Raw genomic sequence first — 288,358 nt, 5'->3', positions numbered from 1 at the left:
CTCCCCTTGATAGTTTAGGTTTGTTGTGAGTTTCAAATCACATTCTTTTGTTAATAAATCCCTTCTTTGCAGCAGCACAGTCCAGCTATCTATTCCCACACTATACACAGTCCCTTCTTTAATTCTACCATTTAGTAACAGCCTGATTGGGGTGTGATGGGTGAGCAGGGTGAGGGATTGAATACTGAAACACAGCAAAATGTTTTACTGTCCAGAAAGTGGCCAATAGATGGCACTCAGAGGATGAGAACGCTTTCTCTGGTCCTGTCATAACTTTGAAAATATAAGGCACCAGTCATAACAGTTTGTTTCTTGCATAATGACTGTACTCTAGACTAGCATCAGTTTCTAAAATAAAAACAAACTACTGCAGATGCTGAAAATCTGAAATAAAAACAAGAAATGCTGGACATACTCAGCAGGTCTGGCAGCATCTGTGGAGAGAGAAGCAGAGTTAACGTTTCAGGTCAGTGACCCTTCATCAGAACTGACAAATATTAGAAATGTAAAAGGTTTTAAGCAAATAAAGCATGGGTGGGGCAAGAGATAACAAAAGAGGTGTTGATAGGACAGAGTCACAGGCAATAACTGACCAGAAGGTCATGGAGCAAAGGCAAATGGTATGTTAATGGTGTGGTGAAAGACATAGCATTAGTACAGAGAGGGTGTTAATTGATTGTAAAATGAACAGCCCTGGCTCCAAGCCCAAACATTAAAAAAAAGTGGATGTGCACAGTAGAAACAAACTAAAATAAAATAAACAAATAAAAAAGATAAAAGAAAAAAATAACTAAAAATATAAAGGGGCCCATCATACTCTGAAATTATTGAACTCAGTGTTCAGTCTGGCATTGGCTGTAGCGTGCCTAATCGGTAAATGAGGTGCTGTTCCTCGAGTGTTCCAGCGAACATCAACGCAAGCTCGAGGAACGTTAACTCTGCTTCTCTCTCCACAGATGCTGCCAGACCTGCTGAGTATTTCCTGCATTTCTTGTTTTTATTTCATATTAGCATCAGTTGCTGCCAACTCCAGGTAAGACCCTTTGTCAGGATCAATTACTCCTAAGGCAGGGGCAGTCTGTAGTTCTTTCTTTAGTTTTACAAATGCTTCTTCACATTCATCATCCCACCCTCACTTAATGTCCTTTTACAAAAGTCTCAGAAGGCGGGCTACAGTTGTAGCATATCCCTCTATGAATTCCCTCCAGTACCCTGTCAACCTCCAAAATGACCTGAGTGCAGTTAGTGATCCTGGATGGGTAGCTCTTGGATTGTTTTCCTTTTTGCCTCATGTATTGCTCGCTCCCCAGGCCGAATTGTGATCCCAGGAATTACATTTCCTTCTGACCTATTTGTGCCTTTTTGGGTTTAGCCTTATGAACAGCTCCACAAGTATCCCCATTAATTCCTTTAGTAATTTCTCATGCTCTTCGTCATTCTCTGAAAATAACAGCAGATCATCAATGTACCATATCAATTGACCAAGATAGCTGAAGGTCTTTAAACACTCTCTCATACTCTGGTGAAAAATGGAGGGACTGTTGTGAAATCCCTGTGGTAGGCATGTCCAGGTGTACTGTTGGCCCTTAAAAGTGAAGGCAAACTTGTACCGATCCTCTGGATGGAGGGGGATGGACCAGAATTCATTTGAAATATCCAACATGGTGAAGACCATTGATCTTGGTATGTTGCCACTTAAATCCCCTACTGCAGCCACAGTGGGTGCACAGGCAGTGATGTTTTTGTTAAGGACTCTATTGTCAATGGTCATTCACAATGATCCATCTCATTACCTAACAACACAACAACAACTTCTATTTATATAGTGCCTTTAACATAATAAAACATCCCAAGATGCTTCACGGAAGCATTATAAAGCAAAGTATGACACCGAGCCACAAAAGGAGATATTAGGTCAGATGATCAAAAGCTTGGACAAGAGGTAGGTTTTACTGTCTTAAAGGAGAAAAGCGCGGTAGCAAGGCAGAGAGGTGCGGGGGGGGGTGTATTCCAGAGCTCGGGGCCTAGGCAACTGAAGGCGTGACCATCAATGGCGGAGTGATTAAAATCAGAGATGCACAAGAGACCAGAATTAGAAAAGTGCAGATATCTCAGAGGGTTGTGGGGCTGGAGGAGATTACAGAGATAGGGAGTGGTGAGGCCATGAAGGGATTTAAAAACAAGGATGAGAATTTTAAAATCAAGGTGTTGCTTGATTGGGACCCAATGTAGGTCAGCTAGCACAGGGTTGATAGGTGATTGGTGTGAGTTAAGACATGGGCAGCAGAGTTTTGGATGACTCAAGTTTACAGATGGTAGAATATTGCTGAAAACAGAGACATTTTGTCAAAGCTTTTTGTCTTGCACTCATCAGGACAATTCTTGCGAAAAGCTTCAACAAAATGTCTCTGTTTTCAGCAATACTCAAGTTCTGTACTGCCAAATGACTCGATGGTAGAATGTGGGAGACCAGTCAGGAGTGCGTCATGAAGGCACGAATGAGGGTTTCAACAGCAGATGAGTTGAGACGGGGCAAAGTCGGGTGATGTTACAGAGGTGTAGCTAGGCGGTCTTAGTGATCGCACAAATATGAGGTCAGAAGCTCATCTCGGGGTCAGATGTGACACCAAGATTTCAAACAGACTGGCTTAATCTCAGACTGTTGCCAGGGAGAGGAATGAAGTCGGTAGCTAGGGAACGGAGTTTGGAGTGGCGACTGAAGTTCAATCTTCCCAATATTTAATTGGAGGAAACTTCTGTTCATCCAGGACTAGATGTCAAATAAGCAGTCTGATAATTTAGCAACAGTGGAGGAGTCGGGGGAGGTAGGTGGTGAGGTGTTTTGTCATTGTACATGTGAAAACTAATGCTGTGCTTTCAGATGATATTGTCGAGGGGAGCATGTAGATGAGAAATAGGAGAGGGTCAGTGGTGCAGGAGCAAAAAGAGAAGCCATTGCAAGTGATTCTCTGGCTGCGATTAGATAGATAAGGATGAAACCAGTTGAGAGCAGGCGCATTTCATTAAAAGGTTTGAGAGAAATATAAGATACAGAAAGAAAAACCATGCATTTCTCTCATTCATTTCCATTCATTCATCAATCTGAAAGCCTATTAAAATTGTCTTTTCTGGGTGCCAGTACTGCTTTAACTTCCCCTTTGTGTCATCCCATTGAGTTTCCTCATTGCCATGATTGCCTCGGATTTTGTTCCTGTTGAGATAATGATTTTTCCAGGAGATTTAATAGTGGGCGGGTCTATCCTGAACTCTCTTTCAGTCCTTTGCTGAGTCATGCAAAGGCTTTTGGCTTCAGGGGATGGGTGGTTCCCTTTTCCTCTAACTATGGGAGAGGATTCTTTGTTAATCTCCCCTTTGTTCTCTGGAACACTCCTACCTGCAGGTATGTGTGCAGACTTGACTGCTGTCTACTGTGGCACTTCGACTAGCTGAGGCATGACCCAAACGGTTTCTGTGCCCTCTAGAGGTCTCTCTTTGTCTCTGCAGGTTCCTGTAAATGTGGTTAGCAACTCTGGTGGGGTGCTTCTAGTGTCTGTATTTGCTTAGGAGGACGTAGGGTCTAACTTTTCAAATTTTTCGGGGTTGGCTGACCAGACAGTAGGGGTTTTCATCTGGGATGCCTCCCGGATTTCCTTTAACCTGCCCTGTTGGTCACTTTTTCCCCTTCTCTTTCTAAACTTTTGCCAACCGTGCGCCTGCCTGCCCCCTTTTGTTCTTGGTGGGGGTCCCTTACAGTTCACCAGCCCTCGGCTAGAGGGTTCTCCGAATACCGGTACAGGACTTAGGGGTGCAGGCTTCACTGTATGTTGTGGTTTCACCTCAACCAGGCACATGTGGGAACTCCTGCAGTATGCCACCACATCTTTGTGGAGGTTTGGCCAGTCAAACTGCTGTCTTATGCATGCTTTGCTCATACATATACCGGCATATATCGCCACTGTAGTCTTGTGGGCCCTTCTTAATATTTCTCTCCGGTACCTCTGTGGCACCACTAACTGGTGAACTACTGCCCACTCCTTGCTCTCAGGTCTGTGAGGAGAACTCCATTTCCCATCAGTACCTCATTCTTTAAATAATATCAATCAGGGACTCCCTCTGCTTCACTTTCAGACTGGGTAGCCTGTGCTAACTCTCGCAATACTGGGTCGGCTCGCTGAGCTCAGCTAGGGAAAATCCATTTGATACATTCCCTGGCCTCCTAACTTTCCAAAAAAAGTCTCAGACAGGCAGACCTCATGCTCATCTACCTGCAATGCCAATGCAGTCTCCTCTGGCGGAGCTGGTTTGATCATGGCTTGATCCATTACACATTCAGTGACTCTGCAGAGGACTGTCTGCTGCCACTGCCCTGTCTCTCTGACATCCAACGGTCTGTCTTTCACTACCGGAGTGGTGGGAGGTGGTGGGGGAGCGTGGCGACCACCTTCAACCCCACCAGATCATTACTTAGGAGCAGGTCAACCCATCCACAGGCAAACTAGGGACAACCCCTACAGTCACTGGTCCCAAAACTAGGTCGCACTCCAGGTGCACCCCGTGTACAGGTACAGGCATACACTGCCCTCCAATACCATTCACCATCATTTTGGTGTTCACTGCACTCTCTGGGGGAAAGGTCAGGCCTTTTTCCAATAAAAGGGATCTAGTGGCCCCTGTGTCCCTGACAATCACTATGGGCATGCTTGCCCCACTCGAGGGGTATGCGGTTACTTTCCCTTCAGACATAAAACCCTGATAACCTTCAGGAATCCTATTAACTTTTCCTGCACTTGCCGTAGTAAGCTTCCTGGGTTGCACTCTTACTGCAGTTAAAGCCACAGCTTGTTCTGTGCTTTCCATCAGGGTCCCGTCTTCACTGAGCGAGTGTTCCCTGATTAACCCTACCAGATTTCCCTTTAGTTTCCAGCAGTCAGCTTTTAAATGTCCTGCTTTATTACAATGGAAGCACACAGGTCTCCAGGTTTCACTCTTGCTCACAGCACCTTCCTTTTTGGCTGGAGGAGGGTCCCTTGTGTCTCCTGCTTTCCTTTCTCTCCCAGGACTGCCTGGGCAGAGATCACCTTCCCACCTTTTGTCCTTTTTGGATTTGTGGGGGTGATTAGGAAAGGTTCTCCCCAGGAAACCAACTTATAAATTAAAGCAAACTCATCAGCCAGAACGGCCGCTTGCCAGGCTCCCTGAACCTGCTGCTCCTCTACATGGGTCTTTATTAAGAATGGGAGTGATTTTTTAAATTCCTCCAACAGAATTACTTCTCTGAGAGTCTCGCAGCTGAGTTGTATTTTAAGAGCCCTCAGCCATTGGTCAATAGCCAGCTGCTTACTTTTTTCAAACTCCAGATAAGTTTGATTAGCTTGCTTTTTGAGGGTTCAAAACTTTTGGTGATAGGCTTTGGGTACTAATTCATTTGCCCCGAGGATAGCATTATTGATCAGTTCATAATTTGATGATTTTTCATCTGGCAACAAGGAATAAACCTCATGGGCTTTTCCAGTTAGCTTGCGTTATATTAAAAGAGACCAGGTCTCTGCTGGCCACTTTAGCTGCCTTGCTATCTTCTCAAAAGACACAAAAACGCTTCCACCTCTTCCTCATTGAATTTTGGATTTAGCTGGGTGATTCTTAGCAATTTTATACCCAGCCCTGAATTATGCTCCTCCATATTGGCCATGCTTTCACTGGGGTTACTCTGTCAACCCCTAGTTAATTCAAGCTGCTTGAGCTCTCTTTTTTCAGATTCTTTCTGGAATATTCTTTCTCTCTCTGTCACCTGCTTCTCTCTTTCTTTCTCCTGCCTTTCGGTTTCTTCACCTTCCTCTGGAAGGCTCTCTCTTTCTCTTCCTGTTCCTTCTGGAAGGCTCGTTCTTTCTCCCTCACCTGCCTCTCTCTCTCTCTCTCTCTCTCTCTCTCTCTCTCTCCCTCTCCCTCTCTCTCTTCCCTGTCTTCTAATTCAAGTTTCCTTTGTTCCAATTGTATCTTTGCTAGCAGTACCCTGTCTGGGTCTACTTCTGACACTGCTTCTTCAGCTTCAAGGGAAAAATGGTTGGCCACTAGCCTTAGGAGTTCAGACTTCTTAGCTTTGCCACGGACAGTGATCCCACATTGCTCAGCCATTTTCCTCAACTCCTCATAGACAGTGCTATTATTTTATCCCAAGTTACTTTATCCTGGCTTGGAGAGCTACTTGCTTCAGTTGCAGACATGTTAATATTCAATCACACACAGTCACAAGAAAACCTGTATTAATCTTGCTCTTTTTTTGATTAGGAACAATTTGGCTTCTCACTTCCAATTTCTCTCGTTTGTCTGTGGGTAAAATCCAGGACAGTAGCCCCCAAATTTCTGTTATGAGCAGGTGAGAAAGGGGTTTAGGATTCCCTATCAGCCTTCTCCTGGTCTTACCGTAACAGGACTTAATTTTAAACACACCGTGTTTTGGGCTCCCCCTTGGTGAATCCTTGTTCAGCATTTTCCAATTATAAGACAAAGAAATGAGCACAAACAGGCTTTCTTAAGTTTAAAGAAGAAAAGTGAAATTTATTAAAACTTAAACTCTAATACGGTTAACGCCTATGGATACGCAATACGCACATACAAATAGAGACAGAAAAGAGCAGAAGAAAAATAAAGCAGAGTGATTTGAGACAATCTCTGAAGAGGGTTTGTTACTGTGCTTCGAGCTCGCTGTCGATTCCTTGATTGTAGGTAGTCTTGCTTTTCGTTGGGGCCCAGTATTTTTCTTAAACCTTGTTCACTGTAGGAGACTTTTCTCTCTTGGGGTTCATGTGGCTTCAATGCATCTTCAGTTCCGTGAGAAAGAGATGAGAGCAGACAGGAGAGAAATGTTCTCAGTCCAGGCGTCAAGAGCGTTCTGAGTTTTAAAACTCTGTGGCAAGTTTAAATTCAAAAACCCCAACAGCCAGTTAGTCATGTGACTAAACTGGTCTGACCACGTCTGTTTGTGTATTCGGCCATCTTAGCAGTTAACCTGGAATGCTAGCTTCTCCACCTTCAATGTCTGATAATCAAAAGTCCATTGTGGATTAAATTGGAGTAGGAAGTGGCTCCTTTGTCCTTTCTAAGTATTGTCTGTTACTGTGCAAATGTCTTTCCAATCAAGGGTCTGATGGTTCTTTTTAAAAACAAGCTCTTTCTTTACTCCAGCAACAATTTAAAATTTAATATCCATGTGGCGAAACATATGTGCCTCATTCTTGGCAGGTGGGGGCCTGCATGACACCACACCACAGACAGTTGTGCATGTCTACAAATATGTTGTGTGCCAGCATCCAATTGAATCCCAGTTCCCCCATTCTGGGTTGATCCCAACACATTAAAATACATGTCCACTTAGTTTGTAGGGGTCCTACCTTAAAACATAGGGGTTTAGATACCACCGCAGCCACTGACTTGCCTGAAAATCCTTTAAGTGTTTAAGGTTTTCCACTAGACCATGGAGACTTTAGCGGTGTTTTGTATTACTGTGTCAGAAGCTCCTGTGTTAATTAGATAATTGCCTTTCCTTCCCACTAATATAATATCTATACATGGTCTATCGCACATCATACCTGGGAGGGCACAGATCCTCGGACTGGGTGTAGCGCCATTAGACTTGTTCATTGAGTGGTTCCTCACCTTCCCACTACTTTCCTGTTGTGGCTTTTGTTCCTTCACAATGTTGACTATGCATTTCATTAAGTGCCTATAGCTCTTTTCTTGGGTTTCCTACATTCTTTAGCAAAATGGCCTCTTTTGCCACAATTATAACAATCCCTTTCATCTATTCCTACAGCCTAAGGGATTTGCCTTCTTGCTGCCATCTCTTAGGGCTTTCCTCTTTCATTTTATACACCTTCCCTTTAGGCTAATTCTCTTCACCCATCTTCTTTTCTCATCCTGACAAGATTCAAATAATCATGTCATTTCCCATAGCACCTTGTCCTCAGTGCTCTTGTCACTGGGATCAGTTCTCCATAGTAGCTCTTATATAGGACAGACTATGGTTGATTAGGGTCATTAACCAATGATGTAATGCCTTTCCAGATAGTTTTTCTCTCTTGATCTCCCCCCACCCCCAAAATTTCATTGTACACTGTCCAGAGTCAATTGGCAAATTGCCTAAGCCATTCTTTCAGGCCTTGGGTGGTCGATTCTACCTTCTGAAAGGGGTTTCCTACTACGTCCTCCATTAATTTTCGTAATTCATCCACCAACTCCTCCCAATCTGAGTTTCCATTTCTGTGGTCTTTAGGGAGTTCCACTAAAATGGTTTTAATGTAAATAATAACAGCTTTTTCTTTATTTCCTCATCACACTTAGCCAGAAAGGCATGTTACTCCAGTATTATTGGATGGTTTTCTATTTCACCTTTCCTGCCTCGTTTGGTTATGTCTTTTGCTAAACTTTTAAGGTCAATTAATGAGTATTCTTGGTGATATTGTCTTTCTACCTCTAGGTCGTCATTGCTTCATCTAGGTTTGTATTTAGCAGTGTAGAGGGGACACATTTTGCCCTCCCCTTTCTTTGGGATGTCTGCTGGGAGTCTCCAATCTTCCCCAAGTGGTCCAGAGTCTAATTCATCTTCCTCATCACTTATATAGTCTGGTGCCATTGCACACATTACTCCTTTTTGAGCTGACAGTTTCTTCTCTAACTTCTTAATTCTTTTCTCACATTCCGAATGGTTCTCTTTCCCCTTTCTCTCTAGAACTGATTGGTGTGCTACCCTTATTGTTGCTTTCATGACCTCATTCTGTTTTTCACCTTTGTCCACTATCTCTTTCTGTTTACATGCCTCCTCTTCCCACTTGTCACTTAACTTCTGCTTTCCCAATACCAGAATTTTTTTAGGTATTGAATCTCAGTGAGCTGGTGCTCTCTTTCACTTTCCCATTTTTCTCTTTCTTCACTTAGTTCTGTTAACAATTGGTTGACCACAGCCTCCCGGTCACTAGCTTTTGTATTCTTTTCCTGAATTTCTTTTCTTAACCTGGTCTTTTCACTTTCATAATTTTTAAACCATCTCTGGTATGCCGTAAGCAAAACAGCTTTTAGCATGCCAGGGTGGCAGGTTGTACCATGCATCCACTGTTCTGTCTCACACATCAGGCTATCTCCATTTGGGATTATTTGAACCCATCCCTCATTTAAAGGTAACTTTTCTACTGTATACTTAGTTACTATTTCAGCCACGGTTTTCCCTTCTAAATTTGAGTATCATTTCATTCTTAACGCAAAGTCACCCAGGGACAACAAATGTAAGACTTTCTATGTTTTCTGAAACACTCTATTTATTGTTTGTTTTGTGCCACAAATTGCAAGAGAAAAAATTAATGACTTAAAGGTTGTTATGCTTAATGGAGTTAGTTTATTTTGTACCCACAATTACAGATTTGAAACAGGCACTGATTTAAAATGATTACAAGAAAATTAAAATGGTTGCAGATTTAACAGGCTGGGAAAGAAGAGGAGGAACATGATTATAAAAAAATGTTTTATTATTCTCACTCCCAGAAAATGAATGAATGCTTCACTGATATCTAGCATTAGAATGCTTAAATATGTTACTTTACTCCCAGCTAGTAAATGCTTCACCAATATCTAGGTCATACAATTAACCGAAGTGGCCAGCTCCTGTCAATTGCAGATTCTTCTTTCGATGATCAGCCGGGCTCTCTCCTTGAGATCTCCTTCCGATAATTCCGCTGGGGTGTCCTTCCCTCAACTGCAGTAAAGATCTTCAATGTGTTCAACCTTTTATACCATTTTCAGGGGATGGGTTAGTTTACTATATTAACAGGCCGTACTGCCCTATGAAGCTTCTTTAAAAAACACAATACCTAATTATATTCTGAGCCCTTTGTTTAAACCATGATTTGAATCCATCCAGAAAGCTGTCCATCTTTCTTCCACTTTCTCCAGTAATCTTCCATTTTGTGAAGCCCTTGCAGTCAATTTTCTAGAAAAAGATGTTTGTGTGCTGTTGGAACACTGTGCTTCACCTTAGGTCCAAGGCCTAGTCTTCATAAACTAAAGCACTAGTGTCTTTTGCTTGCCTGTATTATCTCTGTTGCTTTTCTTGACAGAATTTGTTTTCATCTGTCAGCTTAGCAAGCGCATTGAGTTTATTTTAGAAAGACTGCACAGAGCTTTTGTTTTCAGCTCATTTTGTTGCAGGCCATGACAGCTCAGCTGGTGTTTCCAGTTGAATCGGTACCAGTTCTCACCAGTTAGCAACTGGGAAATTAAATTCTGTTCACTGCTGGTATGTTCCAGTTGAACTGTCAGTTGAACTGCTGGTATTTACCAGTTGAATTGCTGATTTTTACCAGTTGAATAGGTGGCATTTACCAGTTGGACTGGTCCCAGCAGGCCAGTTGAATATCACAGTCAGAAGCTTGAAATGTTGATATAACCCACTATGTGAATACTACTATCCATTAAGTTCATTCAGTGTACAGCAATCAGTGTACATTATGGTGTTCATTCACTGTAGTATGGACATGATATATATCAAATCTAGCAGAATTTGAATTCTCCGTTTGTCCAGACAAAACACTCAGAATAATAATTGTTTGAGTAAAGCTGAACAATTTTATTGTGAAAGCACAAATGACACAGAAATAGTAATTTCCACAAACTGAAACTTATTAACCTTGTGGCTTCTTATTTTGTTCCTGAATCTTCTCACTTATAGTTGAACCTCGCAAGCTCTTTTGAGACAGCCTCTTCTCTAAGCCCCTTCATGTGTGGGTGATGGTTGAAACAAGCTGCAAAGAGAAAAGAGTGAAAAAATTAAGCAATGATTCATTGAGTCCTTTAACCTCAAAAGGGGCATCCATGACATATTTAAAACATAGATCAGAAACATGGAACATCTAATGCAGAAATTTGCAATTTAAAAAGTGCTTGTGAGTTGTTACCTTTGACAGCACTGAACTTCCTTGGTGAGAAGGGGGTTACACTTGGGGAGATGTATCAACGCCATTTATGAACCGTGGGCACACTCTCCCACAGATGTAGTTGTCTCTCAGCACAGTGGACCCCCCACACGGCAACAGCCAGGGACCTAACAAACAATGAATTGGTCCACTGTCCAGTAATAGACGTCCAGTGGCGCTCAGAGATTTCGATTCCCCACCCAAAAATTGTACCTGTAAGGAAAATCAGGGACATATCAATATCCTGCGTGTAAGTTTTGAAGATACTACAGACTATACATTGCTGTACAGACTCGACATGAATACAGATGATACTATGGTTCAGACTCACTGGGCTGAATTTTACCAGCCCCTCGATGCCGTGGGTCACGGTGAGAGAGGCTGGTAAAATTCTACGGGGAGAGGCCCGCCTCGACCCACGATGTTGAGAAGGATCCGCCGCAAATTACCGGCGGCAGGGGGACCTCAGTGCAGCCACCACCCCCCCGCCCCCCCCCCGCCTGGCGGTGGGCCTTTCGTCTGCATATTTAAAGCAACCAAAATTATATGCAAATAAACTTACCTGCAGGCGACAGCCGTCCCATGCCGATTTTACCGTCGCCAAACAAAGCTTGCGCGCCTTCGGAATGCCATACGGAATTCCAAGACGGGAACCTGATGAGGAGGGGGGGTAATAACATTTTCAGTGCAGGAGGGGTGGAGGAGCGGGAAAAACATTTTTTATTGGCTGTGGGGATGGTGGGAAGGGCTTGAAAGGCAAATAGTGCCAAGTTTGGGGTTCAAAGTTCAGTACAGTCAGTAATGGTTTTTCAGGAGGAAGAGGGAAATAAATTTATTTTGTGACCATTGTGGGGGAGGAGGGGGTCGAAGTAGCGCTTTCATTAACATTTAAATTGCTGGTCCCTTTAAAATTATAAATCAGCTGTCAGGGTTTGAAGCCCTTTAAAAATGGCACCAGCACCTGCGCGGTGGTGCCATTGTTGCCAGGGATGCGGAGGCTGCCCCCTCTTAGTGCAGTGCACTTATAAAATCCAGCCCACTGACTTCCAAAAGGCAAGTTTAACATACCAATCACCATCTATGATCCATCACTTTGAAAGGTTCCTTTGCATAAACTGACAATGATTTTCCATGATGGACTTCAGCTGCTTGACTTGGGCATCCTGAGTTCATGCAGACTTCTCCTTCTGGGGGAGAATTTAGATATTAAGAAGCTTTTCACAGTATTGGTGATATGACCGGATTTACAAGTTCTTTGCAATCAGGCACTTAATGGTCCATGCAGGCCTGTGAGAATAAAGTTTCCCTCGGGAACATGGCCAATATGACCAAGCTTTTTGCTGTGAATTTGTTTTAAAAATGGTTCTTTTTGTCCTACAGCACCTCTCTGTGCAGTGTCATCTCCCTCCACCTCCAATTCTTCCTCCTTTCTTAGCTCCTGCTCCTGCCCCTGATGAGCTGTCTCCTACTAGGGTGGCACCATTCTCAAGGTCCACATCTCTTTGGAGGGAAATGTTATGAAGAGCAGAACGTGCCACCACACTGACTGAGAATATTGCAGGAGATTATTGGAGGGCACCACCCAACCGGTCCAGGCACTGGAATCGCATCTTCAGAAGCCTGATGGCCTGCTCAATTGTTGTCCTGCTGAGCAGGTGGCATTGGTTATATCACCTCTGCCTCTTGTCTGGGGCTCCCATTGAGGGCTCAGTAGCCGTCCCTTCAAGAAATTTCCCTTGTCCCCTAGGATCCCTCCATGCACTTTCGGAGTCAGAGCGAAGATTTGAGGTAGCCAGGACTGGCGGAAGATGAAGAAGTCACCGCAGTGGCCAGGAAAGTGAGGCAATGCATGGAGGAAGCTCTTGTTGTGGTCGCAGACTGGTTGGATGTTGAGGGAGAGGGAGCCCTTCCTATTCATGGATCTCACTGGCTGGTTGCTGGGTGCTTGATGGCCACATGGGTGCAATTGATGATGGCCTGCACCTGGGGTATCCAGCAAGGCTGTGTCTGTCGTTAAATGAATGTGCTGTCCAGCTCTGGCAAAGAGGGCGTCAGTGATCAGTGAGATGCAGTGGTGTACAGCCATTTTTGAGATTCCACTAAGGTCCGCAGCTGATCCTTGGAAAGAGCCAGAAGCAAAGAAGTTCAAGGCACAGTGAATTTGACAGCTACTGGCAGGAAATGGCGACCAGTGCTGCGCAGTGCGAGGTCTTTGGCGACGAGGGCACAGATGTCTGAGACCATCTGCCTGGAGAGTCACAGTCTCCTGCGGCACTGGTTCATGGTCATCTCCATGGTAGCTCCATCTTCTGCAGTCGCTGCTGTGTTGAGGATTTTGCCTCCATTGCCTTCATGCCCTTCTTTCTTCTCCCATGTCCTACTGATGCCTGGGGCTCTGTCTTCCTTCGCAGGGTGTTGCCCCTCATCGCCATGGGGCCCAAAATCTGACAGTCATGCTCCCATTGCTAGCTGGAACCTTCCTTCTGGGCAGATGGTTGTCCAATTGTTCTTGGCAGCCTTTCCCCCTGCATTTCTGCCCCCACGATGCCAATGGTGCTGTCCCTGTTCAAAGCCCAGGCACTGATTGCCTATTCTCCCTGCCATCTGCGCAGTGCCAAGGGCACCCCCTTACCAAGTGCCCAGTCCCCATTTGCCCCATTTAACCTCTTATGGGGCTGGAGCCATGCCTTGGGGCAGCCATTGCTGGCTCCCCACTTTGCACCTGCCTGCCTGCAGCTGATCATTTTCTTAAAGTGAGGATAACCTGTCCGGCACTTTGAAAGTCGATAGTTCAAACCCTTGCAAGCTCTAAATGAGTTTCTAAACTGTGTTAATTGGCTTTAATTCGAGGGAGAGCAGTATTCTTATCCATCCCTTCCCCGGCACTGGTGATGATTGCATTTTCCAGCCCCCCCTCCCCCACCCGTCTCCATTCTGGCCTTCATGGGCCCCGAAAATTTTGCCCTGTATTTTTGATTCCAAAGTCCAAATTGTTAATGCAAATTGTAAACAGCAGTGGTCCTGGCACTGATTCTTGTGTAACACTACTACCCATCCTTGCCACTGTGAATAGGTACCCTTACTCCCATTTTCTGCTTTCTGCCTTGAAGCCAGCCGGCAATCCATTCTACCACTCGTCCCCTAACTCCGCATTTACTTCAAGTACTGCGTGCAGTTTTGGCCGCCACATAATAAAAAGGATATAGAGGCACTGGAGAGGATGCAGAGAAGATTTAAAAGAATGATACCAGAAATACAGAAATACACATCAGGAAAGGATGAACAGCTCGGGTCCTTTTCTCTTGAACAAAGAAGGCTGAGTGGTGACCAATAGAGGTTTTTAAAACTATGAAAGGAAAACAGAGAGAATAGGTTGAATTTTACTAGCACTCTGGAGACAGTCTGGAATGTGGGAGGGCTCGTAGAATGTGAGGGAAGGCGTCCGGAGAGAAAGCCTGACGTCTTCCCACTGCCACAGGATTTTCCCAAAAGTGGGAACAGCAGCGACACAGCCGCCTGCTGACTGGAGATGGGCAGCCAAATAATTCAATTAAGTGGCTAATTAACAGCCACTTTCTACCCATACCAGCATTTTGCTGGCATCAGGACGGGCCCCTGCTGCATGGGGAGACTGCCAGGCATATCAAGGCGGCCTCCCAGCGGCTTCCCAGGGTGTGGGGGGGGTGTGGCCTTCCGTTCTAGGCACTCCATGGCCCATGGAGGAGCCCTTCAGCGGCAATGGCTGCCCTTGCAGCTCCAATGCTGCCACTGGAGGTTTCACCCTTCCGATCACCGGGGCCTGCCTGCCTGGCCCTGGCACATTAAGAAAAATTCTTACCCGCCCCTTGAGGGCACTTCAAAATGGAGGCACCCTCTCCTCCCTGCAGCTTCAGCAGCGGCCACCACTATCGGTGGCACTGCCGAGCAGTTGGCCCTCTGATTGGGCCAGCAGTTCTGAGAGGCAGGTTTCCATCCTTAACTGGATGGCAATCCTGATGGTGGTCTCTTAATTTGCCGCTGCCAGTAAAATCAGCCCTGTGGTCCTGCCATCCACCCGCGAGATCTCGGGACCTGCTTTTGGTCCCGGCAGCAGGAATTACTTGATTCCCATAGAATTCCAGCCAATATTTCCACTTGTGGGGAAGAGCATAACTAGAGGCCATCAATATAAGATAGTCACCAAGAAATCCAATAGGGAATTCAGAAGAAAATTCTTTATCAAAAGATTGGTGAGAATATGGAACTCACTACCACAGGGAATGATTGAAGCGAATAGTATAGATGCATTTAAGGGGAGGCTAGACAAGCATGTGAGGGAGAAGGGAATAGAGGGTTATGCTGATAGGTTTAGATGAGGAGTGATGGGAGGAGGCTCGAGTGGATCATAAACACCAGCATGGACTGATTGGGCTGAATGACCTGTGTCTGCCATATATCCAATGTAATGCTACGTAATAAGTAATTGGATGACTCTCTAAAAGTGCAAGTGTGGGTAGATAAAGCCATAAAAATCCAATAGAAGTTTGGATTTTATAATTAGCAGCATAGGCTACTATAGTAAACAAGTAATAATGAATTTATACAAAGCATTGGTTAGGATGTGGTTAGGGTACTGTGCATAGTTCATATTAAAGCCAACAAAAATGTACAGTGTAAGTTCACTAGGCCATTCGACTCTTCGCAGAATTATTTTAAGTTGAATGTTTTCAGTTTTTTTTATAATATCCTCTAAACTTTAATGCTGAACCATGAGTTTTGATTTGTGCATGTTTTCTAGACCTAGCATAGCCAAAATTTTCCAATATGCTGCCATGGGTGGTTGGTGTCTTCCCTCAAAACATATTTGTGGTATATATGGCATTATCTATTTTCCCCTTCTTGTTCTGATTTACTTTGAAAAATGCCCCTTGGTGCAATTCTGTGTTGACATAAAAAGCAAACATAATTTTGTAACAGTTGAAGTCTCTAGAAATTGATGTACATTAAAAAGATCTTATCTTAGAAATCATGGCGGGATAGTCCCAGAAGTGGAGGATGTCGGGGAGTTTTCCAGCTGGCCAGACTTCTCCTGCGACATTGCCAGGTGTAGTATAAGGGTTTGAAAGGGGTAATGTTTGAGACAGTGTGAGGAATATCTCTCACCATGATGATGTAAGAGATCACATGTGAGAGAGACTTGAGGGGGAAGCAGCATGCATTCAGAGGAGTCACACAGACTTATGTAAAGCTGTATATAGTTAAAATGTGATAAATGAGTTAATGTTAAAAACACTTGAAGACTCAGTAATCTCTCCTAGCTAGATTAACCAAATATACAAACGGTGGTAGACTAACCAAACTTACAACACCAGGATGAAGCAATCAAGAGCTGGCAGGTGGGGGAGGTGGCCAATTAAGGATGTCGGGTGATCCTTCCACACTGCCAGTCCAATCAGAGGGTCAGCAGTACTGCAGCCTTGGCAGCTCTCTATTTTGAGGCGGCCTTGCAGGGGTGGCAGAGAGTTTTTTTTGCTGGGGCCAAGCAGGCATGCCCCAGCGGTCGGAGGAGAAACCCCTCGAGCAGCAGAGTCGGGGCCCTGTGGGTGGCCTTTGCCACTAGCGGCCCCCTCCTTGGGGCATGAAGCCTCTGATTCCAATGGCCACCCCCCCCCAGGAAGCTGCTCGTTGGGGGGAGTGGGGGTTGGGGGGGAACTGCCTCCATGTAGCTGATGGCCTTCCCATGTGGAGGGGAGCTGCTCCAACACCAGAAAAATGCTGGTGGCCGGAAAATGGCCTTTAATTGGGCTTTAATTCAAATCGGCCGCGCGCCTCCAGTCGTCCAGCAGCCAAGCTGCTGCCCGTTGCCTCGGGGCTGGTAAAATCCTGGCCTAAGTGTTCAATTTTTCTGTGTAGAATTGCTATGATTTCTTCAGATGTCCGATCAGAAAGCCTGAGTCAAAATTTTGATTTTTTTTGTTTTCTGAAAGGGGATGAAATAGATTAGAATGGGTCAAAGTTTCAAACTATTCATTTAGTTTTAGCTTATGTCTGTTCTAATATCCAGCAGAGGGGGTGAGATCGATGCTGCTGTGAACACTCAGCTATTCATTGATTAGTATGCATCCCCCTGAAGGATCATAAGGTGCAACAGATTTGCTATTATTGAAAGCACAAATCTTCAGTGCTATTGACCTCTGCAGCACAAATTAAGTCAGCTGGTTTTATGTGGAGTAGAGACACTGATTGATATTATGAAACACAGCTGCAGCTAGTCGCTGTATGGGAGAAAGGAAATGAGGAAGAGAGGTTGAGAAAGAGGGAGCTAGGGAATATTTAAAGGTTGTGCTTTTTGTTTCCGACAATTTATTTTCTTGGCTCTTAATCATTGAAAGGTTGAAGAATTTGGCACACAAACAAATGTATTAAAACAATATTGGAAAGTTAACATAGTAAATAGCTGAGCCATACAGACCACGAAGGTTCCAACAATCCCTTTGAGTTTCAATTTTTCAGTCTCTGCACCATGAACTAGTGGAAAAGAAAGTCAGCCAAGTTATTCCAAATTTGCATTTTTGAACAAGTTGCATGGATTGCTCTTTGATAACGAATTACAGTTGATCCTCTTTATAAATCCTTTGGATATCATCCCGTTTGCTATGGAATGGTATTTTTAATTTATTTCTCTACTCACAAAACAGCAATTAAAAAGATTGGAAACAATGGGCTGGATACTAATTTGGAGGTGGGGAGAGATATAATGACAGGACTTGATTACCACATTTTGTCTCCATTTCCCAGCAGCAGCCAGCCAGATTGAGAGGCTGGCTGGCTATAGGGTAGGTAGGCCTTTGTCATCGGCTGTAGCAGGGTAGTGGAGAGGAGTGAAGGAGGGAGGGTTTGGGGATGTCAGTGAGAAAGATCGTAGTCCAGACCCAAAGAAGATCGGGGAGGCCACAGTGGGAGGGAGAGTTCTGATGCAGGGAAGATTGGAAAGGCTGGGGAGTGGGGTGAGGAAGATTGGAGTCTGGAGCCAGTGAATATTGGGAGGCTCGAGCAGGGATGCTCTGGGTCCAGAGCCAGGCAACATCAGAGGCTGGAGAAGGTGGTGATTGGGATCCGGAGTCAGATCGGAGGCCAGAGAAGAGGGTAATTAGAGGCCACAAGAAAGATTGGAGCTAGAGGCAAAATTGGGGGCTAGAGCAGGAGAAGATGGAAAGCTTGGGGGAGGAGATTAGAAGGGGTAGGATGTACTGGGGGAAGAGAAGGGGGAGAGGAGTTATCCAATCGCAGGGGGTTGATGTAGCATGTATACTGGATCCAGCAAGTAAGTCAAAAGGCAGCTGCGCTGCCTCCCTTTAGCCACTAAATTTCCTGAGGCATGGACAACTCGGGTGACCAAGGTTAAATTTAAAATGGTGATTAAATAAGAGGCATGCAGCTTCATTATCATATTTACATTGCCAACTGGCCTCCTGTGAATGGGTTAGTTGCTCCCTTCCTCTGTTACTAGTTGAAGTGGGCAGGTTGGGGTTGATATTTGGATTTTTAACCTCCCAGCTGCTTAATAATTCCCCTCCATTGTACAGCTAAGGCCTTTTTAAGCTCTGGGTTCATTATAATCTGTAATTTAATTCATAATGGCATGAAAACATTAATTATGACTGCACAATTTCAGTCATATATTTGAAGAGACAAACAAAAATAAAGGATTTGTGTTACAACCAGGTGAGAAGGTGTCTAGGGGTCTTTTGCTGTCTTTACCTGGTCTTATTGTAACAGGGTTTAATTTTAAACACACTGTGTTTTGAGCTCCTTTTTTATGAATCCTTGTTCACAGTTTCAATTATAAGGCAAAAAAATGAGCATAAGCAGGTTTTCTTTGGCTTAAAACAGAAAGATGAAATTTATTAAACCTTAAACTTAAACTCTAATACGGTTAATGCCTACGGATATATGACGCGCCCACGCTAGCATGTACACGTGATACACACATGCAAATAGGGACAGAAAAGAGCAGAAGAAAAGATAAGTAGAACAGTTTGAGGCAATATGTTGTTCCTGTTTCTTGAGCTCGTTGTAGTCCTTGATTGAAGATATGATCTTGTGTTTCGTTGGGGCCCAGCATTCTTTGTAAACCTTGTTCCCATAGGAGATTTTTCCTCTCTCTGAGTTTACGTGTCTTCAATGGTTTCAGTTCCCTGAGAGATGAGCAGGCAGGAGAGGAGAGGTCTTCTCAAACCAGGAGCCAGGAGCTTTCTCTGTTCCAATTCCTTTGGAAGTTCAAATTCTCTGCAACAGCCAGTTAGTCATGTGACTAAAACTGGTCTGACCACTTCTGTGTATTGGGGAAGCAACTGCTGGGTCCCCATTGTTTCAACATTGTCTGGTACTATGCAAATGTCCTTCCAGTCAGGGCTTGCAATTTTAAGCTTTTGTTCATGTGGCAAAATAATGTGTGCCTCAGTCTTGGCAGTTGGGGGTTTGCCTAACAATTTGACAGTGATAGTTGATCACTTCTTAAATCCACCTTCATAGTTTCTTGTTTCGATTCCCAAGTCTGAAGAAGACTTCTAAGGGTTCGAGAAGGTCAGAACAATTAATCCCTTAATTTGGGGAAAGGGTCTGTCATTCATGAGGACAGGCTGAACTCAGATTATTCTCAATATAAAAGGATGAAAAGAAAAAATTGTCATTGTTTTTATTTCAGTTTTAGGCAACATAATAGGGTGCAACTGCAAACATCTGTATTAGGGACAGAATCATAGAAATGTAGAATGGTTATAGAACAGAAGGAGGCCATTTGGCCCATTGTATCCATGCCTGCTCTCTGCAAGAGCAACTCAGCTAGTCCCACTCCCCCACCCTTGCCCTGTCGCCCTGCAAATTTTTTCTCTTCAGGTGCTTATCCAATTCCCTTTTGAAGGCCCCGATTGTATCTGCCTTCACCGTGCTCTCAGGCAATGCATTCTAGATCCTAACCATTTGCTGCATAAATTTTTTTTTTCCTCATATCACTTAGTTCTTTTGCTGATTCCTTTAAATTAGTGTTCTCTGGTTCTCATTCCTTAAGCCAATGGGAATAGTTTCTCTATCTAATCTGTCTAGGCCTCTCATAATTTTGAATACCTCTATCAAATCTCTTTGTCTTCTCTTCTCTAAGGAGAACAACCCCAGCTTCTCCAATTTATCCACGAAACTGAACTCCTTCATCTCTGGAACCATTCTTGTAAACCTTTTCTACACCCTCTCTATAGCCTTCACATTCTTCCTAAAATGCGGTGCCCAGAATTGGGAATAATACTCCAGTTGAGGTCGAACCAGAGTTTTATAAAGGTTCATCATAACTTCCGTGCTTTTGTGGTCTATGCTTCTATTATGCCTCTATATCCCAGTGGAACAAAACTCCCATGAGTAACTAGGAGGGGTTTCTGAGCCCAATGACTGTGAACTGTGCAAACAGCTTGTGTACAGTATGGGTATGCAGGAATATACCCAAGGACTGGGACTAGCAAGTGGTGTGGTAAGCAATATCCAACTTTAAAATGGGTATAAAGACTTCTTTGATTAACGTGCGTAGCGTTAAATCCACTATGCGATGTGTTTCAACCTTGGGTTACCTCGCCAAGGTCAAAGCCGACCTATTGTTTCTGTAGGAATGTGGAATCCCGCACCTCAGCACTTACAGGCAATGGTCATGATTGTGGTCCCACGGGCCATCGATCTGGTTGGGGGGAATGATTCCCGTTCCTCTGGCCTGGGTATTCTGCTGTGGGGAGGCAACTTCACTATCTCCAAAGTTAAATAGGTGGTGGGCGGTCGCCTCCTCCAGGGAGATGTAATGTACAACAATGCTCCGCTCCGGTTAATCAATGTGTATGCCCCGGATCAATGCAGCGAGTGATGGACCGTCCTCCAGCAGTTCCCACTGCTGTTGGTGATATCCAGGCCAGTTATTCTTGGCGGTGACTTCAACTGCATCATTGTTGCAGCTGGAAGATCCGACAGTGACGACAGCAAACTGGACGCTATGTTCAAATTCCTAATGGAAACAGTAAAAGATGCCAAGCTGCATGACGTCTTCAGCAAACCTCCAGATGGAGCACAGCGTAGATATACCTGGTCAAGACCGGACGGGTCTGCCCGTTCCAAGATTGACTTCTTGTTTGTGTCCCATGCTTTCACGGTCAGGTCCACCGGCATCAAGCTGGTGTTCTTCTCTGACCACTGTCTCTTACTGGCCGACTGTCATTTATAGGATGACCAGCGGGTTGGCAGGGGGACACGGAAGCTGAATGTTACGCTGCTAACCTTAGAGAACATTGAGGAACTCAAAAGGGATTACAAAGGTTGGAGAACTGTGAAACCCGTCTTTGAGTCTCCTGTGCACATGTGGGAAACGATCAAGGCGAGCATCAAGAGGTTCTTTATCCTCAAAAGTCTTTAGAGGGCAAGACAGAGACAGAGGGAAATGTCCGGACTCCAGAAAAGAATGCAAAATCTGCTCTAGCTGCAGTCGATAGGGATCGAGGGCCACGGAGGCCTCCAAGATCATCTTCCGGTTCAGAGTCCCCTCTGTTGAGCAGGATGAGATGTGCTCGCCTTTCTTCTTCCCAAATGTACACAGAGAGAGCTCTGTGATCAGCAGCCTGAAGGAAGAGGATGGCTCGGTAACATCTTCGCACTCTGACATACTACGGATTAGCAAATCCTTTTATGCTGGGCTGTACGATGTGAAGCCCATGAACAGCACGGCCTCCAGTCCTTCCAGTCATCTATCATGGAGGTCTTAGATGACAGCATGCGGGAGAGTCTGGACAAATTGCTAACTCTGGATGAACTGACAAAGGCCTGCCTCATCAGATTGGACCAGGATATCGCACACATACATGATGGATGTGCTCTCCAAAAGCAAGCTGTGTGTAGAGCCCCAATACGCAAACACCAAGTGTCACTACCTGCTCAGGTTCTATCTGTCCCCAGTGTTGTGAAGGATGGGTCTGGCCACATTGCCACAGAATGCTCCATCCAGTTGGACCTTGCCGTATCACCTATCCTTCGTGAAAAGGTTTGTGCAGAAAAACACCTTTGACCACCAATCCATCAGGCAGTGGTCTGCACGGAATGTCCTCAAGGCCCTACGGGAAAAGGAAATGGTGAATCTTGTCGGACGGTTCCCCGAGCAGACTGCCAAAGTCACTTGGCAGAATGTCTCATCACCAGAACTTTCAAACAAGCACCAAGACATAGCTTGGCTGGTGGTGAGAAGGGCCCTCCCCGTCAGATCCTTCCTGCATGCCCAGAATCTCTCCACCTGCGCACGCTGCCCCCGAGGTGGCTGTGGTGGGGAAGAGACTGTTGCCCACCTCCTACTGGAATGTGCCTTTGCAAAGCAGGTGTTGAAAGAGAGGTGTGGTTTTTGTCGAGGTTCATCCCAAGCAGCTCTATAACACAGGAGTCTGTGCTCTACGGAGTGTTCCCAGGGACGCACACCGAGATGAACATCAACTGCTGCTGGAGGACCATCAATTCAGTGAAAAACACTCTTTGGTCTGCCCGAAACTTGCTGGTCTTCCAGTGCAAAGAGTTGTCCACGACCGAGTGTTGCAGACTGGCACATTCCAAGGTCCAGGACTGCGTGCTGAGGGACGCACTAAAGCTTGGGGCAGCCGCTGAAAAGGCTCAATGGGGAAAGAACACTGTGTAAGGTCCTCCGACCATAGTGAACTGAGGGGCTGGACCCATGAGAAACCTCTCGAGCTGTATACACCAAATATGGGTTTGCTGTAAAATGTACATGACATGGAAAATGGAATGGAAGGGTTGTGAGGCAATTCACTCCTGTATTGAAGGAAACTGATTTCCTTTGCACTTTCTGGAATGTCAATTTGATGCTGTTTTGAACTGTTTTGTAATGTATTTTTTACAGATTTTTATGAATAAAGTATATTTTTGGAAAAAAGTAGTCTATGCCTCTATTTATACAGCCCAGGATCCCATTTGCCTTTTTAACCACTTTCTCAACTTGCCCTACCACCTTCAACGATTTGTGCGCATTTTCCTCCAGGTGTCTCTGTTCCTGCACCCCCTTGTGTCTGCCCATTCCATCAGCCTGTTTATGCCCTCTTAATGTCCATCTCTATCTTTCTTACAGGTCATAATACTTTCAAGTTTTGTGTCATCTGCAAATTTTGAAATTGTGCCCACACACCAAAGTCTAGGTCATGGTCCAACCAAGGCTGGAGGAGTGCACTGTCTTTCTCAAGTTCCACTTCTCCACGGTCACAACATATATTTAAATGTTTTACCCAGTTACCGAAATGGCCAATTATATGCTTTATCTATTTTAGTTTCAGAATAAAATCCACCAACCAGGTCTCTTCAATAAATAACAAAATTATTAATTTATTATAAAATAAGACTTATTCAATAAAGATGCAAAGCTTATTAACACACAGGTTGAAAAATGAAAGTTCCTTTCTAAATTTACCCAACACACATACACACACACACACACATAGGTTAAAGAAAAAAATGAAGCAATTTTCTCTGCAGAGATCTCTTTACAAATAAACGAAAAAAATACTTTGACCAAATACTTGCTAATTCTTGAAGGAAAAGGATAAGATATGGTATGTTCCCAAATGGCCCTTTTTACTGGCATCCAAATATGCGTAGACAGCTGTCACTGAGATCTTTTTGGGGCAATTCTTTTCAGGTGACGTCGAAGATTAGTCTGGCAGGCTTTCCAGGAGAATCACTGCATCAGGGGTCTCAGCTATCACACTGGATTCTCAGGGTTTCTCAAAGAGGTAGAAAAAGGATGAGCTGGTGGCTTCTCTCTGAGCTGGCTTACCCCCAACTGAATCAAAACAATATCCAAAAATGAAACCAACTCTTGACCGGCATAAATCTTGACATTTCACTCCTATGTAAACAACTCCCTTTGTCACCAAGGCTCCTGCTGTTAACCAAGCTTAAGACACGTGACTTCCATAAGTGCTTGTTTTTAAACAAAATCTCAAGTCCTTCCAGTGACCTTTAAAAAAAAAGCAAAGTCCAGCATCTATGGAATCTCTTCAGTCTTTCAAATGAATCTATTTCCACAATTTTTAAACATGAGTCTTTAAAAGATATTAAAAAATAAATGATTTTCATAACAGTCATTAATATAGATCAAGAAAAGCGGTGGTTCTAACACCGACCCCTGGGGAATCCCCATTATATACCTTCCCACTCTGAAAAGAAAAGTTCACCGCTACTCTGTTTCCTATCACTCAGCCAACTTTGTATCCATGCGGCACTGTTCCTTTTATTCCATGGGCTTCAACTTTGCTGGCAAGTCTATTATCTGGCACTTGATAAAATGCCTTTTGGAAGTCCATATACACCACATCAACTGCATTATCCTCATCAACCATCTCTGTTACCTCATCTAAAAGCTCAATCAAGTTACTTGAATATGGTTGGCCCTCAACAAATCCATGCTTTCTTTCCCTAATTAGTGCACACTTGACCAAGTGACTGTTAATTTAGCCCTGGATTATTATCTCTAAAAGCTTTCCCACGACCGAGGTTAAACTGATTGGCCTGCAGTTGTTGGATTTATCCTTACACCCTTTTTGAATTGGGGTGTAACATTTGTAATTCTCCATTCCTCTGGCACCACACTCTTATCTAAGGAGGTTTGGAATATGATGGCAAGTACCTCTATAATTTCCTTATTTCCCTCAGCATTCATGGAGGCATTATTGTCTGGTCCTGGTGACTTATCAACTTTAAGGACAGCCGGCCTTTCTAATATCTCCTCTTCAACAATTTTTAGGCCATCCTATGTCTCAACTGCCTCCTCTTTCATTATGATTTGGGCAGTATCTTCTTTCTTGGTAAAAACAGATGCAAAGTACTCATTTAGCCATGCCCTTTGCCTCCATGCACAGATCCTCTTTATGGTCCATAATTGGCCCCACCCTCCTCTTTCTCACTTTTTATTATTTATATGCTTATAGAAGACAAGTAAAATTTTTGTGCGATTTAATGCTTATAAATCTGGTCTAGTTGCTTACTGAAAGCAAAAAAAAAACTTGGAGAAAATGCACGAGGGTGCCAGTGAGTAAGCCAGAGATTTTTGATAATTTTTTTGATTCGTTCATGGGATGTGGGCATTGCCAGCTAGGCCAGCATTTATTGCCCATCCTAATTGCCCTTGAGAAGGTGGTGGTGAGCTGCCTTCTTGAACCGCTGCAGTCCATGTAGGGTAGGTACACCAATAGTATTGTTAGGAAGGGAGTTCCAGGATTTTGACTCAACAACAGTGAAGGAACAGCGTTGTCGTTCCAAGTCAGGATGGTGTGTGGCGTGGAGGGGAACATGCAGGTGATGGTATTCCCATGCATCTGCTGCCCTTGTCCTTCTAGGTGATAGAGGTCGTGGGTTTGGAAGGTGCTGTCCAAGGAGCCTTAGTGCGTTGCTGCAATGCATCTTATAGATGGTACACACTGCTGCCACTGTGCTTCAGTGGTGGAGGGAGTGAATGTTTGTGAATGGGATGCCAATCAAGCAGGCTGCTTTGTCCTGAATGGTGTCGAGCTTCTTGAGTGTTGTTGGAGTTGCACCCATCCAGGCAAGAGGAGAGTATTCCATCACACTCCTGACTTGTGCCTTGTAGATAGTGGACAGGCTTTGGGGAGTCAGGAGGTGAGTTACTTGCCACAGGATTCCTAGCCTCTGACCTGCTCTTGTAGCCATGGTATTTATATGGCTACTCCACTTCAGTTTCTGGTCAATGGTAGCCCCCAGGATGTTGATGGTGGGGGATTCAGTGATCATAATGCCATTGAATGTCAAGGGGAGATGGTTAGATTCTCTCTTGTTGAAGATGGTCATTGCCTGGCACTTGTGTGGCGCGAATGTTACTTGCCACTTTAGCCTAAGCCTGGATATTGTTCAGGTCTTGCTGCATTTCTGCACAGACTGCTTCAGTATCTGAGGAGTCACGAATGGTGCTGAACATTGTACAATCATCAGTGAACATCCCCACTTCTGACCTTATGATTGAGGGAAGGTCATTGATGAAGCAGCTGAAGATGGTTGGTCCTTGGACACTACCCTGAGGAACTCCTGCAGCGATGGCCTGGAGCTGAAATGATTGACCTCCAACAACCACAACCATATTCCTTTGCGCTAGATATGACTCCAACCAGTGGAGAGTTTTCCCCTGATTCCCATTGACTCCAGTTTTGCTTGGCCTTCTTAATGCCATGCTTGGTCAAATGCTGTCTTGATGTCAAGAGCAGTCACTCTCACCTCACCTCTTGAGTTCAGCTCTTTTGCCCACGTTTGAACCAAGGCTGTAATGAGGTCAGGAACTGAGTGACCCTGACGGAACCCAAATTGAGCATCACTGGGCAGGTTATTGCTGAGCAAGTGCTGCTTGATAGTACTGTCGATGACACCTTCCATCACTTTACTGATGATTGAGAGTAGACTGGTGGGGCAGTAATTGGCTGGGTTGGACTCGTCCTGCTTTTTGTGTACAGGACATACCTGGGCAATTTTCCACATTTCCGGGTAGATGCCAGTGTTGGAACTGGAACAGCTTGGCTAGGGGCGCAGCAAGCTCTGGAGCACAGGTCTTCAGTACTCTTGCCGGAAAATTGTCAGGGCCCATAGCCTTTGCAGTATCCAGTGCCTTCAGTCTTTTCTTGATATCACGTGGAGTGAATTGAATTGGCTGAAGACTGGCATCTGTGAGGTAGATCAGCTGCTTGGCACTTCTGGCTGAAGATTGTTGCAAATGTTTCAGCCTTATCTTTTGCACTGATGTGATGGGCTCCCCCATCATTGAGGCTGGGTATATATGTGGAGCCACCTCCTCCAGTTAGTTGTTGAATTGTCCACTGCCATTCACGACTGGATACGGCAGGACTGCAGAGCTTAGATCTGATCCGTTGGTTGTGGGATTGCTTATCTCTGTCTAACGCATGCTGCTTACGCTGTTTGTCTTGCAAGTAGTCCTGGATTGTAGCTTCACCAGGTTGACACCTCATTTTCAGATATTCCTGGCATGCCCTCCTGCACTCTTGATTGAACCAGGGTTGGTCCCCCGGCTTGATGGTAATGGTGGAGTGGGGGATATGCCGGGCCATGAGGTTACAGGTTGTGGCTGAGTACAGTTCTACTGTTGCTGATGGCCCACCGCACCTCATGGATGCCCAGTTTTGCATTGCTAGATCTGTTCGAAATCTATCCCACTTAGCATGGTGGTAGTTCCACATAACACAATGGAGTGTATCCTCAATGTGAAGATGGGACTTTGTCTCCACAAAGTCTGTACGGTGGTCACTCCTACCAATACTGTCATGGACTGATGCATCTGCGGCAGGCAGATTGGTGAGGATGAGATCAAGTATATTTTTCCCTCTTGTTGGTTCCCTCACTAGCTGCCAGAGATGCAGTCTAGCAGCTATGTCCTTTAGGACTCGGCCAGCTCGGTCAGTAGTGGTGCTACCAAGCCACTCTTGGTGATGGACATTGAAGTCTCCCACCCAGAGTACATTAAGCACCCTTGCCACCCTCAGTGCTTCCTCCAAGTGCTGTTCAACATGGAGGAATACTGATTCATCAGCTGAGGGAGGGCGGTCGGTGGTAATCAGCAGGAGGTTTCCTTGCCCATATTTGACCTGATGCCATGAGACTTCATGGGGTCTGGCGTCGATGTTGAGGACTCCCAGGGCAACTTCCTCATGACTGTATTCCACTGTGGAACCACCTCTGCTGGGTCTGTCCTGCCGGTGAGACAGGACATACCCAGAGATGGTGAGGCCAATGTTTGGAACATTGTCTGTAAGGTATGATTCAGTGAGTATGACTATGTCAAGCTGTTGTTTGACTAGTCTGTGGGACAGTTCTCCCCCAGATGTTAGTAAGGAAGACTTTGCAGGGTTGACAGGGCTGGGTTTGCCATTTTCGTTTCTGGTGCCTAGGTGGCCCATCTGGTTTCTTTCTTTGTTGACTTGGTAGCGGTTAGATACAACTGAGTGGCTTGCTAGGCCATTTCAGAGGGCATTTAAGAGTCAACCACATTGCTGTGGGTCTGGAGTCACACGTAGGCCAGACCAGGTAAGGACAGTAAATTTCCTTCCCTAAAGGACATTAGTGAACCAGATGGGTTTTTAGAACAAACGACAATGGTTTCATGGCCGTCATTCGACTAGCTTTTAATTCCAGATTTTATTAATTGAATTCAAATTCCACCTTCTGCCTTGATGGATTCGAACCCATGTCCCCAGAGCAATACCCTGGGTCTCTGGGTTACTAGTCCAGTGACAATACCACTCCGCCACCTCCTCCCAGATTTGGTAATTTGGTATTTGCTTCGACAATTATGGGTCAGGAAATGTCTAATTGTGCAAATTCTTCTGAGAGTGGAGAAGGGATTCATTCGGATGAATCATGGATCATGCAGAAACATATTAAAGGGGTGATCGGAGGCAAAGAAGAGACATAAGAAAAAGCATAGTTGTAGAGGCAAAGCATAATTGTAACAAATTATTCCAGTGCTTCTGCATTAAGAGGGCAGTGAGAGAAAATGTGAGATAAAAGTTTGCCAAAACACTCAAAAGAGAGGACAATTAAAAGATATATAGATATATAGAAGTATATATAGAATTATTACTTCCTCCAATTATTCATAGGGAGGGCATGGCCCCCATGTTGTCCGCAAACAGGAAAAACCTCAGAAAAATTAATGACTGATACGAATGAAATCCTGAACAAGTGATAATAGTATTTCTCTACAGAGTATTGAGACTAGAGAGGAGATTATTGAAGCAGACCCACAACTCCTTTGAACTAAAATATAACTGTGTGTGAAGTAACTTCAATTAATTTGACTCAGGGTTAACAATTTATCTTTGTACCATTGGTATATACTTGGAAAATAGTATGAGCTGCTTACTGTACACTCCTGGCTTTTCTGATAGGCAGAAAAACACCATAAAGTTCAGACTATAACTACTAGTTGAGCTTATTAAAGGATACATTTATACAGATACTAACTGGAGGAGGCACAATGTGCTGGCCAGAGAGCTATCTTGAGGGCTGCTGCATAAAGGGAATCAGACAGAGCCCAAGGCATCCAGTGACATGAAAAGGTTGAGGATGATGGTATATTTCTGCTTTATACTCCTTCTAAACTCTCACCCTCATCCTGTGATCTGGCATGATGAGCAAGTTGCAGATGGTGTGACCTTGATCTCTTGCTTCCCACCCCACTTCCCTCACCCCAACTTTCCCCTTCTGATTTTTTGATTTCAGAGACCCAAGAACTGCCATTTTCCCAACCACAGCAGCCCAAAGAGGAGGGCACGGCGGAACAGCACAACACAAAAGAAGAGGCTCCGACTTTTGATCTGACACTTGCAACCACCAGCTCAGATACTGGCAATGCACATACCTTGGAGGCTGGTATAAAGTTGGGATCAGCATGTGGTGAGTCACCAGGCATGAGTGAGTTGCAGCCAGGCCATGAATAAAGGATGGTTCATTTGCCAGCTCACTAGCAGGCGAAGTTGCAGACGGGGTCTGTATTTTATTATCCCGTTGCCGAGAGCGATAAGATTGCGAATGCCTGGTAGGATTGTGGCGAATTAGATACAAATTTATGCAAAACAGTATATAACAGATTTAAATTGTGATCCCGTCGCGTTTTGACGGTGGTGCCACCACGGAGCTTCACTGCCTCCGAGAAAATTGGAAACTGGCATTCGGTGCCAGGTTCTATGGAGGACCACACTGCGCCGATTCTCTGGCACCCCCCCACCCCCCCACCCCCCCGGCCAAAAAACCTGCCTTTTAACAGAGCATAAAATCCAGCCTGAGTTCTGCTATAGGGGATTGGATGAGAACCTCGAAAGAGCGGCATACACGAGATCGCTGAATGGGCACACACAATGAAATGTTAGGTGCATTGATTGGCTGGCTAGACGGTTTCCTGTCACTGTCAAGGAACATGGAGAAGTCTGGCTCCAAGGTGGCAGAGGGCTTTGCGCAGAGCCTTCCCTCTCAGCAGTCTCTGCTCCATCTCATTTTCTTGCTGCAGACCCAGAGGCACTGCAATTGCAGTCCCCATACCTGTTGCAGCCTTTGTGTGGACAGGTCACTAAATCTCTGCTTTCACTGTGAGATTGCAGCAATATTGTGGCAAATTCAGGTATCCCCCACATAGTCTCAAAAAACGCTACAGAGTACTTCCAGAAACTTTGCAATGGCAGAAGTTATTCAGAATTATCTTGCCTGCAATTTTGGTGTCTGGCCCTTTAATTAACGCTAGTTCTGGGCCCCTCTTGCAGCTGAACGTTTGGTCTTTGGAGAGTGACAAGCAAATTCATCCGATGGACCTGTGTGGTTCAAATTTGGAACTTGGGCATCATGTGAACCAGTGATGTCATGATAGCACCATGTCAGCTGCTTCCACTTCACTTTGGATGCCCGTGCAACACCTTTCTCCAAATGGTGCATCACATGGGCCACGCCGGAAGCGGCTGGTGGTGCAGTGTCATAGAGTCATAGAGTTAGACAGCACAGAAACAGGCCCTTTGGCCCATTGTGTCCATGCTGGCCATCAAGCATCTATCTATTCTAATCCCATTTTTCAGCACTTGGCCAGTAGCCTTGTATGGTATGGTGTTTCAAGTGCTCATCTAAATACTTCTTAAATGTTGTGAGGGTTCCTGCCTCTACCACCCATTCAGGCAGTGCTTACCAGATTCCAACCACCCTCTGGTGAAACAATTTTTCCTCAAATCCCCTCTAAATCTCCTGCCCCTTACCTGAAATCTATGCCCCCTGGTTGACCCCCTCCGCTGTGGGAAAAAGTTTCTTCCATCTACCCTATCTATGCCACTCATAATTTTGTATACCTCAATCAGGTCCCCCCTCAGCCTTCTCTGCTCTGAGGAAAAGAACCCTCGCCTATCCAGTCTCTCTTCATAGCTGAAATGCTCCAGCCCACCAGGCAATATCCTGGTGAATCGCCTCTGCATCCTCTCCAGTGCAATCACATCCTTCCTATAATGTGGCAACCAGAACTGTACACAATATTCCAGCTGTGGCCTAACCAGTGTTTTATGCAGCTCCATCATAACCTCCCTGCTCTCATATTCTGTGCCTCGACTAATAAAGGCAAGTATCCCATATGCCTTCCTAACCACCTTATCTATCTGTGCTGCTGCCTTCAGTGATCTATGGACAAGTACACCAAGGTCCCTCTGACCCTCTGTACTTCCTAAGATCCTACCATCCATTGTATATTCCCTTGCCTTGTTAGTCCTTCCAAAATGCATCACCTCACACTTCTCAAGATTAAATTCCATTTGCCACTGCTCCACCCATCTTTACAAGCCACCTATATCATCCTGTACTCTAAAGCTTTCCTCCTCACTATTTACGACACCACCAATTCTCATGTCATCTGCGAACTTACTGATCGTACCTCCTATATTCACGTCTAAATCATTCATGTACACTACAAACAGCAAGGGTCCCAGCACCGATCCCTGCAGTACACCACTGGTCACAGGCTTACAATCGCAAAAACAACCCTCAACCATCACCCTCTGCCACTAAGCCAATTTTGGATCCAATTTGCCAAATTGCCCTGGATCCCATGGGCTCTTACCTTCCTGACCAATCTCCCATGCAGGACCTTATCAAAAACCTTACTGAAGTCCATGTAGACTACATCAACTGCTTTCACACCTAGTCACCTCCTTGAAAAATTCAATCAAATTTGTTAGACCCAAATTTGTGTGCACCTCAGGAGGGTGTTTGGCTTCTGCAGTGCCATCTCCAACAGTGCTACGGATCCAGATTTCATGGGTTTTTGCTGGGTGCTCCGGTTTCCTCCCACAGCCAAAGACTTGCAGGTGGTAGGTAAATTGGCCATTGTAAATTGCCCCTAGTGTAGGTAGGTGGTAGGGAATATGGGATTACTGTCGGGTTCGTATAAATGGGTGGTTGTTGGTCGGCACAGACTCGGTGGGCCGAAGGGCCTGTTTCAGTGCTGTATATTTCTGAACATCTGAACTTTTAGCAACCCAGCAATCAGTCAGACCAGAGAAATGTACTCACATAAAAACCTCATCAGAAAACTTAGTTTAAAGAAATTTGAACAAGGATTCTGAGTATTTACAAGACTTATTATTTTGTTTTAGAATAGTTTAAATGATCAGAAGAAACAAAGTACAGCGTGAATATCTTCCTAATTTAGTTTGCTGCTGTGTCTATTACTTTCTTGTGATAAACTTGTATGTTATTTTAACCTGGACTATATAATCTGCCAGTGTCTAGTTTACTTCTATTATCAGAGAGGTGGGTATGCTTGCTGTACATCCTTCAAAAGCAGAGTTCGAGAAAAGGGTAATTGTTAGTTTAGAAAAAGGCAAACCCATTCATTCTACCTACAAGGTTTATGTTTCAGATCATAGGAGGCAGAGGCCTGGCCATAGAAATTGCTTTTTTGCTTTGAGCACAGAATGTTGGGAGAGGATCTAAATGGTAACAATCACTTTTATTATTATTTATGAGGTTCATTTTATGTAAATATGCAACCCATAACTGATAGGAAACCACATAGTCAAGGAAAAGGTGTTGGCAGAAATGAATTTAGAAACAATTCCTATTTATTAATTAGCTAATGGTGTTATGGCTAGAACTCTGATATTTTAAGTAATTTTGCAATTATCAGGTTTCTATGATAATTTTAGAGGGTAAAAAGTGAAAGATTGTTTCCATTGGTTAGTGAATTGTTGACAAGGGCCATAGATTTTAAAGTATATGGGGAAAAAGGAGGAATTATAGTAAATGGCACCAGTTAAAGAATGAGGACTGGCACAAGGATGTTAGGCTGAATGACTCCTTCTGTGCTTTAATTTCTATGATTCAATTATCAACCTAATCAAGGGCCAGCATTACTTGATTGGCTGCATCCACTAAGATGTCAATGACCCTTCTGCAGACCCTGCCACACTCACCAAAGGACCAGTCTTCCCAGATTAGAGTAGGTCTGCCGCATCTGCTTTAAGGGCACACTGCGTTTATCACATATTACAAGGCACATGGAAGAACAGTAACAGTCAACTTTGGCATGAAAATTGACTGCATCCCTTGTTGGCATGCTGCAACGCTGATCTTTTTGTTAATACTGTGGAATTGCACAGAGGAAACCCTTGTTGTAAGCAATTCATGCAGCATACGAACATATTTTACACCCTTGTTCAAAAAAGGGTGTAAAGATAAGCCCAGCAACTACAGGCCAGTCAGTTTATCTTGGGTTGTGGGAAAACTTCTAGAAAAATAACTTGGGACAAAATCAATAGTCACATGGACAAATGCGAGTTAATTAAGAAAAGCCAGCATGGATTTCTTAAGGGAAAATCATATTTAACTAACTTGCTGGAGTTTTTTGTGGAGGTAACAGAAAAGGTTGATGAGGGCAATGCTGCTGATGTAGTGTTGTCATGCAGGCCACCATCTGCCAAGAATAAGGCATATTAATTTTGTCATATGAACATTGATTTTAAAATTGCTGGGACGAAGAGAAGGTCTGTTATAAGGGCTGCCAGACACTTAGCTGAAAAACATTTGCATACCAACAGACAGTACTTGTGGAGACAAAAGGACCATTCCCTGACACATTCTACCACAATGGATTTTGATCACCAGACATTGAAGGTGTAAGGAAGAGCATTCCAGAGACTGCTAAGGTATTACAATCCACAAAAGCCAGGACTGGTTAAACCAGCTGGTCACATGACTAACTGACTGATCCAGAGTTCTTGAACTAGCCACAGAGTTTTTGAACTCAGAAAGACTGTTTGCTCCTGGAGTGAGAAGACCTCTCCTGTCTGCTCCCATCTCTTTCTCACAAGCCTCTGGACCCACTGAGGACACATGAACATCAAGAGAGAAAAGTCTCCTACATCGAACAAGGTTTAAGAAGAACACTGGGCCTCAACAAAAAGCAAGACCTACCTATAATCAAGGACTTTACCGTGAGCTCGAAGAACAACAACCAAAACCATCTTCAGATATTGCCTCAAACTTTTCCACTTTATTTCTTCTGCTCTTTTCTGTCTATATCTGCATGTGTGTATCACGTATCCATATGCCTTAACTGAATTAGAGTTTAAGTTTAATAAAGTTCAACCTTTTTTCTTTAAACCTAAGAAAACCTATTTGGCTAGTTTCTTTGCCTTATAATTGGGAGTTAGTGAACAAGGATTCACTAAAGGGAAGCAAAAAAAAAGGTGTGTTTCAAATGAACCCCTGTTATGGTGAGACCAGGTGAAGGCTGAGAGTGAACCCTAGACCCCTTTCTCATCTCGTCATAACAGAAATTTGGGGGCTATCGTCCTGGATTTTACCCACAGACAAACGAGAGAAATTGGAAGTGGGAAGCCAAATTGTTCCCAATCAAAAAAGAGCAAGATTTCAATACAGGCTTTCTTGTGGTTGTGTGTGCTTGAATACTAATATGTCTGCAACTGAAGCTAGTAACTCCCCAAGCTGGGGTGAAATAACTTGGGATACATTAAAAGCACTGTCTATGGAGGAGCTGAGAAAAATGGCTGAGCAGTGTGGGATAACTGTCCGTACCAAGGCTAGAAAGTCTCAACTCCACAGACTACTAGCTAACCATTTTTCCCTTGAATCTGAAGAAGTAGAAACAGGGTTGGAAGCAGACTCCAACAGGGTATTGTTAGCAAAGATACAATTGGAACAGAGAAAACTTGAATTTGAGGGAAGGGAAAAAAAGAGGGAGAGGCTGGAAAGGGAGAAAGAAAGAGTCTTCCAGAAGGAACGTGAGGACAAAGAGAGGGAGGAGAGAGAAACAGAAAGAACCTTGCAGAAGGAATGCAAAGAGAGAGAGCTGAAGCGACTTGAGTTAACTAGAGGGCGACTGAATAACCCCAGTGAAAGCATGGCCAATATGGAGGAGTGTAATTCAGGCTGGGTACAGAATTTGTTAAAACTATCTCAACTAAACCCAAAATTCAATGAGGAAGATGTGGAAGTGTTTTTTGTGTCCTTTGAAAAACTGGCAAGGCAGCTAAAATGGCCATCTGAGATTTGGCCTCTTTTATTACAAGGCAAGCTAACCGGAAAAGCCCATGAGGTTTATTTCCTGTTGCCAGATGAGAGTTTATCAAATTATGAACTGACAAAAAATGCTATCCTCGGGGCATAGGAATTAGTACCTGAAGCCTATTGCCAAAAGTTTAGAACCCTCAAGAAGCAAACTAATCAAACTTATCTGGAGTTTGAAAGAAGCAAGTAGCTGGCTTTTGACCAGTGACTGAGGGCTCTTAAAGTACAGCTCAGCTATGAGAATCTCAGAGAAGTAATTCTGTCAGAGGAATTGAAACACTCTCTCCCACTCTCCGTAAAGACCCATGTATAGGAGCAGCAGGTTCAGACAGCCAGGCAAGTGGCTGTTCTGCCCGATAAGTTTCCTTTCATTTATAAGTCGGTGTCCCAGGGAGAACCTTTCCTAGTCACCTCCACAAATCCGAAAAGGACAAAGGGTGGGAAGGTGATGGGAGACCAAGCAGTCCTGGGAGAGAAAGAACAGGAGACACAGGGGACCTTCTTCTGGCCAAAAGGGAAGGTGCTGTGAGCAGGAGTGAGACCTGGAGACCTGTGTGCTTCCATTGTAATAAGGTAGGTCATTTAAAAGTTGACTGCTGAAAAATAAAGGGAAAACCTGGAGGGTTAATCAGGGCACAACCACTCAGTGAAGAAGGAATCCTGAAGGAGAGCACAACAGAGCAAGCTGTAGCTTTAACTGTAGTGTGAGTGCAATCCAGGAAATTTACGACTGCAAGTGCAGGAAAAGTTAATAGGATTCCTGAAGGTTATCAGAGTTTTGTGTCTGAAGGAAAAGTAACCCCATACCCCTCAAGTGGGACAAGCAAGCCCATAGAAATTCTCTGGGGCACTGGGGCCACCAGATCCCTTTTACTGGGAAAAGGCCTGACTTTTCCCCCAGAGAGTGCAGTGAATACCAGAATGGTGGTGAATGGTAATGGAGGGCAGTGTATGCCCGTACCTGTACACCGGGTGCACCTGGAGTGTGAGCTAGTTTTGAGACTGGTGACCATAGGGATTGTCCCTTGTTTGCCTGTGGATTGGGTTGACCTGCTCCTAGGTAATGAACTGGTGGGGGTGAAGGTGATAGCTCCCCCCAGTAGTGAAAGACAGACCGCAGGAGGCCAGTGAGATAGGGCAGTGGCAGGAGACAGTCCCCCTGCAGTTTCCATGAATGTGTAATGAATCAGGCCATGATCAAAACAGTTCCCCCAGAGGACAATGAATTGGCACTGCAGGCAGATGGCCATGAGGTCCATTTGTCCGAGACTTTCTTTGGAAAGTTAGAAAACCCAGGGAAGGAATCAAATGAATTTTCCCTAGCTGAGGCTCAGTGAACTGACCCAGTATTATGGAGTTAGCACAGGATGCCCAGTCTGAAAGTGATGCAGAGGGAGTCCCTGATTGCTACTATTTAAAGAATGAGGTACTGATGAAGAAATGGAGTTCTTCTCACAGACCTGAGAGCAAGGGGTGGACGGTAGTTCACCAGTTAGTGGTGCGCAGAGATACTGGAGAGAACTATTAGAAAGGCCCACGAGACTACAGTGGTTGTACCTGCTGGTATATGAAAGACCAAAGCCTGCAGAAGACAGCAGTTTCACTGGCCAAACTCCACAAAGATGTGGTGGAGTACTGCAGGAGATGCCACATGTGCTAGGTTGAGGGGAAATCCCAACTTACAGTGAAACCTTCACCCCTAAGTCCTGTACCGGTGTTAGGAGGACCCTCCAGCAGAGGGATGGGGAACTGTAAGGGATGCCTGCCAAGAACAAAAGTGAGCCGGCAGGCACGACTGACAAAAGTTTAGAAAGGGAAGGGGAAAAAGTGACCAAGAAGGCAGGTTAATGGAAGTCCGAGAGGAATACTGGATGAAAACCCCCACTGCTCGGTCAGCCAACCCTGAAAAATGTAAAAAGTTAGACCCTACATCCTCCTATGTAAATGCAGACACTAGAAGCACCCCACCAGAGTTGCTAACAGCATTTACAGGAACCTGCAGAGACAAAGAAAGACCTGTAGGGGACACAGAAACCTAGTCGAAATGCCACAGGGGAGTGCAGTAGAGTCTGCACAAATATCTGCAGGCAGGAGTGTCCTAAAGGACAAACGGGAGATTAGCGAAGAATCCTCCCCCACAGTCAGAAAAAAAGAGAAACGCCCATCACCTGAAGTCAAAGGCCTTTGCATGACTCAGCAAAGCACTGAAAGAGTTCAGGATAGGCCCGCCCTACTCCTGGAAGAAAAAATTCCAACTCAGGGCTAATTAAACCTAACCATCTCAAAGACACACCTGGAAATGGGCAAACTGAAGAAAAACCTCCCCAAAGAACCACATGTTTATTGGGAAGCCAAAAAAGGACAGTTTAAAGCAACACTGCTACCAAGAAAAGACAGGCTGTAATAAGTCTTAGGATTTATGAATGAATGTGAATGACTGAGAGAGAGAGATGCATTCTTTTTCCTGTATCTTATATTTTCTCTCTCAACCCTTTTTAATGAAATGCGCTTTTCTCAAATCGCATTTCATTCCACAAGGTGTGGAGGTATCATGCAGGCCCTCACCTGCCAAGAATGAGGCACATTACTTTTGTCATATGAACACTGATTTTAAACTTGCTGGGAAGAAGAGAAAGCCTGTGACAAGGGCTGCCAGACACTTAGCTGAAAAACAATTGCATACTAACAGACAGTACTTGTGGAGACAAAAGGACTATTCCCTGACACATTCGACCACAATGGATTTTGATCACCAGACACTGAAAGTGTAAGGAAGAGCATTCCAGAGATTGCTAAGGTGATACAATCCACACAAGCCAGGACTGGTTAAACCAGCTGGTCACATGACTAACTGGCTGATCCAGGGTTTTTGAACTCAGAAAGACTGTTTGATCCTGGAGTGAGAAGACCTCTCCTGTCTGCTCCCATCTCTTTGTCACAAACCTCTGGACCCACTGAGGACACTTGAACTTCAAGAGGGAAAAGTCTCCTACATTGAACAAGGTTTAAGAAGAACACTGGGCCCCAACAAAAAGCAAGACCTACCTACAATCAAGGACTTTACAGTGAGCTCGAAGAACAGTAACCAAAACCATCTTCAGATATTGTCTCAAACTTTTCCATTTTATTTCTTCTGCTCTTTTCAGTCTATTTGCATGTGTGTATCACGTATGCATGCTAGCATGGGCGCATCGCGTATCTGTAGGCGTTAACCGAATTAGAGTTTAAGTTTAATCAAGTTCAACCTTTTTTCTTCAAACCTAAGAGAACCTCTTTGCCTTATAATTGGAAGTTAGTGAACAAGGATTCACTTAAGGGGAGCTAAAAAAAACGGTGTGTTTAAAATTAACCCCTGTTACAGTAAGACCAGGTGAAGGCTGAGAGGGAACCCTAGACCCCTTTCTCACCTGGTCGTAACAGGTGTACATGGACTTTCAAAAGGCGTTTGATACAGTGCCACACAACAGACTTGTGAGCAAACTTGTAGCTCATGGAATAAAAGGGACAGTAGCAAAATGGATATGAAATTGACTGAGTGACAAGAAACAAAGAGTGGTGGTTAATGGCTGTTTTTCGGGCTGGAGGAAGGTTTGTAGGGAGTTCCCCAGGGTTTAGTGTTGGGGCCCTTGCTTTTCCTGATATAGATGTTAATGACCTAGACCTTGGTGTACAGGGCACAATTTCAAAGTTTGCAGGTGATACGAAACTTGGCAGCATTGTGCACTGTGAGGAGGATAGTGTAGAACTTCAAAAGGGCATAGACAAGTTGATGGAATGGGCAGACAGGTGGCAGATGAAGGTCAATGCAGAGAAATGTGAAGTGATTCATTTTGGTACGGAGAACATGCAGCGACAATATAAAATAAAGGGTACAATTCTAAAGGGGGTGCAGGAGCAGTGGGACCTAGGTGTACATATGTATGAGTCATTGAAGATGGCAGTACAGGTTGAGAGAGCAGTTAATAAAGCATACAGTATCCTGGGCTATATTAATAGCGGCATAGAGTACAAGAGCAAGGAAGTTATGTTGAACTTGTATAAGACACTAGTTCCGCCTCAGCTGGAATACTGCGTCAAGTTCTGGGCGCCGCACTTTAGGAAAGACGTGAGGGCATTTGAGAGAGTACAGAGAAGATTCACGAGAATGGTTCCAGGAATGAGGAATTTCAGTTATGAAGATAGATTGGAGAAGTTAGGACTGTTTTCCTTGGAGAACAGAAGGCTGAGAGTTGATATGATAGAGGCATTCAAAATCACGAGGGGTCTGGACAGAGTAGATAGAGAGAAACTGTTCCCACTCGTGAAAGGATCGAGAACGAGAGGGCACAGATTTAATGGATTTGGTAAGAGGTGCACAAGTGACATGAGGAAAAACTTTTTCATGTAGCAAGTGATTAAGGTCTGGAATGTGCTGCCTGAGTATGTGGTGGAGGTAGCTTCAATTGAAGCATTCAAAAGGGAATTAGACAGTTTTAGGAAAAGGAAGAATGTGCACGGTTACAGGGAGAAGGCAGGGAGTGGAATTGAGGGGATTGTGCTTTCAGAGAGCCAGTGCGGACACAATGGGCTGAATGGCCTCCTGCACTGTAACGATCCTGTGATTCTGTGAACTAGGAGCAGGAGTAGGCTAGTTGGCCCCTCGGGACTGTTCCACCATTCTCTAAGATCATGGCAGATCTGTTTGTGGACACTTTCCTGCCTCCCCAGATACCCTTTGACTCCCTTGCTTGTCACGAATCTGTCTACCTCCGTCTTAAAAAACATTCAATGAGCCTGCCTCCACCGCTCTCCGGGGAAGAGAGTTCCACAGACTTACAACCCTCTGAGAGAAAGAATTTCTCCTCATCCCTGTCTTAAACAGAAGAGCCTTTATTTTTAAACTGCCCCATAGTTTTAATCTCTTCCACAAGGGGAAACATTCTTTCAACATCCACCCTGTCAAGTGCCCTCAGGATCTTATATGTTTCATGATGATTGCTGAATCCCCACTATCAACATCCTGGGGATTACCATTGACTAGAAACTGAAGAGGAGTAGCCATATAAATACCTTGGCTACAAGAGCAGGTCAGAGGCTAGGAATCCTGTGGCGAGTAATTCATCTCCTGACTCCCCAAAGCCTGTCCACCATCTACAAGGCACAAGTCAGGAGTGTGATGGAATACTCTCCACTTGCCTGGACGGGTGCAGTTCCAACAACACTCAAGAAGCTTGACACCATCCAGGACAAAGCAGCCCGCTTGATTGGCACCGCATCCACAAACATTCATTCCCTCCACCACCGAAGCACAGTGGCAGCAGTGTGTACCATCTACAAGATGCACTGCAGAAATGCACCAAGGCTCCTTGGACAGCATCTTCCAAACCCGCGACCTCTACCACCTAGAAGAACAAGGGTAGCAGATGCAAGTTCCCCTCCAAGCCACATACCATCCTGATTTGGAACTATATCACCGTCCCTTCACTGTCGCTGAGTCTAAATCCTGGAACTTTCTACCTAACAGCACTGTGGGTGTACCTACCCCACATGGACTACAGCGGTTCAAGAAGGCATCTCACCACCATCTGCTCATGGGCAATTAGGGATGGGCAATAAATGCTGCCCTGGCCAGTGATGCCCACATCGCCGTAAACAAATAGAAAAGATCACCTCTCATCCTTCTAAACTCCAATAAATACAGACCCAACCTGTCCAACCTTTCCTCATAAGATAACCCTCTCATCCAGGGATTAGTTGCGTGAACCTTCTCTGAACTGCTTCCAATGCAATTATATCCTTTCTTCAGTAAGGAGAACAAACCTGCACACAATACTCTAGATGTGGTCTCACCAATTTCCTGTACAACTGTAGAAAAACATCTCTACTTTTATATTCCATTCCCCTTGCAATAAACAACAACATTGTATTTGCCTTCTTAATCACTTGCTGTACCTGCATACTAACATTTTGTGTTTCGTGTACCAGGGCATCCAGATCCCTCTGCAATCTCTCTCCATTTAAATAATTTGTTGATTTTCTATTTTCCTGGCCAAGATGAAGAAGTTTACACTTTCCCACATTATACTCCATCTGCCCACCTCAATCTCAACAGCGATCAAACTAGGGATCATGTGTTGGCAGCTGCATCACTTGCAGTGACTCATTGCTGCATTTATGGCTCCTTTTCTCTTTGTTTTTGCCTGCCACTTCTTAATTCCAAGCCTCTTCAGGTAAAATAAAACTTGCTTGCAGATTGAGGTGCCTTTTGCATTCTCTAAAGGCTTTCAGAATTTTCTGTCCCTGTAGTGGCATGCTATTTAATTAGTCGCACATCTTTAAATATCACTTTTATGCAATTTTCTTCTCCTAGCACTAGTTCACTCTCCGAACTATTTGAACCTGCTCCAGATGCTGTGAATAAGTATGCATATATAGCTGCACTAAGGTGTTCAGTGCTATTAAAACTTGACCTTTCAAACAGGGTGCATCAACTCCTAACCATTTAGAACTGACTTATTCATGCAGAAGAAAGTAAGCCCCATTAACTTTATTATTTCACACCTTTAGAATAGAATAACGATCTGATAATGATCTTCAGCCAAAGATCAGCAACGTACTCTGATTGGCATCTGTTCTGGGACCTCAGCTTTTCATCATATTTATTAATGACTTGGAAGAAAGAGTAGAAAGTTGTATATCCGAATTTGCATTAAGTTAGGAGGAATATTAAGTAGTGCAGATGGGAGCAGAAAGTTTCAAAGGGACATAGACAATGTGCACAAAACTATGGCAAATAGAGTTTGATGTGAGCAGTGATAAGGTCATGCACTAATGACTCCAATTTGTTTTCCCCCTTTTTTACACTAACTCACTCTCTGCAAAGGCTTCAAACGGACTCTCTGATTTCAAAAGGACAGGCTGTTAAATATCTTAGAAACAGTATGGTGAACTGAAAATTTAAATAATTGGTCAAAAAAAATTCCCAAATGCATATTTGAACAACTCAAATGGAATGCTTATACTTGAATTGAATGGCTTAGCCCCCTCCCTTTGTTTTCACTTCAGACAAACCATCAAATTGTTGCAAACTGTCATGTCAAAATGGAGTGGAACATTCCTTTGTAAGCAGAATTGTTTTTAACCCCATACATACCATAACAATTGAAGAAGTTTATATCAAGCTAAATCTGAGATAAAATGGTTGGATAATCATGTGCAGTGCACATCTGGATTTCTGAGACTATCCATTGGACTTGCAATGCCAGAAATTCATTCTAATAATAAAGTCTTCTTTCTTGTCTTTAACAAACAGAGTTAAGATGCAGTCTTTAATTAGTTTTATGGATTTTATTCAACATTTAGTGGATTTATATCCCATTACATCATAAGAAAAACTGTAATTTACTTAAGTGGTCACATAATAATATTGTTGTTTGGTCTCAGTCTGTAGTTGTTTTTAAAATATTAGTTGCATCCCCTACTTCCACAGATTTCCACCTGAATCAACTCCCAACAGCTTTCTTTCTGGGCTACATTCACCATTTCTTATTGTCAAAATTTCCCTGGCTAGTAATGGTAAGTATTATTTGTAATGTTATCCTCACTCTTCATTCATTCTAACCCCTCTGAACACTTTAACCTTTGTATTATAAAATATGTCCTGAGATTTAAACAATGTCCTTGATAACATAATATGAACACTTTTCATTCCACATATAACACAAGAACACAAGAAATAGGAGCAGAAGTAGACTATATGGCCCATTGAGCCTGCTCCGCCATTCAATACGATCATGGCTGATCTTGGGCTTCAATTTCCTGCCTGCTCCCCAAATCCCTTGATTCCCTGCGAAACCAAAAATCTATCTATCCCAGCCTTAAATATATTCAATGATGAAGCATTCACAACCCTCTGGGGTAGAGAATTCCAAAGATTCACAACCCTTTGAGTGAAGTAATTTCTCCTCATCTCAGTCCTAAATGATTGACCCCTTATCCTAAGATTGTGTCCCCGTGTTCTAGACTCCTTGACCAGTGGGAACAATCTCTCAGCTTCTACTCTATCTAGCCAACTTAGAAGTTCAACATTTTTTGTTCCTCATTATCATTAATTCTGTTATTCCACAAATTTTAGTTTGTTGATACTGTATTGACCTTCATTAATAGTTAGGTGTGTAACTTTTAAAAGCTTTTATTTGGCTATCCTTTTCTGTCCAGATTTATTTTCAGTATGGTTTTGTGGTTTGTTGATTTGTCTCCAAATTTACTTCTGGCTTCACCAATTTTGAGGACTTCTTCTCCAAGTCATTCTAATTACCTTTCATTACAGCCTTCCCTTTGATGTTGGCTTGCTGCTCTGTATTAATGTACTCCTTTTTTTTTCTCCCATCCAAAGCAATTTTGCAACCTAGTTTAAGTATTTATTGTTAAAAGTTACCATATTTTAACCCCATGGCTCCAAACATATTCATTCTAGTATCTTGTTTTCATCCACAATGTAGTCCCAGTTGCATTTTATTTGGAGTGTTGAGCTAATCTTGGTGAGACATGCCAGTGTTGATGTAAAGGAACACTTATATCATCCACTGCCAACATTGAGCATTCCTGGTCAGTTATAACTCAGGCACAGGATAGACGCAGAGTAAAGCTCCCTTTACTGTGCACAGTGTACATTTTGCCACTATCACATGTTGAATTATGACACGTTTTGATCTGTTTTATTTCAAGGGCCTGTTTCCAGTAGAAATTAGGTTGAAACTGTCAAATTAATTTCACTTGGGACCATTATAGTCAATGAAGAGACAAGAGGTGGCATCTCAGCAGCTTGCACTGGATTCCAACCTAGGACTCAGAGATGAAACAACAGTAAACAACCTACTATACTAGCCATCTACACTATTTTCACGAAGATGTGCTAGGTCGAATGATTTCTTTTTAATCCACTGGCTGGAAACCTGAATATTAAACTAGTGGAGAAGAACCACTCAACCCTTGCAAGCTTCAACCTCTGCCTTCTGACCATAAACATATTCCCTTCTGCTGACTGTAGTGTTCAGTGGTTTAATTGATCTGGGTTTGATTGTGTTAGTCTGTCCACCAATCAATGCTCATTGTGCTTAACGACTTAAGCCTGTCAGGGGAACTACTGAGAGTAGAGTAACTGCTGAAAATAACAGACAGAGACTCTCCCTCGAAGGAATTCAGCATCATTGCTGTCTCCTGGAGAATCGGCATCCACATCTTCAAACTGGAAGCCAGAGAACCACCGAATCAGCGTCCAGATCTTCGAATCGGATGCCTCAGGACCACCAATGGAAAGCTGCCCGATCGCTGAATTCAGCCTGAATCCAGCCGAGTAATCAACCTCCACAGACTGCATACTCCTTTTATTTCTCTGGACTCTAATTCGACCAATCTATCCTTCCCCACTCTGTAACCTATTTGTGTGTGTGTGTGTGTTAAAGTTGGAGTGTATTTTATTATTTCTACTTAGATCGGTTTAAGTACAATAAAGTTAACCTCTTTCTTTGTTAAACTCAAGAAAACCTGTCCGATTGGCTCTTTGTTATGATCACAAGGCGTAAACAAGTAAATTCTCACTGAATTGCTAAGTATGTCCACTTAAAAAAAAATCTATTGTGGTCAAACAAGAAGAGAGAAAAGCGGGAAGCCCTTCAACCCTTTCTCACCTGATTGTAACAGAAATTTGGGGGGGCGGGGGGGGGGGAGGGGACTACGTTCCCAATCAAACCCAAACACAAATGAGAAATTGGAAGCAGGAAACCAAATTGATCCCTAGCAATAATTTTTTTTAAACTTTAATACAGGTTTTCTTGTGGTTTTCAGTGTAGAGTACTACAATGTCCACATTTGAGGCCAATAACTTCCCCAAACAGAGTGAAGTGACTTGGGACAATTTAAAAGTCCTATCTGTTGAAGTGTTAAGGAGTATATCTAGGCATTTAGAGATAAATATCTGTCCAAAAGCTAGGAAGCCCAAAAGCCTGAAGGTTGTGGCCAACCATTTGAAATTAAAACTGAAGAACTGGGGACAGGCATAGAATTTAAAACAGACAGTAGTAATAGTCAAGATATAGATGGAACTGTGGAGACTAGAACTAGAATTCCAAGAAAAAGAAAAGGAAAGAGAAATAGAACTCCAGGAATGGAAGGATGTAACAGAATTCCAGGAAAGAGAGAAATAAAAATCTTTCCAGAAGGAGAAGCTGGATAAAGAGATAAGGCAGCTCGAATTGAATAGGGGAAGACCTAACGTACCCACTGAAGGCACCATTAGTGAGGGAGCTACCTTGCGCTCAGGCCCAAGTGCTGAGCTCTTAATGTTCTCCCAGCTGATACCAAAGTTCAATGAAGGGGCTGTGGAAGCATCCATTTGAAAAACTTGCAAAACAGTTGAAGTGGCCAACAGACCGCTAGACCCGGCTACTGCAAAACAAATTAACAGGAAAAGTCCATGACGTTTACTCCCTATTGTCCAATGAGAGTTAATAAAACTATGAAATAACCAAAAATGCTATCCTGAGTGCATATGAGCTGGTACCAGAGGCGTACCACCAAAAATTCCAAATTCCTATTGAGGGCATCTAATAAGGCTGCTCACAGTGTTTAAAGAGATCTGAAGGAACAAACCAGGGTGCACAACCCTAGTCCTACACAATGTGGATTTAGACCCCTCCCATAAAGCAAATCCCTATCACCTAGGTCCTGGGAAACTTTGGAAGGAAATTCAGTACATGCTGGAGTACAAGCTGATTGAGCCCAGTCAGAGCAGCTGGAGTTCCCCAGTTGTGCTCATGCCCAAGCCTGATGGCTCAATATGGCTCTGCATCGATCATGGGAAGATTAATGCAGTGACCACCAGAGCTGCATCCTACCCAATTCCCTGCCTGGAAGACTGTATCAATAGAGTAGGGAATGCCACCTACATAATAAAATTAGACTTGTTAAGAGGATACTGGCCACACTAAAGAGATCTTGGGTTTTGTCACCCCAGATGTCTTACTCCAGTGCTGGGTGATGCCATTTGAATTAAGAAATGCCCCAGCCACCTTCCAAAGGCTGATGAACCAGGTAGTGGCTGGCCTATACAACTGTGGAGTGTACCTGGATGATCTGTTAGTATACAGTGACACCAGTTAGAAACCCTCTTCCAAAGGGTTGACCTAGTGGTAAATCTTGCAAAGAGTGGATTTGTTAAAGCTCTGGTAACCTACCTAGGGGATATTGAGAATCAAGGGCAGGTGCTGCCTTGCCAACAATAGGACCCATTACCAACCGAGGGTTCGTAGATACTCGGAAAATTATGGCCATCTACCCTGGTGGAGATATGAGTATCCTTTAAATTGCCTTCTCTGCATTGATAGCACCCCCTGCACTAAAAGAGAGTACGACTGCCCCTTGTTGGCAAATCCAGGCTACTCTCGGAATACTGTTGGCAGCAACTGGTGCTTCTCAAATAATCAAATGTGTCACTATTGTGTGATGATACATGGGAAAACGTATGAGGGAGTGTTGGTCGGATTGTGAGACATTCATTTCTTAAATCTAAAAAAATGAACTAATACTGCAGATTCAGTGTAAACTCAAAAAAGAAACAGGATTAAACTGGAAATGTGTTACATCCCGAAGCCAAACAACTACTTTGAAATGCTGTGAATATTCCTACGTAAAGAAGCAGAAACCATTTTATGCACAAAAAAATCCCACAAACAGCGATGTTTTAATGACAAGCTTATTTGTTTTTAGCGTTATTGGTAAGGAAGGAATGTTGGCTACGACTGCCTGTCCTCCAGATGATACCAAAAGCTTTTAAATGCCCATCTGAATCGTTGAACGTGGCAAGCGGAGCATGTTCCCAGCAATGTAACACAGGCACGAATTGTAAACACATTGCTACGAGTGACAAAGACATTGTCAGTTACTTGATCTATTATTACAAAAGAATCACACACTATGCCAGTTGACTTTCCGATAAATATTTCTAAATAAAGTATCAAACTGATGAAACGAAGTGAAAAAAGATAAAATGAGTCAGCACAAAGTTGAAGCGATAACTGGTCGATTAATAGGCTTTTGTGCACTGCCAAATTAATTGTCAGTTATTAGAAAACCCAATGCCATGCAACTCATGTGATGAAATTATTCTATTTTTGTCTACCGTTAAAAAAAATCCCCAATTCAATATTCGAACAATCTGGCTTTGCCTGATGCTGAAATCTATACGCGCGTTTCAGGGGCAATCTTTGACAATGAGTGTTTGGTAGTGGAAAGGTATTTGTAGCCATTGACTTCCGTTCTCGTTTGACAGGACGATGTGAATGTGTAGGAAATGTGGTGTTCCTCTCTAGTCGGCACTACCAGAATGCTTCAACCTAAGATGCACACACTTGATGAACTGAAGAATCGGTCATGCAAGGAGACGTTTGTGGAAAGCGCTGTTTGATCCGTATATGCGTACGAGCAAGGTTGGTCCGCAGAGTGTTGCATTGCAGAAGAAACTGAGTGAAATCTACAGAACGGAACCGCTCGAAGTGGGTGAGGAGCAATGCAGTGATTAGTCTGCAACTATGAACTTCCACGACACTGTAGTACTATAGTAATAAAGCACGATATTGAGAGCTAAAAAGCGGCTCTCTGGCACATTATCAGGCTGATCGCAGTCTGAACATACGATTTGAAACACTTAAGAACGTATCATTTTAGCAACATGTATGGGTCACAAGCAAATGAAAACGTACGAGGTATCCGATGTATGACAAAGTCACTGTTTTTATACCGTTATATGAAGCTTTTACATTTTAAGAGTTATTTATTTGAATGTATTAATTTTTAAGCACTGAATTGTCCTATAAGTTTTTGCATGAAAACTCAATTTCAGTTCATCCAACGGCCTTGATGTGATTATGAAGGAAAACTGGAAAAAAATCTCAAAAGAAAGGAGGTTTTAGATTAATTTTGCTTATCAAGTCCTCCATAATTTGCAGATTATTATTTCAATATCATGTCAATTATAATAAAGCAGTAATTTGAGTGTCAATAATGCATTGTGTAATTAATCACCACCTATGTTACACAGAGAAAGCTTAACTTAGGCGCACTTTGTTTACGTAGACGGTTTTTAGTGTCTGTGATAGACTAATTGTTGAAAAAAGTGCTGATAAAATTGCAGATGCCTCTATAATTGCTTACACTTTTCATGTGCAACCCTTTTAAAAATATCAGTTTGATAGTTTAAATTACGGATGAGACAAAACATTTTAACATTGCTCTGTGTTGAGAAGATGGAATGAATGCTCTACTATGCAGGCTTATATAAAAACCCACTGTTCGTTATAGAGGGGAGTGATTATGCTTTCTAGTCCTGCTGAAAAAGGAACAGACTACCGCATGCCATTAGGCATATTGTAAACTGTACTAAACCAGGTCACTGTAATGCTGCTTGAAACTTGAGATGTTAGCTCAGATTCAGGCACAGAAAGGACTGTTCTGGAAAAGGTGTATAATTGGAAGTTTCTTTAGCAAGCAACATTGTGCAGTGCCATTTGTAGCCAAGTACTGCTGTAGTTTGTGAACACGGTAAAATTTAAAATATTTAAAAATGCTTTATACTTAATGAAAGTGTATAGTTTGATTTTTTTTAATTGATGTAAGCCTTCTTGATTCTCAAGTAAATGTTGAGGTAAGACGTTGAGGTAAGATTCTTTACCATGAGTGCAAGCAATAGTAATTTATGTTATTTTGAGTTTGAATCAATGTGTACAGATAAAAACGTTTTGTGCCTTTATTTGCTTTCATTGTTTTCGCATTCATTTCAACTACTGAGGAATAAAGACTAATATACTTCTGAACAAAAATAAAGTTTGTGCTCTGGTGCATCGTCACCTGTTGCTATTCCTTCTATATCATCACAGACTTTATCTTTTTTTCTGTTAGATATTACAAGTGGATAAGGAAAGATGTACAGCACGTTCAGTCCCAAGGAGCCTGGGCCAAGCCTGTCTGATGTGCACCAATATAGTCAATGGTTGGCAAGCAGGCATGAAGCTAGTTTATTACCAATGAAAGAAGACTTGGCTCTATGGTTAACAAATTTACTAGGTAAGGTTACAATTTTAATGCTTGGTACCTGATTCAATTTATTGAAAATGAGACCTTTTCAAGCTTGTTCAGGGGCTTTGGAAGTAGTTTAGCTGTTGATAAGAGCCCTTCTGCAAAAGTATCTGCTTTCGTCAGCTAGAATGTAAACAAACGAAAATACTGGATAGGAAAAGACCTGATGGTTCATCTAGCTTGTCTCAAAACAGGAATACAGGAATCTTGGTGTTGGTTGTATCTTTCCACCCTTCCATTTTTTCAATGCATAGCTATGTGCTTAATTCTAAGTGTACAGATATAAAATAATTAATTAGGATTTTCAATTTTTTTTTTGCAACGCTATTTTGGTGGCAACCTGAGCCTTTAAAGATAAGCTCAGAACCTTGTAGTTTAGAAGTCTGTTAAAGCAGATTACACATCTCATTCATTTATTTATGGAGTGATTTCTGCACATCTATACATCTTGCATATTATCAGTAAAGTCGCCAAGTATTTTTGTCTTGAAACATTGAGATCCATTGTGCACCCTAAGTCCTTGACTACTTGTGAGAAGTGCCATGGGAGATCTACTAGTTTTATTAGTATTTACAGTATAGTTAGTATTGCAAGTTGCAAAAGTTTAAGGCAATGTTGTTTCATCTTGGGAAGAAGGAATCATGTACCAGCCTTTGTTATCCTGAGATCATAAGAACTAGGAGCAGGAGTAGGCCGTCCGGCCCCTCGAGCCTGCTCCGCCATTCAATAAGATCATGGCTGATCTTTTTGTGGACTCAGATCCACTTACCTGTGCTCTCACCGTATCCCTTAATTCCTTTATTGTTCAAAAAGATATCTACCTTAGCTTTAAAAACGTTTACTGAAGTAGCGTCAACTACTTCACTGGGCAAGGAATTCCATAGATTAACAACCCTCTGGGTGAAGAAGTTCCTTCTCAATTCAGTCCTAAATCTGCTCCCTCTAATCTTGAGGCTATGCCCTCTTGTCCTAGCTTCACCTGCCAGTGGAAACATCCTCTCTACTTGTATCTTATCTATTCCCTTCATAATTTTATATGTTTCTATAAGATCCCCCCTCATTCTTCTGAATTCCAATGAATATAATCCCAATCTACTCAGTCTCTCCTCATAAGCCAACCCCCTCAACTCCGGAATTAACCTAGTGAACCTCCTCTGCACCCTCTCCAGTGCCAGTACATCCTTTCTCAAGTAAGGAGACCAAAACTGCACACAGTACTCCAGGTGCGGCCTCACCAGTACCTTATACAGCTGCAACATAACCTCTCTGCTTTTAAACTCAATCCCTTTAGCAATGAAGGACAAAATTCCATTTGCCTTCCTAATTACTTGCTGTACCTGCAGACCAACCTTCTGCGATTCATGCACAAGGACACCCAGGTCCCTCTGCATAGCAGCATGCTGCAACTTTTTACCATTCAAGAAATAATCCTTTTTACTGTTACTCCTACCGAAATGAATGACTTCACATTTATTAACATTGTATTCCATCTGCCAGACCTTTGCCCACTCACTCAATGTATCTATGTTCCTCTGCAAAGTTTCACAGTTATCTGCACACTTTGCTCTGCCACTCATCTTAGTGTCATCTGCAAACTTTGACACCCTACACGTGGTCCCCAACTCCAAATCATCTATATAAATTGTAAATAATTGCGGTCCCAACACCGATCCCTGAGGCACACCACTAGTGACTGATTGCCAGCCAGAATAGCACTCATTTATCCCCACTCTCTGCTTCCTGTTAGTCAACCAATCCTCTATCCATGCTAATACTTTACCCCTAACGCCATGCATCCTTATCTTATGCAGCAGCCTCTTGTGCGGCACCTTGTCGAAGGCCTTTTGGAAATCTAGGTACACCACATCCACTGGGTCCCCCTTGTCCACCTTGCTCATAATGTCATCATAGAATTCCAAAAGATTTGTCAAGCATGACCTGCCCTTCATGAACCCATGCTGCGTCTGCCCAATGGGACAATTTCTATCGAGATGCCCTGCTATTTCTTCCTTGATAATAGACTCAAGCATCTTCCCCACTACAGAGGTTAAGCTAACCGGTCTATAATTCCCCATCTTTTGTCTACCTCCCTTTTTAAACAGTGGCGTCACATCTGCTGTTTTCCAATCTGCTGGGACTACCCTAGAGTCCAGCGAATTTTGGAAAATTACCGCCAGTGCACCTGCTATTTCTCCCGCCATCTCTTTTAGTACCCTGGGATGCATTCCATCAGGGCCAGGAGACTTATCAATCCTTAGCTCCATTAGCTTGCCCAACACTACCTCTTCCGTAATAATGATTGTTTCCAGGTCCTCACCTACGTTCGTCTCTTTGTCAATTACTGGCATGTTATTAGTGTCCTCCACTGTGAAGACCGATACAAAATACCTGTTCAATGCCTCGGCCATTTCATCATATCCCATAACTAAATTCCCCTTCTCATACTCTAAAGGACCAACGTTTACTTTAGCCACTCTTTTTTGTTTTATATATTTATAGAAACATTTGCTATCTGTCTTTATATTCTGTGCTAGCTTTTTCTCATGTTCTATCTTACTTTTCTTTATCGCTCTTTTTGTGGCTTTCTGTTGATCTTTAAAGTTTTCCCAATCTTCTAGTTTCATGCTGTTTTTGGCCACTTTGCATGCCTTCTCTTTCAATTTGATAGCCTCCCTTATTTCCTTAGACACCCATGGCAGATTACCCCTTTTCTTCCAGTCCTTCCTTTTCACTGGAATATACTTTTGCTGAGCACTTTGAAAAATTGCTTTGAAAGTCCTCCACTGCTCGTCAACTGTCCCACCATAAAATCTTTGTTTCCAGTCTACTTTAGCCAAGTCCTCCCTCATTCTATTGTAGTCCCCCTTGTTCAAGCGCAGGACCCTGGTATTGGATTTTATCTTCACACTCTCCATCTGTATTCTAAATTCAACCATACTGTGATCACTCCTTCCAAGAGGATCCCTAACTATGAGGTCATTAATTATTCCTGTCTCATTACACAGGACTAGATCGAGGATAGCTTGCTCCCTCGTCGGTTCCATTACATACTGTTCAAGAAAACTATCACGGATACACTCAACGAACTCCTCCTCAAGGCTACCCTGACTGAGCTGGTTCGACCAATCTACATGTAGATTAAAATCCCCCATGATAATTGCCGTACCATTTTTACAGGCATTAGTTATTTCTTTGTTTATTGCCCGCCCCAATGTGATGTTATTATTTGGTGGCCTATAGACTACGCCTATCAATGACTTTTTCTTCTTAGAGTTTCTAATTTCCACCCAAATGGATTCAACCTCATTCTTCATAGAACCTATATCATCTCTCAGCACCGCCCTGATGTCGTCCTTGAATATCAGAGCTACACCACCTCCCTTACCTTCCTGTCTGTCCTTCCGAATAGTCTGGTACCCCTGGATATTTAACTCTCAGTCGTGACCAACCTGTAACCATGTCTCCGTAATGGCTACCAAATCATATTCATTCATGATGATTTGTGTCGTTAACTCATCAACCTTGTTACGAATGCTACGAGCATTCAGGTAAAGTGCCTTTATGCTAGCTTTCTTACCCTCATGATTTCCAACATCTCTAATAATAACTCCTGAGTTATCCTTCCTTTCTGCTTCTTTCATAGTCTGCCCCAAACAGGTCCTCCATCCTAGCCTTGCCTATGTTGTTAGTCCCAATGTGGACCACAACAACTGGATCCTCCCCCTCCCGCTCCAATATCCTTTCAAGCCGGTCAGAGATGTCCTGCACCCTGGCACCGGGCAGGCAACACACCATGCGGGACTCCCGATCTGGCTTGCAAAGGATATTATCTATCCCCCTAATTATAGAATCCCCTATAACTACCACTTGTCTTTTTGGTCCCCCTCTTGAATGGCCTTCTGCACCATGTGCCGTGGTTTATCATTGGCTTGATTAATTTACTTACATTGATCAGGCACTTCTGTTAAGGATCCAATCATTGAAGGACGTATTAGCCTAATGAGTGGAAAAGACTATAGGGCAGATTTTTCTCTTCACCATGCCTGGGAAATTGGCATTCCCCATGAAAAGTGAAGATGAAAAAGGAGTGAAGACTTGTTACATGAGGTGTATGCCTGCCAGGCTGCCCAGGATTTCATGGGCTTATTCATAAATTGACCTGCACCTGTAGTAGGTTCAGGCCCAGCATTGGTACAATAATATGAGAAGGGTGCTTTTGGCCTCCCCTCTCATTTTGCTGTGGATCCACTCAATGGGCATCACAGGATAGGGGCTGCCTGAAGACATAGGCTGCCCAGCAGATTGCAGAATCCTGGAGTAGGCTGAAGATTGTGCAGTCAAATACTAAAATATTTGCTGGCCTTGCATTTAAGGCTTCTGGTTACTGATCCCAGCAGCAGCAAAAAGGCTTTGCTAATGGCAATCTGAAATGCAGCTGCAAGTTTCTCAGGTCTGTAATGTGCTTATGTTTCTTCCCTGATTTGTAGACACACGGTCCAGATACGGGGCAGTCCTGTGCCTGGAGTATGCCTGGGCCATGCAAGTGGCCTGAAGGCAGGAAAACCATGAGCAGCTTTTACCTCAGTAGGCACTCATAGAAAAAAATGTGCTCCTATAAATATTTCAGTAAAAGGGCTATTGATTTTGATGGGAGTGTTACCTGGTGACAGAAATTATATCTTGTACCAGATGCCAGACATCTGGCAGAAAAGCATACAAAAAGGGATGGATTGATCAATAGCTGGGCTAAGGACCGTCATATTTCTGCAATGAAAGGCCGATATAATGCCCCTCAGATGCAGGCAAAGCTTCTTCTCATCATTTGTCTCCAATTCTTCCTGATCCTTAAGCTCCATGAAGCCAAGTACAATTTCCAGAGCAATGCCCCTACACCTTAGGGTTCTTGAAAGGAATGCTACAGTCCAAGCCTCCTCGGCAAGCTTATCACTTGTGAGTAGTCTATTCAAATAAGGAATAGGAGCTTCTGTTGGAAAATTTGTTGTGGCTGACCCTCCTGAGCTGTCACTGCAGGTAAGCCTGTGCCATTTGCCAGTTCAAGCACATTTTTCAGAAAGTTGGGCATTAATACCTTTGCAGCCTTTTCTGCATAGGTAATTTAATTGAATCCAGCATAAGTATTAAAATCATCTGTGAAATTCCTGAGGAAAAAAATAATTACAGTGTAAGTACGAAACATGAAATAAAACCAGAAATGTTAGTAAATACACAGCAGATCAGCCAGTATTTTTAATGAGAAAAGACAGATTAAGAATTTTTCGGTATGCAGTTTTCATCAGAAAGGTTCCAATGAAGGATACATACACAAAATGTTATAACCTGTCTTTTCTCTTCAGAGATGCTTTGTATCTCTAGCATTTTCTGCTGTATTTCAGGTATCCATAATTGGCAAATGACCTTTTTCTTTTACTGCAGGAAACACTTTGGCCTGAAATTCCTTCTGTGTTTTGCCCACTCTCCACTATAAATCTGGTGGGAGACTTATAACTTCATGAAAAATGGTGGAGATCCAGTTGGGCTAGGTCTCGGAACTTTTGTTTTGGTAGGCGTGATTTCCTGGTTGCCTTGTAAGGTTTAGAACCTCCACCTGCACCTTAAAAGACAAATGTCAGCTGGACAAACAGTCAGGATAATGGACTAGGAATTCCTGCTCCTCTGGCTCCAATGGGACTCAGTGTATCAATGGAGGCTGATGTGCCAAGTGAGTGGCAGTGTACTGACCTGTACCGTGACAAGAGTCCTGAACACCAGCATAATTTTAAAAATATTGTAGATCTGCCCCCTCGCTCAGGGACTGACAAAATAATGGTCAGGGCTTGGGGTGGCGGTTGTGACGGGGGGATGTCTAAGCAATTCCCCTTCCCCAACCATGGCAGGTGGGTACAAAGTTTCCAACTGACATAAGAACATAAGAAGTAGTAGCTGGAGAAGGCTATTTCAAGCCTGCTGTGCCACTCAACAAGATCATGGCTGATCTTCTTCCTCAACTCCACCTTCCTACACTATCCTCATATTCATTAATTCCCTTGGTACCCAAAAATCTATCAACCAATATACTCAACGATTGAGTATCCAAAGCTTCTGTGATACAGAATTACAAAGATTCACAACCCTTTGAAGAAATTTTTCCTCATCTCAGTCCTAAATAGCTGACTCCTTATTCTGAAACTGTAACCCCGTGTTCTAGATTCCCTAGCCAGGGAAAACATTTTATCAGCATCTGCCCTATCAAGCCCCTTAAGAATTTTATATTTTTCAATTAGATTACCTCTCATTCTTCTAAACTCCAGAAAATATAGGCCTAGTCTACACAATCTCTTCTCATAGGACAATCCCCTCATCCCAGGAACCAGTCCAGTGAACCTTTGTTGCACTCTCTCTAGGGCAAGTATGTCTTTCCTTACTTATGAGAAGATGAATGCCAAAGATGCACCTAAAGTGGCATTTGCACCTGCCTGAATGTCTAACTGAGCTGCCCTTCCGTTGGCCTAGAAAACTCTGGCTGTATTAATGTTGGAGGGCACCATCAGGCGTGATCCTAGCCAGGTTGAAGACTGGAGGAATTATGGGCATATGTTTTCATGATCATGGGAACCTCACACATGAAGTGGACTGGCCAGAGTTGACTAAGATAAGCTTTAATATTACGTTTTTGGATTTGATTATATTTAGTGGTAAGATAAATTTTACAAAAATGTTCTATACTTGAAGATTTTACCCTGGTTATTTATATGCTTTTGTATCAGATTAAATAAGTTTGGGAAAGTTGATGACATTAGGAATAACCCATGGAAGATGCAGAATTGCTCTGGTCACTATATATGGCGACATTGTAAATGTATTCAAAAAGAAAATGTTTACCTTCTCGTTCAACATAACAATCAGCAATTGTTCCCATTGATTATTTAGAAAGAGCAGGGTGGGTCATATTTTCTCATATTCATACAAAAACATTTAGGGGTTCAAAATCATAGATTTAGAGAATTCAGAGAGCTGGCACAGATGGTCTCCTTATGATCTTTTAAGTGTGGTGACTGGCTGCTGCATGTCAGTGCAAAAAGTATGGGATTCAGACAGCCCTGCAACATCTTGTGATTCATGAAATGGCTCTGGTTCTGTCATTTCTGTTGCTACAGTATCTGATTGGTCCTGCCTATTTCCTAGTACATCTACTGCCATTTGAGTGGGGGTGTAGATGGGGGATCATCTTGAGAGATGACAGCTTCAGTCATGCCTTCCCCAGCTGTGATATTTCTGGATATTTCCTCAGCATGTGTTTGGGAACAAACATCTGGGTAGCAAAGATGTTAGGGGAGCCCTGCATCATGATGTTCTCTCTCTGGTCTACGAGTATAAGAGACCCTGTTGCATTTTGGGGTATAAAGTTTCTATAGTAGCTGTAGCAGGTGGTCATGAAACTACAGGATTGTTTTTAAAAATCAATCTGGTTCACTAATGTCCTTTAGGAAAAGAAATCTGCTGCCCTTACCCTTGCATGTGCCTCCAGACTCACAACAATGTGGTTGACACTTAACTCTGAAATGACCCAGCAAACCACTCAGTTGTATTGCAAGGGCAATTAGGGATGAACAAATAAATGTTGATAGAGACACCCATGAATGAATAAAACAACAAGATCCTCTTGCGTGTTGGGGTTGTGACGACTGAGGTTGGAGGAGTGCACTGTTAATTCAGTCCCACTTCTCCACAGGTCACAACATATCACATCGTTTGATGTCATTAGGAAACTTTCTAATATTATACTTCTTTATAATAATTTGGATGAAGGAATAGAGAGTTACACTATTACATTCCATTTATCTTTGTGAGGAACTAAAAGATTTCTTTGAATTCCTTGCATTGTCAATCACAAACTGCATTTATATTGTCCTTGTACCTTATATATTCTCTTGTTAATTTCAGCTGTTTTTTGTATAACTTCCAGTTTTCACTACTGTTTGAATCCTATTGTTTTTAACATAATAATTCTCAGTCTATAACCAATTTTGCTTAAGTCCCTGGCAGTCTAGTGCTGACATATAGTCAGACTTTTGATTTAATGATGAATATGTGCCCAAATGCCTTATAATTTAGTGGAAATCAAGAACTTACTAAATGTTAACTTTCTATTTAGACTTGGAGATCCTGAATCTGGAATCCATATTTTTTGTAAATATTTTATTATGCTGTGTATTATGCTCAGCAAGGTGAAGGATATTTGCACCAGCACTTGGTACATTTTCCAATTACCAACATTGACCACTTGCAGGTCATATATTGCTTCAACTACATTTCCCACACTAGGCATCCTGTAGTCTCTCCCACTATGATTGCCAATTCAGTGCCAAATTAGGAGCAGTTTGTGATCAAGGCCTATCAACACTCAGAAGTGGGTTTAAATTTTTCAGGCTCATTTTGCAAAGGAGCCTCATAACCAGCAGGGATAGGAGACTTTTATGCCAGGTTTTCAATGCAACTAATAATGCAGATATAATAGCCTTTCACTGTTCCATTTCATATGCATTACAGTGCTTATTATCACAGAAACCATATAAAATGCTTTGACATGCCCCTCATTTAAAACCTTAAAACATATAATCCCAAAAAACTGTTAGAGAGAATTTACTGGATATTGTAAATACATATATTTGTATTTGGACACATTTTTGTAACCAAACCTTTTATGTGTAAAGAGGAAATGTCTTTGCATCCAAGATCTACACACTCCACAACATCCACAGAATGAAAACATTAAAGCCTTGTGTTTAACCAGTCATCTCGGAAATTGGAAATGGATGACAATTCATTGAATATCTGAGGAAACTGAATACAGCTGAGAGTGAAAGCCTTTCACTTAAGGGGAGGAGGGGTCTCTTAACTTGGGTAACAGCTGTACTAAGACAAAAAAAAACTTTATTGTCCCAATTATTTTACTCTTTATACTAAGACTTAGCATAAATCAATTTAAGTAATATTAAGTAATGCTATGAATTAAATTCTATTTATTAGTACTTGAATGCATATCCAGTTGTTTGTTTTAAATTGAACTGGCTATTGTTTTGTCATATTTGATGGTAGCATGCATTTTTGTAAAGAATGATATTACCTTTTGCAGGAATGAAATGCAGGCAGCTGAAAGTTGACACTTTATAAATTTTTCATTGGCTGCAGATGGGATAGGCAGCAAGCCAGCTCAAGACTGTTCAGTTAAACACAGATAAATAAATAGAACTTTAGTACATTATAAAGAAACTAAAAGTAATATATTTAAAGATAGAAGACGAGTCTTGAAATTATTTATAAATTATAGAACAAACAAAGGGAGTTAAATAGTAATAGATAATCTCCATTTAATATGAGTGACACTTTAATAGGTCTAAATGTTAAAATTTATTACCTCCATTTCTCAGCAGTGTTTGTACTGGCATTCATCCTGAAAGAGAATCCAAAAATGTGCAATGAGGAATGCACTAATTCAGGATGAGAATTTTTATTCTTGCTGTGTAGTCTCAAGGTAGATTTTTCACAACTATAGGAAATCAATTAAGTTTTGATTTTCAGCAAAGTTCAAAAACATAAAGCCACATCATCTGGTTTTCTTTTTTTTTTCCGAAGGAAACTTCATCCCATTAAAGTCAGAAAACTATCTTTAAAACCAATTGCTGATACTCCTGTGAGTTTATATTTTTAAGCCGTTTAAGAAGTATCATTCTAAATATATAAGGTAATTCCTTCTGGATGGAAAATGAAACACTGCTGGGGTGTTCTTGATTTCTGCAAGAACATAGAGACAATAAAGCTTTGTAAAAGGCAAGTGAAGTCATTTTCTGTCTCAATGTAATTACTGCACTAAATTTAAATAATAGCAAAAAATAGAATCATAGAATCTTACAGTATGGAAGAAGGTCATTTGGCCCATCATGTCTGTGCCAGCTGACAAATAGCCATCCGGCCTAATCCCACTTTCCAGCTCTTGGTCCAAAGTCTTGTAGATTATAGCACGTCAAGTGCATATCCAAGTACTTTTTATGAGGGTTTTTGCCTCTACTGCCCTTTCAAGCAATGAGTTCCAGATCCCCACCAGCCTCTGGGTGAAAACATTTCCCTTTGAATCTCCTCTAAACCTCCTACTTTTTTACCCTAAATCTATACCTCCTGGTTATAGACCCCTCGACCAAGTGGAATAGGGCCTTCCTATCCACTCTATTTAGACCCCTCATAATTGTATAGGCTTCAATTAGGTCTCCCCTTAGCCTCCTCTGAAGAAAACAACCCTAGCCTATCCAATCTTTCCTTATAGCTAAAATTCTCCAGTCCAGGCAACATCCTCGTAAATCACATCTGTACCCTCTCTAGTGCAATCACATCTTCCCTATAATATGGTGACCAGAACTGCATGCAGTACTCCAGTTGTAGCTAAACTAGTGTTTTATACAGCTCCAGCATAACCTCACAGCTCTTATATTCTATGCCTCAGCTAATATAATGGTGCAGGGGGCGGCACAGTGGCACAGTGGTTAGCACCGCAGCCTCACAGCTCCAGGGACCCGGGTTCAATTCTGGGTACTGCCTGTGCGGAGTTTGCAAGTTCTCCCTGTGACCGCATGGGTTTTCGCCGAGTGCTCCGGTTTCCTCCCACAGCCAAAGACTTGCAGGTTGGTAGGTAAATTGGCCATTGTAAATTGCCCCTAGTGTAGGTAGGTGGTAGGGAATATGGCATTAGTGCAGGGTTAGTATAAATGGGTGGTTGTTGGTCGGCACAGACTTGGTGGGCCGAAGGGCCTGTTTCAGTGCTGTATCTCTAAATAAAAAAAGTAAATAAAAATAAATAAAAAATATACGTAAGTATCCCATATGCCTTCTTCAGCACCAAACTAAACCAAATAAACTGAATATAGCTTAAGTATTATATAAGCAACACATTTATTGACTCTGTGCGGCATTAGGTATGAGCATCTGAATGACAGAATAAATGCAATGGTTATTTTTCTTTGCATTGTGTAAAGAATATTTCTGCTCACTCATATGCAATGAACTGAAAATCTAGCATTTTGTTTGAATTCTTTCATGGGATGTGAGCATCGCTGTCAAGGCCAGCATTTATTGTCCATCCCTAATTAACCTTGAGAAGGTAGTAGTGAGCCACCTTCTTGAACCAATGCAGATCATGTGATGTAGATACACCCACAGTGCTGTTAGGGAGCGGTTTCATGATTTTGACCCAGCGACAGCTAAGAAACGTTGATATAGTTCCAAGTCAGGATGGTGTGTGGCTTGGAGGGGAACTTGCAGGTATGGTGTTTACATCTGTCTTGTTGACCCTCGAACTAGGGTGTTAACTGACGTGGCGACAAAAGACACCTACACGAGATACTTCGTATAAACACTTTTATTGATACTTAAATCACTTACTAAGCTACTCGTTATTTCACTTGTTAAACTACTTTTTACTTGTTCCAATAAATCACAAGACTCATGGCTTGGACTTAAATATTACCTGTTACGAGGCAAGGTGATCAGTCTCCCTCCCGATGGGTTCTCTTCACTGAATCCTGGACTCAGGGTTCCCTTCTACGATGGTTGTTCCTGCAGATCTTTGCTGTGGAGGCTCCTAGCCTCCCCTTTTTATTCAGTTGCTCCCAGCATCGACAATGTCCTTAGTCACGTACACCCATGATTTGGAGTCATCCGTTTGCTTAGCTACTAGTTGCAAGACGAAATACATCTGCTGGCCTTATTCTTCTTATCTATCCTTGTCTAGCAACCTTCGCAACTGCAGCAGTCTCACACATCATATCACATACTGCCTATTCAGCAGGCTGGGTTCGTTAAACTGCAACTGCAGCTGTTTCACAGTCCTTGTTCTTGTGTAAAGCTGGCTATTTTTCCCTTCATGCTTTGCAGATGCTTAGCTGTTAGCCATCTGGCTACAGTTCCACCTTTTATCTATTAAGCATTAGCGAATAGGATCATAAAGAAGCCCTGATCATACCCCACCTCGCGACAGCAGATATTCAAGTCCATGCCGTGTTACATTTAGTTATATCTATCATTCATTCGCGTTTTTGCACATACCAGTCCATTTCCAACTTTCCTTCCATTTCAACTTTCCAACGTTTAAACATAATCATAGTATACATTTGATATATCAAAATCACAATCATACCAATAATCACAATGTGCGAAACAATTCTTATCCACGGATGTATCGGTATGTGGGTATCCCAATTCAAAATATTGTCCCACCAGTTGGTTACTCTAATCGTTTCAATCTTTCATTTATGTATGGCTACCAACTCCATCTTTCCTACTCTGGTTGGTATTTGTGGTTTGAAACAGAACGTACTGTTGCTCACTGCACAAGCCCGGTTATGTCCATACTGGTACTCCTTCACCGTGGTGGTTAAGCAATATCTCCCCTTTCCCATATAGGCCACATGGGTTAGTCCTGACAATGTTTTCCTAGTTTCCATGGTGCAATTCACAGTGACATTAAATCCACATTTTGACTCTGCTGTTTTATATATAGGATGAGGACATATGACCATCTGGTTTTCCAGACTACACTTAGACAAGGTTGTCCCAATTATCTCCTTTTCAATTTCCACAACATAGGATAATATATCATAGTATTTTATGTAATCTTTTCTGCTTATCACCCTATATTTTCTACTTCGTATAATTGTATCCCTAACTTATCTCTTGGAATTACAAGTATTCCCAATACTACTCCAATACTGATAGATCTCGTATTTACACACTCCTGACCTTTCCATACCTTAACAGGTTTTCTGAGTTGGCACCTGGTAATTTTATCATTTGTGTGACTAGCTAAGTACTCCAGCTGGGTGTCATTTATCTAACCTGGCACCTGTGCCGCACCAATTTGCCTTAAATTTTCCCTCGTTTGTTCTAACATCCACAAACTGTATGCACTACAAACACATTCATTGTTGTAGTAGTACCTCGTACAACTCTTGAGTCCTCTCAGGGCACCAGTCAGGTAGCTGGATATCTGAGATATTCAATATTGCCTGTACCAACTCATGTTGTATATTATCATATACAATTTTATTAGTTTTTATTTTCGCACGTCCATTTTCTGGTCCTGCAGTTAAGGCAGGGCAAGGGAGATCAGTCACTTGTGGCTGCTGGGTTGTAGCCTTACTCATTGGTAATTCGGATGTGGGGGTAACCGTGGGGGTTGGTGCTTCTTGTCTGTTTAATCTCACGACTTGGAATAGGAACTGCCCTTTTTTTTTATTTTCCCCAACACAATAAAGCCAATAGCCCTATCATTGTGTGGTTTCATACATATTGATCAGTTTCTACAGTCTTCATCATCGCACTGCCATACAGGGAATTCGGGGCCCTCTGGTGATCCCTTTTGGGCATTTGACACATACCCACTGTCCGATAGTAACGTTTACAAGATCCACCGCTCATCCCCATGTCCTCCCCTGTAGAGGTCACAGGTTTGGAAGGTGCTGCCATAGGATCCTTGATGAGTTCCTGCGGTGCATCTTGTAGATGTTACACACTGCTGCCGCTGCGCTGGTGGAGGAGGGAGTGAATGTTTAAAGTGATGGTCGGGTGCTGATCAAGCAGGCTGCTTGTCTTGGATGGTGTCGAGCTTCTGGAGTGTTGGAGCTGCACTCATCCAAGCAAGTGAAGAGTATTCCATCACACTCCTGATTTGTACCTTGTAGATGGTGGATAGGCTTTGGGGATTCAGGAGATGAATTACTTGTCGCAGAATTCCCAGCATCTGACCTTCTCTTGTAGTCACAGTATTTATGTAGCTGGTACAGCTAAGCTTCTGGCAATGGTAACCTCCAGTATGTTGATGTTGAGGTTTCAGCAATGGTAATGCTGTTGAATGTCAAGGGGAGATGGTTAGATTCTCTCTTGTTGGAGATGGTCATTGCCTGGCGCTTGTGTGGCGTAAATGTTACTTGCCACTTTTTAGCCCAAGCCTGAATGTTGTCCAAGTCTTGCTGCATGTGGTCACGGACTACTTCAGTATCGGAGGAGTTGCGAGTGGTACTGAGCACTGCAATCATCAGCGACCATCCCCACTTTTGACCTTATGTTGGAGGGAAGGTCATTGATGAAGCAGCTGAAGGTACTTCAGCTGAGGACCCTACCCTGAGGAACTCCTGCAGCAATGTCCTGGGGCTGAAATTATTGGTCTCCAACAACCACAACCATCTTCCTTTGTGCTAGGTATGACCCCAACCAGTGGAGTGCTTTCCCCCTGATTCCCATTGACTTCAATTTTGCCAGAGCTTCTTGATGCCATACTCAGTACAGTGCTGCCTTGATATCAAGGGTAGTCACTGTCACCTCACTTCTAGAATTCAGTTCTCTTCAACATGTTTGGACCAATGCTGTAATGAGGTCAGGAGCTGAGTGGCCCGGATGGAACCCAAACTGAGCATCGGAGAGCAAGTTGTTGCTGAGTAAGTGCTGCTTGATAGCACTATCAATGAACCTTCCATCACTTTGCTGATGATTGAGAGTAGACTGATGAAGCGGTAGTTGGCCAGATTGGATATGTCCTGATTTTTGTGGACAGGACATAACTGGGCAATTTTCCACATTGTCGGGTAGATGCCTGTGTTGTAACTGTACTGGAGTAGCTTGGTTAAGGACTTGGCTAGTTCTAGAGCTCAAGTCTTCAGTATCACAGCTGGGATGTTGCCAGGGCCAATAGCCTTTGCAGTATCCAGTGCCCTCAGCCATTTCTTGATATCACATGGAGTGAATCGAAAGGCTGAAGACTGGCATCTATGATGGTGGGGCCCTTAGGAGAAGGCCGCGATGGAACATCTACTCTGCACTTTTGGCTGAAGATTGTTGCAAAAGCTTCAGCCTTTTGCACTGACATGCTGCGCTCCCCCGTCATTGACGGTGGGGATGTTTTTGGAGCCCCATCCTCTGGTTAGTTATTTAATTGTTGACCCCTATTCACGATTGGATGTGGCAGGACTGCAGAGCTTTGATCTGGTCTGTTGGTTGTGGGATTGCTTTGCTCTGTTTATGGCATGCTACTTCCACTGTGTTGTAGCTTCACCAGGTTTGAAACTCATTTTTAGGTATGCCTTGTTCTGCTCCTGGCATACTCTCTGACATGCCTCATTGAACCAGGGTTGGTCTCCTGGCTTGATGGTAATGGTGGAGTGAGCGATATGCCAGGCCATGAGGTTGCAGATTGTAGTTGAGTATGATTCTGCTGCTGCTGATGGCCCATAGCACTGTGATGTCAAGAGCAGTCAGTGTCTTCTCACCTATAGTTCACGTCTTGTGTTCATGTTTGGATGAAGTCTTTACTGAGGCCTTGAGCCAAGTGGTCCTGCAGGTACCCAAACTGATAATTGGTAAGTAGGTTATTGGCAAGCACCATTTGATAGCTTTGTGGACAACTTCCATGATTTTGCTGATGATTTGAAGTTGGTTGATAGGACAGTAATTAGCAGGTTGAATTTGTCCTGCTTTTTGTAGACTGGACATAATCTTGACAATTTTGAGGTAGATGCCAGGGTTTGCAGCTGTACTAGAGGAGCTTGACTAAAGTTATGGGTAGTCCTTGAGCACAGGTGTTCAACAGTACAACCAGAACATCGGGGCCTGTAGCCCTTCCTGTGTCCAGAGCATTCAGCCATTCTTGCTGCATCTGGAGTAAACAAATTTTCTGAAGACTAGCATCTTTGATGGTAAAAACATCAGGAAGAAAGACCAAGAAGGATCATCCACTCATCACTTATGACTGATGATGTTTTCAAACACTTCAGCCTTGTTTTTTGCACTCACATGCTGGGCTACGCCATCATTGAAGAAGGGGTTGTTCATGAAATACTCTTCACCAGTTCCTTTCTCTGTTATTCACCACCATTCATGACTGGATATAGCAGGTCTGCAGAGCTTTGACCTGATCCTTTGGTTATGGGATTTCTTAGCGCCATCTATAGTATGCTGCTTTTGCTGTTTAATATGCATTTAATCTTGCATTGTGGCTTTACTAGATTGGGTGCTTGGGCTAGGTTTGCCTTCTTTGTGCTCTTATTTGTTGCCAAGGTTGCAACAGGGTGTTCTTTCTGATATTTTTCTGTTATTCTTTATCGTAGTTCAATACAACTGCATAGCTTGCTAATATACTAACATTACTGAAAAGCCACGTAGTATTTCAAACCAAGTGTTCTGTATCCCTTTTGACAGAAAACAAACACCCACAATATTTTAATTATGTAGAAACCTTTTGCTGAATGCCTGCTCCATGTGTCAGTGTCTTGTGATAATATCATAAAATCTCATGTCCTCATTTTAGTCTGAAAGGGCAGCATTGAAGCATTGAACTCTCACAATGTATTTTTATCCTCTCCCCCAAGTAAACTAAAAATTAGAATAACAGCTTGCAATTATACAGAGCTACTAACATCGGAAAGACATATCAGAGTGCCTTATAGATCTGAGCATGAAATGGAGACCAAGCCAAAAGGAAAAGAATTGTTATAAATATTGTTACAGCACAGGGTCTAAAGAGCAGAAGAAATAAATGTTCAGAAAACTTGCGAAGGCTGGTAGGGGGGAGGCAAGGCAGAGAATTTGGGAGGGTATTCTAGAGGTACAGTGGCTGAACGAACAAGTGATAGAGCAGCGACCACTGAACCAAGACTGACGCCTTAAGAAAGAGCTAGGCGAATTAGGGGATAGGCTAAGATGGGTTGGAGATGATAGCCATACTATTACAACAGCAATTTAGGAGAAGACAATGATGGAATGTGAAACTGGGGACAGTAACCTTAATAGGGTTGTGCGGGGGGGGTGGGGTGGGGGGAATAATTGTAATCAGTAAGCCAAGACTCAGGAAGGCCTACAATGTTGAATGCTCCTTTGCATTGAGATCATGAATGGTAAGGGAATTATTAACTCAAATAAACTATTTGGAAAAGTAACATGAAGGGAGATCACCTATGGTGATAAAGATGATAAGAAAAAGAAATTGATTATGATTATGCAAAAAATACACAAAAATTTGAAATAACCAACAAATAACAAACGTAACCAACATTGTGGATTAAAATAAAATCTTGTGTCATTACGGGGTGGACGTTGTGATAAGGGGTGCAATTTGATAATGTGAATGTCAGCTTCTCCTTTAAAATTTGCATAAGTGGATATTGATTTTCAGTTGGTTATTTTAGAAGTATACGTTTCTTTCAGGAATTTTTGTAGCCTATTTTATTTCCTACATAGATGAATATCGTAGAATATTGCAAAAGGTAGAAAACTCAACAAAACAGTTATGCAAAACTAAAAATATGTTGGTGATATTTAAATTTGAAGGAATGCAAGAACACAAGAAATAGGAGCAGAAGTAGACCATATGGCCCATTGGGCTTGCTCCACAATTCAATTCGATCATGGTTAATCTTGGGCTTCAATTCCACTTTCATGCCTGCTCCCCATATCCCTTGGTTCCCTCTAAGACCAAAAATCTATCTATCCCAGCCTTAAATGTATTCAACGATGGAGCATTCACAACCCTCTGGGGTGTAGAATTCCAAAGATTCACAATCCTTTGAGTGTAGTAATTTCTCCTCATCTCAGTCCTGAAAGATCGGCCCCTTTTCCTGAGACTGTGCCCCGTGTTCTAGATTCCCCAACCAGCGGAAATAATCTTTCAGCGTCTACTCTTTCAAGCCCTTTCAGAATCTTGTATGTCTCAATTAGATCACCTCTCATTCTTCTAAACTCCAGAGAATGTAGGTCCAATTTACTCAGCTTCTCATCATAGAACAACCCCCTCATCCCAGGGACCAATTTAGTAAATCTTCATTGCACCGCCTGCAGTGCAAGTATATCCTTAAACGAGGAGACTAAAACTGCACACAGTATTCCAGGTATTGTCTCACCAAAGCCCTGTACAATTTTAGTAAGACTTCTTTATTCCAGTACTCCAATCCCCTTGCAAGAAAGGCCAACATGCCATTTGCCTTCCTAATAGCCTACTGCACCTGCATGCTACCTTTGTGCATTCTTTGTACGAGTTGTTACATCCAGGTGAGAAGGGTCTAGGGTTTCCCTCTCAGCCTATGCCTGGTTTAACCGTAACAGGATTTAATTTTTAAAAAACACCATGTTTTAGGTCCCCCTTAGTGAATCCTTGTTCACCGCTTTCCAATTGTAAGGCAAAGAAATAAATTCAGACAGGTTTTCTTAGATTTTAAACAAGAAAGGTAGAAGTTTATTCTAATCCAGTTACCGACTATGAATATGCGATGCGACCACGCAAGTGTGCATACACGACAAACACACATGCAGATAGAGACATAAAAGTAGACAGGAATAAAGGAGAAAAGTTTGAGGCAATAGATGGGTTTCTATTTTACTGTCCTTTGAGTTTGCTGTGAAGTCTTTGATTGCCGGTCAGACTTGCAATTCATTGGGGCCCAGTACACACTTCAACTTGTTTTGAAGTCGGAGTCTTTTCCCTGTTGAGGTTTACATGTCTTCCGTGGGCCCGGTGGCTTGGGAGAAAGCAAGAGAGAGAGAGAGAGAGAGGCTTCCTTGTTCCAGGTTCCAGTTCCAACTGCCTTCTGAATTTAAACTGTCCTGTGGCTAGTTCAAAAAAACAGCCAGTTAGTCATGTGACCAGCTGGTTTAACCAGTCCTGGCTCTGTGGATTGTATCATCTTGGCAGGACCTGGAATGCGCTTCCTTACACATTCCAATGTATGGTGATCAAAATCCATGTGGGTTAAGTGGACCAGGGAATAGTTCTTTTCCTCCACAAGCACTGTCTGTTAATATGCAGATGTCCTTCCAGCCAAGTGTCTGGTGATTTTTTTAACCTACCTTTCTTCACTCCAGCAGCAGTTTAAAATCAGTGTTCATATGACAAAATGAATATGCCTCATTCTTGGCAGGTGGGGGTCTGCATAACACCTCCAGTGGAATGAAATGCAATTTTTTTTTAAAAAGAGCATTTCATTAAAAGGGACTGGAGCGAACATAAGGACAGGAACACATACATGCCTCTCTCTCATTCCGTCAGAACCCTAACAATTGTTACAGCCTGTCTTTTCTTGGTATCAGTGCTGCTTTAAATGACCCTTTTTTGGCATCCCAATAAACATGTGGTTTTTAGGAAAGCTTTTTCAGTTTGCACATTTCCATGACCGCCTAAGGGGTCTTTGTTCTTGTTGAGTTCTGCAGGAGGAGGGTTAGGTTTAATTAGCCCTAGGTAGTAGTTCTGTTCAGGTGCAGCGGCAATGGGCGGTTCCATTCTGATTACTCTTGTCATGCAAGGGCTTTTCACCTCAGAGGATGACTGGTTCCTTTGCTTTCTGACTGTGGGGGTATATTCTTTGCTAATCTTCCCTTTGTCCTCTGGGACACACCTGCTTGCAAGTATTTGTCCAGATTCTACTGCACTCCCCTGTGGCACTTCAACTAGCTGAGGTATCACCCTCACGGTTTCTTTGCCCTCTTGAGGACGTTCTTTGTCTCTGCTGGTGCCTGTAAATGCTGTTAGCAACTCTGGTGGGGTGCATCTAGTGTCTGCATTTACATAAGAGGATGCGGGATCTAACTTTTCAAATATTTCAGGTTTGGCTGATCGGACAGTAGGGGTTTCCATTTGGGATTTCTCCCAGACTTCCTTTAACTGGCCTTCTTGGTCACTTTTTCCCAGTTCCTTTCTAACCTTTTGCCAGCTTTGTGCCTGCCTGTCCCCTTTTGTTCTCGTCAGGGGTCCCTTACAGTTCACCAGCCCTCTACTGGAGGGTCCTCCAAACATTGATACAGGACTTAAGGGTGCAGATTTCACTGTAGGTTGGGGTTTCCCCTCAACCTGGCACATGTGAAAACTCCTACAGTAGTCCACCACATCTTTGTCGAGTTTTGGCCAGTCAAACTGCTGTCTTATGTGGGCTTTGGTTTTTCGTATACTGACATGTACAGCCACTGCAATTTCATGGGCCATTCTTACTATTTCTCTCCGGTACCTCTGTGGCACCACTAACCTGTGAACCACTGTCCACTCTTTGTCAGCAGGTCTGTGAGAACTCCACTTCCTCATCAGTACCTCAATCTTTAAATAGTAGCAATCAGAGACTCCCTCTGTTTCAATTTCAGACTGGGTAGCCTGTGCTTACTCTCTCCATACTGGGTCAGCTCACTGAACCTCAGCTAGGAAAGATCCATTTAATTAATTTGCTGGGTCTCCTAACTTTCCAAACAAAGTATCAGACAGACAGACCTCATGGCCATCTGCCTGCAGTGCCAATTCAGTCTCCTCTGGGGGAGCTGGTTTGATCATGGTATCACTCTTTACACATTCAGGGAAACTGCAGGGGGACCATCTCCTGCCACTGCCCTGTCTCTTTGACCTCATGCGGTCTGTCTTTGACTACTGGGGAAGCTACCACCTTCGTTCCCGCCAGATCATTACCTAGGAGCAGGTCAACTCCATCCACAGGCAAACTAGGGACAATCTCTATGGTCACCGGTCCCGAAACTAGGTCGCACTCCAATGCACCCAGTGTACAGGTACAGGCATACGCTGCCCTCCAATACCATTCACCACCGTTCTGGTGTTCACTGCACTCTCTGGGGGAAAGGTCAGGCCTTTTCCCAGTAAAAGGGATCTAGTGGCCCCTGTGTCCCTGAGGATTACTATGGGCTTGCCTGCCCCACTCGAGGGGTATGGGGTTACTCTCTCTTCAGACACAAAACCCTGATAACCTATTAAATTTTCCTGCACTTGAAGCGGTAGACTTCCTGGGTCTCAGTCTTACTGCAGTTAAAGCCACAGCTTGTTCTGCTGTGCTTTCCATCAGGGTCGCTTCTTCACTGAGCGGGTGTGCCCTGATTAACCCTACAGGTTTTCCCTTTAGTTTCCAACAGTCAGCTCTTAAATGCCCTGCTTTATTACAATGGAAGTGCACAGGTCTCTGGGACTCACTCCTGCTTACAGCACATTCCTTTTTGGCTGGAGGAGGGCCCCCTTTGTCTCCTGCTTTTCTTTCCCTCCCAGGACTGTTTCAGCTTCTATCACCTTTACACCCTTTGTCCTTTCCAGATTTGTTGGGGTGATTAGGAAAGGTTTTCCCCTGGGAAACAGACTTATAAATGAGAGCCAACGCAACGGCCAGAACTGCGGCTTGCCAAATTCTATGAGCCTTCTGTTCCTCTACATGTGTCTTTATGGAGAGTGGGAGAAAGAGTTATTAAACTCCTCTAGCAAAATTACTTCTCTGAGATTTTCATAGTTGAGCTGCACTTTAAGAGCCCTCAGCCACTGGTCAAAAGCCAGCGGTTTATTTCTCTCAAACTCCAGGTAAATTTCATCAACTTGCTTCTTGAGGGTTCTAAACTTTTGGCGATAGGCTTCTAGTACTAACTCATATGCCTGGAGGATAGCATTTTTTGTCAGTTCATAATTTGATGAACTCTCATCTGGCAACATGGAATAAACCTTATGGGCTTTTCCTGTTAATTTACTCTGTAACACCAGAGTCCAGGCCTCAGCTGGCCACTTTAACTGCCTTGCTAGTTTTCCAAAAGACACAAAAAACACATCCACATCTCCCTCATTGAATTTTAGGATCAGTTGGGAAAGTTTTAACAATCCTGTACCCAGCCCTGAATTACACTCCTCCATATTGGCCATGCTTTCACTGGGGTTACTCTGTCGCCCCTAGTCAACTCAAGCTGCCTTAGCTCTCTTTCTTTGGATTCTTTCTGGAAGGTTCTTTCTCTTTCTCTCTTCTCTCTGTCTCTTTCTCTTTCCCTGTTTTCAAATTCAAGTTTCCTCTGGTCCAATTGTATCTTTGCTAGCAATACCCTGTCAGAGTCTACTTCTAACCCTGCTTCTGCTTCTTCACATTTAAGGGAAAAGTGGTTGGCCACTAGCCTTAGGAGTTTAGACTTCCTAGCCTTGCCACGTACAGTGATCCCACACTGCTCAGCCATTTTCCTCAACTCCTCCATAGACTGTGCTTTTAACTTATCCCAAGTTACTTCACCCTAGCCTGGGGAGCTACTAGCTTCAGTTGCAGACATGTTAGTATTCTAGCACACACAACCACAAGAAAACCTGTATTGAAATCTTTTCTCTTTTTGTTTGGGATCAATTTGACTTCCCACTTCCAATTTCCTCATTTGTCTGTGGGTCAAATCCTGGACGAGCCTCCAAATTTCTGTTACAACCAGGTTAGAGGGGTCCAGGTGTTCCCTCTCAGCTTTTGCCTGGTTTAACAGTAACAGGGTTTATTTTTTTTTAAAACACCGTGTTTTAGCTCCCGCTTAGTGAATCCTTGTTCACCGCTTTCCAATTGTAAGTCAACTGAATTAATTCAGACATGTTTTCTTAGATTTTAAACAAGAAAGGTAGAAGTTTATTAATCTTAAAGTCAAATCCAGTTACCGACTACAAATATGCGACGCGACCATGCTAGCATGCATATGCGATAAACACATAAGTTAGAGACAGAAAAGTAGAAAAGAATAAAGGAGAAAAGTTTGAGGCAATAGATGGGTTTCTATTTTACTGTCCTTTGAGCTTGCTGTGAAGCCTTTGGTTGCCAGTCAGACTTGCAATTTGTTGGGGCCTAGTGCACACTTCAATTTGTTTCGAGGCCAGAGTCTTTTCTCTGTTGAGGTTTATATATCTTCCATGGGTCCGGTGGCTTGGGAGAAAGTGAGAGAGAGCCAAAGAGAGAGAGAGAGAGAGAGAGAGGCTTCCTTGCTCCAGGTTCCAGGTCCAACAGCCTTCTTAATTTAAACTGACCTGTGGTTAGTTCAAAAGAACCTGGACCAGCCAGATAGTTATGTGCCCAGCTGGTTTAACCAGTCCTAGCTCTGATGATTGTATCACCTTAGCAGGACCTGGAATGTGCTTCCTTACATGTTTCAATATCTGATGATCAAAATCCATTGTGGGTTAAGTGGACCAGGGAATAGTCCTTTGCCTCTACAAGCACTGTCTGTTAGTATGCAAATGTCTTTCCATCCAAGTGACTGGTGATTTTTTTAACAAGTCCTTTCTTCACGCCAGCAACAGTTTAAAATCATATGACAAAATTAATATGCCTCATCCTTGGCAGGTGGATTTCTGCATGACAGAGTACACCCAAGTCTATCTGAACATCAATACTTACCAGTTTCACACCTTTTAAAAAATATTCTGCTTTTCTATTTTTACAACCAAAGTGAACAACTTCACACTTTCCTACATTATACTCCATTTGCCATCTTGTTGCCCACTCATTTAACCTGTCTATATCTCTTTATAGCCTCTTTATGTCCTTGCTGCAGCTTACCTTTCCACCGAGCATTGTATCATCAGCAAACTTAGATACATTACTCTCTGTCTCTTCCTCCAAGTCATTAATATAGAGGACTGCATTTTCGGCAGCGAGCTTCAAAGCTGGCAGCGCGCACTTGCGGGCAGTACTCTGCTGAGCCGCCACAATATTAAATGCGGCGGCTCATTTACATGGTTGGGATGGATAGCTCCCCTCCCCCGATGATGTGGCGGGGGCGAGCGTTTCATCCCCGGCAACGGCATCTGGCACCCCTGCGCAGGCACTGATGCCATTTTTAAAGGGCTTCTAGCCCTTACATTTAATTGAAATTTTTAAAGTTATATGCATTTAAAAGTTAATAAAAAAAAAGTGTCTAGCCCCTCTCCCCCCCGCGACCTTTCCCCTCTCCAAAGTTCTTTAACCCTTCCCACCATCCCCTACACCAATCAGATTGGTTTGACCTCACGCCCCCCCCTCCTCCCTCCGCATCAGTGTCCCGCATCAGATCTCTGGATGGAAATCTGAAGCCTCAGGAGTCCCGGAAACCAACCACAATATCAGAGTGGGACGGCTGGCGGGAACAGGTAAGTCATTAATTCATCAATTTACAATCATTAACATATTTAAATTCTGCTTCCGTCGCCGAGCAGCGGGGGCGGGGGGCGGGGCGGGAGTGCCACCATTGTGCTGCACCCCACTATTCACTGCCTGCCGACGTGAAAATGCCCCCTTTATGCCCACTCTCTGCTTGCTGTCTGTTAACCAATCCTCTATCCATGCTAATATATTACCCACAATACCTTGCCTATTAATCTTTTATGTGGTACCTTATCAAATGCTTTTTGTAAATCCAGGTATACTACATCTACTGGTTCCCCTTTATCTACCCTCCTCGTTACATCCTCAAAAAATTTTAATAAATTTGTCAAACAGGATTTCCCTTTAGTAATACCATGCTGACTTGTTCTAATCATACTATGCTTTTCCAAGTGCAATGTTAACACTTCCTTAATAATAGTTTCCAGATCTTCCCAATGACTGATGTTAGACTAATTGGCCTGTCGTTCTCTCTACCTCATTTCTTGAAAAGCGGTGCAACATTTGCCAACTTCCAATCTGACGGGACCATGCCTGAATCTAAGGAATTCTGGAAAATCATAGCTAATGCATCCAGAGTATTTCTGCTGCTATCTCTTTTAGAACCCTAGAATGTAGGCCATCTGGTCCCAGGTATTTGTCAGATTTTATACCCTAAAGTTTCTCCAATAGTTTTTCTCAGCTGATATTAATTTCCTCAATTTCCTCACTCTTTTTAGCCCCTAGGTTACTGCCTATTTCTGGTATGGAACTTGCGTCTTCTACTGTGAAGACAGACCCAAAATATTTGTTCAATGCCTCTGCCATTTCCTCATTCCCCATGAAGATTTCTCCTGTCTCTGCCTTTAAGGGACCAACATCTACTTTAGCTACTCTCTTCCTTTTTCTGTACTTCCCAAAGCTCTTACAATCTGTTTTTATATTGCTGGCTGGATTACTCTCTTATTCTGTTTTTTCCCTTTTTCTAAACTTTTTGTGGCCCTTTGTTGGTTTCTAAAATACTCCCAATCCTCAGATTTGCTACTAATTTTTGAAACATTATAAGCCTCATCTTTTAGTCTAATACTTTTCTTAACGTCCTAAGTGAGCCACGGATGGGTCTTTCTTGATGAGTTTTTGTTTTTAAATAGAATGTACTTTTGTTGAACCCTTTGAATTGTTTCTTTAAATATTTCCCACTGTTCATTTACTGTCATACCTTTTAGTCTACTTACCCAATTAACCTTCGCCAGTTCTCCCCTCATACCTTTGTAATTGGCTTTGTTTAGGGTTAAAATTCTTGTTTGTGATTGAAATGTGTCACTTTAAAAGTTAACATGAAATTCAATGTTATTATGATCACTATTTCCCAGTGAATCTTTTACTACGACATTGCTAATTAATCCTGTTTCATTACACAGTACAAGCTCTAAAAACGCTTTATCTCTAGTCGGTTCTACAATGTCTTGCTCCAAGAATCTGTCATGAAAACATTTTACAAATTCATCTTGTAGAGCACTGTTGCCAATTTGATTGTGCCAGTCTATTTGCAGATTAAAGTTCCCCGCAATTAATACATGATCTTAGTTACAAGGAAGGTTTAGCAAACACACAGTTGTTATTGTGGTGATGTAAATAATAGAATCTATTTCACAATCATCTGGAAAAGAAGAGACTTTAATTACAAAATACTTTCTCCAAATTCTTACTTCTGTGGTCCTTTGCATCACTACTAGGATCAAACAGAATGCATCAGTCATGATGTTTTATCTTGACTTTTCTCACATCCAGGGAAAGAGATCACTGCAGAAAACTTTATGGAAAAGCTGGATAATGGAGCACTTCTCTGTCAGTTGGCACAAACATTACAAGAGAAATTCAAAGAAAACAACAGTGAAAGTAAAGCTGTCAAGGTAAGTTTGATACCACAGTCCATAGTCAATATTGTACGACAAGCGATGGTGACATTTTTAAAATTTTAAACCTTCAACTATGCAAAAAATGAAGTTTTGATGATTTGGATAATTAATGTTAAGCTGGGAACATGTTTCTAGATAACTGACTTTTTTTCCTGGACCTCTATGAGTTTTCAGTTATAGATCATTGTGGAAATAAGCAATTCACAACCAAAACTAATATTGACATTTTTAAACATTTGCAGATCTTTTGTGGAGAATTTTAATCAGTAGATAATTATTACCCAAAAAAGAATTCAATATTATATCCTATTGTGATTTACAAGGCATCATAATCCTATGCAATAAATAGATTATAGATCATTGGTTATCAGTTTTTTCTAAAGAAACACACTTTCACTCAAATCTTGCATAGATATGCTTTATAAGGGATTTGTGCGGTGATTGCAGCATTGTTGTGACAATGGTAAAATGTAACCTGTTGTGTTTTGTACTCTACCTTTTACATCAGAATAATAGGCAGAAGAGTTGACCGTGCTGGAGATTTTATCAATTTCCTCTTTTCATCTCCCAACACTCATGGGTGAGACCCTGTACAGAATGTATTCTGTTCAGAACTCCTCACTATACTCTTATGGTCTGATTGCGTGACGTTGCCTTTTCAAATGCTGAGAGGGACTGGGTGGTATTGAATTATGGATAGAAACAGAAAGATGTGTGTTACATGGATTTGCAAATTCAAAAGTGTATTTGCAAGCATCTAAACTGTCAGAAATTCCAAATTCATTGCATCGAAAACCACATAAAAGTTTGGTATTGTTTATTCTGAATTCTCTAAAATAGGACAACTTACAGTGTGCCAAATAGGGCAAAGTCATCCATCAATTTTGGGGATCCCGAGTTCCTTTCTGATTTTCCATTATAAATAAGACGTAAAGACATAAGATCATTGATTATTCCAAATAATATCATTCAGTCGCATTACTATACATCAAGCTGGCAATCAATGTCAAAATTATTCATTAAAGCCATTTTTATTGCAAATCACACAAATCTGGTGTATATTCCAGCCACAGAAACCTGGCAAAACACAAAAGCTGCAAAATTCAGCTCTGCAGCGCCGATTGTGCCGGTGCTATGGAAACCCGGAGATCAGAAATGGTGGCCAAATGGCTTCTGGCCACTTCCGTTGTGGCCAGCGTGGCTCAGCATACTTGTAAGCACGCTCGCGCCAGCAAATCATGTGTGTACTGGACGGGTGCAGAATGGGAAGATTGTGACATCACTAGCGTCTAACACCGATTTGGCACCTGACCTGCCATTTTGGACTTTGCAGGCCCTGTTAACGTCTTCTTTTAAATACTCTCAGAAGAACATGCACTCAGCTGCATGAGGACCCCACCCCACCCCCTCTCATTGCCCCATTACTGCTATTTGAAGGGATCACGATGGGGCTTTCAGGTGAGTTGCTTTTGACTTTTTTTGCTGCTGCAGAATGAGTGGAAATACTTTGTTCAGTGTTGGAGGAGTTCTGAAAAGTTGTTGGTCGCAGAAGGAAGTGGTGTTGGACTTTTTCAATGAGTTCAGAAGAGTTTGAAGGCATGTCAGCAGAATGCCTGTTATCATTAATGAGGCCTATAGTTGCAATCCCTTTTGGGCTGCAGCACAACAAGGAGATGGAGCAATGGCAGCAGAGAAGAGAAGCTGTATGCAGAGGGAGGTAAAAGAGGGCTCTCAATAGAAGGACGTACTTACCAAGGGTCTTCAGGGAGCACTTCTACCTCCACATCAGCCAGGAGCAATGTCTCAGTTGGCCATAACTCACCAAGGTGATAGTCACTGAACTGTGCCACTTCCTCCAACCAGACCTGCGCCATACAGCAGGGTGAGATGGCGGTGCCAATGGCTGTGAAGATCATTGTCATGCTCAATTTCTACCCAAGCACATCCTTCCATGTGAGAGATGGTGACATTGCCAACATATCATAGTTTGTCGTGCATTGCTGCATCAGGGAGGTAACAGAGGCCCTGTGTGACAGAAGAAGGGACTTCATAGTCTTCAGTCTAACCAGAGAGGCAGGAGGAGCAGCCACATGACTTTGCTAGCGTAGCAGGGAGCCATCGACTGCACTTGTGGCTCTGTGGGTGCCACATATTACTGGGGAGATGTACCAGAAGTGCAAGGGGTACCACTTCCTTAATGTCCAGTTAGTGAGCAACTATGCACAGAAAATCATGTCGGTGAATGCCCACTATCCTGGCAGCAGTCAAAACACTTACATCCTGCACCAGTCAGCTGTTCCTGCCGTATCTGAGTCACCATGACAAATCAAAGGCTGGCTGCTTGGTGATGAGGCCTGACTGCTCTTGACTCCCCTCCATAACCTGATCACATATCGATAGCGCACATACAATGTGAGCCACGCTGCCACCAGGAACATCATGGAGCATTCCACTGGTGTTCTGAAACAATGATTCCGCTGCCTGAACCGCTTGGCGGGAGCCCTCCGATACTTGCCAGAGCGTGTCTCCAAATTTGTGGTGATCTGCATCCTCCAAAAACCTGGCTGTCATGAGGGTGCAGCCTTTGCCACCAGGCCTTCGGTGAGGACATCAGTAGGAGGAGGAGGAGGAAGAAGAAGGGAGGAGGCATCTGGGAACCCCTTCACTCTGGACAGGCTCTGTCGTGAGCTGCTACTCAGACCTTGGTTCCCTTAAAATCTCATCCCCACATCATTATGCTCCACAATTCCCCATGTTTCCATTATTGTGCTGCAGACCCTTACAACATCCTCTTGACCAAAATGCTGAAATAAAAGACACCGCAAAAATCATTCCATAACAACTTTTTCTAACAACACTTCCAATAATACATACAAAACTCAAATATTCATCCTTGTGCATTGTGCTGGTTTGTGGAAAGCAAGAGGTCTATGGTCACACACTGCACTTGAACTTCATGCCAGATAGCAATTTGAGGGTGAGGATGGATATAAGAAGGTGCATTATGCAGGAACATACTGTAATCTGGTTGTTCTTGGAAATGCCGAATGCAATGACTTCAGTCACTACCTGCCCAATAATTTGCAACATCGTCTCCTCCAAGGAGCTCAGGAGAAGCAGGTTCTTGGCTGATCCCGCCTGTTGTGTGCAACTTTGTCCTGCAAGAGAAAGGGAAGAGTCAGTGAGTGTGTTGCAATAAAGCTGGAAATAGATGGAAACTGCAAGATATGGGTTTGAGGTTGGCAGCATTATTAAGCGGGTGAGGGTGAGTTGGAGCATCTGAATGTTGGGCACAGGTCTCGATTGTTGATTGGTGAATGAAGAGGGCATGGTTCACTAAGCAGTGTGTGAGGTTTACAGTGTATTGGTTAGGATGTGGCATTTGAGGATGCATTCACTGACCTTGACCACCCCTGTGAGTCATTGAACTTCTTCTGGTACTGCAGCCAGGTCCTTGGGGCCAGATTCCATGAATTGATCTCCATGACTATCTGCTCCCATTCTCTTTGCAGCATGTGTCTGGAGAGTCTCCTGCCCCCCTGAGGAAACATCACCTCTGTCCCCCTTTTAACCTCCTGGTCTAAGGCCTTCAGCTTTGCATCAGAGAATCTGGAAGCCTTCTCTCTGGTTTGCTGCTCCGAAAGACATTCACAAACAGTTCCACAAACTGCTGCAGCCTGAATACACCTCATCTTTAAGAGATGCAGGCTGCCTTTAAGAAATGCAGGCTAACTGTACCTCATGCAAGCCTTGTATGCACCTGGCCTCCTGTTGAGCATGCAGTCAGTTAGCAGCAGGTTTTTCTCTGGACTGCATGCTACAGTCATGGCAATGAGCACGCAGCACAAAGTTTGTGTGCTGCCTGCCTGACCTCCACTTGGCACGAGGTAATTGTGCATTGTGATCCCCGCACCTGCTAACAGGCTTGATTGAATTTTTAGCCCAAAGCATTATCAAAATCAGTTTAAATGTTTCACAATACTTTCATAGTTAAATATAGTTTCTTTTACATATTTTTATAGCTTAGTATTATATTTCTGCAAACACTAATTGTCTGAATGAACACAGTCAGTGATGCTCAGCATAAACCATGGAATAATTACAATAATAATAATACTAAAAGACGAGATGATATTCTTGGCAACATTAAATGAGCAAGATTCTTAGGAGTACCAATATACCCCTTCCCTGGGATAGAATGTAGAAAAACATTACTTGTCTTCTTTAATTTCTACCTGGCCAGATGTCACTGAAGTGATGTAAACGCACACTGAATAGCTTCCCACCAATCTAAATTACTGCCTCACAACACAACTAAGGGTAGTGGTGGTGGAGAGCATTATTTATCCTGACGTTTACCATTTTAAAATTCTGGCAAATATCCAGTTGCCTGTGGACTTGCATTATAGTACGAAGAAATAAAATGCAGTGAAAAAGTCTTAATTCTTTTTCAGTCGTAACTGAATAATTCCATTTACATTTAGATGCAAATTAATTTTCCCTTCCCCTCACTTTTAGTATATAGTCATAGATATCATAGTCATAGTCATAGTCATTAATATCTTATTTATTTTCCCACTTTCAGTCTTTCTATAATATGGCACCACTTCAAACTGGGAGGTAGGCTGGTGATGTGATTCAAGACTTCAGCAAATACATCTCCTGAGCTGGCTCCTGCAAAATGTGCCAGAGAAGTTGATTTTTCCACTGACCTTGCTTTCTTACCTTTTGGGAAGCTCCTGTCTCATCCTAGTGGCATGGCAGAGATTGGATGCTGAGTGAGGAATGACAGATTTAAATCGATGCCTGGCAATTTGTAACAGTATTAAAGTACTGACACATTGCACCACAATGCTATTTCATTGCTTTATGTGTTGATAATCTACCAACAATCTTTGTAGCCGGAGTTAAGCCAACCCATTCGCTTTGCTTTTAACTCTACTGTTCTAAAGCAGGCAACAACTCCATGTGGTGAAGACGTTACTTTTTCAATTTGAATTTACCATCTAGGAATGTCATTTTCTTACCTGGAGTATTGAAGTTCAATCCTGATCCCCAGACAATTGAAAACATAATAGTGTCAATTTGCCTTTTCCCAACAGAGGTACATATTTGTACAAAGTTGAATGATAAAGTAATTTGCATGTTGGCTTTCCTGGCGTGTAATGGTTACTGCACATTGGAATGGTAATGTTTAAACTGAGTATCGAGGACAATTGTACAGATCTGTTGGTCCATTCCATATTTGCCACTGGGAGGAAATGCTGCTTGGCTGCTGCAGAGGTAAGTGCCAATCCCTCCACCTTTCTGTTTGTTTAAGAACAAACTTAAAGTAACATAGAAATAAACAGACTAAATCACAACTGCTGGCGCACTTAAAACTCATTTTACTAATTTAAAAGAAGTATATAAATATATTTAGCTGCAAATAATGTTTAATTTTTTAAACTTAAGTACAAAGAAAAAATAATTTGATGCACTTGTAACACAGATTTTTGAATAACCTGCGTATCCTCCTGTGTTACATTTGCTTCCCACACCTGACATAGATGAGAGTGGCCAAGATGGTATCATTAAGATGGTATCATTAAGCTAGGGGCAAGCTACATTCATATGCATGGAAGAATCAGGCTAACCATATTTCAGCTCATGTATGGAGCATTGAGGTTGGAGAAGACAATAATTCCTCCTATCAGTGGGATTTTCCGAGTGAAAAAATAATGAATCTAGTTTTTAACTCGTAGTCAGCTTGATTTTGGCAAGGCAGGAATATTAAAATTAATGGGGGTAATTTTCAACTTCACTGTCTGGGTGCTAACCTGATTTCAAGTGTGATCTATTATCAAAATCCTATTTGCTACAATATCAGGATGGTAACCAAAAATTACCCATCTATTAACAATTTACAAAGTACCATCTAATACAACAAAGTATAGGGCTGAACATGTTTCTTTAAAAAATTTACCTGACAAATCTGTAACCAATACACCAGTGGGAGTCATTCAAAAAGGAAATAGTGAGAGTTCAGGGCCAACATGTTCCCGTAAAGGTGAAGAGTAGACCAACAAGTCCAGGGAACCCCGGATGTCAAGGGATGTAGAGGATTGGATAAGGAAAAAAAAGGAGGCTTATGGCAAATTCAGAGGGCTGAAAACAGTGGAAGCCCTAGAGGAGTATAGAAAGTGTAGGGGGGTACATAAAAAAAGTAATGAGGAGAGTGAAGAGGGGGCATGAGAAAACACTGGCGGGCAAGATAAAAGAAAATCCCAAGGCATTTTATAAGTATATTAAGAGTAAGCGGATAACCAGGGAAAGAGTAGGGCCCATTAGGGACCAAAGTGGCAATCTGTGTGTGGAGCCGGAGGACATAGGTGAAGTTTTGAATGATTACTTTTCATCTGTGTTCACTATGGAGAAGGACGATGTCGGTATAGAGATCAGGGAGGGGGATTGTGATATACTTGAACAAATTAGCATTGAAAGGGAGGAGGTATAAGAGGTTTTAGCAGGCTTAAAAGTGGATAAATCCCCAGGCCCAGATGAGATGTATCCCAGGCAGCTATGTGAGGCAAGGGAGGAGATTGCAGGGGCTCTGACACAAATTTTCAAATCCTCTCTGGCCACAGCAGAGGTGCCAGAGGACTGGAGGGCAGCGAATGTGGTTCCATTATTCAAGAAGGGTAGCAGGGCTAAACCAGGTAATTACAGGCCGGTGAGTCTAACATCAGTGGTAGGGAAACCATTGGAAAAAATTCTGAGGGACAGGATTAATCTCCACTTGGAGAGGCAGGGATTAATCAGGGATAGTCAGCATGTCTTTGTCAGGGGGAGATCATGTCTAACAAATGTGATTGAATTTTTCGAGGCAGTGACTACGTCTCCGTAGTCGAGGGTAGAGAAGTTGATGTAGTCTACATGGACTTCAGTAAGGATTTTGATAAGGTCCTGCGTGGTAGATTGGTCACGAAGGTAAGAGCCCATGGGATCCAGGGCAATTGGCAAATTGGATCCAAAATTGACTTAGTGGCAGGAGGCAGAATATGATGGTCAAGGGTTGTTTTTGCGATTGGAAGCCTGTGATCAGGGATCGGTGCTGGGACCCTTGCCGTTTTTAGTGTACATTAATGATTTAGATGTGATTATAGGAGGTATGATCAGTAAGTTCGCAGATGACACGAAAATTAGTGGTGTCGGACATAGTGAGGAGGAAAGCCTTAGATTACAGGACGATATAGATGGGCTGGTAAGATGGGCGGAACAGTGGCAGATGGAATTTAATCCTGAGAAGTGTGAGGTGATGCATTTTGGGAGGACTAGCAAGGCAAGAGAATATACAATGGATGGTAGGACCCTAGGAAGTACAGAGGGTCAGAGGGACCTTGGTGTACTTGTCCATAGATCACTGAAGGCAGCAGCGCAGGTAGATAAGGTGGTTAGGAAGACATTTGGGATACTTGCCTTTATTAGCCGAGGCATAGAATATAAGAGCAGGGAGGTTATGATGGAGCTGTATAAAATGCTAGTTAGGCCACAGCTGGAGTAGTGTGTACAGTTCTGGTCACCACACTATAGGAAGGATGTGATTGCACTGGAGAGGGTGCAGAGGAGATTCACCAGGATGTTGCCTGGGCTGGAGCATTTCAGCTATGAAGAAAGATTGGCTAGGCTAGGGTTGTTTTCCTTGGAGCAGAGAAGGCAGAGGGGGACATGATTGAGGTGTACAAAATTATGAGTGGCACAGATAGGGTATATAGGAAGAAACGTTTTCCCTCAGCGGAGGTGTCAATAACCAGGGGGGCATAGATTAAAGGTAAGGGGCAGGAGGTTTAAAGGGGATTTGAGGAAAAACTTCTTTACCCAGAGGGTGGTTGGAATCTGGAACACACTGCCTGAAGGCAGATACCCTCACAACATTTAAGAAGTGTTTATATGAGCACTTGAAACATCATAGCATACAAAGCTACTGGCCAAGCGCTGGAAAATGGGATTAGACTAGATCAGTGCTTGGTGGCAGGCATGGACATGATGGGCCAAAGGGCCTGTTTCTGTGCTGTATAACTCTCTATGACTCTGTGACCCTATGACATACAGTGATAGCAAAGTACACAATGTACACAAGTTGAAAATTATAGTGTACTATTAAGAACATTAAAAGTTCCAATATTATGGGCTGGGTTTTATCAGCTTCAAAAAGGGCAGACCGTTCGTCGTGGAGTGGCTCATTTAAATGGCTGAGGCAGACCGCCTCCCCAATGATGTGGAGGGGACTAGCGGTCCATCTCAGGCAATGGTGCCGGGCGACACTGCGTAGGCGCCGATGCCATTTTTAAAGGGCTTCGAGCCTTACATGACAACTTAAATTTTTAAAGAGCTATTGTATTAAAATTTATTTTAAAAAATTAAGTAAATGTTTCTAGCCCCTCTCTCACCCCCTAATAACCATACAATTCATTCCTTGCCCTCTCCCCCCCAAAATACTTATCTTGTGTACCTGCCCTTTCTTCCCCCCAAGGTTCATAAACTTTTAACTTCACTCCTCTCCACCATCCCCTACACTAATCAGATTTGACCCCGCTTCTCCCCCCCAGCACTGAAATACATACCTGCTCTCCCCTCCCCACCAGTGTCCCGCATGCCATCTCCAGACAGGTATCTGAATGCATGGGAGTGCTGGCCACCAGCAGCAAAATTGCTGCAGAACGGATGGTGGGTAAGTACTTACTTCATTTATTTTAATAAATTAACATATTTAGATTTAGCTCCCGTTGGCAAGCAGCGGGGGGAGGCCACCATGGGGCCTCGCCACTGCTGGCAATATCGGGCCGGGCCTTCCCAGCGTCGCAGGCCCATCGCGTGCCTCTCCTGGAGGCATTTTCCGCCATCTCCGCCATAACCCCTGATGTTGGTGGGGGGGGCGGTGGTGGGAGGGAGCGGTGGGGTTGGTGTGCTGTAAAATCCAGCCGTATATTTTAGAAAATTCTGCAAAAATCTTTCCGTAACTCCAGTAATAAAAATCTCCACTGAATATTATTAAGTCCTGTAGTAGAAGGTTAGAGGTGAGATGTGGGAGGTCCGTGATGCTTCCAGCGTTCCGGACGACTACATCTGCAGGAAGTGTACCCAGTTGCAGCTCCTTACAGACCGCATGGATCGATTGGAGCAGCAACTGGATGCAATTAGGAGCATGCAGGTGGCAGAAAGTGTCATAGACAGGAGTTTTAGAGAAGTGGTTATGCCCAAGGCGCAGGCAAATAGATGGGTGACTGCTAGAAGGGGCAGGCAGTCAGTGCAGGAATCCCCTGTGGCTATCCCCCTCTCTAACAAGTATACCGTTTTGGATACTGTTGGGGGGGATGGCCTATCAGGGGAAAACAGCAGCAGCCAGAGCAGTGGCACCACGGCTGGCACTGTTGTTGAGCAGGGAGGGACAAAGCACAGAAGAGCAATAGTTATAGGGGACTCTATAGTCAGGGGCACAGATAGGCGCTTCTGTGGACGTGAAAGAGACTCCAGGATGGTATGTTGCCTCCCTGGTGCCAGGGTCAAGGATGTCTCTGAATGGACAGGGGGCATTCTGAAGGGGGAGGGTGAACAGCCAGAGTTTATGGTACACATCGGCACTAACGACATAGGCAGGAAGAGTGACGAGGTCCTGCAGGGGGAGTTTAGGGAGTTAGGTAGAAAGTTAAAAGACAGGACCTCTCGGGTTGTAATCTCGGGATTACTCCCTGTGCCACGTGCCAGTGAGGCTAGAAATAGGAAGATAGTGCAGCTAAACACGTGGCTGAACAGCTGGTGTAGGAGGGAGGGTTTCAGATATCTGGACCATTGGGATCTCTTCAGGGACAGATGGGACCTGTACAAGAAGGACGGGTTGCATCTAAACTAGAGGGGCACAAATATCCTGGCTGCAAGGTTTGCTAGCGTCACTTGAGAGGGTTTAAACTAGTCTGGCAGGGGGGTGGGAGCCAGAGCAGTAGGACAGCAAGTGAAATAAATGAGGGGGAACTAGTAAATAAGGCCAGTAAGACTAAGAGGAAGAGCAGGCAGGGAGATGTTGCAGAGCACAGCGGGACTGGTGGTCTGAAGTGCATTTGTTTCAATGCGAGAAGTATAACAGGTAAGGCAGATGAACACAGAACTTGGATTAGTACTTGGAACTATGATGTTGTTGCTATTACAGAGACTTGGTTGAGGGAAGCACAGGATTGGCAGCTAAATGTTCCAGGATTTAGAAGCTTCAGGAGGGATAGAGGGGGATGGAAAAGGGGTTAAGGAGAATATCACAGCTGTACTGCGGGAGGACACCTTGGAGGGGTCATGCAGCGAGGCAATATGGGTGGAGCTCAGGAATAGGGAGGGTGCAGTCACGATGTTGGGATGTTGAGGCCCTACAGGCCTCCCAACAGCCAGCGGGAGGTAGAGGAGCAGATATGTAGACAGATTTTGGAAAGATGTAAAGGTAACAGGGTTGTAGTGGTGGGTGATTTTAACTTCCCCTATATTGACTGGGACTCACTTAGTGCTAGGGGCTTGGATGGGGCAGAATTTGTCAGAAGCATCCAGGAGGGCTTCTTGAAACAATATGTAGATAGTCCAACCAGGGATGGGGCCGTACTGGACCTGGTATTGGGGAATGAGCCCGGCCAGGTGGTCCAAGTTTCAGTTGGGGAGCATTTCGGGAATAGTGACCATAATTCCATAAGATTTAAGGTACTTGTGGATAAGGATAAGAGTAGTCCTCGGGTGAAGGTGCTAAATTGGGGGAAGGCTAATTATAACAATATTAGGCAGGAACTGAAGAATTTAGATTGGGGGCGGCTGCTTAAGGTCAGTTGATTAGAATCCAGGACCAGCACGTTCCTGTGAGGAAGAAGGATAAGTTTGGCAAGTTTCGGGAACCTTAGATAACGCAGGATATTGTAAGCCTCGTCAAAAAGAAAAAGGAAGCATTCGTAAGGGCTGAAAGGCGAGAACAGACGAATCCCTTGGGGAATATAAAGACAGTAGGAAGGAACTTAAGCAAGGAGTCAGGAGGGCTAAAAGGGGTTATGAGAAGTCATTGGCAAACAGGATTAAGGAAAATCCCAAGGCTTTTTAAACGAATATAAAGAGCAAGAGGGTAACCAGGGAAAGGGTTGGCCCACTCAAGGACAGAGAAGGGAATCTATGTGTGGAGCCAGAGGAAATGGGCGAGGTGCTAAATGAGTACTTTGCATCAGTATTCACCAAGGAGAAGGACTTGGTGGATGATGAGCCTAGGGAAGGGAGTGTAGATAGTCTCAGTCATCTCATTATCAAAAAGGAGGAGGTGTTGGGTGTCTTGCAAAGCATTAAGGTAGATAAGTCCCCAGAGCCTGATGGGATCTACCCCAGAATACTGAGGGAGGCAAGGGAAGAAATTGCTGGGGCCTTGACAGAAATCTTTGCATCCTCATTGGCTACAGGTGAGGTCCCAGAGGATTGGAGAATAGCCAATGTTGTGCCTTTGTTTAAGAAGGGTAGCAAAGATAATCCAGGAAGTTATAGGCCGGTGAGCCTTACGTCAGTGGTAGGGAAATTATTAGAGAGGATTCTTTGGGACAGGATTTACTCCCATTTGGAAACAAATGGACTTATTGGTGAGAGGCAGCATGGTTTTGTGAAGGGGAGGTCGTGTCTCACTAATTTGATTGAGTTTTTTGAGGAAGTGACTAAGATGATTGATGAAGGAAGGGCAGTGGATGTTATCTATATGGACTTCAGTAAAGCCTTTGACAAGGTCCCTCATGGCAGACTGATACAAAAGGTGAAGTCACATGGGATCAGAGGGGAGCTGGCAAGATGGATACAGAACTGGCTCAGTCATAGAAGACAGAATGTAGCAGTGGAAGGGTGCTTTTCTGAATGGAGGGATGTGACTAGTGGTGTTCCGCAGGGATCAGTGCTGGGACCTTTGCTGTTTGTAGTATATATAAATGATTTGGAGGAAAATGTAGCTGGTCTGATTAGTAAGTTTGCGGACGACACAAAGGTTGGTGGAGTTGCGGACAGTGATGAGGATTGTCAGAGGATACAGCAGGATATAGATCGATTGGAGACTTGGGCGGAGAAATGGCAGATGGAGTTTAATCCGGACAAATGTGAGGTAATGCATTTTTGAAGGTCTAATGCAGGTGGGAAGTATACAGTAAATGGCAGAACCCTTAGGATTATTGACAGGCAGAGAGATCTGGGCGTACAGGTCCACAAGTCACTGAAAGTGGCAACGCAGGTGGATAAGGTAGTCAAGAAGGCATACGGCATGCTTGCCTTCATCGGTCGGGGCATAGAGTATAAACACTGGCAAGTCATGCTGCAGCTGTACAGAACTTTAGTTAGGCCACACTTAGAATATTGCGTGCAATTCTGGTCGCCACACTACCAGAAGGACGTGGAGGCTTTGGAGAGGATACAGAAGAGGTTTACCAGGATGTTGCCTGGTGTGGAGGGCATTAGCTATGAGGAGAGGTCGGATAAACTCGGATTGTTTTCACTGGAATGACGGAGGTGGAGGGGCGACATGATAATGGTTTACAAACTTATAAGCGGCATGGACAGAGAGGATAGTCAGAAGCTTTTTCCCAGGGTGGAAGAGTCAGTTATTCGGGGACATAGGTTTAAGGTGAGAGGGGCAAAGTTTAGAGGGGATGTGCGAGGCAAGTTCTTTACACAGAGGGTGGTGAGTGCCTGGAACTTGTTGCCGGGAGAGGTGGTGGAAGCAGGTACCATAGAGACGTTTAAGAGGCAACTTGACAAATTCCTGAATAGGATGGGAATAGAGGGATACGGTCCCCGGAGTGCAGAAGGTTTTAGTTTAGGCAGGCATCAAGATCGGCGCAGGCTTGGAGGGCCGAATGGCCTGTTCCTGTGCTGTCCTGTTCTTTGTTCTTTGTTTGTAAAAATGTAAAGCACTGTAAGATTAGTTCAGTCAGTGTTTGAAAATACAGCATCTTAGTTGGTTGAGTATTGGTTGTTCAAATTCAGTAGTGAATACTTTAATAAGAAGTTTCAATCTGTGAAGCAGAATCTGTTCCCTGATCAGCCTCTTCAGTATGTCAGTAGCAATGACATATTCAATCTAGTCCCAAAGATTACTGTGGCAGGCCAACAAATGCTTTGTGATTTTAACTCGCCCTTGCTCATTTAATATCAATGATAATTTGTCCTGTAGGTATCTGGCATTGCGAGATTGAACTGGTGTGGTGTTCTCTACACGGCATCTCGGACCTGAGTGAACAGGGGAAGCAACTGTGTTTAGAATCTTACAGTGCAGAAGGAGTCCATTCGGTCCATCGTGCCTGTGCTGCCTCTTTGAAAGAGCTGTCCAATTTAGTTCTGCAAATGAATCTTAAAGTACATGCCCAATTGCCTTCTGACAGAAAATAAATGAAGAGATGAAAAGAAAGAATGGATTAAATGAGAAAAAAAAAGATAGAGTTAAATAAATACATTTTTAATTTCTTTTTTAATCTCCAACAATTAAAACATGAAGGAATGAGACTCCACACTTATAATAGTTAATTTTCAGTGCAAGAGGTTGGTTCACAGTAATTAACACAAATCACATTGTTAAAAGGATGCTTAGATGTGAAATGACTTGATTGAATTTTCTGTGGTATGTTTACTTAGTAATTACCATGCAAGTAACGGAACCTCATGTCACTCAATAGATCTAAATGGGGAACTAACTGTAGAAGGGGATGACCGCTGGCACTTGGGAGAGATCACAGGGCAGAAAGTGAGAGGTGGGTTGGCAAGAGTGTGGGCCAGAAAATGGGGGTGTTGACAGATCTTGGGGCAGAGTGCAGAGTGAGACCCCTGTAATCCCCTCCCTTCCGCCCTTCCAGAATGCACAGTGAGACCCTTTTAATTCCCCCCTCCTCCCTTCCAGAATGCTGAGTGAGACCCCTGTGATCACCCCCTTCCCTCCTCCCTTTAAGAATGTCGAGCTGAGACCCCTGTACAGCGGTGGGCTGTATTTTACCGGCCCCTCGATGTGGGGAGCTGGTAAAATTCTGCGGGGAGAGGCCCCCCTCGACCCACGACGTCGAGAAGGGCCCGCCGCATATTACCGGCGGCGAGGTGACCTCGATATGGCCCCCCCACCGCTCGCCGGCAGCACCCCAATTAGAATAAGTAAAACGCCACTTACCTCTGCAGATTCTGCATCCTGCCGTGTTTCGCTCCGCACGTCCTCATTTTACATAGAACAGGCGGCCATCACGATCACGTGCTGTCCCGTTCACAAACCGAAAACCAGACAGGACAGCAGAAGCAGGAATTCTGGAAGCAGTAATGGTAAGTGCAGATTTACAGGGGTCTCAGCTCGACATTCTTAAAGGGAGGAGGGAAGGGGGTGATCACAGGGGTCTCACTCAGCATTCTGGAAGGGAGGAGGGGGGAATTAAAAGGGTCTCACTGTGCATTCTGGAAGGGCGGAAGGGAGGGGATTACAGGGGTCTCACTCTGCACTCTGCAAGGGAGGAGGGAGGGGGGATTACAAGGGTCTCAGCTCTGCATTCTTAAAGGGAGGAGAGAGGGGGGTCTGGGATTACTGGAGGGAAAGTTCTGCAGGCATGAAGGGAGGTTACTGTGTACCCTCCCTCCATAAACAGTGTACGCTTTGCGTTTGTTTGTGTATGTGAAAGAGCAATGGCACTCTAGTCACCATGTCTGGGGAGGGTGCCAGAAAGGGTAGAAGCATTAAGATTATATGGATGCTGGGGGCAATCGATGTAGCTGGTAGGATCTTGATATGGTCATGCTGTGCCACTCTGAGGGTTAGCCAAGATGGGCAATGCCATTCCATGCCACGTAGTTGATCCATGAAAGCACCTGATGGACCCATCAACACCAATCCCTGCCCTGTTAGGAACCTTTGAATAACTGAAGGATCCAACTTTATTTATTACATGGAAATGGGTATGGCTCATCCTACATTGTGTGATCTGCTTCTCCTGAGGATTCATATGCGTCAGAGGCAAAATCAACAGGCAGGTTTGGTCCATGTAGAGACCCCCAGTTGTGGGCAGCAGCCCTCAAGGGGAGCTCGCCATTACGGTCGCCGTTCATCTACAGGCCCCACATGACATGCCATTGGATGTCAGAGCACCAGTTTCAGAGGCGATTGTGCATGTAGAGAGTGTGGTGACACGCCTCTGTGCCCTGCTCAACGATGACCTGCAGCCCATGGGCTTTGGTGGACATCCTATGCCTGTGGTCCTCACAGTGGCAGTGGTTCTTAAGCTTTACGCCTGTGTAGCATTTCAGGGGCCCACCTTTGTGGGGTCACACAGTCAGCAGTGCACCACTGCATCAGGGCGGTCACCGATGCCCTGCACTGGAGGGCTAGTGAGTATGTCCGCTTCAGGACGGACTCTCACAGCCAGGCCCAGGGGGTCATCGGTTTCGGCACCATTGCCGAAGAAGCATAGGTTTTTGGGTTCATAGACTTCACCCATGTGGCCAGCAGGCCTCCCACCAGATACCAACTGCAGACATTACCATTAAAGCAATCCTGTCAATCTAGATTCAGCTGATATGTGATCACCGGAGATGCTTTATGCAAATCTGTGCCCGCATCTCAGGCAGCTGCCATGACACCTGGGCCCTGTGCCAGTCCCAGCTGTCACCGTTATTCACTGAACTGGCTCAGATGGAGGGGTGGCTTCTTGGAGACAAGTGCTATCTCTTGCAGACATGGTCCCGACACCAATGAGAAACTCCCCACTGCTGCAGAGGAGAGATATAACACCAGACACTGAGCTACAAGAGACACCATTGAGCAGGCAACTGGCATGCTGAAAAAGCGCTTCCAATGCCTGGATAGATAGGGTGATGACCTGTACTACGGGCCAAAAGGCCAGCTCCTTTCTTTGCTGCTCGCTGTGTTCTGCACAACTATGCACCCAACAGGGGCAGCCTGGCATGAGGATACCACCTGCAGACATTACCATTAAAGCAATCCTGACTATGAGGATGCTGAGAACCTACAACCGAAAAGGTGCATGGGAGGACAGATGGCACCCAGGCTCTGCATGCAGGGCTAGCAGTGAGCCAGGTGTGTATGGCAGTGGCTTACCATACAAAGGCTCTCTGATCCATAGGAATGGGCATGAGCTGTGCAAGCCACACATCACCCTTGCTCACCTGCTGTGCAACAATCCACATCTGCAGAATCCCTATGTAAACCATTAGAAGCAGCAGCTAACTGAGCCAATGTCGATGTCACTGCATCCGTGGAGACGCTCATGTGTAATGGTCGTTTGGCAATGATATTGCAAATGTTGGCTCTTCTGAATGGGCCAACGGTGCAAAGGGATGTGACATTGGTGCTACATGCTGGCACACATCATTCGCACAGAGAAAAGGACACATGTTGTTGAGGAACATTTAGTGAAAGACATATTTACATTGCTGTGACACCTGTGCATTCCCATTTGTGCCAGTGTGTTCTTTGAAGATGCTTGTGAGTGCCCCTTCTCGGTGCAACCACTGCGCTAGCAGCCTGACTGGAGGAAGGCTGCTGATTTGATTGCTCTTTGGCTGTGGATGGTTAGTAAGAGTTTCTATAGATATTTTAAAAAGAAAAGAGTTAACAAAGTGAGCATTGGTCCTATAGAAAGTGAGTCTGGGAAATTAATAATGGGTAATAAGGAGATGGCAGATGAGTTGAGCAGATATTTTGCATCGGTCTTCACTATTGAGGATACAAGTAACATCCTAGTATTAGATGTAAGTCAGGAAACGGAAGGGAGGGTGGAACTCAAGAAAATTACAATCACCAGGGAAGTGGTACTGAACAAATTGTTGGAGCTGCAGGCTGACAAGTTCCTGGAGCCTGATGGACTTCATCCTAGGGTGTTAAAAGAAATGGCTAGTGAGATAGTTGATGCGTTAGTTTTAATTTTCCAAAATTCCCTAGATTCGGGGAAGGTTCCGTTAGATTGGAAAATAGCGAATGTAATTCCTTTATGCAAGGGAGGGAGGGAGACAGAAAGCAGGAAACTACAGACCAGTTAGCTTAACATCTGTCTTAGGGAAAATGTTAGAAGGTGTTATTAAAGATGTTCTGGCAGGGCATTTAGAAAAATTCAAGGTAATCAGTCAACATGGTTTTGTGAAAAGGAAATCATGTTTAACCAATTTATTGGAGTTCTTTGTTGGAGTTACATGTGCTGTGGATAAAAGGGAACCGGTGGATGTATTGTACTTAGATTTCCAGAAGGTATTTGATAAGATGCCACATCAAAGGTTATTGCAGAAAATAAAAGCTCATAGTGTAGGGGATAACATATTGGCAGGGATAGAAGATTGACTAGATAACAAGAAACAGAGAGTAGGCATAAATGGGTCATTTACTGGTTGGCAAGATGTAACAAGTGGTGTGCCACAGGGATCTGTGCTGGGGCCTCAACTTTTTACAATTGATATAAATGACTTAGATGAAGGGACCAAAGGTATGGTTACTAAATTTGCTGATGATACAAAGATAGGTAGGAAAGTAACTTGTGAAGAGGACATAAGGGGGCTACAGAGGGATATAGATAGGTTAAGTGAGTGGGCAAAGACCTGGCAAATGGAGTATAATGTGGGAAAATGTGAAATTGTCCACTTTGGCAGGAAGAATAAAAAAGAAGCATATTATCTAAATGGTGAGAGATTGCAGAGCTCTGTGATGCAGAGGGATCTGGGTGTCCTAGTGCATGAATCGCAAAAGGTTAGTATGCAGGTACAGCACGTAATTAGGAAAGCTAATAGAATGTTATTGTTTATCACAAGGGGAATTGAATACAAAAGTAGGGAGGTTATGCTTCAACTATACAGGGCATTGGTAAGTCCACATCTGGAGTACTGTGTACCGTACTAGTCTCCTTATTTAAGGAAGGATGTAAATGCGTTGGAGACAATACAGAGAAGGTTTACTAGCCTTATGTCTGGAATGGGCGGGCTGTCTTACCAGGAAAGTTTGGACAGGCTAGGCTTGTATCCACTGGAATTTAGAAGAGTAAGAGGCAACTTGACTGAAACATATAAGATCCTAAGAGGTCTTGACAGGATGGATGTGGAAAGGATGTTTCCCCTTGTGGGAGAATCAAGAACTAGGGGTCACTGTTTAAAAATAAGGGGTCGCCCATTTAAGACAGAGATGAGGAGAAATATTTTTCTCTCAGAGAGTTTTAAGTCTTTGGAATTCTCTTCCTCAAAAGACAGTGAAAGCAGAGTCTTTGAATATTTTTAAGGCAGAGGTTTATAGATTCTTGATAAGCAAGGGGGTGGAAGGTTATTGGGGGCAGGTGGAAATGTGGAGTAATCAGTTCAGCCATGAACCTATTGAATGGTGAAGCAGGCTCAAAGGGCCCAGTGGCCTACTCCTGCTCTGAGTTCATATGTTCGTACATAATTTAATTCTAGTGTTAGCTATTGGGGATCTGCAACAGTGATGTTATCAAGCTGTCGAAGCAGCCAATCGTATTGAAGAATTCTCAGACAGCAAACGAAGAAGTAAAAAGCACTGATTATTATTAAGCTTTTAGTCATTTTTCAGAGAGCAAAATAAATCTTGGGACAAACACATGGGAATAAGATGGAAGCTGAAATATCATAAACTTTACAAAAATATATTATTTAATAATCTATGGAATTTCTTATCATGATGGAAAAAAATTTGACAATCCACAAATATTAAATAGCTTTTTCAGGGCCAGAGAGGTTTTTCATCAGTAATTATGACTTCTTCTTTGGCCTCCTTGTCTCGGGAGACAATGGGTAAGCGCCTGGAGGTGGTCAGTGGTTTGTGGAGCAGCGCCTGGAGTGGCTATAAAGGCCAATACTAGAGTGACAGACTCTTCCACAGGTGCTGCAGAAAAAATTGGTTGTCGGGGCTGTTACACAGTTGGCTCTCCCCTTGCGCTTCTGTCTTTTTTCCAGCCAACTGCTAAGACTCTTCGACTCGCCATACTTTAGCCCCGCCTTTATGGCTGCCCGCCAGCTCTGGCGATTGCTGGCAACTGACTCCCACGACTTGTGATCAATGTTACAGGACTTCATGTCGCGTTTGCAGACGTCTTTAAAGCGGAGACATAGACGGCTGGTAGGTCTGATACCAGTGGCGAGCTCGCTGTACAATGTGTCTTTGGGGATTCTGCCATCTTCCATGTGGCTCACATGGCCAAGCTTAGCACCCTGTTAATAACCCAACCACTTCATTCAACAAGGTGTAACTTTTTCAAGGACTTTTACAGCAAAACTACTAGTGCAAAATGTGGAAGTTCATGTCAGATCAAGTGATTTCTGAGATTTCCATCTGCAAAGACTTCAACAGCACACCCTATGGAGGAGTGAGAACCACTGACAGCAACCTCTGAATTTGCACATTTAACTGTGCATGTGCGGATGCCAGATGTTTCACAGTCAGTTTCACAGTTGTAATGGTGGCAAATGCTGATCAAAATCCAGGCCATGGTTTTATAAAGTTGGTAGATAGAGCAGTTTCACATGCTGTGCTGGTTCCAGTTGCTAATCTGCAGCCAAAATGGTTTACTCCAGTGACAGCCTACCTAGCTAACTCGGAAGGTTTTGTTCTACTAGGAATTTTGTGCAGAATTAATGCAGCTACCAACACATTAATTCAATACAAAAATCATAAAATAATAACAGCATGAATCTGTCAGTAACCCAAGATGTCACCAACAAATAGAATCTGTTTCGATCTAATAATGAAATGAAATTAACAAGCCTGTAAAGATGCCAGGGCTACAGAACTTCCTTTGACTATTCTTTGAATTTTTCTTTTTCCACAGCTCTAATGAAAAATCAAAAGAATTTTCTATTCCATCTGATTTTCAGTGGCATTTTGTGTATGCATATCCCAATATCTCAAAGGGTTGAAATAATTTTAGACTTACAAGCTCCAACCTAAATTACTTGTCCAAATGTTATCCAAATAATGCAATAATGTTGTGAAAATAATTAGGTTAAAACAAATATGTGTGTGTCTTCTCCTCCCGTATATTGATTGAGTATTCTGAATAAAATGATTGCTCTGTTCCTCTAGTCTTTAACAAATAACACAGACTACTAATATTTTGAACCATGTATATGGTTATCTTTATAAGCTAACGTTTTGAAGTACTGATTAGTTGCTGTAACATTCAAGGCTAATAGAGAGAAGGAAAGTCAAAAAGAGTAGTGGTGAAGACAAGCCAAGAGGTTGTGGTGAGATGAAACAATTTTTACATTTAAAAACTTCCAGGTTACAGGAGAATGTTGTCCCTTAGATCTTAGTATATTATAATAGAAGTTACTAAATTGCTAACTATTTCCTAATTTACAGTTCTCCAAATTATGATAACATTGTGATGTTTATTTTGGTTAATATATTTTTCTCAGCAGGATTCTTTCTGAAACTAACTTGTACTTGATGTCCCAGTGACTACATTCTGCACTATATACGACATTATATATGTCACAATTTCATGCAAAAGCCATTGACTAATGCCAACAATATTAAATTACCATTACCTTTGTTATATACACACACCGTGAGGCGACTGTCAGTGTTCTCCATTATAGGCAGAACTATGACATTTGTGCACTTTACAAGTTATTAAGAGAGATTTTGAAGGATCATTATTGTTATACAGCTTATTTAAGGATTTATTCAGTTATAGCCTGGTACCAAGTGCTTTACCTACATGTCCACTGAGGCACCTGGGACTCACAATCCAGTGCAAACTTCAGTTAAATTGGGTTGAGAAGTTGGAGATAATTGGTCAGAATCCCAGTTTGAAAGTCATACATTCTTATTATATTTACATTACAAATTGCTCTGTCCTCATTTATCATAGAAACTGCTTATGGAAACTTATCACAATGTAATTGCACCCTCCTCCCAGTTGTGCTGCTAGAATGAGAATGTAATTACAATGTGACAAGTTTCCATTATATATGTGAACAAAACAATGTATAATGGAAAAATTTAACAGGAAAAGCACACAGATGTAAGATTTTTATTATGCTATAATCAATCTCTCATGTGCAAAAAGGGACTTGAGACCAAATGTATATTTTAGGTAATGTGGGGTTACAGCTCGGGGATAATTGGACCTCTGTCTTAATACATTTTTTGAAGCTCATGCAACACAAAAAAGCAACATCAGATATGTAATGAATATGCTGTAATTTTTCTCAGTTCCTGAGCAGGCACAGCTTTTACAAAAACCCAGTATAAATTTTACCTCAAATAAACCATTGAAATTTGTTCTCCTGTTTTTCAAAATTATTTGAAGACAAAATACTGAGCAGAAAATTGAAGACACTGAAGAAACATATTGCTTGAGTATAGCTGACTGAATGGTACTGATGCATCCTGGAAAATTAGGTAGATCGCACAATCAAAATTCAGCTCACTGAGTCTCAAGTGTGAGCTCAAATCTCACCTCCTATCCAATGCTTTTCATAGAGGTTGATGCCTTCAAGTAAAAACTTTCGGGATTACATGAAGTACAATTCAATGCATAAATTTAATCGTGTTATTGTGAAATATGTAATTTTTAAAAAATTTTTTTGTTTAAATCCTTATCTTGGGCATTATAAATTTGAGTTACTGAGGAATAAAATGGTAGATGATTTCTTTTTCACAAAACATTTTGTGAGAATTGTAGGAATTCAGGGCAAGCCATTGGGCAATAAGAGTGATGAGTTTATGTAGACAAAACCCATAATAACTTCAGACATAGGAATTTAGAATGGAAAAGTTGAAACCCAAAGTGTGACAAAAATGTGATGACAGAACTCAAGTGGCACAGACAGGAAGTGCATGCAGATGTAAAATTTTTCATATGTTAGATGCATAAATATACAGTTGACCATATACTTAAGCAGTCTGGGCTATCTTCTCTAATGAATTAATACTATGTTTTGTATTCACAGACACTACTTCTAAAGAAAATTCCTTGCAAAGCAAATGCCCCTTCGGGTTCTTTCTTTGCCCGTGACAATACTGCCAACTTCCTAGCCTGGTGTAGAGAAGTCGGGGTGGATGATACCTGCCTTTTTGAGTCTGAAGGTTTGGGTATGTAGTCAACTATGTTTACATCGTAATATACTACATTGGGATTAGCTGCAATATAGGATATCATGAAGATTGTATTGTGATGAAATACTCAATATGTTAAGTATCTTCAGTAGCCTGCATTGGTACACTGAGTTGTATTTGAAAAGCCCCATTTAGTCTGATGAATGCATTATCTGTGCTGTCTGGAGAATAAATGAGCCTTTGTGCAACTCAGAGACCACTTTTCTCAAAAATACAAAAGGTCACTTGACAAAAACTGACTGCAGTGCTTATCGTTCATGTAACTGATATGCTCTTTTATGTATTAATGGAACTGTTTTGCGCAATCATTTCCAACTGACAGCTTGACATACTTATCACTGGCTTTTTTCTGATATACTCTAATGCAAAATAAAGCTGTCAGTGATCTCAAGAGAAATGGCCTCAAAGATGACCATCTGCACTTTGATACTATTGGCTCAAATATTGCTTTTTTAGGACATACCACCAATGGAAGAAGTCTTCTTCATTGCAAGACAAAGAAGAGCTGAAGCAGGGATTCTTATAAAGGTTCCACCTCAGTTGGTGTTGGAATGCTGTATATCATAATATTGTATGATCAGTGTTGTAATTTGTGTCCTTTGACTGATTTTCCATACTGATTTCATTCATCAACCATTCTCTTTTCCCAGTTACTGTGTATAATGCAACATTCATTATCACTTTGTTTTTCATTAACGCATGTGAAAAGAATCTGTGTGTTGGCTGAGTCTCTAAAATTCCCCAAACAAAAGTCTTACAGGATTTGTAGTTTGTCTTAAAAGATCCTATTTGTTTGGATAAAAGTTAGTAAAGGTGAACTTATGCTATCTCTTCAACTATATACTTTCAAGACCCTGCAGTGTTTTAACATAAGGTATTTGTTTAAAGTAGCACTTTGAGAATTGATTAAAAATATTAAACTCATCACTTGTTGCTAACTTAGAAGTATTTCAAAACCAATTAGAAGTAATAAACCTGGATTAAAATCCTGGAGCACTGAAAGACATTTTCAGGTTTTAAAATGTACAGGATTGTTCTGTATAATATCAGAGAACTCCGGAAAAGCAATCAGGAGCAAAAAAACTGGCTGTTTTATTTTCCTCCCTATCCTTCGGGACATTAAAGGCCATTGTAGTGTAAGTAAAACTTTTGTTTAGATCAAGCAGGGAATTTCTGTAAAATTTTAGTACTAAACATTATAAGGTAGGAGTAGAATATATGAAATCATATTGCATGCATTCATTCTGATAAATTCTCAAACTAAACCAAAATATTGTGATCTTCTTATATTTAGGTTTCTTGAGGACAGCTATCAACACATTTCTGAAAGAGTTTAGTTATTTGTCTTCTAGAATGAACTCAGCTGGTTATATAAGCCAGTGAACTATTGAATCCATTCTAAAACAAGTGTGAAATAGGCATACCGAGGGCTAATTTTGGGGACTAACATCCTTTGCCTAAAGGACGCCTGAAAATCTTCTGACCTGAAATTGTATCTGGCCGTTTATCATGTGGCTGCCTAAAACAAGTATTAGGCTCTTTACTAAAGCTAATAAGGGGCCTGATTCCTATTTTACAACCCCTCAGGGAAATTGTGTTGGTGTGAGCAGAGCAGGGATTCGTACCACTCCACTCAGATTTTCTAAATGTGGATGCGGCCTAGCCAGTTACCGCCAGTGAGAAAACTAATTTTTTAAAAAGTGATATGGAGCCAGGATGAGCAAGCGAGTTCCCCCCAGCTGCTTAACATTCCAGTTGTCAGGCCCCTTTCTCCTTTGTACTGTCCTCCACTCCTGGAACTTAACAGGGGCTGGTGGCTGAGATTTGCTTATTCAGTTGAGCAATCTGCCTACAGAGGTGTGGCAGGGTTATTGAGTTAAAAGCAGGCTTAACTAGTATATGCAAATTAGTCCCAACAAAGATTACCCCGGAAGTGTTTACTGGCCTAGTATAACCAATGAGTTAAATATTAGAGTGCTTGGTGTATTTTTGTGATGTTAGCTGTCACAAACTAAAAACTAGTTTGTAGTTCAAAGTAAAACACTGCTTATTTTCCTCTCAAACTTTGTCAGCTTCTAGTAACTAGAAAATTTAAATATGTTGATATTCATGCAATTTTGTGTTGTGGCAGACCTTTTGTTTAGTGAATGCTTGCCCAAATATTAACAATTGTTCTACCCCTCCTCCCTTCAGCTTCAATAGTTGACATCAAAACACAGAGCTGAAAATCTGCCCTGCTACAGACTGGACTCATCTGTGTTCTTTGATGTGAAAAGAGCTTTTGGAACTGATTGCACTTACTGAGCAATGGTGGCAGTGGCTGCTTACTGTCAGTATAGAAAGAAGTGGCAGCAGCCTCATTTTAGCTACTATTGCTAATTTGAAAACTGTGAAAGTGCTGGTGATGAAACAGCTCCAGAATCTGTGGCTGATACTTTGTTGGCCAAATTCTGTTGCTCTTCTCCTTTCATGTAGTGTGCCTCTGGATGATGTCACACATTAGATGAAAGGTGTAATGCAGAGTTAAGTTTCAACCTATGACATTATTATATTATAGGCCACTGAAAGGGGAAGGAATATAAATATAACAAGAAACACCTATAAAAGTTAGCATTTGCTAAAGAATCGATATCTTGGCGGGGATTTTTCCCTCGGTGGACGGGAGCTGTCCACCGACTAATAAGTCGGTGGCGAACCCCCTTCCGCCTGGCCTGGGGATCCGATCTGCATTTTGCAGTTCCCCGGCCTTTAATTGTTCTGAGGCAGGACTTCCACCCGCTTGAGGCAGGTAGTCCCGCCTACTGGAGCTGCCGGCCCATCAGTAGGCCGGCAGCTCTTAGTCCTAGCAGCGCCACTGGGAGCAGTAGCCACTGCTGGGACTGCAGCCCAGCTTCACAAAGAAGATGTCGGGGAGCCACAGAAGCAAGGGAAATTCTTGTTGCCTTGTCAGGTGTGATCAATCGGGCCCCAGCGAGGCAAGGGTGGTCGATTGGGGGGACAGGGGGTGTGTTGGGGGTAGTTGGGGCAGTGGGGACAGCCCTCTGACGGGCACAGGGTGCCCGATCAAGAGGGCCACCTCCCCCAGGCCGTCAGAGAGCCGCTTTTGTCAGAAGGCTTTTCTCGGGCCTGGGCCGCCCAACTAGTCACAGGTAAAAACCCCGTGGCGGCTGGCGGAGGCCCTTAAGTGGCCTTTAAGTGGCCACTTAAGGGCCTTGATTGGCCTGGGGCGGGCGGGCCGTTTTTCACCGCTGCCGCCCTGCATAAAGTGGTGGCGGGAGGCGGGAGGGAATCAGGAAGGGCCCCCCGAGCCTCCCGCTCCATTTTATGCCCCCCTCACCACTTTTCCACTCTTTGGTGGGACGTAAAATTCCGGCACTTGTCAGAGTTTAAATAATTTTTGGATAGCAATAGCAGGTAGAGAATTGTTTAATCAGTAAATAAAATTTTAAGGGAAAGCAATTTCTGTTCTACTTTCCATTTGCCTGCATTTGAGCTTCTCTAAACTTCTTACTAATCCTTTCTATTCACAATTCTGTAGCCTGGGAGAAGTCCACACCTTTGGTAATATATAGTGTTCTATCGTGTACTTTCTAGTTGGAGAGCTGGCTATCTCAGAGAGGATAAGGTGGATTTATATCAATTCCCCTTGGTAAGGATACTCAAAGTAATGAGAAATGACATAGGCCGAAAATTTACGGTGGGTGGACGGGAGCCGGCCTCCGACGTAAAAGTCAGTGGCGAACCTGCTTCCACCTCGCCTGGGGATCCGTTCTGTATTTTACGGGTCACCAGGCTTTAATTATTCTGAGGCGGGACTTCCACCCGCTTGAGGGAGGAACTCCCGCCTCAGTGAGCTTCCGGCCAATCCACAGGCTGGCAGCTCTAGTCCCAGCAGCGCCCCAGGGAGCAGTGGCCACTGCTGGGACTGCAGCCCAGCATGACGAGAAGGTGCCTAGGAGCCAGGAAGTCAGGTAGGTTTTGGTTGCCTCGCCGGGGCTAACCATTTGGGTCCAGGTGAGGCAAGGGTGGTCACTTGGGAGGAAGGGGGGCATGTTGGGTGCCGGGTGTGGTTGGGGTAGCGGGGGCAGCCCTCCATCGGGCACCCTGTGCCTGATGAGCAGGGCACACCCCACCCCCACCCTGGGATGATCGCAGCCGCCTGGTTTTCACAGGCCACTTTTCCTGGCTCCAGGACACCCGCTTGCCACAAATGAAATCTGCGTGGAAGCGGGCGAAGGCCCTTAAGTGGCCATTAGGTGACCACTTAAGGGCCTTGATTTGCCTGGGGCAGGCGGATTGTTTGTCGCCCCCCGCCCCCCACATAAAGGTGGGCGGAGGCGGGAGTGGGGCGGGAAAGCCTCCCGGAGCCTCCCGCTCCATTTTACGCCACCCCCGCCACCATCTCCGGCTCGTTAGGGTGGCCTAAAATTCCGGCCATAGTCTTGGACAAAAAAGCCTGGAAACCTGCAACATAGGCATGAATTTATGACAATTTTCAGCGCAAAATTTGCACCTAGGTGACCTATACCAGTTTTTACTCTACACTCGAGTTTCCTTGATCTTTTGTGCCAGTACATGCTACTTATTAACATAGCTCCACCCCTATTCACTTCAGTTCTGAATGAACTACATATTTACACTCAAAGTTTAGGCACTATGGGACCCAAAATCATATTTATGGTGTTTTATTTTGATTGCGTTTTAAATGAGATTTTTAATTTCTCCTAAGACCCACACTTTATTGTCCGTATCATTGAATGGATTTTAGTAGCATCAGAAAGAGTTACAGTAACATTTGAAAAGCTTCCCATTTTGCATTTTCTTCACCATGCTGTGCCTAATTTGCATAAATGATGGTTTTGTGACTTTATGGAAAGTGACGTTAACATTGCTATTAAGAGGCACTTGAAATAATATGCTCAATGATGCTTAGTTTGGCTTTCGCCAGGACCACTCAGCTCTCGACCTCATTACGGTCATGATCCAAACATGGAAAAAAGAGCTGAGGTGAGGTCAGAGTGTCTTCCCTTGACATCAAGGCAGCATTTGACTGAGCGTGGCATCAAGGAACCCTGGTAAAATTGAAGTCTATGGGGATCTGGGGGAAGACTCTCTACCAGTTGAAGTCGTATCTAGCACAAAGGAAGATGGTCGTGGTTGTTAAGACAAATTGGGCTGAATTTTACCGGTTCCCTGAAGTTGGGGGTTGTGGCAGGGAGGCTCAGAAAATACTTCTGGGAAAGGCCCACCACAGGCCTCGATGCCAGGAAGTCTCTGCCCCATTTTACTGGCGGCAGCGAGGCCTCAGGGCGGTTCCCCCCCGCCCCGGCCGCTTGGCGGTGGAGCCTCAATTTAAATATTTAAATAAATGTTAATACATGCATAAAGACCTACCTTGTCCCGACGGTTGTCCCATGCCGATATTTCGGCCGGCAGCCAGAACTCCCGGGCTTTCGGATCTCCTTTCAGAGTTCTGAGGCGTGACATGGGTGGGGAGGGGGGAGGAGCGAATTTTTCAGGGCGGGGAGGAACGGGGAAAAGTGTTCCTATTGGTTGCAGGGATGGTGGGAAGGGGTTGAAGGTCAAAGGTAATGAGGTTTGGGGGGAAAGATCGGGATTACAAAAAATGTTTTTTTTGGGGGGGATAGGGCAGTTTATATATTGAGTACTAAGTGGGGGGTGGGAGAGGGGATTCAAAGTGGTGATAAAATTTTATTTCAATTTTTAGAGCAACGGGACTTTTAAAAATTTAAATTAAACTGAAGGGCTTGAAGCCCTTTCAAAATGGTGCCGGCGCCTGCACGGTGGCGCCAGATGCCGTTGCTAGGGATGGACCGCCCGCTCCCTTTACGTCATCGGGGGCAAGCGTTCCATCCCCTCCTTGCTAATGAACCACCTCATGAAATATCATGGCGGCTCCGTGGTGCACGTCTCGCTATTAAAATTCATTCCATCATCTCTGCCCTGGGACATCACTGCTGGAGTTCCTCAGGCAGTGTCCTAGTCCTAACCATCTACAGCTGCTTCATCAATGACCTACCCTCCATCATAAGGTCTGAAGTGGGGAAAAAAACAGAAAATGCTCAAAATACTCAGTTTTCATGAAAGGTCATCGACCTGAAATGTTAACTCTATATCCCTCTTCGTAGATGCTGACAGACCTGCTGAGTATTTGCAGCATTTTCTGTTTTTATTTCAGATAGCCAGCATACACAGTATTTTGCTTTTGTATCAACAGCAACTGATATTTATATAGTGCCATTAAGTGCTTCACGGAAGCATTATAAAACAAAATATGTCAAAGGAGGAAAGTGAGGTAGAGAGGCGGAGAAGTGTAGGAAAGGAATTCCAGAGCTTAGATCCTAGGCAACTGAAGGTGCGGCTACCAACAGTGGAACAATTAAAATGGGAAACTCAAACGGCCAGAATTAGATAATTTGAAGCGTTGTAGGGCTGGAGGGCATTACAGATGTGTGGAGGCACGAGGCCATTGAAGGATTTGAAAACAAGGATGAGAATTTCAAAATCAAGATATTGCTTGACCAGGAGCAAATGTAGGTACTAGAATTGGGGATGTTTGTGAATAATTGCACACTACTCAGTTTGACTCACAATTCCTCAGATAATGAAATAGTCCATGCCCGCATACAGCAAGCCCTGCACATTGCCAGGCTGGGACGGATAAAGTGGCAAGTAGCATTTGTATCATTAAATGCCAGGAATTGACCATTTCCAACAAAGGAGAGTCTAACTGCCTCACCTTGAGATTTAATGGCATCACCATTATTAAATCCCACACCATCAACATCCTTGGACGTTAGCATTGACCAGAAACTTAACTGGATCAGCCACATGAATACTATGCCTACAAGAGCAGGTCAGAACTGGGTATTTTACAGTGAATAACTCACCTCCTGACTTCCCAAAGCCTTTCCATCAGCTACAAGGCACAAGTCAGGAGTTTGATAGAATACTCTGCACTTGCCTGGATGAGTACATCTCCAACAGCACCCAAGAAGCTTGATGCCATCCAGGACAAAGCAGCAAGCGTGATCAGCACCCCATCCACCACCTTAAGCATTCATTCTCTCCACCACTGGCACAATGTGGCTGCAGTGTTTATCATTTACAAGATACACCATAGCTCATCAAGGCTTCTTTGACAGCAACTCCGATTCCCAAACCCATGATCTCTACCAGCTAGAAGAGGTACTTGGGAATGTCACCACCTCCAAGCTCCTCTCCAAGTCACACTTCATTCTTACATGGAAATCTATCGCCATTCCTTCAACGCTGTTTGGTCAAACTCCTGGAACTCCCTACTTAACAGCATTGTGAGAGTACCTTCACTACACAGATTGCAGCGGTTCAGGAAGGTGGCTCACCATAACCTCCCAAGGGCAATTATGGGCAATGAATGCTGGCATTACCAGCAAAGCCCACATCCTGTGAATAAATAAATTAACTTTAATTTTCAGACTTAAGGAGGGATTTGAAGGAGGAATATGTGTAAATACAGCACTTTCCTCAGACCCCATTGTTTATGTTGAGTTCTGATTATTTACATTGTTTTTTATATTCTAGCATGTGCTAATGAGATTCTTAGGAAATTTCTTCATATGTACCGGTTGGAAAGATTGGCATAAAAACTGGTGTAAATTTCTGGGTGGAGAAACTGTTAGTTCTGACTGGTACTCAGTTTTATGATCTTGGAGTTAGAGCACATCATTTCACTATATTTTATAATTTTAGTTTTATAAATATTGTTCTCTTTTGATGTGTAGTATTAATTCCTTCACTTCAGTAGACTTACATGAGGAAACAGATTAAATCCATAATATTTTTATAGTTTTTATAAAAGCGTAAGCTACAATTATGCAAATCATTCTAAAGGCAACACAATTATTTAAATAAATAGGCATTTTCATAACAAAGCCTACAGTCAAAAAGTTAAAATGAATAAATTGCATAAACATAATTTAAAAATTGTGACCAAAAGTCATAAAGTGGAAAATATTATAATTAACTGAAGTGCAATTGTCTGTTATGAAGTAGCTTTGCATATAGAAGCATTGATTAATAGTTGATATTCTATCACTAATTGGTCTTCATGCCTTGTGTTTACAGTCCTTCATAAACAGCCAAGAGAAGTATGCCTATGTTTGCTGGAACTGGGAAGAATAGCTTCCAGGTAAAATTATACTTCCCTTTTCTTTTTATAGCTAAAAACATGAATCATTTTCACTTCATTAACTGCTTGATCAAGTGCCTGAAGCCAGCTCATGTTGCTATCTATACCAGGACAATAAACAGTGCAAGAGATGCTCAAGATTGTATTCAGCAACATCTTGTGGGCAATTCTTGAAACAGTTCTCCAGAATGCAATGTTGTGTCTCAGGACTGTGATCACCACAAAGATTCACAGAATTTGCTGATCACAATGGGCTGAATTTTACCGGCCTCTTGATGCCGCGGGTCGCGGTGCGGGAGCTGGTAAAATTCTGAGGGGAGAGGCCTGCTTCGACCAGGGACGTCGAGAAGAGCCCACCACATATTACCGGCGGTGGGAGGTCTTTGGTGCAGCCCTCCCGCCGCCTGGTGGCGGGCCCTTCTAAAGAGATGCAAATAAATTTACCTGCAGGCAATGGCTGTCCCACGCCAATTTTACGGCCGCCATTCGTGCTTCGCACGCTTTTGGAACTTTGTACAGAGGTCCGAGGCGAGAACCTGATGGGGAGGGGAGAGGAATAAAATTTTCAGGGTGGGAGGGGTGGGGGACGGGGGAAAACAAATTCAATCGGTTGTGTGAATGGCGGGAAGGGTTTCGAGGCCAAATGTTAGAAGGTTGGGGGGGAAAGTTCGAGAAGGGAATAAAGTGTTTTTTGATAATAAGTGCCACTTAAATGACCGCTAGTGTGTGTGGGGGGGGGGGGGGGGTTGTTGGAGAAGGGCCTCCACATCTTTATTAACTGTTAATAAATAAATTAGAATTATGTACCAGTAAAAATTATAATTAATTTTAAGGGCTTAAAGCCCTTTAAATATGGCGCCTGCGCAGTTCACTGTTGCCGGGAACATGGCAACCCCCCCACCCCCTCACACATCATCGAGGGCAGCCGCTCCGCCCCCTCTATTTAAATGAGCCCCAGCGGGTAATATCGCCAGGGTTCCTCGGAGGCACATCCATGATGGAAGGCTGCTGAATTGAAAGTGCGCCACCAATAGCAAAAGAAACAAGTTAAGAAGACATTTTAGCCAGAAGCTCACAATACTTTGAATTAAATTCAAAAAGGTGCTCTAACTTGTTAAGTTATGGGTGCAACTAGAGGCATTTTGACCTGCAAATAAAATTAATCGTCAATGTAATTCAGTAATTGATGATTATCTGGGCTTGAAAGGAGTTGCATTGTCTCAGATATCTAAAACCTGTTATTAATTTTTCATAATGTTAGGGCATTGGTGCCACAGTCAGAGGGCCTAAGTTTGAATCCCATCTTCTTCTGGCCTATGAATTTAGCTGCTCTCTTTACGTGAATTCACTATTGTTCCTGCATGTAAGAGATGTGCTGGGGATTTTCAGCACTATTTCAAAACTCATACTTTAATTCTATAACTATAGACATGTGACAATGGCTAACAATTGAGGTGTTTCCTTTTTAATCCATGGATGGATGTAGGTGATACAGGCAAGGCTGCATTACTGGGCAAAGATGGTGGTGGGTCACCTTCTTAAACTAGTGGTGATGGCATTGTTCCCACAATGGCATTAGCTAAGAAATTAACTAAGTACTAAGATAACTTTATAGTACAGCAGAGGTAGGACATACATGGTGGCATCTATAAGTGTAAGGGAGCAGCTGTTCATGAAAATTTCCAAAGCAAAACAAATCATATACACATTGAATAACAGTTAAGTGGTTTACTGCCTAAACAACTCTCTATTAAATGGAGAATATTGGGTGTTTACTAAAATTATCTTTCAATTGAAAGGTATGTTTTTCCTGTTTTGCACAGTCTGCTTTGTAATTTTCCTCAATCAAAAGCATAGGCAATAGATGGTCTTTTAAGATGTTAATTTGATTTACTTAATTAAATTGATGGCTCACCAAAATTACTTTTGTCTTTCTGAGACTAAAATTTACACTTAGTGGATTGGAAAGTACTTTGTAATATAGTTTGAAGGACAAAGTGAGACTTGACATTGTCACAGTCAAATAACTACAATTATCATCTGTTTGCAATTTCAGAAAAAGGTGACAAGCACAAATTAATGTAAAGCAACAAAGAAATTTTCCCAAGAATTCTGATGCAATTTTTATCTTATAAATGGAGAAAATATAAGTCATGTGTAATTTACCAATATACATGGCTGAATTTTGTGGAGGAGGCAGGGCTCCCGGCGCCAGGCCAAAAAGGATGAGGGCACCCCGCCTTGGCCTTTTCGCATCCCCCATCGGTGCAATTCCCCATTGTTCCAGAGGCGATGTTTCGGCACTGGGATCCCCCATCCCTTTAAAGACGGGGATCCCGCCTCCAAGAGCTGCTAATCAATCACAGGGCCGGCAGCTCAGCAGTATCAGCAGCGGCCACCGCTAGCGGTGGCCACTGCCAGTACTGCAGAGGCCTTGGTCCCAGGCCCAGCGCTGGAACCCCAAACTTCAGGTAAGTGAGGCGGGGTTGCCGGGCCCAGTCCGGAAGACCCTGGCGAGGGTGCTGGAGGTGGTGGTGATTGTAAAGTCCAGAGGGAGGGACGTCCTGGGAGGTGCATTGTTTCCTGCCCGGGGCTCTCCTTGGGCCACAGATTGCCCATGAAGGAGGGACACCACCCCCCCACCACCCTGCCCACAAGCCTGCAGGCAATGCGTCTTGTTTTACAAGGCGCCCTCCCCACATGGCAAAGGCAGCCCCCCGCTGCTGGTTAGTACCCAGCGGTGGCGAGAAGCGGCCCATAAGTGGCTGTTAATAGGCCACTTAAGGGCCTCAAAAGACCTCTGGGTGGGAAGGCTATCTCGACCTCGGCAAGATCGCTTGGCGATGGGCCCTTCACCCCCCTACAACTCATCGTGATTCTATGGGTTCCCCACCCCTCCCCAGCCTCCAAGCTCGCCTCAGGGGGGCCCATAAAATCCCACACATGTAAGTGTAGGATTTAGAAGTAAATGGTAAAAGTCCTTTGTTGCTTTTCTCCTAAAGTATTTTGACAACTTTAGAATAGTACAAGAGGTAAGATGTTTGTCATGCATAGTCAATATTAATGAAGGAAAATATTCATGCAATTGTTTTTGTTTTCATGGTATTTAGGCGTTGCTGGCTTGACCAGCATTTGTTGTTCATCCCTAATTGCCCTTGAGAACTGAGTGGCTTGTCAGGCCATTTTAGAGGGCAGTTAAGAGTTAACCACATTGCTGTGGTCTGGAGTCACATGTAGGCCAGACCAGGTAATGACGGCAGATTTCCTTCCCTAAAGGACATGAGTGAACCAGATGGGTTTTTACAACAATCAATGATAGTTTCATGGCACTGTTACTGAGACTAGCTTTCAATTCCAGATTTTTATTAGTTAATTGAATTTAAATTTCACCAGCTGCTGTGGTGTGATTCGAACCCATGTCCCCAGGGCATTAGCCTGGGCCTCTGGATTACTCGTTCAGTGACATTACCACTATGCCACTGCGTAAATCTAATATATAAAGTTTACTCAAGAATACTGTGCAATTGTATATTGGGAAAAATAAGTATTTTTGGGGACCAGGTGGGTACAATACTACTATTTCAATAGTACCATCTCATCTGAGATGTTGGTTTGAATCTAGCCCAAATAGGATGGAAAGTTTCATTTTGCTAGCTCATTCAAATCCTAAGCTCAGATATTCTTCCCACCAGTCAACAAACACTTAAGTAAGAACATAGGAACAGCAGTAGGTTATTCAGCCACTCGAACCTGCCCTGTCACTAAATTAGAGTGATCTGTACCTCAACTCCATTTACCTGCCTTTCATCCATATCCCTTGATTCTCTTACCTGACAAAAATCTATCAATCCCAGTCTTGAAAATCTAAATTGACCCAGCATCCAGAACCTTTTGGGGGAGTGAATTCCAGAAAGTGCTTCCTGATTTCACTTTCAAATGGCCTAGTTCTAATTTAAAAATTGTGCCCTTTTGTTCTCTGTTCCACCATCAGAGAAAATAGCTTCTCTTTGTTCTCTGTGCTGTATTCCATACATCATTCAATCCCTTAATACTTTTAAATACCTTGATTACATCACCCTTCAACCATATAAATTCAAGAGAATAGAAGACAAGTTTGTGCAATCTGTCCTCATAATTTAACCCTTTAAGCTTTGGTATCATTCTGGTGAATCTATGCCGTATCCCTCCTGAGGATCCAAACTAACATTGTACTGCAGATGGGATCTTATCAAAGCTCTGTACAACTGAAGTGTAAGTTCCCAATTTTTAAATTCCAACCCTCTTTAAGGTAAAGGCCAACATTATATTAGCCCTTTGATTCATTTTTGTACCTGTGCCGGCACATAGGTTTGGTAGTCCAACCACATCCTTTATTTGAAATCAGGATCAGTGACATCAGTGTTCCAAAGCTCCTCATCTAAGACTGAAAAGTTTAGACTCTCCCGTCAAGGATGTTGTCATCCTCATAATCCATCTCTCCTTCCTCCTGTGCATTATGTATCACCCAGTGCTGTCCTTTTCCTATAACTAGTCTGGTGCACCCTGATGTTCATCTTTGGGCTAGCACTGGGAAATGATGGAATTAATGATGGTACAAGTGATAGTATGTGGGCAGGAGGATGGTTTCAGGTAATCAGCTTGATTCCTCATTTGGAAGACAGAGTAAAGAGAAATTAATATAAAGCCAGTTAAATGTGAGCAGCAATGAATCTTCCAGAGTGCAATGCAATTGCAATAAACTTGCTGAGGGTAGATTTTGTCTGCAGAAGCCTTAAATGGCACAGATGCATCATCTATGTACAAACCTGTTGCTCCATCTCCAATTCCTTCTGCCACTGATGACATGTGATGGTCAGTACCGTCTTCTTGTGTCTATTTGCCAATCCTCCACTTGTGAATTTTCTCTCCTTGGGATCATGCACTGTCTCTTCTTGGTACTGTTAAATGCCAGTCTCATTCTGCTAATTTTAGAATTTGAAAGGGGACCGAACGGCTACATGCAAACTGGAAAATTCATCATTGTGACACGTATAGGAATGGTAGTGAAAGTCGTGCTATAAATTCAAGCATGTGGGGTGCTGGTAATCATGCATTGCCTTACATGGGTGTCAATGGACTATTAACTGTCTGAGCAATGGTGTTTAACAATATCCATACTGATAGTACATGCAACACTGAGACATTTATTGTACCAACACCATGTCTGCTGCTTTTGAGACCTTGAGTTTCGTCTTCAGAGGCTATGGTTTGAATGGGTCTTGATAGCAGTCTTCATGCTTTTCAGTTGTGGAAAGGGCTTGGTTCTATGCAGATCTTTGGTCATCCACAAGGGACATCCAACAGTTGGGGCAAAGTAGGGTTTCTCAAGCTGAAAATGCATCTGCGCCTCCCAGAAGGCCTCCTCAACTCCAGAAGAAGTAGGTAGCAGGCAGAATCAGCCAGCTAGCACTTATGCCAAGGTACTGGCAGTAGTGGCAGGGCCAACTCATAATATAGCTGAAACAGGTGCAGAATTTTCCTTTCAAGGGTTGGGAAATAGATGTTGGGACCACTTCCAGGTCCCAAACCTGCCCCAAGAGGGAAATAGTCACTGGTCCCGATTTTGATGGGGTGGGGGAGTTCTCCGCCTTAATTGGCTTGGAGACTGGTGTGGTCACACAGTGGGAATGGAGAGGGGACTATGCAAGTGTGGGCCTGGTTTAAACAGACCATGCAGCCATTTCATTGCATTACCTGCTGTTGGAAAGATGTCTCAGGAGAGGCAGAGACCTGGAACCCAGACAGGCTTGTCCCTTGAGGTCCTCCTTGAGGCTGTGAGGGAGAGGAGGGAGGTCCTCTTCCCGGAGGGTGGTAGGAAGAAGCCACCCTCCTAGACCAAGTAGGCCTGGATGGAGGGAGCTGACATAGTCATCAGATGGGGTTTGGTGTGCAGAAACTGGGTTCAAGGACCTTATTTGCTCTGGCAAAGTGAATCCAACAACGAACCCTCAGGACAGGCCTCTGTGCATTGATCCTTCAGAAGGCACACCAGCTGAGGAGCCTGAGGGTGCATACTGTTCCTGAATATGGGAGGTGCATATGCCCAGGGAATGTATTGACCCCTCAGAATGGCTCAGAGCCATAGTGCTGCTGAGGTCCTGCCAGCACTGAAACATGTAGCTTCCAATGAATAGGAGCAGCTGGCATTCACCATAGAGGACAGTAGTGCCTTGTCTTGCAGAGAGGATCTCAGCCATTGGCACAGAGATGCCATCAGGTCAGCACAGGTTGCGGGGAGAGTGGTCAGTAAATGCTTCGGCAGTCCAGGGGATTGTCACCCTGCTGGCATTGTGGGGCTAAAAGGAGGGGCAAGTCTGCCAAGCAGAATTGGAGAGGGCTGCTGGAGCACAAGTAAGGCAGCAGCTGGCAATGGGGACACGATTCTCAGATTTTGAGTAACATCCTCCTCAGGAAGGGTAGAGCTCCAGGCACCAGGAGCACAGAGGAGAGGGCCAAGGAACAGGAAGGCAATGGAGACTATAACTTCAGCATTGGATCTACTGGTGAAGAAGGAGCTACCTTGAAATGACCGAGAACCAGTGCTGCAGGAGATTGTGACTCTTCGGGAAGATGGTCACGGAGATCTGTGCCCTCGTCGCCAAAGACTTTACACCTTGCAGCACTGCTTGCCATGCCCTGTCAGTAGCAATCAAATTCCGTGTGGCCTTGAACTTCTTCGCTTCTGGCTCCTTCTAAGGATCAGCTACGAACCTTGGTGGTATCTCACAAATGGCTGCACACTGCTGCATCTCACAGGTGTGTGATGCCCCATTTGCGAGAGGTGGACAGTACATTAAATTCCAGGCAGATGTGGCCTCGCAAGCACAGAAGGCAATGGGTTACGCCTCCATCGCTGGATTCCCCCAGGTGCATGGGATAATTGACTGCTCCCATGTGACTATCAAAGCATCCAGTGACCTTACAGTCAGATTCATCAATACGAAGGGCTTCCACTCCTTCTACGTTCAACTGAACCGTGACAACAACAGCCTTCTGCATGTCTGCACTCGCTTTCTTGGCAGCTGCATGATTCCTTCATCTTCCGCCAGTCCAGGCTGCTGCAGCTATTCATACCACCACCCAAACTTCAAGGGATATTCCTTGTCCGCTGGAATCCATCCGTGAAGAGATAACTATCACCCCTACATCCGTACTTGAGACAGAGGTACAGAGGCACTACAACTGGAGGAATAAGACTCGAGCATTTTCTTTCCATCTTGATATGGCAGTTTCTGACTAATTTTAATAACCATGGGAGCAAGCAGGCATTCATCTTACCTTCCCTTGTGGCACTGTGAACCAACACTAGATGAAGTTTCATAGCCACTACTGGGGTGTCTGCATTATTCTACTGTGTTGATCTGAGACTACATGTGTGTCAATGAAATGGAATAATTTCTAATTCATATATGCTGTAAGGTTGCTGTTAGGTTCCATAATTGCAATCAGCATTGCCCTCTCAAATTGTTCTTTCCTTGGGGAAAAGAGGCATATTTATTCTGTCATGGAAGCATGGTTCTTTTTCTCCTCTGTTTAAAAATTAAGGGGGGCTGTGTACCTTTAAGGCAGATAGAAACTTTTAGGTTCTCTGGGCACAGTGTGCCAGCAGCAAGCCTGTTTTCTAGGCAACAGCAGGAGAGAGGGGGCCACCTGCTGTATTGTGTCAGTTGACTGTGGGTAACTGTGACTCTCTCTCTCTCTCTCTCTCTCTCTCTCTCTCTCTCTCTCTCTCTCTCTCTCTCTCTCTCTCTCTCTCTCTCTCTCTCTCTCTCTCTCTCTCTCTCTCTCTCTCTCTCTCTCTCTCTCTCTCTGTGTCTCTCTCTCTCTCTGTGTCTCTCTCTCTCTCTTTCTCTGTGTCTCTGTCTAGCGTCCGCATTGTCGGAGGTTTGATAAGCATGGCTTATGCCATGGTATCACTATAGAGCAAGGTAAGGAGGCAGGCTCCAAAACCTACCTCAGCTGGTACAGAGATTGAACCCACGTTGTTGGCGTTATTCTGCACCACACACTAGCCATCTAAGCTAACCACCCCAGTACATCTCCATTGGTGGTTTGAAAGAGTTTGTCCCTGTGCTGGCTGTAGTCTGCAGGTCAGGAATCAATAAATAGCACTGCTTAGTGACAGCCTCCCTACTGAAGCATAGACAATGAAAGCAATTGACTTAAGGCATACACAAAGTAGTTGGGCCTGAGTTGAATAATGTAAGCCCTGTGCCTCTCAGGGTTGGTGCCAGACATTTGAGGGACAAGCATACCCTACTTTTCCTCCATTCAAGGGAACTCCTCTTCCTAATTCAAATCCAGGATATGCAGGTCTAATGGAATGCCCATGATGAGCATTGTGCTTGTAGCTGTGTTTTAAAAACTTGTGGCAGCAAGAATTCTACTGTCGGAGTGTGTGCCAAAGGAGTACTGAATTGCAGAAAGCATCAGCAACGAGCAGGAAAAAAATATATACTAGCTATAAGTGAAAAATGTTCACCTTTGCTGGTCAAAAGTTGCATGAAATCAGGAAACCTAGCTTTAAGTAACTGAGTTCTGAGATGAGCAACATGGAGGCCTCTAGGCAGTTGCAAAGAGGTGTGCATTCATTCTGTTTGGGCTTGCTATGCTTCTTGTGGTTGATATTCCCAACCCCTAGAATTCGTTAACAGTATAGGGATATAGATAGTTCTGTGTTTATTTCCATTTTTACATTGTCAGGACTACTGAAGTTTAGCATGTCGGGAACAAAAAAAATGCAGATTACAACAGGTTCTATTTGGTTAACAATAATACATTTAGACAATTTTTAGTGGTCCCACAACATCTTCATTGTGTCTTCCCATGGCCAGTACTATGAGGAAATGTCTTTCTATATTCAATGATTATATCTAACAAGAATTGAAAGATACGCAAATCTTCCACTATTACCAATTACTTGGTTAGATTTTCTGCACAAGGAACTATGAAAAATCGCCAGATTAATTAAATCAAAAGAGAAAGATTAAACAGGGTCTTACACGGAAACAGACTGTTTGTGTAGTGAGTGAGTGTGAAGCCAGTTATAGGAAGAGGTCCAGTGAGAATAAGAAGATTTACAACATGTCAGCCCCTCCAGACATACAGGAAAAGGATATATTCAGTGTATCCAGTCACAGTGATGCTGGCTGACTTTTCATTAAACAGGCCACATGAGCTATTAGCCAAAGAAAACAATCAATTTGTAACTAGAATTTCATTTATGAAGAAATGGAATTCTTTTGGATCGATATAATTTGAAGCAGTTTTGTTTTATCCCTATTTATTTTGTACCTTAGCTACCATTTACAATGAGCCTAACTTATGTTTTTATTTCCTAGCTGCTGCTATACATACCTATGATGTGAATCAATAGCTATTTCAAAAATCTCTGAAACCTGCTTTTTATATTCTGTGAATGTTAACACATCTCCAGGTTACTCTAATTTTCAAAACTCTACTTTTTATTTTCAGCATGACAAACTGTAACTAGTGCAGTGCCACAGGGATCAGTGCAGGGGCCTCAACTATTTACAATCTGTATTAATGACCTGGATGAAGGGTGCGACTGTATTTTAGCCATATTTGTTGACAATACAAAGATAGGAAGGAAAGGAAGTTGTGAGGATACAAAGGACTGGATTTTATAATATTATCTTATAATTTTATAATTATATTTAATAATTTTATAATCTTCCGTGCAGCAGCTCATTTGCATCCCCAGGGTGGGCTGCCCCCATCCCCCTGATCACGGGGACGGGGCAGGCTGTCCGTCGCTGACAATGGCGTCAGCTGCTGTGCACAGACGCTGACATCATTTTTAAAGGGCCATCAGCCCTACCAGATAATTTAAATATTTAAAGGTAAATTGAATTAAAATAAATAAATACATCTCTTTTGCCCCTCTCCCACCCCGCCAATAATAAATAATTATTTGTCCTTTCCCCCCAAAACACTTACCTTTACCATCTGACCTTACCCCCCTCACCCCCCCTCAAAACCGCACATACTTACCACACAGTGGCGCAGTGGTTAGCACCGCAGCCTCACAGCTCCAGTGACCGGGTTCAGTTCTGGGTACTGCCTGTGCGGAGTTTGCAAGTTCTCCCTGTGACCGCGTGGGTTTCCGATAGGTACTCCAGTTTCCTCCCACAGCCAAAGACTTGCAGGTTGATAGGTAAATTGGCCATCGTAAATTGCCCCTAGTGTTGGTAGGAGAATGGTGGGGATGTGGTAGGGAATATGGGAAAAATGTAGGATTAATATAAATGTGTGGTTGTTGGTCAGCACAGACTAGGTGGGCCGAAGGGCCTGTTTCAGTGCTGTATCTCTCAATGACTCCATAACTACAACGCCTCCCACCAGCCCCTACACCCGTGACGTTAATTTGACCCCGTTCCTGCCACCCCACCATTCTGATAAACTCCCATCCCCTCCCCACCAGTGTTGTGCCTCGTTTCCCTAGACGGGGATCCAAAGGGAGTGCCGGTTGCCGGGCCGAGATTGCAGCAGGACATCAGGTAGCAACGTGAGCTTAATTAAATCAATCACTTTTAATTTATTTAAATATTCAAATTGGATCCTGTCGCCGAGCAGTGAGGGGGCCGCCACGAAGCCTTGCCGCTGCCGGTAATATCAGTCCGGGCCGTCCCGGCGTCGGGGTGTGCGGCGGCCCTCTCCCGAAGGCATTTTCCGGCTCCCCCGTCACAAAACCTGGCGTTCGGGGAGTCGGTAAATCCAGGTCAAAGAGTCTGCAAAGGGATATAGATAGGTTCAGTGAGTGGGCAAAAATTTGGCAGATGGAGTATAATGTGGGAAAATATGAGGTTGTCCACTTTGGCAAGAAGAATAAAAAAACAGAATATATTTAAATGGAGAGAAACTGCAAAATGCTGTGGTACAGAGGGACCTGGGTGTCTTTGTACATGAATTACAAAAAGGCAACATGCAGGTACAGCAAGTAACGCAGAAGGCAAATGGAATGCTTGCCTTTATTGCAAGGGAGAGAGAGTATAAAAGTAGAGAAGTCTTGCTACAACTGTACAGGGCATTGGTGGTGAGACTGCACCAAAAGGACTGTGTACAGTTTTGGTCACCTTATTTAAGGAGGGGCATACCTGCATTGGAAGTGGTTCAGAGAAGGCTCACTAGGCTGATTCCTGGGATGAGGGGTTTGTCTTATGAGGAAAGGCTGAGCAGTTTGGGCCCATACTCATTGGAGTTTAGAAAATTGAGAGGGGATCTTATTGAAACATATAAGATTCTGAGGTGGTTCGACAGGGTAAATGCCGAAAGGATGCTTCCCCTTGTGAGGAATCTAGAACTAGGAGGCACAGTTTCAAAATAAGGGGTCTCCCATTTAACACGGACTTGAGGAGGAATTTCTTCTCTCAGAGAGTCATTAGTATTTGGAATTCTCTTCCCTAGTGAGGTTGGGTTATTGCATATGTTTAAGGCTGAGTTAGACAGATTTCTGATTGATAAGGGAGTCAAGGATTATGAGGGCAGGCAGGAAAATGGAGTTAAGGCTACAATCAGATCAGCCATGATCTTACTGATTGGCAGAGCTGGCTTGAGGGGCTGAATGGCCTACTCCTGCTCCTATTTCTTATGTTCTTAGTTAGAAGGAGAAGGGCTCTCAACAGGAGGCCATATCCACCCAGAGTGTTCAGGGAGCAATTCTCTTACCTGAACCTCAGCAAGAAACAATATGTGAGAAATCTGCACTTAAATAAGGACGTCATCACTGAAATCTGCCACCTGCTGCAGCCACAACTGTAACCTCAGAGCAGGGTAAGGACTGCATTACCAGTGGCTGTGAAGGTAACTGTGGCAATGAACTTTTCTGCATTGGCTCTTTCCAGGCGGGAGCTGGGGAAGTTTGCATCAACTCGCAGTTTGCCATCCACTGTTGCGTAAGGGAGGTCATTGAAGCTCTCTATTCAAAGAGAGCTAAACTACATTTTATTCTCTGTTGCCAGAGACAAGCAAGAGAATCGCTAACATTGCAGGCTTCACTATGGTGATAGGTGCCATTGACTACATGCACTTGTCTTTGTGGGTGCTACATGTCATTTCAGCCCTATACTGGAACTGGAAGGAATTCCACTCCCTCAAAGTCCAGCTGGTGTGTGACCATGGGCAGTGAGTCATCGAAGTCAATGATCGGTATTCTGCCAGCAGTCCATACTACCTTCATTCTGCATCATTCCACTGTGCCAGCTGTATTTGAGCCATCATGGCAAACAAAAGGGTGCCTACTGAGTGACGAGGACTATCCAGTCACGACATGGCTGATGACTACAATGTGCAACCCATGCACACGTGCATAGAATGCATACAGTGAAAGTTGTGCTGGTGCACAAAATATGATAGAGCAGACCTTTAGCATGCTGAAGCAATGCTTCTGCTTCCTGGACCGCTCTGGAGGAGCCCTCCAATATTTGGCAGAGTGGGTGTCAAGATTCCTGGTGGTCTATTGCATATTGCAAAACCTTGCCATCATGTACAGTGAGCAGCTGAGGAGCAGGAGCATGTGGAGGAGGAGGAAGAGGAGGGAGAGACCTTAATATGAATGTTTAAGGTGGGTAGTTGGGGTGCTGATCAAGTGAGCTGCTTTGTCCTAGATGGCGTCAAGCTTCTTGAATGTTGTTGGAGTTGCACTCATCAAGGCATGTGAAGAGTATTCCATCACACATCAGGAGGTGAGTTTTTCACTGCATAAGTTCCAGCCTCTGACTCACTCTTGTAGCCACAGTATCTACATGACTAGTCGAGTTAAGTTTCTGGTAATCCCCAGGATATTGATGGTGGGGGATTCAGTGATGGTAATGCCATTGAATGTCAAGGGAAGATGGTTAGATTCTATCTTGTTGGAGATAGTCATTGCCTGGAACTTGTGTGGCACAAATGTTACTACCACTTATCAGCCCAAGCCTGAATGTTGTCCAGGTCTTGCTGCTTGTGGACACGGTCTGCTTCAGTATCTGAGGAGTCGCGAATGCTACGGAACACTGCAATCATCAGCGAACATCCCCACTTCTGACTTTATGTTGGAGGTAAGGTCATTCATGAAGCAGCTAAAGATGGTTGGGCCCAGGACGCTATCCTGAGGAACTTCTGCAGTGATATCCTGAGGCTTGGTTGATTGGCCTTCAACTACCACAACCATCTTCCTTTGTGTTAGGTATAACTTCAACTAGTGGATAATTTTCACTCTGATTCCCATTAATTTAAATCTTGCTGGGCTCCTTGATGCTACACTCAGTCAAATGCTGCCTTGATATCCAGGGTAGCCACTCCCACCTCACCTCAGGAATTGAGCTCTTTTTCCATGTTTTTCCATGGCTGTAATGTGGTCTGGAGCTGAATGGCCCTGACGGAACCCAAACTGAGCATCGGTGAGCAGTTTGTTGATGTTTAAGTGGCACTTGATAGCACTGTTGGCAACACCTTCCATCACCTATGCTAACGATCGAGAGTCGACTGAGGGGATGGTAATTGGCCGGATTGGATTTGTCCTGTTCTTTGTGGACAGGTCATACCGAGGCAATTTTCCACATTGCCGGGTAGATGCCAATGTTATAGCTGGACTGGAACAGCTCGGCTAGTCCTCGAGCAAAGTCTTCAGTACTACAGCCGGGATGTTGTCAGGGCCCATAACCTTTGCTGTATCCAGTGCCTTCAGCCATTTATTGATATAATGTGGAGTGAATCGGATTGTCTGAAGACTGACATCTGTGATGCTGGCAACCTCAGGAGGAGGCCGAGATGGATCATTCACTTGGCAGTTCTGGCAGAACATGGTTGCAAGTACTTCAGCCTTGTCTTTTGCACTGACATGTTGGGCTCCTCCATCATTGAGGATGGGAATGTTTGTGGAGCATCCTCCTCTAGTTAATTGTCCACCACCATTCATGACTGGACCTGGAAGGACTGCAGAGCTTTAATCTGATCCGTAGGTTGTGGGATCACTTAGCTCTGTCTATCGAATGCTGTGTCTGCTGTTTAGCATGCATGTAGTCTTGTGTTGTAGCGTCAACAGGTTGGTACCTCATTTTTAGGTATGCCTGGTGTTGCTCCTGGCATGCAGTCCTTCACTCCCCAGTGAACCAGGGTTGATCCCCTGACTTGATGGTAATGGTAGAGTGAGGAATATACCAGGCCATGATTGTGTTTGAATACAATTCTGCTGCTGATGGCTCACAGCACGTCATGGATGCCCAGTTTTGAGCTGCTAGATCTGTTTTGAACCTATCCCATTTAGCACGGTGGCAGTACCACACAACACAATGGACAGTACCCTCAGTGTGAAGTTGGAACTTCATCTCCATAGAGACTGTGCGGTGGTCACTCCTACCGATACTATCATGGACCGATGCATCTGCAACAGGTAGATTGGTGAGGGTGAGGTAAAGCAGTTTTTCCCTCTTAATTTGTTGCCTCACCACCTGCTGCAGGCCCAGTCTGGCAGCTATGTCCGTCAGGGTTCCGTTAGCTTGGGCAGTAGTGGTACTTCCAAGACACTGTTGATGATGGGCATTGAAGTTTCCCACCCAGAGTAAATTCTGAGCCCTGTTACCCTTATTGCTTATCCAAGTGGTGTTCAGCTGAAGGAGGGCAGTAGGTGATAATCAGCAGGAAGTTTCCTTGCCCATATTTGATCTGATGCCATGAGACTTCATGGGGTTCCAGAGTCAATGTTGAGGACTCCCAGGGCAACTCCCTCTCGACTGTAAAACACTGTGCCGCTACTTCTGGTGGGTCTGTCCTGCTGGTGGGGCAGGACATACCCAGTGATGGTGATGGAGGAATCTGGGACATTGGATTTGGTGAGTATGACTATGTCAGGCAGTTGCCTGACTGGTTTGTGGAACAGCTCTTCCCATTTTGTCACAAGTCCCTAGATGTTAGTAAAGAGGACTTTGCAGTGTTGACTGGGCAGGGTGTGCGTTGTCATTTCTGGTGTCAAAGTTGGTGCCAGATGGTCCTTCTGGTTCATTATCGACTTTTTTGTAATGGTTTAGTCGAACTGAGTGACTTGTTGCCCATTTCAGAGGGCAGATAAGAGTCAACCACATGTCTGTGGGTCTGGAGTCACATGTAGGCCAGACCGGGTAAAGACGGCAGATCTCCTTCCCTAAACAACATTAGTGAGCCAGATGGGTTTTTATGACAATCCAGTGGTTTCATGGTCGCCATTACTGAGACTAGTTTTTAATTCCAGATTTATTAATTAATTGAATTTGACTTTGAACTCACGTCCCCAGAACATTAGTCAGAGCCTCTGGATTACTACTATGCCCTGCAATCTTTTATACCATTTTCCATTTGATGGTCCTGGGTTACTGTATTGACAGGCTATATCATCTTGTGAAGCTTCTCTTAAAAACACAATGCGCAATCATATTCTGAGCTGTTAGTTAAACCATAGGGTTTGAACCCACCCAGAAGCAGTCTATCTTTCTTTAGCTTTCTTTCAGTAATTTTCCATCACGTGAAGCCGCTTGTAGTGAAATCTCCAGATAAAGATGTTTGTAGAATTTGTTAGAACATTAGGCCACATCTTGTCTAATATTTACAGTCTCCAAGGTCTGTACAAATACCAATGTTTCTTCTTTGCCCGCACTATCTTTGTTACTTTCCGATAGCGTTTGTTTAGTTTCACTGCCTTACCACAGCTCAGCAAATTTAATTTTAAAAGACTGTAAAACGAGCATTTCTTCCGTCAGCGCTGTTTGCAGCTTCCCAAGACATGCTGGTTGAATATCAGTCTAAACATTATGTCAATTTTCTTCTTTTCTGTACAAATACCAGCAACCGAAATCCCAATTCCCCATTCACCAACAGTCCCACCATCCCTCTGTCACTGAACATCACAGCGTCTACTTGACCACAGTGAAATAATAAAAGCCACCCCAAAATTAACATTCCAAACCAAATTTATAAATGGCAACATGCCATATTGCATAGAAAAGTCAACTAATCACCCTTGCACATTCCTTTAGGGCCTGTTTTCTGTGTGATTTTTCCTGGCAGAGAGTTCCTACATAGTGCTAGCCCAGTGGCTGCAGCACTGCTGCTGATTTCACTGGAGGACATTGCAGATGGCCTTGGAGACCGACCTCGAGCAGCTCTGGGCCTAGAGGGCCCAGCTATGGACTGCACCATCCCACTATTGGTGGCAGCAATATGGATTGGCTGGCTGATTGGCAACAACATTGGCATTGGCAAAGTGGCAGGAGTGGGAGGACAAATGCTGTCTTCCTTAAAGAGATAGGCAGATTCGTGCTCATGAGGCCAGTGCCACTTCCTAGGAGTGGTGCCTCAGCATTCCAGTAATCTGTTGGAGGACAGATTGTTGGATTGCTGTGAAACTTTGCAAGTCTCTTTGCATGTTGTAATCCACAGCTATGATGGCAACAGTCTGACCTTGTATGACAGCAAGCTAACCTTGCATGACAGCAATAAGCTTCCACAGGAGTACACAGACATTGGGTGGCCGCTGCTTGTGTTGGAGTGGAAGCTGCAATGTCAGCCACAGATGCTGCATCAATGTTTGGTCCAAAACTGTGCGGACAGACTTGGCCACTACTTCCATGTTCCAAGCTTTGCACAAAGCCCTGTGTCAAGTTGGTGCTGGACTCCTCCATGCCCCTTGGCATTGACTGCAAGCTTTCTGGCAGATTTCCCTATGTACCAATCATTTCATTGTGCAAACCTATCAGCATTCTTCTATAGGCTGCCTTATCAAAATATTCATCTGACTCCTTTGCAGTGAAACCTGTGTGTGACCTTGCCCTCCTGCACTAACTTTGTCCCCTGCCTAGCTTCAACCCACTTGTGCCAATGTCTCACCATGTACAATCTTGCCTCTAAGTTATCCTCTAAGATACATGCAGTGCCAGTATCTGAGCTGGTAGCTGTGAGCGTGAAATTAATTGATGGCACTGTGTCTTCATCATCACCCTCTTTTTGGCGTTCTTGCGCTGCCTGACACGATTGCACCTCTTGGGTATCGGAAACGAAAAAGACACAAGGGGAGTGGGGGGAAGTAAGGGGTGCATGCTTACACCATGTGCAGCTTGTAAATCTGAAGAGAGTGTGAGACAAGGGGAACTAGGATGTGAGAAGGAGGATTAGGTATGGAGATGCTGTCATCTTCAATTATTTCAATCATGCCACCAGTCACAACCTCAGCAATGGCCCAGTCATGGCCATGGGAGCTTGGACACGCAAGCGTGCCTGTTCCTGTCTTGTCAGCTCCTTCTGCCTCCGATTGTGCACCACCTTATCCTGCAAGAGAGAAGAAAGTGTGTCACTGGGTTGTTGTGCAATCTTTTTGGGTAATGTGGCTGTCGTGGATGAATAGCTGTCAGTGTGTGCAAGCTGTGAGACGTCAGTGTGAGGCTTGCAGCAGTGTTAAGTGTGTGAGGGTAAGGTGAAGGATGTGAATGTTAGCTATGCGTCCTGATTGATAGGGATTTTTAAAAATTCATTTGTGGGATGTGGGCATCGCTGTCCAGGCCAGCATTTATTGCCCATCCCTAATTGCCCTTGAGAAGATGGTGGTGAGCTGCCTTCTTGAACCACTGCAGTCCTTGAGGTGTAGATACACCAACAGCGCTGTTAGGAAGGAAGTTTCAGGATTTTGACCCAGCGACAGTGAAGGAATGGCGATATAGTTCCAAGTCAGGATGTTGGGGGGCTTGGAGGGAACTTGCAGTTGATGGTGTTCCCATGCATCTGCTGCCCTTGTCCTTCTAGGTGATAGAGGTCATGGGTTTGGAAGGTGCTGTCAAAGGAGCCTTGATGAGTTGCTGCAGTGCATCTCGTATATGATATGGTATACACTGCTGCCACTGTGCATCTGTGATGGAGGGAATGAATCTTGAAGGTGGTGAATGGGGTGAAAATCAAACGGTCTGCTTTGTCCTGGATGGTGTCAAGCTTCTTGAGTGTTGTTGGAGCTGCACCCATCCAGGCAAGTGGAGATTATTGCATCACACTCCTGACTTGTGCCTTGTAGATGATGGACAGGCAATGGGGAGTCAGGAGGTGAGTTACTCGCCGCATAATTCCCAGCCTCTGACCTGCTCTTGTAGCCACAGCATTTATGTTGTGGGTCCGGTTCAGTGGGGGATTCAGTGATGGTAATGCCATTGAATGTCAATGGGAGATGGTTAAATTCTCTCTTGTTTGAGATGGTCATTGTCTGGCACTTGTGTAGCGCAAATGTTACTTACAACTTATCAGCCCAATCCTGGATGTTGTCCAGGTCTTGCTGCATATGGTAGATGAGTGATGGATGTGTGTTGAATTGAGAAGTGGCTGAGGCTAGCAGTGCAGCTATAGGATATAGCATTTGAATATGTATTCACTGACCTTGACCGTTCATGTGAGGTCATTGAACTTCTTGTCATGCTGCATCCAGGTCCCTGGGGCTTGACTCCTGACACTGACCTTCACAGTTATCTGCTCCTGCCATCTTTTGACCACGTCTCTGGAGGGTCTCCTTCCCCTTGCACATACAAGGCATCTTTCCTCCTTTCCACCTTCTACACCAAGATCTCCAGTTTAACGTCCAGAATCGTGAAGCTTGCCTTTGCCTTTCCTCATACTTTCCCAGATTAGGTTCTCTTCAATCTTAGCTCCCAGCACCTGCTGCAGCCACAATGCACCTCCCCTTTATGAGCTAAGCATCGGGCTTAGGGTAATGACCTGAATTAATAAATGTGGGTAGATTGATGTCAGGCTGAGGGCTCTATCTGATTTGTACCCACCAGGGCAGGGGGTGGGTGGAGAGTGGAAAGTCAGTTCTATCCAGGGCACAGTTACAAAGAATCCATTTCACACACTGCATGCTGTGGTTCGACCACACAAACAGTACAAAAAACATGGCAGTATATCAGGATTCACTGACTGAGACAGACCCACAATGTCCCGATCCCTATAAAATATATCATTGCAGGATACTATACAATGTTGTTCACACATTCAGTGATGATACTTAAATCATTATCGTGAGACATAAATCAATAGGTAATGTCCATTTATTTGCCATGATCCAGTATAGAATGAAAAATAATGAAGGTAGCAGCAAAACATGGTAGATTACTTGCAAGAGCATGCATCTGATTCACTGATTTTCTTTCTTCCCCTTTTTTTCCTGAAATGTCTGGCTCCACTCTACCTAGAGGCACAGCTGAGACTGGAAACTCATCATGAAGACGTTGCAGAGCTAAATACCGTGGGGCATGCTGTGCCACCCTGAGTCTGCCATTCTAATGGATAAAAAGATATGCATTCAAAACTTCAGCTGCAGTAAAAGTAGCAAAATATTGAAATGGTTGTCAGAGCCACATGTCAAAGCCCATTTTTATTTGCAGTCAATAATGGAGTGAGTCACCAGACACATGTTAAAGTTCATTCAGAAATGGATTGAATAATCAATTGGTCAGACAGGGGAAGTGTTGAACAAGGGATGCAATATATTGTTGTCTTAGTATTGTACAAGCAATGAATCATTTTTTTCAGGTCTGTTACACCCATTCAAAAACTTATGGCAGTGTGTTCACGCGTGTATTAAAAATTGCTTGATTTATTCCACTTTAGATTTCCTAATGATCTAGCAAAATTTAAGTTTAATATTTAAATTGTTATAGTGGCATACCAAAGTGGGTGGCAGGTGTTTCTCCCATCATTTTCAAAACTTAACAAAAACAGATTGGCTAAGGAATTCAATGGCACAGTGCTAGGTTTTCAGACGCCAGCAGAAAAACATGCTGGAGCCGCCATGAAAAAGATTTACCTGATTGTGGAGCCAGAAGGAGCAGGAGTGCTCCTTCCTGGCCCCACTGTAGTGCTGAAGACCATTGCCGGCCCCCGCTCAGTCCTTCTTCCTGATCATTCACACCTGCTGCGCCCCCTCCCATTAGCACCTCTCCCTCCCAATCACTTGCCTCCCTAACAAGATCATCCCACTTCAGCCCGATCACTCACCCCCTCCCTCTCCCAGAATGTACTGAGGGCTACTGCCGGTAGTGCAGCAAATATTTCATGTGGGTAAGTCAGCAGTTTGAGCTATATATGGTTATTTTCTCTTTTTAATGGCCTTAATAAGCTTAAAGCAGAATAGATTTATTAAACATGATGCACAATGGATGCTAAGTAGAAATCTCGCCTTAGAGCTTGATAATATCAATTGCTGATGTGCAAGGTAATGCTACAGCTGACAAACAGTTCATTCCTGTCCCCAGTTACAGTGTTATTTATGATTTTTTTTCATGCTGCAGTTTGATGTAGTCACTGCTACATTGTTATAGATGGTACAGTGTTGAATGTGTCCTGAGCTTATGAGCTATTTTAATCTTTTAATTGAAAAGACTTTGGTGCACTCATCACTAATCTGACAATGAGGTTTAAAGTATGTGAACTATTTTTTCCCCACATGTACATTTTTGTATAATTACTTCCATCCCTGTGTAATATCTTTATGTCAGTATCACTGAGATTTCAAAAGGTAATGCTAATTTTGGCAAGCATAATACATGAATGGAAACAATTAAGTTAAAATTGTACACTTTAGCACAGACAACTTACACCAACCCATATGATCAAATCAAGATTGAGCTAGCTTTCTTGCAAATGGAAGCTTGAGTTTGTGTATGTCGATTCATTTAACAATACATGACATATGAACTGCTTTCCTTTGAAATCCAGGTTTGGAGTAGAACCATCAGGCTTGGTCAAATTAGAAAAAGAAATTGAACAGGAAGAGTCCCATTCTGCACCTCCCCCATCTCCATCTCCAACTAAATCTCCTGGAAAGAAGAGTGCAGGAAAGTTGCTGGATGATGCCGTAAGTAAAACAAAGTAAATATGTCACCCAAAGTAACAAATAGGCAGATATATCTTCCCTAGCTAGCTGCCATTAATATCAACAATGATTGGTATCCTCTCTGGTCTGGATGCTGATCCTGATATTCAAAGGCAACAAGTCCCAGTCAGTAGAAAGTTCTAGAGTTGTGTTTGAATACTGTTGCGCTCTCCAGGACCAGAAAATATGTTGATTTAAAGCTCAGCTTGATGCCAACTAACCAGAGTTGAACTTTCCAGATCTTTATTTTAGCAAGTTTTTACATTACTTAAGATTGCATTTGAATGATAAAACTGAGACCATCTGTGGTCAAGGAGATTAAAAAGAAAAAAAAAACGGCAAATGTTAGAAATCTGAAATAAAAACTGCAAATGCTGAAAATAAACAAGTACTGATGAAGGGTCTACCTCTGAAACATTGACCCTTACCTTGCGGTCCCAATAGCAGCGAATGCTGAGACATTCGCCACTATTGAGGGCTGCAACGGCACTGCAACTTCCGGTGAGCTCACTTATGCTGAAATTCAGAATTTGCGATGTGCCTGAATGGGTTCCGGAGGAACCCATGCTGATGGCCCCGCCGTTCCTATTCTTAAAACAGCAGGGACCATTAATTCATAAACTTTGCCTATTTGCCCACAACTTGCATGGATTTTTATGTGCAGCAAGTTAGGGCTGATAGGCACAGGCATAAGTGAGCAAAGTTAGTGATCAGTCAGACAGGGTATTGATCTTTGAAATAAAAATGTTTTTCATGATTCCTCTAGCACACCCTGGCTCCTCTCCTCCATACCACCCCCACCCCCCCCCCCCACCCCACACCTCCGGCTTCTCTACCCCCACCCAAATCCCACACCCCAGTACCCCGCCACATCCTTGGCTCCTCCCAGTTACCCACCCCCCGCATCGGAGGGGCTGAAGAGCCGTCAGGGGTGTGTCTGTGGTGATAGCCAGGTGTGCGGGGTGAGCCTGGGGTGCCGGATGGGTGCAAGAAGCAGCCAGAGGAGCTGGGGTGCGGTGGCGGAGCTGGAAGAGCAGGAGGGAGCTGGGTGCAGGGAGGTGATGGGGGTGTGGGGGGGGAGGAGCTTGTGGGGAGCATAGCCAGAGGAGCCGGGGAGAGAACTATGGTGCTGAGTTGTTGGGGAGCGGGGGGGGCTAGCCAGAGGAGCGGGATTCATAACAGTTTCAAAACATGTCCTAATTATTTTAAAATATTAAAAGTAATTAAAAAACGCTTACTTGTCATTGAGCTGAACACAGACCTCAAAGGGCACCAAAAGGGGGCATGGCTTCACTGGCAATGTGCTAGGCTGAAACCTTTCTTGTCCTGAGGTTCGGCCCTGCTGCAGGAAGAACAGGAAGTTTTCCCTGAAAACTATGAAACAGGTAAGTTTGTATTTTTTGGTGCAGTCAGCAGCATAAGCCACAGCTTCGCTGCTGACAGGAAGTTCGGGTCATTAAATCATCTTTTCTCTACAGAAGCAAAAAGCTATTGATGCTGGAAATCTGGAATAAAAGTCATTACATGTATTTAAGGGAAAGCTAGATAAATAAAAGAGGGATAAAGGAATAGAAAGATATGATGATAGACTTAGATGAAGTAGAGCTGGAAGAAGCTTGTGTGGTGCATGAACACTGACATCGACCAGTTGGGCCAAATGGCCTGTTTCAGCGCTGTAAATTCCCTGTGGAAAAAACAGAAAATACTGAAAAATACTCAGCAGGTCAGGCTGGATGGAATTTTGAAGACAGATCATCAGCTTGAAACATTCACTCTTGTTTCTGTTTCTAGAGATGCTGCCTGAGCTGATGAGTGTTTTCCAACATTTTTTAAAAAATTTCTCGTTACAGATAATGTTGGACATATTGCATCTGGATCATGCCCCGATTAGGACGTGATCCTGGTGCGATGTTTGCTGCGCATAGGTTAAGAGGCCGGTAGCAGGACCATGGGGAATTGGTCCTCCAGCCTCACCATATTGCAAGCGAGCTTTAGTTGTAGCCTGGAAGCAACTTGCAGTTTGAGGTGGGAGTGTGAGATTGGCTGCTGGGATGCCAGCCAAGAGTAGCAGGAAAGTCCAGGTGAGATGGAAGGAAATTAGGGAGGGATGTGAGTGGTCACTGTCAGTGGTCCACAGTTGTGGAGTCAGGAGGAGAATTCCAGCATCGCTTAATAGAATCATAGAATGGTTATAGCATAGAAGGAGGCCATTCAGCCTATCGATTCTGTGCTGATCTCTGCAAGAGCAATTTAGTTAGCCCCACTCCCCTGCCTTTTCAATGTAGCCCTGCAAATATTTTTTCTTCAGGTGCTTATCCAATTCCCTTTTGAAAGCTGTGATTGAATCTGTATCCACCATCCTCTCAGACATTGCATTCCAGATCCTAACCACTCACTGCATAAGTACATTTTTCCACATGTTGCCTTTCATTCTTTTGCCAATCACCATAAATCTGTGTCCTTTAGTTCTCAACCCTTCTGCCAATGGGAACAATTTTTTTTTCCAGACCCCTCATGAATTTGAATACCTCTATCAAATTTCTTCTCAACGTTCTCTTCTCTAAGAACACAGTCCCAGCTTCGCCAATCGGTCCATGTAACTGAAGTCCCTCTTCCCTGGAACCATTCTCAATAATCTTTTCTGAACTCTCTCTAAAGCCTTTATTTCCTTCCTAAATTGCAGTGTGCAGAAGTGGACACAATACTCCAGTTGAGGCTGAACCAGTGTTTTATAAAGATTTATCATAACTACCTTGCTTTTATACTTTATGTCTCTATTTATAAAGTGCAGGATCCTGTATGCATTTTGGCTGCGTTTGCTCACAATGCAACCACTAGGTGGCGCAGTACTTGCACATGCACAAATGCAGGCTGTTCAACTGGAACATCAGTGTCTGCGATGTTCAGGCAGCTGCCAGGATTAAAGATGGTGCTGCTCAATTTATCACGGGAAATTCTTATGGCTAGATCGTTCTAGCAAGCAAACCTTACATTAAGTTGGATGGAAACCCAGTAATATGCTACTACGTCGTTATAGGATACTAACTGTAATCCTCAGGTCCATTTTAATATTACAGTAATCCTATTAAATACAACAGGAATTTTATGATTGAATTTCCATTGTGATGCAGCCTAGAGCTTTTGGCCGGGGGTGGAGCGCCGAAGCAGACAACGAACAGCCGGAGAGCAGGGTGGTGCGAAGCGAGGAACAATCAACCAGGGGAGTTGAGGGGGGGAGCAGCGAGATCTGGAGCGAGCGGCTGAGGGGGGGGGAAGCAATCGGTGAGGGGGAGGAAGCGAGTTGCCGATGGGGGAGAGCAGCCAGTGGGGCGGGAGAGAGTGACGGGGATCGAGTTCCAGCCTCAAAGTCTCCCTTTCAGCCACTTCCTCCAGCCGAGTGGGGGGCTGGATACCTGATGACGTTTTATCGCGCATGTGCGAAGATGGACCAGGCGCGGATACGCGATGGCGTTGGCGCTGCGCGATTACGTCATCCCGCACACAAGCCACTTAGTCCTGGCAAGATGTAGCTGCGCATGTGCGCAGCTTGGTGCACTCTGATGACGTCAGTGAGCCGCTGCGTTGTCAGGAATCACTTTGATGCCTTTTTAATCACTTTCTCAACTTACCGTACCACCTTCAACAATTTGTGCACATATACCCCCAGGTCTCTGTGTTCCTGCACCCCATTTAAAATTGTTTTTGATTGGCATCCTTCCATCTGAGAAATATGATGAACATGCAGCAAACAATCCATTTAGGTGGGGTGTCTTCTCTTCATGCACCTTCACTGATGGCTGTGAAGGCCAATCCTTGAGAAGTAAGTTCTGCCACAACTGCTGCACGTGAATCTGCCAATGACACTGTGAGTTGTTGTTTTTGATGTTGATGCCTGTTGTTAAACTGCTGTAGCAACTGGTCGTCATGGTACTGCACACCAATCCACAGGATGTGTCGCCATTTCCCTCTTTCCCAGCTAATGACTCCCAGGTGCGATAGTCGACGTTTAGGGCCTTCATGTCACACTTGCACGCATCCTTGAAAGCAGAGCTTTGGGCGCCCCACTGGTCGTCTGGCCCCGGCTTCCTCAACATACAGAAGGTCCTTGGTTATACGACTGTCTTGCATCCTGTGGACGTGTTCGATCCACCGAAGCCACCTCTGTTTGATTAGTGCCAACACACTTGGGAGCTCTGCCCTTGAGAGGACTGCCACATTTGTAATTTTGTCCTGCCAGGATATATCCATAATGCATCGCAGACAGCAAAGATGGAAATTATTGAGCTTCTTTTCCTGGTAGCTGTAAGTTGTCCATGTTTCACAGCCATATAGCAAGGTGCTGATACCTCCAAAATCGGTTTTAGCTCATCCAGTATCTCAACTACCTCTTCATTCATTATCACTCAGGCAGCATCTCTTTCTTTTAAAAGACTCATTTAGCAGCTTCTCTAAATAAAAAAAATTATGAATGTGGATTGTCAGTAGGGGAATATTTGGGGAACAGTGATCATAGTATCATAAAATTTAGATTAGCTATGGAAAAGGACAAGGAGCAATCTAGAGTAAAAATACTTAATTTGAGGAGGGCCAATTTCAGTCGGTTGAGAATGGTCCTGTCCCAGATAAATTGGAATGGATGATTGGCAGGCAAACCTCTAATGAAACAATAGGCTGCCTTTAAAGAGGATATAGTTCAGGTACAGTAGAGGTACATTCCCACTATAGGGTAAGGTAAGGCCAACAAAGCCAAAGCTCCCCAGATTATGAAAGAGAGAGAGAGTAAGATGAAGCAGAAAAAGGGTGCATATGACACGTGACAGGATGATAATACAATTGAGAACCAAGTAAATATAGAAAGTTCAGAAGGGAAATGAGAGAGGTAAAGAGAGAATGAGAAGAATATAGCAGCTAACATAAAAGGGAATCCAATATTCTTCTATTAGCATATAAATAGTTAAAGGGTAATAAGAGGAGGGGTGGGGCTGATTAGGGACCAAAAATGGATCTATGCATTGATAAATGCTTCATCTTACTCTCTATCTCTTTCATCATCCGAGGAGCTTTGGCTTTGTTGGCCTCACCTTACCCCCTAATGGGAATGTACCTCTACTGCACCTTGTCCTTTTCCATAGCTAATCTAAATCTTATAATACTATGATCACTGTTCCTCAAATATTCCCCTACTAACAATCCATATTCATAATTTTTTATTTAACAATTCCTAATTATCTATCATCTTTAATGTAGTAAAGCATCCCAAGGTCCTTCATGGGAGCATTATGAAGCAAAACTTCACAGCGAGCTACATAAGAAGGGCAGATGAACAAAGCTTGGTCAAAATGGTAAGTTTTAAGAGTGTCTTAAAGGAGGAAAGAGGAAGACGGGAGGAGAGCTATAGGGACGCAATTCCAGATGGTGGAATGATTAGATTCGGGGATGCTCAAGAGACCAAAATTGGAAGAATGCAAATATCTCAGAGGGCTGTAGAGCTGGAGCAAATTACAGGATTATCAAGGGGTGAGGCCATGGAGGGATTTCAAAACAATTATGAGAATTTTAAATTTGAGGCATTGCTTAACCAGGAGCCAGTGCTGATGCTGGGAGTCTTCAGCTTTACCCTTTAGAGCAGGGTTGTCCAACATACAGCGTGCGGGCCAGAATCTGGCCTGCCAAAGGTTTCCATCCGGCTCATTAACCTGCCTGTGGCTCAGCCCTGATTGACAACTCCCATGTACATCAGGCAGAGGGTGTAGGCAGGACCTGTGTCTGATGGGCAGGGGCCCCTGTCTGTGACTGACAGGGGCTGCTCAGGCAGTGTTAGTGCTGATTGGTGGAATGTGGCGTAGCCACCCTGGGATCGGCCACCCCTGCTGCTTTCACATGATTCAGTAAATATCCTGTATCCTGCACACTGGGCCGGTTCCCACCTCCACTCTCCCCAACTTAAATTAACCATGCATGGAAAGTCTGGATGTGGGAATAGCTGCTGCAGGAAAAAGTGAACACTGAGCGGGGAGTGGGGAGCAGTGAGTGGGAACACTGAACGGGGAGTGGGAAACACAGAGACACGGCGGTGGGGGGGGGTGGAGAGAGGGGGGAGAAAGGGACAGAGAGACAGATAGACAGAGAGGGAAAAGAGAGGGGGGAGAAAGAGTCATATAGTTATTTACGTACGGCACAGAAGGAAGCCATTCAGCCCATCAAGTCCATGCCGACTCTCAACAGAGCTATGCAGTCAATCCCACTCCTTGGCTCAATCCCTGTAGCCTTGCAGGTCTGTTTCTCTCAGGTGCCCATCCATCTTCCTCTTGAAGTCATTGATCATCTCCGCTTCCACCACCCTTGTGGGCAGCGAGTTCCAGGTCATTACCACCAGCTGTGTAAAAAAAGTAAAAAAGTGCTTCCTCATATTCCCCCTGCATCTTTTCCTCCCCGCATCTGTGTCCCCTAGTCCTAGAGATGGGAGTGGTAGTTGGGGAGGGGGTGGGGTGGTGGAAGAGAGACAGAGACACACAAAGAGGAGTATGGCGAGAGAAGGGAGAAAGATCAAAGTCTCTCCCGACAGATGGAAATCTATCCAGAATACTCCGCATCGCTACATCAAGTGTGTGGACAGAGATTGAATAATTATGCAAGCAAAAATAATGCCAGGTATGTCACTAAATCAGTTTTCAATATAGTGACGAGAAAGTATGTCAATAAATTAGTCTTCTCATTTAAAGCCTCTTCACAAAAATGCACATTTATTGTTTTTTTATTTGTAAGATAAATTTTTAATGCTTTTATCTTTCGAAATTTGCTCACCGTCCCCCGGGGCTGAGCAAAAATGATAATGCAGCCCTCCGCCCGAAAAGGTTGGAGAACCGTGCTTTAGAGACTGCTGGTTTAGCTATTGTGTGCCTGCGGTAACTGGCCATAGTATACATGGCACATACTGTAGTTAGTCACAAACCATTTTCACAAAGGGACTTGAAACAGGCATTAGGACCCCAATTTGCATATGAAATGGGCCTAACACCAGTTTCAGGTACAGTCCCTGGTTGAGTACAGGACATCTTGACTAATAATGTGTATGACGCACTTGCATCATGGATTGAGCATGCATATATTGCACTCTATTTTGGACCCTTCAGTGCCAGTTTTCAACTTAAAAATAGGCACAGTGCAAACAAATTTATAGACCGCTGTGTATTTCTAGTATTTTCTGTGAAGTATTAATCTTCAACTTCCAAATTCTCTATAAAAATAACTTTCAATTATCAAGATTAGCATGAATCCAGATGTTTGTGTCCACAGTGAAAACTGTCTTTAGGTCTTCACTCTCAGCTCTGATCACATAAGTTATCTGGACAGAATTCTGCTGATGTCTCTGAATTTCAACCCTGAATCCTTCAATTGCACCAAGTTCCAGTCTCAGTGAAGCCAGAAATTAATTTTTGAAATCTTTTGAAGTTTGGCATATGGATTCAGAATTTTAATACATTTTACCTGTAAGTACTTACAGTGAAGTCTGGTTCAGATAAATCAGCAATAAGTACTTGAGGTTGTTACTTATAATTGGATTCTTACTTATGTGCTCAGAAAAAAAAGCTAATCCAAATACTTTTTTAAGATTAAGTTTCCTGCACATGTGCCTGGAATAAAATGGATCACTAAAGCCTGGAATTTATTACCATTAACAAAATGGCAGCTGCTAGAATCTCAGCTGATGCGCGTGTATCTGATTCGGACTGGTTTAAGTTGGAAAATGCACACTTCATATTGTCGCGCACTCAGGTAATTACTAGATTAATAATCCATAGGATGTGAGTTCAAATCCCACAATAGAATATAGGAACAAGAATAGACCACTCAGCTCCTTGAGCCTTGTTTGCCATTCAGTTAGATCATGGCTGATATATACTTTAATGTCATTTACTTGCCTTTGATGCCTATACCTTGATATCCTCATCTAACAAAATCTATTGAGCTCAGTCTTGATCATTTCAATTGATCCAGTATCCACAGTCGTTTGGAGGAATGAGTTCCAGATTTTCACTCCTGTTTGTGTTTTTTTCAAGGAGTTAGATATAGCTGAGTTCTGAAGAAGGGCCACTGACCTGAAATGTTAACTCTGCTTCTCTCTCCACAGATGCTGCCAGATCTGCTGAGTATTTCCAGCATTTCTTGTTTTTATTTTAGATTTCCAGCATCCGGCATCCACAGTATTTTGCTTTTATTTAAGTTAGATATAGCTCTTGGGTCAAAAGGGATCAAAGGGTATGGGGCGAAAGCCGGAACAGACTACTGAGTTGGATGATCAGCCATGATCATAATGAATGGCGGAGCAGACTCGAAGGGCTGAATGGCCTACTCCTGCTCCTATTTTCTCTGTATCGAACCTATCAAATCCTTTTGCCATTTTAAACATGTAGATTAGCTCAACCTCAACTTTCTAAACTCGGTGGGAATGCAAGCCAAGTTTATACAGCCTGTCCTTATAATTTAACCCTTTAAGGACTGTTATCATTCTGGTGAATCTGCACTGTACTCCTTCCATGACAATAATCTTTCCTGAGGTTAGATGCCCAAAATTGTACACAGTATTCCTGATGGAGTCTGACCAAGACTCTCTGAACTGAAGTAGAACTTCCTCACTTTTGAATCACAACGTTACATTAACCATTTTGATTGCTTTTTGTACCTGCACATTAGGTTTTAGTGATTTGTGTACTTGGATATCAAATCCCTTTGCTGCTCTACAGCTACTATTCTCTCAGTGTAAAGAAAATATTCTGATTTGTCTTGTCCCAAATGTAAAGCAAATAATCTCACTTTCCCAGATTGAACTCCATCTGCCATAGTTTTTCCCACTCACTTAGTCTGGCTATGTCCCTTTGGTACTTCCTGCTCCCATTCACACAACTTACTATGCCTCCTAATTAAGTGTCATCTGCAAACTTAGATATACAACTCATTATTCCTTCAATCAAATTATTACAGATAACAATTTGAGAAATTGAATTCAGTTTAAAAATAAAATAAAACTGGTATCACTAAAACATGAAATTGTTGTATTGTTGTAAAAACTTAACTGGCTCACTAATGTCCTTTAGGGAAAGAAACCTGCCATCCTTACCTAGTTTGGCCTATATGTGACTCCAATCCTACACTAATGTGATTACTCTGTTCTGTTCTCTGAAGTGGCCTAGTAAGCCACTCATTTGTGAGACACAGTTGTAAGAAGGGCTTCTTCTAGGTAATAAATTCCCTAGGTTTGGGGATGGGCAATAAATGCTGGCCTTGCCAGTGATGCCCACATCCCACAAATTAATTTAAATGTAGGTTGGTTTCTGCATTAAAATAAATACAGCTAGATATTTTAATTATTGTTTTTAATTTCCTGTTTATCAAAGTATAGATTGCCCGTGCAGTGAGAATGGAATTTTTTTTTAATATACAAAACCAAGCACTCTAAGATTACATGCAGGGTAAAGCCTCTTGCATAGATTCAACAATGTGCCTCAAACACAACTACAAGAGAACCCACTATTCCATCATGTGCTTTTCCTTTTTCAACTTCAGCCATTCTTATAGGGACCGATAACATGGTCTTGTCATCATGGTGGTTGAATAGCTGATGTTTAGGCACTGCACAAACCCTCAGTGCCGTACATCATACTATAAAGCAAGACCAGCTAACTTACATGATATTGCAGCACTCTTGGTGTAGAGCATATCACGTGCTGGGAATACATTGGGCTCAAAGTGAATTATCCAGAACTAACAGCACTTAAATGGTTTCTGGTTAACCTTAAAACTGTCCTGCTACTGAGGAGAGGAAATGGTTGGAACAAGCCAATGAAACAGAATGGGTCCATTTCAGTGTACAGCTTTGTAGGTCCTGCAGAGAAATATGGTCCTTTTGGAGCTGTGAAGGTCAGCATCACAACAAAATGCAAGAAAGTGACTCAGAGTCAATGCAATCTTATCTGTGCACCACTCGTGAGAGTGGGGGAGGAATAAATATATTGCTACCTTAAATTCTGCCCAGGTAAGTACGCTCACACTTTGCTTAATTTTGAAATCTTGCATTACAGTACATTTAATCAGCTCATCTCTTAAGGTTGGTTGAACACCACAGAGGAAATGTGCACAACGTCATCAACTTTTCATGTAATTTTTAAGTGAACAGGTGCACATGTTTAATATTAAACACTCTTTTAATGCCATGCCAATAAGGCTGCATTGTGACTCATTCAATGTGGCAAATAAGAAATCAGCATGTTGCCAAAAAATGGTGCCTACATACTCACAAACTGGTAAAATAGGTGTTGGGGCTGGTGACTTGGGTGATCATACAATATCCCTCATATTCCTCATTCAAAGAGGCTTCACATACTGGTGATATTGGGGTGTCAACCATGGTTCAGTGGTAGCATTCTCGTCTGAGTTAGAAGGGTGTGGGTTCAAGTCCGACTTCAAAGATTTAACACTCCCATTGCAGGAAATGATAGAATGCTACACTGTTGAAAGTTTTGTCTTTCTGATGGGATGCTAAAGGAGGTCCATTCTGTCATCTCAGGTGGATGTAAAAGATTCCATGGCACTGTTGCAAAGAAAAGCAGGGGAGTTCTCTACAATCTTGTGGCTAATATTTATCCCTCAACCAACATGCTGAGCAATGAGCGATTAAAATTATATATTGTAAAAGGCAGCATCAGTACTGCCTATTTCTTGTTAGATTACTGCGGGCAAACTTGGAATAGATTCTTACAACTGCATGATAGTCTAAAAGGGGCTTTGTCAGAATATTTAAAATACCGATTAAAATTCATCATCCGTGCGGTCTACTAGTAGTTCATGAGGTCTGTCCAGTGAATAGTTGGGTCATAGATTTAAGGTGAGAGGGAGGAGGTTTAAAGGGGATCAAAGGGGTAAATTTTTCACACAAAGAATAGTGGGTATCTGGAATGAGCTGCCAGAGGAGGTGGTGGAGGCAGGAACAGTAGCAACATTTAAGAGGCATCTGGACAGGTACTTGAATGAGCAAGGCATAGAGGGATATAGAATTAATGCAGGCAGGTGGCATTAGTATAGATAGGCATTATGGTCGGCATGGACGCGGTGGGCTGAATGGCCTGCTTCTCTGCTGTATGACTCTATGACTCTATGACATATAGGCTCAGGAGGTTCCTGTTTTGATTCCCACTCTGTTGTTAGCTCATATCAGCAAAGGTGAAAGTAGGAATGTTACAATTGCCCTGAGTGCCTCTGTTTTACAAAAATCAAAATTAGACTAGATTCCTTCTCCTGACTGCTATCCTACAGTTTCTGCTTGAAGTGTGCATGTATGAATGTTAGAAGAGAACAGAATAAACTCAGCTGTGACATAATTAAGTAGCTTGTTGACACTCGTCAAGGATTATCCACAAATAATGGGCAATTGGATGAAGTATGTTAGGGCAACCGACACCTATGGTACTGTGCACCAGCAAACAGTCAATACCTTCTCGAGGGGAAGGGGAAAAATTGTCTACTCAGCTTTAGAATTACAGTAATTTTGATAATGTTACTGTCAGTTTCAAGGCTGGTAGGAGCCTGAGGGAAGAGAATATGGTACCTTCTTTGGAATATTGAGTCTTTGTTTACTTTTTGAATTAATATAGCAAGATCTGTAACTCAATTTGCTACATTAAACTGTCAGTTAGTAAAACCTCATCAGCTATATTCAATTGGACATCTCACAAGTAAAGGATATTTTGTTATGGCTACAATGAGATTTAGTTATAAAAAGGTTCCATCGGTCTTTTTAATAACATTGTACTTCAGAACATTAGTAACATTTTGTATAGAGTTTCCAAGCTGCAAGGGAGGCTAAAAGTCTGTTCCTTATAGCAACTTAATAGTTGAGGTTTCTTAGCTCCACAGAAAAATACATTAGTAATACCATCTGTTTCACTTCCAATGACTGGAAAAACTATTGCACAAGTTGAGATAGAAAATTCTCAAACTACTTAGGGATGAAAGGCGCAGGCAGAATTGTGAAACTTTTTTAACTGAGCTGGTGGTGGTGGTGGGGATGGGGGTGATGATGGAGACACGAGCAGTGTAAAGTACCTATGTCATTTTCTCTGAATAGTAACTCTGAGCAATCAACAGTAAAGCTGTGATTTATCACTGTGATTTGTTTATTGAAAATCACAGGTTAGGTCAAGATACAATTGAAAAATTACACATCAGACTTCCAGTGCATTTCCTAATCTGACAGGTCAGATGGACTGACAGTATCTCTTTCCAACATTGCCCCAAATTCTTGCTGCTGCTGATATCCTCAGTGCTGGATCACCTGAAAAGCTTTGACATAATTGACATTTTCTTGCTGAAGTTGTAGACTAAGAAGTAAAAGACTGTAAACAAAAAAGATTGGGTGCTGGGATCAGTGCTTAGGAAATCAGCTAATCTAGTAGCACCTGACTTATGTGGTTGTTGAAAAGTCCTGCTATAGCTCTGTATCAACATGCAGATTCCAATGCTAGCAGCACATTCTCTCCTTTTTTAAAAACATCACACTGTTCTGGAAAAAATGCTTTACAGCCAATGAAATACTGTTCACTGACAATTTATACTTTGCCAATTAGCTTGTCCCTCTCTACGGTTCTGTATGTGCATGTTTGGTTGGATTTAATGTATTAGCAATTCTGATTGACCAAGTTCACGTAACACTGTTTCAGTACTCACTCTTTTAACCTTACCTCCGACGTGTGCTCCCTTTTGATATTTTGATGTGCTAGTTTATATTAATTTTTCCAATGTAAATTTTTATCTTGTCTCTTGCAAATAACTTCAATCCTCCCAATATTGATTTTTGTATGATTAGAGGCAGCTCTCACTTTTGTCAATTGTTTAACAGTAGGTTGTAGATTCCAACGCCTTTGAAAACCTGTCACACTGGAATTAAACATGTTAACCAGTTAATATATTTTTACCAAGACCAGAAATAACAAGTTTTTCATGTATGAAGTATAATAGCATAGGCAAATATGGTAGAGATTCTGCATGCAGCAAGATCCAACAACAGAAATAAAATTAATAACCAGTTAATATATTTTTACTTCTGGTATTTGAGCAAGGAATGCTGTCCAGGAAACTGGAGGAGCCTCTTACTTTTTTTGGAAAAGCATCACGGGTTGCTTAATAGTCACCACAGCCATCTGAATACACACAGATAGGGTCTTGGTTTAATGCTTCGTGAAGGATGGCATCTCCAACAATGAACCATTACCTCAAAACTGCTCTCTAGTGTCACCCTAGATTATAAACTCAGGTCACAGAATGTCTCACGAATCCACTAATTCTGACTCAGTTGAGATTACTACAAGCTAATGACTAAAGATTATATTTGCCACGTAAACTAAAGCATAAGGAAAACAAATCTCTCTTTTTGAACATTTTTGAGTTGTGTTTATCTTCCGGCACTCTGAATTCTTCAAATTGTTCATTTTACCTGAATGAACCAAAATAATGCCATTATTCAGGATCCTTTGAAACTTAGGAACCTTCCTTTGATAAAGAAACAGTTAAAAACGAAAGAAATTCAGAAAAATCCAGTAGCATTAAAGCATAATGTACTCGTAACCATCCCAGCTATAGAACAGGCAGTTGCTGTATGAGATATTGCCCCAAATTTTGCAGTGAAGCTAACAGTGCTTAAATCAGACAGCAATATCTGCACATGCACAGTAAATTTGGAAATCTGGAAGTTTCTGTTCAATATGCCCTGCACTTCCCCATGCTTTGCTACACCACTTATAGGCCAGAATTTTATGCTGGATGGATGGGAGCCAGACTCCGACGTGAAAGTCAGTGGCGAACCCGCTTCCGCCTAGCCTAGGGATCCGTCCCGTATTTTACAGATCCCCAGGCTTTAATTGTCCCGAGGCGGGACTTCCACTCACCTGAAGGAGGAAGTCCTGCCTCAGTGAGCTGCCGGCCAATCAGCGGGCCGGCAGCTCTTAGTCCCAGCAGTGCCACCGGGAGCGGTGGCCACTGCTGGGACTGCAGCCCAGCCGATGCCATGGATCGAGGAGGGAAGGTAAGTAGGGGCATGCCTCACCAGGGGGATCGGACCTTCCTTGGTAAGGCTAGAGTGGTCCTTTGGGGGAGGGGGGTGTCTTGGGTCCCAGGGGTGGGTTGGGAGGCGGGGGTGAGTGCCCAATTGCCATGGCCTCCCCCGGGGTGCGGAAAGGCCGGCAGCTATCGCTGGATGGCCTTTCACGTCTCCAGCAGACCCGCTTGCCATGGATAAAATACACGTGGAGGTGGACGAGGGCCCTTAAGTGGCCGTTAAGTGGCCACTTAAGGGCCTTGATTGGCCTCGGGCGGGCAGTGCTCTCAGACCATTTAAACTGAAGGAAGAGAATTTAGTCTGTTTATTTATTATTCTCTCTCAAAATTCTAAAAGTCAAGCCAAAACAGAGATCTCTGATAAATTAAACTGAAGGAAGGGAAGTTAGACTGTGACCATCTTTTATCCCTCAAAAATTCTAAAGCCAAATTGATTAATTAAAAAAAATGTTTGCAAGTTGTTAATTGTTGAAATTCATCGCTGGAGAAGGAGCAACTGTTTCAACTTCTAAATTAGACTACAACTATTCCACTGTTGAAGAACCTTTTTTTCCCCATTGGATGGCTGTAGGGACTTCAAGCAACCTTGGACTGTTCCACATCCGGTAGGAGAGTAAATTTGCAAGGACTCTAATTCTTTCTATTTTAAATGTTGTTTATATCTTAGTAGTGTTTAAGAATTTAGTTTTTCTAATTAAACAGTTAATTTGTAGAATTAAGGACACCTGGTTTGGTTAACCTCCTTTGGGGGTTAATCGATGGTACAATTTGGCTGGGTCTTTCTTTAATTTGGAAAGTTTAAAATGATATGTTAGGCGATCTGTGGAGGGACGGAATTGAATTAGCAGTGCATTTCTCCCACCACAATCAGAATCGTATATTTTGTTTGGGGGCTTTGACTGGAACGGTTGGTCGTAACAATAGCAAACAATGTCTAACTCAATATAATTGTTTAACTTGGCTTAAAACAGAATAAAAAGAGAAATTTATTTGAATGACAAATGAACTTACACTTTTAACTAACATGTGCTTTTGCTAGATGAATAGTTAACAAAATTTTTTACTCTGTGTTCTAACCTCTTTCACCCTTTTTTTTTAAAAAAAAAGGTAGAGGTGGAAAAATTGGCCCAAGTGAGCTATCATACTGGGCTGAATTTTACCCGCACCTCGACGTCGTGAGTCGCGATGCAGGAGCTGGTAAAATTCTACGGGGAGAGGCCCGCCTCGACCCGTGATGTCGAGAAGGGCCTGCCACAATAAAAATTGGCACTAATGTTCCATTGTAAATGTAAATCTGTGTTAAGGGCTTAAAGCCCTTTAAAAATGGTACCAGTGCCTGTGCAGTAATGCCGGACGCCGTTGCCGGGGACGCAGTGGCCGACCCCTTTACATTATCGGGATGGCCGCTCTGCCCCCTCTTTTTAAATCAGCCCCTGTGCTTAATATCTCAGGGGCTCATGGACGGCACATCTGCGAAGGATGCACGCCGCCATCAGAGTGCGCCGCCGCGAACTGCGGTGCACTCGTAAATTTCAGCCCACTGCTGCCAGCTCCGTGAGAATTCTCCAGATAGGATGTTAATGAAAGGCCATCAGTTTAACTCTCACATGCCAGGTCACATTCTTTTAATTTCCTGTTCACTGAACAAATATTATTTGTCTAGATTTTTCAAAAAATTATAGTTATAACAAAAAGTAAGAAAATATTAATTTGCTGATTGGACCTGGTTTTACTATTTTGATGCTTGATGCACAAATGTGGCATAAAACATTTCACCAAAGGTTTAAAGATGGGGGAAGTTTCAGAAATGATTGGGGAAATATCAGGCATCATGTTCAAGCCATTAAGATAATTGAAACTCTCAATCTTTGACTAATGATGTGGTAAATTTAGTGTGAAATGTAAAAAAAGTGGAACAAAGTGGGAATGTGAATGCAGTCCATTTAAATAGGAATTCAAGGGTCTCGTCATATAGACTCAGCCCTTTACAATTTAACATGACTAAGAAAAGGTATCCATTAAACTAGTAACTTAATGCTTTTACCACATGCATGAATTTAATCTGTGTGCATGCTTCATAGAATTCCAATTTTTTCACATCATTCCCTTGCACAGATAAACGCCAAAGAGAAACTAGTGCCTAGTCAAAACTTCGGTGGGGGACAGGGGGTGGTATTTTAGCACATGCAAATGGGTCAGCTGGGTTCAGATCAGATGTTAAGATCTTAAAAACATGCCCACTTGCAGATTTAAACTGAGGCAGGACAATGGACAGACAGCTAACCTGCTCCTAGGAAATGGATTTAACATTTAAGTATTTTAATGAGGCATGGCAGCCTCTGACTTAATCTACTTTACGGATTTTATAGCAGGCGGCTGGGTTTTTACCCACCCCTGCTAACATCCAAACCTCTAGTGTTAGACAAAACTTCAGTGGTTCTGTGTATGATTTGTTGTTGTAGGTTTAGTTTCAAGTACTTCAAGAGCTAGGTTTCACTTTATTGGAAAACTTTTACATTCCTGAAGCAAACAAAAAACAGCCATTTGCCAAAAGCCTACAGATTGCATAAATGCCTTTGAAACTAATAACTAATTCCCCGGGAGCTAAGCTACCTAATTGTCTGATTTCAGCATGTGTCTTGCAAAATTGGATCATTCACTAACCATCAGAACTGGAAAATCAGATGATGTAACTCAACGTTGCTTTACAGTTAAATGCTTAATTATGTGACAGAATCAAATACCAGAAAATGATTTCTGAGCTGTGTGATTTTTGGAATGCATTGCTTCCTCTTTTATCGACTTAAAGGCTCAAAATTAATTTGCTTCCATATTGTTTAGCTTGAAGCCAAATTGGACATCAAAATCCAGAGTTTCATATTGATGTTGGAATGTTTACAATTAGCTCATAGTTTTGAATCAGTTAACATAGTGCAATAAAATTTTTAAAAAGCTGCAAAATAATTTGCATGTGCAGAAAAGTTAATTTAAGAAGTAAATAGTTTTGGATGCTAAAATCTCTTAAAAAAACAATTGGTTTGGAATGCACAATGTCTTGAAAATGACTCCAATATGACAGATATCTTGCAGGCATTTCCTTGTAAAATGGCCATAATCAAGATTTCCAGTTGGTTAGTGGCTAAATGTTTCATATGGTTTGCGTTGTGTTAACTGATCTCAGCAAGGATGGGGAGCAGCTGTACGGCTGGTCAGAGCATCCCTGGACTAAATTTTGAAAAAAAAAAACTGGCGATTATTTCTACCTTTGCTTGCTGCTGAGTGACTTCCTGCTAGATACACACATTTATGAGAGTTGGGTGACAACAGTCAAACTGAACAAGAAACCTCGTTAAAAAAAAGCATCAGTAGAACATGTGGTATGCATAAACTCAGATTTTTTTTCTGGTAAAATTCCTTTCTAACAAAAATGGGAGAATCCGCTTTACCTCTGTCACAAGCACAGGAATGTATATCTTTAAAATGTGTAATTCCTGAGAATGCAACTTTGTTTGCAAGTTGTTAATTATGGGTAATTAGAATCACTATAAGAGGAATTTCACTCCAAATATCTGCATGGTACTTTGGCCAGATACGTTATAACTCAGCATTGTCAAGAAGATGAATAAAACAATGGGCAATCTGGTTAATATTTTGCAACTTTAAAAGAACCACCATGGGCTGTATTGGGAAGGGGCAGAGAATGTGACTGCAAGACTCTAAATAAGGAATCAGTATTGATCAGTGAATTACAGATCAGTTAATCTGATATTTGTAGTAAAATATTCAGCAACATTTTTATAATATGCTTATTTGTAGAGGACAAGAAAGTGCTTGAGTTTGTTTATGACTCAATAAAAGGGGAAATTATTACCTCATTAAGGATTTCAATATTTTCTATGCTCCTTTTTAGGTGAAACAAATTTCAGAAGATCCTCCCTGCAAATGCCCACATAAGTTTTCTGTAGAGCGTCTCTCCCAAGGACGATATCGTGTTGGAGAAAAGATCCTATTCATTCGGGTAAAAGATTTTTGTAGAAAAAGTCACATTTACTGTAATATTTTGTGTATATTTGTGAGATAAAGGCAGATGGTGTGAACAAAAGCGACATATTTTCAGTGTGCAAAGAATAATGGCCAGAATTAATTTTGCATCAAGTATAGATGAGTCGCATTCAGGACTGAACTTTTCCTACACTAATTTGTCAATATCTAACCTTTTGGAAACACAAGGGGAACATGAGTTTTGTTTTACAAACTGACTATTCTATGGTCTAATAAATGTTTAAATATTAAAATAGGCCAATGCAAGGGACTGGTTGATGCAGTTGGATTGGTCCTGACTTTCTACCTCTGTGGTCATGGATCTGATTTAGCCCAGATTTGAATCTTTGTTTGTTGGTTGTCAAGGACTATATGTGAAATATTTCTTGCATAATTGGATAATAGATTTGTAAAATGGTAAATAGTATAGTAGGATGAGCTCTTCTGTGGTTGAGCTTTAAAATGTTGCTATTATTAGAAGGAGCTTTACTCTCCAGCTAACAATCCAATGCTTAATCTGGGCATGCTTGCTTTAAACTGTATGTCTGAAATAGAAATTGTCCTGCAAAGAATGTACCAAAATCTCTCCCCTGTCGCCTCCACCTTCACCTTCAAAAACAAGAACAATGAACTCATGGACTTCTTTGTCACTAAGATCATGATCAAAATCAAGGAGGGTCTGGACAGAGTAGTTAGGGAGAAACTGTTCCCACTTGTGAATGGATAGAGGACGAAAGGGCACAGATTTACAGTATCGGGTAAGAGAAGCAAAAGCGACATGAGGAAAAACTTTTTTCACGCAGCAAGTGGTTAAGGTCTGGAATGCATTGCCTGAGAGTGCAGTGGAGACAGGTTCAATTGAAGCATTCAAAAGGGAATTAGACTGTCATATGAAAAGGAAGAATATGCAGGGTTACGGGGAGAAGGTGGGGAATGGCACTAAGTGAATTGCTCGTTCGGAGAGCCGGTGCAGACTCGAACAGCCGAATGGCCGTCTTTTGCATTGTAACAATTCTGTGATTCTGTGAAGAGAGAGAGCATCCAATCAGCTGCTTCTGCCACTTCCCTCCCTTTCCCAAACTCACCAAGGTATACTTCCTCTTAGGTTCCCCTTCTGCCCTAGACCTGAGCTTGCATCTTTTTTTCTTTCCTGTCTCCTCTCATACCCTCTCTGAGCTCATCATGTCCATGAGACCCTCCTCCTGTTCCCTTGACCCTATTCCCACTAAATTGTTGATCACCTAAATTCCCTTCCTATCTCCCATTCCAGCTGTAATTGTTAACAGTTCACTCTTCTCAGGTTTTGTCCTTCTCTCCTTCAAATCTGCTGTCATTACCCCTCTCGAAAAAAACCATTGACCCCTGCGACCTTGCAAACTACCGCCTCACCTCCAACCTCACTTTCCTTTCCAAAGCCCTTGAACATGTAGTCGCCTCCCAAATCAGTGCCCATGTATCCCATAATTCTGTGTTTGAATTCCTCCAATCTGGTTTTCACCACTGTCAGAGTACCAAAATGGCTCTTCACAAAACCTCAAATGACATTTTATATGACTGTGACAAAGGTAAACTATCCTTCCTTGTCCTTCCTGACTTGCCTGCAACCTTTGATGAGGTTGACCACACCGTCCTCCTCCAACACCTCTCTACTGCTCTCCAGTTGGGTGGAACTGCACGTACGTGGTTCCATGCTTACCTATCTAATTGTAGCAACAATAACAACAACAGCAACAACTTATATTTATATAGTGCCTTTAACATAATGAAATGTCTCAAGATGCATCACAGGCCTCCGGAATGCAATCCTATTTTTAAACTACAGGTGGCAGGGAGGGAATGGGTCGGGCGCCCACGTCCAATTAATTGCCTGTTGAGTGCATTTAAGAACTCAGTAACACACTTGTCAGTCGTAGGGAGCTAATCATGGAAGGGTAGTGAGGACGAAGGCATTGTGGAGGGAGATGAGGGCAATGGAAATGGCTGTTTAATTTAAATTAGAGGGAGCAAATGAAGCTTAGCTGCCTCAGATCTGTCTCACTGAGGGTGTTGTTGCAGATATAGGAGTTAAATGTTACATTAGAGATTGACATGAGACCGACAGAGAAGTGAGTCTGCTGGCATCACTGTAGCATCTAAGCTTGGCACAGGAATGCCTGGTGAGCGTTAAAGGCCCAGCTGACAGATGTCAGATGGGAACAGGCGACTCTGACATTGGACAGAGCAGCCAGAATGAGCTGTGGCATATGTACCCTCTGGGGCATCAGGAGGCCAGAGGAGTGCAGCGAGGGGTGCAAGGGGAGGAAGGCGCTACCTAAGACATCGGATGCACAGCCCAAGAGTCAGCTATCTGCAAACGACAGAACGCCAGTGCCATAGGAGGCATGCGCCTGGCCAGGCAGATGGTCTTGGTCCTGTGTGCTCTGACCCACAATGACCTGAGGCCTCACGGCCCCCATGGCAGTCCACTACCTACAGCCGTCAAGATCTTAGGTGCTCTGAACTTAAATGCAACTGTGTTGTTCCAGAGACCAGCTGTCGACCTAGGTGGCATCTCACAGACAGCATCTTATTAAGCCAGCAGGCAGGTCACAGATGCCCTTTTCAGGAGGGCAGGGACGACACCCTCTTTGACACTGATGGGCCTGCATTGGCATAGATGGCATTGGCTTTTGATGCCATCGATGGATTCCTTCAGGTGCAGGGCATCATCAATTGTACCCATGTGGCCATCAAGACACCCAATGACTGGCCAGTGAGATCCATCTGTTGCGTGTTATCTTAATCTCTGTGTTAGCTGCTACTATACACAAAGCACTGACCACTCAAGATGGGATCAGTAACGCGGTAACGTGGATTCTTTATTTAAGGATGGTTCTGCATGTACGCACGGGTTTTCACTGTACAGTTACTTATTTAAGACTTCCCCACCCAGAAGTCACCTGGTGTGTTACATCACAGCTCTTACACTGCTGGCATGAGAGCAACCACACTTCTTAAAGGTGTACACATAACATCCCCCTTTTCCCAAACAGGAACATATCCCCCTCAAATAAGTAAAAGTTAACTATATACAAATCAACAACTGTAATCAGAGGTAAACATATATGGTACAAAACAGTAGTAGAAACTTTCGAGTACATTGGTCATGGTAACATAAGGGTGGTTTGATCAAATGACCTGATTTATAACCAAGATAACAGTTCTTGGAATCCAGGACAGATGAGTGTGGACTCAGCACTATGGAAGTGGAATATATAGACTCTGTCCGGGGCATCGTCTGCGATCTCGTCTGATTTGAGATAGAGTCTTCCATAGATCTGGGATGATGGACAGTTCTGATCTGACCTCTATTCCTACACAATGCAGTACCAGTAGAAGTAGTAACCTTGTAAGACCGTGGTTCTGGTTAAACCCTGAAGACTTGTGCAGTACTCCATATACAGGTTACAGGATTCTTTATCGTAACCTGTTGTCCTACTGCTAATTTGGGAAGTTCACTCCCAGCATGACTATCGTGCACCTCTTTCATCTTTCCTTGTTCCTTCAGAAGACCGTTCCTAACGTCAGGGTAGATTATTTTCACAGAGGTGTTCTTTGTTTTGGGTGCCTCTGCACTAGGCACAATCTGAACTCAAGATGCTGTAGACTGGGCAGTAACAGGCTGTACTTCTTCCTCAGTCTCATGTATACGAAATGGTTTTCGAGAACAGTATGTTGAGGAACCAACTAGAGAATGGGCTATTTTAGATCCCTTATTGTACAATGAGAAAGGGCTAATTACTAATATCATTTTAAAGAAGCCTCTAGTAAAGAGTGACCATCATATGATAAAGTAAAATTCTAAGTTTGAAAATGATATAGTTCAATCCGAAACTAGTGTCTTAAATCGAAACAAAGGAAACAACGAAGGTCTGAAGGGCAAGTTGGCTGTGGTAGATTGGGAAACTGCATTAAAAGGTATGACTGTAGACAGGCAATGGCTAGCATTTAAAGAATTAATACATGGTTTCCAACAAATTTACATTCCTTTGAGTGACAAAAACCCAACAGGAAAGGTGATCCAACCATGGCTAATAAGAGAAGTTGAGGATTGTATTAGATCAAAGGAAGAGGCTTATAAAGTTGCCAAAAAAAGTAGTAAGCCTCAGGATTAGGAGCCTTTTAGAATTCAGCAAAGGACGACCAAGAAACTGCTAAAGAAAGAGAAAACAGAATATGAAAGTAAACTAATAAGAAACATAAAAACAGGCTGTAAAATCCTCTATTGGTGTGTAACATGAAAAGATTAGCAAAGACAAATATGGGCCACTACAGGCAGAGACAGGAGAATTTATAATGAAAAATAAGGAAATGGCAGAGAAATTAAACAAATACTTTTTGTCTGCCTTCATGGAGGAAGATACAAAAAACCTCCCGGAAATACTAAAGAACCAAGGGAGTAGCGAGAATGAGAAACTGAAAGAAATTAGTATTAGTAAAAAAAAAAGTAGTACTGGAAAAATTAATGGGACTGAAAGTTGATAAATCCCCTGGACCTGATGACCTGCATCCCAGAGTGTTGAAAGAGGTGGCTGTAGAGATAATGGATACGTTGGTGGCTATCTTCCAAAATTCCATAGATTCTGGAATGGTTCCTGAAGATTGGAAGGTAGCAAATGTAATCTCACTATTTAAGAAAGGAAGGAGAGAGAAAATGGGGAACTACAGACCTGTTAGTCTGACAACAGTAGTAGGGAAAATGCTAGAATCTATTATAAAGTATGTGACAACTGGACACTTAGAAAATAATGGTAGGATTGGGCAGAGTCAACATGGATTTAGAGACATAGGACTGGATTTTAAGAGCTCGCCACTGATCTTGGCGGAGAGTTCAAAAAATGGTGACCCGCCCGGTGGGCTGCACACCAAAAAGCCACCACAATCTTAACGGCAGCGGCTCATTTAAATAGCTGGGGCAGCCCACCCTCCCCCCACCCCCCCAACAGTCATGTGGAGGGGGTGGGCTGTCTGTCACCAGCAATGGCGTCAGCTGCCTGGGTGCACGTGCTGGCACATTTTTAAAGGGCAGTCAGCTCTTCCAGCATATTTAATTTTTTAAAGAAAGATCCCCCCAAAACTAAATAAATAAAGTTCTTATGCCCCTTTCACACCACCCCCCCCCCATAACAATTACAATAACTATTTGCTGTTCCCCCACCAAAACACTTACCTTCTACATCTGACCTTCCCCCTGCCAACACTGCGCAAAGTTTAAGTTTCAACCCTTTCCACCATCCCCTACACCCATTAAGTGCATTTGAATTCGTTTCCCCACCCCCCCCACTCCCCACACTGATAAACTTACCTCCTCCCCCTCCCCACCTGTGTGTCACCTCGTTTCCCCTGACAGGGATCTGAAGGCGCAGGAGTGCCAGCCGCTGCACCGAAGATCATGGCGGGCCCTCAAGATCTCAGTTAAGTGTATTTAAATGTATTAGTTTTATTTATTTGCATTTTTAATTGTGGTCCTGTCGCCCAGCCACCACGGAGCCTTGTTGCCACCGGGAGGATTGGGCTGGGACCCGCCGGCATTGAGTCCATGGCGGGCCTCATCCAGAGCCATCTTCAGGCACCGCCCCCCCGCCACAGATAAGGACATCAAGGGCTTGTAAAATCCAGCCCATAGAGTCATTTACGGCACAGAAGACGACCAGTCATCCCATCGAGTCCATGCTGGCTCTCCACGGAGCTATACTGTCAGTCCTACTCCCTGGCTCATTCCCCGTAGTCCTGAAAGTCTATTTCTCTCAGGTTGCCATCCAACTTCCTCTTGAAGTCATTGATCGTCTCTGCTTCCACCACCCTTCTGGGTAGCAAGTTCCAGGCCATTACCACCCACTGCGTAGCTTTATGGAAGAAAAGCCATGTTTGACAAGCATGCTAGAATTTTTTGAGGATGTAACTAGCAGAATAGATAAGGGGGAACCAGTGGATGTGGTGTATTTGGAGTTTCTGAAGGCTTTCAATAAGGTCCCACTCGGGAGGTTAGTAAACAAAATTAGAGCACAAGGGATTGGGGGGAATATACTGGCATGGATTGAGAATAGGTTACCGGAGAGAAAACAGAGAGTAGGAATAAAAAGGTCATTCTCAGGTTGGAAGGCTGTGACCAGTGTGGTACTGCAAGGGTCAGTGCTTAGATGCCAGCTATTCACAATTTTATCAATGATTTGGATGTGGGGACCAAATGTAATATTTCCAAAATGAAAACAGAAACTGCTGGAAATACTCAGCAGGTCTGGCAGAGTCTGTGGAGAGAGAAATAGAGTTAATGTTTCAAGATGCAAAGAGGCTTTAAGGGAATTTAGACAGGCTAAGTGAGTGGGCAAGAACATGGCAGATGGAATATAATGTGGAAAAATGTGAAGTTATCCACTTGGTAGACAAAGCAGAAATGCAGAGTATTTCTTAAATGGTGAGAGATTGGGAAGTGTTGCTGTCCAAAGGGACCTGGGTGCCCTTGTTCATAAGTCACTGAAAGTTAATAATTAAACTTTCAGCAAGCAGTTAGAAAGGCAAATGGTATGTTGGCTTTCATTGCAAGGAGATTTGCATATAGGAGTAAAGATGTCTTCCTGCAATTGTATAGAGCCTTGGTGAGTCCGCACCTGGAGTATTGTGTACAGTTTTAGTCTCTTTACCTTAGGTAGGATATACCTGCCATAGAGGGAGTGCAACAAAGGTTCACCAGACCCCCTCCCCCAACTCTTTTTCCGGTACATTGATGACTGTTTCAGTGCTGTTTCCTGCTCCCGTCCAGAACTAGAAAACTTTATTAACTTTGCTTCCAATTTCCACCCTTCTCTCAGCTTCACATGGTCCATCTCCGACACTTCCCTTCCCTTCCTCGATTTCTCTGTCTCCGTCTCTGGGGATAGGCTGTCTACGAATATTCATCATAAGCCCACCGACTCCCACAGCTACCTCGCCTATACTTCTTCACACCCTGCCTCCTGTAAGGACTCCATTCCTTTCTCCCAGTTTCTCCGTCTCCGACGCATCTGCTCTGATGATGCTACCTACCACGACAGTGCTTCCGATATATCTTCCTTTTTCCTCAACCGAGGATTCCCCCCCACTGTGATTGACAGGGCCCTCAACTGTGTCCGGCCCATTTCCCGCACCTCTACCCTCACCCCTTCCCCTCCCTCCCAGAACCGCGACAGGGTTCCCCTTGTCCTCACTTTCTACCCCACCAGCCTCCAGATCCAAAGGATCATCCTCTGCCACTTCCGCCACATCCAGCGTGATGCCAGTACCAAAAGCATCTTCCCTTCCCTTCCCCTGTCAGCATTCCGAAGGAATCGTTCCCTCTGTGACACCCTCGTCCACTCCTCCATTACCCCCACCATTACCTTCCCACAGCACCTTCCCCTGCAATCGCAGGAGGTGTAATACCTGCCCATTTACCTCCTCTCTTCTCACTATCCAAGGCCCCAAACACTCCTTTCAGGTGAAGCAGCAATTTAATTGTACTTCTTTCAATTTAGTATACTGTATTCGCTGCTCACAATGCAGTCTCCTCTACATTGGGGAGACCAAACGCAGATTGGATGACTGCTTTGCGGAACACCTCCGCTCAGTCCGTAAGCATGACCCCGACCTTCCGATTGCTTGCCATTTCAACACACCCCCCTGCTTCATGCTCCCATCTCTGTCCTGGGAATGCTGCAGTGTTCCAATGAACATGAACGCAAGCTCAAGGAACAGCACCTCATTTACTGATGAGGCACACTACAGCCTGCCGGACTGAACATTGAGTTCAATAATTTCAGAGCATGACGGGTCCCCCTTTTTATGCTTAGTTATTTTTTCTTTTTTTCTTTTTCCTTTTTTATTTGGTTATTTTATTTTAGGTTTTTCAGTTTGTTTAGTTTGTTTCCACTGTGCTTACCCACTATATTGGTTTTTTTAACATGTTTTTTTATGTTTGTGCTTGAAGTGCTCTGTGCTTTACAGTCATTCACACCCTCTCTGTACTAACAGTTTGTCTTTCAGCACACCGTTAACATACTGTTCGCCTTTGTTCCATGACCTTCTGGTCAGTTATTCTCTGTGACCCTGTCCTATCAATACCTTCACCTTTGTAATCTCTTGCCCCCCACCCCTCCATTTACTTGCTTAAAACCTTTTACATTTCTAATATTTGTGTTCTGAAGAAGGGTCTCTGACTTGAAACGTTAACTCTGCTTCTCTCTGCACAGATGTTGCCAGACCTGCTGAGTATTTCCAGCATTTCTTGTTTTTATTTCACCAGACTGATCCCTGTGATGGTGGGATTGTCCTATGAAGAGAGATTGAGGAGACTGGGCCTATATTCTCTATAGTTTAGAAAGTGATCTCATTCAAGCATACAAAATTCTTATAAGACTCAACAGAGTAGATGCAGAAAGGATATTTCCCTTAGCTGGGGGGTCTAGAACCAGGGGACACAGTCTCACAATAAGAGGTAGGCCATTTAGGACTGAGATGAGGAGGAATTTCTTCACTCAGAGGGGGTGAATCTTAGGAATTCTCTACCCCAGAGGGCTGTGGAGGCTCAGTCATTGAATATATTCAAGTTTGATAGATTTCTAGATATTAAAGCTATCAAGAGATATGGGGATAGTGCGGTCGACGATCAGCCATGATCTAGTTGAATGGCGGAGCAGGCTTGAGGGGCCAAATGGCCTACTCCTGCTCCTATTTTTATATTTCTATTGTTAGAAGGAAATACAGCAGCCATCTGTTGCTGACCCCACTACACCCTGTTTCCCTGCAACCCCCACCCGCGAAACCTCTCCCGCCCTGACTCATCTGTGGCTTGCGTCCCTCGCCCCTGGTGAGGTATCAGCTAAAACGTTTTGCAACCTTATAGAAATGCTAAGATGTTCGCAGATGACACGAAAATTGGTGGAGTTGTAAATAGTGAAGAGGAAATCCTTAGATTACAGGGAGATATAGATGGGCTGGTAATATGGGCAGAGCAGTGGCAAATGGAATTCAATCCTGAAAAGTGTGAGGTAATGCATTTTGGGGGGACTAACAAGGCAAGGGAAAAACAATGGATGGTAGGACCCTAGGAAGTACAGGAAGTCAGAAGGACCTTGGTGTACTTGTCCATAGATCACTGAAGGCAGCAGCATAGGTGGATAAGGTGGTTAGGAAGGTATATGGGATACTTGCCTTTATTAGCTGAGGCATAGAATATAAGAGTAGGGAGGTTATGATGGAGCTATATAAAACACTAGTTAAGCCACAGCTGGAGTACTGTGTACAGTTCTGGTCACCACACTATCGGAAGGATGTGATTGCACTGAAGAGGGTGCAGAGGAGATTCACCAGGATGTTGCCTGGGCTGGAGCATTTTAGCTATGAAGAGAGACTGAAAAGGCTAGGGTTGTTTTCCTTGGAGCAGAGAAGGATGAGGGGGGACATGATTGAGGTGTACAAGATTATGTGGGGCATTGATAGGTTAGATAGGAAGAAACTTTTTCCCTTAGCGGAGGGGTCAAGAATCAGGAGGCATAGATTTAGGGTAAGGGGCAGGAGGTTTAGGGGGGATTTGAGGAAGCATTTTATCTCCCAGAGGGTGGTTGGAATCTGGAATGCACTACCTGAAGAGGTGGTGGAGGTAGGAACCCTCACAACATTTAAGAAGTATTTAGATGAGCACTTGAAACGCCATATCATACAAGGCTACGGGCCAAGTGCAGGAATATGGGATTAGAATAGTTGGGTGCTGTATGGTTGGCACAGACACGATGGGCTGAAGGGCCTGTTTCTGTGCTGTATAACTCTATGACTCTATGATTGTATGACTCTACGGGGTTGCACAATGATTCTGGTAAATCTGAATTAAATTCTGCCTGGCTTAATTGTTTCTATTAGTTTTGCAAGCACTGATCCATAAGTAGCAGCTGAATTTTTCATTTATTTTGACAGTAAGAGGAATCTGATGATTTAATAATCTGGCAACAACCAAGATACAGCTATATACGAAAAGAACTTTTCCCTGCAGGGAGTAGCACAATTCAGCCAATTTTGGTTATATCAATATGAAGCATAAACACCCTATACCTAATTTAAAACAGAAGGGATTGAAGTATTTTCAACGTCTTTAGTAAAATAGTAACATCTTTTAATCTTGGCTTTTAGATTCGCTTTGTGTCTGGGATAACACAGACATGACTCATGATGAGTCAGCAGTGCAAAAAACCAATGGGGTGCATGAAGGATTGGTAAAACTATCAAAAGTTAATGTATGTAACATTCACTCTGATATAGCATAACTTTGCTAAAACTGTTTTTCTTGTTACAAACTCCAGTTCGGACAAATAACGTTTCATTGTTCTTCTGAAAAAGATGGCTGCTAAAACTTGAATGAATCACAAAAAAGATCGGCTGATCATTTTGATACTATCTATTTAAATCAAAATAAAAATACACTCTCCATTTCTGAATTTCTCAAATTGCTTTAGTCTGTTCTTGTTTCTTCCCAAGTTAAATTCATTTTATCCAATAGCCTAGATACTATTGACTTCCCAATGCGCAGAAGTTACTGATTGCTGGCTCAAATATAACATAGAAATTTACAGGTTCATCTGCTTTTCCAGTTTTGGGTTCTACCCATTTTTGTGCTCAATTATTTGCCTGATAATTGGAAACTGAACACGGATTTACAAAAATGGAGAGCTCAAAAAAGTGTGTTTGAAATTAAACCCTGTTACAATAAGACCAGGTGAAGACAGCAAGAGCACCCCCCACCAGATACATCGCTCACCTGGTCGTAACAATGGGATTGCCAGTCAAATGGATTGCTTTGTCCAGGATGGTGTCGAGCTTTTTGAGCGTTGTTCCAGCTGCCCTCCTCCAGGTAAGTGGAGAGTATTCCTTCTTAGCATTTAACCTTTGTCACTCTGTCCTGACTAGTAGCTCATTCATAGACTGCACATATTTCAATGGGACACATTTGTTACATAGGATCCTTGAAGTCAGGGGGACCCTGTGAAATTCATTAATTAATTTTAATTTATTCTATCCACATTGATTTTAGGAGCCATTGATAAATTTCACAGATTCTCTCTGACTTTCTAGAACTTCATGGTCTTTATACAACAAATGAAGCTTGCTCAAATGTGCAGCCTTATTCATTAAGTACCAAACACAGGATACTTCACAGCTTACATTAGAACAGGACATCTGCTTTCCTATTCAAGTCATAGACTTGTGCATAATGGTCTCCACCTCATTTATCATCTTTTGTTGCCTGGTAATTGGCAGAAGACAATGTAAGAAAAGTAGATTCATAGAACCTTGCAGCACAGAAGGAGGCTAATCGGCTCGTTGTACTTTAAAACAGCTGTCCAGTTTAGACCCAAACCCAAGCTTTTTCCCATAATCCTGCAAGTTAGTTCTCAAGTACATGCCCAGTTGCCTTTTGAAAGTTCCTATGGAATCAGATTCCATCACACTTTCAGATAGCATGTTCCAGATATTAATAACTCTCTGTGAAAAAAATTCTTCTCATTTTCCCTGTACTTGTTTTGCCAATTATTTTAAATCTATGACCTCTGGCTACCAGCCCACTTGCAAGAGGAAACAGATTTTTCCTACTTGCTCTATCAAAACCCCTCATAATTTTGTATGACTCTATTAGGTCTCCCCTTAACCTTTTCTGCTGTAAAATGAACAATCCCACATTCTCCAATCTCTCCACATAACTGAAATCCTTTTCATTCCTAGTGTCATCCTGTTAAACCTCCTCTGTATCCTCTCCATAGCTTTGACATCCTTCCTAAAACAGGGTTCCAAGAATTGTGCACAATACTCCAGCTGAGGCCTAACCAGAGACTTGCAATAATTTTGCATGACTTACTTGTTTTCCTATTCAATGCCACTATTTACAAAACCAAGAATCCCATACAGTTTTTTATCCGCCTTATCAATTTGCCTTGCCACGTTCACAGATTTGTGAAAATGCACCCCCTAAAAATAATACCATTTAGATTATACTGCATCTCTGTGTTGTTTCTTACAAAGTACATCATTTCACAATTGACTTCATTAAATTGCATCTATCATATGTCTGCCCATTTCACCAGTCTGTCTGGTTTGCTGAAGTCTGCCGCCATCCTGCTCATGATTTACTACATTGTCAAGTTTTGTATCATCTACAAACTTCAAAATTGTACTCCCAATCCCCAAGTCCAGGTCATTTATATTTGATAAGCAAAGCAATGGTCCTAATACTGATCCCTGGGAGACCCCACTCCATACTTCTTTCCAGTCAGTAAACATCCATTCACCACTACTCTGTGCTTTGTATGCCTTAGCCAGTTATATATCCAAGTTACCACCGTCCCTTTAATAACATGTTTCTATTTTCTGAATAAGTCTGTTATGTGGTACTTTATCAAATGCATTTTGCAAATCGAAATGTATACAACATCTAGTGCACTACTTTCATCAACTCTCTCTGTTACTTCATCAAAGAACACAATCAGGTTAGTCAGGCACAATTTGCCTTTCACAAATCCATGCTTTCTGTCCTTTATTAACCCATGTTGGAATTAATTTATCCTTGACAATAGTCTCTAGTAGTTTTCCCACCACTGATGTTGGACTGATTGGCCTGTAGTGTCAAGGTTTATTACACTCCTATTCAAAAAATGTAAGTGTAACATTTGCAGTCCTCTAGACCTCTGACACACTGTCATATCCAAGGAGGACTGAAAGATTCTGTTCAGAGTTTCTTCCATCTCCACCCTAAGTTCCCTCAGCAACTTAGGATGCATTCTATCTAGAACATGTGACTTATTAATTTTGAGTCTGCTAACTTATTTAGCACCTACTTTCTATCTATTTTATCCTCTCCAATATCTTTACTCCCCCTCCTCAACTGTGACATGCACTTCACCCTCTTCTTTTGTAAAGATAGATGCAAGGTATTCATTCTGTGCCCTTTTTGTCCCTAATTGATCACACCATTCCTTCAACTATCCTTTTGTTATGTTTAGAAAAGGTTTTTACTTTTATTTGTTACCCAATCGTCTTTTCTCACATTGTCTCATTGGCCTTATATCCTTTTTCATTTTGCCCCTGTTCTCTTTGTATTCTGCACCTGACATTTAATATTGTTGACCCTCAAACTAGGGTGTCAACTAACGTGGTGGACAAAAGACACCTACACGAGATACTTTGTATAAACACTTTTATTGATACTTAAATCACTTATTAATCAGCATATTTGTTATTTCACTTGTTAAACTACTTGTTACAATAAATCACATGACCCACGGCTTGGACTTAAATACTACCCGTTGCAAGGCAAGGTGATCAGTCTCCCTCTGATGGGTTCTCTTCACTGAATCCCGAACTCAGGGTTCCCTTTCCACGATGGTCCTCCAGGTCGTCTTCTTTTCGGGGCTCCTAGCCTCCCCTTTTTATCCAGTTGTTCCCAGCCTCGAGAATGTTCTTAATCACATAAGCCCCTGACTTGGAGTCATCCATTTTGCTTAGTGTTAGTTGCAAAGCAAAACAAAATACATCTGCTGGCCTTGTTCTTGTTTTCTGTCCTTGTCTAGCAGTCTCATTTGTAGCACATCTTATCTCACACACTACCTAGCAGGCTGGATTTGTTAAATTGCAATTGCAGCTGTTTCACAGTCCTTGTGTAAGGCTGGCTATTTTTCCCTTCATGCTTTGCAGATGCTTAGCTGTTAACCATCCGGCTACAGTCCCCCTTTGATCCGTTAAGCGTTAGTGAATTGGATCATAAAGGAGCCCTGATCATACCCCACCTCGCAACAGCAAATATTCAAGTCCAGGCCGTGTTACATTTACTTATATCTATCATTCATTTGCGTTTTCGCACATACTAGTCCATTTCCAACTTCCCTTCCATTTCAACTTTCCAACGTTTAAACATAATCATATTATACATTTGATGCATCAAAATCGCAATCATACCAATAATTACAATGTGCGAAACAATTCCTATCCATGGATGTATCTGTATGTTGGTATCCCAATTCAAAATATCATCCCACCAGTCGGTTACTTTAATTGTTTCAATCTTTCACCCCGTTCCCTTGGCTTTCTGAATGACTTTGCTAAATGTCTGGTGAATTTTAGCTAACGGTTTCTTGATCCATTGCAAGTCCTCAGATAAGAGGCTAATGTTAGTTTCATATTTTTCAAGATACCTTCCTAAACTCTGTTTAATTTCTTCTGTGACATTAATCCTTGTTTCTTCTCTCTTATGTATATCAACCAGCTCGATTTGTCCTATCCTGGCTGGTATTTGGGGTTTAAAGCACATGGTTCCCAGGCTCATCCTGAACTTTCTCACCCTGTGCCGACGCCTCAATGAACATCAGACTGGGAAATGCTGAGGGACAATTAATACACACTTGTTTGTTCAATGGAACACTAATAGTCAGTTCAAATTTTATGCCAACACACCATGTAAATACCGAACCAGGTGCCTCGCCGTCCAGTTGTGGTCCCGGGAATGGTCCATGATATGGATGACCCTTACTTTCCGATGCACCATGGGTTGAAGCCACTTTGTGTTCTTCGGATATCACGCCCTCTCCATATGGCTGTTCTCTGAAAGTATGGGCCGGGCCAGACCTTGGTTCAGTGGATGTGGTATTTAGCAGTCCACACATCACAACAACGATTAACAGCTTCATTTAAAATCACTTATTATCTGTAAAACACAAGGTAATTTCTGCTCTTATTTACAGTTTCTTATTCTGGCCAATTAACCTGGCTGAGATCAATATCATCATCCAGGTGATTTAAACGCCTGTTCCCCCGTAAGCGAGTCCAGGTCGGGGAGATCGGTATCTGCCAAGGCCTTCTTCGCTTTTGGTCCTGATTCAGGGGTGGTTGTTGTTGTTGGGTCCCTTGAACGTTCCCTATGGCCTGCCCTGCTTGCAGCACTTGTGGCAATGGCAAAGGGATAGGGGCCGGAGATGATGCTTCGCACGCATCCAGCAACACATGATGCTGGTGGTTACTCTGTTTGCCGAACAATTTTAATTGGTTTACATGATACCGTCCGGTCTTTCCAGAGTCCAGCAGGACTTTGTATACCAAGGGACTAACGTTGTCCACTATGGAGTGGGGGCCAAAATACGTGGGGACATGAATGTGCCTGGCTGGTGGATCTGGAGCATAACTTTCTGTCCTATATCATATTCGACAAGCTTCACCTTGCCGTTGAAAGTCTGATTGATAGTGACTGTGTTTACTTGTTCACCTATTGGGAGTTGCCATGGCTGTCCGTCTCGGGCACCTTACTTTGCCAATTCATCTGCTCATATGTTCCCAGCTGGGGAAGATTTATGCTGCGCTTTCACTTTGATTATACCATATTCTTGTCCTTGGGCTGTCTGAATAATGTGTTTTAAGAGGGGTGCAGACGGTAAAGGTTTGCCATCCGCTGATACAAAGCCTCTTGCTTCCCACAAGGGCAGGAAATCAGTTAAACTGCTGCATAGATACATGCTGTCCGAATATAGATCTACTGGTGGGGGAAATTTGTCGGGGTGGCTGACCACATACGCTATCGCTGCTAACTCGACAGTCTGAGCGCTCATTTTAGCTGGCAGTTTTAAATCTATCTCTGCTATCAGTGTACCTTGGTAGTCTTCTGCATAGTTGCCACATCCTGTTTTCCTAATTCTGTCCTCCGCTATGGAGGATCCATCAACAAACATTTTTTAGGGTCTGATTGCCAGGTTCCCCCCTTTTTGTTTTGGCACAAAAGGTCCCTTGGGATCATGCGCTGTCAATACCTGACATTCATGCGTACGCCATGACGGATCTATTCCTTTGGATGTGTTAAGGGTGGTGTGGGAACCTCCAGTATCCCATAGAAATTCGGTGGGTCGGCCTCCTACCTCACCTTCCACCAGAGGTCATCCCACACCATCCCATTTGGCGCGACACACCCATACTGGAGAGACCTGACATCATCATGCACTCGGATTTTGGGCCGGGCACTGACGGTACAGAAGGTTCGGATAGTCTGTCTCCGCGATTGGGGCCATTTGGGCGAATGCCTGCCCCTGTCCCCAAGGTCCCTCCAGTGGTGGAGGTGGTGGGAGAAAATGATTTTGACCGGGTCCCTGATCTTGGGGAGGATGGCGGGGTGATTCTTGGCACTCTCTAGTGTAATGGCCCATTCGACCGCAATTATTGGCCCTAATAGATATTTTGATTTTGATTCCGGCCTCTGCCTATTGGGGCAGAATATGGGGATGGATGCTGCCTGGAATTGTTATTTCCCCGCCCCCCCCCCCCCCTCTTCGACCTTCATTTTTCCATACAGGGCCCTGAATTTTAACCGGGTTCATTTGCCCTTCTTTAGACCACTGCCTTGCATTCTCCTGAGCCTCCCTTTCCCAGGCAAGGGTCATGTGCCTAACTGCCCTCTGTTCAGTATGGCCACTGTCCACTGGGTCAAAAAGCTTGCATGCTTTCCTACTGCCTTCCATGGCAAGAGAGCTCAATGTTCTGACCCACTGGGTTCTTTTAGGGGCTTCCAGTTCTGCCTGGTTAAGGCCTGGCCCAAAGACATCGTTAAAATAGATCCACAACCTATTGGCGAACGCCGTTGGGTGTTCCCCCTTGTGCTGCCTGCACTTACTCAGTAAATCAACAGGGTCCCCTTTGTTGTATCCCATAGCTGACAGAATGGCGGTTTTGGTTTCCTCAAACGTCCTTTCCCCAGTAGCTCTATCCTCAGGCAGTGCAATGAGGATTGTTTTCCCTGAACACATAAGTACTAACTTTTGCTCTTCCCCTGCATCTAAGCCATCTAGGGTCTCTATGACAATGACTAAAGAACTCCCAAGGGTCCTGTCCGGCTCCAGGGGCGTTATCTTCTTGGCTATTTCCGACAATTGCACCACTGTTAGGGGAGTACTATAAGAAGTACTTCCGTTTTCAGCAGGTGCAACTTGGGTCATCATTATCGGGTTCATTGGTACTGTCTCAGGTGGTGCAGAAGGGACCACCAGCTTGTTGTTGTGTTGTGGCGGCGGATCAACCCAGCCCCAATCACGCTCTCCTTCCCCTTCTCGTTCTTCATACCTATGGGCTGCTTCATCTAGACTGCCCCAATCCACATCATCATCATCGTTCTCTTGTGTTGCCCGAAAAGCACATATCATACCTCGGCTGGCGGCAAGTTGACTTTTTAATCTATCTATTTCTCGCTGACACTTATTATGGTGGGCTCCTTTACGCTGCCCTTGTAAGTGGAACTGGTGCAGTGCTTTAAGGGCTGCCTACAAATTGTAACATTTTTCATTTAAGTCGGACACAGCCTTATTAGCTGCCTCTTTCTTCTGGACAGCTCTCTCTCTCTCTCTCTCTCTCTCTCCTGGCCCGCCTGTTCATATTGAGTTTGAAACTGATTCATATGAGTAATGTACATTTGTGCTTTACACTCCTCCTCACACACCTTTTTTTTCAAATCATCTGTCTCCCGCCTTGAGACTTCTGACTTAAGTTTGGTCCCCTCGAGTTCTGCTTTTAACCTAACATTCTCCATTTCCTTTTCACACAATTCCCTCATACAACTGGCTATTGCTGTAGCCTTACTAAGCTTAGAGGCACGTTTTGCTTGTTCTTTCCTAGCCTCTTCCTAGTGTTTCTGCCCAATGAGTCCCCGACCCTCAAAAACCTTATCAGCATATTCGACCTACTTGGGCCATTTACGCTTTAGGTACTCCCGGAGCTCCTTCTCCCACTCTGGACAGGCATCCATCATTCTGCTGTTTGTCCTGCACATCTGTGGGTCAGACACGGTGTGACTTTAAGGTGATCACTTAACCGTGCCCACCCAGGGACGCCAAAATGTTGACCCTCAAACTAGGGCGTCAACTGACGTGGCGGACAAAAGACACCTACACGAGATACTTCGTATGAACACTTTTATTGATACTTAACTCACTTATTAATCAACATATTTGTTATTTCACTTGTTAAACTACTTGGTACTTGTTACAATAAATCACATGACCCACGGCTTGGACTTAAATACTACCCATTGCAAGGCAAGGTGATCAGTCTCCCTCTGATAGGTTCGCTTCACTGAATCCCGAACTGAATTTCCGCGATGGTCCTGCAAGTCGTCTTCTTTTCGGGGCTCCTAGCCTCCCCTTTTTATCCAGCTGTTCCCAGCCTCGAGAATGTTCTTAGTCACATACTTGCAGTCATCCGTTTTGCTTAGTGTTAGTTGCAAAGCAAAACAAAATACATCTGCTGGCCTTGTTCTTGTTTTCTGTCCTTGTCTAGCAGTCTCATTTGTAGCACATCTTATCTCACACACTCCCTAGCAGGCTGGGTTCGTTAAACTGCAATTGCAGCTATTTCACAGTCCTTGTGTAAGGATGGCTATTTTTCCCTTCATGCTTTGTAGATGCTTAGCTGTTAGCCATCCGGCTGCAGTATAAACTTCCTTTTTCTGTTTCAGTTAAAATTCTATTTCCTTTGTCATCCAGACAGCTCTAGGTTTGAATGTCCCATCTTTCCTCCTTGTTGAAATATGCTTGCTTTGTCTGGCATTATCTCAGACTCAAAGACCTGCCATTACTCATTTACTGTTTTATTGGCCTATTTTATGTCCAGTCCACCTGTGCTAGATCCCTTCTCAAATTACTGGAAATGGTTCTCTTTCATAAGGATATTTTCACCTTTGAGTATTCTTTGTCCCTTTCCATAGATACTTTAAACCTAATTATATTATGTTCACTGTTACTCAGATGTTCTCCCACTGAGACAGAATCCACTTGCTCCTCTTCATTTTCCAGAACTAGATCTAGCAGTGCTTTCTTCCTCATTGGGCTAGAAGTATTCTGATTAAGAAAGCTCTCCTGCACACATTTTAGCAATTCTTCACCCTCCTTGCTGTTACTTTGATTTTCCCCTCATCTGTGTTTGGCTAATTGAAGTCCCCCACTATTACTGCTCTATTATTTTACCTTTCTCTGAAATTTGCCTATGGATTTGTATCGCTAAATCCCTTTCACTATGTGGAGGTCTATAATAAATACCCAGAACTGTTTGGTAAAGTACCACATATCAGATTTATCAGCAAAGTTAAAGCCCATGGAATAAAACGAACAGTGGCAGCATGGATATAAAGATGGCCGAGTGACAGGAAATAGAGAGTAGTGGTCAATGGTTGTTTCTCAGACTGGAGGAAGGTATATAGTGGAGTTTCCCAGGGGTCGGTGTTAGGATCACTGCTTTTCTTGATCTATACTAATGACCTAATCTGAGTGTGCAGGGTACAACTTCAAAATTTGCCGATAGGGTGGCACAGTGGCGCAGTGGTTAGCACCGCAGCCTCACAGCTCCAGGGACCCGGGTTCGATTCTGGGTACTGCCTGTATGGAGTTTGCAAGTTCTCCCTGTGACCACGTGGGTTTTCGCCGGGTGCTCCAGTTTCCTCCTACAGCCAAAGACTTGCAGGTTGATAGGTAAATTGGTCATTGTAAATTGCCCCTAGTGTAGGGAATATGGGATTACTGTAGGGTTAGTATAAAAGGGTGGTTGTTGGTCGGCACAGACTCGGTGGGCCGAAGGGCCTGTTTCAGTGCTGTATCTCTAAATGTAAATAAAAAATAAAATATAAATATAGATACAAAACTTGGAAGTATTGTGAACTGTGAGAAGGATCGTGATGAACTTCAAGAGGACATAGACAGGCCAGTGGAATGGGCAGACACTTGACAGATGAAATTTAATGCAGAGAAATGTGAAGTGTTTCATTTTGAATGGTAGCACAAAGAGAGGCAATACAAAATAAAGGATACTATTCTAAAGCGGGTGCAGGAGATGAGGGACGTGGGGATATATGTGCACAAATCATTGAAGGTGGCAGGGCAGGTTGAGAAAGTGGTTAATAAAGCATACGGGATCCTGTGCTTTATAAATAGAGGCATGGAGTACAAAAGCCAGGAAATTATGATGAACCTTTATAAAATACTGTTTCGACTTCAACTGGAGTATTGTGTCCAATTCTGGGCACCACACTTTAGGAAGGTTATGAAGACTTTAGAGAGAGTGCAGAAAAGATTTACAAGAATGTTTGCAGGGATGAGGAACTTCAGTTATGTGGATAGATTGGAGAAGCTGGGGCTGTTCTCCTTAGAGAAGAGATTTGATAGAGGTGTTCAAAATCATAAGGGGTCTGAGTAGATAGGGAGAAACTGTTCCTGTTGGCAGAAGGGTCAAGAACTAGAGAACACCAATTTAAGGTGATTGGCAAAAGAAACAACGTTGACATGAGGCAAAACTTTGTTCTAAGTCTCTTAAATTTATAGTTGTAGCTTTGTTTCCTCGTTCTAGTCCCCTCAACTACTAGAAACATTCTGAGTGGTTAGGATCTAGAATGCACTGCCTGACAGTGATGCAGGCAGATTCATTCGAGGCTTTCAAAAGAGAATTGGATAATTATCTAAAGAGAAAAAATTTGCAGGGCTACGGGGAGAAGGCAGGGGAGTGGGACTCTTACAGAGAGCCATCACAAACACATTGGGCCAAATGGTCTTCATTTCTGCTGTAACCATTCTATGATTCTATGAAATGTAACAACTCCTTTTCTGTTTCTTTAGTTTTAACCAAATAGATTCAGCCTTTGAACCCTGTCGCATATTATTCCTCTGTAGAACTGTAATGTTATCCTTGATCAATATTGCCAGCTGCCCTCCTGACTTTTTTCCTGCTGTATACTTCCTGAATAATTTGTAGTCAGGAATGTTTAGTTCATTTTCCTGCCCATGCTTAGGCCCGGTCTCCATTATAGTCTCTTTGGCATAACCCCATGTGGCGAAGTAGAAATGAAAACAAATGAAAGCAGAAGAAAGATTCTGCACTTGCACAAGAACAATATGTGCTATTCATCTGGATAAAAAACATTTTTTGGGGGGGATTTTTATTTTTTATCCATTGCCTATGAAGCAGACATAGTAAATGAAGGGAAAATTGTTGTGCAGGTGTGTTTGGGCAATGATGATCAGTGTTTGGGTCTGAGAGTGCGGATTCTATGTGTTAAGCTTGCAACAACCTCTCATCTCATAATTAATGTGGATGTTAGAAGGGACTTTGGAAAATATGTAGGTCGACAGATTTGCTAAAATAGAAATACAAAGCACTAGCTATTTAGCCTAATCAGTCAATTTTGGTGTTTACAATCCATATGGCAATTATACATAATTGTATTTATGTACCTGGTTCCCTTATTCCTGTATCTCTTTTCCGTCATGCACCATCCAATCTAATCATAGATGATGGCATAAGGAGCAATTTAACCCTGCAGAAACTGGGCAGACAGTTAAAATTGTTTATGAAACTCATCTGCCAACAGACCCCACAGACACTGCATCCGACAGTTTTAACTTGTTCTTCTGAGCCCGTGTGAAGGACAACTGCTGGAATCCAGCTGGGTCCATCTTTAAATATGCAGATTCGGCTCCAAAAGCAATGTCAACAATATGCCCGAGTGCATAAGTAGTTGTGGCTATCCTGCTAGGATGGCCCAGCAGGAAGAGAAATCAGGGCTAGAAAAAGCCCATAAAGGTATTTCTTTATACTTTTTTCTTATTTTCTTTGTGGTCCCACAAGGAAAGTTTAGGACTCCCCTGCCCAGGCTTCCACACAACCACCCCCCCCCCCCCCCCCCTACCCCTTTACTGGACTGTGAGGCCCTCCTAAATCCACTCACAGCCACTTGCCTGAGTGATAGGAACTGTTCTTTTGATCTATGGCAGTGGTCTCTTGCCACCCAACATTGCGCTCCTGCTGTCAATTCCTACTGGTTTCAGTCATAAAGTGGCTGATGGCACTAAGATGAAACCTGTGAGTTAAAATCTCCAGCATCTTACATCACCTAGGCCAGATGATATGTCTGCTGCCTCAGCCTCCACCATCTGATTTCTGAACCGAGTTAAAAATCGGGGTTTATATAGTTTCTGCCTTAACCATCAATCCTAGAACTGAATTCCACAGTCTGTCAATTCTCTGTGCAATGACGTTTCTCTTCTAAGTCTCTTACATTTATAGTTGTAGCTATGTTCCCTCATTCTAGCCCATCAACTACTAGCAACATTCTGAGAGCAGGATTTTTCCAGCGGGCTTCTGAACCCCACAGTCAGTGTCAAATGGGGGTTAGAAGCCCGCTGCGTGTGGGAAACAGTCACTCAATGTGATTTTTCCCCAGAGCAGCCAATTAATGGTCACAGGCTGGGCTTGCCACACGATTAAGGATGGTGGACAGGCTGTCGAAGTTGGAGGGTCAGTTAGAGGTCTGCAAGCTTGAAAGCAGCAGCAGAATGCACTGGCAGGTAAGTGTGAGAAAGGGTGCTTCAAAATGGAGGTACTTTCTCTCCAACTTTTTTAAAGATTAAATGAAAAAATGCCTTTTGCAGTCAGGCCATCACTGTAGTGGGAGGTGCGGGGCACCTGCTGGCGTGAGGCTGCCTCCAGGCAGCTAAACAGGTCCCTGCCACCTCTGGGAACCCAGAGGTCAACTGGAAAATCCCAGTCAGCTTCCTTTAATTGGCCTTAAGTGGTCCTTAACAAACCCGCTACCTGCCAAGTGCAGGCGGGTAGCCCTTCTCCCCCCACCCTCCCCCATCCCGCCTCTATGAAAATGGTACGAGTGCAGGATGGAGCTGGGGAATTGGCATGCTGGCCAGCACTGCTATTTCTAACACCCACCTACCTCCACTCCCGGCCCCAGCGAGGGTTAAAAATCAAGCCCTCTGTTTCTGTCCACCTTGTCAAATCCTTTCATAATTTTAAATAGTTCTATCATATTGTAAGATGTCATCTGTGTCTATATTTTGCAAATGAATGTGACTTTTAAAGAATATAGGCCTTAAAATTACACTGTAGAATATTAGCACATGAATCCTCAAAGTACTTGTCTAGGGTTGGAGGCCTCAGTTGGGGGGGTGGTTCTGGTGGGGTTGGAGAGAAGAAGCTAGGGATGGGAGGCATGGAAGATTGGGGGCGTGATGAGGAGAGAGGGAGGTCAGAGGCCTCATAGAAAAGATCAGCAGGAGATCAGAAGGGTTGTGGGGGAGAGGTGATATCTGATCGCGGGGGTTGGTGTTGTCCAGGCAGGCACACTAGATCCAGCAAATCAGTGAAAAGGCACTTAACCTCCTGGATCGGACAGTCCTCACCTGTGCTTAGATGCCAAGTTCCTGAGGCTCGGGAATCCCAGCAGTCCAAAGTTAAATTTAAATTACTGACTAAAAATTAGGCATTCCGCCTCATTATATTTAAGTGCCAACCTGCTTTCTGGCAGCCAGTTGGCTGCCTGCCCCATCCTGCCTTTGTTAAAACCAGAAGTGGATGAGTTAGAAGTGGTTTGGGGTCGGGATTCAGATTTTTGACACTTTAACCTCCTAGCTGACCCAAACCTGTTCTTTTTTTGGGCTTAAAATTCCCCCCCTTAAGTCAGATAAACTGTTATTTTTATTTTCTGTTTTCTTGTTATTTATGCAATAACTGTGAAGATACGTAAAGTAATATTTGAGCTTTAAAGTAATTTCAATTGCATATTTTTGCCTTTCTCCCTGCTCCCATTTGTCTGTCCGGCAATGCAATTCTCTGTTACACATCTCCAAATCTTCATCAATGATGATCATGAATGGAAAAAAGTAGACATGTTTCCAGGAGTACACATTTGTCTAAATCAACTTCTCCTCCTGTTAGGATGGAGTCAACGCGGAGATGCAGCCTAGAACTATCAAAGCTCATCCAGTCAGCTTGAGTGGCAGGTTGCTCTGGGATGAGTGACCTTACAGCTGCAAGTTGATTACTCCTATTATTTACATTAGCAGATTACAATTCAGAATTTTAATAATTAACCATTTCTATAGTCTAGTCAAAACAAAAGTCACTAAGTGGTACATTTAACTTCCTTCTGTTCCCAGTACTTAGGGATTACATACATTATGGGCTCAATATAGGGAGTAGGGGAGCACGGTTGAGAGGGGAGAAACCCCAAAATCTCAAATTTAACAGCAGGACTCTTAAATTTTTTTAAATTTCATTTTCCACCCGGAAACTGGTCGGATTGATAGGCTAGCTGGCTGCCGCATGGGAAAGCCAGCAGTAGATTTGCATCCAGGGGCTCTTGGAGACAGCCCTGGTAATCAGAAAAGATTTACGAGTATGATTCCAGGGATGAGGGATAACAGTTACACGAATAGACTGGAGAAGTTGGGGTTGTTCTCCTTAGAGCAGAGAAAGCTAAGTAAAGTTCTTCCACCTCTCGTGGCAGTGATCAATATTGACCCCAGTAAGTCCATCTTCGCTGCCTCCGGAGAATCCTTGGCATCAGGTGGCAGGACCGTATCTCCAACACAGAGGTCCTCGAGGTGGCCAATATCCCCAGCTTATACACACTACTGAGTCAGAGGCGCTTGAGATGGCTTGGCCATGTGAGCCGCATGGAAGATGGCAGGATCCCGAAAGACACATTGTACAGCGAGCTCGCCACTGGTATCAGACCCACCGGCCGGCAATGTCTCCACTTTAAAGACGTCTGCAAATGCGACATGAAGTCTTGTGACATTGATCACAAGTCGTGGGAGTCAGTTGCCAGCGATCGCCAGAGCTGGCAGGCAGCCATAAAGGCGGGGCTAAAGTGTGGCGAATCGAAGAGACTTAGCAGTTGGCAGGAAAAAAGACAGAAGCGCAAGGGGAGAGCCAACTGTGTAACAGCCCCGACAAACACATTTTTCTGCAGCACCTGTGGAAGAGTCACTCCAGGCGCTGCTCCACAAACCACTGACCACCTCCAGGCGCTTACCCATTGTCTCCCGAGACAAGGAGGCCAAAGAGAAAGAGAAGTCAGATTTTGGATATGCCAGCAATGTCCAACAGTCCAATAAATTCAAGTTCAATTCCAACTCAAATTGAATATTGACCTCATGATTTGATCACAGCTTCAAACATAACTGATTAGATAAATTCATCAACCAAGTGTTTGCATACTCTTTTCATTTCTTAATTTGCTTTCTAGATGGGGCATTATAGGAAAACACTTCCATCATCGAGGAATATTCTTGCCTCTTACCCTGGAGTAAGCTTTCCTGTCATCCTGGAGTAGGCTTTCTTGTCAACTAAGCATCAATGGTAGTAGCACTAACAATCAAGTGCTGTAAAAGTAACTTTAGTGAATTCAAATCATAGAATGAATCAGCATAGAAGGAAGCCATTCAACCCATAAGCCTGTGCCAGCTCTTTGAAAGAGCTATCCAATTAGCCCCACTCCCTTCTCTTTCCCCAAAACTCTATAATATTTTTTCCCTTTAAATATTTATCCAATTCCCTTTCAAACATTCCTATTGATTCTGCTTCCACTATCCTTTCTGGCACTGTATTCATATAACAACTCACTGCGTTAAAAAAACTCCTCATGTCATCTTGGGTTCTTTTGCCTATGACCTAATATCTGTGCCCTCGAGTTACTGGTCCTTCTGCCACTGGAAACAGTCTCTCTTTATTTATTTTGACAAACCCATTCATGAATTTGAACACCTCTATCAAATATCCTCTTAACCTTCTCTGCTCTAAGGAGCACAGCCCAGCTTCTGTAATCCCTTCACATAACTGAAGTCCCCCGCATCTCTGGTACCATTCTCACATTTCTTTTTTACACCTTTGCTTAAGGCCTGAACATCCTTCCTGAAGTGTGGTGATTAGAATTGAACAAAATACTCCAGCTAAGGCATAACCAGTATTTTATAAAGGTATGGTGTAAATTTCTTGATTTTGCACTCTATTCCTCTATTGATAAAATCAAGGATCCCATGGGCTGGATTTTAAAGCTCCTCTGCTGTCAGCAATGTTGGCGGGGGCGGGCAACAAAACTCGGTGTGGCGGAAGCCTGCCACCGACCCTGACGGCGCAAAGCCTCGTGCGGATCTCGGCGGTGGTGAGTCTCATGGTGGCTGCCCCGCCGCTCGACGACAGGGCCTCCATTTAAATATGTAAACTAATTTACATACCTGATTTAATGAGGGTCCCATCGCCTCCTTGATCAGCGCACCGATCTTCATTCAGGCGGCCGCCAATGCCGGGCCTTCGAATCCCCGTTCGGGGAAACGTGGCGTGACACCTGTGGGGAGGGGGGAGGAGGATTTTTTTCTTTGTGCGGGAGGTGGGGAGTGGGGTTAAAATGCTGCAGATTGGTTGGGGGAGATGTTGGGAAGGGGTAAAGGGCAAAGGTGGCGAACCTTGTGGGGGGAAGGTCAAATTCTTAATATACAAATTCCGGGGGGCAAAAGAGCAGGAATGTTTTGAAATGCCATTGTCGGGTGGGGGCGGGGGTGGTGGGGGCAGTGGGGGAAGTGTGGAGAATGAATTTAATGGTATTTTAATTCTTTTTCTGGTCATTGAACTGACCTGGCCCTTTAATTTTAAAATCTCCAGTAAGGGCTGTAAGCCTTTTAAAAATGGCGTCGACGCCTTCGACAGCTTGCCCGCCCCCTCCACATGATCACGGGGGGGGGGGGGGAGGGGGTGGGCGGGCGCCACCACCATGCAAATGAACCACCGTTTGAATTTGCGGTGGCTCCGTGGCGTGATGCCCGTGCGGGCGGGGAGCATTTTTGAATGTCTGCCGCCTACTTCTGCGGCAGACTCTTAAAATGCAGCCCCATATGCTTTTTTGATGCTCCTGCCTCTCTCTAAGATTTGTATTCTTACACCAACAGACCTCTCTCTTCCTGGAACTCTTATAAATTTATATTGCCTCTCCTCATTCTTCTTACCACAATGTATCACTTCTCTGCATTAAATTTCATCTGCCATGTGTCTGCCCATTTCACCAGTCTACATCCTCCTGAAGTCTTGTTACTATTCTCCATGTTGTTCACTACATTTCTAATTTTATGTCATCTGTGAAGTTAAAATTATGCCCTATAGATTCAAGTCCAGATCATTAATATGTATCAAAAACAGTTGCTCCATGTATCCTATAAATAATGCATACTGCACCCACAGAGCATCAGTGATGGAGGAAATGAATATTGCATCTTGTGGTGGGGCACAGATCGAGCAAATTGCTGTGTCCTGGATACTTTTGAGCTTCTTAAGTGTTTTTGTGGCTGCACCCATCCAGATGAGTATTCCATCACGCTAACATAAGGCTTATAGATGCTGCAGGCTTTGTAATGGGAGGAATAACTCAATAACTCACACACTACAGAGTGTGTAGCTACAGTGTTGATATGGCTGATCTGGTTTTGTTTGTGATCAACTGGTATCCTAAAAGTGTTGATTGTGGGGAAATCAGCAATAATGGTGACTTTGAAGGTCAAATGGTGGTGGTTAAGTTTTTTTCTTGTTCACTATAGTCATCACCTGACATAAATGTTAACTGCGGGAGAGAGTCTCACAAAGCTTTCCGAATCCGGTGAGAACCATTAGATCTTCTGTCTCACTAAGATAAAACTTTGGTCCAGTATCAGTAGCATGGCTGTGAATCAAGTTCAGCTGGGGGGTTATATGCAATTTTTGTTCATGAAGACCAGAAAGGCAAATGTTTTCATATGGAATGATAGGAGTCGGATTGTCATTATCTCATTATGTTTGCTCCATGCATGAGAGCCAGGCTGCGATGACAGTGATGAATAATTATTTAAGTGAGCTGAAGCTGAAAATTCAGATCTGTCCTTTCACAGTTCCAGTGGCAAGGTTTGCTCTACCAAAGCAGCACAAAAATGTCAATTGCTCCAGTAGCATAATTTCAGCCGTCCAGGTTTGCATTTATGTACCATCAACACTAATATATGAGAAATAATACCAGTCCTGATTTTATAATTATTCTGTGAAAGCCTCTGCTGGCAATGCACATCTAAGGGGTAAAAGCATCCTCATGGCAGAATTATTCTAGTCACTATATGTCTATATTACCAAACATAATGACCAAAGTAATTTTTAAGCACCGCACCACCGCTACCTATTAACAAAGTGTGGGCCAAATACCACAGCAATTGATCCTAATGCACTAAAGCATGTTTATTAGACATTTAATTCAAACTGTGAAGGAAGATTTGTAAATATGATACATAACTCATAAACATTACAGACATATATATATATAAAATGATTGAAACTCAGTTACTCTCATTGATTAAACTTACTATTTATCGTAAGGAGGCACAGATTCTGATATAATCTTAAACTTAAAAGCTAACTTCGGATGCTGACATGTTGCTATTGTCATGGAAGTGTAGTTTTTTCCCCCGATGTTTAAAAACTAAGGGGGGCAATGTACCTTGAAGACTGAGAGTTGTTCTCGCTCTCTGGGCACAGTGTGCCAGCAGAAATCCTATTTCCTAGGCAACAGCAGGAGAGAGAAGGGGCCACTTGCTGTATTGTATCAGTTAACAGGGTAAAGACTGGCTAGAACCAGTTTGATCTAGAGACCGGTGAAGCGTGCTCACTGAAAGGAGTTCTATGTCTCTCTCAGGTGATGTTATTGCCTAAAGAGGAAAACAACCCTGGAAAAGAACATTGGTATAGTTGGAGGTAGCAAATTCCTTTTCTACTTCTAATATCCAAGAAGTCGCTGCCTCAGGACTGACTCTCTGTTGCCTGTTTGTGTTTTCTGGAATTCTCAATAAACTTTCTACTGAGAGGCTACTAATTTAAAAATCCAAATTTGCTATACTCCTTCTTGAAAGAATTGTGTGCTGCCTGCTGCAACCAAAGTGCTTTGAATGCCTATCCATTAAAGACTGTTCCTGGAATTCGCCTGGAGACTTTGAGTGGCATATGACTGTTCAGCTCTGGGGCACCTCATTGAACCAGGAACATAACCCACAAAGACTTACAACCCAGTTATTTATTTATCCCTAAGAAACAGCTATAATTTTATTGAAACCGTTTAATAGTTGGTTTTTGAATGTATGTGTGTGCATGAAGATTAGAATAAATAAGAAGTTATAAAGTCCTTTAAACATAGGTTTATCTCAATAGTGTTTAAGATTTAGTTTATTAGTAAATAATTAATTTGTTGTTGTTTAAAGACACCTGGTTTGGTCTGTTTGGTACCACCTCAATATCGCCAGCAGTTATTAAGGTTAGGACATGACGTTCCTTTTGCAGGATATGGGGCATTCAGAAGACTAAATCATGCATAAGTCAACATTTTTACTGGCCAGGCCTTACAAAGGATGTGAAGCAGTTTTGTAGGGCTCAGGAGCATCCCAAGCCTTTCTGATAAAATGGGCAGACAAGAATGCAAAAACCCGCAATTTTCAACCAGGGGATGAAGGCTTGGTGCTGCCGTGACAGAGTGAACACGGTTCAGTGGCCCATATAAAGTGATCAAAAGAGTGGGTAAGGTGAGTTACTTGATTTACACCCCTGATCGCCATAAGAAGAATCGGTTATGTCATATCAATATGTTATGACCAGGAGAGAAAAGTGTCGAGGGGTCTTTTACTGTCTTCACCTGGTCTTATTGTAACAGGGTTTAATTTTTAAACACACTGTGTTTTAAGCTCTCCCTTGGTGAATCCTTATTCACCACTTTCCAATTATAAGGTAAAGAAATGAGCATAAACAGGCTTTCTTAGGTATAAATAAGAAAAGTGAAATTTTATTAAAACTTAAACTCTAATTCGATTAACGCCTACGGATACACGCTGAGCCCCACGCTAGCATGCATACGCTATACGCACATGCAAATAGGGACAGAAAAGAGCAAAAGAAAAATAAAATGGAGAGGTTTGAGGTAATCTCTGAATAGGGGTTTTTACTGTGCTTCGAACTTGCTTTAGTCCTTGGTTGTAGCTAGTCTTGCTTTTCGTTGGGGCCTAGTTTTCTTAAACCTTGTTCACTGTAGGAGAATTTTCTCTCTTGGGATTCATATGTCTTCAATGGTTTCCAAAGCAGGTGAAAGCGAGATGGGAGCAGACAGGAGAGAGGTGTTCTCAGTCCAGGAGCAAACAGCTTTCTGAGTTCAAATTCTATGTGGCAAGTTCAAATTCTGTAACAGCCAGTTAGTCATGGGACTTAACTGGTCTGACCACTTCTTCTGTGTATTGGGGAAGCAAGGACTGTGTCCTTCATTCCAATACTGTCTGCTAGCACGCAAGAAAGGTCTTTCTGGCGAGGGTCCTGACAATTCCTTGTGATAGGCCCTCTTTTTTTCTCAGCACAAATTTTAAGTTTTAATGTTCATGTGGCGAGAAAATGTGTGTCTCATTCTTGGCAGGTGGGGACCTGCATGACACCTCCACACCCAGGGGAATGAAATGTTTTTTATTTTTAGATTGGGCGGCACAGTGGTGCAGTGGCTAGCATCGCAGCCTCACAGCTCCAGCGACCTGGTTCAGTTCTGGGTAATGCCTGTGCGGAGTTTGCAAGGCCTCCCTGTGACCGCGTGTGTTTCCGCCGGGTGCTCCGGTTTCCTCCCACAGCCAAAGACTTGCAGGTTGATAGGTTAATTGGCTATTGTAAATTGCCCCTCGTGTAGTGTAGGGGGATGTGGTAGGGAATATAGGATTAGTGTAGGATTAGTATAAATGGATGGTTGTTGGTCGGCACAGGCTCGGTGGGCCGAAGGGCCTGTTTCAATGCTGTATCTCCAAATAAAAAAAAATAAAAAATAAATGTGATTTGAAAGAAAACAGCACATTTCTTTATAAGGTTTAGAGAAATATAAGATACAGAAAGAAAAAACATGCATTTCTCGAATTCATTTCCAGTCATTCATCAATCTTAAAGCCTATTAAAATTGTCTTTTCTGGGTGCCAGTGCTGCTTTAATTTCCCCTTTTTGGCATCCCAGCAACCATGTGGTTCAATGGGAAAGCTTTTCCTCAGCTTGCCCACTGCCATGACTGCCCAGGGCTTGGTTCCTGCTAAGGCAATGTTTTTCTTGGAGTGTTAGTTGTGGGCGGGTCTATCCTGTGGGTCTTTCAGTGTTTTGCTGAGTCATGCAAAGACTTTTGCCTTCAGGGGATGGGTTTTTCTCTGACTGTGGGGGAGGATTGTTTGTTAATCTCCCCTTTGTTCTCTGGAACATTCCTACTTGCAGGTATTTGTGCAAACTTGACTGCACTGTCCTGGGGCACTTTGACTAGGTGGGTCATGGTTTCTGTGCCCCCTCTCTTAGTCTCTGCAGGTTCCTGTAAATGCAGTTAGCAACTCTGGTGGGATGCTTCTAGAGTCTGAATTTACATAGGAGGATGTGGGGTCTAGCTTTTCACATTTTCAGGGCTGGTTGACAGACAGTAGGGGTTTTCATCTGGGATTCCTTCCGGACTTCCTTTAACCTACCCTCTTGGTCACTTTTCCCCCTTCTCTTTCTAAACTTTTGCCAGCCGTGTGCCTGCCTGTGCTCTTTGTTCTCAGTGGGAGTCCCTTACAGTTCACCAGCCCTCTGCTGGAGGTTCCTCCTAACATCGGTACAGGACTTAGGTATGCAGGTTTCACTGTAGGTTGGTGTTTCCCCTCAACTTGGCACATGTGGCAACTCCTACAGTACTCCACCACATCTTTGTGGAGATTTGGCCAATCAAATTGCTATCTTATGCAGGCTTTGGTCTTTCGTATACTGGCATGTACAGCCACTGTAGTCTCCTGGGCCCTTCTTAATATTTATCCCTGGTACCTCTGTGGCACCACTAACTGGTGAACTACAGTCCACTCCTTGCTCTCAGATCTGTGAGGAGAACTCCATTTCCGCATCAGTACCTCATTCTTTAAATAGTAGCAATCAGGGACTCCCTCTGCTTCACTTTCAGACTGGGCAGCCTGTGCTAACTCTCACAATACTGGGTCGGCTCGCTGAGCCTTAACTAGGGAAAATTCATTTAATTAATTCCCTGGGTCTCCTAACTTTCTAAAGAAAGTCTCGGACAGGCAGACCTCATGGTCATCTGCCTGCAGTGCCAATGCAGTCTCCTCTGGGGGACCTGGTTTGAACATGGCCTGATCCACTACACACTCAGGGACTCTGCAGGGGACCATCTCCTGCCACTGCCCTGTCTCTCTGACGTCCTGCAGTCTTTCATTCATTACTAGGGGGGCTACCACCTTCACTCCCGCCAGATTATTACCTAGGAGCAGGTCAACCCCATCCACAGGCAAACTAGGGACAATCCCTATGGTCACCGGTCCCAAAACTAGGTCACACTCCAGGTACACCTGGTGTATAGGTACAGGCTTACACTGCCCTCCAATACCATGCACCACTATTTTGGTGTTCACTGCACTCTCTGGGGGAAAGGTCAGGCCTTTTCCCAGTAAAAGGGATCCGTGACCCCTGTGTCCCTGAGAATCACTATGGGCCACTCGAGGGGTATGGAGTTACATTCCCTTCAGACACAAAACCCTGATAACACACAGGAATCCCATTAACTTTTCCTGCACTGGCCATAGTAAGCTTCCTGGGTCTTATTCTTACTGCAGTTAAAGCCACAACTTGTTCTGCTGTGCTTTGCATCAGGGCCCCGTCTTCACTGAGTGGGTGTGCCCTGATTAAGCCTACCAGTTTCCCCTTTAGCTTCCAGCAGTCAGCTTTTAAACGGCCAGCTTTATTATAATGGAAGCACACAGGTCTCGGGGTTTCACCCTTGCTCACAGCACCTTCCTTTTTGGTTGGAGGAGGGCCCCCTATGTCTCCTGCTTTCCTTTCTCTCCCAGGACTGCCTGGGTGGAAATCACCTTCCCACTCTTTGTCCTTTTCTAATTTGTGGAGGTGATTAGGAAAGGTTCTCCCCTGAGAAACCGACCTATAAATTAAAGGAAACTCATTGGCCAGAACGGCCGCTTGCTGGGCTCCCTGATCCCTCTGCTCCTCTACGTGGGTCTTTATTGAGAGTGGGAGAGAGTTTTTAAATTCCTCTAACAGAATTACGTCTCTGAGAGTCTCATAACTGAGCTGTATTTTAAGAGCCCTTAGACACAGGTCAAAAGCCAGCTGCTTACTTCTTTCAAACTCCAGATAAGTTTGATTAGCTTGCTTTTTGAGGGTTCTAAACTTTTGGCGATAGGCTTCAGATACTAATTCATCGGCCCCGAGGATAGCATTTTTGGTTAGTTCGTAATTTGATGAACTCTCATCTGGCAGCAAGGAATAAACCTCATGGGCTTTTCTGGTTAGTTTGCTTTGCAATAAGTGAGACCAGATCTCAGTTGGCCATTTTAGCTGCCTTGCCAGTTTCTCAACAGACACAAAAAATTCTTCCACATCTTCCTCATTGAATTTTGGAATTAATTGAGCAAGTTTTAGCAATCTTATACCCAGCCCTGAATTCTGCTGCTCCATATTGGCCATGCTTTCACTGGGGTTACTCTTCCCCCCCCCCCCCCCCCCCTAGCTAACTCAAGCCACTTCAGCTCTCTCTCTTCAAATTGTTTCTGGAATATTCTTTCTCTCCATCTCTCCTGCCTTTCATTCTCTTCATGTTCCTTTTGGAAGGCTCTCTCTTTCTCTTCCTATTCCTTCTGGAAGGCTCTCTCTCTTCCCATTCCTTCTGGAAGACTCTCTCTCCCCATTCCTTCTGGAAGTCTCTCTTTTTCTCGCTGTCCTGCCTCTTTCTCTCTTTTTCCTGTGTGTGTGTCTCTCTCTTTTCCCTCTAATTCAAGTTTTCTTTGTTCCAATTGTATCTTTGCTAGCAGTACCCTCTCTGGGTCCGCTTCTAACCCTGCTTCTGCTTCTTCAGATTCAAGGGAAAAATAGTTGGCCACTAGCCTTAGCAGTTCAAACTTCCTAGCCTTGAAATATACAGTGATCCCACACTGCTCAGCCATTTTTCTCAACTCCTCCATAGACAGTGCTTTTACCTTATCGAATTAACTTCTGATGAAGGGTCACTGACCTGAAATGTTAACTCTGCTCTCTCTCCGCAGATGCTGCCAGACTTGCTGTATATTTCCAGCATTTCTTGTTTTTATTTCAGATTTGCAGCATCTGCAGTATTTTGCTTTTATATACAGAAGTTACTTCACCCTGGCTTGGAGTGCTACCAGCTTCAGTTGCAGAGATGTTATTATTCAATCACACACAATCACAAGAAAACCCGTTTTAATCTTGCTCTTTTTTGATTGGGAACAATTTGGCTTCCCACTTCCAATCTCTCCCATTTGTCTATGGGTAAAAGTCCAGATGCTAGTACCGAAATTTCTGTTACGACCAGGTGAGAAAGGTATCTAGGGGTCTTCTGCTATCTTCACCCGGTCTTATTGTAACAGGGTTTAATTTTTAAACACACCGTGTTTTGAGCGCTCGCTTGGTGAATCCTTGTTCACCACTTTCCAATTATAAGGCAAAAAAAATGAGCATAAACAGGCTTTCTTAGGTTTAAAGAAGAAAAGTGAAATTTTAGTAAAACTTAAACTCTAATTCGGTTAACGTCTACGGATACACGTCGCTCCCCCACGCTAGCATGCATACATGATATGTACATGCAGGTAGGGACAGAAAAGAGCAGAAGAAAAATAAAATGGGGAGGTTTGAGGCAATCTCTGAATAGGGGTTTTTACTGTACTTCGAACTCGATGTAGTCCTTGGTTGTAGGTAGTCTTCTTTTCGTTGGGGCCCAGTATTCTTAAACCTTGTTCAATGGAGGAGAATTTTCTCTCTGGGGCTTCATATGTCTTCAATGGTTTCTGAAGTGGGTGAGAGCAAGATGAGAGCAGACAGGAGAGCGGTGTTCTCAGTCCAGGAGCAAACAGCTTTCTGAGTTCAAATTCTCTATGTCAAGTTCAAATTCTGCAACAGTCAGTTAGTCATGTGACTTAACTGGTCTGACCACTTCTTCAGTGTATTGGGGAAGCAAAGACTGGGTCCTTTGTTTGAACATTGTCTGCTGGCATGCAAAAAAGGTCTTTCCGGTGAGAGGCCTGGCAATTCCTTGTGATAGGCCCTTTTTTTCTTCTCAGCACCAATTTTAAGTTTTAACGTTCATGTGGCGAAATAATGTATGCCCCATTCTTGGCATTGGGGTCCTGCATGACAAATATGTTAAAGCAGTATTATCGCAGGGAGGAGGATAAGCCGTTACAGGTATGTCAGGTAATGGGGAATGTTGAGAAGGAAAAGGATAGTGAGGATGCACTAGAAGGAGGCCTAGACAATTCTCAGACTACCCAGTTAGTGAATACAGAATGGCTAGGAAAGGTGGACAACATACTTTTGCACTTAGATGCAAAACAACGTGAAGACCTAACCATGCTTTTCCCAACATTTAAAAGAGTCTGTAGGGATAAGCCAGAATGTACAACCTTAGCCACACATGATGTGGATATGGGGGAATCCATTCCTTTAAAGCAACATCCTTACCACTTAGGTCCGGACAAACCGGCCCAAGTAAAAGCAGAAATCCAATACATGCTGGAAAACAACTTGATCGAACCTAGTCAAAGCAGCTGGAGTTCACCAATATTCTTAGTGCTCACACCTGACGGGTCAACCTGACTTTGCATATACTACAGAAAAGTCAATGCAGTAACGAAGGCAGACTCCTACCAAATTCCACGTTTAGAAGACTGTATTGACAGAGTGGGCAGTGCTAGATTTCTTAACAAGATCAATAAGCGGACCTGCGGGGAGCCGATAAATACAGCCCGAGGATCGCGGCTAACAGCAGTTACCTTCCGGGAGAGCAGCGGAGAGGAGTCCAGGCGCACCAGAGTTTGAAAACAAAGTGAACAATGACATCACAGGAAAGCTGCAAGGTGGTTGGTGAGTACCTGCTGTTAGGCAGTATCAGTAAATAGCTGGGTTAGTACATTACTGTTGGGGTGCATGTGTAAATAGCTGCGTTATAGCGTCTCAACAACTGGCAGACTAAAAAAGAGTAAAAATTAAGTATTAATAATAAGGAACACGTGAGTGGCTAGTGAGCATTTTTTTTGAGTAATGTTTATTTTAACTAGTGGACTGTGTTTTTTTTAGTAGGATTTATCAGTACTAGTAAGGTTTTATTAATAATTCTAAGATGTTGTAGTATTGGTAAGCTTTATTTAGCAGTAGCAAAGGGTCAACTAATAAATAAAGGAATGGCAGGGATGCTTCAACCTCGACAGTGCACCTCCTGTGCAATGTGGGAGCTCTAAGGTGCTTCCCGTATCCTGGAGAACCATTTGTGCAGGCAGCGTTGTCAATTGTAGCAGCTTGAGCTCCGGGTTTTGGAACTTGAGCAGCATTTGACGACTGCGGTGCATTCATGAGGATGAGAGCTACATGGATAGCATGCTTATAGATGTGGTCTCTCCACAGCTTAAGAGTATGCAGGGAGAGAGGGAATGAGCGACCACCAGGCAGTCAAAAAGAAACAGGCAGGTAGTGCAGGAGACCCCTGAGTGCATCTCACTCTCCAACAGGTATTCAGTTCTGAATACTGAGGAAAGTGATGCTTCACCTGGGACTGCATCCAGAGCCAAGTCCATGGCACCACGGGTGGCTCAGCTGCACAGGAAGCTGCAGGGAAGACTGGAAGAGCAATAGTGATGGATGATTCCATAGTCAGGGGAACAGACAGGCGTTTCTGTGACCACAGACGTGAATCCAGGATGGGGTGCTGACTCCCTGGTGCCAGGGTCAAGGATGTCACTAAGCAGCTGCAGAGCATCCTGAAGGGGGAAGGTGAACAACCAGCAGTCATGGTCCACATCGGAACCAAAGACATAGGTAGAAAGAGGAATGTAGTCCTGCAGTCAGAATTTAGGGAGCTAGGTAAGAAATTAGCAAGCAGGATCTCAAATGTAGTCATCTCCAGATTACTCCCTGTGCCACGTACAAGTGAGTATAGAAATAGAAGGATAAGACAGATGAATGTGTGGCTGGAAAGATGGTGCAGGAGGGAGGGCTTTAGATTCCTGGGACATTCTCTGTGGGACCTGTACAGGCTGGATGGGTTGTACCTGAATAGAGCCAGCACTGAGTTTCCTGCGCGATATTTTGCTCGTGCTGTTGGGGAGGGTTTAAACTAGTTTGGCAGGGGGATGGGGTCCTGAGGGTAGACTCAGTTGGGACAAACAGAAATGAAAATGGAAGGCAGAAAATTAATGGATGAGTCTGGAAGACAGAGGAAACAAAGGTTAGAAAATAAAGTTTGGCAGTGATCAAGGGTATCTATTTCAATGCAACGGGTATAGTGAATAAAGCAGATCAGCTGAGGGCACAGATAAACATGTGACAGTATGATATCATAGCTATTACAGAAACATGGCTTCAGGAGGGACAGGAATGGCAACTCAACGTTCCTGGTTACAGGGTTTTCAGACACGATAGGGAGGGGGATAAGAAAGGACAGTGAGAGGCAATTTTGGTCAAGGAAACTATTACAGCTGAGAGGAGGGATGATATGTTGAAAGGTTCATCAAATGAGGCCATATGAACACACAAGAACATAAGAAATAGGAGCAGGAGTAGCCCCTCAAGCCTGGCCTGCCATTCAGTGAGATCATGGCTGATCTGTCCCAGGCCTCAACTCCTCTTTCGAGCCTACTCCGCCTAACCCTCGACTCCCCGAGATTTCAAAAATCTATCTACCTCCTCCTTAAATACATTTAGTGACCTAGCCTCCCCAACTCTCTGAGGCAGAGAATTCCAGAGATTCACCACCCTCTGAGAGAAGAAATTCCTTTGCATCTCCGTTTTAAATGTGTGCCCCCTTATTCTGTAACTATGTCCCCTAGTTCGAGATTCCCCCACTAGTGGAAACATCTTCTCAACATCTACCCTATCAAGCCCCCTTAAAATCTTATATGTTTCTATAAGATCACCTCTCATTCCTCTAAACTCCAATGAATGAAGGCCTAGCCTGTTTAGCCGTTCTTGATAAGACAACCCCTTCATCTCAGGAATCAGCTTCGTGAACCGTTTCTGAACTGCCTCCAATGCTAGTATATCCTTCTTTAAATACGGGGACCAAAACTGTACACAGTACTCCAGGTGTGGCCTCACCAACACCCTGTACAGTTGTAACAAGACTTCCCTATTTTTAAACCCCTAGCAATAAAGGCCAAAATTCCATTTGCCTTCCTAATTACTTGCTGCACCTGCATGCTAACCTTTTGTGCTTCATGCACAAGAACACCCAGATCTCTCTGTACTGCAGTATTTTGTAGTCTTTCTCCACCTAAATAATAATCTGCCTTTTTAATCTTCCCACCAAAGTGGATTACCTCTCACTTTTCCACATTGAACCATCTGCCAAGTTTTTGCCCACTCACTTAACCTATCTATATCCCTTTTGCAGATTCGTTGTGTCTTCATCACAACATGCCGTCCCACCTATTTTTGTATTGTCAGCAAATTTGGATACACTACACTCTGTTGCTTTCTCTAAGTCATTAATATAGATAGTAAATAGTTGAGGCCCTAGTACTGATCCTTGTGGCACCCCACTAGTTACGGCTTTCCAACCTGAAAAAGACCCATTGATCCCTAATCCCTGTCTTCTGTGTGTTAGCCAGTCCTCAATCATGCCAACACATTACCCCCAATACCCTGAGCTCTGATTTTGTGCAATAACCTTTTATGTGGCACCTTATCAAACGCCTTCTGAAAATCCAAATACACTACATCTACTGGTTCCCCTTTATCCACTCTGCTTGTTATATCCTCAAAGAACTCTAACAAATTTGTCAAACATGATTTCCCTTTCATAAAGCCATGTTGACTCTGATTGCATTATGTTTTTCTAAATATCCTGCTATTTCTTCCTTAATAATGGACTCTAGCATTTTCCCAATGGCTGGTGTTAAGCTAACTGGTCTGTAGTTTCCTGCTTTCTGTCTCCCTCTTTTCTTGAATAGGGGTGTCACATTAGCGGTTTTCCAATCCACTGTTACCCTACCGGAATCCAGTGAGTTTTGGTATATTATGACCAATGCCTCCACTATCTCTGCAGCCACTTCTTTTAAAACCCTTGGATGCAGGCCATCAGGTCCTGGTGACTTGTCTGCCTTTAGTCCCATCAGTTTGTCCAGCACCTTTTCCCTCGTGATAGAGATTGTTACAAGTTCCTCCCTCCCATTTACACCTTGCTCATCTATTATTGTTGGGATATAGATTGAGCTAAGGAATAAAAAAGGGGCAATCACACTGCTGGGCATGTACTATAGAGCCCCAAACAGTCAGAGGGGGACAGAAGAGCAGATGTGCAGGCAAATCTCCGAGAAGTGCAAGAATAATAGTGCAGTAAAGTAGGAGATTTTATCTACTCCAGTATTAACTGGGATAGTTCTAGTGTGAAAGGAATTGAGGGAGCAGAATTCATGAGGTGCATTCAGGAGAACTTTTTTGGCCAGTATGTAGCAAGTCCAACAAGAGAGGGTGCATTTTTAGACTTAGTTTTAGGAAATGAAGATGGGCAGGTGACAGTGGGAGAGCATTTTGGTGGTAGTGATCATAATTCAGTCAGTTTTAACATAATTATGGAAAAGGACAGAGATAGAACAGGAGTTGGCATTCTCAATTGGGGAAGGCCAATTTTACTAAACTGAGGAGTGATTTGGCGAGACTGGAAAGAGCTACTTGAAGGTAAATCAGTGTCAGAGCAGTGGGAGGCATTCAAAGGGGAGATTCAAGGAGTTCAGAGTAAACATGTTCACACAAAGGAAAAGGGTGAGACGGCCAAATCTAGAGCCCCATGGATGTCAAGGAGTTTACAGAAAGGAAAGCTTATGTCCAACACCGAAAACTCAATACAAAGCCGAGATGAGTATAGAAAGTGGAGGGGTGAAATCAAAAGGAAAATTAGGAAAGCAAAGAGAGGGCATGAAAGAATATTGGCAAGCAAAATCAAGGTGAACCCAAAGATGTTTTATCAATACATAAAGATTAAGAGGATAACTAAGGAGAAGTAGGGCCCATAAAAAAAACAAAAAGGTGACCTATGTGTAGGGGTGGAAGATGTTGGTATGGTTCTTAGTGAATTCGCAAAAGAGGGGGGCAATGCAGATATTATAGTTAAGGAGGAGGCGTGTGAAGTATTGCATGTGAAAAACTTAGGGAGAGAGGAAGTATTAATGGGATTAGCATCCTGGAAAGTTGATAAATCACCAGGGCCGGATGAAATGTACGCTAGGCTGTTAAAATAAGCAAGAGAGGAAATATCATAAGGTCTGACCATCATTTTCCAGTCCTCACTGGATACAGGTGTGGTGCTGGAGGATTTGAAAACTGCTAACATTGTACCTCTGTTAAAATAGGAGCGAGGGATAGACCAAATAATTACAGGCCAGTCAGTCTAACCTCAGTAGTGGGAAAATTATTGGAATCTATTCTGAGAGACAGGATAAACTGTCACTTAGAAAGGCACAGGTTAACCAAGGATAGTCAGCATGGATTTGTTAAGGGAAGGTCTTGTTTGATCAACTTGATCAAATTTTTTGAAGAAGTAACAAGGAAGATAGATGAGGGTAGTGCAGTTGATGTGGTCTACATGGATTTTAGCAAGGCTTTTGACAAGGTCCCACATGGCAGACTGGTTAAAAAAATAAAATCCCACAGATCCAGGGAAATGCAGCAAGGTGGATACAAAATTGGCTCAGTGGCAGGAAACAAAGGGAATTGTTGATGGGTGTTTTTGCGACTGGAGGGCTGTTTCCAATGGCGTTCCGCAGGGCTCAGTACTGGGTCTCCTGCTTTTTGTGGTATATATTAACGAATTGGACACAAATGTAGGGGGCATGATCAAGAAGTTTGCAGACGACACAAATGATTGGCCGTGTTGTAGATAGCAAGGAGGATAGCTGTAGGCTCCAGGAAGATATTGATGGTCTGGTCAGATAGGCAGAAAAGTGGCAAATGGAATTCAACCTGGAGAAGTGTGAGAAGATGCATTTGGAGAGGTCAAACAAGGTAAAGGAATGCGTGATTAATGGGAAAATACTGAGAAGTGTAGAGGAAGTGAGGGACCTTGGAGTGAATGTCCACAGATCCCTGAAGGTAGCAGTAAAGGTCGATAAGGTGGTTAAGAAGGCATATGGAATCCTTTCCTTTATTAGCCAAGGTATAGAATATAAGAGCAGGGACGTTATGCTGGAACTGTATAACTCATTGGTTAAGCCACGACTTGAGTACTGTGTGCAGTTCTGGTCACCTCATTACAGATAGGATGTAATTGCACTAGAGAGGGTACAGAGGAAAATTATGAAGATGTTGCCAGAACTAGAAAAATGCAGCTATGAGGAAAGATTGGATAGGCTGGGGTTGGTCTCCTTGGAACAGAGAAGGCTGAGGGGAGATCTGATTGAAATGTAAAAACTTTTGAGGGGCCTGGATAGAGTGGAGGTTAAGGGCCTATTCACCTTAGCAGAGAAGTCAGTGACGAGGGGGCATAAATTTAAAGTGATTGGTGTAAAAATTAGAGGGGAGATGAGGAAAAACCTTTTTACTCAGAGGGTACTCAGAGTAGCTGAGGCAGAAACCCTCAACTCATTGAAAAGAAGTCTGGATATGCACCTCAAGTGCCGTAATCTGCAGGGCTACGGACCAAATGCTGGAAGGTGGGATTAGAATAAGTGGATTGTTTTTCGACCAGCACAAACACGTTGGGCCAAGTGGCATCTTTCTGTGCCTTAAACTTTCTATGATTCTAAGACTCATTAAAGGGATACTGGCAAGTTCCTTTGACTCCTCAAGCCAAAGAGATATCAGCTTTTGTCACACCAGATGGTCTTTATCAGTGCTGGGTGATGCAATTTGCCCCAACTACTTTTCAAAGATTAATCAATCAGGTTTCCCAACTGTGTAGTGCCTCTGGATGATGTGCTAATATACAGTAACACTTAGCAAGAACACTTAAAGCAGCTAAAAACTCTATTTAAAAAGTTGCAAGTAGTGGACTTGGTAGTAAATCTAGCAAAAAGCAAATTCAGAAAAGCAGGAGTAACTTACTTCAGGCACATAGTCGGGCAAAGACAAGTATTGCCAAAAACTGCAAAAGTACAAGCCTTAGTGGAGTTTCCCTATCCCTAAATCTAAACATGAAATAATGAGGTTTTTAGGGATGTGCGGTTTTTACAGGAAGTTTGTACGGAATTTTAGTGCTGTAGCTGCTCCATTATCCGATTTGCTACAAATAAAGAAAACCAAAGTGGTATGGTCAGATGAATACCTGGCAGCTTTTGAAAAGTTAAAGGCAACCTTAACTAGTGAACCAGTGTTGGCTGCTCCAAATCTTGCTAAACCTTTCAAGTTAGCTAGCTTGATTGATGGTAGCGACCTGGGGGTTGACGCATTCCTAGTGTAGAATCGGGCATTGAAAAACTAGCAGGATACTTTTCAAGAAAACTAAATCGCCACCAAAAAAGTATCCCACTGTGGAAAAAGAAACATTCGGACTTTTGTTGGCTCTCAAACATTTCAAAGTATATGTCCGCCAAGACTATAAAGAAACACTAATATACACTGACTGTAACCCATTAATGTTTGTGGAAAAATTTAAAAACTGAAATGCTAGAATATTTAGATGGAGTTTATTGTTGTAGTCTAATCATTTGAAGGTTGTACGTATTTCATGGAAAAAACAATGTTATCACCGACGCTTTGTCACAAATTTAACCTTGTTAAATTACATGAATGGCAATGGTACAAAGAAAAATTCTGTTAATTATCAGGACAGTGAATGGGGCATGAATGTGAAAATATGTTTCGAGTTTTTTTTTCAGTTTCTGCTTTGCATTGTAATGAACCACATTTTAAGAATGGTGTTTCATTTTGCCAAGGGCGGAGGTGTCATGGAAGTGTAGGTTTTTCCTCCTCTGTTTAAAAACTAAGGGGGGGGCAGTGTACCTTTAAGACTGAGAGTTGTTCTCTCTCTCTGGGCACAGTGTGCCAGCAGCAAGCCTGTTTCCTAGGCAACAGTAGGAGAGAAAAAGGGCCACCTGCTGTATTGTATCAGTTAACTAGATAAAGACTGGCTGGAAGCAAATTGATCTGGAGACCAGCAAAGAGTGTTCACTGAAGAAAGGAGTTCTCTGTCTCTCTCAGCAGAAAAAATCTACATTAATCGACAGGCTGTGTTATTGCCTAAGGAGGAAAAAAACCCCTGGAAAAGAACATTGGTATTGTTGGAGGTAGCAAATTCCTTATTTACTTTCAATATCTAAGAATTTTTCTGCCTCAGGAGTGACTCTCTGTTGCCTGTTTGTGTTTTCTGGAATTCTCAGTAAAGTTTCTACTGATAGACTGCCAATTTAAAAATTCAAATAGACTTGTTGCTATACTCCTTGATGAAAGAACTGTGTGATGCCTACTGCAACTGAAGTGCTTTGAATACCTATCCATTAAAGACTATTCCTCGAATTCGCCTGGAGACTTAGAGTGGCATCTGACTGTTCGGCTCTGATAAAATTCAGCCCCATGATTCATCTTGAGCTAGGTCCAACCTGCACTTATAATGCATAAATAAATATTCAAAACTCAGTACAATTTAGGACCTCTGAAATTGCATTCAGGGATTGATTTCAGCCAGGTCAGGTAAATACATCATGTGAGACAATGTAGCAGATAAAGAAACAGGAGTACTGATCTGTTTCGATGCATTCAGTGCACCAACAGAACAATACTGCTGCTTGGAGGACAGAAATAGGAACATACCCAGGAGAAATGGGCCTCAGTGACTTTTACAACATTTCCTCATATAGTTGATCCTGCTTTTGACATCATACATTGTGCCATTATGCTGCTTAAAATGAAATGAACCCAGCAGTTAATCCATACAACTATTGATTCTCAAAGGTATTCCTTAGATCTATTTATAATAATGTTGAAGTCTTAATTGGAGTCACTGAAATCTAAGTGTATTATTGTGACCTCTGAATTTTCTCACAAGAGGGTGAAATTCAACTCACAAGCATCCATTTTCTGGCACAATATCAACATTTAACTTTCAAATTCCTTTGCCAGAATGGTGCCAGAAGTGCACTGAACACCATAAATTCTTGGATGACTTTTACTCCCCTATGGTGCCTGCCTGAAACAGGAATTAGGCTTTTTAATATACAAATTAGTGTCCGACACCAATTGTAGGATGTCAATGCAATGCTCAGGAGTGTGCTAACAAGTGAACTATAGGGCGATTTTGTTCTCATCCTGATGGAGGGTTTCGTGGCAGAATCGCCCGCCATGGAATCCGATGCCATGACTTCCGGTTCCAATTCTCCTGGGGCAGTATAGGCCGATGACGACCTTGCCACCCAGATCTAACCAGCGGCAAGACAGCCTCCGCTGTGCGGGGATGACGCTTTGGAAAATGAGGCACCCTCCCTGCGCCTTTTGGCGGGGGGGGTGGGGGGGGTGGAGTTCTTCATGGGCAATTTGTGGCCTACGTAGGACCCCCAGCAGGAACAACTGTACCCTTTGTGAACCCCCTCCCCCTGGACAGGACGCCCAACCCCCCCTCGTCGGGGCCTTCCGGACAGGCCCAGCGATCCCACCTCATGAACTGTGTTCCAGAGTTCCAGGGCTGGGGCTGGGTCTGAGGCCTCTGCAGTACCGGCAATGGCCACCACTCCCGGTGGCACTGCTGAGCTGCTGGTGTTGCAATTGGACGGCAGATCTTGGAGGCGGTATCCCCGTTCCTTTAAAGACTTTAAAGGGACGGAGCTCATGCCTCCTTAAACTTTGAGTCCAAAAGACCGGAGGGTCGCTCTGGGGATCTGAAAAATTGCAGAGGCTGGGTTCCCTTCGGCTTTTTGGCCCGGCACTGGGAGCTCCACTTCGTGCACAAAATCCAGCCCATAAAGTGATCAGTGGAAGCTGCTCAAAAGACGGGGCGGGAAATTTTCAGTTTCATTTCTGTAGTTCCAGGAACAACAGGGTTCCTCCTCCTGAGCTAACTTGTGAAATGTACCTGGAATTGACAAGTAAATTAGCAGAAGTGTCGAGATGAACTTGTATGTTCATTTTAAAAGGTATCCAAGGTGACCATGTTTAGGATACAATGGGCCAGATTTTCAAATGCCTGCAGGGTTGAGACCAGGTGTGGATGCGATTTAAAAATCACAGTCCTGGACGGAGTCTCTGGATCCTGACGCCTCCAGGACAGACTACAATTTTTAAAGTCAGAGTGAGGGGGAGGGAACGGGGAACCTGCTCGCTTCCAATTAACACCCCATTACGCTCCTAGAGGAACTTTTTAAGGGGCCGGGGAGTTCGGGACTGGAATTTTCAATTCGGATTTCAGCGAACCCAAACAGTCTGGTACACATTAGTGTACCTCTGTTGGGTTCACAGTGGGGTGGCGGCAGACGCCATCATGGCTGCCATCTGCCTTTGCCGCTTGTGCTCTGCAGGCAGTTCCCACCTTCTGGAGACACTCAGCAGCACTAAATGGGCGCTGAGCTCGCCTCCTGCCCAATTAGGGCATTTACATTTCAAAATAGTGCCATGTGAGTAATGTAGTTGAGGCACGGGGTCAGGACCCAGAAATTATCCGGGCATAAGGTTCCCCACCACGTTTTGTGATAAAAGTGCTTTCCTAGAATGTCCTGTCCAGAAAAACAGACTCAGAAATGAAAAGAATATATAAACATATTTGTGGATGAATCTATATAATCAGTTACATTTGAAGCTGTAATCAAATCATGAGGAAGGGGATTGGGACTAATTGAGTAGCTCTTTCAAAGAACGAGCACAGATACGATAGGCCAAATGGCACTAGTCTAACCACATTTCAGATATTGTTCAGAATTAATGAAAGGGTACTAAGTGGCACATATAGTTATTAAATACATGGTCATGTCCAAGTATATTACAGATTCATTTAGTATCATTTTAAAAATTGCAGCTATTAATTGGTCTATTAACTTGAATAACTTATATTTTGAGATAGTGTTGGATTAGAATTCAATAAAATGGTACTTAATAATGGCAAAATCTGTCTTGCCACACACACTGATTTTAAGCCAGAAATGTTGAGTACATTCGGGGCCAAAGTATAATTGGCCAGATTAACACCAATTGTTAGCCTTGCACTTGCCTATAGGCTTTCTATGGGATTTTGCATAGCAAGTTTCTTCAGCTAAACATCCAAACAGCAGTGATCTCAACAGGGCATCTCGGACCCGTACCAATAGGGCAAACAACTATATAGCTCCTTAACCAATCAGATTGAAAAATCATTAATTAGCTGTGCAGACTGAACCGGAAAAAGTAAGCTAGAATGGTTAATTCAATGTCAAATCAAGCACAAGAAATGAAATAAAGAGAGAGAAAGATTGGATTAAGGGAGAGATAAAAAGGACAGAAAAAAGGCCAGAATTTTATGTGGGTGACAGGGCTCCCACCGCTGGGGCCAAAAACCTGTTAGATGGGGGGGAAGTGAACCCACTTCGGCGACCAGCAAGACCAGGGACCTCATCTTTGCATCTTGCTGGCAGCTGCCAATTAGGTGCCCATCGCCGGTGCTGCCACCCTATTAAGAACGACGACCTACCTCCAAGAGCGGCCAGCCAATCAGAGGGCTCGCTAGCGGTGGCCATTGCTGGGGCTGCACCTGCAGAATGAGGGCGCATCAATGGCCATGCCCTCAAAGGCTGGTACATGGGTTTACTTGCAGCCTCCCCACATGGCGGAGTGCCCCTGAAGCACTGGTAAAATGCTAGTGGAGGCAGGAAAAGCCCATTAATTGGCCAATTAAGTGATTCAATTGGGCTCCAGGTGTGTGGGCCACCTGCCAGCTTTCCAACCAGTAGCAAGATGGCATGGCAGTGGGAAGGCAATGGGCATGCCACCCAACACCTTCTTGTGCTATTTTGCCAGCCATTCCGCCTCTCAGCCCATCCCCAAAGGGCTGGTAAAATTCAGCCCAAAGTTATTTAATTTTGTTCTAAGTCCCCAATAATAATTAAAAGCTGATGGAATGAGACTCAATATTTCTAAAAGTTAGTTTTCAGTACCAGAGAAGTTGTATGGCAGGAATTAAGAATGTTAAAAGGGCACTGAGACTGGATTAGACAGTCCCTAACATTTGTGGTGAGTTTTGTCTGTGTCTACATTGCCAGTAAAGGAACCTCACGCGATTCATTACATTTGAATGGGGGGCCAGACGGCGAGAAGTCATTATCACCAAGCTTATGGAGGGGCAGCATATCTCAGACAGCAACGTCTGGATTTTTGCATTTAACTGCGTGTGTGCGCTTGATGCTTTGCTGCCAATTGGCACATTATAAACAACAGTATTATAATCAGAGCAAAATCAATGTATTTATTCAACAGAGTTGGGGACAATTCTATTTAAAATAACTCACATTTTACTTAAAAATTCATTTTAAACAATAATACTTCAATTTAATCACCATTAAGGGATAGATTTCCATGGGGGCTTCTCCTGATTGCTATAACTTCAATAGAAGATCCACAGAAATCTCAGAGAAACTGTGAAATTGCAGTGGATGATCAGGAGAAACACCACAGAAATTCAATCCCTAAGTTGTTTCTGCATGATTTTCCAATGGATATTTTCTGGGCTCAAGTTAGTACTGAACTGTTAAGCAAAAAAAATAGATTTTTGAAAAGGGCCATTTGGTATGTAGCTCAAAATCTTGATGAAACCCATTATTATTTCAATGTTACTTAGTTACTGAGGATAACTTTCTAATCCAGAATCCCAACCGCAAATTCCTTGAATGCAATGAAAACAGAACTTGTCAGAACTTGGAATAAATTGAATCCCAGGATAGTATAAATTCCTGACAATTAATCTGTACATTTATTTTTGTGGCACGGATTTTCAGTGATTTGAAAGGTAAGAGCAGAATACCAGCTGTGTCTCAAGACATCACAGCCTTATATATATTTATGTTAACATTTCAAACCGTATCATAGCACCGTTTTTGTGTATTTACTTTACCCGTCGCAATGTATTGTGTTGCTCATTCCTCCTATTACTAAAATCTGCTAACTGTTGGCAACCATTAGAAACTGTAGAAAGGAGTTCTAGGGATGCCTGGATCTTGCATAGCCTGATGATTTACTGGAAATTCATTTTGATGTGATAGATACAGGCTCACAGCCAGGTCTAACTATCTCCCTATAGGTAATCCAGAATTAAGGTAGAATGGGGAACACTGGTTCAGGTGGGACTCTCTTGAATACATTTGAACCAATGTCCCATTATGTAGTTCAGACGCCAATGCTGTTTTTACATATTACTTGGCACAGTGTCCACTGTGGCAATAGAATCTGTTGACCAAGAAGCAGAGTCCTATGAAACAATTAGAACCCCAATTTTTTTTTTGAATTTTTGTGGAGTTGTCTGATGCATTTATGGGTGGCTGACTGCCCCATCCTCAGTATTTCTCCTGTGGCTGCCTGGAAGGATCCAGAGGCATAACATTTGAGGATAATGGTCACTTTCACTGCTACTGGTATATCATGGCTGCCAGGTCCAGCAGGCAAGAGGTCTTCCTCAAGGACACTGCAGGGGTCCTAGACCACCTGCCTTGATAATTGGAGCCTCCCAAAGCACTCCTCCTCAGGTAGGTCAAGGAAACTGAGCCTCTGCCTATACACCCTGTGAAGTCAGTAAGGCCTTCTGCAAGCATTCCCCCTCTGTTGATGTCTTCTCTACTGTCCATATTGTTACGACTCAGTGAGAAAGAGGTCTAGGCTCTCCTTTCAGCCTTCACATTGTCTTACTGTAACAGGGTTTAATTTTAAACACACTGTTTTTAGCTCCATCTTGTTGAATCCTTGTTCGCAGCTTTCCAATTATAAGGCAAAGAAACCAGCACAAACAGGCTTTCTTCGGTTTAAAGAAGAAAAGTTGAAATTAATTAAACTTGAACTTAAACTCTTAATTCGGTTAACGCCTAAGGATACACAATGTGCCTCACGCTAGCATGCATACGCGATATACACATGCAAATAGACAGAAAAGAGCAGAAGAAAAATAAAGTGGGAAAGTTTGAGGCAATATCTGAAGAGTTGTTGTTATGGTTCTTCAAGCTCACTGTAGAATCCTTGATTGTAGATAGATCTTGCTTTTCGTTGGGGCCCTATATTCTTCTTAAACGTTGCTCGCTGTAGGAGACTTTTCTCTCTTGGGGTTCATGTGTCGTCAATGGATTCAGAGGCTTGTGAGAAAGAGATGGGAGCAGGTAGACAGGCAGGAGGTCTTCTTCAGCCCAGGAGCATTCTGCTTTCTGCAGGCTCTCAGTTCAAACTGTCCAATTCAGAAACCCTCAGGTTGCCAAGCGGGTTAGTCATGTGACTATCTGGTCTGACCATGTCTTGGCTCTGTGTATTGTATCCTCTTAGCAGGGAATGGAATGCGCTTCCCTGCCTTTGATGGCTGTTAGTATATAAATGTTTTTTTCCAGCCAAGGTCTGGCAGTCCTTGTAACAGATCGTCTCTTCTTCCCAGCAATAATTTGAAATTGAATGTCCATGTGGCAAAATTAATATGCCTCATTCTTGGCAGGTGGGGATCCGCATGACAACATCCAAATCCTTGCTCTGCACACCCTTCTGCTGGTTCTCTTTTTCCTCCTCCTCTTCTCTGCAATAGACTGTAGTTAGAGCAGCAACCATATGGTGAGTGCAAATTGTGAAGATGATTAAAACAGAGTCAAAAACTGTTACTGGAAACTGCTTTGGTCCTTCTTTAAATATGCAAATTAGGCTCCAGTTATGTCATTGGGACCTGATTGCTATTTCATACAGTGGCCAGAGTGGGCAAGTCAAGCTAGCAGGAGGAAGAGTTAGGTTGAGAAGAGGACAGTTACTTTGCTTTTTAAAAAAAGAAAAATTGCAGGGCTGGGAGGAACATGAGGAGTACTGCTGTGGTCTCCACAAGGAAAGTGGAGGCCTGTGCTGCCTAGAGGTCCTCTTCTTGCTTGCCAAGCCATCCTGAAATCCCCTCATCGGAATCTGAATGCCAGGAACCATTCCTTCCATCCTGGCCAGTGGCCTCCTGCTACTTGATATTCCGCTCTTGCCTGCCAGCCAGCAGCCACTTCCCGGTTTCAAGTGGGCAGCTGACCGGGGGTATGTAAATGAGGCTCGTGTGAAACTCTGCTAGGCCTCACGCTAAGAAGAGTAAGTGTTGGTGGTTTGATGCTTGCCTTTGTCCCCGCTCAGCCGATTCCTGCGCTAAGTTAAAATCAGGGCTTAAGTATTGATTCTACTCCTAAGAACCATTTTAATTAATGACCGACATTTAGACAAATGGAACAGAACAGATCGATGCAAGCTGCACAATCTTATAGTATCTACACTTTTTCTGCATTAATAAAATCTGTAACATGATAGGTTGCATTTTAACCTCTCATGACCTATCAGCAAGAGTTTTTTAAATCTAAAATAGAACAAAGCTACTGTCCCAGATGTAGCAGCATAGATCGAAGCAAACAGTAGAGGGAATGGAGGACAATCTGGTAATGGGAATTTTGATCACTGTCCCCTGATAGTTGCTATAATTATCTTTTGCAACCTGAACAATTAACAAAGTGACTTAACTGATGAGGAAAAAAGAGGTTTATGCCATATTTTCATTAACTTTTAATGTAGAAGCAGAGCTGGAGCCAAATGAGGGAAGGATACATTTTCAGTTCACTGGGAATAGCTGCTGCCATGTTAACCAACTGAAAACTGAAGAAGGCAGCATCCAATGACAAATAATACCTTTATTAATATACTAAAGTGTAACAAATCTGTTTGCAGAAAAAATAGCAGTAACAGGTGAAGTGTGAATTGCAAAATCTGAAGATACTGGCAGAAAATGCCTACCAAATATCAAGCCCATAGATCTTCCAGATTATTATTGACTTGACAAGTGAGTGCACATAGATATCAATTTATGGAAGTCCAATACAAATGTTTAATACGAGAACATTTTATTTACCATATTAGCTTCTGTACACTGTCTTTTTCAGTGGGTCACTCGCATACCTCATTTTTGAATGTGTGCTATTGATAAGACTATTAGTATTTTACAATAGAAATGAAGATTTCCTTATCATATCTCCAGAAATGTTTTAGAGTGCTATATATAACAAATTATATTAAAGTGTAATCAGTGCTGTCATGTAGGTCACACAACCACCATTCTGTGCACAGCAAGATTCCACAAACAGCAAGATAAATAACCAGTTGTTCAATTTAATGTGGTGTTGGTTGAAGAAGAAATGTTGACCATGACTTCAGAAAAAGACTTGAGCGTGATATCTTTAACAGCCACCTCACTATTAGATCAGGAAGGCAGGTCCTCAGTTTATCATCTACAGGGCAGCTCCTCCAGCAATGTAACACACATTTGGTAATGTAGTGGAATGCTTTGGTATTATTGAACTGCCTAACTGCTTCTGCTGTCTAACCATTGTCATTTCATTCCAGCCTCTTCTTCATGCACCTGCCCTTCTATTCTGCTCTTATTTCATTCCTTTTTTTGTTCATCTTTCGCTGTTCTGCTTCAGCCCTACTGCTATCCAGCTACTTTCATTCTTAAAAATTTTCCTGAACGGAACAGTGTGACTACTAGTTGTAGATTGAGCTTTGAACAATATAAACTCCAGCATTCATCAGCTCTGCTCGAGAGAGTGCACCTTAAAATCTTTAAATTAATAATAAAAATGCATGTATAATTTTGGAAATACAGGCTGGGATAGTTGTGGGTTACAAAAATAAACCATGTGACACAGAGCTATGTTATGGGGCATTTCAATAGTTGATGCATTATCTTTCATAATTTCCTGACATAATTCCTCTAATTTACAGGGCTGGTCAAATTGCAAGTACACAATTACATTACAGCCCTTATTGTTTAATTAAAATGATCAAGAAAACTTGGATGTTACAATAACCAACAAATTCATATTGCTACAAAAGCAAAATACTGCAGATGCTGAAAATCTGAAATAAAAAATAGGGAATGCAAGAAATACTCTGCAGGTCTTGCAGAGTCTGCAGAGAAAGAGTTAACCCATTTTAGGTTTATGGCCTCTCTTCAGAACTAGAAAAAGTTAGAGATGTAAAGGTTTTAAGCAGGTACAGAGGCAGGGAAAGGGGGGAGGTGAGAATGAACAAAAGGGAAGGGTTGTGATAGGGTCAAAGGCTGGAGAGATTAAATGCCAAAAAAGATGATGGTGCCAGGCAATCGGAGACGGTAATGGAACAGATAAAGAAACAAAAGATGGGTCATATTTCTATTGAGCACTGCAGAGACAAAAACATTTTTTTTTAAAGTAGAATTATTCAGACAAACAGTAAGATCAAAATTCCACACCTGGAGTTGGTGTTCAGGCCTTGGCACTAAAGTGGTGCTACAGAATGTGGGGAGCTTACCACCTGCTATTTTGGCTGCACATCATTTTTATTTTTTCCCTTGGTTGGCTGAGTAAATTTATGTAAGCAAGCTCTTTGCTTTTATTGTGCCCAAACAAAAGATACGCTGTTGGAAAATTTTCTGCCACGCTAAAAATGTCTGACACTGTATTGTGGTTAAATTAAAAGGGTATTATGACCAAGGCGGGAGGTGTGCACTGTCTTTTTCTAGTTCCATTTCTCCACAGGTCATAACATACATTTAAATGTGTACCTAGTTACCGATTCGGCCAATTATATACTTTATCTATTTTAGTTTCAGAATAAAATCCACCAACCAGGTTCCTTTAATAAACAACAAAAGTATTAAATAACAAGAGTCAATAAAGATGCAAAGCTTTAACAGTTTGAAATATGATAGTAAATATATACATTCCCTTCTAAATACCCAGCGCACACACACACACATAGGTTAAAGGAAAATAAAGGTGCTTTGGCCAAAGTACTTGTTAATTCTTGTAGAAAAAGGATAAGATATTTAATGTTCCATATGGCATGCAATCTGGCACCCAAGTACATATAGATGGGTCACTCGGATCTTTTCAGAAGCAGTTCGTTCAGGAGATGTCAAGAGGAAGTCTTCCAAAAGCTTCTCAGGAGCAATGCGGCATCAGGCATTACAGCTATCACACACTGGATTTTTTGCAGGTTTTCTTAGAGAAGTGGAGAAAAGATGAGTTGGGTGTTTCTTTCAGCAGGCTACAAACCCAACTGACTCAAAACAGTATTCAAAAATGAAACCCACTCTTGAGCACCATAAATCTTGACATGTCACTTCTCTTGTAAACGACTCCCATTGTCAGAAGGCACTTGTTGTTTACTTAGCTGAAGACGTGTGATATCCAGTAAATGATGTTTTTAAACAGAGTCCTTCCAGTGGCCCTTTAAAAAAAAACGAAGTCCAGCATCTATGGATCCACTTCAGTCCTCCAATGAAGTTATCTCCACAATTCTAAAACATGAGTCCTAAAAAAAAATTAAAATAGAAGCACATTCATAACAAAGGATACAGCCTCTTCAAAGTAAGTGGCCACATACTTGAATTGTAAAAGTCCTTCTAAAGGCTGTCTTACCAGAAATTATAAAAGTTGCCAGGCTACACCTAGCCAAAAGTGCTATTTACCAGATACATAGTCAATATATGCTTGCACAAAGTATTACCAGGAAATCTGTTGTACATTTACTTTTAGCTGATGTGAAGCCTTCACTCTGCACAACCATAGGGTGTACCTTGCAATTGTAACTTAGGATTAAATGCTTTGGCACACTCATGTCTTGAAACAGTTCACACATAAAAGAACTGTAATATAACCTAGTTACGTAAGACCTAAGTAATTAGATGAGGCTCATGACAGTGTGCCCCAGACCTTTTTCTTCAAAAATTGAAAGTGCTCAAAACAACTTTAAAAATTTGATTTCTTCATTCTATTTATACTGGGATTTTAAAATACTTCTTTTTTGTTTTCTTTTCATGGGTGGAGGTGCTACTGGATGGGGCTTCCACCCAACACCACAAATATGATTTTATCAGCTAAAAGTCCTGATTTTTAATGCCCGAGAGTTTTTAATAAGTCACAGAGAACTCGTGAGAGTACAGACCAATTCCCCTTCCCACCATATCGTAGGGGTCATTATTGACCAGAAACTCAACTGAACCAGCCACATTCATAGAATCATAGAAAGTTTATACCACAGAAAGAGGCCATTTGGCTCATCGTGTCTGTGCCAGCCGAAAAAACATTTCACCCATTCTAATCCCACCTTTCAGCATTTGGTCCGTAGCCCTGCAGATTACGACACTTGAGGTACATATCCAGACTTCTTTTGAATGAGGTGAGAGTTTCTGCTTCAACTACCCTTTCAGGCAGTGAGTTTCAGACCCCCACCACCCTCTAGGCGAAAAACCTTTTCCTCATCTCCCCTCTAATCCTTCTATCAATCACTTTAAATCTATACCCCCTAATCACTGACCTCTCTGCTAAGGTAAATACGCCCTTCACATCAACTCTTTCCAGGCCCCTCACAATTTTGTATATCTCAATTAAATCTCCCTTCAGCCTCTCTGTTCCAAGGAGAACAACCCCAGGCTATCCAATCTTTCCTCAGTGCTGCATTTTTCCAGTCCCGACAACATCTTCATAAATCTCCTTTGTACCCTTTCTAGTGCAAGTACATCCTTTAGTTTAGAGATACAGCACTGTAATGAGGTGACTAGAACTGCACACAATACTCAAGTTGTGGCCTAACCAATGATTTATACATTCCAGTATAACCTCCCTACTCTTATATTCTATGCCTTGGCTATTATTGCTGTATTAATGCTGAAATTAATGCTGTAGTTATTAAAGCAAGTAAGAAGCTGGGTATTCTGTAACAGGTAGCTCACCTCCTGACTCCACAAAGCCCCACCAGCACCTACAAGGCACAATTTAGAATTTTGATAGAATATCCTCCATTTTCCTGTATTGGGGTATTTATAATTCAAGAAGCTTGACACCATTCAGGATAAAGGAATCCACCTTATTGACAGTCAATCCACCACCTTCAACATCCACTTCCTCCACCACCTGTGGACCATGGCTATAGTGTGCACTATCTACAAGATACACTGTAGCAACTTGCCAAACCAAACCCATGATCTCAACCACCTAGAAGGCCAAGGACAGGAGGTGATGGGAACACCATCAACTGCAGATACGGAAAATCCAAAGCAAAATCAGAAAATTCTGGAGAGAGACAGCATATTAGCATCTGTAAAGAGAGAAGATAGCTCTGCTCTGTTGATAGCACTCTTATCCGTAGTCAGAGATTGGGGGGTTTGAAATCCACTCTAGACCTGAGCACATAATCTAGGCTGACACTTCAGTATAGTATTGAAAAAATGATTTAAGTCTTTCAGCAGCCTGTCTGCCTGTTAGGTAGATGTAAAAGATCCTGCGGTACTATTTGGAGAAGAGCAAGAAATCCTTTGTGTTCTGCCCGATATTCTTCTTTCAACGAAAAATGGTTTAATTGGTCATTCTTCTTATTTGTGGTCTGCCATAAAATTGACTGCCATATCTTCTTACATAACAACACTGAGTGCTCTTCAAAATTAATCTATTGTCTGTGAAGTACTTTGACTTGCAGATATGATAAAATGCCATAGTGATTCATCTAGTACATCAGCAGAATGGCTGGAAGATTTGTAGATATTTTTAACAACTGTTCCCTCACACATTAAGGAAGAAACTAGGAGAAATCAAGTACTGGACCTAGTTTTCAGCAGCGGGCCCAGGTGCAGTATTTGACTTCTATGTGAAACAATTCTTGGGCAACAGTAACCATTGCATTATTAGATTTAATTTAATTTGCCTTTCCCAGGTGCTTACATGGCTGATTGCCGCAGTGGGGGTTTGGCGCAGTGGGGGTGGTAGTAAGTGGGAAGGGAATGGAGTAATGGTGTGTAAAAATTGTCATGCCAGGATGGGACAGGTTTGATGGACCCAACTGATCTTTTACCTGAAATAAAAACAGCAAGTGCTGGAAATGCTCAGCAGGTCAAGCAGCATCTGTGGAGAAAGAGGCAGAGTTGACTTTTCAGGTCCAGGAGCTTTCATCAGATCTGCTTTTTTTCGTTCAGCGTCAGAGATCTGAAGGTCAGAGGGTATTGTGAATACACGGCAAGGGGTCAGATTAGGAGAAGGGATGGGATTAGAGGGAAGTGAAAGGGAAGAAGGATCTGGGGGCGCGTTGGTACCAATGAGCTTCTGGAGCTTACGTTCCTGAACACCTGAAAGGAAGAGAAAAGGTTTTTTGTTAATGCACCGGATAAGACGAAGGATGAAATGAAACTGTGGAGCAGAACAGCTTTGAGATAAGATGAGTCAGTGCTTCTGGACAGAGAGGCTAAGTGTGTACATCTGACGATGCATGGCACTGAGTGTGGATCTCAGGATGCCACGAGAGCAGCAGAAGCAAAGTGAAATAAAAACAAGAAATGCTGGAACCACTCAGCAGGTCTGGCAGCATCTGTGGAAAGAGAAGCAGAGTTAACGTTTCGGGTCAGTGACCCTTCATCGGAACTGTTCCGATGTTCCGATGAAGGGTCACTGACCCGAAACGTTAACTCTGCTTTTCTTTCCACAGATGCTGCCAGACCTGCTGAGTGGTTCCAGCATTTCTTGTTTTTATTTCAGATTTCCAGCATCCGCAGTATTTTGTTTTTATTTTATAGAAGCAAAGTGAACATGAACATGTGTTGAACTGTCATAGATGAAAAACTATGACAACAGCACAGATTTTCTCACTAGTCCTACATTGGTTTTCAAACATGTGCAAGAAAAACCTTGCAGCCAGAAGTTAGAGCAGTTAAATGGTGGAATCACCTTTGCATTTAAAGGACCAGACCAAAAACCGAGGATGGCAGAGGGGTGTTCTAGAGTGGCCCTACAGTTCCGCGATGCCTCCCTGCTCACTCTCTTCCAGGCTGTGCGGGTAAAACAGGAGGTCCTTTTCCCCAGTGATGGTAAGAAGAGGCTCTCCCGCCTTACCACGGCAGCCTGACTGGAGGTGGCAGGGCAGGTGAGTAGACATGGGGCCATCCGGCGTCAAAGGGTCCAATGTCGGAAGAGGATGAACGATCATTCCCCCAGCCAGCCGGGATCCTCCAGGTCTCATGCGCGCAGAGCCAAAGGGCAATCAGATCGGCAGCTTTCCTCCAGTCAGGCTGCTAGCACAGAGGTTGCACTGAGAAGGGGTACTCACAAACGTTTAAAGAGAACACACTGACACAATAGGAATGCACAGGTGTCATAGCAATGTAAATACGTCTTTCACTAAATGTTCTTCACCAACATGTGTGTCCTTTTCTCTGTGTGAATGATGTGTGCCAGCATGTAGCGCCAATGTCACATCCCTTTGCACTGTTGGCCCTTCAGGAAAGCCAATGTATGCAATTACATCATTGCCATGCCACCATTACTCATGAGCATCTCCACGGATGCAGTGATATGGACATTGGCTCAGGCAGCTGCTGCCTCCAATGGTCTAAACAGAGATACTGCAGATGTGGACTGGTGCACAGCAGGTGAGCGAGGGTGATGTGTAGCTTGCAGAGCACATGTCAGTTCCTGTGGAGCAGAGAGCCTTTGTCTGATAAGTCACTGTCATACATCCCTAGCTCGTTGCTAGCCCTGCATGCGGAGCCTGGGTGCCATCTGCCCTCTCAAGCGCCTTTCCTGTTGTAGGTCTTCAGCGTCCTCGTAGTCCAAGGAGGAATCCTGTTGAAGTCTCTCTTCATCATGTCAGGCCTGCCCTTTATTGGGTGCGTAGTTGTGTAGAGCACAGCGAGCAGCAAAGAGAGGAGCTGGCCTTTTCGGCCCATAGTATAGGTCACCGCCCTATAGTTACGTGTCTTTTCACATAACAGTTAGCAGAGAAATTAATACAGATTCCAAATGCATATTAGTCTGCAGCTTTTCACAGTCAGATGATTAGAAACCCATTGTATGTAAATATTCTTCAATTATGGATTTATTTCTGTAGTGTATTTGCCTTTTATGGTACAATTCAGTCTCCCATCCTGGTATGTGCAAAATTAAGATTATTCACCCAGGTGCAGCACGTCTACAAGAAGGAATGTTACACTTGAGTGGAAGAAGACGATCACTACTTCACAGGACACTGGGACACAGCAGGGTAAGTATGTGGCAGCAAAGCAGAAAGTGCTGGGGAAACTCAGCAGGTTAGGCAGCATCTGTGGAGAGAGAAGCGGAGTTAACTTTCAGGTCTGTGAACTTGAGTATTTCCAGCACTTTTTGTTTTTATATCTCAGCGCTATTTTTGTTCTTTGTTTAAAACAGCAACAGTCTTTTTTATTTGTTTCGCCTTTCAAGTGTTGCCTGCAGCACAAACCGCATTTATTTGTTGCCGTGAAATACATCTAACATAGTCTTTCATTTTGTGAGGGTATTTCTTACTCATTTCTTTGGAGTTTATTTGTTTCTCGTTACATCTTTTATTTTTCTATTTTAGCCTACTTACTCTCTAATTACTCCTCTTCCAGTGTCTTTATCTTCTCTCTCTCTCTCAATTTCATCTTGCTTTCTCTCATTCGCTTGAACAAATTAGCATTGAAAGGGAGGAAGTATTAACTGTTTTAGCGGGCTTAAAAGTGGATAAATCCTCAGGCCCAGATGAGATGTATCCCACGCTGTTATGTGAGGCAAGGGAGGAGATAGCAGGGGCTCTGACACAAATTTTCAAATCCTCTCTGGCCACAGGAGAGGTGCCAGAGGACTGGAGGACAGCTCATGTGGTACCATTACTCAAGAAGGGTAGCAGGGATAAACCAGGTAACTACAGGCCAGTGAGTCCAACATCAGTGGTGGGGAAACAATTGGAAAAACTTCTGTGGGACAGGATTAATCTCCACTTGGAGAGGCAGGGATTAATCACGGCTTTATCAGGGGGAGATCATGTCGAACAAACTTGATTGAATTTTTCGAGGAGGTGACTAGATGAGGATAAGGCAGTTGATGTAGTCTTCATGGACTTCAGTAAGGTTTTTGATAACCAATCTCCCATGTGGGAACTTAAGAAGGTAAGAGCCCATGGGATCCTGGGCAATTTGGCAAATTGGATCCAAAATTAGCTTAGTGGCAGGAGGCAGAGGGTGATGGTCGAGGGTTGTTTTTGCGACTGAAAGCCTGTGAACAGTGGTGTACCGCAAGGATTGATGCTGAGACCCTTGCTGTTTGTAGTGTATATTAATGATTTAGATGTGAATATAGGAGGTATGATCAGTAAGTTTGCAGATGACATAAAAATTGGTGGTGTCATAGATAGTGAGGAAGAAAGCCTTAGATTACAGGACGATATAGATGGGCTGGTAAGATGGGCAGAGCAGTGGCAAGTAGAATTTAATCCTGAGAAGTGTGAGGTGATGCATTTTTGGAGGACTAACAAGGCAAGGGAATATACAATGGATGGTAGGACCCGAGGAAGTACAGAGGGTCAGAGGTCCATAGATCACTGAAGGCAGTGATCTGAAGGCAGCAGCACAGGTAGATAAGGTGGTTTAGGAAGGCATATGGGATACTTGCCTTTATTAGCCAAGGCATAGAATATAAGAGCAGGGAAGTTATGATGGAGCTGTATAAAACGCTAGTTAGGCCACAGCTGGAGTACTGTGTACAGTTCTGGTCACCACACGATAGGAAGGATGTGATTGCACTGGAGAAGGTGCAGAGGAGATTCACCAGGATGTTGCCTGTGCTGGAGAATTTCAGCTATGAAGAGAGACTAGATAGGCTAGGGTTGTTTTCCTTAGAGCAGGGAAGACTGAGAGGGCACCTGATTGAGGTATACAAAATTAAGAAGGGCATTGATAGGATAGATAGGAAGAAACTTTTTCGCTTAAGAACAAAGAACAGAGAACAGTACAGCACAGGAACAGGCCATTCGGCCCTCCAAGCCTGCGCCGATCTTGATGCCTGCCTAAACTAAAACTTTAGCAGAGGGATCAATAACCAGGGGGCATAGATTTAAGGTAAGGGGCAGGAGATTTAGAGGGGATTTGAGGAAAAAATTTTCACCCAGTGGGTGATTGGAATCTGGAACACACTACCTGAAGGGGTGGTAGAGGCAGTAACCCTCACAACATTGAAGAAGTATTTACATGTGCACTTGAAACGCCATAGCATACAAGGCTACGGGCCAAGTGCTGGAAAATGGGATTAGAATAGGTAGGTGCTTGATGGCCAGCACAGACATGATGGGCCGAAGGGCCTGTTTCTGTGCTGTATAACTCTATGACTGTGTATTTTCCTGTCAATCTTTTTTGCCCATACTCTCACCACCCAAGTGGAATTCCTGCAGGTACCTAATCATTGGGAACGAAAGAAATATTTGGGTGGAGAAGTAGATTCAATAGTAACTTTCAATAAGGAATTGAATAAATACTTGAAGAGTAAAAATTAACAGGTGTTATAATCCAGGAGAAACACCAACAACTGAAAGAGATGAATCCACCAAATGACCCCAATTTAGGAACCAAAAACCACATGTACAATGCTTATCGTTTGTAAATTTTACTTTAACACTCAAACCAAAACCAATGTAAATTAAACATGAACTAACAGTTAATTTTATTTATTCATTCAAGGGGTGTGGGCGTCATTGGCTAGGCTGGCATTTACTGCCCCATCCCTAATTACACATGAGAAGGTGGTGGTGAGCTGCCTTCTTGAACCACTGCAGGCCATGTGGGGTAGGTAGACCCACAGTGCTATTAAGAAGGGAGTTCCAAGATTTTTTTTGATTATTCATTTATGGGATGTGGGCGTCGCTGGCCAGGCTAGCATTTATTGCCCATCCCTAATTGCCCTTGAGAAGGTGGTGGTGAGCTGCCTTCTTGAACCGCTGCAGTCCATGTGGGGTAGGTACACCCACAGTGCTGTTAGGAAGGGAGTTCCAGGATTTTGACCCAGTGACAGTGAAGGAACGGCAAAATAGCTCCAAGTCAGGATGATGTGTGACTTGGAGGGGAACTTGCAAGTGGTGGTGTTCCCATGCATTTGCTGCCCTTGATCTTCTAGTTGGTAGAGGTTGCGGGTTTGGAAAGTGCTGTCTCAGGAGCCTTGGTGCGTTGCTGCAGTGCATCTTGTAGATGGTACACACTGCTGCCACTGCACGTTGGTGGTGAAGGGAGTGAATGTTTGTGAATGGGGTGCCAATCAAGCGGGCTGCTTTGTCCTGGATGGTGTCGAGCTTCTTGAGTGCTGTTGGAGCTGCACCCATTCAGGCAAGTGGAGAGTATTCCATCACACTCCTGACTTGTGCCTTGCAGATGGTGGACAGACTTTGGGGAATCAGGAGGTGAGTTAGTTGCTGCAGGATTCCTAGCCTCTGACCTGCTCTTGCAGCCACATTATTAATATGGCTACTCCAGTTCAGTTTCTGGTCAATGGTAGCCCCTAGGATGTTGATAGTGGGGGATTCAGCTATGGTAATGCCATTGAATGTCAAGGGGAGATGTTAGATTCTCTCTTGTTGGAGATTGTCATTGCCTGGCACTTGTGTGGCGTGAATGTTACTTGCCACTTATCAGCACAAGCCTGGATATTGTCCAAGTCTGGATTTCTACACAGACTGCTTCAGTATCTGAGGAGTTGCGAATGGTGCTGAACATTGTGCAATCGTCAGCGAACCTCCCCACTTCTGACCTTATGATTGAAGGAAGGTCATTAATGAAGCAGCTGAAGATGGGTTGGGCCTAGGACACTACCCTGAGGAACTCCTGCAGTGATGTCCTGGAGCTCAGATGATTGACCTCCAACAACCACACCCATCTTTGTGCTAGGTATGACTCCAACCAGTGGAGAGTTTTCCCCGATTCCCATTGACTTCAATTTGGTAGGGCTCCTCGATGCCATACTCGGTCAAATGCTGCCTTGGTGTCAAGGGCAGTCACTCTCACCTCACCTCTTGAGTTCAGCTCTTTTGTCCATGTTTGAACCAAGGCTGTAATGAGGTCAGGAGCTGAGTGGCCCTGGAGAAACCCAAACTGAGCAGGTTATTGCTAAGCAAGTGCTGCTTGATGGCACTGTCGATGACACCTTCCATCACTTTACTGATGATTGAGAGTAGGCTGATGGGGCGGTAATTGGCCGGGCTGGATTTGTCCAGCTTTTTGTGTACAGGACATACCTGGGCAATTTTCCACATTGCCTGGTAGATGCCAGTGTTGTAGTTGTACTGGAACAGCTTGGCTAGGGGCACAGCCAGTTCTGGAGCACAGGTCTTCAGTACTATTGCCAGAATATTGTCAGGGCCCATAGCCTTTGCAGTACCCAGCGCCTTCATTCGTTTCTTGATATCATGCGGAGTGAATCGAATTGGCTGAAGTCTGGCATCTGTGATGCTGGGGACTGCAGGAGGAGGCCGAGTGGATCATCAACGCGGCACTTCTGGCTGAAGATTGTTGCGAATGCTTCAGCCTTATCTTTCGCACTGATGTGCTGGACTCCTCCATCATTGAGGATGGGGATATTTGTGGAGCCACCTCCTCCAGTTAGTTGTTTAATTGTCCACCACCATTCACAGCTGGATGTGGCAGGACTGCAGAGCTTAGATCTGATCCGTTGGTTATGGGATCGCTTAGCTCTGTCTATCGCATGCTGCTTACGCAGTTTGGCACACAGACAATCCTGTGTTGTAGCTTCACCAGGTTGACACCTCATTTTGAGGTATGCCTGGTGCTGCTCCTGGCATGCCCTCCTGCACTTTTCATTGAACCAGAGTTGGTCTCCTGGCATGATGGTAATGGTAGAGTGGGGGATATTGTCAGGCCATGAGGTTACAGATTGTGGTTGAGTACAATTCTGCTGCTGATGGCCCACAGCGCCTCCTGGATTCCCAGTTTTGCATTGCTAGATCTGTTCGAAATCTATCCCATCTAGCACGGTGCTAGTGCCACACAACACGGTAGAGTGTAGCCTCAATGTGAAGGCGGGACTTCGTCTCCACAAGGACTGTGCGGTGGTCACTCCTACCAATACTGTCATGGACAGCTGCATCTGCGTCAGGCAGATTGGTGAAGACGAGGTCAAGTATGGTTTTCCCTCTTGTTGGTTCCCTCACCACCTGCCACATAGCCAGTCTAGCAGCTATGTTCTTTAGGACTCGGCCAGCTCGGTCAGTAGTGGTGCTACCGTGCCACTCTTGGTGATGGACATTGAAGTCCCCCACCAAGAGTACATTCTGTGCCCTCGCCACCCTCAGTGCTTCCTCCAAGTCTTGTTCAACATGGAGGCGTACTGACTCATCAGCTGAGGGAGGGCAGTAGGTGGTAATCAGCAGGAGGTTTCCTTGTCCATGTTTGACCTGATGCCATGAGACTTCATGGGGTCTGGAGTTGATGTTGAGAACTCCCAGGGCAACTCCCTCCCAACTGTATACCACTGTACCACCACCTCTGCTGGGTCTGTCCTGTCGGTGGGACAGGTCATACCTGGGGATGGTGATGGCGGTGTCTGGGACAGTGTCTGTCAGGTTTGATTCCGTGAGTATGACTATGTCAGGCTGTTGCTTGACTAGTCTGTAGGACAGCTCTCCCAACTTTGGCACAAGCCTCCAGATGTTAGTAAGGAGGACTTTGCAGGGTCGACAGGGCTGGGCTTTGACCAAGCGACAGTGAAGGAATGGTGTGTGGCTGGGAGGGGAACTTGCAGGTGATGGTGTTCCCGTGCATCTGCTGCCCTTGTCCTTGTAGGTGGTGGAGGTCGCAGGTTTGAAAGATGCTGTTTAAGGAGCCTCGGTGCGTTGCCGCAGTGCATCTTGTAGATAGTACACACTGCTGCCACTGTGCATCGGTGGTGGAGGGAGTGAATGTTTGTGGATGGGGTACCACTAAAATGGGCTGCTTTGTCCTGAATGGTGTTGCAAGGATTTTGTTTTTGTATTAAAAACTTAGGATTCTGTATGTTTTAAAAAACTGAAAAAGTATTTCAGTGGACATTGAGGCACCTGAACTTTATAGATGTTTTGAAAGGAAGTTCAACAAAAGCCAAACTCTATGGCTGCTTTGAAAGGAGGTTCAATAATTTGTAAACAAGGACAGGAAAACAGGTAATTTCAAGGAAACCAGTTGGGGGCTTGACCTCAGAGTTACTGTTTGAGTGACGCGAGAGAGAAGTTTCAGTTTCAGATTTGAACGTTAAAACGTCAGTGAGTTTGGACAAAAAGCAGGCATTCTGAAATGTAATTCTGACCTGCCTGGATATCAGAAGAAGACCCAGTAAAAGTGCCACCTCTCTGTAAAGAATCCCTACATCAAGAATGGTACTGTTGCCTTCTGCATTTTAAGAAACCCTGAATGCTTGCAGAAATCTTGTCTCTTTAAAAAGGACATTTGCATCAAATGTGTAACAGAAAACTGACACCTGTAGCTATACCCCTGATGGATGGCCAATATGTAGCCTGCTGCAGTTGAATTTCCTTGAGCGCCTGCCCATCACAGACTTCAACAACCTCACCTGGAATCCAACTATTCAACTTTGGGACACCTCACCAATCCAAAGAACTTCCTACCAGATCGTGACAGACTAAGTTATTTTATTATTCCTTTTGTTCCTACGAAACAGCTGTAAAACAAAAAAAAGCCCTTTTTGCCCAGTTAACTGTTTTTTGGGTGTCTGTGTGTGTGCATGGGGGCCAGGGAAATAAGGAGCTTTAATATCTCAATTCATATATAGACTTACTTCACTATTGGTTAAGGCTTGGTTTTGTAATAACTAGTTAATTTTGTTGCTGATTAAAGAAACCTGGTTGTTGTGCTTTATTCTGGTTACAAATAGAGTATCGAATTGACTATTTTTGTTAAGTGGGAAAATTTATTGATACACTGTGACCCGTGGAGAAGTGGGACTGAATTAACAGTGCACACCTCCCGCCTCGGTCGTAACAATGGTGTTGAGCTTCTTGAGTGTTGTTAGAGCTGCACCCATCCAGGCAAGTGGAGAGTATTCCATCAAACTCCTGACTTGTGCCTTTTAGATGGTGGACAGGCTTTGGGGAGTCAGGAGGTGAGTTACTTGCCCCAAAATTCCTAGCCTCTGACCTGCTCTTATAGCCTTGGTATTTATATAGCTACTGCACTTCAATTTCTGGTCAATAATAACCCCTAGGATGTTGATAGTGGGGGATTCAGCAATTTTAATGCCATTGAATGTCAAGGGGAGATGATTAGATTCTCTCTTGTTTGAGATAGTCATTGCCTGACACTTGTGTGGCGCGAATGTTACTTGCCACTTATCAGCCCAAGCCTCGATTTTGTCCAGGTCTTGCTGCATTTCTACATGGATTGCTTCAGTATTTGAGGAGTCACGAATGGTGCTAAACATTGTGAAATCATCAGCGAACATCCCCACTTCTGACCTTATAATTGAAAGAAGGTCATTGATGAAGCAGCTGAAGATGGTTGGGCCTAGGATACTACCCTGAGGAACTCCTGCAGTGATGTCTTGGAGCTGAGATGATTGACCTCCTACAACCACAACCATCTTCCTTTGCGCTAGGTATGACTCCAACCAGCAGAGAGTTTTCCCCGATTCCCATTGACTCCAGTTTTGCTAGGGCTCCTCGATGCCATATTTGGTCAAATGCTGCCTTGATGTCAAGGGCAGTCACTGTCACCTCACCTCTTGAGTTCAGCTCTTTTGTCCCTGTTTGAATCAAGGCTGTAATGCGGTCAGGACCTGAGTGGCCCTGGCAAAACTCAAACTGAGCGTCACTGAGCAGGTTATTGCTAAGCAAGTGCCACTTGATGACACTGTCAATGACCCCTTTAATCACTTTGCTGATAATTGAGAGTAAACTGATAGGATGTTAATTGGACAGGCTGGATTTGTCCAGCTTTTTGTGTACAGGACACACCTGGGCAATTTTCCACATTGCAGGGTAGATGCCAGTATTGTAGTTGTGCTGGAACAGCTTGGCTAGGGGCACGGCTAGTTCTGGAGCACAATCACAAGTTAAATCACAATCAATGTACCTATCTTAAAGGTTACACGTTAATTAGCAGAGGCATCAAGGGATGTCCTTACAGTCCGCTTATCCATCTCACAGCACAACAAAACTACAATTTTCCTAGGTAACTTTCAAGTCCAGTCCTCCAGGATGCGGATATGGAATGACGTCCTGCTGATAGCAAGCGATGCCATCTTTCCTTTAACAGGTCAGTCTTGTCAATACTCGAACCACTGCGGCCTTGCCCAACCCATCCTGATGACGTGGTTCTGCTGATAACTTTTCAATCACCGAAGGTAATGGTGGCAACTCTTATTCTGCAAAGGTCAGCTACCCAGGAACCCAGGAAACAGGTTCCAATTCAAATAGCCTGTCCCTTTAAAATCAATAGTTTCTAGCTTTTTCCAGTTCAGCAGCCCTAGGAGACTCTTTTAAAACCAATCACATTCAGCTCTTTCACTGACCGTTTTCTGGCTTAACACACACTCTGGTGCTTTCTTGAAAAAAACACACAGCTTTTCCTTTGATGGCTTGACTCCCTGTCCAGCTTCCTGACAAACTGAAACTAAAAAATGCCAGTCACATGAATCTGGTTAAAAGAACTGTTTGTCTATTTTTGCTCAGTCACAAGACTGTGAGATGATCCAGCCAGTGTTCAATGTGGAAATCCCCAGCTGCAAACCAGGGACCACCTCCCAAACACAAACACAAGCTGTACAGAACTCAGTTTACACATAAACACTCCATAACACAGGATTATGGGAAAAAAGCAGGGGAGTGGGACTACTTTGATAGCTGTACCAAGGAGCTGGCACAAGCACAATGGGCCAAATAGCCTCAGCTATTTTGAATTTTTTTTTATTCGTTCAAGGGACAAGAGTGTCAGCCAGCATTGGTTGCCCATCCCTAACTGCCCTTAAGAAGGTGGTGGTGGTGGTGATCTGCCTTCTTGAACCACTGTAGTATATACGGTGTAGGTCGACCCACGAGGTTAGGGAGCCCGTTCCATGTTTTTGACCCAGTGACAGTGAAGGAATGGCAGCGATATAGTTCCAAGTCAGGATGGCGTGTGGCCTGCAGGGGAACTTGCAAGTGGTTGTGTTCCCATGCATCTTCTTCCCTTGTTTTTCAGGTGGTAGAGATCAGGGATTTTGAAGGTGCAGTTGAAGGAGGCTTGGTGAGTTGCTGCAGTGCATCTTGTAGATGGTACACACTGCAGCCACTGTGCACGTGTGGTTCAGGGAGTGAATGTTTAAGATGGTGGATGGGGTGCAATCAAGCAGGCTACCTTGTCTTGATGGTGTCGAGCTTCTTGTGTTGTTGGAGCTGTGCTCATCCAGGTATGTGGAGAGTATTCCATCACACTCCAGAGTGCCTTGTACTTGGTGGACAGGAGGTGAGTTACCGCAGAATTCCTAGCCTCTGACTGCTTTTGTAACCACACTATTTATGTGGCTCGTCCAGTTAAGTTTTGGTCAATGGTAACCCCAGGATGTTGTTGGTGATGTCATTGAGTAAGATGGGTAGATTCTGTCTTGTTGGAGATGGTCATTGCCTGGCACTTGTGTGGCACAAATATTACTTGCCACTCGTCAACCCAAGCATGAATGTTGTCCAAGTCTAGCTGCATGTGGGCAGTAAATCTGCACCTTTCCATACTTTGCATGGGGTAAAGTTCTCCTTATATAACTAATTGTCCTGATATTGTTTCATACCAGTAACAGCACAAAGCACATGCCCAGAGCTCAAGAACCTTCCCACCTCATCAGGCTCTACTACAGCCCGAGAGAAAGCTCATGAAATCACAAAACAGCATAAAGGGATTATCCAACCAATGTATCGGATCTTTTCCCCTTTTTCCCCAGGAAATAGAAGTTCCTTAGGCTGACCTCAGGAAAATAGACCCCAAGTACTGTATCTAAGACTGATCAGCTGTAACAGTTTGATAACTTTGGAAAGGGACAGACATTTTGCAAAGCTGCCATATACATAAGCATGTGTGTGCTTCCTGCACGGTCAGAAACTAAAAAGAATGCTAAGTACTTTACTATAGGTACCATAACCCTGGCTGTATGTTTTATCTATATCACATTCCTGGTTAAACGTTCCATCAGTTTTTGTTAGTAATGGTATTATTTCAGCACTATATCATGTTAAAATGAGTTCTCTTACTGTAAGTTATTGGTGATTTATTATGCTTTACACTCATGACAAAAACTGTCCAACTCTCTAGCTGGCCAGCTATAGACCAAGTGCTAAAGATAACCTACATTAATATGAGTAAGAAGAGAGGTGTAGTCTATTTATATCCTGCTCAGCTCCTGGTACAGGTTGTTTGGCTGCTCGGCTTGGCTGTGGTGCTATGTGTAGCTTTTGGAAATTATGAGAAATCTGGCTGCTTCTTCATTGCCCATAACATTCCTCAAAACATTTTTATCTGAATACATTGCATGGATTTGAAGCATTTTAACTGGAATTTACTAACATCTTATTAAACATATAATTTTAAACAGATTTTTCTTTTACTGTTTTTGTACTTACTGAATGACATCAGTTTGACAATTGGGAAAAAAGTCATCTCTACTAGTCAGCAACAAGGATTTTTTTTTAAAGATTAGCCTTCTGTAATATAGTAAAACATTAAAGAATTATTGGTGTTTGGAAAAAGTAATTGCTTGCCATAAGCGATGCTTTTTTGTACCTCACTTTTTTTTCAAAGTGACACTTATCTTTCAGCTTTTCTCTGAAGTTATTAAAAATTGCCAGTGTTCTACTGTGAATGACATGATTGAAAAAAAATGGCAGCACCAGATACAATTATTTCATCATTCAGAAGCCACAGGATTGGTCTCCTGGTGGAACAGTGACCTGTAAGGTTTCTTTTGATGGATTTTCCTCCAGCAGGTTAATGAATCTTACACTGCATTATACCTCAGCAATGGGAGTTATTGCCTGATCTATTTTCCTTCTGCATGTGACAGCACATAACTCTCAATTTGAAGTAAAGTGCTCATTCAGCATAAATCATAACCTTCCATGAATGTATTTCCTATTAACCTAAAATACAGGTAATATTGGCAATGGATAATAGGAATGCAAGGTTGAGAAAATAAGCAAAATCATTATTACCCAACCTGGCTTGTATTATAAACAGAATTTTTAACATCTGTTCTTCCCGACAGGGAAAATTATGCCAGTTTAAAATGTGGTTTAGATGGTGACCGGGCGACATATTGGGACAAGTACATACTGTTTTCTCCAATGAGGGAGGAATTCTGTTCCAGTCTAGATCGACGGACAAGAATGAAAATCATCTTGCTGATTGTAAGAAACTTGGTTTTGGAGGTCGAAATCAAGTTTCTAGTTACTGAGATTGCACAGTACAAACCAATAATTAGAATTAGACATTAATTTGCAGTCTCAGTTGATTTACCCAAACAAAAGTAAAATCCCATATACAAAAAAAAAAGCTTCCATGGATACAAAATCAAGACCTCATATAAACAATAATCAAAACCTCTGTGCACAGGAAAAGATTTTTCCAAAAAGGGAGATTTAACCCCAACCATAGCAGCCCTGCTCCCTCACAGACATAATAAAGGCAAGGATCTCCTTCCGATTCTCACACTCTCATTAAACACATCATGTATTCAAAGAGTTGTTTATTCGTACAGAACTTGAGCATTGCTGAAAATAGAGACGTCTTGTTAAAGCTTTTTGTCTTGCACTCATCCAGAGAATCGCAAGAATAACCAATGTAAGGGAAAACAACAACTTATACTGCATGAGAAGAGAGTGCTGATTGGTTGGCAAGTGAACTCTGATTGGTAGAGGCGTTGCCATGAAGAATGCACTAGTTTACGGTGACTGACAGTTAACTGCCAAGCTTTGTTTGAAATTTAAACCAGGCAGCTTGACTGATTGGTCAAGGCATTGCCCTGAGGAATGAACTAGCGAATGGCTGTCACTTATTTTGTTCAGCTGAAACAGACGCAATTTTTGTATATATTGTGTGTGTCTGCAAAGAACAGGGCCCTGTGCATTAATATATGTAGCTTCCAGTACATGCAAATGCACCAGACTGTGAGCCCTACTGACAATCTTAAATTGGTTGTCAGCGTAATTCTTAGCACACTGTGGATTGTTTAGCAAATGTTGTCCAATCGCGGAATCACATCTAATGTTGGACACTGTGTTTTGAGTTTTGCAAGCACGTGTTGGTTGGGTATGGCCCGTACCTTGCCCGCTGCGAACGGCAGAAGGGACATGTTGCTTGATACGATCCGCCAGTCTTTGGGACGTGCAGCCTACGTACCAAGCATCACACTGGCATTGAAATTTATATATCACATTAATCATTTGTATGATAGGCAGGACATCTTTTTGGTTTGACGGCAGCATCCTGTTAGTGTTGAACACCACATGTGTTGTTACTGCATAGTAGCAGCATGAAACAGCTAGCTTCACCAGTTGCTCACGTTTTTGGGATACAGGTAATGTGTACAGGACATACCTGGGCAATTTTCCACATTGCCGGGTAGATGCCAGTGTTGTAGCTGTACCGGAACAGCTTGGCTACGGGCGCGGCAAGTTCTGGAGCACAGGTCCTCAGTACTATTGCTGGAATGTTGTCAGGGCCCGTAGCCTTTGTAGCATCCAGTGCCTTCAGTCGTTTCTTGATATCATGCGGAGTGAATCGAATTGGCTGAAGACTGGCATCTGTGATGCTGGGGACTTCAGGAGGGGGCCGAGATGGACTATCCACTCGGCACTTCTGGCTGAAGATTGTTGCAAAGGCTTCAGCCTTGTCTTTTGCACGAATGTGCTGGGCTCCCCCATCATTGAGGATGGGGATATTTGTGGAGCCACCTCCTCCAGTTAGTTGTTTAATTGTGCACCACCATTCACGGCTGGATGTGGCAGGACTGCAGAGCTTAGATCTGATCCGTTGCTTTACTATGAGTTGGGTCATGTCATTGTCTGTGGATTTCATTACAATATCATACAGAGGAAGATAGAAGGCAGACTTACTGGCTAGCAGTGTTTTGAACTGTATCGTTACTGATATTACAAAATAAGGCAGCTTTTGTTGGAAATAAGTTTGGTAGTCCTCATTTTCCTTCATAGGTGTTTCTGGTAGAATAGCTGGAAGCTATCCAAACATCATGATTGCCAATAAATCACTATTTGCAATTCTTTTATAGTGCATCAATTTATTTATTTTCAGGAATTCAAGGTACTATAAAATCAACATCGATGAGTCTTCAACTTGAATTCTGGACTGATTGATTTACATTTTCTTCTGCACAGTAACAAATTACAACAAAAGGGGCAAATTGGATGTGTTACTCTGGAGAGAGTTTCTTCGGTATACTAGGTTCCCTAAGCACCCTACCGGGAGTCATGCCATGACTGTTGTAGGATAGCAATCCTTCTACAGACAGTAGTTATTACTGGACTCTGACATATGTACAGTTTGAAGATTGTGTTTTTCCAAAATGGAACTAACTTCAGCAATTAGGGCGGCACAGTGGCGCAGTGGTTAGCACCGCAGCCTCACAGCTCCAGCAACCCGGGTTCAGTTCCGGGTACTGCCTGTGTGGAGTTCTCCCTGTGTCTGCGTGGGTTTCCTCCGAGGTGCTCCGGTTTCCTCCCACATGCCAAAGACTTGCAGGTTGATAGGTAAATTGGCCATTATAAATTGCCCCTAGTATAGGTAGGTGATAGAGAAATATAGGGACAGGGGGGGATGTAGTAGGAACATGGAATTAGTGTAGGATTAGTATAAATGGGTGGTTGATGGTCGGCACAGACTCGGTGGGCCGAAGGGCCTGTTTCAGTGCTGTATCTCTAAACTAAACTAAACTAAATAGTTTGAGCAACTCTCCTGGCCCATGCAAAAAGTGATGCAGTGATTAGTATCCACGCAAGAAACCACAGCACACTCATGTTTCCAAACAAGAACTTTTTATATTGTGCAAGGACATTGTCCCTTCCAATATCTGTTCAGTAAGCTACAGTCAAAAAATCCACATATTAAGTGCGAGACTGTCTGAAAGTCACAGAATGGAAACCAAAAATAGTAAAACAAGAGAAATGGTGAAGTGAGAATATCTATAGCTCTGACTCCATGGAGCTGAATCTGATTAGTGTACCACACATCGCGGCAGTGCGCTTTGAAGTCAGCGACCTTCAAAAATGGAAGCAGTGCCGCTGAGGCCCTGCAATATTTCACACGAGGCTCATTTAAATGGAGGGGGTGGAGTGGCCGTCCCCGATGATGTTGAGGAGGCGGCCGCTCCGTCCCGGCAATGGTATCTGGCACCGGCACCATTTTTAAAGGGCTTCAAGCCCTTAGCAAAAATTTGAATTTTTAAATGAACATTACTCTGACATTTGTAATTTTAAAAAATCAAAAGCTGGAGGCTCTTTCCCAATCTGCCCAATGTTTCTTTTTTAAACTGTCTTATTTGATGATCAATAACTTTATTCTCACTCCGACCTTCCTCCCCCCCCCCCCCCCCCCCCACCCCCTCCCCCACCCCCCAAAACCTCATCACATTTTCTCTTCAACCCCTTCCCACTATCCCCAAAGCCAACAAAAAAAGCTTTTCCCTGCTGGCCCCCCACCACCCTGATTATTTCAGTCCTCCTTCCGCCCAGCGTCTCACCTCGGAACTCTGAATAGAGTTTCAAACGCGCACGAGTTGTGGCTGGCGGCCATAAAATCGTTGTGGAATGGCCGTTGGGACAAGGTAAATTGATTTGCATCTTTTCTTAGTTAATTCAATATTAAAATTAAAGCCCCGCAGTTTGGCGGTGTGGGGGCCGCACCGAGGCCTTGCCACCGCCAGTAAAATGCAGCGGGGCCTTCTCGGCGTCGGCGGGGGGGCATGGCTGGCCACTTCAACAAGTATTTTACGGGCCCCCCGACCCCCAATGTCGAGGGGCTGGTAAAATTCAGCCCCATATCTGCTGCTGACAAGTGTTTCACAAGCACTGCATGCTATGTATTGTCTCAGTGGATTACAATCAAGCTTTCATATGCACAATAGTGACCAGTAAACTTTAGTTTTAAATTTACTATACTGCTAAATTTAGTTTCAAGTATGTTACTTTGTTTCACAAGGGCAATATTGAAAATTGATATATCTTTCTATTGGTCACACTATAGACTAATATAGTGACTTCGAATTACTATTGGAATATAATGCCTATGGCATCTGTACCAGATATTAATCCAGGGCTTCTGACACCCAAAAATATTAGTGTAAACCCATGAAATAATTAACAGAATGACTGATAGGGTATAGGGAATGCAGAGAAAATAATTACTGAATATCAGAAGGTATAAAGCAATTCCATGAATATATCCTTCCTGATATCAAGGGTTTAAAAAATATATCCCACTGTTCCCAGGTTGGTTATTTATACCATATTGGGTATTGTTACAAGGTTTGTTTTGTATTAAAACTTAGGCTTGTGTTTTTAAAAACTGAAAAAGGATTCCAGCAGACATTGAGACACCTGCAAATAGTTGAACCTCATGGATGTTTTGAAAGGAAGTTTAAAAAAAGCTGAACTGGTAAACAAGGATTGGAATGCAGGTAATTTCAAGGAAACCAGCAGGGTTTGACCTCAGAGCTACCCTCTGTTATGACAAGAGACAATTTATGATTGGGCATGTGACTTGTTTATGGAAGGTTTTGGTTTCAGTTTTGAACTTTAAAAAACCACTGGGTTTGGACAAAAAGCAGGCAATTTGAAATTTGATTTTGACCTGCCTGGAGATCAGAAAAGCCAGAAAAAGGATTACCTCTCTGTAAAGGAATCCTGCATCTCTTGAGAAGAAACCCTGTATTTCAAATGTGGCAGATTCCTATTGCCTCCTGTCTCTGAAGAATCCCTGCATCAAGCTGTACTGTTGCCCCCTGGGTTTAAGAAATCCAGAATATTGGAAGAAACCTTTTACTGCTATACTGCTGCTATAAGACCTAAGATCATCTTTGTTGCTGCACACCTGATGGGAGACCTTATGTGAAGCTTTCTACTGTTGAAGTTATTTGAACGCCTATCCATCACAGACTGTTCATCAACCTCGCCTGGTAAGACTTCAAGTGGCATCCAACTATTTGGTTTGACGAGGTGTCCCAGAGTCTAAGAGCTTCCTTCCAGATTATGACAGCCTAAGTTTTTTTATTATTCCTTTCATTCCGATGAAACAGCTGTTGTTACGACCAGGTGAGAAAGAGGTCCAGGGTTCCCTTTCAGCTTTCACCTGGTCTTACTGTTACAGGGTTTAATTTTAACCACAACATATTTTTAGATCCCCCTTGGTGAATCCTTGTTTACTGCTTTCCAATTATAAGACAAAGAAACCAGCACAAACAGGCTTTCTTAGGTTTAAAGAAGAAAAGTTGAAAGTTATTAAACTTAAACTCTAATTCAGTTGATGCCTACGGATACACGCCATGCCCACACTAGCATGCATACACGATATACACATGCAGATAGGGACAGAGAAGAGCAGAAGAAAAATAAAGTGGAAAAGTTTGAGGCAATCTCTGAAGAGGGTTTTTGTTGCAGTGCTTCAAGCTCACTGTAGAGTCCTTGATTGTAGGTAGATTGCTTTTCTTTGGGCCCCAGTATTCCTCTTAAACCTTGTTCGCTGCAGGAGACATTTCTCTCTTGGGTTCATGTGTCTTCAGTGGGTATTGGAGTTCCATGAGAAAGAAATGGGAGCAGACAGGACAGGAGAGGAGTTCTTTTCAATCCAGGAGCCAAGAGCTTTCTGCCAGTTCAAACACTGTCTCTACAATTTAAAACTCCCAAATTGGCCAGCAGGGTAGTCACGTGACCGACTGGTTTGACCAGGTCCGTTCTGTGTATTGTATTGGAGCAGGGGATAGCTTCTTTGTTCCAACACTGTCTGTTAATATGCAAAAATGTCTTTCCAGCCAGGGGCCTGGCAACCCCTTGTAACAGGCCTTCTCCTCTTCCCAGCAACAATTTGAAATTTAATGTCCATGTGGAGAAATTAATGCGCCTCATTCTCGGCAGGTGGGGGCCTGTATGACAGCTGTAAACAAAAATCTTTTTTTCCCGGTTAATCCATTTTTTTGGATGTACGTGCGTGTGCATGAGGGCTAGGGAAATTAAGGAGCTTTAGTATCTCAATTCATATATAAATTTACATTATTAGTCAAGACTTGGTTTTATAATAACCAGTTAATTTTTGTTGTTGATTAAAGAAACCTGCTTGGTGTGCTTTAATCTGGGGACAAATAAGAGTATCTAATTGGCTGTTTTGGTAAGTATTGATATGTTGTAACCTGTGGAGAAGTGGGACTGAATTAGCAGTACACTCCTCCTACCTTGGTCGTAACAGTTCTGTCATGGTATAATTTGAAATAAAGCTCTGAATTGCTGGTGGTTCAAATGACCCTGGGTACACAAGGCCCCATCATTTTCAGGTTACAAACTAACTGAACAAAACCTATTTCTGGAGAATTCCTGTGTAGTTTAACAAACATTTATACTGCACGTAAAGTGTCTTGCAGTGTTTCCTATTTTAAATTGCTATATCAAGTTACTGAAATTGTGCTCCTTTACAGTTCAGCAGCTGTGAAATATGAAGCAGACTGCTGATTAAAAACTGTATCACCAAGAGTTTTCAGCTGCTAGCCTCGTGATCACGAGATGAAGAAAAATATATGCATACAAATCTTCTTAGATTAACATGCCTTTGGCATTCTCCATTTATCACACAAGAACTCGCTATAATTAGAAATATATAGCTTTTCTATTGGTAACAACTAAACACGTGGTAAATAGTCACACTAGCATTTGCTGGGCCATTATCATTAATAGTATTATAAAGCAGCTTGTTTTAATACTGGCTTCATGCCATCACAATAAATGATTTAGTGAGGGGAAATTGAGCTGGAGGACATGCTGCCGAGAAAAGTGATGACTCACCAACATCTCTCAGGACCCAAGGCCTATTGGGGATGTAGGGAATAAAATACAAGCATCATTTTAAGGTATTGCCATGGCAACACAGCAGAGCTAATATCATCTAATATTGCAGCACAGCAAGATTTTTATGCCTTAAAAACTGTTGATAAATCAAAATAACAGTACTTTACAAATTTACCCATTCTAACCAATTTTCCTCAGCATAGTGTCGTATGCAATAATTATAGTCCTTTTAAAATGAGCCAGGTTTATAACTGATTTTTTAAGTTATTTTAAATCCTGTGTTTCTTGGGAAAAATATGGATCAGAACTAAAAAATGAATTTTGATTTGTTGCCTAGATGCTGTGGCAATGTTAATTTTCATAATGATATACAGGACCATGCTTTGTTTCCATGACAATAAATCCCTTGAGATTGGAAACACATATGCTCATATTTAAAGTGGGCAGTTTATTCAAATACCTCATGCTTTCTTTTGATATTTTATTTATACAAAATCTTATCCCTGTATTAGAACAAAACAAAATTTTCTGCTTTCCTTTTATTAGTTTACTATAGCTATGTTCAAAACAGAGTATGCTATTTCCTTACTAAGTTATAAAATAGAGGACTTAACTTGCGGACGAAGTTAACAGATAAAGAATACTATTTGATGGGTGCAAAACAAATTTAAAGTTATTAATGTTGGCAGCATGGCTGATGGAGTTATAATATCTGAGCTGGTCAAGTATAAAGTACAGTCTGGGACAGGGGAGTAATATGTGAAAGGAAGTGATTGCTTGACTACTTCAAAAGGAATAGGTTTACATGAAATAACTTCCACATGATAAATTTAACAATTAGGGAATTTATTGTAAAGTATGATTCTGGATTGCTACCATTTTCATGGGTTAAAATACCATTCTTGGCATGAGAGCTAGTTCAATCATATCTGACAAAAGATGTCATCCTCTACAATTGCACATGGAGAACATGAACAATGCCCCCACTGAGACAGGAAGGAGTTGTATGGTTGGGATGGACTGCACCTGAACCAAACTCGTGAAAAGGATAACTAGGGCTGCAAATAAGACTTGAAATTAATAACATGGGGGCAGGGAACTGCTCGAACTGACAGAAACCACACAAGAATCAGGGAGAGTAAAGGGCAAACTAAAGGAAGGAATAAGGAATAACACGAATGTCCAAAGATTGGATGAAGTCATAGAGCATAAAGCTAAAACAGTGGGAGGAATAATAAATAAAGGGAATTTAAACCATCGGTACAGCAATGTACATAGCATTCAAAACTAAACGGTTGAACTGAAGAATTTGTCGAGAGAATCCAGATTTAGTAGGGATGACTGAAACATGGCTACATAGAGAAGAGGATTGGCAACTAAATATTGATGGACAAATCACATTTAGGAAGGAAGGATGTCGGAGTAGTTCTACTAGTTAAAGATAACAATGGGAGTAGGAAAAAAAGATGTAACTAGCAGTAAATTAGATTCAGAATCCATATGGATTGTATTAAAAGTTACGAAGGTATTCATCACCATAATAAGGGTTTGCTATAGGCCAAATGGTGGAAGGGAATTGGAGGAAGGAATATGTATGTATGCAAATATACATGGTGAGCAGCAAATATAGAACAAAATTTATGGCAATTTGAACAACCACAAACAAACTGCCAGGAAGTAGTGAAAGGAGTACAGGGAATCTGTTTTTTTACACTGTATAGTCCTTTCTCACTCAATATATAAAAAGTCCAACAAGAAAAATATCACTGCTGTACCTCATAATCAAAAAATCATAGAATGGTTACAGAACAGAAGGAAGCTATTTGTCCTGTCGTGTCGTGTTCATGCCAGCTCTCTGAGATCGCACAACTAATCCCACTCCTTGCACTTTCTCTGTAGCCCTGCAAATTTTCTCTCAATCACAGAATTGTTACAACACAGGAGGCCGCCATTTGGTCTGTCATGTCTCTGCTGGCTCACCGAAAGAGCAATTTACCTAGTACCACACCTACTGCCCGCCACCACCCCCCCCCCCCCTCCATTTCTCCCTGTAGCACTGCACATTCTTCCTTTTCAGATAACAATCCAATTGCCTCTTGAATGCCTCGATTGAATCTGCCTCCACCACACTATCAGGGAGTGCATTCCAGATCCTAACCACTCGCTGCGTGAAAAAGTTTTTTCTCTTGCCGCCATTGCTTCTTTTGCCAATTACCTTTAAATCTGTGCCCTCTTGTTTTCGATTCTTCCACCAATGGGAACGGTTTCTCCCTATCTACTCTGTCCAGACCCCTCATGATTTTGAACACCTCTATCAAATCTCCTCTCCAAGAAAAACAGGCCCAACTTCTCCAATCTATCCACATAACTGAAGTGCCTCACCCCTGGAAACATTCTCGTGAATCTTTTCTGCACCCTCTCTCATGCCTGTACATCTTTCCTGAAGTTCTTTTGGGCCTCCTTATCTCGAGAGACAATGGATACGCGCCTGGAGGTGGTCAGTGGTTTGTGAAGCAGCGCCTGGAGTGGCTATAAAGGCCAATTCTGGAGTGACAGGCTCTTCCACAGGTGCTGCAGAGAAATTTGTTTGTTGGGGCTGTTGCACAGTTGGCTCTCCCCTTGCGCCTCTGTCTTTTTTCCTGCCAACTACTAAGTCTCTTCGACTCCTGAAGTGTTGCACCTAGAACTGGACATAATACTCCAGTTGAGGCCGAACCAGTGTTCTATACAAGTTTAACACAACTTGCTTGCTTTTGTACTCTATACCCCTAGGATGTCGTATGCTCTATTTTAACCACTCTCTCAACCTTCAATGATTTATGCACATATACACCCAGGGCCCTCTGCTCCTGAACCCCCTTAGAATTGTATTTATTTTATATTGTTTCTCTGCATTCTTCTGACCAAAATGAATCACTTCACACTTCTCTGCATTAAATTTCATCTGCCACTTGTCCATCCATTCCACCGACCTATTTCCTTTTGAAGTTCTACACTATCCTCCTCACAGTTCAAAATATTTCCAGTTTCATATCATCTGCAAATTTTTAAAATTGTGTCCTGTACACCAAGGTCTCGGTCATTAATATGTCAGGAACAGCAAGGGTCCCAACGCCGACCCTTGGGGAACTCCACTACAAACCTTCCTTCAATCTGAAAACATCCATTAACCACTACTCTTTGTTGCACGTCATTCAGCCAATTTTGTATCCATACTGCTATTGTCCTTTTTACTCCATAAGCTAAAACTTTGCTCACAAGTCTGTTGTGCAACACTTTATCAAATAGTTTTTGGAAGTCCATGAACACCACATCAGTAGCATTACCTTGATCAACCTTCTGCGTTACCTCATCAAAAAACTCCAGCAAGTTAGCTTAACACAATTTGCCCTTCACGAACCCATGCTGGGTTTCCCTAATTAACCCGCATTTGCCCAAGTAACTATTAATTTTATCCCGAATTATTGTTTCCACCATCGAGGTTAAACTGACTGGCCTGTAGTTGCTGGGGGTTATCTTTACACCCTTTTTTGAACAAGGGTATAACATTTGCAATTCTCCACTCCACTGGCACCACCCCTGTATCTAAGGAAGACTGGAAAATTATGGCCACTGCCTCCACAATTTCTACTCACTTCCCTCAGTATCCTTGGATGCATCTCATCCAGTCCTGGCTTATGAACTTTAAGTACAGCTAGCCTATCCAATACCTCCTCCTGATCAATTTTAAACCTTTTAATTATCTGAATTACCTTCTCTTTCACCACGACCTGCGCAGCATCTTCTTCCTTGGTAAAGACAGATACTAAGTATTGACTTAATACCTCAGCCATCCCCCCTGCCTCCATGTGTAAATCCCCTTTTTGGTGCCAGTCAGGCAAGCCCCCCATCTGCCAAGACTGAGGCACACATTATTTCGCCACATGGACATTAAACTTAAAATTGCAAACCCCTAACTGGAAAGACATTTGCATGGTAACAGACAACGTTGGAACAAGGGACAAATGGCTATGCCCTGACTCATTCAACCAACAATGGAATTTTGATTACCAGGCATTGAAGGTGGGGGGAGCTAGCATCCCAGGTTGACTGCTAAGATAGCAGAATCCACAAACACAGAAGTACTGGTCAGACCAGTTTTAGTCACATGACTAGCTGGCTATTGAGATTTGAGCTTCCAACAAGGGATTTGAACTCCGAGAGCTCCTGGCTAGAGAAGACCTCACTCCTGTCTGCTCTCATCTCGTTTCTCACCAGCTTTGGAGTCCATTGAAAACATGTGAATCTCAGAGAGAAAAGTTTCCTACATTAACAAGGTTTAAGAACAACACTGGGACCCGGCGAACAGCAAGATTACCTACAATCAAGTGAGCTCGAAGCACAGTAAACAAGAAACTCTTCTGATATTGCCTCAAACCCCTCTCTACTATATTTTCCTCTTTGCTTGTGTGTATCGCATGTGCATGCTAGTGTGGGCGTGTCATATATCCATAGGCGTTAACCGTATTAGAGTTTTAGTTTTAATAAACTTCACATTTCTCCTTTAAACCTGAGAAAACCTGGTGTGTTGGCTTCTTTGCCTTATAATTGGAAAGCTGTGAACAAGGATTCACCAAAAGGGAGAGCTCAAAACACTGTTTAAAAATAAAATCCTGTTATAATACGACCAGATAAAGACAGCAAAAGACCCCGAGACACATTTCTCACCTGGTCGTAACAGTCCCACTGTGCCTTTTACTACCCGTTTACTATTAATATGCCTGTAGGAGACTTTTGAATTCCCTTTTATATTAGCTGCCAGTCTATTTTCATAATCTTTCTTTGCTTCTCTTATTTGCTTTTTCATTTCCCCTCTGAACCTTCTTTATTCAGCCTGGTTCTCAGTTGTAATATCTTCTGCTCAGGAGCTTACCTGGTTCCCTTTTTAAAATGTGATTGTATCTACCTCCACCACATTCTCAGGCAGTGTAGTCCAGATCCTAACCACTCGCTACATTAAAAAGCTATTCCTCATTTCGTCATTGGTTCTTCTGCCAGTCACCTTAAATCAGTGACCTCTTATTCTCAAGCTTTCCACCAATGGGAACAGTTTCTCTCTATCCACTCTGTCTAGACCCCTCCTTATTTTGAATGCTTCTATCAAATCTCCTCTCAACTTTCTCTTTGCTAAGGAGAACAACTGCAGCTTCTCCAATCTATCCACGTAACTGAAATTCCTCATCCCTGGAACCACTCTCAAACAACTTTTCTGCACATTTCCTAAAGTGCAGTGCCCCGATTGAACACATTACTCCAGTTGAGGTCAAACCAGAGTTTTATAAAGATTCATCATAACTTCTTTGCTTTTTTTACTCCATGCCTCTATTTATAAATCCAAGGATCCTGTATGCCTTTTTAACCACTGTCTCAACCTGCCCTGCCACCTTCAATGATTTGTACACATATACCCCAGGTCTTTCTGTTTCTGCATCCCCTTAGGATTTTGCCCTTTAGTTTATATTGCCTCACCTCATTCTTCCTACCAAAATGTACCACCTCACACTTCTCTGCATTAAATATTATGCCAGGCAAACCCCACTTGCCAAGACTGAGGCACACATTATTTCACCACATGAATATTAAAACTTAAAATCGTAAGCCCTGACTGGAAAGACATTACCATAGTAACAGACAATGCTGAAACAATGGGGATCCAGCAGCTGCTTCTCCAATACACAGAAGTGGTTGGGCCAGTTTTGGTCACATGACTAGCCGGCTGGAGTTTTTGAATTTGAACTTCCATCATAGGGATTTGAACTCAGGCAGAATGCCGTGCGCTCATGGACTGAGAAGATCTCCTCTGCTTGTCTCTCTCCTGTCTGCCTGCCTTCATCTCTTCCCATGGACTGAATCTTGTAAAAACCCATGAAACTCAAAGAGAGAAGGGTTTGCCACGTGAACAAAGTTTTAAGATGATTACTGGGCCCCAACGAATGGCGAGACCATATCTTCAATCAAGGACGACAGCGAGCTTGAGAAACAGTAACAAGATATTGCCTCAAACTGTTCTACTTATCTCTTCTATTCCTATCTGCATGTTTATATTGCGTGTGCATGCTAGCGTGAGCGCTTGGTATATCCGTAGGTGTAAACCGTATTAAAGTTTAAGGTTTTAGTAAATTTCCTGTTTCTGCTTTAAACCAAAGAAAGCCTTTGTGTGCTCAGTTCTTTGCCTTATAATTGGAAACTGTGAACAAGGATTCACAAACAGGGCAGCTCAAAACACAATGTGTTTAAAATTAAACCCTATTACAATAAGACCAGGTAAAGACAGCCGAAGACCCCTAGACACATTGCTCACCTGGTCGGAACAATTGGGAAGGCAAAAGCCTATGGGGGGAATTTTATGCTGTTGCCCGCAGTGGAATTGGAGGCAGGGAGAGCATAAAATCGGGTGGGATGCTGGTGGGGACCCCCCGCCACCGTAAAAGCTGCTTCCCAGTTTCAAGATGCCTGAACGAGGGACCTGGTATCAGGAAGGGGGGGCGCTGATAGCCACTTCCCTGCCCTTGCTACTGACACCCCTATACCCCTGTCCCCCCCGACCCCTACCCAGTGAGACTCCTTTCACCCTGATCTACCTGTGGCCTGCATCCATTGCCACTCCTGGGCCTCGGGTAGGTGCTCCCCAATGAAAGAGCCGCCAGCCTCTGATTGGCTGACAACTATGAGGGCGGGACTTACGTCATCAGGGTCCTAGATCACATGGAAGGCCCACCACTGTCCACTTACATGCCTAATTGTCACTAGATTCGGTGTACCTCTTACAGAAGAGACGACGTGGGGTTCTCAGCGTCACTTTTTCCGATTGTTGAGACCCCCGACGCCAGGATAAAATCCCAGCCATTGGAGCGGGGACCAAAAACAAACTTCATTCCTTAGCTACTATCTCCATTCCTCTCCCTGGCAACAGTCTGAGGTTAAGCCAGTCTGTTCGCAACCATGATGTCATATTTGACAACAAGTTGAACTTCTGACCTCATATTAATGCCATCACTAAGACTGCCTATTTCCACCTCCATAACATCACTCACATTTGTCCCTGTCTCAACCCATCTGCTGCTGAAACCCTTACTCATACCTTCATTACCTTGAGACGTGACTATTCCAACACACGCCTGGCTGGTCTCACAAATTCTATTCTCCATAAACTTGAGGTCACCCAAAACTCTGCTGCCTGTGTCTCAACTTGCTCTAAGTACTGTTCCCCTATTACCCCTGTGCTCGCTGACCTACATTGGCTCCTGGTCAAGCAATATTTTGATTTAAAAATTCTCATCCTTGTTTTCAAATCCCTCCATGGCCTCGTCCCTCCCTATCTCTCTATTCTCCTCCAGACCCACAACACTCCAAAATATCTGCACTTCTCTAATTCTGGATTCTTGTGCATCCCTGATTTTAATCACTCCAACATTGGTGGCCGTGCCTTCAATTACCTAGGCCCAAGCTCTGAAATATCCTCCCTACACCTCTCTGCCTCTCCACCTCATCTTCCTCCTTTATGATACTCCTTAAAACGTACCTCTTTGACCAAGCTTTTGCTCATCTGATAATATCTCCTTTTGTGGCTCGATGTCATACATTAATTGATAATACTCCTGTAAAGTGCCTTTGGACATTTTATGATGTTAAAGGCAGTATGTAAATATAAGTTGTTGTAAATTTCATCTGCCAGGTGTCCGGCCATTCCACCAACCTGTCTATGGCCTCTTGAAGTCCATCACTGTTCTCCTCACAGTTCACAATACTTCCAAATTTTATGTCATTTGAAAATTTTGAAATTGTGCCCTGCACAATCAAGTCTAATATACGTCAAGAAATGCAGTAGTCCGAATACTGATCCCTGGGGAACCCCACTATATACGTTCCTCCAGTCCAAAAAACAACTGTTCACTACTACTCCCTGCTTCCCGTTACTCAGCTAACTTCATATCCATGCTGCCATCTTCCTTTTTATTCCGTGGGCTTCAGCTTAGCTGGCAAGTCTATGAGTTGGTACTTGATCAAAAACCTTTTGGAAGTCTATATACACATCAATCACATTACCCTTATCAGCCCTCTCTGTTAGTTCACCAAAAATCTCAAACAAGTTAGTTAAACACAATTTGCCTTTAACAAATTCATGTTGGCTTTCCCTAATTCATCTGCACTTGTCTAAGCGACTGCTAATTTTGTCTCAGATTATCTCTAAAAGCCTGAACACTGAGATTAAACTGACTGGCCTGTAGTTGCTGGCTATCCTTACACCCTTTTTTGAACAAGAGTGTTTCTGCTGCAATTCTCCAGTCCTCTGGCACCACCGCCATATCTAAGCAAGACTGGAAGTTAATGACCAGTAGCTCTGAAATTTTCATCCTGACTGCCCTCAGCGTCCTCACCTGTATCCTGGTCCTGTTGACTTATCATTTATTTATTTTATTTATAGATACAGCACTGAAACAGGCCCTTCGGCCCACCGAGTCTGTGCCGACCATCAACCACCTATTTATACTAATCCTACATTAATCCCATTACCCTCTCACATCCCCACCTTCCCTCAATTCCCCTACCACCTACCTATACTAGGGGAAATTTATAATGGCCAATTTACCTATCAACCTGCTGTGGGAGGAAACCGGAGCACCCGGCGAAAACCCACACAGTCACAGGGAGAACTTGCAAACTCCACACAGGCAGTACCCAGAATCGAAGCCGGGTCGCTGGAACTGTGAGGCTGCGGTGCTAACCACTGCACCGCCCATTGATAATGAGTAATGAACTGCAACAGATAAGAGAAATAAAAGGAGAGGATCATACACCAGAAAGTTCAAGATTAGGAACGAGAGTGACATAAGTGGGACAAAGATTAAGGTCATAGATTGAAAAAGCACAAATTATGAAGAAATTAGTCTGGAACTAAAGGAAGTCAAATGGGAGAAAATCTTGAAAAACAAAGAGAGAAAACAGTAGGAAATTTTTTAAAGGGTTATCAATAAAGTCCAAGAGAAGTGTATTCCCCCCAAAAAATAAGAAAACTAATTATGGGCCATCATGGATGAATAAAGAACTAAAGGAGAAATTGAATATAAAGAAAATAGGTAAAACACACACTGAACAACAACCAAAGAACTTGTCAGTTTTCTGCCCTTCCACATGTGCTCTTCTGCTACTGGGTTTGTCCACAGGGGCACATGTCGCTTCTCTGTCCATTACCAGGGTTTCTGTTCTATCTTTAACTTGAGTCATGTGCCAACCAGTAACATTGTTGCCATCAGTTCCTGATGTGTCCTCTTGATGGCTTTCTTTAGAAAAAAACTGGTCAAACATTTATTCAGGTTAACTATAAATTCTTTAAAAAATATTTTAACAAAAACAGAATGACTTTCATAACACCTCCACCCTCGGAGGAATGAAATGCCACTTTTAAATGTGTTTCATTGAAGTGTGAAAAAATGGAAGATAAAAAATTCCAAAGCACATTTTAACACTCATACTCATTCACTCCTTTCCTGTAATCAATACAATTCTGCTCTGTACCCTCTTTTCATTGAAATAACTTGAACAAGGATTCTCGATAACGCATCTGCAATATTATTTTTGCCCGTAATGAGGACAATCTTCAAGTGATAAGGTTGTAACAGTAAACTCCATCGGAATAGTCTGGCATTCTGATTTTCAAATTTCTCCACAAAGATTTATCACCAAATCAGCTGACTGCAACCTTCCAAACAGAACCCCCCCAGTTGTTCCAAGCGAGGAATTGGGTAGGAGTCTGTCTTTGTTACTGCATTAACCTTTCTGTAATCTATACAGAATCTAGTTGAGCCATCAGGTTTAGGCACTAATACAACTGGTGAACTCCAGCTGCTTTGACTGGGTTCTATTAGGTGGTTTTCCAACATATATTAGATTTCTGCTTTTAGCTGGGCCTGTTTCTCTTGGACTTAAGTGGTAATGATGCTGTTTTATAAGAACAGATTCCCCTACAACCACATCATGTGTGGTTGTACGTCCTGGCTTATCCTTACAGATGCTTAAATGCTGTGAGTAGCCTTGTTAGGTCTTCTCATTGTTCTGCATCCAAATATGAAAGCATATTGTCTAATCTCCCTAACAATTCAGTATTAGCTAACCAAATAGTAGGAGGTTTAATTTGAGAATTGTCTAGGCCTCCTTCTGCCTCATCCTCACGATCCCTTGCATCCTTCACTGCCCCTACTACCTGACAAACCTGTGCATGCTTATCCTCCTCCCTACGATAATATTGTTTCAACATATTGATATGACACAGCCGATTCTTTTTCTGGGGTATCAATTAGATAATTTACTTCACCAATTCGTGACCACTTTATATGGACCACTGAACCGGGCTTTCAACGGTTCACCCTGTAAAGGCAGTAATACCAACACTTCATCCCCTGGTTGAAATGTTCAGGTCTTAGCATTCTTGTCTACCCATTTTTTCATAGCTGTTTGGGAAGCTTTAAGGTGTTCCTGAGCCACTTTGCAAGCTCTCATGGGCCGTTCCCAGAACACAGATACATAATCATGCATGGAAGATTCATCCCTCTGCTCTAAAAACTTTTATTTTTTTCTCAATGGAAATACTTAGTCTTTTGGACCTCACTTCCACCCTCAGCACCTTCCTTTCTGGCCTGCGGAGATCATCCCGGGGCGTCCCCAGCTGTCCCTTCTTGCCCCCGGCTACTTGCCTTCCTTTCACCCTCCCACCTTTTATCCTTCTCGGGTTTGTGGGGATGACAGACAAATGGTTTGGGCTTATAAACAACCTATGAATCATCAGCAATTTCCACTATCTGACCGTTGAAACCTTCTGGTTCTCTACACGGGTTCTTACTAACAGAGGGAGTGAATTTTTAAATTCTTCCAGGAGAATTAGTTCCCTAAGGTTCTCATAAGTGGCCTCTATCTTTTGTGCCCGTATCCAACTATCAAAATTAATTTGCTTTGCCCTCTTAAATTCTATACAAGTCTGTCCGGATAATCTCCGGTGGTTCCGAAATTTCTGCTGATAAGTTTCAGAGATTAACTCATACGCATCGAGACTAGTCTTTTTTGCCATCTCACAATGTGCAGAAGCCTCCTTGGAAAGCATTGGATAAACATCTTGAGCTCTGCCCATTACCCTGCTTTGCATAAGCAGTGTCCAGCTTTCCTTTGGCCACTTTATCGGTTTAGCTTTTATTTCCAAAAGAAATTAAAAATGCCTCTACGTCCCTTTCCTCAAACCTAGGGAAGGCTTGCACAAATTTAAACCACTCTCCACTGCGTCCTGAGCTGGAGACAGATCGCTCCTCACCCAAATTTTCACTGGAGTCAAAACCACCCCTTCGTCTTAGTTCCATCTTTTTAATTCGGATTCCCTTTCTTCTCTTTCACTTTTTCTTTGAAATTTAAGCTTAAGTTTTTCCAATTCTGTTGGTTTTTCTTTGTCAAGTTTAAGCTGCCTCATCGGTAACTGAATTTTAGCAAATTCAACTGCACTACCCTCTGGTTTGCTTTCTTGTTCCAATTCTAAATGTTGTGCTATTACTTCAATTATGTCTGCTTTCTTAGCTCCTGGTTGTAATTCTAATGCCAACAGGTCTGCCAAATCCTTTAGTTTAACCTTGATTAAGTATCTCAAATCATTCTGGGATACATGCTCCTTCCCCAGAAAAGTCACAGCAATGGTTAAAGACATTCCAGTGGTGTAAACTTTACTCTATTGCACAAGAAACCTGGCTCTTTTTCAATTGTTATTACTCCACTTCCAATTGTAAGACATCGGAGTTGGATTTATCCCAGCAAAAGAGAGCCCCCAATGAATATGTTAGGGTTGTAATCGCTGGATTACTCCCTGTGCCAAGTGCCAGTGAGGCTAGAAATAGGAAGGTAGTGCAGCAAAACACGTGGCTGAGCAGCTGGTGTAGAAGGGAGGGTTTCAGATATCTGGACCATTGGGCTCTCTTCAGGGACAGATGGGACCTGTACAAGAAGGACGGGTTGCATCTAAACTGGAAGGGCACTAATATCCTGGCTACAAGGTTTGCTAGCGTCACTCGGGAGGGTTTAAACTAGTGTGGCAGGGGGGTGGGAACCAGAGCAGTAGGACAGCTAGTGAAATAAATGAGGAGGGCATAGTAAATAAGGCCAGTAGGACTAAGAGGAAGAGCAGGCAGGGAGATGTTGCTGAGCACAGCGGGACTGGTGGTCTGAAGTGCATTTGTTTCAATGCGAGAAGTATAACAGGTAAGGCAGATGAACTTAGAGCTTGGATTAGTACTTGGAAATATGATGTTGTTGCTATTACAGAGACTTGGTTGAGGGAAGGGCAGGATTGGCAGCTAAATGTTCCAGGCTTTAGAAGCTTCAGGCGGGATAGAGGGGGATGTAAAAGGGGTGGGGGAGTTGCATTACTGGTAAAAGAGAATATCACAGCTGTACTGCGGGAGGACACCTCAGAGGGGTCATGCAGCGAGGCAATATGGGTGGAGCTCAGGAATTGGAAGGGTGCAGTCACGATGTTGGGGGTTTACTACAGCCCAACAGCCAGCGGGAGGTAGAGGAGCAGATATGTAGACAGATTTTGGAAAGATGTAAAGGTAACAGGGTTGTAGTGGTGAATGATTTTAACTTCCCCAATATTGACTGGGACTCACTTAGTGCTAGGGGCTTGGATGGGGCAGAATTTGTAAGGAGCATCCAGAAGGGCTTCTTGAAACAATATGTAGATAGTCCAACTAGGGATGGGGCCATTCTGGACCTGGTATTGGGGAATGAGCCCGGCCAGGTGGTCGAAGTTTCAGTGGGGGAGCATTTCGGGAGCAGTGACCATAATTCCATAAGTTTTAAGGTACTTGTGGATAAGGATGAGTAATCCTCGGGTGAAAGTGCTAAATTGGGGGAAGGCTAATTATAACAATATTAGGCAGGAACTGAAGAATTTAGATTGGGGGCGGCTGTTTGAGGGTAAATCAACATCTGACATGTGGGAGTCTTTCAAACGTCAGCTGATTAGAATCCAGGACCAGCATGTTCCTGTGAGGAAGAAAGACAAGTTTGGCAAGTTTCGGGAAGCTTGGATAACACGGGATATTGTGAGCCCAGTCAAAAAGAAAAAGGAAGCATATTTGTAAGGGCTGGAAGGCTAGGAACAGATGAAGCACTTGAGGAATATAAAGACAGTAGGAAGGAACTTAAGTAAGGAGTTAGGAGGGCTAAAAGGGGCCATGAAAAGTCATTGGCAAACAGGATTAAGGAAAATCCCAAGGCTTTTTATACATATATAAAGAGCAAGAGGGTAACCAGGGAAAGGGTTGGCCCACTCAAGGACAGAGATGGGAATCTATGCGTGGAGCCAGAGGAAATGGGTGAGGTGCTAAATGAGTACTTTGCATCAGTATTCACCAAGGAGAAGGTCTTGGTGGATGATGAGCCTAGGGAAGGGAGTGCAGATAGTCTCAGTCATCTCATTATCAAAAAGGAGGAGGTGTCGGGTGTCTTGCAAAGCATTAAGGTAGATAAGTCCCCAGGGCCTGATGGGATCTACCCTAGAATACTGAGGGAGGCAAGGGAAGAAATTGCTGGGGCCTTGACAGAAATATTTGCATCCTCATTGGCTACAGGTGAGGTCCCAGAGGATTGGAGAATAGCCAATGTTGTTCCTTTGTTTAAGAAGGGTGGCAAGGATAATCCAGGAAATTATAGGCCCGTGAGCCTTACGTCAGTGGTAGGGAAACTATTAGAGAGGATTCTTCGGGACAGGATTTACTCCCATTTGGAAACAAACTAACATATTAGCGAGAGACAGCATGGTTTTGTGAAGGAGAGGTCGTGTCTTACTAATTTGATTGAGTTTTTTGAGGAAGTGACGAAAATGATTGATGAGGGAAGGATGGTGGATGTTGTCTATATGGACTTTAGTAAAGCCTTTGACAAGGTCCCGCATGGCAGACTGGTGCAAAAGGTGAAGTCACACGCGATCAGAGGTGAGCTGGCAATATGGATACAGAACTGGCTCGGTCACAGAAGACAGAGGGTAACAGTGGATGGGTGTTTTTCTGAATGGAGGGATGTGACTAGTGGTGTTCCGCAGGGATCAGTGCTGGGACCTTTGCTCTTTGTAGTATGTATAAATGATTTAGAGGAAAATGTAGCTGGTCTGATTAGTAAGTTTGCGGACGACACAAAGTTGGTGGCGTTGCAGATAATGATGAGGATCGTCAGAGGATACAGCAGGATATAGGTCGGTTGGAGACTTGGGCGGAGAAATGGCAGATGGAGTTTAATCCGGACAAATGTGAGGTAATGCATTTTGGAAGGTATAATGCAGGTGGTAGGTATACAGTGAATGGCAGAACCCTTAGGAGTATTGACAGGCAGAGGGATCTGGGCGTACAGGTCCACAGGTCACTGAAAGTGGCAACGCAGGTGGATAAGGTAGTCAAGAAGGCATTCGGCATGCTTGCCTTCATCAGTCGGGGCATAGAGTATAAAAATTGGCAAGTCATGTTGCAGCTGTACAGAACCTTAGTTTGGCCACACTTAGAATATTGCGTGCAATTCTGGTCGCCACACTACCAGAAGGATGTGGAGGCTTTGGAGAGGGTACAGAGGAGGTTTACCAGGATGTTGCCTGGTCTGGAGGGCATTAGCTATGAGGAGAGGTTGGATAAACTCGGATTGTTTTCACTGGAACGACGGAGGTGGAGGGATGATAGGGGTTTACAAAGTTATGAGCGGCATGGACAGAGTGGATAGTCAGAAGCTTTTTCCCAAGGTGGAAGAGTCAGTTACTAGGGGACATAGGTTTAAGGTGCGAGGGGCAAAGTTTAGATGGGATGTGCGAGGCAAGTGCCTGGAACCTGCTGCCAGGGGAGGTGGTGGAAGCAGATACGATAGCGACGTTTAAGAGACATCTTGACAAATATATGAATAGGAAGGGAATAGAGGGATATGGGCCCTGGAAGTGCAGAAGGTGTTAGTTTAGGCAGGCATCAAGATCGGCGCAGGCTTGGAGGGCCGAATGGCCTGTTTCTGTGCTGTACTGTTCTTTGACCGAGACAGGAGGAGTGCACTGTTTATTCTAGTCCCATTTCTCCACAGGTCACAAATGATTTCAAATTTTCCCACTTATTGATACAGTCATATACTCTATTTTTCCCCAGAAGAGAACACACTAACCAGGTTTCTTTAATAATCACAATTATAAGTTTATTATAAAACAAATTTTAACCAGTAATGAAGTAAAACATAAACACACTGATTTAAATTTTAAAGTTCTGTTTTTACCTTAGTCCCTTCACACTCTCACATACATATATACACTGGATAACTGAAAAGATAAAAGGGATTTTTTTGGAAATAAATTCAGAGCTCTGTTACAGACAAGAAAAAAACTTGGGCAGATTACTTGCTCATTTCTGAAGGAAACAGCAGGCGAGATATGTTGTTCCAAAACTGGCATACAGTCTATCTTCTGACTACACATAGACAGGTCACTCGGATCTTCCAGAACAGTTCTTTTCAGGCGGTGTTGAGAATTATTTTTAGCCAGCTTTCGTCAACTACAGGAAATGTGATGAATTGACACAGTGGACTTCTCAGCATCCTTCAGAGATATTGGAAAACAAAGCTGGGTTGGTAGCTGGTTTGTGGTCTTCTGTCCTTCCTTGACACGTCAACAGACTTGACTTTTTCAAGATTCAGCAAGAATCTGGTCTCTTCCTCCAGAAGGTAAAACACACACTGACCAACAACCAAAAAACTTGTCAGTTTTCTGCTCTTTCAGGTGTGCTCTGCTGCTGCTGGGCTAGTCCAATCAAAGGGGCATTTGTCACTTCTCTGATCGTTACCAGGGTTTCTGTTCTATCTTTAACTGGAGTCATATGACAAACAGTAACATTGTTGCCACCTGTTCCTTAAGTGCCCTTTTGATGGCTTTCTTTAAAAAAAAACTGGTCCAACATTTATTCAGTTTAACTATAAATTCCTTTTCAAAAAATATTTTAACAAAGACAGAATCACTTTCATAACAATAGGACCACTAAAGGATGAACAAGATAAACTCATAGGTAATAATAGTGAAATTGCCAAAGTATTGAATTACTACTTAACCTCAGTTTTTACTAAGAATAATGAAATTGACATTTCACTAGTGGATGAGCTTAAAAGGAATATTAATCCAGCTGGGATAGAAAGGGAGAAAATAATTTTTAAAACTTGCAAAACTAAAAAAAGATAAATACCCCAGGTCCAGATGCTATGCACCCATACATACTCAAGGAAACTGGGGAGATAACAGAAGCACTAGCTTATAGACAAACGCTCCATAGAAGAGGAGGTGGTGTCAATGGACCGCTGGACAACTAATGTTGTTCCTATATACAAAAAAAGGAGATAAAACACTTGGGAACAATAGACTAGTTAGCTTAATATCAGCGATAGAAAAGATAGTGGAATCCATACCAAAAGAAATGATAGAAGAGCATTGAGAAACAAAATTTAAAAAAGGCATGGATTCTAAAAGGCTATATCATGCCAGTTAGCCAAGCATCAGTCATCAGGAAAATGCTGGAATCTACTATTAAGGAAGACTTAACAATGCACTTAGAAAATCATACTATGCTCAGACAAAATCAACACAGTTTAATGAAAGGGAAATAGTGTTAGACAAAATATTAGACATTTTTGAGGATGTAACTAGTAGGGTAGATAAAGGGGAACCAGTACATATAGTATAATTGGATTTGCAAAAGGCATTTGATAAAGGTGCTACACATAGGAACATAGGAAATGGCAGTAGTAGTCCTTGCAGCCCGTGGAGCCTGCTCCGCCATTCAAACAGATCATGGCTGATCATCTATCTCTAGGCCATTTTTCCTCACTATCCCCATATCCCTTGATGTCATTAGTATCCTGAAATCTAACATTTTCTGTCATGATCATGCTCAATGATTAAGCTTCCACAGCCCTCTGGGTTAGAGAATTCCACAGATTCACCACCCTCTGAGTAAAGAAATTCCTCCTCATCTTGGTCTAAATGGCCTGCCCCTTATTCTGAGACTGTGTCCCCTTTTTCTAGACTTACCAGCCAGAGGAAACATCCTATCCACATCTACCCTGTCATGCCCTATAAGAATTTTGTAAGTTTCAATGAGATCACCTCTCATTCTTCAAAACTCTGTAGAATACAGGCCCAGTTTCTGCAATCTCTCCCAAGGCAACCCTGCCATCCCAGGGATTAGTCTGAAGAACCTCTGTTGCACTCCCTCTATGGCAAGTATATCCTTCCTTAGCTGAGACGACCAAAACTGTACACAATACTCCAGGTGCAGTCTCACCAATGCTTTATACAATTGCAGCAATCCATCTTGACTCCTGTACTCAATGAAGGCCAACATGCCATTTGCCTTCCTAATTACTTGCTGCACCTGCATGCCAGCTTTTAGTGACTCGTGAACAAGGACACCCTAGTCCCTTTGGACGTCAACACTTTCCAACCTCTCACCATTTAAGAAATACTCTGCATTTCCAATTTTATCTACCAAAGTGGATCACTTCACACCTATTCACATTATATTCCATCTGCCGTGGTCTTGCCCATTTACTTAGCCTGTCCAAATCCCCTTGAAGCCTCCTTGCATCCTCCTCACAACTTTGGTTCCAACCTAGTTTTGTGTCATCAGCAAATTTGACATTATAATATTTGGTCCCCACATCCATTTATATAGATTGTGAACAGCTGTGGTCCTAGCACTGATCCTTGTGGTACCCCACTATTAACAGCCTGCCATCCTGAGAATGACCCGTTTATTCCTACTCTCTGCTTTCTGTCTGTTAACTAATTGTCAATCCATAGCAGTATATTATCCTAATCCCATGTGCTCTAATTCTGTTTAGTAATCTCCTGTGTGGGACCTTATCAAAAGCCTTCTGAAAATGCAAATACACCACATCCACTGGATCTACTTTATCTATGCTACCAGTAACATCCTCAAAAAACTCCAACAGGTTTGTCAAACATGATTTGCCTTTCATAAATCCATGTTGACTGTGCCCAATCATTATTTTCCCAGTGTCCAGTTATCTCATCCTTTATAATAGATTCTAACATTTCCCCTACTGACATCAAACTAACAGATCTGTAGTTCTCAGTTTTCTCTCTTGCTCCCTTCTTAGTTACATTTGCTACTTTCCAGTCTACAAGAACCCTTCCAGAATCTATAGAATTTTGAAAGAAAACCACCAATGGCATCCATTATCTCTATAGCCACACCCTTCAATACTCTGGGATGTAGCTCATCTGGTCCAAGGGATTTATCAACTTTCAATCCAATTAATTTTGAGTACTACCTCATTATTGATACTAATTTCTTTCACTTCCGTATTTTCACAAGTTCCTTGGTTCCTGAAAGATTTTATGTCTTCCTCCATGAAGACAGACACAAAGTAATTGTTTAGTCTCTCCACCATTTCCCCATTCTCCACCACAAATTCTCCTGTCTCTGCTTGTAATGGACCCACATTTGTCCTTGCTGATATTTTCTTTTTCACATACCTAAAGAAGCTTTTACTGTCCGCCTTTATATTTCTGGTTAGTTTGCATTTACATTCTTTTCCCTTTCTTTATCAGTTTCTTGGTCCTCCTTTGTTGGATTCTAAATTGCTCCCAATCCTCAGGCTTATCACTTTTTGCAAACCTTTTAAGTCACTCCTTTGATCTAATGTAATCTTTAACTTCTTTTGTTAGCCACAGTTGATTCACCTTTCCTGTTGGGTTTTTGTGTCTTAGAGGAATGTATATTTGTTGTGAACCATGTAATACTTCTTTAAATACTAGCCATTGCCTGTCTACCATCAAATCTTTTCATGTATTTTCCCAATCTACCATAGCCAACTTGCCCCTCGGACCTTCATAGTTTCCTTTGTTCAGATTTAAGTCCCTACTTTCAGAATGAACTATACCTCTTTCAAACTTAATGTAAAATTATATATCATATTGTGGTCACTATTTCCTAATGGCTCCTTTACAGCAATGTTATTAATTAGCCCTTTCTCATTGCATAATACTAAATCTAAAAAAGCCCCTGATCCTTAGTTGGTTCTTCAACATACTGCTCCAGAAACCCATTTCATATACACTCAATGAATTCATTCTCTACAGCATTAGTGCTAATTTGGTTTACCCAGTCTATATTTAAATTGAAGTTGCCCATTATTACTGTATTGCCCATGTTACATACAGCTCCAATTTCCCAATTTATACCATGCCCAACATTACCACTACAGTTTAGTGGTCTATAAACAACTCCCACCAATGTTTGCTGCCCCTTGCTGTTTCTAAGCTCTACCCAAACCAATTGTACATCTTGTTCCTTCGATCGAAGATCCTCTCTGAATAATGTAATGATCTCGTTCCTTATTAACAGCATTACCCCACCTCCTTTTCCCCTCTGCCTATCCCTGCTAAATGAATGGACAACAAGGTTGCAGATTGAATATAATGTGGGAAAGTCTAAAGTTATTCACCTTGGTTGTATAAATGGAAAAGCAGAATTTTTTCGAAAGGTGTGGATCCTTTAAATGTTGATATTCAGACAGACTTGGGTGTACTTGTGTAAGGAGTGCAAAGTTAGCACGCAGGTACAGCAAGCATTTAGGAAAGCAATTTTTAAAAAATTCATTCTTGGGATGAGAGCGCCACTGGCAAGGCCAACATTTATTGCTCATCCCTGATTGCCCTTGAACTACGTGGCTTGCTAGGCCATTTCAGAGGGCAGTTAAGAGTCAGCCACATTACTGTGGATCTGGAGTCACATATAGGCCAGACTGCTTAGGACGGCAGATTTCCTGCCCTGAAGGATATTATTGAACCAGATGGGTTTTTAACCACAATCCAGTAGTTTCATGATTATTGAGATTAGCATTTTATTCTCGACATATTAATTGAATTTAAATTCCCCCAGCTTCCATAGTGGGATTTGAACTCCTGTGTTCAGAACATTTGTCCAGGCCTCTAGATTACTAGCCCAGGAACATTACCACTATATTACCATCCCTGTATATGGCATTTTGGCCTTTATTGTAAGGGGACTGGAGTACAAGAACAGGGAAATCTTTCAACAGTTGTATAGGGTTTTGGTGAGACCACACCTGGAGTAGTGTGTGCAGTTTTGGTCTCCATATCCAACAACTAGAGGCACTACAGTGAAAGTTCACTAAATTGGTTCCTATGATGAGAGGCTTAGTAAACTGGGCTTCTACTCCCTGCAGTTTAACAGAATGAGAAGTGATCTCATTGAAACGTATAAGATTCTGAAGGGGCTTGGCAGGGTAGACATTGAGATGTTGCTTCCCCTGGCTGGGGAATCTAGAATATGGGGGCACAGCCTCAGGATAAGGGGACGATCATTTAGGACTGAGGTGAGAAGAAATTTCTTCGGAGGCTTGTGAATCTTTGGAATCGTCTATCCCAGAGAGTTATGGATGCTCCATCGTTGATCGTTGGATTTTTGATTTCTCAGGGAATCAAGGGATGTAGGGAGCAGGCAGGAAAGTGGAGCTGAGGTAGATCAGCCATGACCGCATTGAATGGCCATTGATAAAGTATTACACAATAGGCTCATGATAAAGATTAGGGCATGTGGAGTCAGGGAATCAATAGCTGAATGGATGGCCAAATAGTTAAAAAAGGAAAAAGCAAAGTAGGGATAAAGGCAGTTATTCAGATTGGAGAAAAGTAGAAAGTGCTGTTTCACAGGGATCAGTGCTGGGACAACTTATTTATTAATTACATTAGTGATCTGCATTTAGAAATAAGTAACTCAATAGCAAAATTCGCAGATTATGCCAAATGGAGGTATAGCTAATGCTGAGAAAAAGTGAAATATAATCAGTGATTTTAATTAAATATTTAAAAAGTATTTTATTAATGTTAGCGAAAGTAGAATAATTCTGATGCAATAATGGCAACATGCTTGCATTCATGATAAATCGGCCGGAATTTTACACCTCCCAAAGAGCGGGATGGTGGTGGGAGTGGGTGGTGGTAAAATGAAGCAGGAGGCCCGGGCCGCTCTTCCTGACCCGCATTGTCATTTTACGTGGGGTCGCAGCGGCGAAAAAAGAAAGAGAGCCCTCCTGATCAGGCACCCTGTGCCCGGAGGGCTGCTCCCAATGACCCACCCACACCCAACGCGCCCCGACCCCCCAATCGACTACCCGTGCCTTGCCAGGGCCTGACCCCTGGTGAGGTCCCAAAAACTTACCTTTTCCTGGGGCCGTCCTTCCTCGTCTTCTTGAAGATTGGTTGCAGTCCCAGCGGTGGCCACCACTCCCGGTGGCGCTGCTGGGACTAAGAGCTAGCGGCCCGCTGATTGGCCAGCAGCTCCATTAGGCGGGACCTCCTGCCTCAATGAGGCGGAAGTCCTACTGCAGGCCAATTAAGGGCCTGCGGACCCGAAAATGAGGTCTGGATCCACAGACCAGGCGGAGGCAGGATCGTCACTGTCCTTTCAGACGGTGGATGGCTCCCGTCCGACAAGGGTAAAATGCTGGCCATCATCTGGCTCAGGAGATTGGGAACAAAGAACAGTACAGCACAGGAACAGGCCATTCGGCCCTCCAAGCCTGCTTGGTGCCTGCCTAACCTAAAACCTTCTGCACTTCTGGGGACCATATCCCTCTATTCCCATCCTATTCATGTATTTGTCAAGATGCCTCTTAAACGTCATTATCGTACCTGCTTCACCACCTCCCCCGGCAGCAAGTTCCAGGCACTCACCACCCTCTGTGTAAAGAACTTGCCTCGCACATCCCCTCTAAACTTTGCCCCTCTCACCTTAAACCTATGTCCCCTAGTAACTGACTCTTCCACCCTGGGAAAAAGCTTCTGACTATCCACTCTGTCCATGCTGTTCATAACTTTGTAAACCTCTATCATGTCACCCCTCCACCTCCGTCGTTCCAGTGAAAACAATCTGAGTTTATCCAACCTCTCCTCATAGCTAATGGCCCTCCAGACCAGGCAACATCCTGGTAAACCTCTTCTGTACCCTCTCCAAAGCCTCCACGTCCTTCTGGTAGTGTGGCGACCAGAATTGCACGCAGTATTCTAAGTGTGGCCTAACTAAGGTTCTGTACAGCTGCAGCATGACTTGCCAATTTTTATACTCTATGCCCCGAACGATGAAGGCAAGCATGCCGTATGACTTCTTGACTACCTTATCCACCTGCGTTGCCACTTTCAGTGACCTGTGGACCTGTACACCAGATCTCTCTGCCTGTCAATACTCCTAAGGGTTCTGCCATTTACTGTATACTTCCCACCTGCATTAGATCTTCCAAAATGCATTACCTCACATTTGTCCGGATTAAACTCCATCTGCCATTTCTCCGCCCAAGTCTCCAACCGATCTATATCCTGCTGTATCCTCTGACAATCCTCATCACTATCCGCAACTCCACCAACCTTTGTGTCGTCCGCAAACTTATTAATCAGACCAGCTACATTTTCCTCCAAATCATTTATATATACTACAAAGAGCAAAGGTCCCAGCACTGATCCCTGCGGAACACCACTAGTCACATCCCTCCATTCAGAAAAGCACTCTTCCACTGTTACCCTCTGTCTTCTATGACAGAGCCAGTTCTGTATCCATCTTGCCAGCTCACCTCTGATCCTGTGTGACTTCACCTTTTGTACCAGTCTGCCATGAGGGACCTTGTCAAAGGCTTTACTGAAGCAGAGACAGAACTTGGATTTGGCGAAAGAATTGGGGGATTACCAGAATAGAATTAAGAGACAATTGGGGTACAGCAGGGGAGCCGGAGCCAGGAGATTTTAGGGATTAGGTCAGGTGAGAGGAAGCACTGAATTGTAAAATCATGGGTATAGAGGAAGGTAATATCAAGCAAAGATAAGAGTTTACAGGGTTGGAGCTATATGATGAAACGCAAAACTGGGAAAGTAAATGAAAATATTACAACCCTAATTTTGCCAGACATTTGCTCCTAACAGACACAGGTTGTCAATTTGGACATGAAGGTCTGTGCACTAGAAGCATTGTGTACATTGTGGGAAAGACACTAATAAGCATTTAAGAGGTTACGCTGACAACACTGCAAGCTTTGTTAGAAGTATGAAAATTATATAAATTGGTCTCAGAGCAAATTTTATCTTTTCTAGGTCCACCCCAAGTACGCATTTTGTCCATATAAAATGTAAACAAGGTAAATGCACTGCCTTTACCAGAAGAAAGCAGCTTCTTAAAAGATGCATATCCCTTCCAAAATTGCGTTTATAATTTTGTGTTTTGAGTGAGCATATTTTTTGCTAGATTGTGCTCTGATATTTGAGGGATTAAATTGTACAACTCATTATTCTTTGAAAGCACTAAATAAGTGGCCTTGATTTAGTCTTTTACCCACGTATAAAAACACCAAACTTAACTCATGGTCTATTCAAACAAGCTACTGCATTTAAAGTTACAATAGGAGGCTGGCTCTCAGCTCTCGAGCTGCAGTGCAATGTATCTGGTGACATGATAATTAATTTTCATTACTCTTTCAACACTGAACTAATGTTCCTTCTTCAAAGGAAAACCCTTTCACTGATTAATATTAATCAACTAATAGAGTAATGCCAATCTGTTCAGGAAACAGGCAAATGTTTTTATAGCCACAGCAGTTAAATACACATTACATAAAGATGAGTATTCTTTTGCATAAGTAAAATTCAGATACAGCACTTTCCTCTGAAAAGTAACCCAAATAGAAGTAATAAATTGTAGTACATGCCAGCTGTAGAGATAGATCTATGACCTTTTGACACTACAGAATATCCAATGACAATTTGCAATAGCTGTGTGCATCAATTTTCTGGCTCTAATGGCTTATAAAGCCAGTTTGTAACCAAATGAGTTTACAGAGAATATTTCAGTTACTCTGCTCCAAAAATCATTTTATGTTCAAATAGTGACTCTAGGGTTTGAACTTTGAAAAGAGTTTCATTTTAATATACTCTGATTCATTGTTTCTTTAACATGAAGCTATTATTGATTTCCACAGCTTGATTTATTCTTATACTTATGTATAAAAACACTAAATATAACTCATGGTCTATCCAAACATACTACTGCCATGGTTGGCTATTGTTCTTGAGGTTGTTTCCATACTCACATTGTTGGATTTAGTTAATTTGGAAAGAGTACATTTGGTTAATGGAATTCAAAGTTAAATTACCCAAAATAAAACGTGGACTAGCAGTCCATTGCCAGTCACTTCAAAATTGTTGAATTGAGATACAATAGTAAATATTGCAAACACTTCACTAGAATCTATGTGCAACTGATTTCATCAGGTTAGAGATGCATCATTCCATGGAATATTTGTGTTGAAAGTTAGAAGCCTGGCTCAGTCCCTCACTACAAACAATTCTGAATGCAAACTTTGTTGTTTGACTATTTTCTAGTCTTTCCAAATTTTAGTTTAGTTGTTATGCTTCAATTAAGAATTTTAGCTTGCATATGTAAATTTTTACAATTTTTTTTAATGTGTTGTGCTGTCTTCTAGATTTAATGGATCGGTCATTAAATATGCATGCATTGATAATTTAAGACATGAGCTGGTCCAACTTCAGTGGAGCATTAAATAATAATCAAAAGCACATCTTTTATTTCTTTTGCCATGGCTACTAAAATGTATGACATTTGCAGGAAATCCATCAGGTCCCCAAAAGCTTCTCATGATGCAATGAAATAAAATAAGCAGCAAATTACATAATGCAAGGAGGGCTAAATACTGGGTATTTAACTGGACTAATCAACATTAAAATTTGACAATTTTATCAAATATTGGGGCAGCCAAGTTGTGGGGAATAGAAAAAGGTTTTGACAAGTTAAAATTGCTTTGCAGCTATCTTGAACAAGCTTAACTGGATAGACAAATAGAAATTATACATCTTATATTTGAGGGCAGGTATTGGCCATTCATGCTGCTTTAGCCTCCTTTGTTATAACTACACTGGCACGGCCATGGGTGGAATTGTAATATGAAATTGATAAATACAGCTTATGGCCATGGGTATGCATAGCAGCTGCCCCATAAAATGTTAAAACATCACCATAGTGTTACTCAGGCAAAATTAGCAAGGCTATTTGTGTGTTTATTCTTAATTTATGCTCATTATGTTTGCTGCTCATTCTTCTACATGTCTAAATAGGAATTAGTCATGGCTTTTTAATTTTTATTGAATTATCTTCTGTTGTGCAACCCATCCTATAACCTTCCATTCATTTTGTTAAACAATTATTCTGCATTGTAGATGCTGCACAACAAACACGTGATGGTGCGTGTAGGAGGGGGATGGGAGACGTTTGAAGGCTACCTGCTGAAGCATGACCCCTGCCGGATGTTGCAGATTTCCAGAGTGGATGGCAAGACCTCTCCAGTCCCTAACAAGTCCCCAACTATCAAAGATCTGAGTCCTGATAGTTACCTCGTGGTAGCTGCCCATTACAGAAGCAGACGAGAGAGTGCAAGTAATAATAGTGGTAACTGAGGAACAAAGTGATGCACAGTATTTACTATCCAACTGTGCCCACTCTTATTATTTTGAGTAGTTATCCAGTATACCAAAAACCTGTACCATAGCTAAGCAAGTCTTTTCAAAGCAAGCAGACCAAGAATAATCCAACCCAATCACTCCAAGGTCTCTTTGGGCCTTTTGTACAAGTTTTAGTGAAACCAAAAAGGGGCCATAAAAAGTACTGTAGACTATTACCAGACCGAGGTAAAATTTAATAACAGTGCTGTAAATTGACTTTAGAGAATTGATTGGGATAATAATGCTTACAATAAATTGGTGCAAGGCTGCACCAATTTAAATCTCACCTGAGGAAAATTCCTTGCCTGGAAGTCTATTTTGATGACAGATGTTCTGCATGTTGCTTGGCATTCTCATCCTGCTTCTCTAGTATCCTGCTGTTCACTGGCTTGGTGCTAAACACACTATTGGTGGTATACCTGTACCAGTGACAATACACCAAACAGGAAGGTCTAAGTGCTCTGCAAATCCTGAGTATAGTGGTCTAAATATTTACAAATTACTAAAAGAGACTGAACTGCAGTACCTCCGTTCTGTCATCCTTATGATTATACCATTTCAGAGTTTGGGCTGCCTCCCAATTTTGAGCATTCTAAACTCTCAATAGTTGACTGACCTTTTCAGCTAAGCAGCTGAACTTGATGCTCAGCACCATTTGATTCTCAGGCTGTCTGGTGATTATAACATTACCATAATACTTTGATCTAATTCCTTATCATTCCAATCTATTCAATAGTAAAATCACAAACATTCTGCGCAATGCAAAATCATGCCCATTTCTCCAAACATCATGCTGCTTTGAAAGTGACAGCAGTGCAGAAGGAACCTTTGGAAAGAATCAGAACGATTAAATGATGGGTGGTTCAAGATGTTTTTGGTAACTCATATTCTTACCAGAATTTAAACAACATTCTCAAATCAATGCCACTATAGTTGCATAGCTGTTAATTCAGAGATTTCTACAGAGAGATTTTTTTAAATTTACCACGACTTAACTATGAAGCCAGGGTAAGATAGGATAGGAACAAAAGCTGCAATAATTTCCCCCCTGTTCAGGATCCCAGACATTGAATTATTGCTTTATGACCCTCTGCTTTTTCCATTTCTTATAGGTACAGCAAACACCAGAAAAAACAATCTGCCTATAATCGCTCAGATTTGCTGCTACTTTAAAAAAAAGTTTAAGGGCATCAAATCTCACTCCAAGTGCGTGCGTGACACCACACGTTTCATCTAATTCACCATGTGCTCAGTTTAAGGAAGGCGTCCCTTACTCTTATCAAGACACACATATATTTAAACATTCTAATTATATCACTGTGCAGGAATAGCAGCAAATTAGATGCATAACTATTTGAGCATTAAAATAAAAGGACTGTCAGTATTTCCCTCATCAGTAAGCTGGACTCCTGAACAAGTCAAACGTACGCAACAGGTGTCATGAACATAGTGCAGACAACCAACGCTTCCGGCTGAACAGCAGTTACAAATACGTTATCCCTCTATTCTTCAGAGGTTTCATTTCATTTACATTACATGCATCATGCAGAATGGAACTAATCCAATTATAAAATGCTTTCCTTTTCACAGGTTAGGGTAATTATAACCCCTTCAAGCCCCTGTCCAATGTAACAAATATGAAACCAAATATAGGTCCTTTTAATAATTAACATGCAAAAATGCAGGTGTAATTAAATTAAAAATCTCTGATTTATGCATAAAATTATGTGCATTGCTCCCCTTCCCAGAGCATGGTTGTTGCCACATCCCAAAATAAATCCAGCAAAATACTGTGGATGCTGAAAATCAAACAAAAACTGAAAATGCTGGAAAACATTCAACAGGTCTGGCAGCATCTGCAGAAATAAATCACATTAGAAGGTAGTTTGCTCCATTCTGGAGTTAATATATGCTTGTGGCTCTACATGGCAGCAGCGAGATAATTTGTGATGTACACTGGTTACGTTTACTCAGAATTATCTAAATTCACAATATCTATAATGGAAAACAAAGCAACGGATTAATGATAGGAATAAGTGGAGTCAGGCCATTCATTTGACTCCATGGTGAGACAGAAAGCCAAAAAAAGATTTTTTTTTCTCTGGACCATTTATACGACTGTGTTTGATGGTGAATAGCTATAAATATGTATCCATAAACAACTGCGAATTTCCAGCTGTGTATATGGAATGCAAGACTGGTAAACGTCCTGTCAAATGGACAGATACTGCACAACAGTGGGATAATACAACATTATTTGAGGATAAGAACTAGGCTGCAGTGAGCTAAAGAGCATAATAAGAAACTATGGTTGAAATAAAATTAGCACCTACATATTTACTTTTATCTTTGCTAAACGTGGCAAAATTGCTTATAGTGCGCATTGTTCAACATTAGAATTTGCCAATATAATCTCAAACATCACAAAACTCCAAGTACTATACAACAGCATATCCAAATGTTATAACAAAATCTTTAGAATTTAAAATATCAGTATTCAATTTTCAATTTTAGAGGCAGGTTGAACAGAATTTAATAAAGTGTTACTTTGCTTTCATAGTGCAGTTTGAGAGCAGCAACAGCTCTTGACCACTATGTGTCATCATCTAAAATACTGATATACTATGTGACAGGAATATATTGGGGGTGGGGGGGGGGGTGGGGGGGGGGGAGCAGAAGAGCACTGCAGGAACTTTTCCACAGGTCTCAATGATTTTCTGATGTTGCACATATTCACACGTGCGCACACACTCAGAAGAAACAAGCAACCATTTTATTCATTGACACAAAGGATGTGGTAATTTTTCAAAACAATTTTTATTCTGTCTGACCAAAGCACAGAATAAAAATGAAGGTAAAAGCAGTAAAACATGTTAGTTATCAATTAATTTTGATTTTGTGTTTGACAATTGTTTTTTCCCCCACTGAGACATATCCCAGCATACATTCCCACTGATAGATATGAGAGATTCACTCCAGACTCCTTTCTATATGCTATAAGATAAATGCACTGTTTGAATTTTTTTTTGTTAAAGAATGCCTAATTAAGACACACTCATATCAGTTCTAAGCAGATCTACTGCCATAGCATAAAACTGGCTAGAAATCAGAAGCTGTAAAATCTCAAAGCAGCCACAAAGATGGGCAACTGGTAAAGTGGGAAAGGGCTTGAATTTTTTGCTTGAGGCCCATGTAGCATAAATGAACCTTTGAACTATACCCAAATTATAGCTGGTCTTGGAGTCCTGTATAGGTAGCCGATCTCCAACCATTGATGGGCATAAAGTTTCCTTTTCTCTCAAAAATCTTTGACAGCATAGCATAAATACTTGATATCGCCAGTACAGTCGATCAACACAGCAGTCCTATTTTACTCTCCACAGACTAAAATGAATGTAATAGGTATGGGGTGAGAAATATTTAATCCTTGAATGTAGATTTCTTGTGGAATTTAACTTACAATAAAAACTACATTAATTGACATAGGATTGGAGTACATAACAGAAATAGGCCAGTCAGTCCTGCAAGCCTATTTGAGCAGTTAGTGTGTAAAACATGTTTCACTTAATGTTTCCAAGCTAATTTCACATTACTAAGCAACTTAACACATTATAATTGGCATTATCCTGTCCCATTGCAAATGCATTCCAAAAAGACTTTGTTTGAAAAAATATATTGATAGGTGTTTAGCTGCCTATTGCTCATTTTTGTTGAAGGCAACCAAGCTTTGTTTTAACTGTAAATATATTTTCTGCATTCCCACCCATAGGTTTATTATAAGGCAACAAATTATAACAAAGCTAGATGTTGTTGGATAGGGCTATGACCAGCTGGTCTAATTTACTTATCTTAATACAGATAATCCCTCAGTTCCTATAACAGATTCGTGTATACCTAAGCAGGTTTGTTTTAAAGCTGTACATCTCAGACCTTTGCTATATACCTACATTGTAAATAATACTCCTATGCAATCTCCCACCTGTCGTCTTTTGTTTGAAAGGTCGAACATTCTGCTTTGCAATAAATTGTACAGAGCTGTGCCATATTATTTTCTATAAATACAAAGGTAAAATATTGTGTATAATTTTAAACTTTGCTAAATGCTTACAAAAGCTGCCTAGATGTTTCCATAACATTTTAAGACAAACCTATCTAAATGGTATTGTTTAAAAAGTATTGTAAAGTGTAAGCAGTAAGATATGCCGTGCCAATGCACTAAACACTGACAATCGTAGTTACATTTATGTCAAAAAGGCCTACATGACAGGTGACAAGAAAACGCTTTGACATGCTGAGTTGATGCCTGAATACTTCTGGTGTTGGGCAGACTTTGGTATTTATATCAACTATCTGTCTAATAACAGTTTCATAATTTAGCCTTCCCTCCAATAATGGAGGGATTATCCAGCATTAGAAATAAGTGCTAGATTACTAACTAGAGAACCCAAGGACTGGAGGATGGAAAATCTGACTCCCTTCTTTCAAAAGGGTAACAGGAATACACCAGGAAATTATGGACCAGTTACTATCACTTCAATTGCTGGTAATCTACAATATGGAATGAAATAATAAACTTGGATTTTTTTTTTTTATTTAGAAGCATACAAAAGGTGATCATGTTGAACTGTAGCTGTAGTTGGAATACTGTGGACAGTTTTGACCACTCCATTATAGATTATAAAATAGAAAAGGCATACAATAGATTCAAAAATTGTAAGTAGATTAAATAGTGATAGATTATTTTCACTGGTCAACAAGATATAACAAGATGGCACAAATTTAAGATGACAATAAGAATTAAAGAGGAAGCTGGATGAAAATATTTACACAGAGGTTATACTGTTCTTTAAGCAATCCATTAACAAGACAATTAGTTGCTCGAAAAATATTAAAACTAGTCTGGAGAATGAGAGTGCAATTAGACTCAGTGGCTCATGGAGAAAACCATCAGCCACATGGCCCATTTCTGTGCTTCAGTATTCTATAATTCAAGGATTCTATTGAAACTTACAAAATTTAATGTGTGGCTACTGTAAGATTTAATCTAAGTATCTTGAATGATCATACATGCTATTTTTCAGGTCGTTAGTGTGACCCTAGCATCTTTAAAATCACGATATCTTTCAAGAGACCATTCTAAGTTCCAGTTAGCATATCAACTTTTTTTCTCAAAGTGTGCTCGTGAGGAAATTTAGGTACTGCCTGAATTGCAGAGACAATACTTTGATGAGAAACCTAAAGTTATTGTATTCTATTTTACTATAAATTCCAGAGTAATGGAATACCGAAACACGATAGTTATCATGTGATCCAGTCATGCACTAGAGCATCATGGGAGTCAACTTCTACTCTCCAACCATTTGCTGAGGAAACAAATATGCAAATTACTTTAAAGTATGATCGGTCATAGACTGGCAAGTTGATGCAGTCTACGTACTCATCAATTTGCATCTTAGTTTTAATTTTGTTCGTTAGTATGTTAAAGTAATGAAGGAACTTGGATGCTGGGCAGACTTTATAACCTCAATGTCAAACAGTAGCTTTGTAATGGGAGGGATTTGGAAAAAGAATGCTCAGCTTTGGAAGAGTCAAATGTCTTATACGTGTCATGGATTATGTTTTTGCAATTCAAATGATTATAACATGTTGATGCAGAGGTCAGAGTTCGAACTACTTTACAGGGGATATGACTGGACACTTTTCCCCCTCATGTTACTAAAATGCTTCATCTTAGAATGCTAATAAAATGTTCTTCATTACTTGTTTTATATATGCTTTGAAATTGCATAACTGAGTGAATTATTAGCTCTATCTGAAAACCACAATATCACAAAGTTAATACTGCCCTCATGTGGCAAACCTGTCACACTATCTACACAAATGTCTTCCTTTTAATTTAACTGTTAAATATGAACTTACTTGATGTGGTAACAAAAATCAACACGTGAACACATTAATAGTGAATAAATGAGCAGATTCTATGCAACAAGGATGGCACATTATAGCATGGGCACAGGTCTTCAAAAATTGTCAGCATATAATCGCAACACTACGCATTACAATTCTAGTAAATTTCTGCAAGTGCTGCATTTTGTAGAGTAAGAGAATAGTAGAAGAACTTCACATTAACTGTATCCTTGTGTTTTAAAATATTCAAAACTCTGCTGCCTTTTTCACTAATGACACCCCTGTGCTCGCTGACCTACTTTGGCTTCCAGCCTCAATTTTAAAATTCTCATCCTTGCTTTCAAATCCTTCTTTGGCTTCACTCTTATCTCCGTAACCTCCTCCAGTCCCACAGCCATCAGAGGTCCCTGCTGTTCTCCAATTCTGGCCTCGTGCACATCCCTGATTTTAATTGTCCCACTATAGGTGGCCGTGCCTTCAGCTGCCTCAGCTCCAATGTCTGGAATTCCCTCCCTAAACCTCTCCACTTCTTTCTCTCCTTTTAACACACTACTAAAAACCTACCGCTTTGCCGTCCTAATATCTCTATGCAGCTCACTGTCAATTTTTTTTGACAACTCTTTGAAATGTCTTGGGGCATTTTACTACATTAAAGGTGCTATATAAATGCAGATTATTGCTGCTGTCTCAGATGTGTTATGACCGACTGCTCCAATCAAAGTCCCCAATCAAAATATATGATTCTGATTGTGGTGGGGGAAACGCACTGAATTCAATTCTGTCCCTCCACAGATCACCTATCATTTAAAACTTTCCAAATTAAAGACCCAACCAAATTGTACCATCTATTAGCCCCTCAAATGAGGCTAACCAAACCAGGTGTCTTTAAATCAATAAATTAACTCTTTAATTAGAAGAACTAAATTCTTAAACACAATGAAGATATAAACATTTAAAATAGAAAAAAATTAGAGTCCTTGCAAATTTACAGTCCAATGTTGCTTGAAGTCCTCACAGCCGCTGATGGGGAAAAAAGCTTCGACAGTAGAACAGCCCGTGGTTCAACTCCAACAGTAGGTGATGCTTTCCTTCTCCAGCGAATTTCAACAATTAACAACTTGCAACACTTTCAATAGAATCAATCTGACTTTAGAGTTTTTGAGGGATAAAAGATTGGCAGTCTAACTTTCCTTCCTTCAGTTTAAATTACCAGAGGTGTGTTTTGGCTTGATTTTTCTTAGATGTTTGAAAGATAATTAAACAGACTAAAAATCCTATTCCTCCAATTTAAATGGTTGAGAGCTCTTTTTTCAGGTGCTAAACACCACAGCTGTCTGTCTGTGTGTCCTCTGTGTTTGTGTTCTGTTAGAACAAACTGTCTTCAACTAAAAAGCCAGTTCAAAATTGAATTGTAACAAATGTATCGCTTGATACTCACTCCCAGTGGCTGTATCCATAGTAACGAAAAATGCAACCTTTGAATCGCAGTCTCCAAATGATTGCCTTCGAAACAACGAATATGCACCTTCTTATAACTCCTGAGGCTTGCTAGTTCTTAAAGCAATACTGAACCTTTGCAAGCCTTAAAGGCAAACCACATATTCCCCCCCCAAAAAACTACAGGACCATGACAGATGTGATTATCTTAAAAAAACCCTAATTATCTTCCAACCCGCTATTCGTTAAATTCATAAAATTTGCATCCTCAAATTAGAAAAAAGACCTAACCACACCTGGCACTCAACTGATCTGGCTGTACCACCTTAAAGCACCACTTCTCTCTCTCCACCCCCCACCCCCCTCTAATATCACATGTCCTCCAATTCTAGGATTATTCTGTCAGGCAAGAATAACCCAACTGCTGGAATTTCCTTCCTTTGCTCTGAAGCCAGCTTTAAAGGTGCTCAGATGCTTTCAACAAACAGGTTGAAACTATTCATGCAGCTGTCTCAGTCTTTCCTTGCTTCCAACCATGTCATCCTCAAAACCGTCCCTTACACTGATCTGTGCTTTTTGTCCCCCATCTTCCTCCATGATATCCACCTCATGGTTACACAACTACCTTTCTTTAGTTCAGTGTTCATGGTATAACAGATTGGCTTTTTAAAAAAACCTATTTGAGCTGCATTCGGGCTCTGGTCGGGTCAGACTAGACAGTGCTGCCTCTGGGAACTCACGGGATCGGGATCAGGCTCACCCACAATTCCCCACAACTCCATCTGCAGGAATAGCCTGCTGCTGGAATGGATGAACGATATTCGGGTCGGGTGCTGAAAAAAATTAAAGGACTCGGGCCCGGGTCGAGTTTGGAATGGCTGTGGTCGGGTCGTGTTTCAATTTTATACCCGAGCAGACCTTTAATCCAAATGCAGCTTTTGTACCTCTGAAGTAAGTCCCAGGCACTGATAGTCATAAACAGCCAGAGACTGGAGAGATCTCACTTACTTTCAGCTAGTGAGAGAGGCTATGAAACTCAACAGGACAAGGGCACCTAGGCTGCAAGAGTAAAGATTAGTGCCAGTTAGGGAGTGCTAACCTGTAAAGATTTTAGCTTGTCAACAGGGCAGAACTAGAGTTAGAAATAGATAACTTTCAAAAGACAACTTCCCACGTCATTTATTTCATACTGGTTCATAAATTGGCCTCATCTCACTGAAGTGTTGTTCAGTTCACCTGCTGAAAAGCTAAAGATGGCAACATGATCAAAATTGTAGTATCCAGTATCCAGAGGAATCTTGCTGCAACAATTCCTGGATTCGCCACCAAGGTGCTCTACAGATCATAGGGAGATCAGTTTATGGGTGTGAACAATGACTTAGAATTTGAGAGAAAATGTAGAACCATAAATTTGTAACACTGCCCATCAAAAATGCCATCACAAACTGCCTTAAGAAAGCTGGTCAGAATTTCTGACTGTTATATTGGTGCTATATTGGTTTCAATCTCATAATGAAGAGCTGGAACCTGTCATAGCTGCTAAACGCATTGCACTGTTGGACTACAAGAAAGCCCCCAGTGAGTTAACATCTGTAGCACTGCACAAAGAACAGCCAGGCGCTGCGCAAATGACTACTGGCAACACCTATGCAGTCATATTCAGCTGGCCTCAGACACCAGAAACATCAGAGGAATGCATGATGGCATTAAGAGAGCTTTTGGGCCAATCATCAAGAAGATCGTCCCCCCTCAAATCTAAATCAGGGGACATAATCACTGACCAACGCAAACAAATGGACTGCTGGGTTGAGCACTACCTAGAACTGTATTCCAGGGAGAATGTTGTCACTGAGATTGCCCTCAATGCAGCCCAGCCTCTACCAGTCATGGATGAGCTGGACATACAGCCAACAAAATCGGAACTCAGTGATGCCATTGATTCTCTAGCCAGCGGAAAAGCCCCTGGTAAGGACAGCATTACCCCCAAAATAATCAAGAGTGCCAAGCCTGCTATACTCTCAGCACTACATGAACTGCTATGCCTGTGCTGGGACGAGGGAGCAGTACCTCAGGACATGCGCGATGCCAATATCATCACCCTCTATAAAAACAAAGGTGACCGCGGTGACTGCAACAACTACCGTGGAATCTCCCTGCTCAGCATAGTGGGGAAAGTCTTTGCTCGAGTCGATCTAAATAGGCTCCAGAAGCTGGCCGAGCGCGTCTACCCTGAGGCACAGTGTGGCTTTCGTGCAGAGAGATCGACCGTTGACATGCTGTTCTCCCTTCGTCAGATACAGGAGAAATGCCGCGAACAACAGATGCCCCTCTACATTGCTTTCATTGATCTCACCAAAGCCTTTGACCTCCTCAGCAGACGTGGTCTCTTCAGACTACTAGAAAAGATTGGACGTCCACCAGCTACTGAGTATCATCACCTCATTCCATGACAATATGAAAGGCACAATTCAACATGGCGGCACCTCATTAGACCCCTTTCCTCTCCTGAGTGGAATGAAACAGGGCTGTGTTCTCGCACCTACACTGTTTGGGATCTTCTTCTCCCTGCTGCTTTCACATGCGTTCAAGTCTTCTGAAGGAGGAATTTTCCTCCACACAAGATCAGGTGGCAGGTTGTTCAACCTTGCCCGTCTAAGAGCGAAGTCCAAAGTACGGAAAGTCCTCATCAGGGAACTCCTCTTTGCTGACGATGCTGCTTTAACATCTCACACTGAAGAGTGCCTGCAGAGTCTCATCGACAGGTTTGCGGCTGCCTGCAATGAATTTGGCCTAACCATCAGCCTCAAGAAAACAAACATCATGGGGCAGGACGTCAGAAATGCTCCATCCATCAATATTGGCGACCACGCTCTGGAAGTGGTTCAAGAGTTCACCTACCTAGGCTCAACTATCACCAGTAACCTGTCTCTCGATGCAGAAATCAACAAGCACATGGGAAAGGCTTCCACTGCTATGTCCAGACTGGCCAAGAGGGTGTGGGAAAATGGCGCACTGACACGGAACACAAAAGTCAGAGTGTATCAGGCCTGTGTCCTCAGTACCTTGCTCTATGGCGAGGCCTGGACAATGTATGTCTCAATTCATTCCATCTTCGCTGCCTCCGGAGAATACTTGGCATCAGGTGGCAGGACCGTATCTCCAACACAGAAGTCCTCGAGGCGGCCAACATCCCCAGCTTATACACACTACCGAGTCAGTGGTGCTTGAGATGGCTTGGCCACGTGAGCCGCATGGAAGATGGCAGGATCCCGAAAGACACATTTGTACAGCGAGCTCGCCACTGGTATCAGACCCACCGACCGTCTATGTCTCCGCTTTAAAGACGTCTGCAAACGCGACATGAAGTCCTGTGACATCGATCGCAAGTCGTGGGAGTCAGTTGCCAGCATTCGCAGAGCTGGCGGGCAGCCATAAAGGCGGGGCTAAAGTGTGGCGAATTGAAGAGACTTAGCAGTTGGCAGGAAAAAAGACAAAAGCACGAGGGGAGAGCCAACTGTGTAACAGCCCCGACAAACACATTTTTCTGCAGCACCTGTGGAAGAGCCTGTCACTCTAGAATTGGCCTTTATAGCCACTCCAGGCATTGCTCCACACACCACTGACCACCTCCAGGTGCTTACCCATTGTCTCTTGAGATAAGGAGGCCAAAGAAGAAATATGTTAAAAATTTTCTATCGGGCTCAACTCACAGGACAGCAATGGGGTGTGTCTGTTTTGGGGGCCGGGGGGGGGGGGGGAGGGAGGGCTTGTTGGTGTAATGTATAGATCGGGTTTACTCTGAAGCCTGCCCAACAGAATCAATGATACAGTACAGAAGGAAGGCTTTCAGCCCATCTTGCCTGTGCCAGCTTTTTGAAAGAGCAATCTAATTTGTCTCATTCCCTACTCTTCCCCCGTGGTCCTGCAAATTTCCCCCCTTCAAATAATCAAATTTCTTTTTGAAAGTTATATCTATATCCACCTCCCTTTCAGGCAGCCCATTTCAGATCATAACGTGCTATGTATAGATGTTTTCCTCAGGTCACCTCTGGTTCTTGTGCCAATTAGCTAACATCTATGTCCTCTGGTCACTGACCCTTATGCCACCGAAGCAGTTTTTCCTTATTTACTCCATCAAAACTCTTCATGATTTTGAACACTGCTTAAATTTCCCCTTCTCCTGCTCTGCCCTAAGGAGAGCAATCCCAGTTTCTCTCGTCTCTCCATGTCCCTGGTACCGTTCTAGTAAATCTCCTCTGCACCTTCACATCCTTCAAAAAGTGAAGTGTCCAAAATTGGCCACAATACTCCATCTGGGGCCGAACCATTTTTTTTTTTAAATAAAGGTTTAGTATAACTTTTGTTTTTGTACTCTATAACTCTATGCATAAAGCCATGGATCCCATAGGCCTTTTTATTTGTCCTGAGACAGTTGTGTACATACGCCCCCAAGTCCTGCATCACTTCAATATTGTTACATTTAATGTCATACTACTGCTTTGAGAATTTGCACGCTTACCAGATTTTCCTGCCATTATCACCCACTTGTTCCACTTTCCCTGTTAGATCAAATTCAAACAAGCCAAGGAGTTAAACACTTTGCAACTGAGGAGAGTTTGCCACCTATAGAATAATAAACATCTTAGTTTGTCCTTCTCAACATTATTTACTTGGTGTTTTCAGTACTTAAGATAACACACCATTTGTCCATGAAATGGACCTTATCTTTTAAGCAAAGAATCAAAAACTTTAGCATGCTACATGAATCAGATCTTTAAGACAGCACCTTCCAAACCCGCAACCCGCAAGACCTAGAGCAGAGGCAGCAACTGCATTGAAACAAGTTTTCCTCCAAGTCACACACCATCCAGACCAAAGGTCCCTATAACCTCTGTTCGTTGTGCAGTGCCGGCTGGTTGCACTGTGGTCCCATTAAGACTGGTGCATAGCTGTGCATACGTCCACCTTAAAGGGAACGTTACTTGTTTGCAGCCTCTTTGTTCCCTGCATGCCGCATTCCCAAATGCTGCACGGTCGCACACCCGTGCAGCTTAGAGGGAATATTAATCCTGACTTGGAAATAGATTACTGTTCCTTCACGGTCACTGGGTCAAAATCCTGGAACTCCCTACCTAACACTATGCGTGTACTTACATCACAAAGACTGCAGCAGTTCAAAGCGGCAGCTAACGACCAACCTCTGAAGGGAAACTAGGGACAGGCAATAAATGCTGGTCTTGTCAGCTATGCCCACATCCCATGAATGGAAAAAAAACTTGTCTCCTGAGTCAAAGAAAAAGATGCAAAACAGAGTGCATCTGCCACTCTTCCTTCAGGAACCTTGGCACAGGTGTTCCAATAAAACAAACTGTTGTCATTTATTATGACCAAGTGTTTGAATTCCCTAAGGAAATTCTATATGAAGTTCAACAGCTATGCCATAACAGACCAGTTTCTCAATGGGACTATTTTATCATAGCCTAATCACCTTGGAAATGACAGGATTTCGTTTACAGATCTTGCATCACACTTGGCATCTGCAAAATGTAAATAGCATGTAATATACGTACACACAAACATGGGGAAATTATGGAAAGCTTCATCGAAAGACAAAATTGTGAAGATGGAGTTTATAATCTAACCCTTTAACTAAATTTTAAGTTATGTTTATGAACATTTTGTTAATCCCAAAGGTCTGCACAGAACCACCTGCACATCTAACAGCACCAGGAAAGAATTCAACATGTATACAGCTCCACTGATGGCACAGTTGATAAAGGTTTGATTCCTAGTCTGCTGCTTTTAACTGGGAGGACAGTAAGCTCAGTGCTGGGCAGAATTACCCAGAATTTATGCTTTTCATTACTAGTCTGACCTCCTTATTGAAAGTGCTATGTGTGAATGCCAGCAAGGACATAATCAAGATCAGCAGCAATACTGCAGAAAAAATATCCTGCCAACATTTGGTCTAGGTTTTAACAAAGAATGCCCACTTGGATAAGGTGTAAATGGTCACCTGCCACATGTAAAAATGTACCTCAGCAGCAGTCAGCACCGAAGAGGACAAAGTTGGCAAAAAAATTACCTACCTTGTAAGGTAATGTAGACTGTATCTTCTGTACAATAGAGGAACACAGCAAATACCCTCCATATTCTTTTACCAACAGGTGCCACAATGGTCAGTAACAAAACACCAGAGTCCTGTAATTGAATCACTTGATGACCAACACTTATACTAGGGCTTGTTTTACTAATGCAAGGAATATCAAACACTTATGCATAATTTCTGAAGTAGAATAAGCTAAGAACATGTAATCAATACTACAAAGAGTTTTATTTAGTCCTAAAAAAGTGTATTTTTCCTACATGGATTGAGTACATATATCTAGAGGTAGTTGAATGTAGAGATCTGGCCCAGTGGAGTCCATAATTTCAGCAGCTAAAAACTTCAGTACAATAAATTAAAACAAGTCCCAAAAAGGATGCTAAATATTTTAATAAACACAAGCTATAGCATTAAAAGCATATTTTCACGCATCTCCCCACACTATATCCAAGGCACAAAGGTTTAGAAAATCAAGTGTCTATAAATATAGAAAACCTTGCCTAATAAAGCTGCAGCTGAATTATCTACAAAAATCCACAATATATAGCTACACTTGTTTATAAATAATGTTAATACATAGAAAGTAAACATCTAGCAATGTAATCTCTGGTAAAACAAAAGCAAACCAAGGACCCTTTGGAACGGCAGCATCCAAGCCAAGTTTCTACTGCTTCTTAAAAATGACTGATTGGTCAAGTGTTTTAAACATTAACGGACAGGTTTTTAAATTACTGGAAGTAACATTGTACACTTCTGTTGGAATACAGAAAGCTTTTGTACAGAACATTCAATGCGAAGGATGGCACATTTCTGGATCTTTCAAACCAAACACCGAAAGCCACGCAGAGACATGAACCTCTCAGTAACAGGGGCCAGCAAGGTCAATGCTACATTGGCAATGTTGAAGATCGTCTGCAAATTCTTCAGATTCTTTAACCAACTTGCCACTGGAATAAAAAAAAAACATTTAGACAATGTAATGATTTCAGCAACGTACATACATATTATGGGTGCATGCCATATCAGAGTCATAACCCGGTTGCAATCTCTCAACATCATAAACTTGGTTGCTCAAATACATACACTATATCCTACAAGGTTTTTTTAAAAAGATATAAAACATAAGCACTTAAGTTGTATTTCCTTACTTTCCACAGTCAATACCACCAATAAGCAATCTGAAGTGAAGGATGCGGGGGGGTGGTGGTGAAATGAGGAAAAGTCAGTTAAACAACAGCTAAGCTTTATATTGCGAGCAAGCAGCTTATGCATGATGCACAAGGTCATCCACTACAAAGGCGCCAAGGAGCAGGGCAAGTACATATTGAAGATTAGTTATCTTAGCAAGCTGGTATTTTGCTTTCTTTTACTTCCATAAAGAAGCGAAGAGGCACCCCATCACATATTAGGTTCTTAGTAGTTGAAATCTCAGCAGTTATTTCAATCACACCAAACAGCAACAAGCAGCAGACTGGTAACAGGAAAACAATCTCCTGAGTTCAGCAGAATTGATGGAAAAACTCATCACCAGCATAATTTCATGTCAGGGAAACTCATTAAGGAAATCCTGTTCATTGCAGATGTTAAAACTCGGAGAGATGGAAATATAATTGTCCTACTCAACAGCCTCAAACAGAATGGAAATAAACAAAAACATCTGTTCAATTTCCTTTATAAAATGTTTTAATTTGTAATCTTCAAACTCTGGGACAGTGTGCCACAAACACCACCAGCTCAAGGAGGATAAAAATCCATTAGGAAAACTCAGAGAAGAACCATCCATCAGTGAAAGAGCCAGTAAAGTCAATGCTATTTTGGCAATATTCCATCTATCCTCTATGGGAGTTGGTTACAAAGGTTTGCTTTGCTTGGAGAAAAGACAGAGACTTACAATCTAAGGCCTATAAATTCAGCTGCGCAGTGCCTATTTTTCGGGCAGATAGGAAGCACATGCACATTTCTGGCCAGAAGTGCACCACCTACCCTATTGGGGGCATAACAAGCTGGTTAGCATCCAAAGAAAATACGTTAGTGCCCACTACCAGGTATTATACCCTTTGCAGATGCAATTAAGGAGCGCAACACAAAAATAAAAGCAAAATACAGCTGATGCTGGAAATCTGAAATAAAAACAAGAAATGCTGGAAATACTCAGCAGGTCTGGCAGCATCTGTGGAAAGAGAAGCAGAGTTAACGTTTCGGGTCAGAAGGGTCACTGACCTGAAATGTTAACTCTGCTTCTCTTTCCACAGATGCTGCCAGACCTGCTGAGTATTTCCAGCATTTCTTGTTTTTATTTAAGAGCTGTTTGTGACCCACACTGCAAGATAGGTTTGACCTGAGGCAATGAGTGCCAGTCGCACTGAGTAAAACTGGGACTGCCTTCTACCAAAAGAGGTAAGTTTCTGAAATTTACTTACCTGAATGTGGAAACAGGAGCAGCAGGAATATTCCTCCTGACCCCATATTTCAAGAACATGGGCCATAACAATGCCTAACCACCCCACAATCTGTCACTTCCCCGAGCCCCCTCCCCCACCAATCCAGCCTCCTACCCTAACCCCCAGAATCTTTAAAAGAAGGAAAGGTATAGATAAGGTTGAAGTAAACAGGCTATTTAACTTTTGACAGTCGGTGCAGGGCCATAGGATCAGAGTCTGAAATTCAAAGTACAAAATTCACAAACTTCAAGCAGTGTTAGAAATTAGAAAATTACCCCACTCACAGGATAATGAACATGTGAAACAGACTTTCCAAGTAAGGAGTTGACCTGGGGGTCAAGTAAAGCCTCAAGTGGGTCAATTATGTTGGAAAGCAGAATTGAGGATTGCAGAGATACTCTGGCATTGTATAATCTTTTTCCACATGTGAGCAATCCGAAAGGACTTGGCATTCTTAGAGGATCAACATGTGGACGCTCAGGATTCACGGCAGAAAGAGAGCCCATGATAGAATTAGTGGATGGAGTCAACTTGGTTAGTAGTTGGCCTTTACACATTCTGCTCTTTATATCAACAACACTGTCTGTGTCTTCAGTTTAACTTTGAGGATTAGAGGGTTATGCTATGTTAAATGTCATACCTCACTCAGCTTGATCAGTTTTCATTGTCTATTGTTTAATGAAATCAAAGACAGATGACAGAGTATTTTATTTGCAATATTCACAATGCCATAACCTGTCTAGAATGTGTTTCACAATACTTAAAAGTCTGATCACCCTTTTCGCTCATAAGTTTTTAAACATGTTTCTTTCCAGATCTATGCACATCTCTTCTGCAACTCCATGTTTGAATCTCTCCAATCAGCTTTCCATCCTCCACATCACTGAAATTCCTCTAACATTGTCCATGGCTGCGGCTATGCTGCATTATCCCTCCTCTCAGCAGCCTTCAACAGAGTCAACCAGAATATCCTCTTCCAAAACCTCTCCTCCACTTTCCAGTTGATTCCACAGTTATACACATCCATCTCTAACAATGGCTTCTCAGTCTTCACTCTCTTCTCTGCCCATCTGCATGGTCCAACATTATCCAAACATGGGGTCAGCTTCCACATTAGGCCAATGATACCCAACATGTGATTCAACTCTGGCATTTCACAGTGCTGTTAAGAGAATTCTTGTCTGACATCTAGTCTCGGATGAGCAACAATTTCCTCCAACTAAGCATTGGAAGAGTGAAGCCGTCGTCGTCAGCCCACTGCCACATACTCCATAATCTTACAACTGCTATCAGCCCCCAACCCAGTAACTATTTCAGGCTGAACCAAATGGTTCGCAACCTCCATGTCCTATTCAACCCCATGCTAGGCTTCTCGCAAAAAGACACCCTTATCTCCACCACTAACTCAGGCCATCTGTTGAAACCCTCATTCATGCCATCGTCACCACCAGACTCAACTATTCCAATGATCTCCTGAGCATTCTTCTATTCTCCATTTTCTGTAAACTTCAGTTCATCCAAAACTCTTGCCCGTTTCCTAGCCTGTATAAAGTACCGTATACCCATCATACCTGCGCGCACTGACATGTTCAGGTGCAGCCTTCCAATGCATCAAACCCTCCCAGAACAACCGCTCTCCTCCCAGTACTCTATGTGCAAGAAGCCAGAGTCAGAAGCATATTCTCCCTCCACTCCTTGCCCACCCCCAATTTTGGAGGCAGATATGTTACATGCTTTACAGAATTCCCTCCTTAAATCCCTTTACCTCTTCAACAATGCTCCCTCTGAAGATGCGCAGCAACTCAGAAGGTACCACACAGCCCGCTCACATGTTGCCCAGTTTAAGATAACATGTGCACTAAACAATTTCAATGTACCGCACATTGAAATGAAGAGGCCCTGCACAAAAAAATATATAGAAGGAACGTTTCTCAACTTCCTCTCCTCCAACGCCACCTTTAAAACCCACCTCTGACCAAGCTTTTGGTCACCCCTCCTAATATTTCCTTCTTTGGTCCAGCACTTCCTTACACTTTTGTGAAGTGGCTTGGAATAATTTTATATGTTTGAAGTTCCTATAATGTAAGTTGTTGTTTTCCTCTTCCGACATGATACAATTTTGAAGAAATGGCAGATGTGCAGAACAAAAGGAAAAAAAAGATTCATTTTTGCAATACTGAGACAAAAACAGTTTCTAAGTGTGCATTCAGGACCAGCTCCAGAGTGAAGCAAAATTAGAGCAAAACCAGCTCATGGTGTATTTTTTTAAGTTATATACTACTGATATTTTACAGGCAGATTCAAATCACTTTTGTAGGACAGCAACACTGTGTTCTATTTGAAGTCCTTTGGAATCACTCCACAAAAACAATTACATCGGTTCAAAGAATAAGCGTTCCTGTTTATCATCTTTCTCTGTATCCTTTTACTCCCTCGTTCTTCTTCCTCCAATAAACACTGGCTCACATCCTCTGCACCACTGAGTGCTCTTAGCCACTAATGTCTTCACGTGCCAACTTCTGCTTTCACTACCTGAAACACAGCTTCAATATTTATTTAATCTATAACACAAAAGCACAAAATGTTAGTGATTCCACACATCATGCATCGCAGTGCTTCAGTGTTTTCAAGATTACTGGGAATTTTAATCTTGGTTCGCAAAGAAATGAGAGATAATAAATTACATTTCAGCGCAGCCTGCGAAAATCGCCAGCAGGTTTTCTGTAAGGATGTAATATTTTCGTTTTTTTTCTTCATATGGTAAACTCCTTGCATTTTCAAGGTCTTTCCCCTTCATACAGACCTTAAGATCTAGATCAGACTGTTTTTTCTCTTCTGTGCACTTAATAGATTCGCGTAAATTATTGTCACCTTTGCATCCCTAATCCCAGCCTCAATTTCAACCAACATGAATGGGTGTATTCAGTTGATTATTCAAATTACCTTTACACAGGAATCCAGCATGCGATAACTTTGCAAAGAACTGAGTGTGTAAAATATGTGCACCATTCACTCAGATCCAGCATCTCTGTCGTGCAGTTACTAAGTAGACTTGTTCATGCATATTTAGGTTTTCAATTTTTTGATGTCACCAAGTTGCTGGAAGTGCAAACTGACAAGGAGGGAAGCAGAGCATCTGGGACCTGAGTACACAGGGTGCATCTCCTTAACCTCAAATTGAAGAATTGACAAATAAGCAGAGAAAGGATGAGAAGGAAGGCAAATTACAGTGGGTCAATTCAATGTTGTCAGGTGCAGAAAACAAATAGAAAGGGAAAGAAAGATTGGATTGAGGGGGGAAAATGAGACAGAAAGGGAAAGTTTGAGTTCTTTTATTTTAAAATGTGACATTTCTAAAATCTCCAACAAGTAAAACCTGCAGGAATGAGACTTCACACTTGTTAATGTTCAGTGTCAGGTTGATTGGTAGTAATTAAAAGGGTACTTAGACATGAAATGGACCACAACTTTGTGGTGAGTTTAGTTTTCATCGATTGTGCAAATATAGCACCTTCACACAATTCAATGCATGTCAATGGTGACGCAGACAGCGAGATGCTGTTTTCATGAACAGGGGAGTGGCACAACTTGACACAAACTTTTAGATACTGGCATTTAATCTGCTCCTCGCCTGAAGTTACTGTACCATTTACACAAATTAACAATGAGCACTATTAGCCTCACCATTATTTTGACAGCAAAATCCAGCACAACGGTAAGCAGGCCTTTGGGTGTAGGGAGAGTCTCACAGAGCCATTTACGACACAGAAGGAGGCCATACAGCCCATCGAGTCCATGCCAGCTCTTCACGGAGCTATGCTGTCAGTCCCACTCCTCAGCTTGATCCCTGTATACTGAGGGGTTTTTTTTTTTACAAACCATACCCCCTCAGCAGTTACCCAGTGGCCAACTGGTAAATTCTCACTCATTATGACCAGAAGATACCTCACTGTATATAGCATGAATATTCTCACCCTGAGGCCACCACCTCCTGCAGATGTGGAATTTATTTGTTGCTTTTCCAACGCCTCCTGCTTCTTCTTCTTTCGTTCCACAGATTCTGGATTCTTAATGCCCCTGTGCACATTCTTGCCAGAAAGAATGGGAGAAATTTTCAAATTTTAAATACACCACTGACGATATTACTTAAATCTAAAACAAATCTCCAAAGAAAAGACCACTTTGGTGAGACTAAGTACATTTTGCATAGCCTTGAGGAACCTTTTGTTGGGCAATGAGGAATCTCACCTGCTGTCAACGCATCAGAAAATCAGAAGCAGCATGCCCATAATTTCAATACGGCTTGGCAGCAGACATGGATTCCTGCCACAGATTCACACGTAAAATTGCCCCCTATATCCATACGTGGTCCCATTAATTTGCATTTATTTAGCATCTTTAACGTGAAAAACATCCGAAAGCTCTTCAGAGGGGCAAACCAACACAAATGGGTACCAAAACAAAAACATACATTAGGAGCGGTAAGCAATAGCTTAAAAAGGTGGGTTTTAGGGGGAGGGTCTTAAAGGGGAAAGAGGGTTGTAGCTGGGTAAAGTCAGGGAATTTCAAAGATAAAAGCTGAAGGCATGGCTGCCTATGGTGGGGTGAAGAGAGGAGGAATGCACAAGAGGCCAGAATCAGGCACAGAGTGTTCTGACATTGATAGCACAAGCATAGAATACAATAAACCTCCATTATTTCACTTTTTTTTTTGTATCATCGTTAGCCACGGGTGAGGTACCGGAAGACTGGAGGATAGCCAATGTTGTGCCTTTATTTAAGAAAGGCAGCAGGGATAAGCCAGGGAACTACAGGCCGGTGAGCCTTACATCAGTGGTGGGAAAGTTATTGCAAGGGATTCTGAGAGACAGGATTTACATGCATTTGGAAAGGCATGGTCTGATTAGGGATAGTCAGCATGGCTTTGTGCGTGGAAAATCATGTCTCTCAAATTTGATTGAGTTTTTTGAGGAGGTGACCAAGAGGATTGACGAGGGCAGGGTGATGGAGATTGTCTACATGGACTTTAGCAATGCCTTTGACAAGGTCCCACATGGTAGGCTGGTCTGGAAGGTTCGAACACATGGGATCCAGGGTGAGCTAGCCAATTGGATACAAAATTGGCTTGGTGATAGGAGGCAGAGGGTGGTAGTGGAGGGTTGTTTTTCAGATTGGAGGCCGGTAACCAGTGGTGTGCCACAGGGACCGGTGCTGGGCCCTCTGTTGTTTGTCAAATATATTAATGACTTGGATGAGAATGTAGGGGGCATGATTAGTAAGTTTGCAGACGACACCAAAATTGGTGGTATAGTGGACGGTGAAGAAGGTTGTCTAAGGTTACAACAGGATACAGATAAACTGGGAAAGTGGGAAAGGGATTGGTAAATGGAATTTAATGCAGACAAGTGCAAAGTGATGCATTTTGGGAACTTAAACCAGGACAGGCCATATACAGTGAATGGCAGGGCCCTGGGGAGTGTTGTTGAGCAGAGAGACCTTGGGCTGCAAGTACATAGTTCCCGGAATGTGGCAACACAGATACAGGGTGGTGAAGGCGGCGTATGGCATGCTTACCTTCGTTGGCCGAGGCACTGAGTACAAGAGTTGGGACGTCATGCTACAGTTGTACATAACGTTGGTTAGGCCGCACTTGGAGTACTGTGTGCAGTTCTGGTCGCCGCACTACAGGAAAGATGTGATTAAGGCAGAGAGGGTGCAGAAAAGATTCACAAGGATGTTGCCTAGTGTGGAGGGCTTGAGTTATAAAGAGAGATTGGACTAGGCTGGGTCTGTTTTCCCTGGAGCGAAGGAGGCTGAGGGGGAACATGATAGAGGTATATAAAATTATGAGGCGCATAGATAGGGTAGATAGCCAGAGTCTGTTTCCTATGGTAGGGATGACTAAAACTAGAGGGCATAGATTTAAGGTGAGAGGGAGGAGGTTTAAAGCGGATCAAAGGGGTACATTTTTCACACAAAGAATAGTGGGTATCTGGAATGAGCTGCCAGAGGTGGTGGTGGAGACAGGAACAGTAGCAACATTTAAGAGGCATCTGGACAGGTACTTGAATGAGCAAGGCATAGAGGGATATGGAATTAATGCAGGCAGGTGGGATTAGTATAGATAGGCATTATGGTCGGCATGGATGCGGTGGGCCGAAGGGCCTGTTTCTATGCTGTACGACCCTATGACACTTCGTAAAGTTATTGTTATGGCGTCATTCAAACTGGACACTTAAAAAGAGACTTCTAATATTGCCAAATGTCAAAACGTAATGTTCTGGAAAGTACTGCCCAGGAACAATGGGGTCCATGTTTTAGTTTAGTTTAGAGATACAGCACTGAAACAGGCCCTTCGGCCCACCGAGTCTGTGCCGACCATCAACCACCCATCTATACTAATCCTACACTAATTCCATATTCCTACCACATCCCCACCTGTCCCTATATTTCCCTACCACCTACCTATACTAGGGGCAATTTATAATGGCCAATTAACCTATCAACCTGCAAGTCTTTGGCATGTGGGAGGAAACCGGAGCACCCGGAGGAAATCCACGCAGACACAGGGAGAACTTGCAAACTCCACACAGGCAGTACCCAGAATTGAACCCGGGTCGCTGGAGCTGTGAGGCTGCGGTGCTAACCACTGTGCCGCCCCCATGTTCAAATGCCTCTAAGAATTTTTGCAAACATTTCTTAAAAATAACTAACAATGTTTTGTGGGAGAATACAATAGCGATAAGTAGAATACAGGAAAATAATGAGTCAGAAAAAGCCAAACGTTAAGGTTATAATTATGAAAACAGAAAAAAAAAATACATTAACCAGTCCAGACCTATTTCTTCATATAAAGACAGTCACTGCTGCCCTTCCTGTGCTGCATCAAATTAATATATTTCAGGAAAACAACATTCATTAATATTCTTACCTCTTTCTGTCGCTTCTCAGCAGCTTCTGCTAGTTGCCTTCTTCTGGTGTCCTAGGTAGATAAAAATTAATTCAAGATTCATTAGCTTGTAGATAATAAAAAGATGTTTAACTTTGTGAATCTGTTTCTTATAATTCTAACCATGTTGCTTCTGATTTCAGATCAGAATAACTAATCTTGATACATTATTCATCCTTTTCCTAAAACTTTCAATAATGCAACCAAGTTGATCCTGTAACCCTGTATCCAAGCCTGGCAGGTCTACAGTACTCCAGCAGGATTACATAGAATAAACAGCACAGAAACAAATAATTTGGCCCAACCAGCCCAATGCCAGTGTTTACTCAAGCCTTCCCCATCCTTCCTCATCGAGTAGCAAAAACACTATTCCTTTTCCCTCTTATGCTTATTTTGTTGTTCAAGCCATAGCCCCAAAGGACCACAGGTACCTCTCTGCCCATTAGAGAGAAGCAGTTGCTAATGTACAGCTTGAGGGGTATCACTCCTCAAGCATGGGGCAAGGTAAGGAGGCAGACCACTATGAACTGCCACAGCGGGGATTGAACCCACTGTTGGCATCTTTCAGCATTACCCGGCCGGCCGCCCTCCACCCCGCCACTTTTATGCTTATCTAGCTTCCCCTTAAATGCATCTATACTATACACCTCATCGAATCCCTGTGGTAGTGTGTTCCACTTTTTCACCACTCTGGATAAAGAAGTTTCTTCTGAATTCCCTATTTTATTTTTTTTAGGGACTATCTTAGGCCTTTAGCTTTGCTCTTCTCCACAAGTGGAAACATTCTCTGTGTCTACTCTATCAAAACGTATAATATTAAAGACACCTATTAAGTTGCCACTCAGTCTTCTTTTCCCAGCCTATTCACCCTTTTCTGATAGGTATAACTTCACAATTCTGACAATCCTTATAAATCTTTTTTGCATCCTCTCCAATGCCCCTATCATTTTTATAATATGGTGACCAGAAATGCACACAGAATTCCAGGTTCAGTACATGTTTCACGTAACTTCTCTACTTTTTAAAATCTATCCCTCTAAAAGCAAACCCTTGTGTTTGTTTGCTTTGGTTATGACCTTATTGACTTAGAGAAATTACTAAAAATTGTGGCATATTTGTACTCCCAGATCCCTTTTCTCTGCTACCCATTTAGATTCTTATTTTCCCAAGTAATATATTACCTCCTTATTTTTACCAAAATGTATATCTCACATTTGTTACGACCGACCGCTCCTGTCAAAGCCCCCAATCAAAATATACGATTCTGATTGTGGCGGGACCACTGTTAATTCAATCCCGTCGCACCACAAATCGGCTGACATAACATTTAAAACTTTCCAAATTAAAGAAAGACCCAGCCAAATTGTATCATCTATTAACCGCCGAATGAGACTAACCAAACCTTTAAATCAATAAATTAACTCTTTAATTAAAAGAACTAAATTCTTAAACACTATGAAGATATAAGTAACATTTAAAATAGGAAAAAATTAGAGTCCTTGCAAATTTACAGTCGGATGTTGCGTGAAGGCCTCACAGGATGTTGCTTTCCTTCTCCAGTGAATTTCAACAATTAACGACTTGCAAACACTTTCAACAGAATCAATCTGACTTTAGAGTTATTGAGGGATAAAAGATTGTCACAGTTTAACTTCCCTTTCTTCAATTTAAATTACCAGAGATCTCTGTCTTGGCTTGACTTCTTTTTAGAATTTTGAGATATAATAACAGACTAAAATCCTATTCCTTCAGTTAAAATGGTTGAGAGCTCTTTTTCAGGTGTCTGAACACCACAGCAGTGTCCTGTGCCTTCTGTCAGTCTGTTCTGTTAGAACAGTCTTCCACGAACAGCCAGTTCAAAACTGAATTGTAATAAATGTATCGCATCAGACTCACTCCCACTGGCTTTTTCCATGGTATTGAGAATGGACCCTTTGAATCACAGTCTCCAAATGGCTGTTTCTAAGGTAATGAAAATACACCTTCCTATAACTCCTGAGACTTGCTGGTTCTAAAAGCAATACAGATCCTTTGCAAGCCTTAAAGACAAACTGCATATTCTGGAAAAAAACTGCAGGACCATGACACATTTATCCATGTTGAAATTCATTTGTCAATTGTATGCCCATTCAAGTTTATTAATGTCTTCTTGCAATTTGATGCAGTCCTTCTGAGTGTTAATTATCCCTCCCAATTTGGTGCAATCCATAAATTTAGAAATTGTGTTTTTGATTCCAAAGTCTAAATCATAAATATAAATCGTGAACAGTGGTCCCAGCAATGATTCTAGCGGAACCCCACTTTCCACCTTTGGCCACTCTGAATAGCTACTCTTTACCCCTAATCTCCGCTTTCTGTTTTGCAGCCAGCCAGATATCCATTCTGCTAATTGTCTCCCCCACCTGCCAACTCTGCATGCTCTAACCTTATTCATTAGTGTATTATGCAGTTTTTTTTTAATTGAAGGCCTTTTGGAAATCTAGATTTTTTTCTTTCATGAGACATGAGTGTTGCTGGCAAAGCTAGCATTTGTTGCCAATCCTTAACTGCCCTTGACAACTGAGTGGCTTGCTAGCAGATTTCAAAAGACAGTTAAGAGTCAACCATGCTGCTGTGGATCTGGAGTCATATGTAGGTCAGACCAGATAAGGACAGCAGATTTCCTTCCCTAAAGGTCATTAGTGAAGCAGATGGGTTTTTACGACAAATCGATGATAGATTCATGGCACCATTACTGAGCCTAGTTTTCAATTCCATATTTTTATTAGTTGAATTTATTAATAAATTGAATTTAAATTCCACCAGCAGCCATGGTGGGATTTGAAGCCGTGTCCCCAGGGCATTAGCCTAGGCCTCTGGCTTGCTTGTCCAATGACATTATCACTATGCTACCATCTCCCCAGCTACTGCATTAGTTTTGTCCATCTGTTACCTCTTTAAAGAATTCAATGACGTTGATCAACCAACAAGCAAGACTCTCCCCTTTGAAATCCATGTTAACTATTTCATTTTTTTTTGCTTTACAAATGTTTTTCCCATTTTCTCCTATAGTACGAATTCCATTATTGTTCCTACTGATGTTAAGCTGACTGATGTATGTTCTGCCTCCCTAAAAAAAACATTTAATATTGCCTCTGCTATCCCTTCCCTAAATACTTTTAAAATGCCTGGATGTAATCCATCCAGACCAGGGGCCTTATCTTCCAAATTTGATTAGTTTATTTGATATTTCTCCTCTTTTCATTTTAATTTTTTTTTATTATTCATTTGGGGGACATGGGCATCGCTGGCTAGGCCATCATTTATTACCCATCCCTAAATGCCCTTGAGAAGGTGGTAGTGAGCCACCTTCTTGAACTGTTGCAGTCCATGTGGTTCTAACATTTCTGATCTTATCTCCTGATGTCATGTCCACCTGATCTGTCTCCCTGGTAAATACTGAAGCAATTATTTAATACTTCCACCATTTTGCTGTAAAGTTATCTATCCATCCCTTAGAGGCCCTAGTCCCATCCTGACCTTAAAAAAATTATGTGCTTACAGAATCTTTTTAGCCATCTATGGTCCAATAGATTACATCCACGCATTTGGAAAGTCCTTGCAAACTACTGCCTCATCTCGAACATCCTTGACCATGTTGTCATCCATCTTTCCCAGAACTCCATGAAACCCTCCAATCAGGTTTCCACCTCTGCCATCAGTACTGACATGGCTCTAATCAAAGTCGTAAATAACATCCTATGTGACTGTAACAAAGGTAAACTATCCCACTTCAACCTTCTTGACCTGTCTGCAGCCTGTCTGACTTAGCTGACCACACCATTCTCCTCCAACATCTCTCTACTGTCATCCAGCTGTATGGGACTGCTCTCACCTGGTTCTATTCTTATCTAATCATAGCCATAAAATCACTTGCAAAGGCTCGTCTTCCCACTCCTGCGATGTTACCCCTGATGTCCCCCAAGGATCTATCCATGGCCCCCTATTTATTTACATGCCGCCCCTTGGCAACATCACCATCCATAAGCGCAGTATTAGTTTTCACATGTACACTGACGACACCCAGCTCTACCTCACCACCACTTCTCTTGACCCCTCTACTGTTGCTAAATTATCAGCCTGCTTATCCACTGTCTACTAATATTCATTATAAGTCCACCGACTCCCACAGCTACCTCGACGACACCTCTTCACCTCATGCCTCCTGTAAAGACTTCATTCCATTCTCCCAGTTTCTCCATCTCCGACACATCTGCTCTGATGATGCTACCTTCCACGACAGCGCTTATATGTCTTCCTTTTTCTTCAACCAAGGATTCCCCCCCCCCACTGTGGTTGACAGCACCCTCAACCGTGTCCAGCCCATTTGCCGCACCTCTACCCTCACCCCTTCCCCTCCCTCCCAGAACCGCGACAGGGTTCCCCTTGTCCTCACTTTCCACCCCACCAGCCTCCAGATGCAAAGGATCATCCTCCGCCACTTCCAGCCTGATGCCACTAACAAACGCATCTTCCCCTCCCTTCCCGTCGGCATTCCGAAGGGATCGTTCCCTCCGCAATACCCTGGTCCACTCCTCCATTACCCCCACCACTTCGTCCCCTTCCCACAGCACCTTCCCCTGCAACCGCAGGAGGTGTAATACTGCCTATTTACCTCCTCTCTCCTCACTATCCCAGGCCCCAAACACTCCTTTCAGGTGAAGCAGCGATTTACTAGTACTTCTTTCAATTTAGTATACTGCATTCGCTGCTCACAATGTGGTCTCCTCTACAATGGGGAGACCAAATGCAGAATGGGTAACTGCTTTGCAGAACACCTCTGCTCAGTCCGTAAGCATGACTCCAAGCTTCCGGTTGCTGGTCATTTCAACACCACCACCCCCACCCCGCTCTCATGCTCACATCGCTGTCCTGGGATTGCTGCAGTGTTCCAGCGAACATCAACTCTACAGTCTGCCGGACTGAACATTGAATTCAATCATTTCAGAGCATGACAGGCCGCCCCTCGCCCCCTTTTTATGTTTAGTTAGTTTTTCCTTTTTGTTTGGCTATTTCATTTTAGGTCTTTATTTGTTATTTTATTTTAGGTGTTTTTTCATGTTTAGTTTGTTTCTACTGTGCCTGTTTTTTATTTAAATTTTTTAATGTTTGTGCTTGGAGTGCTTTGTGCTTTACAGTCTATTTACATCCTCTCTGTACTAACGCTTTCTCTTTCAGCACACCATTAACATACCATTTGCCTTTGCTCCATGACCGTCTGGTCACTTATTCTCTATGACCCTGTCCTATCAACACCTTCTCTTTTGTTATCTCTTGCCCCACCCCAGCTTTACTTGCTTAAAACCTTTTACATTTCTAACATTTGTCAGTTCTGAAGGGTCATTGACCTGAAACGTTAACTCTGCTTCTCTCTCCACAGATGCTGCCAGACCTGCTCAGTATTTCCAGCATTTCTTGTTTTTATTTCAGATTTTCAGTATCCGCAGTATTTTGCTTTTATTTTAGTGCTTATCCAACAGTACTGGATGAGCAGAAATTTCCTCCAATTAAAGTATTGGGAAGACTGAAGCCATTGAACTCGAGCCCCACTCCAAACTCCGTTCCCTAGCTACTGACTCCATCCTTGTGCTTGTCTGTTTGCTACCTTGGTGTCATATGTGATCCCAAGATGAGCTTCTGACCACATAAACACACCATCACTAAGGCCACCTATTTCCACCTCCATAACATCACCTGACTTCACCCCGTCTCAACTCATCTGCTGCTGAAACCCTTATTCGTGCCTTTTTACCTCAAGACTTGACTATTCAAACGTACTCCTGGCTGGTCTCCCACATTCTACCCTCCGTAATCTTGAAACCTGGTGAAAGGTCACAGACTTGAAACATTAACTGTTTCTCTCCACACAGATGCTGCCAGACCTGCTGAGTATTTCCAGGACTTTTCTCTCCTTAAAATCTATCTCTTTAACCAAGCTTTTGATCATCTGCCCCAATATCTTACGTGGCTCGGTGTCACATTCTGTCTTACGGTGCCTCTGTGAAGTGCTTTGAGATGTTTTATTAAAGGTACTATATAAATACAAGCTGCTGTTGGAACATATTTTTCCTGGGCTGTGTTGAACACTGTTTTGAATGGTTCCCATTGTTGTTCTACATCATTGCCAATGTTGTCATTTTATTCTCAGCCCCTCAAAATCAGCTTTTCTCCAATCTATTACTCTGATCTTTGTCATGCTTGCATCCTTCTCAGTTATCATCCCAATCCGTATGATATTATGGTCACTATTACCTAGATGTTCCCCTACTTTTATTTATTTCCTCTGGTTCATTCCCCATTACCCGATCCAGTTCTTACATTGAGTTCGAAAGAAGTTTTCTACATACAGTTGAAACTCCATTCCTTTATCCCCTTCACCTACCTCTTCTGGCCAATTAATCATGGGGGATTTCAACTACCTTGAAATTATTATTCCATGTTTATTATTCATTTCCCTAATTTGTTTCTTTTTTTTCTTCACTTCCCTTCCACTATTAGGTGGTCTGTAGACCTTTATCTCCTGTCCAATCCAATGATGATTATTTTTGTCTTACTGATGGCTGTATTACATTTCTCCTGCCATTATATTATCTTTCAATTATAGCGCACTGGTAAGCCTGAAAGGGTGAGACAAGTGGCAGAACTGTAATTGACAGGAGTGAGGTTCTTCCCATGCGATTCCAGATAAGCCTGCAAGCCAATGCCCTGAAAAGGTTGGATGTCTTGGTTGGACAATCAGCAGGAAACTCACTGTTGCCCGCAGCCAATAAGATGAGCAGTTTTAGTTGGTTAAATTCCAGAAAAATCTCTGCACACTTGCGAATTCCTAGGTTCAAATTGGCATGAGCCAAGGTTTATCTTTTGAGTTAAATCAAATGAGTTTATCTTTGCTGGAAAAAACTGTGCATGCCAAGTCAGGCAAATGGAATCTTTACTTCTGTAGATTTCTCAGTAGTTTATTGGGAGATGTAAAACATGGTCATGGATTTCCATATATCTGCCCAAAAGAAAGGTCTATCAAATTGGAATTCTGGATCCCATCCACAATACATCATTGCCCCATTCCAGCCCTACACATACTAGGATACTTACTGACCTCAACAGCTATTTGAATGTTAGTGACCTCCATGCACCTTTCATCTAGATTGCAGTATTGTATAGACAATTCCCCACATAAACTTCTGACATGAGGAGGCAGCAAATTGAAGTTGAGTTCTAAAATGGATCAGTTTTTAAAAACATTAATACATACTTCTATATAAACATTTACTTTTAAGAAAAAAGGAAAGATAGAGGTGGAGTGGAATGATGCTACAGTTTATCGACAAGTACTTTAATGCTTGTTGTTGGAAGCTCTCCAGACCATATTAACATTGGGAACGTTTTCAACCTTTTATGAAGCAAAGGACCAAAGTGATAATATTCAATGAGCTGCATCCTTAAGTTTGTTATTGTATAAGGATGGTCATTTATTACAATGTAGCACAAAACGAAAACTACAGATGATGGAAGGCTTAATTGTCTAAACAAACAGATATACTTATTTTCCAAATTAACTGCAGAACAGTTTACCAGTCATAGAATCATAAAATGATCAGCACAGGAGGCAGCCACTTGACCCTACATGCCTGTGCCAGCTCTGCCGGGCCTGTGGAGCCATGCCGAGATTTTCCACGCCCCAGCCCTTAATTGGCCTTGGGAAGGACTTCCACTCCTTTGACGCAGGAAGTCCCGCCTAACGGAGCTGTTGGCCAATCAGTGGGCGGCAGCTCTTAGTCCCAGCAGTGTCACTGGGAGCGGTGGCCACTGCTGGGACTATACCCAGCCATTGGATGCAAGAGGAAGGACAGCCCTGCAACCACGATTATTTTTTGGGGCCTTGCCAGGTACAAACGGCTGGGCCCCAGCAAGGCAAGGGGGGTTGCTTTGGGGCGGGGGAAAAAAAGTGTTGTGCTGTGGGGGTGGTTGGGGCTTTGGGGGCATTCCTCCATGGGGCAGAGTGCCAGATCATGAGGGCACCCCACCCACATGCCCGCAAGGAGGCCACCTGGTTTCACCTGGCGGTGTTCTTGGGACTTTGCCATCTGGCTGCCGAGGGTAAAATACCAGCGGTGGCGGGAGGAGGCCCTTAAGTGGCAGTTAATTGGCATAAAATTGCAGTGGGGCGGGAAGTTGTCGGAATGGCCCCACTCCCACCCTCCAACCTGCTTGTTTGTGGGGGGGGCGCCGTAAAATTCCGGCTGTGGTGTTCAGAATTGGCCACAATACACAAGCTAGGAATTAATCAGTGTTTTATAAATGGTAAATACAATTTCCTTGCTTTTGCACACAATGCATCAATTTATAAAGCCAAGGACCCTTTTCAAACAGCCTTCTCAACTTGGCCAGCCGTCTTCAAAGATTTGTGTACATACACTCTCGGGTCTCTGTTCCTGCATCCCTTTAAAACTGTACCATCATAATGACAGAAATATTAATTGTTATCTACTTCATCAGCAAGCTAACACATTTAGTGCTACATTAAAAAAAAACTACAAAATTCCCCACTTCTTGTCTCCATTAGTTATTAGTTAGTCTAACAGTAATTCCACTGTCCAGGATGGATGGGCTGAAGTTATTTGAATACATGATAAACACGAGATTCAATGGATAAAGGCTAATGTAGATCTTTAACGCAGTATCTCAGATTGGATTGTAAGTTCAACAGAACACAAGCTAAGAACATTGCTTACCCAATGAGTAGCCACATGTAACCAGGTACATCATCTTTAATACTAATGGCCACATAGTCACTAACAACTGCCAAGAAATGTACTTTAAACAATGGCTATTGTGTTCTACTAGCACACTTCACAACATTGTTCAAATTCTGGTTTTAATTTCAGTTTCTACAAACTTGTTTATTTCCTGCGACTTATGAACCACTGCTAGGCTAACTTGCCATTTAACACTGTACAAACAATGAAACTTCTGGGCGTCGACATTTCCTGGAAAAAACATGCATTCTTTGGGTACGAGTACAGAGATAACTTGCCTTTGAGAATCAGAATCCCACCCAATGCATTAAAAGCTCTTATAAAGCAAGTCTTCGCCCTCAGGCATGCCAATGAAGGAGTTCAGATTGCATCATACACCATGAAAGCCCAAAACCAATATTTATTTTACTACTTTCCCTGGAGGTAAACAATTTAACTACATGAGACTGGTCATGTGGTGTTGTAGGTTATTTGTCAGTAATTATTACCTTAGAAATTGCATACAGTTGCCTGTTATTCCAGTCAACATTCAGGGCAAATGTATTATGGCAAGAAAATAGAATTTCCATAGCAACACATGAAAACAGAAAATATCTGGGAGTGAACTAAATATTGGAACTTCACTGACAATTCATGTGTACCCCCCAAAAGCTGAATGCCAGAAATATTTACCAGTGTGCTCAGTCTGCAAGGGTTACAGTTTGCATACTGCACTGAAAACATCAGGCTGAGCTGCTTAGATGAATTACGATTAAGTGTTCTACAAAGCACATGGTACAATTGGTGGAATGATACGTGTGACTCGTGAAAGGGTATTTAACTCTTTGGTGCAATTTACACTTGTAACGAGCACAGCTGTGATAGTATGCTCCAAGTTCCAGGGGTTTATTTGTTTTTTTTTTAAAACTTTGCTTTCGACATTCTCAGAATGCAGGTTACATAGAAACATACGAATTAGCAGAAGTAGGTCATTCGACCCTTTGAGCCTGCTCCGCCTTTCAATAAGATCATGGCTGATCTGTTTGTGTCCCGAATTCCACACACCCATCTACTGACAGCCTTTGATTCCCTTGCCTAACAAGAATCTATCCACCACCGCCTTAAAATTATTTAATGACCCCACCTCCATCACCTTCTGAGGCAGAGAGTTCCAAAGTCGCACAACTCTGAGAAAATATTTCTCCCTTAAAGGGAGACCCCTAATATTATAACAGTGCCCCCTGGTTCATCTCACCCGCAAGAGAAAACTTCCTTTCCACATCCACCCTGTCAAGACTGTTCAGGATTTGTACACTTCAATCAAGTCTCCCCTCACTCTTCTAAACTCCAGTGAAAACAAGCCCAGTCTGTCCAATCTTTCCCCATAAGACAACCTGCCCATTCCAGGCATCAATCTAGTAAACCTCCTCTGAACCGCCTCCAACACATTCACATCCTTCCTTAAATAAAAGGAGTCCAAAACTGCACACAGTATTCGAGATGTGGTCTCACCAATGTCCTGTATAACTGAAGCATAACATCCTTACTTTTATTTTCAATTCCTCTCATCATAAAGAATAGCATTCCATTAGCCTTCTTTATTATTGCTGTACCTGTATACTAACTTTTTGTGACTTATGCACTGGAACACCTGGATCCCTCTGCACCTCGGAGTTCTGCAGTTGATCTCTGCTCAAGTAAAACTCTTTTTTATTCTTCCTGTCAGTGAACAACTTCACATTTTCCCACATTACACTCCATCTGCCAGATTTTTGCCCACTCGCAAGCTCATGTTCTCTTCACAACATACTTCCCTACCGATCTTTGGCCATCTGCAAATTTAGCTATCATGCCATCACTCTCCTCAATTAAGTCACTGATATAAATTATAAATTGGATTCAAGGACTAAGTGAAGAATTTTGCATTGCAAAAATACAATAAAACCTGGAATACAAAATCATAACACAAATTGTGATTTCTAAACACCAGGAGCAGACAGACAGAATCTATAATGTTGCTATCCACAGAAAAAGGGTTAACCTTTATTCGGGTATAAAACAATAGTGCCAGTATATGTAATCTGTTCAGATGAAAGGTCACAGACCTGAAACGTTAACTTTGCTTCGCTCTCCACAAATGCTGCCAGACCTGTTGAGTATTTCCAGCACATTTTGTTTTTGTATGCAATCTGTGAGCCTTATTCTATCTATTTTACCATTTTCTATTTCGTACAATCTAAAGGCAGTCAGTTCATCAAAATAGAGACGACACCAGGTGTTACAATACAGGTAAAAGCAGAAAGGATACTGTGGATGTTGGAAATCTGAAGCAAAAATAGAAAATGCTGGAATTACTCAGCAAGTGGTGGAGCACCTGTGGAGGGGAGGGGGAGGGAAGACAGTTAACGTTTCCAGAACAATTCTGATTAAAAGATCATCCTGAAACGTTAACTCGTGTTTCTCCACGAATTCTGCCAGACCTGCTGAGTATTCCCAACATTTTCTAACTTTACTATTGAAACACTTTGGTAGGTTAAATAAAAGTCAGCAAAAATATTGCTTGGCCTTGCCTGGTAGTAAGCTGCTGTGTGCGCGTTTGTGTATGTGCGTGTTTGCAAAATTATCCACATTATTTGAAACTATTGCCAAACAGTAATGCATGTGTGTGAAAGCAAACACATCAGCACAAACCCTTTGGAATAAACCGATCACCTGCAAAATGGCATCTCCTGGGATCAGGGAATTTGCAGACAGGTACAGGTGGTGGAATAGTGTCGAAACTCCACTTGGGGGAAGGTCGATCACGGAACTAGGCGCTGCAGCAAATAATCACAGGCGCAAAAAAATGCGTAACGGCGTAACTTTGGCGAGATTATACCAAATTAAGATTTTTTTTCCGGATTATAATGGGGAAAGTGTTTTGATTTTAAATGTTATTTGCTCTGACGCCCGCCACCGAAATGCATGGCCAGAGACTGCATTGGGAATGGGGAAGGATAGGTTCCCACTGGGCAGCAGCAGCGAAGCTCTCCGGCCCTCTGAAGCCGGGGCCCTGAGCGGCGCTGCTGCCGGACCATGGATTTGCGGTGCTGACCGGCACAGCCCGCGCCCGCCCACCCACCGGCCAACTCAGCTACTTACCGGATCCGGCGTCTCCACCACATCCTCAGCCGCCCCTCCCAGGCACGGCAGACACATGCCCATACCGCGCTACTCAGAACAAACGCACCGTCCCCAGGCAGACACCGAGAGATACGGGACACTCAGTAACCCGCTTCACCCCGCCCCTCTCTCTGGCACTTCCTCTCGGCCCCGCCCACTGTCGCCGTGCATCCGCTAGGCGCCATGACAACGCGCCCAGCAGCTTCACCTCGAGCCAACAAGGAGGGTGGAGAAGGGTCAGGAGGTTCCCACCACCACAAATATTAAGCTGCACCTCCTACTGCGCCGCCCACAGGGCGCCCAAAAGAAGCTCACCCTTGGAAGTGTTGGATGGAGCGGACTTCGCAGTCAGTGACGAATGGATGGTACCAGACGTTGGTAACGCTGATACTTGCCCGCGGACTTGCTACCAACTTGCGGCGATTCAAAATCCCAAACCGGCGTCACACCCTTTGCAGGGGATCTGAATGGTTACAGCATAGAAGGAGGCCATTCAGCCCATTGTGTCCATGTTCGCTCTCTGCAAGAACAACTCACCTTGTCCCACTCCCCTGCCTTTTCCCCAAAGCCCTGCAAATTGTTTCTCTTCCGATAATTATCCAATTCTCTTTTGAATGCCGCGATTAAATCTGCCTCCACCACACTCACAGGTAGTGCATTCCAGATCCTGAACCATCTGTGTGTAAAAATGCTTATCCAAATGTCACTGTTGTTTCTTTTTGGGGAGGCGATGGCATAGTGGTAATGTCACTGGAAGAGTAATCCAGAGACCAGGCTAATGCTCTGGGGACATGGGTTCGAATCCCACCACAGCAAATGGTGAAATTTGAATTCAATTAATAACTCTGGAATTAAAAGCTAGTCTAATGATAAATACAAAACCATTATCGATTATTGTAAAAACCCATCAAGGAAGTCTGCTGTCCTTACCTGGTTTGGCTTACATGTGACTCCAGACCCACAGCAATGTGGTTTGACCCTTAAAATGGCCTAGCAAGCCACTCAGTTCAAGGGGAATTAGGAATGGGCAGCAAATACTGGCCTAGCCAGCGATACCCACATCCTACAAACGAATTTTTAAAAATCACCTTAAATTGGTGTCCTCTGCTTCTGGATCCTTCCACCTCTATGATTTTAACACCTCTATCAAATCTCTTCTCTAAGGACAACAGCCCCAGCTTCTCCAAGGACCTGTATGAACAAGACAAGCAACTGTGCATTTCCTTAACCAATCAGATTGAGAAATTCTTAATCTCAACCAGAAGTGTCAGGATATGTAATTCAATGTCAAATCATGGATGCAAAGTGAAATAAAGAGAGGAAAAGAACGATAGGATTAAATGAGAGCGGTAAGAAAGACAGAGTGATCATAAAAGGAGTGCATCGTAAATAGAGATTCGAAGTTGAAAATTTGGTGACCCAAAAGTGCTGGGTGAGCCTATCTCAAACTGAAATTCAATTTAACATTTTGAATTTAACTTCAAAATCTGCAGAAGAAACTGCAAGCTAGTTAAGAGAAACTACCTGCCGTGACAGTTAACTATCAATCAGCTGTTAGTGATTGCCTGATTAGGTACTAATAAGAGCATGAAGTCAGCATTTGTAATTTGGGTGTGGCTTATAAAAGTCTGCATAAGTAAACAGTATTTATTGATGGACAGAGCAGTTGTAAAAGGAGGGCATTGCAAATAGAGTGTAAAAGTTTGGTGAAAATGAGAATTTGATAGAAGAGTGGGAAAGAAGTGTGGTTTTTTACTTCCAATATTTGTAGCAGTTCTTTTTTGCTGTTCGTTCATGGGATGCGAGTGTCACTGGCAAGGTCAGCATTTATTACCCTTCCCTAATTGCCCTTGAGAAGGTGGTAAGCTGCCTTCTTGAACCGCTGCAGTCTATATGGTGTAGATACACCTCCGTGCTATTCAGGGAGGGAATTTAGGTTTTTGACATTGAAGGAATGATGATATAGTTCCAAGGCAGGATGTTGTGTGACTTCGGAGGGAACTTGCAGGTGGTGGTGTTAACTATGTGTCTGCTGCCTTTGTCCTTCTAGGTGGTAGAGGATACGTGTTTGGAAGGTGCTGTCGGAGGAACCTCGCCAGATTGCTGCAGTACATCTTGTAGATGGTGGTAGATGGTGTGACTGTTTGAAGCACTGGATGGGATGCCGGTCAAGTAGGCTGTTTTGTCCTGAATGGTGTAGAGCTTCTTGAGTGTTGTTGGAGCTGCACCCATCCAGGCAAATGGAGAGTATTCAATCACACTCCTGACTTGTGCCTTGTAGATGGTGGACAGGCTTTGAGGAGTCAGGAGGTGAGTTACTTCCTGCAGAATTCCCAGCCCCTTACCTGCTCTAGCAGCCACAGTATTTATATGCAACAGAAACAAGAAATGCTGGAATCACTCAGCAGGTTTGGCAGTATCTGTGGAAAGAGAAGCAGAGTTAACGTTTCGGGTCAGTGACCCTTCTTCGTCTCTTTCCACAGATGCTGCCAGACCTGCTGAGTGATTCCAGCATTTCTTGTTTCTGTTTCAGATTTCCAGCATCCGCAGTATTTTGCTTTTATTACAGTATTTATATGGCTACTCCAGTTCAGTTTCTGGTCAATGGTAACCCCCAGGATGTTGATGATGGGGATTCAGCGATGGTAATGCTGTTGAATGTCAAGGGGAAATGGTTAGATTCTCTCTTGTTAGAGAAAGTCATTGCCTGGCACCTGTGCGGCACGAATGTTACTTCCACTTATCAATTCAAGCCTGAATGTTGTCCAGGTCTTGCTGCGTGCGGGTACAGACTGCTTCAGTATCTGAGGAGTTGTGAATGGTACTGAACAGTCCAATCATCAGAGAACATTCCTACTTCTGACTTTATGATAGAGGCAAGGTCAGTGATTAAGCAACTGAAGAAGATGGGGTCTTGGACACTACCCAGAGGAACTCCTGCAGCAATGGCCTGGGATTGAGATTTTTACCTTCCAACAACCACAACATCTTCCTTTATATTAGTTATGACACCAACCAATGGAGAGTTTATCCCCATCCCCCCACCCTGCCCCCCCCCCGCCGCAATTCCCATTGACTTTCAATTTTGCTAGTGTAAGCTTGAGACAAAATTTGTAATATATTTTGGTGCTTGGTGCAAGTTATTGTGTTGAAAAAGCTTACAACAAAAAAAAAGTCGATATAAATAATCTAGACTAAGATATGGCAGAGCAGCTTGTGTCTCTAGACTGCAGTCTGTGGAAGTTTGTGGACAGTGAGATTGTCCCAAGCAAACTCATCTGCAGTAAATATCTTCGTCTTGAGTCTCTACAATTTTGAGTTATAAGAACATAAGGAATAGGAGCAGGAGTAGGCTACATGGCCCCTCGAGCCTGCCCTGCTATGCGATAAGATCATGGCTGATTTTTGACCTCAATTCCACTTTCCCGGCTGATCCCCATATCTGTTGATTCCCCTAGAGTCCAAACATCTGTCATTTCAGCGTTGAATATACTCAATGCCTGAGAATTCCAAAGATTCACAACCCTCTGAATGAAAAAAATTCCTCCTTATCTCAGTCTTAAATGATTTATCCCTTATCCTGAGACTAAGGTTCTTGACCATCCAGCCAGAGGAAACAACTTCTCAGAAACTACCCAGTCAAGCCCCCTCACAATCTTATAAGTTTCAATGAGATCACTTCTCATTCTGCTAAACGCCAGTGTGTATAGGCTCGATGAACTCGATCTTTCATTATAGGACAACCATCTCCTCCCAGGAATCAATTTAGTGAAACTTCGCAGCCCTTCCTCCAAGGCAAATATATCCTTCCCTAGATAAGGAGACTAAAACTGTATACAGTGCTCCAAATGTGGTCTCACCAAAGTCCTATACAATTGCAGCAAGACTTCCTTCCTCTTGTACTGCAGTCTTCATGCAAAAAAGGCCAACATGTCATTTGCCTTCCTAATTGAACTGAAGTGCAAGTTGGAGACACTTGGACATGTAAGGGAGAGGGAGCAGTACCAGGACAGTTTGTTCCAGACTTTGGTCACACCTCGTAGAGAGGTGCAGGTTCAGAATGGGGTTGGTATGACTGATAATGTGCAGGGTAAGCCAAACCCAGGTGCGATAGAGAATAAGGACCCGCAGAAACTGATCCTATTCAACAGCTATAATGTACTTGTGGACTCTAGTTTGAGAACCGCTGGTATAAATAATAGTTTAAAAACAAATGAAAGGGAAGAGAGTAGAGTAATAGACATTGTGCTTTAAGCACTACAGATAAAGGGAAAACTAAAAGATGTAAAGTGATTAAACCAGGAGAGATAAATAAGAAACATATGAGTAAAACACTAGAGTAGAAGGACAGGTTAGAGTGTGCAGATCAAGTAAGCATTCTTAATACAAATGTATGGAGTATAAGCAACAAATTGAATTAATTGCAGGCATAAAATCAAATTGGAGGGTAAGACATGGCTGCAAGATGGTCAAGACTGGGAACTAAAGATATCAGGTTATCAGGTCTACAGGAAAGATAGCAAAAATGGTAGATGGATCATAGATTCATAGGAAATAGGAGCAGGAGTAGGCTATTTGGCCCCTCGAGCCTGCTGCGCCATTTAATAAGATCATGGCTGTTCTGATTGTGGCCTTTCCTGCTAACCCCCCCCATAACACTTGAGTATTTGAGGATCAGGATCTCAAACCCAAGACTAAGATCATGGTTTATCGGGCAACAATGATCCCTGTGCTCCTATCTGCTTTGGAGACTTGGACAACTTACAGCAGGCACCTCAAAGCACTGGAAAAATACCACGAGAGGTGCCTCGGCAAGATCCTCCAAATCCAGTGTCAAAAAAGTGGTCCAACAGCAGCGCCCTCTCCCAAGCCAACCTATCCAGCATTGGGACGCTAATCACCCAAGACCAGTTCCGCTGGGTGGGTCATGTCGTTCGCATGCCTAACACTGGACTCCCGAAGCAGCTGTTCTACTCAGAATTTGATCATGGCAGGAGACTCGCAGGGGGACAGCGGAAACGCTTCAGAGATGTCCTCAAAGCATTCCTGAGGCGACTAAACATCCCCACTGACTCAGAGCCCCTGGCTCGTGACCGTCCTAGATAGAGCTCATTCGGGATGGCATCGTACGCCTTGAAGGACTTCGTTGGAAACATGAGGCGGTGGAATAGAGGCATCAGAGAGAGCACACAAACCTTCAAACTGTTCATCTACTTGACTATTCAATCACCACTTGCCCCTCGTGGCAGAGTCTGCAGATTACACATTGGACATATCAGTCAGCTCAGAACCCATCTTACTGGAGTGGAAGCAAGTCATACGCGATCCTGAGAGGCTGCCTAATAAGAACCCTTGACTCCCTTGTAGATTAAAGATCTGTATAACTCAGCCTTGAATATATTCAGTGACCCAGCCTCCACAGCACTTGCCAAGCTGTGTATATCCTTTCTGGTCTTAGTTAAGTGAGATGCATCTCTAGGAGGAGATTGTGCAATCCACCTCTGGCAAATAGAAACTACCTGTGTGAATCTCTCAGAAGTGTTGAGTCATGGGGATGGATTTCTGTGCACATCAGAAATCTAGCTGCCAAAGAAACAATTTCAATGAATATTGTTTAAACTATTTTAGTTGCTTTGCAGGAAAAGTGGGCTAAAAATTCCATAAGGCCTGGTAATGGACTACAATGTGCGATTACCACACACCCAATGGAAGTGATGCTGGATGCTCAATTGCATGATTTTGGGCTGCAGCCCATCACTAAACATGCTGCTGAGTGGCTGCACACACAGCAGGGAGCTCAGGTTTGTGTGAGGTTAGTGCTAATTAACACTAGTCTGCACTTCCTAAAGCCAGCCTGTATGTCTTAAAGGGACGGTACATTCTTGCTGCAGCAGCTCATTTAACAGACTGGGAAAGACATTAAAGCAGGAAGAAACCAAAGTAATGGAGCAGTCGGTCAGAGAGAGGACCCTTAAGTTCTGAGATGCAATGCTTGGAGGCCTTAGTGCGGGAGGTTGAAAGGAGGAGAGAGATCATCTTTCTGCAGGGGACCATGAAGCCTTCCAGGCAGATGCTACAAAGGCAGTAGGAGGTCAAAGCCAGGAGTCTGACCTCTAGGACCTGGATACAGTGCAGGAAAAAATTCAATGACCTCACACAAGTGGTCAAGGTCAGTGAATGCTCTTCAAATGCCATATCCCACCAACCATACAACCAACCTCACACACTGCTCAATGGACCACACCCCCTTCACTCACCCATCAATAATCTCTAACAATCAGGACTCATGCCGAACATTCATATGCTCCACCTCACCCTCCCACACTTAGCAATGCCACCAGCCTTACACCCATATCTCACAGTTTCTACATACTTTCAGCTATGATGGACACATCACTCGAACACTTTGCAACACACTCACTGACACTCCTCTCTCTCTTGCATGACAAGGTGGTGCATAAATGGAGGCAGCAGCATGAATCAGCAGGGGACAGGCACGGCTGCACACCCTCATCCCGCCTGGCACGAATGGACTACAGCCAGGCAGGGGGAAAGGATAGCAAGAGTGCCAACTGCCTAGAGGCTGTGATTGCAGATGAGTTCTGATGCAGAGGACTCGGATAAGGACACTGGTGGGGCAGTGAGCAAGAAAAAAACCAGATGCTCAGTGAATTGACAGGCCTGCCAGAGAGCCTGCTGTCACTGTCAAAGAGCATGGAGTCTCCAACGCCAACCTGGCACAGGTTTCCAGCATGGGAGTGGTGACCAAATCCATGAGAACACTTGTGGACCTAACGTGATGCAGCCTCTGATGGCCAATGTTTCAGCTTCAGGCAGAAGCCACGCAACATCTGCGTGCAGCAGTGCAAGCTCAGACTAAGGCCATGGAATCTCAGCTTTGTTATGTAAGCCCAGCTTGGTATCTTGCAGGCTCAGACTGCTGCCATCATGGCTTTGGATACCAGTGCTCAAAGCGGCTTGTAGGGTCTCACAGCAGTCCAGCAATCTGTGCTCCAGATTACAAGGATTGCTGAGGTGCTGCCCCAATGGAATGGCAGTGGTTCCATAGTGCAGAATCTGCTGTCCTCTCTCAGGGTGACAACAACAGTCCAAAATTAATGTTCACGTGGCAAAATTAATTTTCCTCATTCTTGGCATGTGGGGGCTTGCCTGACACAGTTGAAATCATCCGCATATCACCCATAGTCACAGGGAGCTTCAGAGTGTTTTCACCAAACTATCAAACAATGATTAGAACATACTGTCATGAATATCCACATGACTGGGATAAAGGACTAGACTTTCTTTTATTTGCCACCAGAGACTCACCGAATGAGTCTACAGGCTTCAGTCAAAGAACAAAGAACAGTACAGCACAGGAACGGGCCATTCGGCCTTCCAAGCCTGCGCTGATCTTGATGCCTAAACTAACACCTTCTGCACTTCTGGGGACCGTATCCCTCTATTCTCATCCTACTCATGTATTTGTCAAGATGCCTCTTAAACGTCGCTATCGTACCTGCTTCCACCACCTCCCCCGGCAGCAAGTTCCAGGCACTCACCACCCTCTGTGTAAAGAACTTGCCTCGCACATCCCCTCTAAATTTTGCCCCTCTCACCTTAAACCTATGTCCCCTAGTAACTGACTCCAGTGTAAACAATCCGAGTTTATCCAACCTCTCCTCATAGCTAATGCCCTCCAGA

General features: G+C 43.0%; 2 protein-coding genes across 2 annotated transcripts; one reads left to right on the top strand and one right to left on the bottom strand.

Annotated features, from left to right (window-relative positions):
- The first annotated feature begins 47,425 nt into the window (after positions 1 to 47,425).
- LOC137377334 (growth arrest-specific protein 2) lies at positions 47,426 to 245,833 on the top strand. The gene is made up of 8 exons (XM_068046916.1): positions 47,426 to 47,618; positions 49,017 to 49,181; positions 74,891 to 75,012; positions 96,973 to 97,114; positions 105,266 to 105,329; positions 126,090 to 126,228; positions 144,263 to 144,370; positions 245,597 to 245,833. The coding sequence occupies exons 2-8, from the start codon at positions 49,040 to 49,042 to the stop codon at positions 245,831 to 245,833; spliced, it is 954 nt and encodes a 317-aa protein (XP_067903017.1). The 5' UTR covers positions 47,426 to 47,618; positions 49,017 to 49,039.
- A 13,867-nt stretch (positions 245,834 to 259,700) lies between these two features.
- On the bottom strand, positions 259,701 to 280,818 carry svip (small VCP interacting protein). Its single transcript, XM_068046494.1, has 4 exons — positions 280,634 to 280,818; positions 268,701 to 268,751; positions 265,744 to 265,857; positions 259,701 to 260,275 (listed from the first exon to the last, which is right to left on the bottom strand). Exons 1-4 carry the CDS (start codon positions 280,694 to 280,696, stop codon positions 260,261 to 260,263), a joined length of 243 nt encoding a protein of 80 aa, XP_067902595.1. The 5' UTR covers positions 280,697 to 280,818; the 3' UTR covers positions 259,701 to 260,260.
- Between the last annotated feature and the right edge of the window lie 7,540 nt (positions 280,819 to 288,358).

The sequence above is a fragment of the Heterodontus francisci genome, chromosome 14 (assembly GCF_036365525.1).
Source record: "Heterodontus francisci isolate sHetFra1 chromosome 14, sHetFra1.hap1, whole genome shotgun sequence".
Lineage (NCBI taxonomy): Eukaryota > Metazoa > Chordata > Chondrichthyes > Heterodontiformes > Heterodontidae > Heterodontus > Heterodontus francisci.
This window is presented reverse-complemented; position numbering and strand designations above follow the sequence as displayed.

What these genes read in the sequence shown, in the direction of transcription:
- LOC137377334 (XM_068046916.1), top strand. Translation starts at nt 49,040, where the DNA reads ATGTACAGCACGTTCAGTCCCAAGGAGCCTGGGCCAAGCCTGTCTGAT. An exon ending in TTTTGAGTCTGAAGGTTTGG is followed by an intron (nt 97,115 to 105,265) that starts GTATGTAGTCAA and finishes TTGTGTTTACAG; the next exon opens with TCCTTCATAAACAGCCAAGA. An exon ending in AAAAGATCCTATTCATTCGG is followed by an intron (nt 144,371 to 245,596) that starts GTAAAAGATTTT and finishes TCTGCATTGTAG; the next exon opens with ATGCTGCACAACAAACACGT.
- svip (XM_068046494.1), bottom strand. Translation starts at nt 280,696, where the DNA reads ATGGGCATGTGTCTGCCGTGCCTGGGAGGGGCGGCTGAGGATGTGGTG. An exon ending in TGGTGGAGACGCCGGATCCG is followed by an intron (nt 268,752 to 280,633) that starts GTAAGTAGCTGA and finishes TTATCTACCTAG; the next exon opens with GACACCAGAAGAAGGCAACT. An exon ending in CTGAGAAGCGACAGAAAGAG is followed by an intron (nt 265,858 to 268,700) that starts GTAAGAATATTA and finishes CTTTCTGGCAAG; the next exon opens with AATGTGCACAGGGGCATTAA.